Source organism: Triturus cristatus, chromosome 5_1 (assembly GCF_964204655.1).
Source record: "Triturus cristatus chromosome 5_1, aTriCri1.1, whole genome shotgun sequence".
NCBI classification, from domain to species: Eukaryota; Metazoa; Chordata; class Amphibia; order Caudata; family Salamandridae; genus Triturus; species Triturus cristatus.
This window is the reverse complement of record NC_140587.1, coordinates 37,863,229-38,151,586: the sequence shown is the minus strand read 5'-3', so window position 1 is coordinate 38,151,586 and position 288,358 is coordinate 37,863,229. Positions and strand designations below refer to the sequence as shown.

Here is a 288,358-nt window from a genome sequence, read left to right as displayed (position 1 = left end):
GAAAGTCCTTAATTGCGATTCCTCAATAATCGCAATTAAGGACTCGCAAAATCCGACCTTGATGCATGTGCCAGAAGGTTTCCAGAATATCTGCCGGGCTATAGTGACTTTGTGGTCAGTCCTTACTCCTTATGTTCTTCTCAATTGGCTCCAAGCCAATATCCGTTATCATTTGGGCGCAGAATGAAAATTCAATTTGTGGTGTGAACTATGTGTATGGTCGATTCAGCTTTTTTAATGGCAGAAATACTTTTATTTTAAGGGAAGTGCTGCAAATTGTTATATGCAAATGCAATTTTCGAGACGGTGTAATTCCTCCTGTGACACTTTCAAACAATCCTGCTCAGTATATAGTTTATCCACTAGTGCAGTTTCAGACTGGATCACAGGTTGAATTAACAAACAGTGGGGGATATTCTCAATGCAGGGGTGGTGAGAGGCGTCAGCCTACTTGGCTTAACGCCTCTCACCGCCACTTCAGAAACGTGAGGCTGCACCTTATTCTCAAGAATGTGGTGCATCATGGTGTTTCCCCCTGCGATTGAGCTAAGTTTCATGACTTAGCGCCAACGCAGGCACCCTTGCACCAGAGAGCAAGGGTGTCTGTGTGCAGGGGAGGGTTGTTTATGTACAGGAAGGTGCCCCTACCTGCACATAAACAATCATAAAATACCCTTTTGTAACTTTCATATGTGCTGCTTCGTGCAGCACACATGAGAGTTACAAAATGGCATTTTGAAAAGGTTTGTTCATGTACAGGAAGGACCACCTTGTGTACATGAACAAACCATGGCATTTTGCTTTTTCCAAGTGTTCTGCACAAGGAAGCACACATGGAAAAAGCAAAAACGAGGAGAAATAAAGCATTTCTCCTCGTTTCGCCTACTTAAGACCAGGATTTTTCTGGTCTTAAGTTCAGCGCTGCCACCTATTATTGCCACCCTTGATAATAGGTGGTAGCGTCGATCACAATGGGTGTTGCGGTGGAACGCCCACCGCAACACCCACTGCACGCCCCTTTCACGCTAAATTCAGCGTAAAAGGGGCCTTATTTTCAAGGCAGCGTTAAGCCACTGCCACGTTAAGTGGGTTAACGCTGCTTTGAGAATAAGGCGCTTACCCTATCACGACAGGAACGTCAGAAAAAGTGACGTTCCCGTGGCAATAGGGGCTTGAGAATATGCCCCTCTGTGTGAAGGACACAATAAGTGTTACTGGAATTTAGCAACAATAGGCGTTAATTTGACTGAATTATGTTAAAAAAAACACAAACGATCAGGAAAGGAAAGTCTTACTGATGCAGTCGTTTGAGGTGACCCATTGGTTAGAGGAAGGTCTGGTGCATTAGTCAGTAAATTAAAACTATTGTAGATATTACCGATTTTACTTTGAAAATGTCTGGCAAGGTGTCACAGAGTTGTTGAAAAGCAGGGATGGCAGCTAAGCCGGCTTGAGGTTTAGCAAAGTTGTTTATGATTTTAAATAATTCTTTGGAGGAATTGCCTGCTTGCTCTATTTTGTTGACAAGGAAATGCCTCCAGGCTGTTCTTCTTTTACAGTGATAGGTATGAAGGGCTGATTTATATGTTTGTTTGTCTGGATTTGTTTTAGTAGTTCTCCATTTACGTTCTAGTCTCTTGCATGTTTTTTGTCATTTTTCAGATAAACTGTGTACCACAAAGCATTAGGCCTAGACACTTTGGCGGGAAGTTACTTATAAGTGGCAATGATATTAAGTGCTTCCTGAAAAGGTGTCATGAAATAGGGCTAAAGCTGAGTTTATGTCCTTTGAGTTGTCTAAGTTGAGAACAGTAAAAACAAATTGGAAAGTTTCCATAGTAATCTGCTTCCATGGTTTCTAACTAATGCCTTTCTGAACTGTAGGTTTGGCAGACATGATCCTGGTAGGAATCTGAAAACTTATCAGGAAATGGTCGGTCCAGGTTAGGTAAATTGGGGTGTCAGCTTGAAGAGAGCAGAGAGTAGAGAAAATAAGATCCAGTGTGTGTCCTGCTGAATGGGTAAGACCAGTGTTGGTCAAGTGAAGGTCTAGCAATCTTCAATCTACCCTTCTCCATTCCAATTTGCCCTACTCTGATCCACCCAATATGCCCCACTCCTCTCCACCCTAATCGATCCCTTTACACTCCACTCAAGTCTAGCCTACTCTACTCCTCTCTTCCCCAACCTATCTCACTCCACTTGAATTTCCACTCCACTCCGCTCCAATCTATACGTCTCCACTCCACCCCACTCTACTTTATCCCACTACACTCTATCCAATTTGTCTAACTCCACTCTACTACAATCTGCCACACTCCAGTCCACTCTATTCAAGCTACCCCACTCCACTTCACTACATACTACCACAAGCCGCTCAAATCTACCAAATTTCAGTCCAATGTAACCCACTCCAATCCATCCAATCTACTCCACTCCACTCCACTCCATACTACCACATGTCACTCAAATCTACCCCACTCCAGTCTTATCTACTTACTCCAATCCACCCAATCTATCCCACTCTACACTACCCCAATCTACCACACTCCATACTACCACATGCTACTCAAATCCTTCCAACTCCAGTCCAATCTACCCTTCTGCAGTCACCACAAATTACCCTAATCCAATCTACCCCATCCCATTTGACCCACTTCAATATACCCTAATCTACTCCACTCCACTCTACCCCACCCTAAACCAATCTACCCCACTCCAATCTATCCCACCCATCCCAATCTACCACACATGACTTTATCCAACTCCATTTCAACCTACTCCACTCCAATCTACTCCACTCTGATCTACTCCTCTTACTGCAATCTACCCAACTCCAATCATCCATCTTTAATCTACCCCACTCTATTCCAATCTACCCTACTCTAATCTACCCAATCTGCCCCACTCCACTCTAATTTACCCCACTACACTACACTCCAATGTATCTCACTCCACTCTTCCCCAATCTATGTCACTCCACTCCAGTCTCAACTCTACTCCAGTCTTTCCAATTCCACTCTACCTCACGTCAATCTACTTCACTCCACTTTACCCCAATATACCACGCTCCAATCTACCCAATCTCCCTCTCTCCACTGTACCCCAATCTACCACATTCCAACCCACTCAACCCAATCTACCCCAGTCCACTGCACTCCATACAGCCACATGCTACTCAAATCTATCCCACTCCAATCGAATTTAATCCATCCATTCCAATTCACACCCGAAAATCTACCCCTCCCCATTCTACCCCAAACTAGTGTACTCCAATTTACCCTATCCAATCCGTCCCACTCCGATCTACCCCAATCTACTCCACTCCAATCTACCCCACCCTAATCAATCTACACCACTCAAATCTACCACACCCATCCCAACCTACCCAACTCTATCCAACTCCACTCCAACCTACTCTACTCCAACGTACCCCACTCCACTCTACCCTACTCCAAACTACCCAATTCCTATCTATCTCACTCCAAACTACCCCACTCCATTCCAACCTACACCACTTCATTCCAATCTACTCTACCATAATCCACCCAATCTATACCACTCCAATCTACCCCACTCCAATCTTCCCCAAACCACTGTACTCAACTCTTCCCCAATCTAACCCACTCCACTCCAATCTACCCCGAAATATCCCACCCTAATCTACCCATTCCACTCCAATCTACCTCACCCCAATCTATCACACTCAACCCCAATCTATCCCACCGGACCCCAATCTATCCCAGTCCACTCCAATCAACCTCCGTCCACTCCAATATATCCCATTTCACTCCAATCTATTGCATTATACTCCAATCTACCCCACTCCACTCCAGTGTATCCCACTCCATCCCAATCTACCCCAATTCAATCTACCCCACTCCCCCACTACAATCTACCTCAATCTACTCCACTCCAATCTACCCCAACTTTACCCAACTCCACACCACTCCACTCTACCCCACCCCATCCCAATCTATCCCACTCCAGTCTACCCCAGCTTGTTTAATCTACTCCACCCCATCCCAGTCTACCCCACACCACACCACTCCAATCTATTCCAATGTACCCTCCTCCATTCCTTTCTACGCTACTATAATCCATCCAATGTGTCCCACTCCACTCTCATCTACTCAACTTCCCTCCAGTCTACCCCACTCCACTCCAATCTACCCCAATACACCCCACTCCACTCTTCCCTAATCTACAACACACAAGTTTACTCTACCACACTCAACTTTACTCCAAGTTACCACATGCCATTCAAATATACCCCACACCAGTCCAATCCAATCCACCCAATCTGCCCCACTCCAGTCCACTCTACCCCAACGAACCAAACTCAGTTCTAGTCTACCCAATCTACCATACTCCACTTGACTCCATATTACCAAATGCCACTCAAATCTACCACATTCCAGTCCAATCTACCCACTCCAATCCACTCAATTTACTTGATGCCACTCTACCCCAATCTACCACATTCCATTCTACTCTAGCCAATATACCCCACTCCATATTACCACATGCCACTCAAATCTACCCCACTCCAGTCCAATCTACCCACTCCAATCCACCCTATCTACCCGCTTTTACCCTACTCCTTTCTACCCCATTCCAATCCACTCAACTCCAATCTACCCCACTCCACCCCAGTCTACTATATTCCACCCCAATCTACCACACTCCACCCCAATCTACCCCACTCCACCCCAATTCAATCTGCCCCACTCCAATGTACCAAGCTATCTACCCAACTAATTTACCCCACTACAATCACCCCACTACAATCTACCCTAATCCACCCCACTCCATCCTACCCCACTCTGCCCCATTCCAATATATGGCAGTCTACCACACTCCACTCTACTCCAATATACCCTATTCCACTATACCCCAATCTACCTCTCTCCTGCGAACCCTACCCCACCCCACTCCATGCCACCAACTTTTAGCCTTGCTGAACAGCAGCCCCAGTGGTATACAACATGGCTAAAACCCATTGCCAAAGCCAATAGCTTTCACATAGGTGAGACCTATTATTGGATTTGCCAATGCTCATTTGTAAAGCTTTAGGAACAGTTTTTAAATTAAGCAATTCAAATGATTCAAATGTAATTGCATATTATGATGATATTTTTTATATATATGTTCTAAGAAGAACATACTTCAGTTCGCTGTCTGCAAGTACGTAACCCTTAGCAAAGTGGAAGCCTAGTCACTCACTTATCTAGCCATTATCTAAAATAACATATTACATTGTGCGTATAAATATGTAAACTGAGGACAAGCAACATAAAAATTATGAATTCCTGGTACAGACATTAGAATCTAACAATAGGCATTGATGCCTGTAGGTTGGGTGCACAAAAAGGATCAATTCAGTTTATACTGAATCACAGTGCAGTGCACCATCATTGCTTAGTTACAAATAAGGTTCAAACGGCAACAGCAAAGAATGTTGGGATTTGAAACAGACCCAAATTACTTTTAGCAATGTTCATAAAACCACTTATAATGTTTAGATACAACAATTTTAACATCAATAGCTACATGTTAATAAAGTTTTATTTTTAATAAATAGAGAAAAGTTTAATATAGATGAAAAATATTTGGATAAACACACGTTATGAAGCTTTTCCTTTGAAATGTCTGTCCTTTCTGCTGCTACTGGGTGTTTGTAGTTAGAAAAGTGTGTTTAAGACTACAGTACCGCCTCCTGTCTACAGGGGCAGAGCTGAGCGGAAATATAAACACACTTGATGAAACACAGGTCCCCACAAGGTAATTTTTTCAAAAGTTGTAAAAATTGACTCAGATGTTCCTGAAGTCATTTTTTATCAATTAGAAGACATTGCCTTGTGGGGACATCCCCCCCCCCCCCCCCCTTGTGGGGACTATGTGTGAACACCTGCCTTGTGGGGACTATCCTTTCCCAAGGGTTTAAAAATATGCCAATATCAGAAATATGTTAAGAAAACAAATCATAAAACAGGATCCTGCTTCAAATTTGCAAATATATTGTTTTTTAATCGTGCGCACAGGACCATCCTTGTGGTGTCTTGAACATGTGTTACCATCCTTGTGGGGGTTACTCAATAATTATCATTTGTGATTGAATGCCTTCATAAACAAATGGCTAAATGTAATTTTTCAATGCTGTATTTAAATTACATGATAGTTTAGTCATATATAAATAGCTCATTGTGTCCTACGAGCACACAGAACATGGACTGTGATGAAAATAAATTTCTCAGCAGAAGCCTATAGCAGATGAAGTCCCTGGAAAGAGATTTACAGATATTTAGCCTGTTACTGAGTGCTCACAAACTTTCAGGAATAAGGAAACAACACAACGTTAAGATAATTTAGAGGCCAAACATCCTGCAATGTGATCTGATAAGAAAGTCAAGTTGAGATTACCTAGGTCATTTTCATCAACCTCACCACTAGGCATCATTTTCTTTGCATGTTATGTGATGATAAGCCCCAAAGATTTTGTATGTCATTATAGTAATTTTCTACAGCTGACAGAGAGCGTAATTGACGATAATCATTTTTAAGCCACTGCAGAGATAAGGCGTGATTATATTAAATTTGTGTTTCAATGTAGTCACTCCCAAGTTCCTATAGGCATAGTGTGTGATTATATTTATGTTCAAGTCCTGCCTAGATAATGTGTGGTTATACTAATACTTAAGTCCTCAATGAGATAGAATTTGATGCTAGTTATGTTTTAATCACATGAGATAGTTTGTCATTATAGGGATGCCAGGTTCTCGCAGATAGTGTGTGATTAGAGACATGTTGAAATCCTCCAAAACAGTGTCTTATTATCATCATGTTTGATTATCCTCTTCAGCGCTGCGCGGATTCCCGCGCGGTGCTGAAAGATCTGAGCGCGGGCGGGGCCATGACAGAACGGTTCCGTCATAAGCACAGCCCAACCGACGTGCATGACGGAACCGTTCCGTCATCGGCGTCGAAGAGGTTATAGTCAGGTTCAGGTCCCTCTACAGATAGTGTACAATGAAAGTCATGCTGCAGTTCATGCAAATATAGTGTGTTATTCAAGAAGTGCCCAGGTCCCCATAGAGATAGTGTGTGAATATACACATGGCAAGGTCACCAGTGAGATAGTGTGTGATGATAGCCATGATCAATTCCTCAAGAAGATAGTGTGTGATGAATATATTGATGTCCAGCTCCCCACAGAGATAGTGTGTGATTTTGAGGATGTCTAGGTCCTCACTGAGATGGTGTGTGAGAATGGTGTTACCAGGTTCCCCATAGAGAAGGCAGGTGCAGTGTCCTACAGCAAAGATAGCACATGATTGTTTATATTGATGCCCAGGTCCAAACAAAGATAGTGTGTGATTATTGTGATGGCCAGGTCCCCACAGAGATTATGTGTGATTATAGGTATGCCCAGGTCCCCACAGAGATAGTGTGTGATTATAGTAATGTTTAAGTTCCCACAGATATTGTTTGTGTAATATGGGTGCCCAGGTCCCCACAGAGATAGTGTGTGATTATAGAGATGCCAGGTCTCCACAGACATCGTGTGTAATAATAGGGATGGCCAGGTTTCCACAGAGATAGTATGTGATTATAGACATGCTCAGGTCTCAACAGAGATATTGTGTGATTATGGAGATGCCAGGTCTCCACAGAGATAGTGTGTGATTATATTGATGGTCAGGTTTCCACAGAGACAGTGTGTGGTTATAAGGGATGCTCCGGTCCCCTCAGAGATAGTGTGTGATTATGTTGATGGCCAGGTTTCAACAGAGACAGTATGTGATAAGAATGCCAGGCCCCCACAGAGATAGTGTGTGATTACAGAGATGCCAGGTTTCCACAGAGGTAGTGTGTGATTATAGAGATGCTCAGGTCTCCACAGAGATAGTGTGTTATTATAGTATTATAGGGATGCCCAGGTCCCCACACAGATAGTGCGTGATTATAGGAATGCCATGTCCCCACAGAAATAGTATGTGATTATATTGATGGCCAGGTTTCCACAGTGGTAGTATGTGATTATAGACATGCTCAGGTCTCCACAGAGATATTGTGTGATTGTGGAGATGCCAGGTCTCCACAGACATAGTGTGTGATTATAGAGATTCCAGGTCTCCACAGAGATAGTGTGTTATTATAGGGATGCTCATGTCCCCAGAGAGATAGTGTGTGATTATAGGGATGCTCAGGTCCCCAGAGAGATGGTGTGTTATTATAGGGATGTCACGGTTCCCACCCTGATAGTGTGTGACCATAGTCAAATTCAAGTCTCCACAATAATGTGTGCAATGATGCTATGTTGAAGATACCAAACAGATTATATTAGTCAGATGGATCTGTACACTCATGTATTCACTTGAAGGATCAGTGTTTGACCTCGCACTCACAGTTTGAATCCTGGTGTTTCCACTAAGCTCCACTTACAATTACTTGAGGTAACTATAACTGGTGAATTGCAGTGTTGTTTTTAGTTTAGAATGGCATGTTTTACCTGTCTTTTTCACCTAAGTATAATATAGCTTTAGCCTTTGGTTTATTCAGTGAATTTCTAAGGTTTTATTTTTTTAATGTAAAGTAGATATAATTACAATTCCTAATGTCCCTTTAACCTTGTTTTTATATATATTTGTGTGTATTAGAAATTGGGTTCCTGTTTGACTGGGGTCAAGCAGCAAGCAATCCTAGTCCACGTGCGTAATGAAACTTGAGGGGGCCCCCCTGCAAGGTACATGGAGGGGCCCCGCTGCAGGTTTACTTCAGAGCTCCCAGGCCAGAGTACTGTGCTGAGGGGGTTCCCTGCAGCTCAGGGCCCCCCTGCAGCTCGGGGGGCCCGCACCACCGGGGCTGTGTGTGCCTGTGTTACGCCACTGTCCTTGTCAGGGTAAGCCATCAAGGTACCTTAAAAGTAGTCTTTGGGGAATTCTGGGGCGTGGCCGGGCAAGATGGCCGAACGGACGTAGACCGTCTCGGCTCCCGGTCCACGCGCTGTTCCCGTAGTGTCCGAGGGCGGTTGTGGTGGCTACCGGACTGTGTGAACGGCTTGCAGCAGTATCGGACGATGTGATGCACAGCAGGGAGAGATCTGCGTACCTGATACCCTCGGCGTTTCCTCTCTTTTGCCTCGTGCCCCTTTGAAGGATGCCGACTGCCGGGCGCAAGATGGCGGCGTAGGCTCCTGCGCTGCGGGAGCTGGTGAGGTTCGCATCGTGGATGCCTAGCTTCGGACGCCCCAGTGAGAGGAGTGACGATGAATTGACTGTGAGAGGCGCCCACAGAGATTGTGGAGACGCTAGCAACGTCCTGGGCCGTCTTTCCCCGCGAGTGCCTGACCCTAAAATGGCGGCCGCGCTGCCTAACTCCTGAAGGAATGCTGCCCTTGCGACCTGCAGCGCGATTTTACCCGCCTTCTCTGCTTCTAGCTAGACCTCGAGACATGTGCAGGGATTCCATAGAAGGCACCTACTCCTGCCCCTGTTTGGTCTGGCCATCTGGAACACTGGGGCTCACAGCTGCTTCGGTGCTGCCTTGCCGATGCACCTCAGCGGACACCTCTCCTGCTTGGTGAATTTCCCGGCTCCCACGACATAGCTCCTCCAGGCCTACGCCTGCATTGAACGCCAGTAATTGGGGACCCCAGTCTCTCCTCTACCTGCTCCCACTGGTGCCAACTCTTCTCTGCTTTGATATCTGGGGGGCACACTGCGTCATCTGGGCCCCCAGAGCTGCAACTCATCAGGGGCTGCTATTGGACACTGGACGACTGCACATTCGGCTTGCGGACTCACACTGTGGCACCTTAATCAGGATCCTACGCACGCCTACTCCTCATTTTAGTCCCACCGGATTCTGGGGTCCTGCTCCCTATGCCGCATAAGAAACCGACGGGCAGGACTCCGAACAGGGTCTCAGATTTCTTCTTGGCCTCTGATACGCAATCTGTGCCTCAAGGGGCCGCCGACGCGGCAGCCATGGCCCTAACAAAAGGGGATCTCCTGAATATGTTCCAGGACTTTAAAGCTGAACTCCGCAGCGACATCAGTCAGGACATCAAATCTTCAATGGAGCAATTGCGTTCAGATCTGTCGGAGCGCTTGTCGTCCCTGCAGAGGGATGTGGACTTGGTGGGCACCAGGGTCCTTGACCTTGAGAAACAACACCATGAACGGGATCAACTTTCAAACGAGCTGCGGGAGGATGTGAGAACACTCAAGGATCAATTGTCCCAGGCGCAACTCAAGGTTGAGGATTTGGAAAACAGAGCGCGACGTGAGAACATACGAGTTCGGGACTTGGAGGAAGGCGTAGAGGGGCCTGACCTGGAGGCTTTCATGGTGGGCCTCTTCTCGGAGATCTTGGCCCCACAGAGTCCACTGAGTGGGATCCCTCTTATCTGGCGAAAAGAAAAGACCACGCGACATCCTGGCGAAATTCCACTCTTACAAAGTCAAAGACGCGGTGCTACAGGCAGCGAGGATGAAGAACTCTGTCTCCTTCCAAGGTCATTCCTGCACCGTCTACCAGGATGTGGCACCGTCTACACTGGCACGGAGGCAACAGCTTCGCCCTGTCACCTCTAAATTGCGGGATGATAAGATCAAATATAGATGGACCTACCCCTTTGGGCTCAGCTTTGAATTCCAGAACAAACGTCGTCATATAACCGACTTACAGGAAGGTCTGGATCTGCTGGGACTCTCATTTGCGGGGGTTGGCCTTTCTCAAAGTGCACCTGGTGAACCTTCCGGAGGCTCCTTGTCTGCTTCAGCATGGTCAGTGGAGACTCGTCGGGGTCACAGATGACTGTCTCTGATCTACATGGTGAGTCTGTTTTGAGCTGCCCGGCGGACCTGCCCTGGTGCCTGTCTTTTCAGCGGTGTCCAGCGGGTCCCAGCGGGGCTATGCTTCACCTGGGTGTGCTACTACCTTGCTCCCCCACCAGTTTGTGACTACAATCCGGCGGTCCTTTGTTCAGCTTGAAGAGGTGACAGGACTCTGGGGGCAGACCCATTTTGTGTACTACTGTTCTCTTCTCTATGATCTTTCGCAGATTTGAAAAAGCACTGTGTAACCGTTTCTAGTTCTCTAAGATGCTACAGGCTGATGCTGTTTTGTGCTCCTATCATTGCTAATAACCTGTCAAGTTTATTTTCCTCTGTATCGTTCTATATTGCGGTGCGATGTTGAGCCATGTCTTAGTTCCATACGCTGCGGGACGGGCGTGGACAAGGCCCTCGGACCTGTTGTCCCCCCGGTCCTTGAGAGGGGTCCTTTTTCCCTATAAGGGGCCCACATGGCGGTGATTTCCTTTTGTTTAACTCTTAATATCTATTTGTATTTTTTTGGGGGGGTAGAGGGTGGGTATGGGAGGGTTGTGGTGACGGCCTTTTATCTATGGCTTTTAAGGGTCTTCCGGGCATCTGGAATGGCACGCATGCTGGGGTTGGGCACTGCAGGGACGTGGGTGGCCAATCTGGATTGGGGTACTGAGGGGGATCTCTAAAATTTAATGAGAGCTGTTGTTTTCTACCTGTGACAAGATGACAATCACTGTAGGAACTTGTAATGTCAAAAGGCTTAACTCCCCCCAAAAGCGCCAAAGAGTGTGGAAATACATTATTGATCATCACCTCGACATCGTGGCTCTACAAGAGACACACTTAGCTAGGCCCAAAGATATGCGACTCAGACACAAACAGTTTCCCCTTATTTACAGATCATCGGCTCCCACGAAACACAGAGGGGTGGCTATTATGTTCCGCGCTTCTATGCAATTCCAGCCTCTGGGAGTTCAGGGGGAAAGAGACGGCCACTGGATTATGATTAAAGGGTGCCTAAGGGGGAGGCTTTGCATTTTTGCGGCAGTATACGCCCCGAATGTTGGTCAGACGGTCTTCTTACGTACTTTGCTGGGGAAACTAATGGACTTTGCACAGGGTCTGCTAACTCTTATGGGCGACTTCAACTTAATATGGCAGAAAGACCTGGACAGTTTGTGTGCACATCGCTCGGACGCGGGCTCCTTCACTACGGACACACATCGTACATACTCTCGGCTCGATTGCATCTTTATTAGTCAATCCCTTCAGGGGGCTCTGCGGGATGCCAGGATCTTCCCCCTATCCATTTCAGACCATAGCCTCTTTACTATTAATCTCACTTGGAGCGGGGACGCTCCGACTTCCCCCAGGTGATACTTTCCACCAGCACTTGCCCGGGGCAAGGAGTCCTGCACCAAATTAAGAACCACTATTACTGAATTCTTTACTCTCAATGGCCCGGAGGCTACGTCGGAGTACACCACATGGGATGCACTTAAGGCTGTGGTTCGTGGGGAGTGTATCGCCCTTAATCCGGCTCTTAACCGGCAGCGCGCTAGTGTAAGAGCACAATTGGAAGCTGAGCTATCTAATCTTGAACGTGTCCACAAATCACACCCTACACGGCAAACTCTGCGCTATGTAACGCCACTCCGAGGTAAACTTCGGGCTATTTACAATAATAGGGCTGAGTTCACGTTGCTTAAATTACGACATCTGTCCTATGCTCAAGGTAACAAAATAGGCAAACATCTCGCTAGGCAGCTAAAAGACAAGCGGGAGAGGGAGTACGTAGGAGGTATTAGGGGATCCACAGTGGCGGTTACACATAGGGACGAGGAAAAGGCTGAGATCTTTGGCTCCTTCTATGCCAACTTGTATACTGGGGAGACGCTGGACTCGGAGGCCCAACAGGCATACCTTCAGTCATTGAACTTACCACAGGTTTCTGCAGAATGGAATGACCTACTTACTGCCCCTATCACTGTGGCTGATGTCACCACCGCCATTAGAGCCTTAAAGCCCCACAAGGCGCCTGGTCCAGATGGCTACACTGCCCTCTTCTATAAGACATTTGTCCCTGACCACAGCCCCCATCTGGCTCGTCTCTTTAATCAGATGGCGGCGGATGGCGCAACCTCCGGCACTATGGCTGAAGCCGTAATCTCGGTGATACCTAAATCAGGGAAGGACCCCCAGCGATGTGCCTCATATAGACCAATTGCCCTTCTTAATCTGAACGCAAAACTTTACTCCTCGATCATAGCCAAGCGACTAAATGATCTTATGCCCGACCTCATTCACCCCGACCAGTCGGGGTTCATCAAAGGACGTCAGACGAATCATAACACGGTTCAAATTATACACCTGATAGAAAAGGCCAACAGATCCCTGCGGTTCTACTCGGATTAGATGCCGAGAAAGCCTTTGATAGGGTTGACTGGCTGTTTTTATTCCATACCCTTAAAGCATTCCGCTTTTTTCCAAATTTCTTACCATGATTAGGGCTAACTATCGCCTCCCTCGCTCTAGGGTGGTGGTCAACGGGGTACAATCCTCTTCCTTTGCCCACTTGCGTGGCACCCGTCAGGGTTGCCCCCTTTCCCCCCTACTTATCGCACTCAGTATAGAACCATTGGCGTTAGCGATCAGGGCCAACCCGGAGATCTGGGGACTGCCTTTCACGGGGGAACAGCATAAAATCTCCTTGTTCGCGGATGACGTGCTTATGTCCCTCTCCGAGCCTGCTACATCCCTTTCGCACCTCCAAACTGAACTGGATCGCTTTGAAGCGGTGGCGGGGTTTAAAATTAACCTCGACAAATCATATATCCTCAATCTGACTCTCCCACCTTCAGAGGTCATCAGACTTCAATCCCTTACCCCTTTACCTTGAGCTACTTCTTCCATCCAATACCAGGGGGTTCAATTAACGCCGAAAATAGAGGGGCTGTACGCTGCTAACTTCCCTCCGATCCTTACGCGTGTGCAGGCAGAACTCTTGAGATGGAAACCTTTGTTTCTTTCCTGGTTGGACCTCATCCACGCAATAAAAATGACACTTCTTCCTAGGCTCCTTTATCTATTTCAGGCTCTACCCATAGCGCTGGAGGGAGACTTCTTTAGAAGACTAAAGACTATGATTGTTCGCTTTATTTGGCAGGGGGGGCGCGCCCGCTTCTCCTACTCCCTACTTCGTCGCCCTCGGGGGGAGGGGGGTTGGACTTCCGGACATGCACCTATATTACAAAGCGGCTCAAGCTAAGGGTATTGGTGGAATGGTCTAAACCGGAATCTGATAAACACTGGTTACATATGGACCGCAGCGTGACAGGGAGGAGGACTGTTTGGGATTTGGTTTGGCGCCCCAAGCAGGACCGTCCCAAGAATACGTACATCAGCACCCCCACACGCACCACCTTAAGGGTCTGAGACTCGGTTACGGGGGACGATAGATGGACTTCGTTCCCCTCGCCTTTCACGCCGCTTCACTTCAATCTGGCATTCCCCCCGGCCTTCCATGAGGGACCCTTTGACGCCTGGAGGCGAGGAGGCTGCCTAGCATTGACGCACTTGTTTCATAACTCTGATCCCCTCACTTTTGACGCCTGCAAGATTTTGGCATAGGCAATACAGAGAGGTACCACTATACCCAATTGATGCATTGGGCCCTCACTCCTATAGTTCGGGATGCCGCTAACCACCCCCTCACAAAATTTGAAGCCTTTCTTACTAAGGCCACCTCAATGAAAGAGGTGATTTCTTTCATTTACAGCTTCCTCCTCAAAACTACGCTATCCCTGCGCCCTCGCTAAATTTCCATGTGGGAAAGTTTGCTACAACACCCTATTTCAGATGAGGACTGGTCGCATCTGTGGTCTGACATCACACGATTCAACCGCTCCTCGGAACTCAGGGAGGCACACTTGAAGACCATGATGGACTGGTACTTGCACCCGTCCAAGGTTAGTCAGATCTTCCCCACCGCTTCTGATAGATGCTGGAGAGGGTGCGGACTACTTGGGGATTTTCGACAAATTTGGTGGGACTGCCCAACTATTCGTCCCTTTTGGGAAGAAATCCTGGCGCACATAAAAGACATGCTGGGCTAGCCCATCCCCACTACTATGGCAGGGGTTCTTTTGGGGCTGCGTGATGTCTCTTTGGTAAATCAGACTCTGGCTGACAAGATGATCATGTGGCTTTGTATTGGAGCGGCTAAGATTACCCTGGCAGCCGCTTGGAATAGGAAGGAGGCGCTGGCTAGCTCTCTCTGGCACTCTCGCCTCTGGCGACTGCTTAGTTTAGAGCGCATGTCTGATATCTTCCGGGATGACTACAAGAATTTTGAATTTGAATTCAAATGGGGCCTCTTGGTCGCTTTTCTGTCACGAAGGCTTCCTTCGGCTGTTTGTCCTTCCACTATTAGATCCCTGCACCTCTTCCAATTTTGATCTCATCCCTAGTGCCATAAGGGACTCTTTTTAGTAAATGCTGCCGTCACCACGGGGAGGGTGGTGGGTGGGTATAGGGGGGGTTTATTTTATTTCAGTTGTCCATGATTAGGGACATGATTATAGGTAAAATGTATACATCCGAGGTAACCTCTCCCAGTTGGGGAATGTAAGGACGTTGCCACCACAGGACGCAGAATCGTCACCTAGGGACCTGCTTGCTCATATTCTCTGCTCCTTGAACGTTGCTCCAGACTCCACTTTGCTCAGAAACTGTAATTTTCAATTGCGCCGCCCGTTAGCTAGGAGTTGGGTTCGCATTGCTCATTATACGCTACTCAGCGTTTACTCCCTGTTGACTTGTACTGCTCCCCTGCGTGGGATGTCATGGTGGTATTCTTCTCGGATGTATACTGAAAAATTTCAATAAAAATATTTTTGACAACAAAAGTAGTCTTTGCTCATCGTCTGGTAGCTTAGCAGAGAACGGTCGGGCGTAACTTAAGAGACAATGTGTAAACCATTTGTGCAACACTTCAAACAGCAACATAGTGTAAACACCACAAATAATAAATGTTAGAAATGGGAACCCCTGGTTGGCGTTGGTAAGTACCAGCGACAAGCAGGGACCCTTCACTTCTAGTCAGGGCGTAGGATTACCCCTAAGAATAACCCTTGCTCACCCTCAAGGTTGCATGGCGCGAGCAGACAAGGCTAATCCCCAGGCGTTATACGGTTAAGCATTTGAAGGCATACACACAGTAAACACATTAGTTGCACCACAGAGGGACACCAGTCAGGTTTTTATAAAAATACGTAGGCTCTATGAGAATATAGATTCTTATGCAGGCTTAAGTACAAGACCATCAAATAATGTTTTAAAATGCACGCAATACTGTTTTGGATTCAAGGGTTCTCTTTATAAATGCTTAAAGTCAGGCTTGTGCAGAGCGTATTTCTCGGGGCGGTCCCCTGGGGGTCGAGGTGAAATTACGGGTCTTTTCAAGGAGACGGACCCTCGGGTCCGTGGTGTGCACTTGTAGGTGCGATGCGCACAAATTACCTGACAGGCGGGTTGGGACGATGCGGGGCCACAAGAAGACGGTCGTCTGCAGCTCCTACAGGCAGGTCCGGCTCTCAGCAAGCGCCGCAATGCGGGGCGTTGGGGCGGGACCTCCGGAGGTGCTGCGGAGGGGTCGGGCTGCGGCAAGGTCCGGGACGGGAGATTCCTTCGTTAGCGAGGCTGCTTCCTCAGGGGCGGCAAGACGTCACTCAGCGGCCTGTACGCGACGTACAGGGCGGCTTCTCGGGTGCGGCGCGGCCTCGGGGGTGAGTCACAGTGCGAGGGTACTCTTGTAGTCTCTACGAACTGCAATGCGAGGTCGTGGCGGCTGTCGGCAAGGGCGGTGCGGCTCAGTCGTGAAGGGGAGAGCGAGTCAGGTGCGGGGCGGCCCCAGCGGGACACGGTGCGAGCTACGGCTTCACTCAGCAGAGGCACACAGTGTCGGGCGGCACCAGCACGGACTCGAGGCACTTCAGGGCAAATAGAGGTTGCGAGGCACACTCAGCGACGGCGTCAGCATGGCACGAGCACAGGCAGTCCAGCAGCGCGTTGGTGAAGGGGGAAAGAGCCCAATGGTCCTGGGGCTCAGTTCAGGGGGCAAGCTCAGTTCCAAGCCCTTGAAGATTTGTTCACAAAAGCACAAGTTGAAAGTAAAGTCTTTCTCAGTCTTTTCCTCTCCTTCTTGCAGCAAGGCACCCACCACAGGCCAGTCTCCCAGGTCAGAGACAGTAGTCCTCCATGCAGCTTTTCCAGGTCCTTCTCGTCGGGCAGAGGTTCTTCTTGGCGCAAACAGGATCTAATTTCTTGGGAGCAGGGCTCCTACATTTATACAGCAATTCTTTTGTTCAGCCAGGCCAGGGGGGCCCTTGCCTAGTCCAGTCCGGTTTCTGAGCACTTTGTTTTTGCGATGCAGGCTGTTTCTTTCAGGGTGCAGGGCAGAGCCATCAGACGCTCCACAGGGGGTGGAGCCAGCATTGTGGTGGCAGAGCACACTCCTATTTAGAGTCCAGGTGTACTCCTCCCACCCATCTATCTGCCAATCTTCCTATTCACCACCAGGCTACCTAGCCCTGCCCATCTGGGTTTCCCCAGCCCTGTCACTCACACAAACCAGACAGGCAGATACACATCATAGCAGAGGCGGGCTGAAATGGTTAGGCAAGCAAATACCAACTTTCTAAAAGTTGTATTTGCAAACACAGAATATTAAAATAAACTTTACTAAAAGATCTATTTTATTATTCTGAGTTCAGGCATACTAAACTCGAATTTCTACCATGTTCCCTGGGTCTGTTAGGATCATAGGATGTAACAATTCTAACAGCCCATTCTGGCCTATGGGGAACAGGTAGCCTTACAATAGTGAAAAACGAAAATGGCTGTAATTCACTATTAGGGCATGCCACACACATCAGGGCTTGTCCTACCTTATGCCTACAATGCACCCTGCCCTTGGGCCTACCATAGGGGTGACTCATATGAAGTTAAGGGAAGGTTTAGGGACTGGCAAGTGGGTGCACTTGCCCAGTCAGCATGACAGTACCAGACTGCACGCAGGTTCTGCAATGGCAGACCTTAGACATATTTTACCAGGCCGCTTCTGTGGGTGGCACAACCAGTGCTGCAAGCTCACCAGCGGCATTTGTATTTACACGCCCTGGCACTCCTGGTGCACTTTACTGGGGTCTGATAGTAAACCAAATAAGCCAATCATGGAATCCAACCAACATATACATTTTACAGTAGGAAGAGCATATGCACTTTAGCACTGATCAGCAGAGGTAAAGTGCCCAGAGTCATAGAACAGCCAACAACAGGTCAGAAAAAATGCAGGAGGAAGGCAAAAAGTTTAGGGATGACCCTGCGAAAAAGGGCCAAGTCCAACAATAAAACAAGACCAAAATGACAAAAAATCCAATAAATATAACATGAGATATGAATTTTAAAAGAATGAACTGCAAAATATCGCTTAGAAGTAATAAGCACCTATTTGGCATATCTGGTCGCACCGGACCAGGACAAAGTCAAAAGCTCAAGCTGACTGCGATGGAGCACAGGCCGGATACAGAGACCCCCTGAGGCCAACTGAACAAAAGTACTTTGATCCCAGTTGCGACAACGAAAATGAGGGGTGCAGCCAAGCAATGCATCTGTGTTGATCCTGCAGTCGAGGTGATGCATCAATTTTCTCCACCCAACAGTGGCTATGCATCAGTTCTGTAAACAATGCGCCATTTCGGAAGTGTGATGTTCCAAAGGCGATGCACTGGGTTTCTCCACGCTGCTGCGATCTTTTCTATGCAGTGGCGGCAATGCAGTGGATCTGACAGCGAAGTGCTGGTTCAGAGTGCAATGAACTGGTCATGTTCCCGCAACAGTGGCGATGTCCGGATTCTGCTCTCTCAGCAAAGGATGCTTGAGTTCCCCTTATGTCCACTTCCAATGATTCAATAGGAGCAAGGTAGTTGGAATTCTTTTATGTCCCTGAACCTTCAGTTGAGGAGGCTAGTCAGCTACCCCTTGGAGTCACTCTGGATTGAAGTTGTGTTGGTCCAATCTTTAGCACGTAGGCAACAGAGAGTAGTAGGGCACACGGCAAGGCAACAGTTCTTTCAGAGTAGCAGCCCAGCAGAGTAGTAGTCCTTCAGCACACCAGTTAATCTTCTTAACAGAGTGGTTACAGGTCCAGAAGTGTAATGAGTTGGTGGTGTCGGAGGTCCAGTACTTATACCCAGTTGTGTCTTTGAAGTGGGGTAGACTTCAAAGAAGGGTCTTTGAAGTGCACAGAGGTCTTCCCTTCCTTCCCTGTCTCCAGACTCAGTACGGGGATATGCATCCCTCTGTGTGTGGACAGGACACAGCCTATTCAGGTGTAAGTGTGAGACTGTGCCCAGCTCCTCACTTCCATCCTCCCAGAAAGACCCATTCAGTCATACCTACACTCCCTTTGTGTGTGGGTATTGAGAGGGAGTACACAAAGCCCAGCAGTCATGCAACCCATGCACTGATCAGAGAAAGGCAGCAGACACCAAATGGCTAAGAGCAGAAAAATGCCTCTCTAAAAGTGGCATTTTCAAAATACATCCAACTTTAAAGAGGATTTATCATTACCATTCCATCTGTACTAAGCAGCGCCAGATAAACACCGTCTCCTCCGCCTACTTCCTCACCTCCACCTGCTTTGTAAGATCTTCGAATGGCTCCCTGTACCCACCAGATGTACCATCACTCAAATCCTCATCACCAGTCGCCTGGACTATGTCAATACTCTTTATGCCGGAATCACATCACACCTCCTTAAGAGACTTTAGACCATCCAGAACTCTGCAGCCAGACTCATCTTTGACCTCTCCAGACAGACTCACATCACCCCCACCTGAAGAAACTCTACACAAGAGATGCCAATTCAAGATTCTGACGCACGCCTACAAAGCCCTTTACAACCAAGGACCAGAATACATCAACCACCACCTGAGCTTCAACCGTCCCTCAAGACTACTGTACTCTGCCTCTCTCTCCACCACCACACCCCTGCATCAGCCGCAGCAACAGTGGAAGTCATTCCTTCTCCTACCTCACCACAAAATCCTGGAACAGACTCCCCATTTACTTGATGACATATCACTCCCTCCCTCCAGGAATTCAGAAGGGTATTCCAGACCTCGTTCTTCAACTGAAATCCCAAGTAGATTGGATCTAACGCTTGGAACCCTCACAGGTGATTAGCGTGCTCTACAAATCCTTGATTGATTGACAAATCAACCTTCTCTCTATTAGGAATTACAGCTTATTAAATGTAATAAGGAATCCTCAATGTTATCCTATGCGAGAGGTAGGCCATACAGGCCTGAAAAATGAGTTTGGAGGTTTTTCACAACCAGGACATAAACAACTTCAAATCATATGTCCTACCTTTTAATTACATAGCACCCTGCCCTATGGGCTACCTAGGGACTACCTTAGAGGTGACATATGTAATAAATGGGGTGATTAAGGCTTGGCAAGGGGTTTTAAATGCCAAGCCAACATGGCAGTGTAACACTGCCTGCAGGCTGCAAGAACAGGCCTGGGACTAGGTTTAAAGGGCTACTAGGTGGTTGGCACAATCACTGCTGCAAGCCCACTGGTAGCATTTGATTTACAGGCCCTGTGTATTTGGTATACCACTTTACCAGGAATTTACAAGTATATCAAAAATGGCAATTAGGTATATATCAAATAAACTATGTTTAGGGGTGTGAGCACAAACACTTTTGCATTGGTTAGCAGGTAAAGACCACAGTCTCAAGTCCAACAACAACCAATTCAGCAAAATTGGAGGTAAGCAGGCAAACTCCTTGGGGGAAGACCTCCCTAAGGCTTTCAGGTCTAACACGTGCCCCTCCCAGTTGAGAGTGGAGAGAGTTACCTAAACTCCTGGACGTTCCCTTCACTAAAATGGAATATTCCTGAGAGACCATCATTATTGGCATGGTCTCTCCAGGTCAGTGTTCCACAGTAAAGTCCATTCCCTGTAGCGAAAATTCCCTCATTAGTGGCATTTCCAGCACTGGAGATTTCGTCAGCAGGGGGGCGCCAAGCAAGATGGCCACACTTTATTGCAGCTCGGCCGATCACTCATCCGTCTAAAATCCGCCTATTATTTATTGCAGCATCAAAGCCTATAAACGGCTGTCCCGCATCGCGCTAGCACCCTGCAACCTGCGGAGGAATCCTGGCTATCTGCTGGCAGCGTGACGGCTGAAAATTCGATTTTCGCGTTCTGCCTGATGAGCGACAAGATGGCAGCCGCCGCTGCCTGACAAAGATTCTCCCCACCGCAACAACGCTACGCGCGTCCGGCGAGGGGTTAATCTGCCGGTGACGATACTGCCGATCGGAGGGTGCTGGACTGATCGCCAGTGTGGCTCGAGGACCAAGGTGTGGACTACTCACTTTCACGCCCTTCGGGACTGACCAGGGCCCTTCAGCGGAGCGCGCCAGCCAGTCGAGTCCTGGGGCTGCTGCCACTGCTGCAGTGCGCATTCACTGAGCCCTGGATGGCGAAGATTATTGCTATCCTCACTCGCTGTGCTGTGAGGGGGGGGCGATCGGACTGCAGCGGCTGCGCTCTAAGGCACCTGAAGATCTGTGGCCTACCTCGCTACATAGACCGATGCAGACTGAGGGTTCTTTTCTGGGGGAGAGTCGGACCCCCGCTGTGTTTGCGCCTGAGGACTGGAAGGCTGGTGGAGCCGACTGCAGGCAGTGGTGAGTGGGGAGCGGCCAGGCTCCTAGTACTCAGCTGCGGTGGTGGGTGAGGGATGGAGCGTATGGCCACGCTCTGCATGCTGCAGCCTGTGAGTGTGGCTGAGGCGGGGTGGCGCTCGTGTCTCCCTGCACTCCCGGCGATGGCATCCATATTTTGGATAGATGTGGGAGGCCGCCCCCTCATGGTGTGCACTAGCTGATTTCACTTCAGAATCCCCATTCCATCCAGGCCGGGCACCCCCTGGGCCTTCAGTGTGGCTGAAGGCACGTCTAGTTGCGCATTGACTCTGGAGGTGTAGCAGTTCTGATACACACAGCAGCTGTACCCTGTAGGCGGCATTGTAGACTGGGCTGCTCTGCGCTGGATTGGGTCGCCTCTGAGGGCTGATAATTCCCGTGCCTGATGCGTGTTGTATATCACCTGGGACTGATTTGCTGTTGAGCCTGATAAATCTGAGTTGCCCAGAGAGTGGTTGTGCCCCAGAGATGTGTCATTGTGCCTGCGGTGTGCCACGACTATAACTGCTGGCTGCGGGGCTCGAGCCTCAGGGACCCGGCGGCGGCGAAGTGGGACTCCCCTTCATTTTGTCAGCAGCAGACATGGGCAGAACTGACAAGACGCAGCCTCGCCTCACGTTTGAGGCGCGCAAATCCACTAAATCGCAGCAAAAGCCGGCCTCTGAGACGGACGCCCAGGGTGAGGGCCCCCCCATTCTTGAATCAACTCTGCTCACCAAACAGAAGAGTCTCCAATCTATTGAAGGGACTATTGTGCGGTGAACCACAGGTTGGGCCATATGTCATCCCAGCTCGAGAAGCAGAATGCAAGGATGGGGGAAGTGAGCAGCGTGTCTAAACAACCGAAGATGGCCTTGGCGAGGTGACGGACAAAGCACTCCACATGCAAAAAGTCTTAGCGCTCATCCAAGCAAAAAATGAACATTTGGAGGCGAGGTCGCACCACAACAACATCTGCGTCACAGGCATTCCTGAATCTACCAACACTTTTAGGATGGAGACCTTTTTCGAGTCCCTGGTCAAGGACTTATTTGGCCCTGAAAATCTCTCTCCGATGTTTATAGTGGAGCGTGCCCATCGCTCGCTGGCTGCAAGACCTGTTCCTGGCACCCCTCCTCGCCCTATAATCGCCCGCCTACTGAACTATCGGGACCGCGATGCCATCTTGAGGCTCGCGAGAGAAAAGGGCACGATTTTTTATGTTAGTTCTTTTTTTAATATGGTTGTTCAGTTGTACATAATGTCTTCTTGGTTATATATAAGGTAACAAAAATGCCTATAACACTGTTTATAATAACTTTTAAATGCTTGTAACATTTTTTTATAATTACTTTTCAACATGCTGCACAGCAGCTATGCTGCTCTTTAACATAGCTTAAAGACATTGGGAAAAATAAAAAAGCTCTGGCTAAACATAAGGTCCTAAAGGTGAGGCCTATTGGCTATGCCAATGCTTGTTTGAAATAGCAGCGACTTTTTGCAAGTAGGAGTTTGATTAATTTAAAAAAAATGCATCCCCCTTCAAAAAAGACCCAAAAAAGAAGATGTGAGGATTTGAAATGCTCAGGGAAAATTAATGGCTAGAAGCTGAAATATGAATTTAAAACGAAATAAAGCATTGGTGCTTTCTAATAAAACAAAACAAGGATTGGTGTTAAACTTTCTGCACGCCTGTGCATATGAAATCACTGTGCTGTTCCTTTCATTAAATGCTGTTGTACAAGGTGCTTAGCACTTATTAAATCATGATGGTGCCTTAGCTACTGGCATTTTTATTTTCTAGCGTGAACTTGACCCAAGGGCATTACATCGCTGGGCTGTGTTTTTTCCCCCACTAAGACACCAAGAGAATAAATACATTTCCCATAATCACGGGAGGTTTAGCAAACCCTGGGCCTCGAGCCAGGATTCCAATGTCCAAAGTAGGCTGCTGTAGCCTTTATAAGAATGCTACTGCTCACCATTTACTGCACTTGAAAACAATACTTTTTACGCGTTTTTCGTGCGCTTGGACAAACGTGTTTGCTGCAATCACAGACACGCATCTATTCTGTGAGCAGAGACAAAAAAACGCTATGGCCAGATCTTCAGCCTTTCAGCGAGTCGCACCCACTGCTACATGCTCCTGGCCTCCTGCTCTGTCTGCTCACACAGCCAAGGTGTGGCTGCAGGAGGGCCCATCCCCCCATCTCCGACAGTCACGGCCAGCAGGTATCAACAAAGTTGATTACTTGCCCTTTGTTATGCAGATATGTGAATCTGCACATCTTTGGCTGACCATGGAAACGTCCTGAGCCCTTTCTTTTTCTTTGCACAGGAAGGCTGGGCAGAGCCTTTGGAATTCTTTTAACAGGAATCGAAAGAACCATGTAATTTTAAACTAAATGTCAGCAAAACACCCGAATATAATGATATATTTAGAGGCACATGTCAATCATTTGCAGAGAATAATAATAAGGCGGCATTGGAAGGGTCCGCTATTTTTAAGCCCTTCTCAGATTGTAAATTTACAGTTCTTTGCTATGTTGGTTATTTTTTCAATAGCTTTTTATCTTTAACTATGGTTTTGTACAGGTTGTTTCTTAAATTGCTACAATTACATTGCACGATAGAAATCCAAATAAACGAAAACTGTTTAAATAGTGATTTTTCTCTGTTAGAGGCCAGTGTATCGTCACTATCACTACATTCGGTTTTTGTCTATCCTTTTAACAAGTGGTTTGCTCATCTTTTGAGTTGCAAGGACACTTAGGGATGGATTTTCAAACATTTTGGTGTGGGCTAGCATCACAAAAGTAAATGTACTTTCAAGCGTAAAAGTTGTTTTGCGCTGGAAAATACCCTAAAAGTAGCGCAAAGCAGTGCGAAACACTGTTTCGCGTTACTTAGCGCCAAGGGGGCATTACATGGGTGGTGTGGGTGGTACATGGGCATTCCTGTGCAACCATCCAGGTCTTTTGACGCAAAACCCTATCCACAAAGAGAATTGTAGACAGGGTTTTGCGCTGAAAGTTAACACCACTCCTAGAGAGCCGCTAACAAAAGAAATGTCTAGCCTAGTATGTTGTATAGGAAGGGTATCCTTCCCATACAAAACCTATGCTAGACTCACGGGCACCCCCTGGAACTATGGCACTAAAGTGTGTGGTGGCACTCAGTAGCTACAAATCAAAACTGGCACTAGGGAGAGGGGAGGAATCAGCCATATCTCCAGGGCTTTAAGTTGGCCGGGTCTCACCGGTGCTGAGCAACGAGCAGTATTTTAAAGGGGGCCTCGAAACGGATCTCTATCAGCCTCTGTTTTGTGCCCTGGCACAGGCAGTCTGTTTTTCCCGGACTGCAGTAACAGCAGCACATCGATGTGCACGTGCTCACACTGTTCACTTCTCACTAGTGGAAAGTTACGGCATGATGTCATGACAGGTGAGCGTAGTAGGGGAAGGGAAATCCTATAAAGAGAGTCATTTTCTCTCCGGATTTCGCTTTTCTTTTTGAAACTCGGGAGCAGCAACATTGCTGTGGTGGCACCTGGGTTTTAAGTGGAAGGTTTTTCAATATTATATACAAGCCATAGTTGCTGCATATTTATCTTATGCAACTAACAACAATTGACAAAGTCAATAGTCCTGACTTGTTGTAGGTGTGGTGTTACTTGTTGCATCATACATCTGGCTGCAATGACAGAAACAGCAAAATACCAGTCGGGCGCTACACTATGCTATGCACAGATTTTAAGCTTAAGTCTTTTAAGCTATGCCCTTAATTACAGTGGCCTCGCCCCTTTAAGGGACCCCCCAGTTATTCCATCCCACTTCAAGCCCTGCATATCTCTGAAGATATGGTGTTCTCCTTCTCCCTCCCTGTCACACAACAGAGCACAGCCTCTTTGGGTGCTACATTGCGTGTATTTTTTGAAAATCTGCCCGTAGGGATGGATTTTCAAACATTTTGAACTGGTTTAGCATCACAAAAGTGACACTAACCAGCAAAACATGTTTTTGGGGAAAGTTACTTTCCAGCGCAAAACTTGTTTTGTGCTGAAAAGTACACTAAAAGTACCGAAAAAAGCGCAAAGCACTGCTTTGCGTAACTTACCGTCAAGGGAGCCGTACATGGGTAGACAGAGGTTTGCACCTAAAAGATAACACCACTTCAAAGGAGGTGCTAACAGGAGAATTAATTTTATTTTTTCCTTTCTTTTCTGACCTTGCATACCTGCTGTACTGTGCAGCCCACCTACATATGCATGGTATTTTGAACAGGAAGGGTACCCTTTCTATACAAAACCTATGCTGGACACAGACACACACCCTAGCGCTATGACGCTAAGGTATGTGCGTGGTGCTCAGCAGCTGAAATCAGCACCAGTGCTAGGGAGAGGGTGTAGAGAGCCATATCTCTGAAGATATGGTGCTCTCCTGCTTCCTCCCTGTCATGCAACGCAGCACAGCCTCTTTGGGTGATACGTTGCTTATATTTTTAAAATATTTGCTCCATTGGGCTAAATTTTCAAACATTTTGGGCTGGATTACCATCTCAAAAGTGATGCTAACCAGCACAAAAGTTTTTTGGGGGGAATTTACTTTCCTCCGCAAAAACATTGTATGTGCTGGAAATCACCCTAAAAGTGGCGCAAATCCGCAAGAAGCACTGCTTAGCTTTACTTAGTGCCAACGGGGTGTTACATGGGTATTCCCGTACAACCACCCATGCCTTTTGATGCAAAACCCTATCTACAAATAATTGCAGACAGGGTTTTGCGCTAAAAGTTAACACCACCTCAAAGGAGGCGCTAACAGGAGAAATGTTTTTATTTCTTCTTTTCCGACTTTGCATACGTGCTGCACTGTGAAATGGTATGGCGCGGCAATTCTGCTGCTGCAGGGAATGGTATGGTGTGGCGATTCTGCTGCTGCATCAGGCCCAGCTCCAGGATTCTACATCTAGGAAGGCTATGAAGAAGCCCGGGTCGGCCATGAAGGTACATGGGGGAAGCTAGAAAAATTAACCAAATTATTTTGAGATCGCTGTTTAGACTCTGACAAAATCTTTCTAAAATATACAGGTCAAAGAAACAAAAGTAACATAGGTTTGATAATGTTCAATCTAGTGGGTCGATGTGTGGCCATGCCCATTTTCCTACCTTCTAACGGGAGCTTACATTCTCTGTCTTTGGTTGCAATTCATATATCAAGGTTAAATGGGAATGGTCTGACGCAGTCCTGCCCGAATACTCCATTCCAACACACTAGTCAGGTTTCTCCCTACTAATATAAACCCAGTCAATTCTTGTAGATGATCTATTTGGTTGCAGGCGATAAATATTGACTAGATCACTCTGCACAGGCATGTCTCGTAATTGTTTCACTAACCAAGTTTGAGCATTTTTCATTAGAGGGGTCCGATCCTGAACCTTTCCTGTCACGCAATTGAAGTAACTTACCCAAATTGCTAGAATAAGTGTAGAAGATTTCAAACCATCCATTAACTTGCGAATCCACCACTGCCGGTGCCTATGGATTCAATAAACACCGTTTTCTTCCATCTTTGAATAGATTGGGTAGGAGGCCAAGTAGAGTCTTCTATGAATGTTTTCAGTTTCTTCTGGCTTTAGTGCATTTCTTGCAGAAAAAATATTTTAACATTCCTATGCTTCTTGAGTGAGAATACTGTATCTTTTTGTGCAATTATTCAGTCTGTGGACTTTTTCAAGTTGTGTGTTTAAACTTTCCTGTAAAAGTAAGTAATACAGAAGATTTCATCTGGACCCTACTACGAAGTAACATATTTATCTGGATTGCAATCCGTCCCCAGGTCCTAGCATCATCCAGCCTGTTGTCACTACATGTGTCACACCACAAATACAATCTTCTCCATGCTCACTTGCTGAGATTGTTAATATAGTGTTTGCCTGGATACCAAGGTTGGCAAGACACTCTGATACAAGGTGAAGGTGCATCACAATCTATTGCAGAGTGAGGGGACTTAGCACCCAACCGGCAAGTAGATCATTTGGTAACCTGTTGCTGTATGAAGGATTTCATCGATGCTGGTGATCTTGTTTGTGAAGAATGAGGACAGCTGGGTGCCTAGGTCTTGAGAGGAGGTTACATTGGTGCAGCTTGCTGCCGAAGTGGTGAAGCATTTACCTATGGGAAAGATTTCCTTGTCTTGTTGGTGTTGCTTTCGATGAGGTCGGTGACCGTGGAGCGTTCAGTGGTTCTGATTGGTTGATAGTAGCATCGGAGGACGGATTTGCCGATGCTCTTCTAAGTGTCATCCTGCCTTTATCCCCACCTGCCTTCATGTTTTTTGCAGTGGCATTTGGTGAGCCTGAGCTCTTATGTTTTTCAGCTTGCTTGTGGTCTTGTTGTTGTGGCTTTGAGAGGCACCAGGGTATCTGCGCAGGCGGTGTTCTAGGTGTTGAAGTTAGAGATAGATTTGGGAAGTTTGCTTTTGTGTCAAGGCTGGTGGTGTAGGAGTTCATAGAGCAAGATGTTTCTGAGATCTTGTGATGCTGTTTCTATGGTGTTATGGCATGGCTATGCTGAAGTTAATGAGGGTGTGGTAAGACCAGGTAATTGGTGTGGGCTTGTGTCAGAACCCCGTTCAGAGGGCCATGGGGCAAGCAGGAGCAACCGGACCCAACCAAGGTGGCTGGGCCATTTTCTCCTGCTGTCCTGGGGCCCACCCTACTATGGATCCCACTCAGCTGGGTCATATGCCATAGCCCGAGCAGTCAAGCTTCCCTCAGAGGGAATTGTAGATACAGAATAGTAGACATGACAACCACCTCGATGTGCACACAGTGCCCACAATAAATTAATGTCCAGTCAAATATTTATTTTTTATGAAAGAAGTATTTTAATTCTAATTCTACACATGCAACTTTATGATGGTAAAAAGATCTGGTCACTACTTATAAACATCACATGGTATGCTGACACTTCTGCACTTGTGCTGTTTACCTACTTTTGAAGACAGTAGCCTTCCAACACTATAAGAATAGTGCTTTAAAAGCCCCTCCCAGTCCAACATGAGTGCAGGCCATGAGACAGGCCTATGTTATGGCGCACATACATGATCCATGTTTGGCTATGACAAAAAATGTCAGCATTAGGAATCCAGACAATAATACAGTTGGGTACTCAGGGCAGGGGTACACGTCTTTACCATGCAGAGGGCTTATCCTTCCCAACAGCTTGTCTACTGGGGTCCACTCAGCATGTGTGGGGTCCACTCACTGAGAGAATCCGAGGTTGGACAGGCCCTTGAGGATGTTGCCTGTGCTGAAATCAGTGAGGTCCTCGAGTTGGTAGTTGACGTCACCAAGTAAAATAAAGGCACTTGAGTCAAGAATCAGGGAGGTGGCAACATTTGCAATGGCGCCACTGAAGTTGGCGCTTGGTTGGGAAGGCGGTAGATAACAGTGCCACCCAGGATGTAGTTCACAATGATGAGGAGTTTGAAGGTCAAGTGTTCCATGTTGCTGGTGGTGTTTACCAAGGTGGGTGAGAATCGGATGGATTCTTTGAAGATAACAGTGATTCCGCCGGTCTGTTTCTCTTGTCCTGAGATCTTGTATCCAGGGGGACTGCCATGGCAATAACGTGAGCAGACGATGAAGTTAAAAAGGTTTCGTCTGAAAGAGAAGGTCTGGTGAGTGGTGGTGTAACAGATCCCAAATTTCGTTGGTGTGTTTAGTGAGGGAGCAAATGTTGAAAAGTATGAAGGATATGAAGCGGTGTGGTGTAGTAGGGGGGTCACGTATGTTTGGACGTGTGTGGAGTAGGTTGGGTTTGTGAGGTGTGAGGGAGGAGTGAGATGGGTGTGGGAGAGTGTATGTGAAACGGCAGATGGTGCAGCAGAATGCACCTTCAGTGTTGGGTGGCGAAGCACAGCAGCAGCACTGGCAGATATGACCAGGGCTCAGGCATGAAGGGTCATGGTGGGGTGGCGATGGGGGGAGGAGGGTGGGAGGAAGGTTAGGGGTCCTGGAGATAGGCTTGCCTTTGACATGCTTTCGGCACGGCACGTCTGCGTTACAGCCTCCATTACGTGAAGGCAGTTTGACAGGAAGCCAGTCATGTCACTTTCCTGGGCAGATGGATGATGGTAAATCAACTAAGGTCTCTTCATGTGCAGATGGATGATGGGAAATTACTTTCCTTGCTTGGCTTCTTCTTTTAAAGACACCTTTGGTGGGAAAACAGTGATGTCACTTCCTTTGCAGAATAATGCTGGGAAATCCAGTGATGTCCCTTCATGTGCAGATAAATGAAAGGAAATCCAGTAATATCACTTCCTTGCAGTTGGATGATGGGAAATCCTGTAATGTCACTACCTGTGCAGATGACTGAAGGTAAATCATTGATATATAGGATTGTGAATTGGAATTTTGAAGGGGCGCTATAAACACACCCCTTCCAAATTGTGATTCGTAATGTATTTCTAAACACATTTTGCAATTCGGTAACCAGTTACCTAATCGCTAAATGAGTTTAGTACATTTGTAAAAACTATTTAGCAGTCACAAACCCAGTGATGTATCAAAAAGCAGGGTTTGTGACCACTAAATGGCATTGTACATCTGGCCCTAAATCTCTAATTGGAATGTTTCGAAAAGAGCATCACAACTATGTGATAAAGAGCATGACAGCTGTAATTTCATAAGCATTCAAAAGTTACCAATATTGTGCACATACTTTTCATTCAGTTTGCATAACAACAGTAACATTTATATAAATAATAAATGACACATGAAAAACTGCATGATGGATTGTCACAAACAGCATGAGTGTTGGTAATCCCTTAGCAAGATAATCTGTAACTTCTAACGCATGACTGAATCTCTGTTTGGTCACCTACAGAGTATCGCGGAACCAGTCTGTAAAGACCTTCAGCACCTCATCAGAGATAATAAGAGCTATAGAATTACCCATAGCATGCCATACCATATTCCCTATGCCAGACTTCATAGTTAAACTGCTACTGAGGCTAAATGCAGTTCCTAACATAACCCTTTGTTTTAACAATTTTTAATCAGAGTAACTTTGTATTATTAATGTCTGCATCTATATCTAGGAAATCTGCAAATATTGAGGCGCAGACAACTAATTTGCATGTCTTAGCTGCAGAATTTAGGCCCTTGTATAGAAAAAATATTTTTGTGTTGTGTGTTTAATGTACACAGAATAGAATATGAATGTGTGCTTCAAATGTTTTGGTGCTGGTGTAATGTGAAATTATACAAACATTGTTCGTGTTTCACTATTTGACAGAAGTACTAGTGCTTATAGGCTTTGCAGACAGGCAAAATGAAAATGTATACTGCACAGAAAAATATATACAGCGGAAAAAATACTCTTACACAAAGGGTACAGTTAAGGCTCAGGTTAAATGAAAAACGCTATATTATACAGAATGTGGGTGTTTGATTCCGTTTTCCTCTCAATGTTTGTGACGATTTCAAGAAGAGAAGAGCTTGTGCGTGATTATAAAAATTAGGGCCGACAACCCTGAGTGGCCATTAATATAATTCCAAATGCTGTGGACTGTAATGTATGTTTATCAACATCATTTGTTCACTTTTGTTTGTTTATATCTTTATTCGAATGTAATACAATACATCCATAAAAGTACATTTTAGAACATACAGACATAACATATTCCTTTCATATAAAGAGAAACCATCCATTTCATCAATGAAACGCAAGATAATATCCAAGAGTATTCTAAAACCAGGATAACACATATGATACAACAAGTTAAAAATATAAATAATTATACAGAGTTAAAAAGGGATAAAAATACAGTGATAGTAGCAGCATAATTAACCTTCCATACTCTTCCTGAAGGTGATAGCAAGTTTCAGAAAACTGCATATAAACAAAGTATAATCACAATTCAGGAGTTGGAGGTAATAAAGTGCTGGTTTAATTTGGGTAAATTGTAAATCCTTTAAGCAAGGCTTCAAATACAATCTCCGAGGTACTAGGTAATAAGGACAAACAAATAAAAAGTGTGCCAAATCTTGCGGAGACTTCCCGTCGCAGCCGCAAGCAGGTAACACTTGGCCTCGATGGGCTCCTTTTGGTACTGCCAACAGGAGATGAAATAAATCAAAACGGAACCTTATCAAGAGATAGCGTTCATACCCTGACATAGGCCAGGATAGGTATGGTTCCATTTGAAAACATGTCTTAAGTAGGGCGTGTTTCCTTACACTATCTTTCGTCAACTCGCCCTCCTCCCGGGCGAGATACCTAGTGGACATGAATGTCTTTTTCACAAAAATTATATCAGCTTTAGTTATAAAATTTGGGGATGAGAACAAATCCGGTCGCCCCATTTCAGTGAGGCGGTCGTTAATATACCTTAGCCATGGAACCTTAAACCTACCGTCCCAGATTAGAGCTTCTTCTAGTATAGCATGAGTGAGAGGTATATCATCATTTAGCCAGGAGTTCAGCCAACATAACAGGGGATTTGCTGCTATTCTGTCACTCAGGAATGGTACACCTAATTCCTCGTGTACCGAGAAATTTCCGGTGCCCCTTGGCAGCCTCAATACCTTCTTTAAGAAGTTGTTTTCTGTAACCTCCAGGGCTCGTGTCTGGCAGTAACCCCATATCTCACTGCCATAGCAGGCGATGGCAACACTTTTGGCTTGATATAGTTTGAGCAAAGCGGCCACCGGACTGTTGCCCATTTTTCTAGCAAAGCCAAGTATTGCTGCATTGACACGTATTACTTCGCCCTTTTTTTTAGCAATAGCTGGGCCCCACTCTAGTTGGTCGTCGAGAAGGACCCCGAGGTATGAGAAGGTTTTGGAGTTTGGAATTCTTTCCCCATTTGTATGAAAAGAGTTGTGTTTACCTGACCCCTGGCCCATTTTCATAGTGTAGGACTTTGAATTATTGATACTTAAGCCTCTGGACTCCATAAATTCATAAAAAGAATTTAGAAGTTTCTGGAGACCAATTGCGGTCCTTGAAATAAGGACAGCATCATCCGCATAGAGTAAGACTGGGATACCTTTTTTGCCTACGTAGGGGTAATCTGCACCTGTTCTCAGCAGACAGTCCTCCAGCTCATTTATGTACAAATTGAAGAGAAATGGTGCTAGAATACATCCTTGACGGACGCCCCTATTAATTCTAATGTCCCCTGTCACCTTCAGGTCTTGTGAGTAACGGACGTTGGCTCTTGTGTCTGAGTGCAAATCGATCAGAACATAAACTAAGTTCTGATCAATGCCCATTTTCAACATAATGTCCCATAATTTACCTCTGTCCACACAGTCAAATGCGGACGATAGGTCCATAAAGGCCATGTGTATGGTTCCCTGGCGGGCCAAGGTGTATTTACTTACAATTAAATACAGGTTCAGACACTGGGTCACTGTTGAGTGGCCTGGTCTGAAACCATATTGTATTGAAGATAGAATATTTTTCTCTTTTGCCCATGTTGTAAGTCTGTTCAAGAGTACACCCCCTACCACTTTTGCTACAGAGTTGATTAAGGATATTGGTCTGTAGCATGTCGGGCTGCCACGATCACCCTTTTTAAACACGGGGACAATAGTTGATTGTCCCCAAGATTTTGGGCACCCAGATATTACAGCTGCATTTATTACATTTGTAAGGATAGGAGCCCATAACTGGATACTAGATTTAAAAAGATCCGGAGGGAGGCCATCCGGACCAGGTGCCTTATTACTAGTTAAACCTTGGATTGCCTTTTCTACTTCGTTAATTGAGAAACAGGGTGGCTTCTCCTCTGAAATTAAGAGTTCATGATCTGAGAGTTGATCATGACTTTTAAAAATTGCACTAAAATGAGACACCCAATCTGCCTCTGGGATATTTGTGACTATTGCAGTATCATTTGGGTTGTCAAACAAAGGTTTGTTGACAATCTCCCAGAATTTGCTGCTATTTCCCAGGACAGCTGGGTCAAGTAGGGACTCCCAAGTACTGACCTTAATTTCCTTTTTCCGCTTGTCTAATGCTTTTTTATAGGTATAGCGGAGGATCCTAATTTCGCCTAGATCTCTAGGCTCGTTTTTTAACGCCATCCTTAAATTTCTATTTGCGACAGAGCATGCATGATCAAACCATTTAGGGTGACTATCAACTTGCCCATTTGCTGGAACCAGTAACATAGAGCTTACTATTAACGCTACACCTTCAAAAGTGACTAAAGTTTCCTTTGGAGACATAGAAGTTAAGGCACAGGTCGCTAATTCCTCACCACATAACTTATTAATATCATTATAAAAGTTTTCTTGATTTACCCTATGCCATTTCAAACGACGTTTACCGTTTATACATTGTAGAATTCCCCTGTCTTTACATTGTTTACGTAATTCAAATATACCACCATTCAAATTGATAGAAATGGGGTTATGGTCACTGTAAATATTCATGTGAATAGTAAAGCAGGAGATCTGGTTTGCAAGGTCAGCAGATAATAATATATGGTCAATAAAAGACCCATAACGTGACCCTTTAAAAGTCGGAACATCAAAAACTTTGGATTCTGACACCAAAGACATGGCTACAAACAAATTATATTCATTGAGTAAATCATTAAGGAGGGAACCGCGTCTAGTGTGGTCAAAGTGAAAACCATCCATGTTGTTACACCCAAGGGATCCCATTGGGGTATCTCTTGGGTTACCGCACGGATGTGCGTTAAAGTCACCTGCAATCAATATTTTACAAGGTAGTAGGTCTGTTCCTTCTTTCAACATTTCCTTCAATAATAGAATGTTACACTCCCCTTGGCTAGATGTGGCGTTATAAAAATTGATTAAAGTCAAAGCATTTTTGCCTCTCTTCAATATAAGCACTTGAAGGTTACTATTTGCATGTTGGTAAATGGTTATATCACAGGACAAGGCCAAGTTTATAAAAATGGCCAAGCCCCCTTTTGCTCTGCCACTAGTAGAGGGGGATGCTGGCCTAAGGAAGCTTTGGTACCCTTCAATAAAGGCAGTATTTTCTTCTAACCATGTTTCTTGGAGACATATAATCACATATTTTTTAACAAAAGCAAGCCAGGCAGGGTCACATATCTTGTCTGCCAAGCCTGCAATGTTCCAAGAAACTAAACTCATTTTACAACCATCATCATTCTGATTGCTTAGCATGGAAGAACCTGTAGCCCCAGTATGAATCTCATAATTAATTAAGCCATGATTAAATGTTTCGTCAATACAATCTCCTTGAGTAGTTAGTTGTATACTACGAGCAAAATTAGTTGGTACATTAATAGTAACACCAGCCAAGATGAAACCACTATTGGATATGGCTAAATCAGTGGGTGAAGTCCTATCCAAAGTCTCAGCCATGCCCACTGGCTCCTCCCCGGGTGGCTGTAAACTTCAATCGCAGGTATCCAAACCACTAAGGATATTAAACCGGTTAGAAACTTCCAGTGGAGTGAAAGGTGCCGGGTAATCCCAGCTCCTATGTGCAGGGAAACCTGGCCTAGTTGGTACCATATTCCACTCAGGGTCTTCTAACGTTATGGCTAAATTCCTGAGATTCGACGTATCAGGGAGTTTAATACTAGGTAATGTGAAACCCCTAGTCTGATGGGGAAATACAGCAGATCGTGGATAGAAATAGGTCAGGGGACGTGGAATAATGCAGCTACCTGAGTTGACCCCTGGCCAGCTCAAGACATGACGTACTGCATTTTGGTCTCTAAAGTTTATCACAACCACATCCCCCCTAATGTCCTTAGGTCTACCCCCCAACCATTGAAGCCGGCGTACATGAATTATTTCGCCGTTAATGTTACTAGTGATCGGCCTATGTAGTGCCAGCCAATGTACTATTTTATTCTTTAGTTGGAAGAAACCTTCTCTCTTATTTACTAAAAGCTCAGGTACCCCCGTTAGGATCACAACATAGGGAACAGCCTCAGGTGGAAGATCCGGTAAGGGTCCCCTGGGCTGATTCCCTTGAATCTGCCTCCTGCCACCCTCCTCGTGTCTCAGTAACCCATCTGAACATTTACCCATGTCGTTAGTAATATTATTTTCAGGGTATGTTGATTGGGAAGTAGTATTGACTGATGCATTACACACAGGAGGATTTGGCTGATTAGTAATACCATTACTTGGAGTAAGATTAGAGATCAGAACTGGCACTCCTGTTAAATTACTACCAGGGGACAGGTCGCCTAATGATGAATTAGTAGGAACTAAATTTACGACTATCCCCTTGTCAATTAGTGGAGGTCGGTTTTTAACAACAGTATTCACCCCAGAAGAGTGAGCTTGGGCCTGATCAGGTTCTGATTGAGCCTTTAATTGAATAGGGCAAGACTTCCTATCAAGGTCTGCTTCAATTTTCCCTAGTCGATTCTCGATTTTTTCCAACCTTTCTACAATTGCTAGGGTATAAGAACGCAATATCAGTTCGAAAGTGTCCACAAAGTTACTAGTAATTTTGATATTGGACCCATTATCTTTAGGACAATGTTCAGTGCTGTTCACTTCTTTTTGGTAGCTCTGTTAATTGAAAACATGTATACAACTACAAAAACTTTGCAACATTTTTTGCTGCAGTCACACATGTTTAAAGCTTATATTCTACCAGTATGATATACTCTAGGTGTAACTATGTTGTGAAATTAGATTTTCACTACACCTTTATTTCACAAAGTTTGAATAAGATATTAAAGTAGATATATATTTTGTTTTATACTTGCAAACATAGCCTTATACCAGAGCTCCCACTGCAGCTCTCCGTTTCCTAAAAAGATGCACCTATCATACATGTCCCTGAAGCTCACTTTTCTCTGCTTGTGGGAAGGCAAAGACTCGTTGCTCCTAAACGTTTGTTAACACTTGGAGGTTCAGAGATGGCCCGGGGGATAGAAGTCGTTGCTAAGCAACTGTACATATGTTAATGTAATCAATTAACTGGTGTTTTGAGCTCCTGCTGAAAGCAGGGCGTGCCATGCAGCCGAGGTCAGGTGAAGAAATGTGGCATTTAGCACGGTGTTATATGTAGTTGCTTTCTAGTTGGGCTAGCAGTCCTCTTTGTGTAACTTTGAAAACAATTAGCATTTCCACGGAAATCGAATATTGTAAAATCGACAATCTCTAAAGAAGTCCAGCTGCACGCAGAACCTGTATGGAAAGTGTAAAATAATTGAAACCTATCTTTCTTTCTGGCACATTTGTCCCATAAGCGAGTAGGGCACATCTCCAAATGCAGGTTTATTGACAGAATGTGCTTAGAAGGAACTTAAGGAATGGTTAAGATTCAGAACACTTAAGCAATACATTTTATTACAGGTGCAAGACTTGAATATTCTATCTTCCTGAAAGCACAAACGGAGCAGTTGCAAAATGTGTGTACAAAGTTTTTCATATAAAGGACATTCTTCCAACTTCACACTTAACTTCGATTCGGACGTGAAGCTAGAGTTGCCGCCTTTATTGACTTCCAATTATGAAAAAACGTCAAATTTCAGATGGCCCAGTGAATATGCAGTTTCTTTTACTATAGGTTATGGGTGAACAGCATTCATAAGTACGCAGTGTCATTTCGACTCAAGTACAAAAAATGGGCCATGCCACACTTAATATTGGAGCGCATATTTTGAACATGCTTTTGCAACCTGCTTTTTAGTAGATAGTAACAGCACATGGAAATGGTGAAGTGCAAAAACTAAATGTGTGCATTACTGCCAAATTGGTAAATCTAGTATAAAAATTCACCCACATTTGTGCTGCGGTATTTTTTGCGCCCGCTACTTACAATAGGATCTAAATGATACCTTCAGTGTCCTGTTACAGATTTTCTCACTATCGATTTTGCAGAGCAGTCATAATTTAGCTTTGGCTGAAAAGCTTTGCAGGGCTTAATAATGCATGGATTAATTACTTGTAATCTCCATATAATCTTATCCCCCGCATTCTGACCTCAGAGAAATTGCTTTGAAGGACTGCGCTCTAGGAAAAACACTGCGACTCAGATCTACTAAATTATTACACAGCGCAGCTGCAAATACTGCGCTGCATGAGGAGAGCGCCATATTTACAGAAATATAGCACTCTCCTACCCTCTGCCTCACACCGGTGCAGAAAAGTGCTGCTGTGCACCACACACACACACCTTTGCACCATAGTGCAAGGGTGCTTCCGCGAGTGTAGCATAGGTTTTGTAGTGAAAGGTAACACTTCTGTACAAAACACTATGCTTAGACTAACTTTGAAACTTTTCCCACCTTGCATGTGTGCTGGTCAGAAGTGTGCAGCACAGATGCAAAGTAGGAAAAGAAAGGAGAAATGAAACCATTTCTCCGTGATAGTGCCTGGTTAAAGTGGGAGCATTTTTAATGATGCAAAACCCTATCTACCTATTTTAGTAAATAGGGTTTTGCATCAGAAACCTTGGGTGGTTGCATGGGAATGCCCATGCACCACCCATGGAAGGTCCCGCTTGGTGCTAAGTTATGCAAAGCAGCAAGATGTGCTGCTCTGCGCTATCTTCAAGTGATTTTCCAGTGCAAAAAATGTTTTGTGCTGGAAAGTAAATTTGTAAGAAAACATATTTTGCGTTGATTTGGGTGACTTTTGTGATGCAAACACAGCGCTACATCTTAGTAAATATATCCCCCTTGATTAATACTGATGTTAAACTTTTAGCTAAAGTTCTGGCGACCAGATTGCAGCTACTCCTTCCGGTCATGGTGCTACCGGATCAATCTGGCTTTGTTCCCTCTCGCTCCACCTCCCACAATCTGCGGTTTTGCATGTATTGGAACCCACTTTGCCGGCTGTGGTGGTGTTCCTTGACGCCGCCAAGGCTTTCAACTCTATCTCCTGGTCTTATATGTTTGCTATTTTGCATCGCATGGGTGTACCCTTTAGTTTTACTAATTGGATAAAATTGCTTTACACATGTCCTACTGCGCGGGTGAGGGTCAACGGTAGCTTATCTGATATAGTCCGTTGTACCCCTTACTATTTACACTCATCCTGGAACCACTGGCATGCATTTTGCGGCAGCGCTATGCTCGGGCTGCTCTGCGATTCCTCCAGCGCCCTCTGGCAGTATCCATGTATGCCGACGACATGGTGCTGTACGTGCGTGAGCCTGCCCTGCATTTAGCACCCCTCATTAGAGAATACATCCGTTTTGAGTGGTTCTCTGGTCTTGGTATCAATTGGTCCAAATCAATGATCCTTTCCCTTACGGACTGCACATCTCCTCTAGACTTGGACTTCCCCTTGGTGTGGTGTACCGATACAGTGAAGTACTTGGGTATATGGCTCCATAGAGATCCACAAGTGGTAGTGCGAGCTAACTATGGCACAGCCATTACACGGCTCGAGGGGCAAATAGCTCGCTGGATCAAGCTCCCCTTGTCCTTTGCTGACCACATAGCGTTAATAAAAATGGTAGTACTTCCGCATTTTCTGTAGCTCTTTTTAAATATTCCTGTTCCACTGACGCGTCACTTTTTTACTACACTCCGCTCCCTCCCGATTACTCTAGCATGGGGAGGCAAGAAATCTCGACTCCAATGGGAGACACTTACGTTACCTTATGAGCGGGGTGGTTTCACAGCGCCTGATTTCCATCTATACTACTTGTGTGCGCAGGCCCACTGCGCATTTTATTGGCAGCAGGATCCTGCCTACATTCCTCACGTGGCAGTAGAGGCGGGAGCCGTTCACCCAATACCACTCAAGGCCATGATAGTGAACACGCATACAGTTTTTGATAAGGGGGAGTTTGACACAGTTCAGGCTGCGGCTAAAGCCTGGCGAGACCTGGGTAAGCGAGGGCAGAATTTACTATTGTATGCACCCAACATGCCACTTTTACACCATACAGATCTCTCGGTTACTACTGAGTTAGGTGCCCTAAAGACCCTTAAAGAAATGAACATGTTCAAAATTGAGGATGTGTTTCCTGGCGGCCTATTTATTGCCTCGGCGGCAGTGGCAGAGGGCAGCGGTGACAATGCTATGCATCTTTTTAGTTATACTAGATTGCGGTCTGCTATGCGGGCGCTATACCCACAATTTCCAGCAGAGCCGCCTGCGCTCGAGGCACTGCAACTTTTATATACCACCACTTCTCGGGTGAAGTTGGTCACTAGATTATATCGGGTATCACAGAGGGAGGTGGTCCCATTGGGATTAACTGCATTAGATAAGTGGAACGCCGTTTTACCACATCCCATATCTGAGGATGACGGGGGTGAATGCTACCGCATGACGGGGCGCTTAACAGCAAACGGCAATTTGAGGATGGTTCATTTTAAGTATTTACAACAGCTGTATTATACACCTGCCCAGCTGTATAAGTATGGTCTGCGCGACTCAAATGCCTGCAGGCGCTGTGGTGCGCTTAACGCAGATTTTTATCACTTGGCATGGGACTGTCCTAGGGTGTACTCATATTGGGACTCTGTTGTAAAGATTGTTCACTTGATGGTTGACCTTCCTCTTACCTGCACTCCCCAGTTGTGCCTTTTGGGCCTGGTCACTTGTGTCAAGGCTTCGCACAGAAGGTTCGTGGCGATTGCATTACTGATGGCCAAGCGGAGAGTTTCTATGTGTTGGGGGGAGTAGAAAGGCTCCTACTACTAAATTATGGCTGCAAGACCCGAGTAACTGTCGTGATCAGTTCACATATTATACAGAAGAATTGCCTATGTCATCGAAACCTCGGGACATTTGGACTCCCCTTACAACTTGGCGTCTGTCGCCACTATATGAGATCCTTGTTTTTGGGAGGGGGGGAATGTATATGCGTTGTATTCCTCTGTGGGGCGACATACTCCCTTTTCATACTGTTTCCTCTTGGTGCAGGTGCTTCTGGGATGCCCCATTTTTATTTTCGTCCAGCGAAGTACCCTCCTTAGGATTGTCTCTGTAGCCTTGTCATCTGTCAATCAGAATTAACAGCCTTCTTTTAATGTATCAATGTCGACCCAAATGCCCTGTACTGTATGCCTTTGTCTTGCTCTTTGTTCTTTTTGAAAATGATAAATAAAATAAAAAAAGTAAAAAAAGTAAATATATCCCCCAATCTCGTGGTTTTGTTTTGGGGCAAAATTGCTGCACAATTCAGAGTGTTTCTGCTCAGATTGAGGGATGATAATATGTGCAATCAGAGCTATCACACTACATTTCCACACTTTCTTCCTCTTTGCTAGCAGTTTCACCATGTAAATATTGGCAGATAGTACCTGACAAAATGTGAACATGGAAAATACACAGGCATGCTCAATTGGAACATAACTGAGAATATCAGGAACAGTTGCAATGTTTTCCTAAATCTAGTCACTCACTCAACCAGCCATCATCTAAAAGATTATATTCCATAATGTATTTTGATATCTAAACAAAAGCAAACCAACGTAAAGATTCAGGATACCCTGCAATAAATGTGCATTGATAACTCTGTTATTTGCAACAAAAAAAAATCAGATCAGTTGATATTGTTTTGCAGTGCAATGCACTACCATTCCTGCACATGCAGATAAGGTCAAACCGCAATAGTGAACTATTCTTGAATTTGAAACTGATCCAAATTGCATTTAACAATGTTTATCAAACCACTAACACATTTTCAAACACAAAAGTCTTAATTCAATAGTAAATAAAATTTCATTTTTTATAAGTAGAGAAAAAGTTAATGTGCATAAAAAATATTTGGATAAATGCATGATTCAGCCGTTTTTCCTTCTAAAGGTCTGTTTTTTCTGCTGCAATTGTGCTATTCAGGTGAAGTTGGTGTGTTTAAATGCAAAGTGTGTTTAAGGCTGAAGTACCGGTTCCTGTCTACAGGGGCAGCGCTGAGCAGAAATATAAACACACTTGATGAAACACAGGTCCCTACAAGGCAATTTTTTTAAAAGTTGTAAATATCGACACAGATGTTTCTGAAGTCATTTTACATCATTTAGAAGACATTGCCTTGGACTTGGGTTCAGGTCCCCACAGCGCAATCAAGTTCCCTCAGCGTGAGTGTGTTATCACACCCAAGTCCCCACAAGGACAGAGTCTCACTCTCACTCACACCTCGATTTCAGACTTCCCATTGAAAATTGGAGGAGGAGTTGTAGATGTTAAGACGCCAGGAGTGACATCAATCTGCACCCCCAGCGTTCCGGTGCACTCACACAACCACAATCAAGTGAACGTCATGAGAAGTGAAATGTAAAGTGCCCCCGAAGGTAATGGAAGGAAGGCATGTCCTTGCCTGATGTCACATTTCGGAGCTGGGACCACAGAAGGCAGTGGCCGAGTGGTGAGGATGTAATTTAAACAATAACATGGCAGTGACAAACTATTTTTAGAAGCAACTCGAATGAATGCTGTGTTTTTCATTTTACATTTTTGCAGAGTGGTTTTTCATTTCACTCACACCACACGAGGACATTTGTGAAAGTGATTAATTAAAAGGCAATGGCCAGGAATCATGAACAATTAATGTGGTGTAGAGCACGGAAGTATCTTTACTATTTCAGTTGAATTCAAACCCATGTGCAAGTACTTAACTATGGGCAGCATTCAGAACCAGTTGATAAAGGCTGCACAGACAGATGAAACGCGTCCTGAAGGCAAGCTGATGCTTTTTACATCTTGGTTTTCATTAATATCAAGCTGCTGTTTTTACCAACATGAAGTGAAAATAAATCATTATTGAATACTTACACCTCGAGAGCAGACTTCCCATTGAAAATTGGAGGAGCAGTTGTGTGTGTATATATATATATATATATATATATATATATATTTATATTATCTACTGGCGGTCGCCAGTAGATAGTTATAGTTAGGACCGTGTTTCCATAGGAAATCCGCAACATTCTATTTGGAATAACTTTGGTGCCGATTGACGAATCCTCGCGAAATTCTCAAAATAGGTGGGGCGCTCCGCTCCTTCCCTGAAAGTCTCGAGGGGGATTCGTCAAGCGGGGGCTGAGAAAAAGGGGGGGGGGTCCCAAAACGCGTTTTCCCCATGCATTTTTCCATAGGACCTTTAGTCCGAGCTACAGCCCGAACGGCTGAACAGAATTACTTGAAATTTGGCAGAGAGGTAGCCCTCAGGTCAGGGATGTGCCTTTTGAAGGTCTCGTGTAAATCTGTTCAGTATTTCCTGAGAAAATAGCATTTAAATCAATATATATATATATATATAGGCGCGCTCCGAGCGTGTACCGTAAGCTTACCGTACACGCACGCTGCCGTGCGCGATTCTGATTGGTTGTTAGATCTTAGTAAACATTCGAATCGGTCGAAACCAGGAAGTGTCGGCCGCCATTTTGTCTCTCGCAGTCTGAGGGGGTGAAAAACAAAGGTGGAGAACGTGAAAAGGGGGCAGGGTGGACAGTTCCTGACCCCCTAGCCTTTGTCAGGGGGTCCCAGAAGGACCCCCAAGGGCCAAAATTTCCTTTAATTTTTTTGCGAAAAATCGCGGAGTACGCGTAGCGTGCGCGTACGGTAGAAACGGAAAATTTTCGCGAAGAAGCGCACCGTGCGCGTACGGTACGCGCACGGTGAAAAACCTTAAAAAATAAATAAATACATACCTTCGCATTTAAAAAACCGTACAAATTCACTGAAAAAACCATAGGTTTCACACACGTTATAGTTAGCTGGACATTTCACTCGTGAAAAACCATTGAAATTCCCCCGTTATAGTTAGTGCAGGCAACTATAACTCGCGCGACCGCAATCCTCTGCTGATGACGTCAGATATTACATCACTGATGACATGTGTTTGTCTGAAAAAAAAATATTTGTAATATATGTATAGCTAAAAATTAATGGAAGAAGACATGGGTAAATAAGTGTCTAAATACAGTGATGTAATATCTGACGTCATCAGCAGAGGATTGCGGTCGCGTGAGTTATAGTTGCCTGCACTAACTATAACGGGGGAATTTCAATGGTTTTTCACGAGTGAAATGTCCAGCTAACTATAACGTGTGTGAAACCTATGGTTTTTTCAGTGAATATATATATATATATATATATATATATATATATTTATTTTTCGGGAACTCTCACCTGCTTTTCCTCTCAGAGAGAAAAACAAGGGTGGACCCAATTTGGTGCGATGAAGTGTTTACTCAGCACTCTACCATTCAGCCATAACGCGTTTCGGCCGTTGCCGGCCTTGATCACATGACAACGCAAGAGGGCAGGATCTCCCCTTTTAAAGTGACAGTGCTCAATAGCTGTGGTACTAGACATAGAAGACATAGTCGTACATATCAATATCAGCATAAATGCAATAACAATATCAAGTATAAATACATTGTTAAAAAGTCCTAATGCATGGCTGTAAAAACCTGTCTAGAAATTTTCATTTTGTACAGATTTTCATGAGGTGAAACACCACGTAAACTGGCATTGTTTTAATTGTCCATACACGTTCAGCTATTAAATTTTTTTTAAGTGACCAGTGCTTTGATCCCCATAAAAGTGCAAGTCTATATAAAGTGCATAGTGCAAAAATGAGTGCAAAATATTTTCTGTTAGTCTCGGCAGCTTGAATCCCGTATTTAAAGTTACTGTAATGTAACAATGTTGCATATATGTATATGTATGTATATATATATATTCACTGAAAAAACCATAGGTTTCACACATGTTATAGTTAGCGGAAATTTTACTGATAAAAAACCAATGAAATTCCCCCGTTATAGTTAGTGCAGGCAACTATAACTCACGCGACCGCAATCCTCTGCTGATGCTAATACTGTATTTAGACACTTATTTACCCATGTCTTCTTCCATACATTTTTAGCTATACATATATTACAAATATTTTTTTTTCATAAAGACACATATGTCATCAGCAGAAGATTGCGGTCGCGTGAGTTATAGTTGCCTGCACTAACTATAACGGGGGAATTTCATTGGTTTTTTATCAGTAAAATTTCCGCTAACTATAACATGTGTGAAACCTATGGTTTTTTCAGTGAATTTGCAAGGTTTTTTAAATGCTAATTCCTAACTATAACGTGTGTGAAACCTATGGTTTTTTCAGTGAATTTGTACGGTTTTTTAAATGCTAAGTTACTTTACGCCATTCGTGGCTTGCGCGCCCACTTAACGCAGTTCGTTCCCTTCGCGCACGGTGCGCTTCGCGCACCGCGCGCCCACTTTACGCAGTTAGTGCCGTGCACGCACGGTGGGCACGCGGTGCGCTACGCGCACCGCGTGCCCACGTTACGCTAGATGGGCCATGTACGCACGATGCGCTTCGCGCACCGTGCGCACATGGAGGACATATGATGCACTTCGTTTTTAAAGGTAATATTTTAATTTTTCGCAATAGTTATAAGCCATGCACAAATGGTGCCCTTCGGGCACCATTTGCACACGGGGTGGAGAGAGTGTGGATAATTTTTTTTTTTAATATTTTTTTTTTTAATATTTTCGTTTTTCACTTCTGTTATAAGCCATGCACAATTGGTGACCTTCGGTCACCCATTGCACACGGGGTGGGGTCAGTGTGGATAATTTTTTTTTATTTATATATTTTTACCGTACGCGTAATCGGCGAAATTAGCGAAAAAATAAAAATTCCGTTTTTGGCCTTGGGGGATCTTTGGGGACTCCCTCTACATGGCTATGTGTGTGGGAGCTGTCAAAACAGCCCCTTTAAATGTTTTTGTGCTTTGTTTGTTAATCATCTCTCTCAGTGCGAGAGAGAAAATGGCGGCCGCCGCTTCCTGGTTTCGGCCGATTCGAATGTTTACTAAGATCTAAGAGCCAATCATAATCGCGCTCGCGCACGCCACCGTACGCGTACGGTAAGCGTACCGTAAGCGCACCGTAAGCTGGCTCAGATATATATATTGATTTAAAGGCTATTTTCTCAGAATCTACTGAACAGATTTACACCAAACCTACAAAAGGCACTTCCTTGACCTGAGGACTACCTCTCTGCCAAATTTCTAGTAATTCTGTTCAGCCGTTTGGGCTGTAGCCCTGTCTAAAGGTCCTATGGAAAAATGCATGGGAAAAACGCGTTTTGGGACCCCCCCTTTTATCTCAGCCCCCGCTTGACGAATCCCCCCGAGACTTTCAGGGTAGGAGCGGAGCGTAGCGCCCCACCTATTTTGAAAAATTCGCGAGGATTCGTCGACCGGCGCCAAAGTTATTCAAAATAGAATGTTGCGGATTTCCTATGGAAACGTGGTCCTAACTATAACTACCTACTGGCGACCGCCAGTAGGTAATATATATATATATATATCACGGTCCAAACATAGGAAATGCACACTCAGGACCCGGTCAACATTGCAGTAGGTGTAGCTTAATCCACAATCTTACTGTTTGTTTCACATGCAAAGCATTCTTGATCTTAGGAGATTACACCCACGAGTGCCAATACAAAGCTGAAAGTCAAACATGAAAAAAGGACAAAGAAATTACACAGTATTCAAAGGTCGCATAATCTTGGTGGCCATGTTTTAATAGGGTGAAAGTATGTGGAGTTAAGTATAAAATTCAAAGTTTTACGATTTATAACTACATATTGCCTTTCCTGGAGTTCTGAAGGGCAGAAATAGTATTTACCCCAAATCTAGTCCAAACAATAAGTACGTACAGTCAGTAAAAACATGACATAACTTAATGGGGTAATGCGTAGAAGGAACGAGGACGACATGAGCCAGTGAGCGATGGTAAACAAATACTGTCCCCAGTCTCTGGAAAAATTGGTAAGTCCTGGTTGGGGCAATCAGGATTGATCCACCTGAATATGTATGCCGACCATGGGGTCAGGGGCGGGAGAAGGGGAGACGGGCCTACGGAAATCCTGCATGCACATTACCCAGGGTGCGCTGCCACTGCCAAGGGGAAGGAGCCGGGGAAAAGAAAAAAGGTGCTCAAGTGTGTCGGCCTGTGCTCATAAGTTGTCATCTCCCCCCGTTAGAGGCAGGATGCCATAGTGTGCAAAGTCTGCTGCACACCAATGATGACATCCCCCACCGAAGACAAAGCTTCTTAAGACTTGTATGATGGCACTAGATCAACACCTGCAAAACCTCCACATATGAATCAATCATGGCAAGTTCTGCAAGGACTGGATACACCCCAAGGTGCATCCGCACTGCAGACAAAGTCCAAATGAAGACTTGCGTATTGGCTCGGATGGGGACTCTAAAATTTTCACCACCTCGAAGACGGCGATGGACCAGGCAAAGAACGTGAAATGTCGACGCCAGGAGGCCCCGGCTGATCTTGACGAGGAGGAACAGTAGGCTGGCCCGTCGATGCCAAATTGTGCTCTTAATCACCGCTCACAAGTCGGAATTGTTGTAGGATCATGTATGGTGGTTCCCTGTTGTTGATACATGCCTGTTGAGCGAGGCTTGCTACTGTATGATAGACTGCATTGATGCAATATGTTCATTCATATGTTTATTGTATCCTAGCAAAGGTACTAGCCCTGATCAGCCACCTCCTATGTGGTAGGAGGCTAGTAGCACTCTACGTTCCCCACATGGGAGTTCCCCGCACTGTGCGAGCTGTTTGTTTTTTATGTTGGGGACTGTTTAATCAGGGAAGGGATGGCTTTGGCAAGTTGGGTTCTCTGAAGTGGGTGGGGGGTTGGTGGGGGATTGTGGGGGCGGGAATAATGGGTGGCACTTTGCTTTTGCATGGACTCTGAACCCTGGCAACGCACTACTTTAATGGGTCCTCACAGTTATGCATATCCTGTTGACTGCAAGGTACTGGTGGTAATATAAAGTTCCTTACTTGGAACGTACGTGGCTTGACTAGTCCCAAGAAAATACGTTTTGTAATGGCTTATCTGGACAGGATGGATGTCCAGGTAGCCTTTCTGCAGAAAACACACCTCACAAAGCGATCCGAGAAAAACGTGGGCACGTGGTGGGCTGGGGTTAAGGTTGCTTCCTCCTACTCTTGTGCGGTGCTGATTCTCGCTAAGAAGGGGGTTCCCTTTACTGTTCTTATCTCAGAGACGGATGAGCAGGGCAGATTGGCCCGTGTACATGGTAAACTTGGGGATGTGGGAGTACTGATGGTTAATGTTAATGGCCCAAATGTTGATGATCATTCCTTTTTTGCTGATGTTTGGCGCTGGATATCTAGATTTCCTCCTGCTGTAATCCTATGGGGGGGCAGATTTCAACACTTGGCTCGGTGTAAATATCGGCAGATCGGGGAGTGAGGCTGCACGACACAGGCAGGCGACCAATGCTTTACTGGGGCTATTGGAGGCTGGGAACATTCATGACATTTGGCGGATGCGACACCCTGGTACACGAGAAAGTACCTTTATATCCACTGTGCATGGGATGTGGTCCCGCCTGGACTACTGGCTTATCTCCGAGGCTGCCTGCGCCTGGGTGGTTGACGTTAGCCATTTGGCCAAGACGCTGTCTGATCACTCCCCAGTACTGCTTGTAATGCGCGTACCTGAGTGCGAGAGGCCCCCATTCATGTGGTGAATGCAACAGGCCTCACTGACTAATCCAGTTTTTAAGAGCACTGTTGGTGAGGCGATTTATAACTATTTTAAGGAAAATGAGGGCACTGTGGACAGCGCAGGGGTCCTGTGGGAAGCAATCAAGGTCACGATACAGGGTGTGTGTATTGGTGCGCAGGCTGGAGTCCTGAAAGATTTATGTCGCAGAATCGGTAAATTAGCTGCAGAAATATCCATTCTAGAACGTGACTATGCGCGGAACCCTGTCCCAGAAAAGCTGTCTGCAATATGTGATCTGGTTTCAGAGCACAATGAAACTGTAGATGAAGAAATAGAGCATAGATCACGTTATTATGGGGGGGGGGGGGTGGGTCGGCGCAGACGTTCACTTGCGCAGAAGTTGGCGGTGCCCCGGAGTCAGGCATACATCACTGAGATGTTAGACGAGGAGGGTGAGGCGCAGTTCACTACACTAAAGATCAGTAGGGTGGAGCTAGATTTCTACTCTGATCTCTACGGAGGCTGGACTCAGGTGCCGGCAGCTGATATCAATGACTATCTGGATGATATTGCGCTGGTTGGCTGTCAGTCGAACAGCGAGAGTATCTCATGCAGCCCTTTGATGTAGAAGATGTCAAACTTGCTTTCGCGTCTCTTTCGACATGTAAGGCAGCGGGTCTTGACGGACTCCGCATACATTGGGCACAGTCAACGGTGTTTCTGCTGACGGCCGGTACCCGTGAAGTGAAATTGGACTTCCCACTGACATGGTCAACGGACCCGGTGCAATATTTAGGCATATGGTTGCATAGAGATCCTGATGTGGTGATCTCTACGAATTATGGCCGTGTCATTACTAAGGTTACCAACCAAGCGGCACGATGGGCCAAGCTACTGCTTTTGCTAGTGGATCAAATAGCAGTCACTAAAATGATGATTTTGCCTAGACTTCTCTATTTGTTCGTCAACATCCCGATCTGACTGAATATCGTGTTGTTTAATATGCTTTAGCCAGCCCTGCTGACTTTTGTATGGGGAGGCAAGAAGCCCAGATGTACCTGGGATGTGCTGTTGCAACCGTTTGAGCGAGGTGGCTTTGAAGCACCTGACATGCTCAGGTGCAGTGTGCGCACTTCTAGTGCTTTCCGCAGCGGTTCCAGCCGCACATTGCAGTTGAGGCAGATTCAGTGCTCCCTGTGCCGCTCGTGGCGGCTGCTTTGTTGGGTGGAGGTGGTGAGCCGTTGGCCAGAATCAACCCTGTTCAATGCACTGTGTGGGTATGGAAAACTCTTGCTTAAAGGGAGCAACTGGACTTCCTCTATACCCCAGGGCTACTGCTTGCTGCACATCCGGATATTTCCGCGACACAAGAGCAGGCCGCCTTGAACACACTGGGAACTGCAGGGATTGCATGGCTGGGTGACACCTATAAGCATGGCCAGTTCCGGACGTTATCAGACATACAGGAAGAGCGGGATCACGGTATGATGTTGGGGTTAACGTATTTCAGTGTGAGGCAGGCGTTCCGAGTTATATATACTGATTATCCAGCAGAACCAAGACCGCTGCTGGCACTGCAGCCGGTGCTAGCAGGCGCAGAATGTATAACACTTCCCGGAGGGAAAATAATCTTATTGACAATCCCTCTTACAATAAATGAAATACAGTACTAGGGGACTCATTGTCGCTGGGTGCTTGGAAGTTTTGTTGTACACCGACAGGTCGCCAAACGGCGAATTGTAGCCTCAGCATTATACATTTAAAATACCTGCATCAGTTATATTACACTCCTCTTCAATTGCGGGGATTTGGTCTGCGGGAGAATGCATGCTGTGTGGGGTGTGGGCAGGATGATGTGGATTTTATGCATCTTGCATGGAACTGTGCTGGTTTACATGCATTATGGATTCAGGTCACAAGAGTGCTTTCTGAGGTTGTGCTGGAAAATGTGGTGTGTGCGCCTGCTGTCTGCCTACTGGGTTGGGTAAAGAGCCTCATACCGTGCAATCGGAGACTCGCGGCTGTCTCTACTTTGCTTGCTAAGCAGGCAGTTGCCCAATGCTGGGGTGCAAAAACTATCCAGACAGTGAAAAAGTGAGTCCGAGACTTGCTGCATTGCAGGGAACAATTAGGGACCTATGCGGAGGAACTGCCCGAAGTATCGCAGCCCAAGGACTTTTGGACTCCACTTGGAAATCCTGATTTGCAGTAGACCGATGTAATGATGATCTGGCTGTTTGCTCTGGTGGAATTGGGACCGCCGTCGAGGATTGTCGTGTGCACTGTTCCCTTTAAGCTGCGCGCTTGGGCACCCGCGCCCCTCTGTATGCACAAGCGCACACACATTCCTGAGAGCATTGGCGCCGCCGCTTTTAAAAGCCGAGCAGCGTGACAAACGTGCATTGCATTTCCTGGTTGCAGATAAAGAGGCTGCCTGTGGGCTCAAGGAAGGAGCACTTCATTTATTTTCTAGAGTGCGGCTGCGGTTTTCCTGTAAGTATTCATGTTAATTACAGTGCCAGTCACGAGCTACGATTAACATAAACACTTTAAACAAAGGCAATCAACCTGCAGCCACGCTTTTGTAACAAAAGAAATCAGCACAGAACACTTTGTGTGCTTTCAGTATCACCTGAAAACACACGCCGTGTTTGTAGGTTTGCCGCATTCCTTTTCTTAACATTCCATATGCTGCACTTTACGTTAAATAATGAGTGATATGACTTTAGGTGAACATTTCATTTTGATGCGAAACAATATGACCGTGGGCTCAGGTTTTAAATTTGTGTCACAGGTCCCTGGGATTCCATCTCTGCTTGGATTTTGGACTCCTACCTTATGATTGATGTAATTTGAACTTTCGCTTGAAAAATGTCTTTTTTCATTAGAAATAGTGGATTGAAGTTTTCGGGAAATCAGCTGCTTCTGCAATTAAGTTTTTTATTCAAATATGCGTGGTGAAAGACAGAGGCGCAACTAGAGCCAAATCTCAGGGAGGGGGACTGATAAAAATTTCAGGGGAGGGCTAATTCTTTCAGCATTAGGTAGAGTGAAGATGCAGGGGCTCTAGGAAGGGGTGAAAAAACAACAAAGCCTCACTAACAAGTGAATGGTCTTCAACAGACCTGTGAAGTACTCGGGTGCAGCTGGCAGCTGAAGAACAGTGTGTGTGCCCAGGAATCTGTCTCAGCCCGGGCGGACACACACCATGGGGGCGGCTGTAGCCCTTTCTAGAACTATGGGCGTTGCGTGCCTGGTGAAAAGGGAGAGTCAAGTGAAAACCTTTGTGCTTGGAATGAATAGTTTTTATTTTTTTGTTACTAGAAACAAAAAGTGTCTGTTCTTATACAATGACAGAAGGGGTTGTTTAGTGCTTTTTGACCTTATCATAAATTAATGAAAAGATGTATAGCTTTTTGTAATAGTAAATGTAATTTTAACCAAAATAAAAGTTTCTTAAGTTATACTGGCTACTGTTGGTCACACCGCACTGGCATACTAAAATCTGTTTTACAGAGGAAAGATGTGTTATATCATGAAGCATAAAGAATACTCTCAGAAACAGATAATATACATTTGGCAAATCTTGCTGTGCTCCTTAAGTGCCTTGTCTCAAGGTACCTGCCTTAGGGCGATCTTCAACAGCCGCAGGGCCTTGGAGCAACGCTGTCAAACCATTTTGGTCCACGGGAGCTACTGTTTGTCACAGCACTGAGACCTTGTGTGAAATATCCTCGTATGCAGATAAAATAGCACAACTTGGGGACATGGGTCCAACCGTGGAAATCGCTTGCCTGCAACAGTGTATAAACTGCTTGGATGACACCTGAGATCATCTAAGCCTCCTGCATTTATCTCTGGAGAGAGCGCACCTTGAGACTCCGATGAAGTTCTAGCACCACCATTTAACCCACCGATTGCTAGGGACAAGGGGTTATGATCGCTGAATGGACAATGCACTAAACTAAAGTTGTCTATAAACAAAAACAAAGGAGCTGACACAAACACAACATCTATAATTGAGGCACAACCCCTCCCTCTAAACGTTGATAAATACAGGGTTTGATGGACCTAACTAATTTCTCCATAGAAAGAAAACCAAGATTAGAAGTACTTAAAATTGTGTTTAGATCAGAGCCCTTTCTTGTAGGAACGATGTGCAGCAACATACATTTGGGCTTGCTGCTCCGTGGATCTAGAGGACAGTCACATAGGTGACAGCCACTGTTCCCTTTAAAGTGCGCACCTCTGTGCCCCCGAGCGCGCAGTGCCGTGTGTGTGGCGTGCACACACATTCCTCAGAGTGTTTTCGCCACCGCTTTTAAAAGGCGAGTGGCGCGAAAAACAGACATTTCCTGGTTGCAGAGGAAGAGGCAGCCTGTAGGCTCAAGGAAGGAGCACTTTATTTCTTTTTCTAGAGTGCAGCCGCAGGGCACATTGTGTGCTTTTGTTTAAGTATTCATGTTAACTGCAGCACCCGTCACGAGCGGCAATTAACATTAATACTTTCAACAAAAGCACACGAGAATAATATGCTACCTAAAAGAAAAGGTAACAACATCCTCGAAAAAGCAAACACTCATAGGGAATGCAAGTTTAAGTAAAGCATGTGAAATGTAAGCAGGAACAACATGGTTACCTTAACGCTTTTACAATCATGATTCAGAAATCAGTGAGTGCTTTTGCCAGCGGCAGAGCAGAAGTGGACACTGTCCTGGTTTTCTCTAGGCAAGAAGGAAGAGACAATGTCCTTTTCCTTCTCTACCTGCCCCGCCCGAATTGCCACAAAAGCAGAGCCTTATCTGTGGGCCTTGGCTAGTTCTGCTGTCCCGGGACGCGTGTTAAAAATACAAAAGCAGGGGAACAGAATCCATTAAATTAAAGAAGTAGAGGCACGCCACACCCTGCCGATCCCGCCCACTGCATGTGTGGTGCTTTTAGGAAGCAAGCGGACTACTTTGAGGGTTAATGATCATCTTGCCACTAGAATGGCTGAGCTAAAGTGCATAAGGTAAATCAACATGATTGTTGTACAAAGTCACTACAAAAAAAATTATGTGCTTGGAGTCGGAAAAGAAAGGGAATCCGAAGGACATAGTTTGTTTGGCAGTGAGGGGGGAAAACCCCCGCAGAGCGGCATTTTCATTCTATTGCTGAAAGATATTTAATTCCCTTCTCTGTGCAGCATGCAGAGTATTCTAATGAAAGCTCTACTTTTTACTCTTGGGGTCCTGACTCACGTACACATGGAATTACCACTCCCTTTCCCTGAAAACCTAATTCTTGACCCCTGAAATGATGAGCCCTCAGCAGAAGCTACCATGTGACAAGGCAGTAAGACTGCGGCGCCCCATCTTTTGGGAGAAGGTGGGAGCTGAGGTATGGGTTGGGTAACAAAAGAAATCTCATGAAGTCCATTTTCTAAGAAAAAAATATGTCTTTTTGGAAGGTAAAGGAAGGTTCATTGACAGTGACACTAGTTAAACGACGATGATTCGAGAAGTGTGGCAAAGCAGATTATTTTCAAAACAAAGTGTTTTGAAGTATACAAGCGATTATTGCTTTAAACCCAGATCATACAAACAGAATGTCTGAAAATATCGATTATAAGCTTGTTCTTAAAAACCTCTGCCGGTCGCACTTGTGTGCTGCTCTCCCACAAAGTTTCTCTCCCCCTTTTGTTTTTCATTCTCCTTTGGCTTGGATAGGCATTTGTTACATGTCATGTATTTCTACTTGCCCATACAAATTTTTCTCCAATTAAAATAAAAAGTTGACTTAAGTGAAAGAGCTGCATGTAAAGGTTCCGCTAAAGTCTAAAGTGTAATCAGTCAGTGATCTGCTCTTCCCCAGCAGCTCCGTCCATCTGCGCTCAGTCTACGGTCCCACACAGGCAGGGTTCGAGACCTCTCCCTGCTGGGTCCTGCACCTGGAATTCTTTTGGTTCTTGCTTACTCAGCTTATTATTGCTTTGCGCCTGTAATTCTTGTATACTTGCTTATTTCGCGTATTTCTTTCCTGCATTCCCCGAGTGGCCCTGACGCTGGTACTGCATCTGTTGTTCCCGCTGCAACCCGCCCCGCTCAGGCCTCCCAGCTCCACGCCCTTCCCCTGCTTATATGATGACCGCTGCGGTGTCACGCAGCTGGCGCGCCTAAGGCGAGCCTGTCTGCGCCTGGACCACGCCTAGCGCCAGACCCCCGGGCCTCCACGAACGCCCGCCGCCACGACGCCAACGCCCTCCACGAACTCAACACAGGCCGACCATCAAACTGCTTCCAGGCCAGCCCGAAAGTCACCCACGGACCCTTCACCTGCCGTATCTGCAGCTTCACAAGCCGCCAAACATCTGCACATCCTACCCTTCCCGTCAGAGCAGAACGCAACCACCTCAGATGCATACTACTCAACACCCGCTCAGTCCACAAGCACGCCATCGAACTCTGGGACCTACTCGACTCAGCCTCCCCGGACGTTGCCTTCGTAACAGAGACCTGGATGAACCCGTCCTCGGCACCCGACATCGCCATAGCCATCCCTGATGTCTACAAGATCGCCAGAAGGGACCGCACCAACAGACCAGGAAGAGGAATCGCCATTGTCTACAGAAACACCCTCAGAGTCTCGACCTGCACAGCAGACACCTCCAGCTCCGCCGAAAACCTGCACTTCCAGATCCACACGGACCCCAACACCACCTTCAGAGGAACACTCATCTACAGACCCCCGGGGCACCGGCCACAGTTCATCGATGCCATCTCAGACATTGTCAGCGCGCACGCTCTTGCTTCCAGACTACATCCTCCCCGGGGACCTGAACTTCCACTTCGAGAACGCCAACGACAGCAACTCCGTCGCTCTACTCAATCACCTCGGACTCAAACGGCTTGTAACAACCCCCATCCACACTGCCGAACACAAGCTCGAACCTGTCCTCTCCGCCAGTAACCACGTCGCCTTCAACCATCAAGACCATGAACACCATCCACTCTGGCTCACCATCCGACCCCTGCCCTCACCACATCTTCAACAAAGCAAACCGCATCATCGCTCCCCAACTCCGGAAGATCATCAACAGCTCCTTCGAGACCGCCACCTTCCCGGAAAGCTGGAAGCACGCCGAGATAAACGCCCTACTCAAAAAACCCACAGCGGACACAAAGGACCTCAAGAACTTCGGACCCATCTCCCTGCGTAAGTCATCGAAAAGATCGTCAACAGGCAACTTACCAATTTCCTCGAGGAGAACAACATCCTGGACCAGTCCCAATCTGGATTCCGCAGCATTCACAGCACCGAAACCGCCCTCATCGCTGCCACAGACGACATCAGGACCCTACTGGACAACGGCAAACCGCAGCCCTCATCCTCCTGGAACTCTTGGTCGCCTTTGACACAGTCTGCCACCACACACTACGCACACACCTACACGACCGCTGGAGGCTAGCACGAAGCCCCATTCATGTGCAAGTTTGTGTGGGAGGGAATAGAGGGTATCCCACTTGTCTATCAGAGCTGGCCTAATTCTACAGCCCTTGCAGACTACCGGGGATCCTGACTTTCTCCAACAGCACTAAAGTTAATTGCATATTCTTGTACTTTCATTCGTACATTGGATTGGCGCGTCCTATTCGCCAGCATGTCTAAGTCTTTATTGACTGACTGCCTCTAGGTGTTTTTCCAGGGTCATGCAAGCACTTTGACAATCTTATGCAGAGATCTTACGCCAGGATTTGAGAGAATAGTTTCTTAATTTTACCATCTTGGTAGTGTGTAAGCAGGAATTCAGTGTTTTTCTGTCGAGATAGTAATGGTCTTAATTTGGCGACTGAGATCAAGGGAGAGCTTGTGGTACAGCAAGGGCTATTGTGTATTTGCTATTTGAAATGACTAGTAAAGCTTGTGTGTTTCGTGCGGCTTTTGACAATATATAAACAAGCATTGGCATAGCCAATAGGTCTCACCTTTGGGACTTTATAAGTGTTTAGTTATCAATCACAACATCCTTGGTGCAACAACATCAACTGTTGCATGGCTAAACACTTATAAGGTCCCAAAGGCGAGACCTATTGGCTATGCCAATGCTTGCTCTTTCTTTGACGTAAGGATAAGTGCTCTGTTCCAGGAGGTCATGGCAGGGATGTGCTGAAAGAATTGCTGTATTGAACTTCTGTTACCAAACATCAAAAGCCATTTCAGTGGCCAGGACTAGCCTATTATAGGCAACCAGAATATATCAGATTGCACGTGGCCCTTTATTTTCTTAGCTTTCGAAAATGTGTGTCTGGAATGGCATCAAAATGACATCATTTATTGGTGTCATGATCAGACTGTTGCCACAAGAAGTGTATGTCACTATAATCATTGGTAAGAATATTAAACGAGGAATGAATGCATTGTGGGGTGTTACAGAAAGAGGCATGGTAATGCCTCTTTGGGGGTTACAGCTGGACCACTAGAGTTCACCAGAGTCTTGTTTATTGTAAATCTGCTTACAATTTTCATGGAGGCCATAAAACAATGTTTTTCTTAAAGAGCATTTCCTACTTCAATCCAATTAAATATGTGTGACTTTTACAAAGTGGGAATGTACCACCAGGCAGTGTACAAGAGCGAGGTTTACAAAGAGGGTGCAAAAGGGGCAGTGCCATGGCACACCAAGGATGGAATGTGTAGGAGGGTAAACAGTGGCCAAGGACTGCACAGGCACCTCAGCCTACAATCAGCACTGCTTGCGGCCCGATGGCCCCCTTGCCTAGCCTGTAGATGCTCTCGGATTCAGCCTGGCAGTCACTGGGAAGACACTTATAATCAGGGCAACCGGAATTATGTGGCTGGGGAGCACCACATTATTCAGCAGTGTTGACTAAATTATGCGGCAAGAAAGGGGCAAAATGTGCAGCATAATGCAGCACAGTTTTTAATAGTATTACTTCACTATTGTGTGCTTTTTACACAGGGTAATACTGTCTGGGCAAATATTTCACTTCATTAGTAACACTTTAACAACCAAATACACAAAAGGCTCCTGAAAGGTGACCAGTTAACCTTTGAAAATGTCCTCCAACATGCGTGAACTCATATCACCAAGTATCCATGTGTTTTGTAACTTTAGATCGTTTGAGCAAGAAACAATTTTTTAAATAAAATCTGCAGATTATGCAGCAGATGATGGATTACGAGGCGAATCCTTAATTATGCAGAATCGCATAATTCCAGTTGTCTTGCTTACAGTGGCAGGAGTGAGTGAAGTAGAGCACTGAATTCATGAGTACAATTATCGAGGCAGTGCCATTGCTTGCTGTAACTTGTGTGAAAGTGTCACTTAAAGTGTCACACATTTCTCAGTTGAATTTCACTCATACGTACATAGAAACAATGGACATGTCACACATAAGCCACCTGAAAACTTGACAGGTATGACGTAAAAATAGAGATCATACTGGTATAAACGAGCCTGATGGCAACTCTAACTGCTGCATAGCGAAGTCTGCAAATTATAACATGTTTTTTTCCTCATTTGGATGACTGGATAACATAAAACTATTTTCTCTCTCTTAGCACTTCATGAACCTATTTCAAAGTCAAAACGTTAATCTAAAAAAAGCTCCTTAACAAAGTGCCTCTTCTAATTAAACTTAACATTCGTGTGCCCAAATTAAGTTAAAATGCTTATCCTTAAACTACAGGTTATTCGCATTATAATGTCAAAAGGGGTGTATTGGAATGATTCATCCCTGCCCACTCAGTCTTCGGAGCTCCCTGATGCATCTGTTCCTGTCCCCATCCATGTGCGGAGAGGGGGGGGGGGACACTGGGACCCGTGGGAGAACGAGGCAGGGGGCCAAGGGAGGCGGTGCTGCCGGATATTGTATTGTATTTGCATTTATTTAGAGCTTACTACCCCCGAAGAGGCGTCGAAGTGCTTTTTCGGCGAGTAGCATGCTACTCCGGGACCCATAAAGGATAGGTGTTGAATTAGTTTAGTGAAATATGAAAGTAATTAAAGCGGTGGATAGGTTAGTCAGTTATTTGGATTCGAAGGACTGAGCACCTCAATAGATCTGTGAACCAAACCACCAAAAAATTGGCTTCACGGGAAACCTGGAAAGGAGTGATAATTTACAAGTGGTATGACAAATAAGATTAAAGGAATTGTGATTTTTGTTGAGTACAGGTATATACAAGTTGGACAGCAGAGATTGTAAAGACATGTTAATCAGGTTGTACTATTTTAAAAAGGTACAAAAAATAAGTCTGCATAAGCTATAAGAAAATGTGCAGCTTCTAGACACTACATCTAAACGCAAAATGGAAGGGAGGTTAGATCAGAACATTAATTAACAAGCATTTAGAATGCAATGGTCTCGGCATTGTTAAAGTTAGAGCTATTGGCATTGCTCATGACATTATTTTTGTTTAGGTTTTTAAAACATTTAAAGAAACGGCATTGTTATTTACAATGTCAATAGCTTAATCTCTCTCAAATGCGAGACCTATTTTTGTGCAGGTTTCCTTCCTGCACAAAAATAATCATGTTAATGTTAATGTTTTTTAATGTTAATGGAGATTTATAAAGCGCACGTACGCCAGGTTGGCTTCATGGCGCTAGTAGACATCTTGACAAAGGCAGCGGAAACTAACTGAGTAAACAACCAAGTCTTCAAGAGTTTCCTAAATGGGAGGAGATCAGTACATGTACGGAGCTCAAGAGGGAGAGAATTCCACAACCTGGGAGCGAGAATGGCAAACTTACGGCCTCCAAGACGGGCCCTCTTGAAGTTCGGAATAGAAAGAAATGAAAGGTGGGTAGATCTTAGGTAACGGGTGGGGGAATACCTACGTATAATGTTGTTGATAAATTCCGGACTGGTACCGTGTAGAGCCTTGAAAATAAGGCAGCCAGTTTTGAAGAAACAGCGGCGTTGTACCGGGAGCCAGTGTAGTTTCCTCAGTAGAGGAGATGCGGGTTGCCATTTAGGTTGGGGGTAAATCAGACAGGCAGCCTGGTTTTGAACCAACTGGAGGCGATAAAACAAATACTGAGGTATTCCCAGGTAGACAGAGTTGGAATAGTCTAGGTGGGATAGCACAGTAGAAATCATGGCTTGGACCAGAGCTTCATGAGTGAGAAAGCAATGGATTTTTCTAATTTTTCGCAGTTGGTAGAAGCACTTAGACACCACTGCTCCAACCTGGGCTTTTAAGGATAGATCACTATCCAGAAGTATCCCCAGAGTCTTGGCGAAGCTAGAGGGGATAGGAGGTGGGCCGAGTGCCAGAGGCCAATACTGGGGGCCCCAGTGCTTAAGGCTGTCCCCCGTAAAGACCACTTCCGTTTTTCCAGGATTAAGCTTTAGATGGTTCATATCCATCCAAGTTTGGATGAACAACATAGTCTTCTGGAACTCCGAAACGGAGTCATTAGACCCATCAACCCTGAGGAGAAGCTGCAGATCATCGGCGTAGTTAAGAACCAGTACCTTTCTTTCTTTCATCCCCTCAACGCAGGCACCCTTGCACCATGGTACAAAGGTACCTGTGTTGGCACACGGCAGCCCATCATGCGCCAGTGCAGGGTAAAAGGACAGGAATGCGTCGTATCTGATAGATATAGTGCATTCCTGCCCTTTTCGTTTGCCATAGGCCAGAGCAGCAAAAGCAGCTAACAGCAAAGCACATTGGTAAGACCTCACGTTGCTGAGTCTGGCCATCAGGGAAGCAAGCACGCGTTGTGTGGTCATTCTCCGCTTGAGATATTGTCCATCAACCTCTATGCGATACTTATGGCATAGAAAGAGATGTCAGACTAATTGAGAGAATGTTACAATTCAAAAAAATGGGTGCAAGTACGGCCTTAACCATAAAAATGCTCCAAACCAAGATGGCCGCTATCAGTATTCTAATGTGGAAGTATTCCTGTCGAATTAGCAGAAATGTTGATTTTGGGCAAAATTTGACCTGCTATAAACAACTGGATGCGACTCAATTCAAATTACGCACTTGGCAAGAGCAATATGCTGTCTAAAAGAAAAAGAAACAACATCCTGGAAAAAGCAAACACTCATAGGGAATGAAAGATTAAATAAAGCATGTAAAATGTAAGAAGAAACAACATGGTGAACTTAACGCTTTTACAGTCATAATGCAGAAATCAACGAGTATTTTTGCCTGAAAACTACAGGGCTCAGAAAGGACCCATTTCAATGTCCACTGCTTATATGCTTACAAAACGTAAGCAGTATGGTTTAAAAAGACCACATTCGTGAACACAAAGCCGCCGTATACATTTTGTTTTCCAATCCACCCATCAACCAGGTATTGCAGTACCTCCAGGTTTGACGCACTTCCCCACCAGGGAAAAAACAGAACTTCACTGCAAACTCAGTAAAGTGACGCTAATGTTTTTGGGGTTTGAATAAAACCAATCTGGCCACTTTAAGGACATTCAGTCTTGTTTTTTTATTGATTTTTCATATTATGAACCTTTTATTTCTGAGGCTGCACTTTGCAATAGAAAGATGTACAAACGGCATTTCCAGAAAAAGTTTTCTTTTTTGCATCCATTTCACAGGGGAACAAATGAACGACAGGAAGAAAGAGAGGGTGAGAACCATTTCTTGAGTCATGGGTTTCAGTAAGTGAGGGGGAGTTAGAGAGGGAATAAGAGTAAGAAAGAGTGGGGAGGCAGCTGCCAGCGGCAGAGCAGAAGCTGACACCTTCCTTGTCTCGTCCGGGCAGGAAGCAAGAGACGGAGACCTTTTCCTTCTCTGCTCCCCGCCAGTCCCCGAACAGCGCTTCACTGCAAAACTCAGTAAAGTGACGCTAATGTTTTTGGGGTTTGAATAAAACCAATCTGCCCACTTTAAGAACACTTTTTATTGATTTTTCATATTATGGACCCCAGGACCCCGCAGGAGCTCGCCGACTTTGTAACCACCAAAGAAAGGTATGCGACCTCCCTAAGCAGCTGCTATGCTGTGATGAAATACGGCTAAAAATGCAAAGTGAAAGCGCTTGTTCCCTTGCTGACAGCCGGGGAAGCCAGTGTAGGCAGCCTGCTCTAGTTTAGCTGCAGGCGCTGTGCAGAAAAAACAGAAAGGTGCGCAGCCTATTGAAGCGTCCGCCATACTGTGATGAAGTGGGGCTGAAAATTAAAAGTGAAATGACGTTTAAACAGGGCCTGCAAATATGCATTTTACAATGGTCTCTGCCTGTTTCCTTCTGCAGCAGCACTTCCAAAAGGGACCAATTTAGAAAAACCTTCAACATTGTATTTTCTGTACGTGATTCAGGATTCAAATGGGGCACATACAATCTGATTTCTTTTGTCGGAACAGCAGCGACATGCAGGAGTTGGTGGGGGATGCCACGGGGAGATGAGGTGATTAATGGCAAACATGAAGTTTGACGGCCAGAGCCTTGGTAAAGAAAGAAAACAAGCAACGGAGAGTGACTAAAAAGGAAACGGAAACAAAGTTTCCTGAAAAACACTATGCCCCTCACACTCCTGTACAGCAGCTGAACATGTCTCCTCACCTCTCAGACTGCCTCCTGCCCACCAGCACTGTGCACTGTAATTCGTTTTGTTGATTTTAATGGCGGGCCTCTGGAGCTGCCCTGGGAAGGGGCACACGAGGGAACAGAGAACTGCCCTGGTAGATCGTGCCACCCGTGAGCTGTTACAAGCTGATCTACAGCAGCCAGCCAGAGAGGACAGGGGGAGGAGACCAGAGCAGCAGCCAGACACAGGAGCACCGAGGGAGCCAAGAGCAGGGGGAGAGGACGAGCACACCACCGCCTTTCTCCGAGGTCAAGCAGAAATGCCTCAGAGAAACGCAGCGCCGTTTTCGGGGGCGTGTTTTTCTTTCTCTCCTCTTGCCATTGGCTGGAATGTTTACATTCCAGAGGAGAGAATGAAAGTAAAAAACACACCCCCGAATCCGAAAAAGACGGGGCTTCTTTGGAGAGACAAAGCTCTTCTCCAATGGCTGACCAGCATTTAAGAGGCCAGCCAATGGAGAAGAGGGAAGAAGAGGGGCGGGTTAAAGCCCCACTTCTAAAACGTTAAATCTCTGAAGCAAGACTGCGCAAGCGCAGCCTTCGCTACCCGAGACCTAAAAATAGTGAGCAGCAAAGAGCATTTTCTACTAAAAACAGTTTAAGCCAGTATGAATGAATTTGAAATTAGAGGCAAGTGCTTGCTTACAGTGTGTAATTTAATAGTATATCATTTTCACCCATGCACAGTAAGGCACGTACGCATCCAGTAGCACTCCCACAAAAGCACTCAAAACTAGACAGTGACCGACTGTCACACCCATAATAGCAATCACACCCATTTACTCACCTATACACCCAACTTACATAGTCATCCATGCAACCATACTGTCACACTTACACAACTATATAGCCATTAAAGTAATGCCAGCACAGGGAGAAAGGACAAAAATGCACTTTATTGCATAAAACAATACATTCCTGTCTTTTCACTTTTGGCGTAGTGCAGCACAGCAAAGCAAGTGTTGCTGCAATGCACTACTCTATTCTTGTAACTGCGGGCCCGAGTTCCCAGATCAAACTGGTCAAACGTCTGAAAAAGAGCAACACATTTTGCCGTGCAGTGGAAGGCCCATGACTGGACACCTACCTGTTCCTTACTGCTACATATGGGTGTTAAAGTTAACTAATGAGGCACAACCAATGTCCAGACTTTACCAACGATTATATGATAACTTCAAAATGCTGCTAAAGAAATTATATTAAGATTAATAGAGCCAGAAATTAGATTCTATTTGTATAAACATAGAATTGGACAAGGGGAGGAAACCGGATCAATGACCTGTAAAAAGTTTAACTGGAAAAACCCATCAGAAAATGTTTTGTTGGACTGGGGGCGGGGAAGGGGGTGTGAAGGACAGGGGGGCAGGGTTTGAAAAAACATGAGTGAGATAGATAAAAAGTAATTGGAATTGTTTTGTTTTCTCACCCAATAATGTATTTATCTTTTTAATCTCGTCTCCACCAACATCTGACACAAATGACTCAGCTAGAAAGAACGTAGCTCTGAATATTACATTTTCTAGTGGTGTTGACTCATTCCGCCGAGTGAACGACATCTCACACGTCTGCCATTGCTTGGTAGTGAATACATAGGGTTCTGGTACAGTTCCTACGAGGGAAACTCGATATAAGGCTCCACTGTGAAGACGACACCACATAATGTATGGCTTTTTTCACTTCTACTAGCGGGTTATTATTCACGCTTTGAAGGTCGGATTATGAGCATCTGTTTCCAAAGTATGTACCCAAAAGTATGATGGCAAGCATTCTAAACTCTCCGCAAGACAGCATGTTTATTTAAAGACAAGTTTAACTGAACTAGACCTGTATTATCTTTTCAAACTCTCACGCGCTTCACCCAACAGTCCACATCCGCGTCAAACTACAACCAACACCAATTTCGACCACACACACACACAAAGGAAACCCAGGAACCAGATGACCATCGGATCGCACCGGAACCTAGTCCTGCAGATAAACGTTCATTTAACGATACAAGTGAAGTAGCAACTTACATGGCAACCCAAAAAGCCAATACAACGCAATATACCCCCACTCCCAAGCAGTCAGTAGTATGTTTACACACAATAGTGTTTTAACAAAATACACGCAGGATCTGTGATGGTTATAGTATGTAGTTTCCGTATAAGAAATACTGTACTTAGGATCGTACAGCCTGCAGACTTCTTTAGCATCCGCAAAACATACAAGGTGGTTCCATCCCAGCACACCGCGTCCTCGCACGAGATGGACCTCCCTACAGCCCGACCAGAGTCAAACATACGGCACTTCCTGCAGAGTCACTAATCAGACCGGAAGACCATCGCTGCATGTCCCTTCCCACTACTTCTTTTTGCATATTTATAAAGCTTGAACTAAACCCGAAGGTATTGGAGCGATTTACATAGCACCGCATTTACATTACACATTCAGGCACGGGGAGATGAAGTGATTTGCCCAGAATCACAGGATGTGGACGCGACCTCGAGGCTCGAACTCTAGTTTCCAGCACCAAAGTCGGCAGTTTAAGCCGACGGACCACATCCTCGCCACTACCCGATGAAGCGATGCCTGTACCTCCGATGACCGCCTCTCCCTCAACGAGAGCGTGATGCCCACCCCGAGTCTACCCTGCAGCCCCTGAATATTTGGCCCTCGGTCCCGCAGAGTAACGAAAGCATCACGACCATGTCGGTGGACCCTGAAAGCCCTGGACGCGGGCCCCGTGGGCTCACCCCGCAGCACAATGATGCTGCCCTACACCCCGCCTACTATCCTCACCGCCAGATCCGGTACTCGCCTACTACACCCAGTTGCTCCTAGGACCCTCCGACATGGCACAACAGTTTTAAATATCGAACTCTGACTTAGGAAGAAGATCCTCTATTGTTTCAGTCACTTTCGTTTCTTTCTGCACCGGAAGTGCATCGAGCCGCCCTTCCGGGCTGGTGACGTCACTAGCGTGTCATTGGCAGCTGCTCCCCGTACTGTTTACGATAGGCCGCTCCTGTGAGAGCCGCCTGCTCCGATTGGTAGCAAGGTGGTGGACCCGGGGAAGTGACATATTTCCGGTTTCCGTTTTACTTCTGGCAGTAGTCTTTGTGGAAAAAACGAAAACAAAATGAACCAAGGACTGTTGGGGCCGCAGGGCGGGGCTGGGACCTGATCTGAAGGTAACGGAGGTGTCCCGGATTGGAGGACAGGTGAGGAACGGAGACACGCTTGAAAAGCATTGGGATGGAGGAGGTGGGTGCTCGGAGTATTCATTCACTCTTGGAATGGAGGGGTGTTCCAGGAGTATCAATCACCTTTGGAATGGAGGGGTGTGCCTGGAGTATTCATTCACTCTTGTGATGGAGTATTCAATCACTCTTGGAATGGAGGGGTCTGCATGGAGTATTCAATCACATTTGGGAAGGAGGGGTGTGCCTGTACTATTCATTCACTCTTGGGATGGAGGGGTGTGCCTGGACTATTCATTTACTCTTGGGATGGAGGGGTGTGCCTGGACTATTCATTCACTCTTGGGATGGAGGGGTGTGCCTGGACTATTCATTTACTCTTGGGATGGTGGGGTATGCCTGGAATATTCTTTCACTCTTGGGATGGAGGTGTGTCCCTGGAGTATTCATTCACTCTCGCCTGCAGTATTCATTCACTCGTAGGATGGAGGGGTGTGCCGGGAGTATCAATCACCTTTGGAATGCAGGGGTGTGCCTGGAGTATTCATTCACTTCTGGAATAGAGGGGTGTGCCTGGATTGTTCATTCACTCTTGGAATGGAGGGGTGTGCATGGAGTATTCATTCACTCTTGGGATGGACGGGTGTGCCTGGAGTATTCATTCACTCTTGGGATGGAGGGGTGTGCCGGGAGTATCAATCACCTTTGGAATGGAGGGGTGTGCCTGGAGTATTCATTCACTCTTGTGATGGAGGGGTGTGCCTGGAGTATTCAATCACTCTTGGAATGAAGGGGTCTGCATGGAGTATAAAATCACCTTCGGGATGGAGGGGTGTGCCTGGACTATTCATTCACTCTTGGGATGGAGGGGTGTGCCTGGACTATTAATTCACTCTTGGGATGGTGGGGTGTGCCTGGAATATTCTTTCACTCTTGGGATGGAGGGGTGTCCCTGGAGTATTCATTCACCCTTGGGATGGAGGGGTGTGCCTGGAGTATTCATTCACTCCTGCCTGCAGTATTCATTCATTCGTAGGATGGACGGGTGTGCCGGGAGTGTTCATTCACTCTTGTAATGGAGGGGTGTGCCTGAAGTGTTCATTCACTCTTGGAATGGAGGGGTGTGCCTGGACTATTCATTCACTCTTGGGATGGAGGAGGTGGGTGCCCGGAGTATTCATTCACTCTTGGGATGGACGGGTGTGCCTGGAGTATTCAATCACTCTTGGGATGGAACGGTGTGCCGGGAGTATCAATCACCTTTGGAATGCAGGGGTGTGCCTGGAGTAGTCATTCACTTCTGGAATGGAGGGGTGTGCCTGGAGTGTTCATTCACTCTTGGAATGGAGGGGTGTGCATGGAGTATTCAATCACATTTGGGATGGAGGGGTGTGCCTGGACTATTCATTCACTCTTGGGATGGAGGGGTGTGCCTGGACTATTCATTCACTCTTGGGATGGTGGGGTGTGCCTGGAATATTCTTTCACTCTTGGGATGGAGGGGTGTCCCTGGAGTATTCATTCACCCTTGGGATGGAGGGGTGTGCCTGGAGTATTCATTCACTCCCGCCTGCAGTATTCATTCACTCGTAGGATGGACGGGTGTGCCTGGAGTGTTCATTCACTCTTGTAATGGAGGGGTGTGCCTGGAGTGTTCATTCACTCTTGGAATGGAGGGTGTGCCTGGACTATTCATTCACTCTTGGGATGGAGGGGTGTGCCTGGAGTATTCATTCACTCTTGGGATGGAGGGGTGTGCCTGGAGTATTCATTCACTCCCGCCTGGAGTATTCATTCACTCTTGGGATGGACGGGTGTGCCTGGAGTATTCAATCACTCTTGGAATGGAGGGGTGTGCATGGAGTATTCAATCCTTCTTGGGATGGAGGGGTGTGCCTGGATTATTCATTCACTCTTGGGATGGAGGGGTGTGCCTGGACTATTCATTCACTCTTGGGATGGAGGGGTGTCCCTGGAGTGTTCATTCACTCTTGGGATGGACGGGTGTGCTTTGGAGTATTCATTCACTCTTGGGATGGAGGGGTGTGCCGGGAGTATCAATTACCTTTGGAATGGAGGGGTGTGCCTGGAGTATTCATTCACCCTTGGGATGGAGGGGTGTGCCTGGAGTATTCATTCACTCCTGCCTGCAGTATTCATTCATTCGTAGGATGGACGGGTGTGCCGGGAGTGTTCATTCACTCTTGTAATGGAGGGGTGTGCCTGAAGTGTTCATTCACTCTTGGAATGGAGGGGTGTGCCTGGACTATTCATTCACTCTTGGGATGGAGGAGGTGGGTGCCCGGAGTATTCATTCACTCTTGGGATGGACGGGTGTGCCTGGAGTATTCAATCACTCTTGGGATGGAACGGTGTGCCGGGAGTATCAATCACCTTTGGAATGCAGGGGTGTGCCTGGAGTAGTCATTCACTTCTGGAATGGAGGGGTGTGCCTGGAGTGTTCATTCACTCTTGGAATGGAGGGGTGTGCATGGAGTATTCAATCACATTTGGGATGGAGGGGTGTGCCTGGACTATTCATTCACTCTTGGGATGGAGGGGTGTGCCTGGACTATTCATTCACTCTTGGGATGGTGGGGTGTGCCTGGAATATTCTTTCACTCTTGGGATGGAGGGGTGTCCCTGGAGTATTCATTCACCCTTGGGATGGAGGGGTGTGCCTGGAGTATTCATTCACTCCCGCCTGCAGTATTCATTCACTCGTAGGATGGACGGGTGTGCCTGGAGTGTTCATTCACTCTTGTAATGGAGGGGTGTGCCTGGAGTGTTCATTCACTCTTGGAATGGAGGGTGTGCCTGGACTATTCATTCACTCTTGGGATGGAGGGGTGTGCCTGGAGTATTCATTCACTCTTGGGATGGAGGGGTGTGCCTGGAGTATTCATTCACTCCCGCCTGGAGTATTCATTCACTCTTGGGATGGACGGGTGTGCCTGGAGTATTCAATCACTCTTGGAATGGAGGGGTGTGCATGGAGTATTCAATCCTTCTTGGGATGGAGGGGTGTGCCTGGATTATTCATTCACTCTTGGGATGGAGGGGTGTGCCTGGACTATTCATTCACTCTTGGGATGGAGGGGTGTCCCTGGAGTGTTCATTCACTCTTGGGATGGAGGGGTGTGCCTGGAGTGTTCATTCACTCTTGGAATGGAGGGGTGTGCCGGGATTGTTCATTCACTCTTGGGATGAAGGGGTGTGCCGGGAGTGTTCATTCACTCTCTTTTGGAGAGTCCAGCCGGCAGCGGTCACTGGGAAGGGTGGACAGAGTGCCTTTGAGTACACAGAGGCCAGGTCTTTGCTGGCTCTGTCTTTCCTGTTCCAGAGAGAATGCATATATTTGTAAGGACACTGAAGGGACGCTACAGCAGGTATCACCGAGGCACTAAGCCTGATCATTTGTGCCTTCACTTCCCCTCCCCAACGACACAGGATTGGGGGGCATGACTCACAAAGGTGTATAGCCCCAGTCCCCAAGTTATACATTTGTCTTTGTATATCGGCCCTCCCTTACACTCCACATGGACCATTCCCATTTTAACCCGCTGGGGGTTAGATATGTGCTGTGTGCCTTCCTTCCCTAGCCACCGATTCCTGACTATGTCCCATCATATGCTGACAGCTGAAGCGCATGTAAGTGCTCAGGTAACTTTACCTGTCCCATTCAGGCTGGCTCGTGTTTTTGAATTCAGCAAGTGATGTGTTTGCATATTCAGTACGTTTAAGTGACTGTAGGCTGTGGCATATTCAGTTCATTTAAATGATGGTATGGTGTGGCATATTCAGTACGCTTAATTGACGGTAAGGTGTGGCATATTCAGTACATTTAAGCGATGGTAGGGTGTGGCATATTCAGTACGCTTAATTGACGGTAAGGTGTGGCATATTCAGTACATTTAAGCAATGGTAGGGTGTGGCATATTCAGTACGCTTACGTGGTGGTAGGGTATGGTATGCTTATGTGATGGTAGGGTGTGGCATTTGGGTCACATTGCAAGATGGTAGGGAAAAGAAGGATGTGATTTTCCTGTGATTAAATGGAGGTCTGTGATCAGTTGCAGGACACAACAGGGGACGAGGGATCGGGAATGTCAGTGGAGGAATGCGTGGCGCAAACTGTCCAAGCTGATGAGCCTGGCTGTAGCTCCGAGGAACAGACGGTAGAAGGTAATATGCTACTTACTGCTACTTTGTTTTTTATTTGCATGTATGTTACAATTGCATACTTATTATTATTATTATTATTATTATTATTAATTATTATTATAACTGAAATCTATGTATATATAAAAAATGGGTTGTACTTTGTTATTTGTAGGGGGAAGATATGTGGAGAGTTGATTCTAGGTTCCATGCCATGTCATAGCGTTCTCAATTTCGTGGGGTGATTGTCTCTAATGTATTGAAAAATTGGTGATCTAACATCCTCATTTGCGATCGCCTTGATAGGTTCCTGTATCCTGAGCTTAAGTGTTCTTTTAGTGCTACCTATGTAGATTTTGCAACATTCACATTGTAACACATATATCACCTCACAACTGTTACAATTTATGAACTCATTAATAACATACCACTTCCTGATGTTTTACTTAAACTCTTTGATACGGTTCATTCCCAGCTCATAAATACTGCATGATCTACATGTGTAGAACCCCTTAGGTTGTGCAGGGAGCCAATTCCACACTTTAGTGGGTAAGGGTTCTAGATAGTTTCTTGTGGTTAAGTTTCTAATAGTAGGACATCTCCTGTAAGTTACTACCGGTTTGTCTGAAATACTCTCCGTCAGACCTGGTACTCCTTTGAGTAAGTTCATATTTTTATTCAAGATTTAGAAAATTTTGTTATGTAATGTGCTATGTGTTGAAATGAAAGCTAGACGATCGGTGGCTTGCACCCTTTCCTTTTGTATTAATGTGGACTCCCTTCTTATGGTGCCCGAAAGTCTTAGCTGTAATTCATTTAGTCCTTTCCTGAAATCTGCATCTAGACTACAATTCCTTTTGGTTCGCACCATCTCACCGTACGGTATTCCTTTAATTACTGATGGAGGATGTGCACTGTCTGCTCTTAAAAATGGAATTGGTGGCCGTTTTCCTTACGGAAAAGTTTACTGTGTATTCTGTTGTCTGATATAAACAATTGTACATCAAGGAATTCAATCTGATGACTGTGATGACACATAGTAAATTCAACATTATACTCATTGCAATTCAAAATACTCAGTTAGTTCTTGTCCTGTAACCCTCCAGATTAATAAAATATCATCTATGTATCGGCCCCAAAACAATATTAAGTCTGTCCATTTTGTGGCTGTCTTGCTTCAGGCATGCTCCCTCTCAAACAACCCCATTAAGAGGGAGCAAACCTGGAACCCATGGCCGGCCCTCTTATCTGATGCAACCATTCTCCCTCAAATAAAAAGCAATTATTCTTTAGTATGATGTCACTCATTTGTGTGATCATTTCCGAATGTTCTTGTAAACTGGCACTCCCAAGTCCCCAAGAAATGATTCAGGACCCGACCCGTTTCCCCTTTTCATTCTCTATGCAGGTGTATAGTCCCACTACATCTAATGTTGCGAAACTCATTCCTTGTTCCCAAACAACATCTTCTACTTTGTTGAGAACATCCATTGTATCCCTTATATATGAGGGTAGATTCACCACCAGAGGTTTTAGGACTGTCCACAAATTCTGAGAGGTGTTCCGTCAAACTCCCTATACTTGAGACAATTGGTCTGCCTGGCGGGTTTTGCATGGATTTATGAATCTTTGCTAAAATATAGATGAAAGGAAAAGTGGGACTTGTATTATTAAGATACTTAAACTCCGGTTCGCCTAGTAACCCCTGTTCCTTCCATGTTTAAAGTCTCTACATAATGGAAGTACCTGCTTCCTTGATGTGGTTAGAGCTCAATTTCTTATAACTCGTAACATCACTAAACTGTCTCTTAATCTCATGACAATAATCAGATCTTCTCATTACCACAATGTTTCCGCCCTTGTCGGCTTCTCGTATGACTATGTTAATATCAAATTGGTTAGCGTTCTTCCATAGACAGATTCTCCTTAAACCTGAGATTCAAATTTCTCTGACCTACTTGATCTTCCAGTCTATGTAAATAATTTATGGTTCTTTTGACGAACAAATCAACTGCTGTATACTGTGGTCCCTGTGGTATAAATTTCAATGAGGGTTTTAGACCACTTGTACACCCATAATCATTTTGCCGGCATGGCGATTCCACACAAAAATATGTGGAAAATATGTTTTTTTAGTTAAATTTAAGGTTTGCAGGGTATTCTGGGTAGGAAAACATTGGGAGATCCACACAAGCCATACCTCGCTGGACTCCCAAGGGTGTCTAGTTTTCAGACATGTGTGGGTTTGGTAGTTTCCCAAGATGGCCGCCGAGCCCAGGGCCAAAAACCCAGGTGACTCCACTTGCAAAACCTAGTTGTTTTGTTATAGGTCATTTTGATGTCTCCTCCATACATTTTGTGCACTTGCCTGCCACGGGCACTTGACCCACCCACGCGAGTGATAAACTATTTTTATCGGGAGACCTGGGGGAACGCTGGGTGGTAGGAAATTTGTGGATCTACGCCGATTCCTTAACTTTCCACCACAGAAATGTGGGGAAAATGTGTTTTTTTTTTTTACAAAGTTTGAGGTTTGCAAGGGATTCTGGGTAACAGAACCTGGTGAGAGTTTTAAAAAATGTATAGGTTTGCTAGGTTTCCCTATGTGCCGGTAGAGCTAGGGTTCAAAATCTACAGCTAGTCACTTTACAAAAAAAGGGTCAGTTTTCACTGTGAAAATGTGGTGTGTCTATGCTGCATTTTGGGCCGTTTCCTGTCGCGGTCACTACACTTACACACACAAGTGAGGTATCATTTTTATCGGGAGACTTAGGGGAACACACAATTGTCGAGCAACCTTTATACCGATTGACTTTTAATGCATTTCTGCCTTCCAAATGTAAGTCAATGTGTAAAAAATAAGTCACTTTGAAAAATGACCTATAATTCACGTGCTGGTATGGGTACCCACTAATTCGGATAGTTGCAAATAGCTACTGTTTCTAAACTCTATATTTTGTTCCCATTTCAGAAATACATAGGTGACTTTCATAACAATTTTTTTTTTCCTGTTTATATTTTTCAAAATTAATTGCTATGTACCCGGTACACAATAAAAAAAAAACATTGCAAGACGCTGCTCAGTCATTGGCTCTGGGTTCCTTGGGTTCTTGGTGAATCTACAAGTCCTATATATCCCCACAACCAGAAGGGTCCAGTGGATGTAACGGTATATTGCTTTCAAACATCTGTCACACTTAGTAGAAGTTACAGGTGAAAACGTTGGCACAAATGGCTGTTTTTTTATTTTTTACTCATTTTCAATTTGATACATTTTCAACTGTTAGTTTCTATACAAAAACCTTGAAGGATTTACACAAATGACCCCTTGCTGAATTCAGAATTTTGTCTACTTTTCAGAAATGTATAGCTTTCCAGGATCCATCATTGCTTTTATACCCATTTTTACCATTAACTGGAATGAGGTTGAAAGCACAAAAAATAGCAAAAAATAGGCAATGTCGCAGAAAAATGCCCAAACTGTAAAAATGTATGGTTTTCTGACAAGTCTGCTTATCCCTGAAAGCTGTGAAGATGGTGATTTCAGCACAGCAACCCCTTTGTTGATAACATTTGCAGGGAAAAAACAGACTCCTCTGTAGCCCCTTTTTCCCATTTAAAAAAAAAAAAGATTCGCTGTATTTTGGCTACCTCCTGGGTCCCCTTCAGGGGAATCCACAAACCCTGGGTACCTTTAGAATCCCAGTGATGTTGGAAGAAAAGGACGCAAATTTGCAGTGGATACCTTATGTGGTCAAAAAGTTACAGGGGCCTAAGCTCGAACTACCCCAAATAGCCAAATAAAAGGCTTAGCACAGGGGGGAGAGGGAGGCCTAGCAGGGAAGGGGTGAAACGGGGAATGCTTTCCCACATGCTGGTAGGTTAGATATTTTCTTTAGATTACATCTTTATCCATAGAGTGTTTCCCAAAGAGAAACGGAAGGGCAGATGGAAAACAGGACATGTGGCTAGGTGATCCGAGTAGGATCAGTTAAGCTAGCAACTTTTATGCTAGATTTCAACTTTGGACATTTTCTCTTTTTGAAACTCAGGCACATAACTAATACAAAGCGGAGGACATCGCTGCCAAAAAAAAGGGAAAGCATCAATTTGTTCGACATTCATTGTCATTTCCAATGCCAATAGCTCAAAGTCACGTAAATCTGAGACCTATTGCATTGCAAATGCTTGTTTGTTTTGATACTGGATGTAGCAGTATCCGAGGAGCCAGTCCACTACATTATTAGGTCTCGCCTAGCGTGGTAGGACATGCGCTGTTCGCTGGACGAGATTTATTGTTAAGGAGGACTTTCAGAAGAGGGCTAGAAGCCCCGCCCCTCATTTCCATTGACTGGCGTCACCATTTATGCTAAACGGTGGCCTGCGATTGGAAATTAGGGTTTTTGGTTCACGCCGTTTCGCCTCCGATCCGGACTCTGGCCTGCTTTGCTGCTGTCACAAAGCACTTTCTTATCTTTATGGGGCCATGTGTTTCGAAACACATGGCCCCATAAAGAAAAGAGATCTTTGTATTTCTCGGGTCCCCCTTATCTTCCCCTCCTTTTTCCACTTCCTTCTTTATTTGCTATACAGGTGTCGTTATCCTCTTACCCACTCTCTTGTGTTTATCCTCCTCTTTCTCATCGCCTTCGTCACACGAACCCCACACCCCTCCGCACCCTCCTTGCAGCTCTCTCTTTCGCCTGTTTTATCTCGATCTTTCATCCTTTATCTCTTACTGCCTTGTCTCATGTTTTTCTCTTTTACCCTTCTTTGTCTCTCTCTCTCTCTCTCTCTCTCTCTCTCTCTCTCTCTCTCTCTCTCTCTCTCTCTCTCTCTCTCTCTCTCTCTCTCTCTCTCTCTCTCTCTCTCTCTCTCTCTCTCTCTCTCTCTCTCTCTCTCTCTCTCTCTCTCTCTCTCTCTCTCTCTCTCTCTCTCTCTTTTGCTTCTTTTTCAGCAAATTGGGTTGTCTCAGTCAGTTCACCTATCAGCTCTCCCCTCGCTATTTCTCTCTTCACATCACGTCTTTTACCCTCTCTCTTGCACATAGTCTCTCTTTCTCGCGCACACACTCGCGCACATACTTTACTTCCAGTTCCTCTCCTCTCTTCCTACTTCTCTTACCCCGTGTCTCCTCACTTCCGCCATCTTTTCTCCTCTTTCACCTTCCTCTTTCGCCCTATGTCTCTCTCCCTCCAGCCTGCTCCTGTCTCTCCCCTCACGTACCTCCCTCTTTCCCGCCAATTTTCTCCTGTGTCTCCCTCTCACCCCTCACGGTCCCTCCCTTCTCTCCCTCCAGCCTATCCCCTTCCCCTCATGTCCCTCCCGTCTCTCCCTCCAGTCTGCTCCAGCGTCTCCCTCTGTCCCCCCACATCCCTCCCTTTCTCCCTCCTGTCTCTCCCTCCAGTCTGCTCCTGTCTCCCCCTTTCTCCCTTCACGTCCCGCCAGTCTCTCCCTCCAGTCTGCTCTTGTCTCTCCCCTCACGTCCTCCCCTCTCTCCCCTCACGTCCTCCCCTCTCTCCCCTCACGTCCTCCCCACTCCCCCCCCCTCCCCCCCCCACGTCCCTTCTGCCTCCCCTCGGATCAAGTTTTGGATCTGGAGTGTCGCTATGAGTGACGTCTCGTACTGTGCATACTGTATCTTCATGACTCGGAAAATGTGGCTTTTAAGGCCCTCTTTTCCAGAGTGCTTGGCTGGTGCAGGAGGCAGAGATGCATTACACTTCCAGGAGAGGCTGGCCTGTGCCAGACACCTTGTTCAACAGTTTAATTCCTTTGCATTTTCGTCGTTCATTCATTGATTTTGTTTGTTTGCTATTTATGTAATCGTTTGGTGCTGGTTCGTGATAATATTTATTTGGTCATTCATTTTTTCTACGCTGTTATTACTTTCACTCCAGCTTTTATTTTTTCGCTACTTCTTTCATTAAGTGTACGGTTTTTCCTTACTTCGTTCATGCATTGATTCATTCATTTACTCCACTTGTCACGCGCCCATTCGCACATATGTTAGCAGAGTTGTTCTTTATTTGTTTATCTGTTCTCTCGTCGTCCTTCCGATCTTCATTCACTTAATGCGAGGTGCAACTTTTGGCAAGAACGAGGTTCGCTCACCTCCATCTGATCGCAGACTTCGTAACACTTAATCTGTGACAGTGGCCGCAGTAGTAGGGACAGTACTAGAGACCATGTAGGGGCAGCAGTAGAGGAAGCTGTAGGAGCTGCCATAGATGCAGTTGTAGGGGCAGCAGTAGAGGAAGCTGTAGGGACCGCAATATAAGCAGTCGTAGGGGCAGTAGGGGGTAGCAGTAGAGGAAGCTGTATGGGCAGAAGTAGAGGCAGCAGTAGGGACAGCTGAAGGGGCATTAGTAGGAGAAGCTGTAGGGGCAACAGTAAAGGGAGCTGTATGAGCCATAGTAGAGGCAGACTCAGGGGCACCTGAAGGGGCATCAGTAGGAGAAGCTGTAGGGGCAGCAGTAGAGGCAGTCGTATGTGGAGCAGCAGAGGTAGCGGTAGGGAAAGCAGTAGCGGCAGTCGTAGGGGCAGCAGTATGGGCAGTGATTGTTTCACCAGCAAGGAGAGGGTTGAAAGCCATTGTAGGGGGGGCACTCGTAGAAGCAGTGACGTTTGAGCTTGGGACAGGTAGCAATAGAGTTGTATGGTGGCAGTTACAAGGGTGGTGAGGTGGGATCTAGTAGGGGCAGTGGGAAGCTGTAGGTGGTGGGCCGTAGGAGCGCCAGTAGTAGGAACAGCGGTTCGGGCTGTGATGGAGCAGCAGTAGAAGGACTACTATCATGGCACTGGGGAGGGGATGGACCCGTGGTGGAAGCATGAGTAGGGGCAAGGATGGGGCCGTAGTAGATGTCGTAATCGCCTCTGCCCTTTAGAAAAAAAAATCCAATGATAAAGTGAAACGTTTTCTTTTTTATTGCGGCTCCTGCTTATAATATTCAAAACCAATTTTAATAACTGCCAAAATCCCTCATGCCACGTGAGGCCCCTGAGCCAGTTATGGATATTTAGGTAACAGCGGTGCATTCTGGGATTTGTAGTTGTCCTTGTTTAAAAAAAAATATATAAGTATGGGCTTAAAAATCCCAGCCTGTGCAGTGCCTTTGTCCAACAAGCCGAGGCTGCAGTAGTTGTTACTTCTAGTACAGAGTCAACTTGGAGCGGGGGCCGAGCTGTGAGTTCTCATGAAGAGCCGAGCCAGGACTCTAGCTCAGCCCTCAGAACCAAACGATGACCCGAAACATCAAAATCCAATTATATAATTTAAACCCCTACAAAACTTTAATTATCTGGTGTTATCTGTTATTTCTTTCACTATGCAGTACCTTCCAATAGCTAGTGCACTTTTGCTGCTGCATGCAGCACATGCCAATAACCACCACCCTTTCTACTTCTCCATGCAAGACCTGCCAACAACCCCTACCCATGTAATGCGCCCCACTGCAGAGCGTGCCAGGAAGAACCACACGCTTACTGCTCCCTACTGTGCGTGCCAACAACCACCACTGTTCTACAATACAATGCAAAATGCACCAACAAGCACCATTCTTTTACCATTTCTTACCAGAACTTCCACCTTACTCTGCTGTTCTTGCCAGTAACAAGCAGCCTTTTATTTCTCCACCCTTCACATAGTCATTTTTGTTCGGTGTCCTTTCTCACCTCCATGTAGCACCTGCCAATAACTACCTCCATTTCAGTGTTCCATAGAGTGCCTTGTGATATTAACCACTATTTCTGCCAGACGAGCCATTCATTGCCTACCAATAATCATCCCCCCTTTGCTGTACCATACAGGATTGCTAAAAGCACCACCACTGTTCTACTGCATCACCCACTGCGTTCCAATAAGTACCTCTTTTTCTGCTCCATGCTGCCCGTGTAACAACTGCCACCCTTTTACTGCTTCGTGCAGCACCCACTGATAGTGACTAAGCGTCTCGCCTGCCAGTTTTCGTATACACTGCAGCACACGCAAATAACGACATAACAATGTAACACAAGCTAATAGCCACTACCCTAAACCCACCTTCCACTTCCCCGCTCTGCTTGACCAGCCACTCACTCTGTCTTTCTCACTCATTCTCTGTGCCCCAGCAACCTTGGATTTCAGCTGGTTCACTTTTTACTTTCACCTTGGTTCTCCGTTACTATGGTTACTGGCCCCCTATGGAGGACCACTATCAAATTCTGTACTGTACCATGCATGTGTTTGCGTAATCTGCAGGTCACAGATTATAACGCCTGTGGAAACTAGTTTGGGGGGCTTCCAGGTCATACATAAGTAACTGGGTTTCAAATGTGGCAACTGTGCCTTCAGCTAGTCATCAAGCTTATCCGTCCCACAGCATTGTCATCAGTTTATTACTCTGTGTATCTGCATGTATAGTTTATGCCGTGGATTATTTTCATATGTACTTGGTTTATCCGACTGTGGAGGAGGGGTGGGATGGGCCAAGGTAGGACCTTGTGTTAGGAGGAGCTGGGGAGGGGGGGCGTAGGAGGGGGGTGCGTGTTGTGTCTCCTCCTGTCTCTGGGCTGTGCCATTAGAATGCACCCAAGGCTTTAAAGGTCTCAAAGATGATTGCAGCTGGGCCCCTCAGGACAGAGCACGTGTCTGTGCGGGGCTTGTACCCCTCTCCCTGGACTACTGTGTTTTTTGTTGTTGTTTTTTTTCACTTTATACGCAATGCAATAGGTGTTGCTTTTGGTATTGTAAATAACAATGGCTTTTAATTTTTTTTAAAAGCATTGCCATTTTCAATGCAAATAGCTCCAAAATTCGCAGTTGCGAGACCTATTGTATTGTAAATGCAATAGGCTCAGCACCCTGTTATTGCAGGCAAATCGCTTCACCTTCCCTTGTTCACAATATGAATGTGTCCTTGTGTAATGTAACTGGTGTTCGTGTAAAGCACTCCCTCGGGTCAGTTTCGCGTTAAATAAAACTGCTCTGATGAGAACTAAAGAAGATCTGAGCCCAGCCCGTCCCAGACCTTCCAGGCTGAGAGGAAACCCACCAATCAGAAGGTAGAACAGCAGCGCTTCATCACTCACCAGGTGGATCCTGGCTTCTGTCCTTTTGTGTTCCCGTCTGATCCTTTTCACAGTGCTTAGAAGCCCCCGTCGCCTGTCCTGGCTGCATACCACAACGAGAAGTCTGCACAGGGGTGTCACCCCCAATCCCTGCTGCTGTTTTGTTTTAAAACCCCCTTTATATGTACTGTATCAGCTTGTCACACCTCCGTGGCATAAGAACCTGCCTGTGAAAAATATCTTATTGTTTGAGAATGCACCAGGCCTTCACAAGACTGAGAATGAACAGGACGTTTTCCTTTTGATAACGATAAAGACGACCGACCCATGCCTCTCTTGTGTCTGAATAGCATGTTTTGACTCTCACTCAAACATCTCGCCGTGTGTTCAGTTCACAAAACAATCATAGTGCTGTCCGTCGTTTAAATGACAACTACATTTTGGGGCATTTTGGAAACCACTTGCTTTTTGTAGCTTAACATCTCGGTGGTGTCGGTTAATCGGTGTCAACGTGTTCGTTTAGCTGAAAGGCGTGTTTCTTTGTAACGTGCAATACTTACCGGACTTGCGTACGTGTCAATTCAATTCCCATTCATCGCAGTCTCATCATATTTTGTGCTGGCTATATGATCTGCTAACACCTTCAGCTTTAGCCTACCAAATAATCCCAAATTAAGAAGTATATAACAAGCATTTGCAATGCAATAGGTCTCGCCTTTACGCAAGATTGAGCTATTGGCATTATAAATGACAATGCGTTTTATTTATGCTTCAAAAACCAAAACATAAGTAAAAGGCATTGTCCTTTATAATGCCGATAGCTCAAACTCGCGTAAATTAGAGACCTGTTGCATTGCAAATGCTTGATATTTTGTTCAGTTCGTCTGCAAAGAAAATTGACAAATGTCTGCGGAACCCCATGGTACTGGAGCAGAATATGCACCTCAGCTGAGAGACAGCTCTGCTCCTATCTGCCTGCTTAAAGCAATGGGTACATTCGAGGTGCGACGAGAACAGAAAGTGGAAGGGAGGGAACCAGGGCAGCGGCCTGGCCCGGGATCTCTAATGACATTACTGATTCTAAATGATAATCGGAGCCTTGCCTGATCTCCGGTAAGTTAGGGAGTCCTGTAATTGGCCAGTCTGTTCTCAATAACATTTTATTGTTGAGCAATACATAGATAGTTTGCTTGGAACCTCCTGAGGCTCAGCCGGGAGTAGACAGCTGTTAGCGCTTGTTGCTTAGCGCCCTACACTGGCTCCCGATCCGTCAGAGGATTGAATTCAAGGCCATGTGTACCACCCACAAACTTCTCAACGGCCAGGGCCCTTCGATCCTGAGAGACATGGTCACTCCCTATAAGGCTCCCAGATCCCTGCGCTCTGATAATGAGCGTCTGGCCAACGTTCCGAGATTCAGGAAGGTGCGCTCTGGTGGTCGACGCTTCGCAGTAAAGGCATCCTCTGGATGGAACTTACTTCCACGCCGCTTGCGTCTGGAACCCTGCCACCTCCGGTTCCGCAAAGAACTGAAAACCTTCCTCTTCCCCAAATAGTTCCTCCTCTCCCCTCCTGAGCATTACTAGTCTTTTACAGCGCGGGGATGCCTCCGGGTCACCAGGCGCTTTTACAAATCGCTAAATAATAATAATATAATAATAATAATTTTGTATTGGCAAGCAGTGGTAGTGGTACGTGTAAATGTGACAAACTTGAAACAGGCCACTTGGGTCTCAATCAAGCTGAGCACCCCCCGCCCGGCCTCTGTGTGGATCACGTGGTCTGGGGGCCTGTTTGAACGACGAAGACAACAAAAATGAATCTGGCAGCTTTGACTGCTCTCACATGGGTCAGGACGGTACCTAGGCTGGTGTTTTTCCAGCAAGGCACCACCCATACCCTGTGACCTCGCAGCAGTGAGCAGCCTTCTCCGATTGACCCAAGGTGGTATCTTTGATTTTTCGCCTGAGCTGCATGGTGTCCCGTCTCACACATACTCACCTCTCACAGTGCTGCTCTATGGAGAGTTTGTGCTGGCAGGATGTTTTTCCCTGCCCAAGTCGTCCTGGCCTCAGCAGCACCTGCACAAACATGGGGGCACACAACATAAGCAAACCTTTTTTTCATTCGATGAAACCACAGGCTTGAGTCAGTCAGGTCTTGATTAGGCTTTTTCTGAAATTTTTGTTTGTGTCAGCGTAATCTTGAGCAACTATGTATTACATGAAATGTGCACTTTTTGGCATTTTACATAAAGCAGAACTTTGCCTCATTTTTGCCTGATGTGAACTGGTTTGAGTAGAAAATGTGTACTCCTGAGATATCTTACCTTATACCAGTAACCCACCAGTACCGTCTGTGACTTTATGATAAAAGGTACACCATTACGGTAAAAGGTTACTCGAGATACAATCTGAGACACAAATTAAAATGCATTCTACGTAATATACTTAATTTAATACAAAAAATACAGCATCTTGCTGTGTGCAGTAGTGTGTGTTGTGATGCATAACAACCTGCTGATAGGAACTGTTAGCTTAAGATCTGGCTGTGCTGAATATTTCAGTAACTTTCATGGGCATGCCTCTTTCACTTTCCTAACTACTGTTTGCATTTAATTGGTGCAACAAGTGTTAACTGTGGTTTGAAGCAAATTCGTATCTCTGAATTTTGATAAATGGTCTGTTGAGTTTACATTTCTCTGGTGTGTTGGGGCAACGATGATGTGGTGACAAACACTGTAATCCAATTTTCGTCACTTGATAATATTTTGATTTGTAAATTTATCCGGTCCCTAATTTCTTATTAAAAATTGTAGGGGCAAAACTTTTTTCTTAGGAGCCAGCCACTGGCACTATTGAAAGCTAGGGTTCACAAATATCTGGACTGCAAAGTCTTGTTTCTAACTTCATGGTTTCTGGTCATGGCTTCCCACCTCTATAAATCGGTGTGGTCTTGGGCATTTGGCATTCTATTCCATATGTACTAATTTCTTTGCATAGAACCCTTTGGAGCACATATATCCCATAGATACTATATGGAATCTAAGAAATTCAGCTTCGAGTTTTTGGTGCAATATTATTGTTAATATTGTGTAGAAACAGCCACCAATGCACATACTGTATGCAATGCCGCTCTGCTCTACGCAACGCAACTCCGCCTTCCTCAATGCCCTGCCACGCCACACAACTGCACTCCACGCCAGGCCACCCCACTACACTTAATGCCACTCCACGCAATACCACTCTGCTTTACACAATGCTACTCCACTCAACAGCACTCCACTCAATGCCACACCAAGCAACTGCACCCCACTCCATCCGACTCTACACAATGTCACTCCACACATCGCCACTCTGCTCTACGTAACGCCACTTTCATTCTACACGATGCAACACCAGTCCACACAACTGCACTCTACTCTGTGCCGCGCCACTCTGTGCCGTGCCACGCCACTCTATGCAGCGCCTCTCTACGCAATGCCACTCTGCTCTACGTCGCACCACTCCATAACACTACACTCTACTTACCTTTAGAACACTTCACTCCATGCCCCTTTATACCAGTAACATTTAGCCTTACTAAATAGCCATACTAGTTTTTCACACCTACCAGCCTGTTAAATCTGTGGAGTCCAGAGTCTAAATTTAACTCAAGGAAGATTATGGATGCCTAGTGCTGCCTTTGTGGAGCTGGATAGAATGGCCCCCGGTTAACCAGCTAATATCTGTAGGGTGTGCATTCAGATGGTTTGAGTGTTCTGTGCTCGTTTAACATCCTTGCCCATGTCTGGCGCCCAATGCAGTGCTTGTTACAGGTCAGGCGTAAGGTGTGCCGCATAATTTCTTTTTTGTCCCAGAAAGACAGTGCTGCTCTGGCCATCTGAGCTGAGGTGCTTCACTGAGACTCAGAGGCACATTCTCGTCAAAAGGGACAAGTTTATGAGCTCTTTAAAAATTTACTTCGTCAATTGTCTGTACGGATGTTCAGGGGTTGGGAGCACCACCTCAGCATCACTCTGCACCAGTGCAGCTCCACATGCGCACCACCTCAACAGCACTCAGCACATCACCACTCTAGCACCCTCTAAACACCACCGATGCACCAACTCAGCACTAGTGCATCACCAACTCAGTACCGCGGCAGCATCATCTCCGCATCAGTGCAGCACCACTTAAGCAACACTCAGTACCACCTCACCATTACTTAGCAACAGCACCTCTATAGCATTACCTGACCATCAGTGCAGCACCACCTCAGCACCAACTCAGCATCACTTCAGCGCAGCACCACTTTAGCACCAATTAGCATCACTCCGCTCCACTTCAGCAGCAGCACCTGAGCATCACTCAGCAGCACCTGAGCACCACAATACCAGCACAGCACCAACTCCGCATCAATCAGCCCCAGCGCAGCACCAGTGCAACAACACCTCTATCTCTCTCTAAAGCACATAAACGCACACAATTTCTTGCTCTCTCTCTCTCGTTTCTCTTTCTCCGTCACCCCTATGTCCTTCCTGTGGGTATCATTCTTTCTATTGCTCTCCTCTCATACTAACTCAGTTCGTCTTTCTTGCCCCTTTCACACACCCTCGTACCTCATTGTTTCATTCTCTATCGCTGGCCTCAATGCTTCTATATATATATATATATATATATATATATAATTACTTTATACAGATGTCAGACTCTACCCACACAGTTTCTAATGTGCCCCATTCCCTGAAGTGCAGTCTGCACTCGGAATCCGGCACCTGTTGATTGTACCCTGCTTTCTGTCTGCTGTTTGTGCTGTAATTCAGGTACTGTTTCCCAACCTCCACCCTCCTATTGTTAATGTCCCCCCCCCCCCCAACAAACAAAACAAGCATTGGCATAGCTAATAGGTCTCGCCTTTGGGGCCTTATAAGTGTTTAGCCAGAGCTATTGACTTTGCCAATGTCTTCAAGCTGTGTTGTAGAGCAGTGTGGCTGCTGTGCAGCATGCTGAAACGTTCTAATAAAAAAGTGTCAGAAGCATTTTTGTTACCTTATATATGACCAAGAAGGCATTATGTACAACTGAACGACCATATTAAAAAAAAGTATTTACAATAAAAAATGTCCTTAGTTTTCTTTTGTTCGTGCAATGCTGGCAACTTGTTTCTGCCTATTCCAATGGTTGTTTGTTAAAGCTTTTTTTTTGAGGGGGCATAAACAATCAGAGGGTGAAGGTTGGGGAACTAGTACCTGTATTATAACACTAGCAGCGGCCAGACGCTAGGGGAGAATCAACAGATGCCAGATTCCGAGAGCGGGCTGAGATGGTGGTGGTGGTGGTGGTGGTGGTGGTGACTGGTGCGGAGACGATGCTGAATGATACTCCGGTCTTGCTGAGTGATGATGATGTGGTGGTGTGCTAGTGCAAAGGCGATGCTGAGTGATACTGATGTGGTGGTGTGTGATGCTGTGGTGGTGCTGAGTGATATTTTTGTGGCACTGAGTGGTGGTACTGAGTGATGCTGTAGTGGTCGTGCTGAGTGATGCTGTAGTGGTGGTGCTGAGTGATGCTGTAGTGGTGGTGCTGAGCGATGCTGTGGTGGTGGCGCTGAGCGATGCTGTGGTGGCGCTGAGCGATGCTGTGGTGACGCTGCTGAGTGAAAACGGTATACAAAATAATACTTAACAATTAGTGAACAGCATATACTAGGCCAACTTTTCACACCCTGGTCTCTCAGTGCTCCTCTGAGCTCCCTGCAGCCTCAGTGCTCCTCTGAGCTCCCTGCAGCCTCAGTGCTCCTCGGAGCTCCCTGCAGCCTCAGTGCTCCTCGGAGCTCCCTGCAGCCTCAGTGCTCCTCTGAGCCCCTGCCGCCTCAGTGCTCCTCTGAGCCCCTGCCGCCTCAGTGCTCCTCTGAGCCCCTACCGCCTCAGTGCTCCTCTGAGCCCCTACCGCCTCAGTGCTCCTCGGGGCCCCTGCCGCCTCTGTGCTCCTCGGGGCCCCTGCCGCCTCAGTGCTCCTCGGGGCCCCTGCTGCCTCAGTGCTCCTCTGAGCCCCTGCCGCCTCGGTGTTCCTCTGAGGCCCATATTGCCTCGGTGTTCCTCTGAGGCCCATATAGCCTCGGTGTTCCTCTGAGGCCCATATAGCCTCGGTGTTCCTCTGAGGCCCATATAGCCTCGGTGTTCCTCTGAGGCCCATATAGCCTCGGTGTTCCTCTGAGGCCCATATAGCCTCTGTGTTCTTCTGAGCTCCCTGCAGCCTCGGTGCTCCTCTGAGCTCCCTGCTGCCTCGGTGCTCCTCTGAGCTCCCTGCTGCCTCGGTGCTCCTCTGAGCTCCCTGCAGCCTCGGTGTCCCTCTGAGGCCCATATAGCCTCGGTGTCCCTCTGAGGCCCATATAGCCTCGGTGTCCCTCTGAGGCCCATATAGCCTCGGTGTCCCTCTGAGGCCCATATAGCCTCGGTGTCCCTCTGAGGCCCATATAGCCTCGGTGTTCCTCTGAGGCCCATATAGCCTCTGTGCCGCTCTGAGCTCCGTGCAGTCTCGGTGCTCCTCTGAGCCCTCCAGCCTCAGTGCTCCTCTATGCTCCCGGCAGCCTTACAGCTCCTCTGAGCCCCCTTCAGCCCCACAGCTCCTCTGATCCCCCTTCAGCCCCAGTGCTCTTTTGAGCCCCTTGCAGCTTTGATTTCCTCTGATCTCTCTGCATCCGCAATGCTCCTCTGAGCTCCCTGCAGCCTCAGTGTTCCTCTGTGCCCTCTGCAGCCTCAGTTCTCCTCTGGGGTACCTGCAGCCTCAGTGTTTCTCTGAACCCCCCCTGCTACTCTAATGCTCCTCTGATCTCCCTGAAGCCTTGGTGCTCCTTTGAGCTCCCTGCAGCCCTAGTGTTCCTCTGATCCCCCTGCAGCCTCCAGGCTCCTCTAGCCTTCCTGCTGCCCCAGTGCTCCTCTTGGGATGTCTGTCATCTCAGTGTTCCCCAGGGCGCCTGCAACCCAAGTGCTCCTCTGAACTACCTGTAGCATCAGAGGAACACTGAACAATGGAAACTCGAGGAGGGAAATTGGTCAGTAGTTTCCTGATCGAGCTGCGTCAAGCAGAGGTTTTTGCAAAAGAGGGGTGATTAGGGCGCATTTCTGTGGGTCATGAGAGAGCTCACTGAAAGATGGGGCACCGATCCCACATAGGAGTGTGGTTGGATATTACTAAGGAGAAAGAGGAGGCATCACTTAGAATGGAGTGAGGATCCTGAATGGGAATGCGGTTAGTCATTGCTGAACGTCTCACTTCTACAAAAATGTTAATTGGTCACTGTGAGAAGTTGGCCTGATATATGCTGTCCACTAGTTCTAGTGGGCACCTTGTATCAGTCCAAACAACCCCTTATGGTGATAGGTTAAAGGCAACCTTTATTGAAAGTTATCCTAGTGGTAGCTATGGAGAGCAGCCTTCAGGCTAAGTCTTGAAGGAATGTAAAGAACTTGTTTTACCAGTCTATAATCTCTTGAATGATCAAATGAAAGGACAACCACACCAGGTATATGTTTAAAATATATGTATTTAGGTTAACACACACCCCTCTAGTCTCTTTATGAAGTACTTAAGTTACAAGATAGCAATTGTCAGTAATAGCACAAATACACGTTTGGGCCCTAGGGGCTTACCAAACCATATACCATAAAAGTGGTATAAGAACCACGACTGAACTAGACACAAGGCCTAGAGTCTGTAGAATTGTTGGCACCCCAAGGAACCACCCAAGGTAGTGACACAGGGGACCCACGGGGACTGTATGCAGTGTGTAAACACAACCGCGGGTTCCCGTTATCTTCTATGGGCAATGTTGCGTTGGAAATTTAAAGATTAGGGACACTTCTAATTGAGTCAGGACCAAACCCTTTTGGACGTAGGAAGTTCTAGGGCTAGCACCCACGTGAGCACCGGAGTACTCGAGTTACCTCACCCAGGGAAGCCGGGTGCATATGTGTCTTTTTGTGTCGCGTCGCCGATTGCAATGGAAGCCTGCAAAGAAGTGCTGCTGCCGTGAAGAGGAGAAGTGTCCGAAGCGATCCAAGCCTGGATCTAGGATGGAAGGAACCTGAAAGCAGAGGGGACATAGTCTGGGTCACTAGCCAGTGACCAAGGGCTGGATGGACCAATGCCCACAGATGTTGGGTGCTTCAGGTGAGTTTATGGGTGTCTTGACTCTTCAGCCACGAGGTCCAGGAGGCGTCGACGAAGTCCACGAGCCAGATTCGAGCTGTCCCACGAAGTCTGTCGAGTGCTGCGGTGTCGGCCACCAGAATGGACCCAACAAGACTTGGCAACGGAAAGTCACTGGAATTTAGAGAAAGGACTGCAGTGCAGACCAGCAAGGTCTGAGGGACTCACCCAGCCAGGGTAAGTCAGGGCACGTCTGGAGCAACCAGGAAAGCCCAAGCAGAAAAGGAGTTGCCTTCGTAGGGACCTGCTAGCCAACGGGCTAGTGATTGCGAAGGAGCCTTGAAGCTGGCCCACGGGTCACTCGTGGAGTGGAGGCCTACTGTCTTCGGTGCAGGAGGTGCTCAAGGCTGGGGCTACTCGGAGCCCAAAGCACAACTTCGAGGAGGTCCAGGAAGATAGTGTTGCTGCAAAAGATCACGGTGTCCAGGGGTCACGGTTCCACGTCACCCACGATAGCTACGGGCCTCAGCTTTGCTGTGGACTCAGGGTAGCCTCGGTGAAGTCTGGAAATCCACCTCTGTTGATGCAAAGACTTCGGCGTCCGGCGGGAACTTCAGCGATGCAGACCGGTCAGTTGCTTCTTTGGTGCCTGCCAAGCAGGGGAGTCACTCCTTGACCCCAAGGGAGATTTCTTCAGTCTTCTAGTTAAAGTAGAACGTCGAAGGTCCTGGATATATGTTGCAGAGTTTCGTCCAGGGTAATCTAAAGTCCTAGGGACTGGATTCCTATACTTCTAGTAAGTTTAGGGGATGGACTAACTCTAAGGCCCCACCTATGGGTGGGCTTGGAAAGAGGGGTGGTTACACCCATTCAGACCCCCAGGATATAGCGGCATGGATTCGCAAATTTAGCGGCACAAATATGGAAATTTAGCGGCACAAATATGGAAATTTAGCGGCATTTTTGCGGCACTTTATTTTACTCATAATCATTCATTTTCAGCCTTAAATCAATGCAAACTTTTAGCAGAGTATTCCACTTTGTATAGGCAACCTGGAATATGGAACAGAGGAAGCAGCTCACAGGTGAAGGCTGTTATCCTTTGGAAATGCAATTCTCCATTTGCTTTAGTATAGGTTGGTAGCAGTTATCACACCTTTTGACTCATTGTGGGACCGGTGTTTGGCACATCCTTAACCCTTTTCTCGCCTGCAAGTCTGAGGGCGGCTGGACACCGCTTTCGTGGACAGGCCATGGCCTGTTGAGCAGGTCCGAGAAGGTCCACTGTGAGAAAAATAACTGACTTTATTAGTATGCAAACCTTTTGAAATCCTACCACTGCCCATTTATTTTAAAGCCCGAAATGATTCTGGTTTCTTCTTCCCACATCCTAAAGCTAATTTCCTGATTTTCAGAAGGGAAGAATATTTGTAAAAAATCCTGGCAGCCTGCGTGTACATTTCGCGGCCGCTTTGATGTTCTCAGTGAGCCGCGCGGCCACTGAGAACATCAAAGCGGCCGCGAAAGTGCTCACCATTTACAGCCTGCGTGCCTCTCTCCCCTACCCCCTCCCTTATCCCACTTCCTGCTTCTTGTTGTTGTTGTCCAACAGGCATGTCCGGAAAAGCGAGTTAGTGGAGGCAGTGATATTCCCCCTGAAACCTTAGCAGATTTGTACAACCTAACGTGCTTACATCCTTTCTACAGACTACATGGAGCAGAGATTTCCTGCAACGACCAATGCATCAGAAATCCATTCGTAGGATTTATGTCACCTTTTGTACAGGGGTTCAAACAACCTCGCGATCTGTGAAGGACACTTTAAATTTAGGCTGTTTGAGATGCAATAATGAAGGGAGTTCCCTGGTCTGAGTTGCTTATTGCTCTAACACAATGCGCCTTTGTTTGCGAAATAGAGCCTCTCTTTGGAGGGAACCGACACTGCCCTTTCCAGCCAATGAGATGCCTTGAATTGTTTCAGGATTTACGTTTAAAACCTTTTCTATTATAGTGAAGTTTCACAGAAATCCGATGCATGCAATTTTCGAGTGCAGACATGCCTCGTTTTCTCTAATTTACTATTAAAGTAGGCTAGCTAAAGGGTCCTGACAGAATTTTGCAATTTGAGTACTTGTGTTTTAAACAGGACTGAAAGCATACTTTGTACGAGTTAAATTAAAGAAGTCTCCGAGAACAGAGGCAGTTTTATGGCCAGCTCATGTGCGGTGGTGGCACGAGATGGTTTCTGAGATACTAAATGAGAAAGAAATTAATGTGTATTTTTGTCTAGCTCACTATTATTATACAGTTGCCGTCTCTACCCCAATAAACATCGAGGTGAACGGCGGAGTCCGGGTAGGGTCAATGCAGAAAGGAAACCCTGAGTAATGTAAGTGATTACAGACATTTCAGAAGTGAGAAACAGAATTGAAGAACTGAACACATTTTTTGGGATCGAACTTCTGGGAGAAGTGTAATGAAATTTGGCTCTAGTTGCGCCTCTGCCTGTGGGGGCAGAACATCATCCCGATTTCGCAGGCACTTTAGTAAAAATTGCGGCATTTTTACAAAAGTGCCGATTTCGCGGGCACTTTTGTAAACATCGCGGCATTTTTACAAAAGTGCCGATTTCGCAGCAAACCGCGAAATCCTGGAGGGTCTGCCCATTTCCTTTGTCCAGTTTCGCGCCAGAGCAGGGGCAGGTAGCCCCTGCAACCGGTTTGAACTGGACTATGCACAGGGGCACCAAGTGTGCCCCAGTGCAGGACTTCAAAGCACCAGAGAGTGCTCCCGCCCACCCCCAATACACATCTGCCTGTCTGGGGAGGTGGTTACACCTCCCTTCGACAGGAAACCTATTGTCCAGGCCTCCCCTGCCAGAGTTTCGGTCAGCAGCAGGAGGCCAGACCCGTGTCTGTGGCAGAGGTATCCATTTTGTGATGCCAGGGCTCAGGAAAGTCCTACCGGGTTTAGCCAGTGTGAACATGTCTCTCCCTCTAGAAGGGTGGAATGCTACCCCCCGCCAGAATTGGCAGGGTGGGGGTAGTATTCCAAAGCGTTTGGCACGAAACACGACATGTTTTGATGCAGCCATTCCAAAGTTAGCATTTACCGCGAGGTTGTAATGCACTTAAGAGTATATGGTATGGCTGTATCACAGAACAGCCATAAGGAAGTGTTTCCGAATGCTGCAGAGGGGCTCAGCTCATGCTTGGGCACCCTCTCACATAAAACCAAGCACTCTGCCTTCAGGATTGTCAAGGCCTGCCATAGGAGTGGCTTATAGGTTTATATGTGTCTGTATAGGGTAGTGATATAGGTAGCCTATACCACTGTAAGGGGTGCAAGCACACCCTTACCCAGGCTGCAGTAGCAGACCTGTGTTGCCATTTTGGAGTGCCTCCCAGGGGTGGCATAATGCATGCTGCAGCCCCTGGTAGGCCTCTGAGTTACCTATGCCCTAGGTACTTAGTATACCATATACTAGGGGCTTATAAGGCACTCCAAAATCCAATTAGATATGTACCTAATGTACATGCAAACCATTTTAGAGAGGAAGCAGCTAGGCTGTGGTCCTGATTACCAGGGCCACAGCCAGACTAAGGTCGAAAAACAGTGAAACATCAGCAAAAAGTGGGGGTACCCATGTGAAGCAGATCTACTCTCCTACAGTCACAGACCAGTGCATACACTATAATGATCCTGGATTGTACCTTTGTAATCACTATATACATTCTGTGTTTTTTTCCTAATCATCCCACACTGGAAGTTACATTTGAAATCACTGGCACATCTAGTGTTCACTTGAAATAGTATCGAATCATAAAGAGCCTCAACGTCCGAATAGGCCTGATGTAGGTTAAAGAAATACACATGAAAAAAACATTCTCCCCCTTCGTGGTTTGAGACTGAGCAAGGATATGCAAGCACTCTTGATTTGTAGTGGAAGTGGCAGACGTCATCCTGAGTGTGCGCTACCCCTCTGACACGGCTGATTACTGGCCACACTGTTTCTTGTTGTGCTAAGGAGTCTCAAGATTTCTGCCCCTGCTCTGAGCACATGCCATGTCAGACCCTACATGGTATTAAATCTGAGCTCTCTCTGCAAAGTGATTTTTACCCTCTGGACTATGAATTTTATAATGTTCATGTTTCTCCCTTGGTGTGTGTGGAATGCATAGAGAGCTGGGAAAGACATTTTGGTGTGTTGGGAATGTGTGCATAAAGAGTGAGGGACTTTGTGGCAAAATGGTTGTGTAGGAAATGTAGGAATGAAAGGTCGTCTGGGGTTAGTCTACGGTCAGTTTTTGTGTGTTCAGGACCAGGGCATGATTTTGCGACTCGAAAATTCCCCTCTCTACTAAGGAAACAACATTTAGATAATGCAGGGTGGAGGTGGTCAGACACTCCCAGTCATGCTCAGTCTTAGGGAGGTGACTCTTTGCCCAGCAGTCAGTTCTATGGTGAGCATGCTCAGTGGTTCCTGGCAGAGGTGAGTGTCACCCTCTCAGATCCCCCTGAACCTTTATCACACCTCTTAACCCATCCCCTATTCCCCTGGATCAGCATGGTGCTGTGGTCGGGGAAACCTTCAGGAAACGATTGCTGATCGGTGTGATTTGGCTTCCTAAGGGGTATAGCTTACTTTCAAAGGCTGGGGAGGTTCTCATGGTCCTGGATTCTTATCTTGCGCGAGAAGGATATTGTCTTCCCTTCCTCACCAAGCTAGGCCTTGGCTGTCTTGGATCCCACGTGTGCTCTGCGAGGAAGGGCTGCCTGTGTTAGGATCATAAATAATTCTTGGCTTTGTACTCCCATGTATGCTTGTGTGATTTATGTTTCACTGATGCCTTTAACTAGTTGTGGGTTACTAAATACAGAATATGTTCCTCTAAAGACCACTTGTCCGTGTCTATTGTCTGTTGGTTTATTTGTACTTCCCTACCAAGTTAGAGTCAATGAGTAGAAGCGGAGAAAGATTCTACTGCAAAATCTCTACATGGATTTTTGAAATGGCATGACACGCTCTCACATCGCTGCTTTATGTGAGAAAACTAACTTGCCTTAGGACATTGTAGGTCTGCAATGTTATGAAACAGCTCCTTAGATTTGAAATACTGCTAATTTGCTCATAGAAGTAATCCAATATTACTTGCATTATGGAAGTTTACTTCACAAAGTCAATAAGATTCTATGGCGTTTCTATGGATCTGGTATGTGGGGTCTGAATCAGTGGAGGGACTGTTCGTATTCTCTACTAGTCCTAGAAGTTCTTGGTTACTCTTGGGAGTACTAGTGCCATAGCTGGGTTAGCAACCAGTTAAGTGTCATGTTAAGGGGCACACATTTTTTCAAAACTGAATAGTCTGAACCATTTGGTGGAGGCACCAACTGGATCGACTAGTTCACCCCTCGTAATCAGAAAAGTGTACTTTACATTTATGCTCTAACAGTGACATTAAACCTACATATCTTGAGTGCAAACCGCGTTGGTTTTCTTCTCCCTCCTTCTCTGCCTTTCATTTTCAAAATCACGCTTTCCTCATCCAGTTTCTCTGTATTTATAGACCCTTTGATGAAAGCGGGTACCTGATTTCATTCCCACCATCACGGAGATTTGTTTCTCATTCACAGAATCAAAGAACCTGATAAAGAGACCTGCAGCACCCCAGCACCAGAAAAACCCTTGTCGGCATCACCAGATGGTCAGCCGTACCAGTGTGTAGAATCTGAGAAAACTCTCATCTGGAGGTTCGACCTGGATACACACCCCACGATACACATTCAGGGGAGAAACAAATGTCAAGTGTGTGAAAAAGCTCATGCAGAGCTCATCTTTATGGACAGTTTTAAAAGATGCACACCAGAGATCATCTCTTTGAGTATACCAAGTGTGAAAACCTTTGATTCACTCAGCACTCCCACAATTGTAATTCTAATGTGAAATTAGAGCAGTTAATCTGAATACAAGTGTAAGGAGTGTGAATAAAGCATGACCCCCAGAACATTTCTGTTGAAATATCAGAGAATGCTTACAGGGGAGAAACTCTAGCTGTATATGGAATGTGGATAAACCTGCACTGAGGGGGTCTTCGCTGCACAGGCATCAAATAGTTCATCTGAGGATAGTTCGTACCAGTGTACTGAATTTCGGAAAAGCTCCATTGAACCAAAGAAGCTGTTGAGAGACCAGAGAGGCCATACAGGCTATGAGCGCTATAATTGTACAGAATGTGGGATTAGCTACACTGAGAATGGCACACTGGTGAAGCAACAGATAATCCGTGCTCATGGCAAACCTTTACAAAGTAATGAATGTGAGAAACAATTTGCTGGGAAGAAATTACTGTTGCCATATAGTCCATACCGGTTAGAAACAATGTGACTGCACAGAAAGTGGAAAAAGATTCACTGGTGAAGGATAAGATAATGTATACTGGTGAGTGTACTGAATGTGAGGAAATCTTCACTTGGAATAGTATACAGTACATCAGAGTGCTGAAATAAGCTCTACTTTTTTTATACATCCGAGTACCCCTACTGGTTAGAAGCCGTATCACTGTACAGAATGTAGGAAATGCTTCAGTGAGAACAGCACACTGATGATGCATCTGACAAGCCATTCCACTGAGAAACCCTATCAGGGTACTGAATGTGAGAAAAGGTTCATTAAGACATACAGTTTGTTGAAACACCAGAGTCCATACTGGAGAGAAACCCTTCCACTGCACAGAATTTGGAAAAATGCTCTCCCAGAAGGTCACACTGTTGGATCATCAGAGAATCCATACTGGTAAGAAACCCTATCATTGCACAGAATGCGGGAAAAGCTTTACTATGAAAAGCAATTTGTTTATGCATCAAAGAATCCACAATGGTGAGAAACCCTATCTGTGTACAGAATGCGGGAAAAGCTTTAATCAGAAGGGTACGCTGTTGAGGCATCAGAGAATCCACATTGGTGAGAAACCCCATCAGTGTACAGAATGTGGGAAAAGTTTTACTGAGAAAAGCAATTTGTTGAAGCATCAGAGAATCCACACTGGTGAGAAACCCTATCAGTGCACAGAATGCGGGAAAAGCTTTAGTGCCACAAGTACCCTGTTGAACCATCAGAGAATCCATACTGGTGAAAAACCCTATGAGTGTACAGAATGCTTTAAAAGCTTTACTCAGAATGGTGCGCTGTGGAAGCATCAGAGAATTCATACGGGTGAGAAACCCTATCAGTGTACCGAATGTGGAAAAAGCTTTACTGAGAAGTGTACGCTGTTGAGCCATCAGAGAATCCATACAGGTGAGAAACCCTATCATTGTACAGAATGCGAGAAAAGCTTTACTGTGAAAAGCAAATTGTTGACCCATCAAAGATTCCACACTAGTGTGAAACCCTATCGGTGTACAGAATGCAGGAAAGGCTTTACTAAGAAGAGCACATTGTTGATTCATCAGAGAATCCACACTGGTGAGAAACCCTATCAGTGTACTGAATGCAGGAAAAGCTTTACTCAGAGTGGTGCGCTCTTCACCCATCAGAGAATCCACACTGGTGAAAAACCCTATCACTGTGCTGAATGCGGGAAAAGCTTTACTCAGAATTGTACGCTGGTCACCCATCAGAGAATCCATACTGGTGAAAAATCCTATCAGTGTACAGAATGCGGGAAAAGCTTTACTGTGAAAAGCACTTTGTTGAAACATCAGAGAATCCACACTGGTGAAAAACCCTATCAGTGTGCAGAATGCGGGAAAAACTTTACTGAGAATGGGAAGCTGTTGAGGCAGCAGATAATCTACACTGGTGAGAAACCGCATTTGTGCACTGCATGTTGGAGAGGCTTCGCTCAGAAGAAAGCTATATTAAGACATAGTTTGATCTTAAGACCTCAAATAACCCTCACTGGTGAGAAACCATATGCATGCAAAGAGAATGAGGAAAGCTTCACTGATAAGAAATCACTGTCAGAGAATCCATACTATTGAGAAACCTTTTTATTGTTCTGAATCTAGGAAAAGCTTCACTAAGAAACCCTCGATAAACATGGCAAACATGAAAAAAAGTCAGAAGAATGCAGATATTGTGATATAATCAGGGAATCCGTTCATTGTAGAAAACTCATTGCCTAGAATGTGGAATACTAGTGAAGCAAAAGGACTTGAAATATATCAGCATTTGGGAGATCGAATGGATACAAAAGCAAATCCAGAAGACAAATTCAAAATGCAAGATGAGTCTTCTCTTTCACCTTACGTATTCTATCATTTGACAATTTCTTCATATTATAAACATTGCCATCTTGCCCTGCACAGGGATACGTGACTGGTAAATATAATTTTGTGCCGATTTTTTGAACGTATAGATGTAAAGATCATCTGCGCCATGGTATCGGATCAAGAGCTTTCTTAAAGTCCGTTTTACCCCATTCACTCGCTTTCTATTTTTCCCTCGCCATGACAACTGTTTGTCCTTTTTAAAAAATACTTGTATCATGAATTCATATGCACACATGTAGACACACACCTGTGAAAATAAATAAGCAATGACACGTTATTTGCAGCAACGAAGCAAGATTCAAACATTTCTTCATGAGACAAAATTCCATGTTATAGCCTCAGTGCAATGTGACTGATGTGACTAATTCTCATGAGAAAACATCATGGCGTATGAAGATCCATAACATCTAATATGCTGTTTAATATCATTGTTTTTTTATTTAAAGACTTTTTTTATTTCATGGGTACGTGAAATGCTATACTCTTTGGTTATTTGTAGTAAAAGAACAAAAGCAATGCTTAATTATGTAGTTAAGTGTACCAGAGTCTTTTTGCAGGCTCCCCAGTATACGTTTTGCCCTACTATTGCTGGATTTAGTGCTGTGTAATGACTCGGTAGCGCCTATGGACCCTGAATTCCAGGCCTCGGTGCATGTACTCTGACCCTTAAAAGTGTATGTTCAATTGGCTTATCTACAATTGGCATAAGTTTACTAATGCATTGGTCCCTAATGTTTGACACCTGATGTACCCGAGGTCTATACGTTAAGTGTTCCTCATGGACTGCAACACTAAGTGTGACCAGGTGTAACATCTCTCCTTCAGTGGCATTAGCTTTAAAACTGCAACCTCTACTGTGCCATTTCAACCTGTGGCAAAGCCAAAACCTTCCTTTTTAATATTTGTACACCTAAGGTAGGTCTAACGAGCCTCAAAGGAAGGGTGTATTATATTAAAGAGAAGGATATCAGTTATGTTTTACATATCCTGACAGCAAAAACCCTGCATTGTCGTTTTTCACTGTATTAAGACTATTACCTCCGTTGTTTAGTGTGGAGTTTACACATTGACAACTCCGTATTGCTAACTTCCAAATGAAGTTAAAACTTTAAGGTATCAAAGGAATCATTGCAATATATCTAACTTGATGCGCAAGTTGAGTTTAATGTAACTATATTATACATTTTTAGAAAGTTGTCACTTTGTTGCCCAAAACTTTCCAGTAACCGTCTTTGGTTGCACACAACTGCTGTCCTCGAGACGGCCTGCTGCCCTCCTGGAGAGAGGTGAGAACAACTCTCCGGAAGGGGAACTAAGGACCTGCCCAGGGGGAGAGGTTTGATCTTCTGGCAGGGTGACGGAGGGGGTGTGAGCTCAGAAGGCGAGCTTGAAAGGTGAAGCCACTGTCGTGTGTTTCTTGCTCTGCCCCTTGTTGCTTTCCCTATGTTAGCCTAACTGTGCACTTTGTAGGCTGCTATTCTCTTGCACATGCTACTACATAACACTCTTGCCTTTGTGCCACATTGTATTTTCACACAGAACCTGTACGTGTTTTCGTATTCTATTCTTTTCCTGGGATTTAGTCTGAACACACTAGACCAGGTCAAACAACAATGCCCCTTGTTATTCTCTCTGGTCAGGCACTAGCACTTAGACATAACAAGAGAATGCAGCTGCTGTTTGTGAGCACACATATCCTGTCATATAACTGAGGACAGGGGTTCTGAAAAAAATATACTGAGCGAAGGTCCTGAAGCAAAAGTGCTGCACCAGCTGAGATTTAGAACATCCACCTATGTATTCTAAAGTACAGGCTCCGCCACTAATCCCAGAGATCTATATTATATAATCATTTAGCTTCAGTAGAAGTGGGGGGTGGGGTAGGCTAAACTGTCTTATAACATGACTGGCCTTTGGATGGTATATGGTTTGTTATCCATGGTTATTATATTTTTGGTATGCATTTGTTGTCTTATTGTGGCACAGATACTGCATCTAAGAGCACTGCAGCTTTAATAAATGATATAAACTTCCTTTTTGTCTCTTGTTTATCTTATTGTTGACAAGTACGAGTGAGAGAGCGAAAGGGTGTGTCCTGTTACTGCGATCCCTCGTTTCTCTCATTCTGCCACCAAATTAGGAAGGGGTGCACTTTTGTTTAGACAGACAAGCTTTATTCTCGGGCACAGAGGGAAAAGCCTTTGTCAAACTGGTTTTTCAGGGGGACTGTAGCCTCCAGGTAGCCACACCTATGGGATGGGCTAGAGAGCTCCACACATAGAACGGTCCAGCCATGTTGGGAGTGGGCAGAAGTGTGTACTCTGGGATATCTAGATTCCACATGTAAGAACGTTTTTTCTTTTTTGCTTGAGTGAGGTGTTAACCCTTCTCAAGCAACAACCACAATCCTTGTCAGGTGAACCACAAAAGGACACAGACTGCTGTGCTTTACCCTCTGGTAGCGTGGTAAAAAAGCTGTCCGGCTTAACTTAGATGCACTGTGTTGGGTATTTATGCAGCACGCAAACAGTAATCAAGTGGAAAAACAACGCAGGAAAAATCCCACACAATAAATAGAATAACGTTTAAAGTAAATTGAAGCAGTAGAACCGGAGTTATGAATTTTTAAATTTTAAGGTGGAAAATAGCACCAAAAAGTACTACGCGCCCATGACTGGTGTCTAGAAGCACAAGACCAGGGCGATGGAGCACCGTTGGGCTACATGTAGTGGATTGGGCCCGGTCCCGGCTTACCTTCATATCTAGAAGATATTTGAAGAAAAAGTTGCTGAGACAGCAAAGTTCAGCGGGTTAAGGCAGGTGGTGTACTGCAAGGTGCCATGTTCCACATCGTCACCAGGGAGCAGCTTGACAAAGTCACGGTGAAGATTTCTACGTTCTGACTTGGTCCTTTTTTTCAGAAGTCGTTAATCTCTAGATTGATGAAGCTTCAGGCTGTAGCTGACGAGGGCTTCATAAGACCAGATACCCCTTCTGAGAGGGGCAGCTGAACAGGATTTGCTGTTGCAGAAAAAACGTAGCTGGAGCTACCGCAAAATCGGGCCGACAGGTGATGTACCTCGAACTGGTCGGCAAGCAGGTAGGTGCCGGTCTCAGACCACTTTTTGGTGGAAAATTTTGTAAGTCCCTCTATTTAGGGTTACGTTGGTACAGCACCTTTAGCACCACTTCCAAGGATCCAGGACTGGTTGGAGACCACTTAGGGGGTCAGGTCTCACTTCAGGCACGGTCCAGGTTCCGGTGCAAGGTTGCTGGAGGTTGTTGTGTCCCTGTAGCTCAGAACAGGAGGCCAACCAATTAGCCCTTGGAGTCTCTCTGGTAGGCCTGGGTTCAAGCAGCAAGGCAGTAAACTGAATAGTGGGTCTGAGGGTTCAATATTTATACCTGGTTTTAGCATTTGAAGTGGAAGAGGCTAGTAGGTCTTTCTGCATCTGATTCTGGAATTTTGTCCCATTCTCCTGCCCAGACTTGAAGAGGTCTAGGGTGATAAAAACCTGGTGTCAAGTTTTTTGTGAGTGTACTAGAAATATCCCTTTGAAATGTAAGTTTTCCTGGGAACAGCTGTGCCCCATCTATCCTTCTAGCACCTAGTCCTCCCTTTGTTGCACTGAGTTTACCATGCGTAAATGGGGAGGCATGTCATTCCACAGTTTGGTAGTCGTCACTGCGCACAACCTACCCCCCTGCCTTGCTTTGGAGAAGCCGGGAACAGTGAGGTAGCGACGGTGATTGGATCTTAAGAACCGCGCTTGTTGGTATGGGCGAAGTCTCTTCCTCGGGTAGCTTGGGCCCCTGCCTTGGATGGCACGAAATGCAATTGTTAGGGCCTTGTATTCAATCCTCCTGGTGACTGGGAGCCAATGGAGTTGTTTGAGGTGCGGGGAGATGTGATGGTGCAGTGGGACCTTGCGAACAAGCCTCGTTGCAGCGTTCTGCACCATTTGCAAGCTTCTGATCAGATACCTGGGAAAGCCTCGGTAGAGACCATTAGTGTAGTCAATGTGAGAGCTCACAAGGGCATGAGCAGTGATCCTTCTGCTTTCTTCCGGCAGGAAGTCCAGGAATTTTCTGATGGTTCTCATCTTTCCAAAACAGGCAGCAGAGACTTGTCGGACTTGGGCCAAAAGTGTCAGGTCTTTGTCCCACCTGACTCCCAGGTTTTTGACCGAGTCCTTGGGTTCAGGAGGGGGCGCCAAGTTCTCCAGGCCACCATAGGCCTGCGGGTGGAGGGGAGGCTTGGTTAAAAAATAAGACCTCCGTTTCATCTGTGTTGAGTTTTAAGAAGTTTGCGTTCATCTAGAGTGCTATGTCTTTAAGACAGTCTCTGAAAGACTCAAAAGCTGCAACATAGTGATCTTTAAAAGAAAAAACCCAGCTGTGTGTCATCCGCATAGGTTATCAACTTGATCCCCCTCCTAGCAATGAGAGCTGCCAGTGGAGTCAGGTAAATATAAACAAGCATTTACAATGCAATGGTCTCGGCAATATTATAGGTAGAGCTATTGGTATTGCTCATTATTTTTTTATTTTTTCTGTATCCCTAAATAAATGGTATTGTCATTTCTATTGGCATTAGCTTTTTTTTGCATATGTGATACCTATTGCATTAGCAGAGTGAGGTAGTGAGATAGATAGAGAGAGAGAGAGAGTGAGGTAGTGAGAGAGAGTGAGGTAGATAGAGAGTGAGGTAGATAGAGAGTGAGGTAGATAGAGAGTGAGGTAGTGAGAGAGTGAGGTAGTGAAAGAGTGAGGTAGTGAGGGAGAGGGATGTTGTGAGGTAGTGATATATAAGCATAGAGTGATGTTGTGATGTAGTGAGATAGAGAGGTAGTGAAAGTGAGTTAGTGAGATAGAGTGAGGTAGTGAGATAGAGAGTGATTGAGGTAGTGAGTGAGAGAGTGAAGTTGTGAGGTTGTGAGCTAGAGAGTGAGGTAGTGATGTTTTGAGAGAGAGAAGTTGTGAGGTAGTGAGATAGAGTGGAGTAGTGAGGTAGAGAGAGTTATGTAGTGAGAAAGAGTGAGGTAGTGAAACAGTGATGTAGTGAGGGAGAGGGATGTTGTGAGGTAGTGAGATGTAAGCAGAGTGGTGTTGTGATGTAGTGAGATAGAGAGAGGTAGTGAAAGAGACAGTGAAAGTGAGTTTGTGAGATGTTGCAGAGTTCTGATCCAGTGATGAGGAGCACACACGCTGCTGAACTTGGCTCCGGTGGGAGTATAACTTTTGCTTATTTTCGTGTGCAGTGTTTGTGCAAGGTAAGTTTTCACATTCACGCTGGAGCAGTTTAAGGCAGTAGGCATGATCCTTGGATACTTTGTGTTTCTGACACTTTAAGCTTCACATTTCGAGCCAGGTGGAGAGGATTGTTCAAATTTAGAAGGACACCTAAAAATTCTAAAATGTACAGGCCTACGATTGGATTTTCGCTAAAATCTGAAGTATCATAAACGAAAATAATAAAAAGTAAAAGAAATGTGGTCAGCAGAGAGGAGCTGGAATGGCATACGTCAGTATGATAGCTGAGCTCTTGAATACCATTGATTTAGGTTTTAGTGCAATATGAATCGAAAATACAAGCCTGATAAATGACACAACGATTCTGAAAGTTTAAATGTCCGCACTCCAATTAAACAGAAGGGCAATCTTGGAAAAGAAGATATCGGTGTAAGTTATTTTTAAAACTACATTGATTTACTCGCTCAAAACTGATACGCTGCCAACATAACGTGGATGGCACACTGGGTTAAGTTCGCTGCTAAAACACGAGTTTCTTTGGGTCACAAGTTCCAGCCACATCAAGGACCACCCATCCGTCTTAGTTTGGTAATTGGGAGAACAAATGCATTGGGCAATAGCACTCCATTATTCACAGCGCTCAAACGGTAATAAAGCAGTATGGAGCGCTATATGAAAAACAAGTTAACATTAGATATAGCTTAAGATAGGTTGCCATAAAAAAGGGAGTAAGAAAACCAAAGTGGGGGAGTAGAGAGGTACCACTCAGCCTGAGTGGTGGAGGTGGATACGTCCTCCCAAGGTTCAATCAATAAACATAGTGATCCACCCTCAGATGTATATGTTTGTCAAAATTTCCCCAGATAAAGTGTAGATCCCCACAATGGTGGAAAGTACACATTAGTTGTTAAAATACCCCTCACACACCAAAAGGGCCCTTGGTGTCATGCTTCATCATAGGGGTCTTCCCGCCCCTCTACGGGACGGGGCGTGCTACGACCTACGTGTACGTGGGAGCACTGTTATTGTGAGACAACTATGTGTTTTGTAGGGTGTGAGAGGAAGGGTCGGAAGTGAATGGAAAAAGTGAGATAAAAAATACCTGGCTCGTCGGTCTAGAAGACTTTAATATACCTATGAGCTGGTATTGATAAAAAATGGGGGGAGGAGGTATATATGCCTCAATGAGCTGTGCCTCCTATGTCTGCCGGCATGTTTCGAAGCTCCCCAAGCTTCTTCTTCAGGACCATTAAGATCCCTCCCTAAACTCACAGTGCTGTGTAATAACGTGAAAAAATTGTCGTGTGAAAAGAAAAAATGATCTTATAAATAATGTATATGCCTCAATGGGTCTTCACGGCCAATATACCTGGAAAGAAACACATAAAAGGGGAAAGAATAAAGACATTTGTCCTCTGCTTAGATGTATATTCCATCGTGAGCATTCAGTGACCTGAAAAAAAGTGATAAAATAATCTACTTTTATCATTAATCAGCTTGCGTGACGTGTCTCAGTGCGTCGTGGGGCAAGCAGTAGTACATTGACAGCCGACATACACAACAAAAACACACATGAAACATAAAGCACACACTCTAAAAAATCTAGAACAATACACCAATTCATGTCCAATATCTCTATGATGGCTATTAGTTCGTGGTAGGACAAAGGAGGTAGACATACTTGATTCCTGTAATGTCTACAGCGTCATGAGCCTGATGCACGGGTCGTAGGAGTGCTTGATAGGCTATCTGAGAAAAGAAATTGAATAAAGTACATGCCTCTGAAGTAGATCAAAAGTGGTAAGCCAAAGTTCCCCTGGTTACGAGGTTTTCTATCTCGGCTGTGCCGTACTTACAACTCCCGGGTTCACTGCCCTCCTCAATACGACCTCACCGTGTGGCTCCGTAGGACAAATGAGTCAGTGGTGAAGGTCCGTTTAAATACCGTAATGAACCGGTATAGTTAATTGATAATGGCGCGAAAGCAAATTAGTGGAGCTTGCAGGCAGGGTTACGCTCGTTCTGCCAGGGATGACCCGGAACCGGAAGTGTCCGGCTTCGCGTGTGGGAAGTAAATAAAGTAAACATACGGAAACAGCCCATTACGGGAGGGTGCCGTAATCATATATAGGACGATCAGAAAATGGAAGGGAAATAAAGGTTTGTTGTCACCCCAATGACTGTAAGCATGCACGACAGAACCGGGAATCCTTTGGTTTTGTCGATGTGCTATCGGCGAGTAAAGTGAAAGACACCAGACTCAGGAGGATCTATTATAGGTCTAGTACGTAGCGCTAAACATGAATTTGGAAAATACGTGGTTCAGCCCATAAGGGGAAGAGGGAGGTGGAGTGAAAACGCTAGAGCCTTGCAACATGATCTATACAAATTACCTGATTCGTGAATGGAATCAAAATAAAAAAATTTAAAAAAATATATTTTTCTAGGTGTTTTTTTTTGTTATTTTCAGGGAAATAAAAGAGGATAGCTTGCTCCATAAGAGGGGGGTTTGCTGGTATTCAAGGTTGCGCCAGAATAGAGTAACAGGATTAAGGTGCATGTATTCCCGAGGTTACTTGAGATGGAATAGATTAGGATCATTTGAGCTAAGGAACTAGTCGTACAAAAGCTCAGACTATCAAGATAGGAAGCTAACAGAGGCTCACAATTCTATTAAATCACTCTTGTCTTTGTTCCCAAACTGCGCAGAAAAAAAGTTATTACTTGTGTAGGGAAGTCATTGGTATATACATACCCAAGGTTAGTTCTGTAGAGCGTTCACTTCAGGAAGTGTGGATGTGGGCATATGAACTAATGTCCTCATAGTTTACAAAGGAGGTCGGCCTTATATGCAACATAGATGGCAGGTTTGAATGATACAGTGTTGTACCAATTACACAAAAATTTCTGTTATTCATCGATGGAATTGGTTCCATGGGATCTCATCGTTAAGTCCCAGGATGTGTGTTCCCAAGCGGAACTCCCAACGTTGTTCCTTCTCGAAGAGGCCGTTTTCTTCTTCCAGTCGCTCTATGACTGTCCATTTTAAATCTTCCACTCCGTGTGTTGTAGTTAGGTAGTGGTTGGACATCTTTGTCGTGCTTCTCCCACATCTGATGTTACTTCTATGTTCCCCAATGCGTATTTTTACCGGTCTAGTAGTCATACCTACATATTCTAACCCACAGGGGCAGGTGATTAGGTATACTACATTTTTGCTGTTACAATTGGTGAAACTCCTCTGGTCCCATTCGCTACCATTCCTGAACTTGATGTGTGTACTCTTGTTTGTAAGATGGCATGTACTGCAATTACCACATGGGTAATGTCCCTGTACAGGAGGTAGTGTGCATTCAGATACGGTCCTCTGTATTCGCCTTGGTCTTGTCCAGACGAGCATATCTCTCAAGTTTTTACCCCTCCTGTGCGCGAACATTGGTTTCGCGATGTTGAGATCGCAACTATTCAGGAGGCGCCAGTGTTTATTCACTATTTTTGTGATCTGGTTGGAGTGAGTGTTGTACGTGGTAACACATATAGGCCTTTCTTCAGTAGTTGTTCCCACCCTGTCTTCCAAGAGGGCTTCCCTATTGTTGTTTTTTGCCCTCTTCAATGCTTTGTCAACTATTTTTCCAGGGTAGTTGCCTTGTATTAACTTGCTACGTAAATCAGTGGCCTGTTGCTTGAAATCTCGTAGTTCGGTACAGTTCCTCCGCAAGCGGAGGAATTGTCCGTAAGGTAGATTCTCCCTCAGATGTCGGGGGTGAAAGCTGTTAAATAATAGACAGTTTTTGGCCGTTACTTTAAAGTGTGTAGTTGTCTTCAGTGTACCATCTTCCGGGTAGATGTTCAAATCTAGAAACACCAAGTTCTCATCAGATATTGTGTGTGTGAATTTGAGAAAAGTGTTCTGTTGGTTGAGCCATACTAAGAAAGATTCGGCTGAGACATTGTCACCTTCCCATATTACCAGAACATCATCTATGTATCTCTTCCAAACCTTGATGTGGTGCAGGAAAGGGTTGATGTTATTCAGAATCTTGTTTGCTTCCAGGTGGTGGACATAGAGGCCTGCCAGACTTGGAGCAAATGTGCTTCCCATGCTGGTACCGTGTCGTTGTTCATAGAAAGTGTTGGCGTACATAAAAAAATTTTGGGTGAGTGCCAGTGAGATACATTCCAACACTACACTACGAGGTGTCTGGTAGTCCCAACTCATAGTGAAAAGGACTTCCTCGATGATGGCCATGGTCTCATCGTGAGGGAGACTTGTGTACAGACTTTCCACATCAAGTCCCATGAGGAGATTCTTAGTGGGGTCGAACTCGATATCCTTCAGTAGTTGTAACACTGCCTTGGTGTCGCGCAAGTAGGTACTAGTCGCCTGCACCAAAGGACGAAGGAATGCGTCCGCAAACTTTGAGAGAGGTTCCAAGAGAGAATTGATTCCGGAAACTATAGGTCGTCCTGGGGGGTGATCAAGATTTTTGTGGATCTTTGGTATAGTATAGAAATAGGGGATCCTCGGGCATTTGTTGATCAGGAATTCCGCCTCTTTTTTAGATACCCAGTTGTGGGTCACTGCCTCTTCCACCATAGATGTAATTCTAACCCTAATGGATTATGTGGGGTCATCATGCAGGATGCTATAGTTCCTATGGTCTTCTAGAAGTTTTCTGCATTCATTGTCGTAATTTTCTGCTGACTGAAGTACAATGGCTCCTCCCTTATCCGCAGGTTTAATTACGATATCTTGATTCATAGACAGTTTATGTATTGCCTCTTTCTCTTCCTTTGATGTATTCTGGAAGGTTGTATAGTTATTAGTTGTAAAGCCCTGGATTTCTCCCATCACTGCCTTCTCAAAGGCCAGGAGTTCAACTGGGAGTGAAGAGTCAGGAGGAACGAAGGTGGATTTGTTACGTAATCCTGTGTCATTACCATCCATCTCCATGGGTTGGTCTTTGAAGAATGCCTTCAATTTCAATTTCCGAATAAATTCGGTCATTTCCGAGCAGGCTTTGAATTTATCAAACCGATTCGTGGGCACAAAACCCAGTCCCTTTTCTAGGACCTTTTTCTGGGTTGATGTTAATGTCAGGTTGGTCAAATTCACCACTAAGCTCACTTCCGGCTGGTCGATGGTAGTGATGGCGTGCTGCTGGTCATGCTCCTGGTTGATACTCGAGGGGTTTCGACTTCTGGTGTGGACCAATGGACGTTGTAAGTTCCTCTGTTCCGGCCTCTTCGTGGTCCTTGACGTGCCCCTAAAAAAGGCGGTGGAGGTTGATAGTTATAATCATATTCCTGTGGGGGTGGTATCCAATGGGGGAACGGTCCCCCCCATCATCGGTTGAGGTCCGTACATAAAGGGGGGATATTGAGGTGGTCCCTGATAGCCATTCCAACCTCTCCCTCTTGGGAACACACATCCTGGGACTTAACGATGAGATCCCATGGAACCAATTCCATCGATGAACAACAGAAATTTTTGTGTAATTGGTACAACACTGTATCATTCAAACCTGCCATCTATGTTGCATATAAGGCCGACCTCCTTTGTAAACTATGAGGACATTAGTTCATATGCCCACATCCACACTTCCTGAAGTGAACGCTCTACAGAACTAACCTTGGGTATGTATATACCAATGACTTCCCTACACAAGTAATAACTTTTTTTCTGCGCAGTTTGGGAACAAAGATAAGAGTGATTTAATAGAATTGTGAGCCTCTGTTAGCTTCCTATCTTGATAGTCTGAGCTTTTGTACGACTAGTTCCTTAGCTCAAATGATCCTAATCTATTCCATCTCAAGTAACCTCGGGAATACATGCACCTTAATCCTGTTACTCTATTCTGGCGCAACCTTGAATACCAGCAAACCCCCCTCTTATGGAGCAAGCTATCCTCTTTTATTTCCCTGAAAATAACAAAAAAAACACCTAGAAAAATATATTTTATTTTATTTTTTTATTTTGATTCCATTCACGAATCTGGTAATTTGTATAGATCATGTTGCAAGGCTCTAGCGTTTTCACTCCACCTCCCTCTTCCCCTTATGGGCTGAACCACGTATTTTCCAAATTCATGTTTAGCGCTACGTACTAGACCTATAATAGATCCTCCTGAGTCTGGTGTCTTTCACTTTACTCGCCGATCGCACATCGACAAAACCAAAGGATTCCCGGTTCTGTCGTGCATGCTTACAGTCATTGGGGTGACAACAAACCTTTATTTCCCTTCCATTTTCTGATCGTCGTATATATGATTACGGCACCCTCCCGTAATGGGCTGTTTCCGTATGTTTACTTTATTTACTTCCCACACGCGAAGCCGGACACTTCCGGTTCCGGGTCATCCCTGGCAGAACGAGCGTAATCCTGCCTGCAAGCTCTACTAATTTGCTTTCGCGCCATTATCAATTAACTATACCGGTTCATTACGGTATTTAAACGGACCTTCACCACTGACTCATTTGTCCTACGGAGCCACACGGTGAGGTCGTATTGAGGAGGGCAGTGAACCCGGGAGTTGTAAGTACGGCACAGCCGAGATAGAAAAGCTCGTAACCAGGGGAACTTTGGCTTACCACTTTTGATCTACTTCAGAGGCATGTACTTTATTCAATTTCTTTTCTCAGATAGCCTATCAGGCACTCCTACGACCCGTGCATCAGGCTCATGACGCTGTAGACATTACAGGAATCAAGTATGTCTACCTCCTTTGTCCTACCACGAACTAATAGCCATCATAGAGATATTGGACAAGAATTGGTGTATTGTTCTAGATTTTTTTAGAGTGTGTGCTTTATGTTTCATGTGTGTTTTTGTTGTGTATGTCGGCTGTCAATGTACTACTGCTTGCCCCACGACGCACCGAGACACGTCACGCAAGCTGATTAATGATAAAAGTAGATTATTTTATCACTTTTTTTCAGGTCACTGAATGCTCACGATGGAATATACATCTAAGCAGAGGACAAATGTCTTTATTCTTTCCCCTTTTATGTGTTTCTTTCCAGGTATATTGGCCGTGAAGACCCATTGAGGCATATACATTATTTATAAGATCATTTTTTCTTTTCACACGACAATTTTTTCACGTTATTACACAGCACTGTGAGTTTAGGGAGGGATCTTAATGGTCCTGAAGAAGAAGCTTGGGGAGCTTCGAAACATGCCGGCAGACATAGGAGGCACAGCTCATTGAGGCATATATACCTCCTCCCCCCATTTTTTATCAATACCAGCTCATAGGTATATTAAAGTCTTCTAGACCGACGAGCCAGGTATTTTTTATCTCACTTTTTCCATTCACTCCCGACCCTTCCTCTCACACCCTACAAAACACATAGTTGTCTCACAATAACAGTGCTCCCACGTACACATAGGTCGTAGCACGCCCCGTCCCGTAGAGGGGCGGGAAGACCCCTATGATGAAGCATGACACCAAGGGCCCTTTTGGTGTGTGAGGGGTATTTTAACAACTAATGTGTACTTTCCACCATTGTGGGGATCTACACTTTATCTGGGGAAATTTTGACAAACATGTACATCTGTGGGTGGATCACTATGTTTATTGTTAAAAAAGGGAGTGCCTTGTTTATATAAATAATGTTTTTTTGTTTGGTTTGTTTATCAGCCACTGCGTGTGGACTAAGGGGAGGGGGGGCGGCATGTACACCGGAGTCCTGTCAAGCGCGTGCTGTCAAGGCACCACCGAAAGTTTGACAGCTCGGATTTCTCGCTCTTTAAAGCCAAAAGTCTTCTCTTTAAAATGAACATTTACGGCCTTTCACGGATTGTGCTTGAGGGATGCAACAACGACGTTTTATTATGCAAATATGTAGAATTCTATCCACGATTTTATTCAAAACTGTCTTTACTGACATGCTGGCCTTAAGTGAAAAGATAACACAAGAGCTTGTTCTTAGATTTAAATGGCTCTTATTAATCAGCACGTCATAGTTTCTTTGAGCAGGATACCGCCACCAGCACGCTTGGCGCAGTTTGTGAGGGGCGAGCCCCGATATTGGTGCTGCTGTGTGGGGAGCTCTGCGCCAAAGGTAGTCGCCTCTCCAAGCTTGCTCTCTCCCCCACAGAAGCAGTCTGGACCCGCGGCGCTGCCCGGCAGACGTGTAATTTAAAGGCTGGTGGAAGAGCTGCCTGGGTATTCAGCCCTGTAATCTGCAGGCGAGCGCGCTGTCTGTGCACGCGTTTACCAAAGGGCATCGCGGAGAGGTGATCTCAGACCAGGGCGTGCGGGACGGCCTGGGATACTAGGCACCCCGGGGGACAGATGGGGCAGCAGCAAGCACAACACCCCGGGGGAGAGAGGGGGCAGCAACAATCACGGTAGCGTAACCACTGTGTCAGGTCCCCATTGACAGGAAAGAAATGTCCCCTCTAGCTGCTGTATGAATTATCAAATAAGGGCTCAGTGGGCCCTGGTGCCACTTCACCCATGGAAGCCACACCCCCTCCAAATTCAGCCCTCAAAAGATACATCAACCGAGCATGAAGTTCGCTTTCAATAAGTGGTCTTAAAAGTACACGGCGACCAGACTTTGCGGTATAGCCACAGGGTTCCCCCTCTAAAGCAATTGTGGCCGGGCCTCTTTAATTCTGAGAACGATCTTGACTACAGACGTCCGGTCGACCGTGGTAAAGCCCCGAAGCTTAACATAGACAGTTGGAGCACTACCTGAACCGGAGACACCACGCAGGAACCAGCGTGGGAGTCTGTAACCAACACCATCTCCGGCAGGATCACTGCGAGTCCGGGGAAATGCCACCTTCGGAGGCACAAGGGGGAAAGGCTTCCAAAGCACGGTGCGGATCCCTGCTCGTCGAACTGGAGCCTGCCCCGGCAGAGCCGCCACCAGCACAACAACACGGCGCCGGACGGATGGATCCTCACGGCCAGACGACAGCAAAAAAATGGCGGATGGAAGCTTCGAAATTTTTTCGGATTTGGGGGCGTGTTCCTGCTGTTCGAAAAAGGGCGTGGCTAAAAAGTGGAAAGAACAGCACGGAACACGCCCCCGAATCTGAAAAAGACAGAGCCTATTTGGAGGGACGGCTCTCTCCTCCAATGGCTGGCCTCCGTTTAGGAAGCCAGCCAATGGAGGAGAGCCAAAAAGAGAGGCGGTCTAAAGAGCCACGCTCAGAAACATAAGATCTCCGGACTTCCGGTTCTGCCTTCAGTAGACCGGATGGTCCCTCGACCTAAAAAGTAGCGGGCTCAAGGCAGTGCCTTGATGAACTTTACATCTGAGAGGTTTCTCAGAGGAGGTGTACGGGCGAAGAAAGACTTGTTGGCCGCTGCCCTAAAGATAGGAGGTAATCCACTCCAATGGTGTCCCTTGGACGCCTATTTGTTTTAGTCTTTAAAATGGGGGCCACTAATCCATAGGAAAAAAGGGGACCTGGCCCGGGTGAACATGGCCATTTTTAACTTCCTTTTCTAAGCTGGGTAAGAGACCAATTACAGCCATGTTGAAAAGCTATCAAGCAAAAAGTGTAGATCTAGCTAGTTACGGAAGCGAAATCTGGGGGCATATTATTACAGGTAGTAGAGAAGACTTTCCTGAAGCGCCTGTAGTGTGTCCCTCGTGGCCTGTCTAATTTGGTGGTCCACACGGAACTGGGGATGCCCTGTTTAAGCGACATTCTGGTATTGCGCCCCCTTGTGTTTAGGTTAAAGTGTTGGATGAATAAAGAACTAACTCTTAGCCACCTGATTTTAAAAGAATGTATGTTCCTTGATAATGCATCTCAAATACCGTGGCTTACATATATTAAAAACAGCTTCGAAGAGTTAGGCCGCGCTGATCTATATTCCAACCCCGAAACGTCTGTAAAAAAGGACGTGGAGGCAATTGGGGAATCCTTCAGTAGTTTAAGGAAGCTGGAAAGAAATTAGCGGGAATTGCGTAAACAGAGTGTCCGCACATTTTTAATGCTTAAAACAACTCCTTCTGCTGAGCCTTATCTCCTGGGGTCTTTATCTACTTATGAACGTTTTTTATTGACCAGGTTTCGCCTGGATGTTTTTCACCTCCTACTTGCAACTCCAAGGGGGTGCAGTAGAGGACAATTGTTAGCACCCGGTGGCTGCGACGGACAATCTCCACAGGATCTGCTACATTTTATGCTTTTTTGTAAAAAAATTTGAGGTACCCCGAAGGTACTTTTTAGTCCCTATTTTTAAAAAGGATGAATTTTAATCCGGCTCGCCCAGCTCTCCTGTATCTCCAATTATTGAAGGTGGACTGTATATTCTTAGCTGTTGGTTATTTAAAATCTACTGTGAGAACTAGGGCTTGTCTGGATAATTAGCTATTTGATTGAGGATCCATCAAGGAGATAAATGGCTATGAGGATTAGATTACCCATGTAGGGCAGAATTATTCCAAGGGGGAAACTGCTTGATTTTGCCTTGTGCACTTTATTGCTAGAGATTAGTTTGTTAGGTTTTGCAATGGTATTTGTTCATATTTTATTGGGATTGCTGTTTTATGGAGTCATGTTATTTTTATTGTATTTTTGATATTTTTGCAACTCTGTGGTTTTAGCTATTTGAAACTGAATAAAGTTTATATTTGATTTGGTTTTAGTCTTTGTAGCAAGAGCGAGTGTGACACAGTATCGAACACTGCTGAAAGTTCGAGGAGCACTAGCATAGCCGATGAGCCTCCGTTCACAGATAGGCTGATGGAACCTGCTACTTCGAGTAGTGAAGTTTCCGTGCTGTGATCTGTGCGAAAGCCAGATTACGAATCTTGAAGCAGCTTGTTGGCTTCCACAAAGGTAGCTAGTTGAAGATGGGCCAGTTTCTCTAGTATTTTGGCCGGAGCCGATAGTAGGGAGATAGGCCTGAAGTTGCTGGGTACTTCCAGGTCGGTGTTAGCCTTCTTCAGGAAAGGTAATAGGTAGGCATGTTTCCAAGTGGAAGGAAAGATCCCAGACCTAAGTGAGGTATTCCATATGTGATTAAGGACCGGGTTAGGCCAGTTGGCTAGTAGCCTGAGCTGCCGAGCTGGGCAGGAGTCCCCGGGAGACCTGGATTTTCATTTCTGCAGTTCAGCCAGAGACACCGCTGCGGGACTCGTAGAAAAGGAAGCCTTGTTCTGAAGCATCTGTCTGCACAATGAATTCTTAAAAGAAATCGGGAGGATTGAGCACAGGTGCTGTACACACAGCCTCCTTAAGGATATCAAAGGCTTTGTGGCAGGCCTCGGTCCAGATCACCTTTTTGGGCTTCTTCCTAGCAGTCAGCTCAGTTAATGGGCAACAGTTGTGCCACAGCCCTTAATAAACTTCCCAGATTATCCAGTGAGACCCAGGAAGCCCGCACCTCAGTCTGAGTTTTAGGTGGTTCCCAGGTCAGGGCAGTCTCTGTCTTGTCTTGGATGGGATGCACCTTGCCCCCTGTCCACCAGGTGCCCCAGATACACCACAGATCCCTACCCTATCTAGAACTTGCTGGCCTTGATAGTCAGGCTAGCCCGTTGCAGTGCCGGAAGCACCTCCTGTAGGTGGAGCAGTTGATTTTCCCAACTGGAGCTAAAGAAATATATGTCCCAGCCAGGACCCAGTTGACCAACCTCTGAAAGGTGGCAGGTGCATTCTTTAACCCAAAGGTCATCACTCTGAATCAGAAGTGGCTCTCTGGAGTGGAGAATGCAGACCTCGCTTTAGCCCCTTAGGCTATGGCAACTACCAGTACCCACAAGTCGGATCAAGTACTGAGTAGCACTCAACCTATTCATGAGCTCATCGTCTCAAGGATGGCATGAGCATCAGTGTTGGTAACTCAAATGAGACCCCTATAATCCACATAGAACCTGAGTTCTCGCTGGCGGTGCCTGGTAGGGTGGCTTCAGGTACCAGCACCACTTGGCTGGCCCAGCGTCTATTGGAGTGCTCAATCACTCCTAATTCAAGCATCTTGGACACTTCTTCATTGATGCTAACCCTCACCTTGTTAGACAGTCTGTAAATGTTGTCCTTTACAGGCATGCTATCCCCAGCATGTATATCTTGAGTAAAGTCAAATGTAAGCCATGGGGTGAGGAAGAACAGGCAGACAAATTGTCCTTGGAACTGGTGACAGTCCCTCTACTGTTCTGGGGTCAGGATAGGGAAGAGGTTGACACCTTCCACTGACCCATCCTACTCCTTGGAAGATGGGAAGTTAGGAAGGGAGAGGTCCTTCTCCTCTTCCACCCCATCATCTGTCAAAAGGAGTATGTGACTTCAGGCTTCTCATAGTGTGCTTTGAGACAATTAACATGGAGTAACCTTAAAAAATTCCTGAGGGTCTTGAGGTCCACCATGTAGGTGTCTCCTTCACCTCATAAGGCCCTGATTGTGGTTTTGGAGGGCCCTGAGCTCAACTGCCTCCATAACACACACATTTCTTCCAGGCTGAAACCCCACCAGAGTGGCCTTCTGGTCATGCCAGAGGTTCATCACCTCCTGGCTGGCTTTGGAATTTCAGAGGTCTCTTTCCAGAAGCACTACATCTGGTTTCTAAGAGCCAACATGTAGCTAACTACATTGTGGGACTTCATGGAAGCTTGCTCCCATCCCTCCTTCACCGGATTGAAAGGTCTCCTAGCAGGGTGGCCATTCAGAAGTTTGAAGAGACTGAACCCTGTTCTTTTCTATGGCTCCTCCTAGAGAAAAGAAGGCATGGCAAGAGGACATCCCACTTCCACCTCAGGGGCCCTGGTAGGCCCATAATCAAGCATATAAGGGTCTTGTTGAAGCCCATTAGTCTGAGGGTGGTAGGGTGTGAGACTTATAAGTTACTCCACACTCCTCACACATTGACTACATGTCTCAGTTGAAGCTGGTGGGAGTGTGCGATAGCATGTGAGAGGTCGAGAAAAGGGATTGGAGCACGAGATTCTACATCCGTTCCTGGTTGCCTGGGTAGCTATTTGCACACTTGTTTCCGCTGCTCATTAAAGAGAGTTACTTGCTGATTGGTGTTGTGGACTCATTCCGAGTACCTTCTTTTGCTACAGTTGACCTACCCTGAAAGGAGTCACCAATACAAATTGACACCTGTGCTTCCTTACCTTCAAATATAACCTCTGAATACCTGAAATGGGTGGAAAAGCATACCTTTCAGAAATCTGCAGTCCTACAGAAAAGCATCCACTGCTTCCGTACTCTGATCTGGTCTCCAGCTTAAATATATTAGAAGCTTGGTGGTCAACCTTGACTGAAATAGATCTACCCTCAGAGGACACCAAACTCTGTATTCTCCTAAATACCAATTGATTCCATTTCCAATCACTGCAATCCTGGAATTCTTGGAAATTCCACAGCTATCACATTATCCTGAGCTGGTAAATACTCTATCTCAACGATTTTGTGCTTTAGACAAACATTCTAAAACTCCACTGCCAATTCCATCAGCTTCTTCAATCTGCTTCCCTCTTAGACAATATTTTAGCTTTTCATTACACAAATTATTTATCCGTAGAAGAATCTTTAATTTGTCTACATGTTCTAAAAAACATCAAAGTGCAAACCGACCTGCTTTCAAGTCCAAATAATTTATATGGCACAATCTCTCTGTTCATCCATTTACCCCCAATTTCTAAACTGTCTAATTTTGCACACCAACCAAGTTGACACTCATCCAATTCTACATCATGCTCTGGGGACACACCAAATATAGCTCCTGCGTTCTGGGCTTCTACTGTATGTGGTGCACTGTCCTCTCACTGATTTCCCACAAGTTGAATCCCATAACCATTCACAGTTTGTAGCACTGATCAATCTTCCTCCTGAAGGATATCGCTAAGCACTTGAATGCCCTCAATCTTGAAATGATGATATTTCACAAACCAATTCAGATCTCTTAAATTTATCACTGGACGCCATCCTTTGTCCTTATTTTCTACTCCGAAAAAGAACTCCGCAAGTTTTTTGACTCTTCCGGCATGTGTACAGCAGCACCTTTGTCTAAAATTTGAGGCACTTCTAAATCCACCAGAGCTCTCTGATCCTGTGAGAACTCTACCATGTGTGGTGCTCTGTCCTGTCACTGATTTCTCACAAATGGAATCACATAAGCATTCATAGTTTGCAGCAGCTATGGATCGCCTGTAATCAATTTCAAATTGTCTGGAAACAGATTCAATCTTTCACCTGCCTTTTCTTTGGGAAGAACAAGTGAGAATCATACTTACCCTGGTCGTCCTCTACTCGACCTCCTTATTTGTGGGAAGAATCGTGTATTAGAATGGAATTCATGAAACTCCCTTCTTCCTCCAGAATTATACTATGACCACTGGAAACCACAGCCGGATTAATGTTTCCTTCCTTCAGCCTTTCCAAATGCTCCACTGCCCCCAAAGACTCCCCTTCAGGAACTTTGATCCTTTTCCAAAGCATTGAACGTGGAGACTAGTTGCCAATTGTCTTCACCACACTGCCAACAAACAGAATGCCAGTTGAAAGCTCCACAAGTTCCCTCCTAGCAAGCTTGAACAGGTCAGGGCTAATATGCATCATAATGGCTTTACAGCTCTAAAAAATGAAAACCACATTAGTGGCTCCCACTAGACATATAGCTTGTTTGCTCCTTCCAGGCAGAAAATCTACCTTATCCAAGATCCTAGCTAAAGGTCCTACCACTTCAGGAACACGGTCCTTGCACTGCTTTAGTGCTTTATAATCTTTTCCTTGGATAGCTACCCAATGTAAAGAAAAACATTATTAAATCTGGATCCAGGTCTGGAGTTACACAGACCTTATTTTCCACCACTAGCCTCGGACTCTTTACATTCATAACATTCCTAGCTTCTCTCTCCATGGGCTTTCTCATCAAAAAGGCTATGAAGTCACAAACATGTGCCAAAGGCCACCGCTCTGTGCTTTGTGGATGACGAATATCAACACGATTAAACATCAACTCAACCAAAGGGTTTCTAATTTTACATTTATTCGCTTTATTTATAGTGAAATTTCGCTCCAAGCTGTCAGTCCAATCCTCTCCTGAAGGGAGATCCAAAACATATTCATCCACCTCATCAAAATAACCTTTGCGCTCACTGTAACAAGTAGAACTGGCAGCCCTGCCAAGGACCACGCATCCGGGGTTAAACTAATGCATTGTAGGGCCTGTATCCACATCATGGCAGTAAAATGCATTAGTGAAGCATATTACAGCTCCCTCGAGCTTCAGCTTGCCATGCACTGCTGTCTGTGTTGTATTCTGTATACTTAATGTACATGAGTATTTACTGATTTTAATAACTTTCACTGTTATGATGTGTCATACATATTATTTCTGTATGGTATATTATCAGTTGTGCTTACCTGTTAGTAGAATGTTGTTGGGGTGCATCTTCTAGTGTCCTCCTGTGTTCTGAACCAAGGCTGCAGGTGGCAGCAGTTGGAAGTGGATTGCAGGACAGACGGGACGATGGATGATGCGCTCGCTTTCTGGCTAATTTGATTAAATAAAACCTACATATGTCAACTTACCACGGCAAGGGGACTATTCATTTAATGGGGCTCTATCGCTAAAGCCTTCTCATAGATTTCCTGAGCTCAACCAGGCCTGTATTTGTTGCTGTGGTCACAGTGGCTAGGTGTCAGTTACTGATACTTTGTAATGATTAATTTTCACAGCATGTTTTTTTTTTTTTTTCCAAACAAATTGAGGTGTTCCCAGTCCCGAGTTTTCCAAGCCACGTGGGTCCAGTATCACTAAAAAATAAACAGTCAACGCCGGGTCCAGCCGATGAGGATCTCTGGCGCCCTCTATTGTTTCCAGAGTCGAATGGCTAGGTTGGAGCTATCTAGTTTTTCCTGTTGTCTGAACCGCCCCTATCCAAACAGACTGGCGGCAAGCCATCCCACAGTGAACTTTGTGGTGGTCAAGCGTGCCTGAGGCAGGATGTTTCCTTTGCCGGGGAGAGCACAGGGTTCTGCTACTCTTTCCTGCCCCAGACCCTAGGTCGTTTCTGCCGGATAATTGTTGATGTTAACTCTACTTGAGACAATTTGTAGAACACTCACCTGCCCTCAGGTCATGTATGTGGGGTGGAGAGGTACATGTCCAGTCCGGTGGGTAGTCCAGTGCACATTTAAACACACGAGTACCGGTCACCAGCTCTAAATTCCTCATTTGAGGACTCCGATGACCGGGACAGACCAGCACCACCAGTAGCAACCATAGAAGCTGCTGGTCTCTCTGAGTCAGTTCTAAGCGTAGAACCAGAGGTGCATGTGTAGCGGACCTTCCCCGAGGAGCAGCAACAGGGCCTACTGATGAGAAATGGAGTTGTACAACCTAGTGGTTTCTGAAGTGGCAGAAACAACAATCGGGATAATGGGGGCACACGTAGGATGAAGGAAGTGAGGGTAGTAGAACTACTGCCAAATTATGGAGCAAAACCTCAAGGGGAAGGTGCAATCGTGGGGGAAAGTAGAAAGTGCAAAGGGCAGTTGCGGGTTGAAATAGAAAGCCACCACTATGGAGGTATAGAGTCCTTTCTACAGATGGGAAGAGAGGCCTGCTGATTTGGCCACAAACTGAAATCCGATAATAATCCCAGGGTTTCAGGGGAGAAGGGCTTAAGGCAAAAACCACAGCTGTGTGAAGGGCAGTAACCGCATTGAAACAGTAGGAAAATTGTGAGCCTAACAACCTACTGCAAAGCGGTAGGAAATAGTGAAACTGGAGGTTAACAGCAATGATTCAGGTGTTATGGCTACCAAGCTAAATCAAGAATTTGTGGGGAGAGGAAGCAGGATAGTTGCATGAGGTGGATGGTTAAATTGGTTGTTTGTGAGGTTTAATAAAAAAGAGTTTTTAGCCTACTACTGTCTGTGACACTTGGAATCCACGTTTTACTGCTCGTTCATTGGCCTGTCACCAGGTCTATCCTTTTGAAAAATTGGATAAAATGTCTGTGTTTCATGGTGACTTTGTACTTGCGCCCTCTTTGAATTTGTGTTTTTGACTCCGGATGCCGTCTAATGCGGCCCGGCACCCCTGTAATTCCTTTGAGCGGCCACAATATTTGATATTTTTTGCTTGTTTCTTCAAGCATTCTTTTTCTCTCCTAGATAATATTTTGCAAGATTCGGTGGCTTTTCCCAGGTTATCTGCCTGATTGGTGTTACTAGGCAGAGACTTGCCCATTGCCATTTCCTCATGTTTAGGTGGATTATGGCACAACGCTGATGCCAGCTGCGAAGATGTTGGAGTTGTATCCGGCCCCATATTCGTTTTGCTGGCTTCAGTCTTGTTCTGCGCAGGGGTCTTAACTTCTGGACAGGAGTACTGTGGGATGAGTTTAGTACTGTTCGTTATAGATTTGTCTGACAGGGTGAAGGGGATTTCGGCCCCAGTTGTAGCATTAATTCCATTGTATTTTGCGTAATTTGGTGCACTTTCAGCTATGCTTTGATTTAGCTGGTCTATGGTCTTTAATTGTCTTTGCTTTAGTTATATAATTATTGATGTTAAAACTTCTCGAAGAGAGCTAAGCTTCTCGACAATTGGGAGACAAGAGCACCTAGCAGATGGCTGTAGCTTCAACAATTCCAAGTTTCCTGCTAAAGAATCGATTTTGACCTCTATGTTGATAACGGCTATTGCAATTGCTTGCATTGTGTCCATTTGTATTTCTAATTTTTGTGTTTGCCAAGTGAGCGTGTTGATTGCTGTTGTTAGTGTAGAATTTATAGAGGATAACAGAGAGTTTTGATTGTGACATCCATTTTGAGTTGTGCTCTTTGTTTCAGCGGTTAGATGGTGACAGTTCTGTTCCCCCAACTGGTTATTCTCTCTCAGCCCCATTCCCAGCAAGGGTGAGCTTTGATTTAAAGTAAGGAGTTTAGTCGCTGACACGCGTGACTGGGACAAGTCGTGTTGATTGCTTCTGCCTCCTGCCTGTGGAGTTGCCATACTCTCCTCATGCGTCTGTTGTCTGACCTTATTTGGGGACTCCAATGCTGAAGATATTTCTAAAACTTCCAGGTTTCCTTGCCCTAGTCCGCCCTGCCTTATTTCCTGGGACTCCAGTGCTGAGGATATTTAAAAAACTTATGGGTTTCCTTGCCCGTCAGCCGGTTTCTCTGTGAACTGTATTTTTGTTCCCTGGCTCTGGCCATCTTTAACTTGTTGGTTTGCCTGCTTTACTGCATTGTCACAAGACTCTCCTTTCCCTAGTATTCTTTGTCCAGAAGGAATTGGGGAAACATTTTTACAGATTACTGGCAACCTGGCTCCAAATCCGGTTTCTCTCGCGCCTCCACTCCACTCCCTCAACCAGCACAGATGACGCCTGCCTTGGCTGTGGAGTGAGGAAAGGAGGGAAAGCGAGCCGGTCGCAACTCCGGACACATCCTCATGCCGGCTTCGCTCCTCCGGCTCCGCACGGCAGACCGCTCGACAGACCGCAAACTGCAACTGCAAACAGACTCTTCCTTCTCCTCTACCTCAAATCCCACTCTCAGTGCTCAGTACACTCTCAGTGCTCCTCTGATCCCCCTGCAGCTTCAGTGCACCTCAGAGCTGTAGCTTAAGGGCTCCTCTGAGCCCTCCTGCAGCTTCAGTGTTCGTCTGCGCTCCATGCAGCCTCATTACCCCTCAGAGGTTCTTTCAGCCCCGGTGCCCCTCTGAGCCCCTTGCAACCTCACTGCTTCTCTGAGCATTCTGCAGTCATAGTATGCCTCTGAGCTCCTTGCAGCCTCAGTTCATCTCTGAGCCCTCTGCAGCTTCACTGCTCTTCTGAGTGCCCGGCAGACTCAGTGCTCCTCTGAGTCCCTTGCGTCCTTAGTGCTCCTCTGAGTCCCTTGCGTCCTTAGTGCTCCTCTGAGTCCCTTGCGTCCTTAGTGCTCCTCTGAGTCCCTTGCGTCCTTAGTGCTCCTCTGAGTCCCTTGCGTCCTTAGTGCTCCTCTGAGTCCCTTGCGTCCTTAGTGCTCCTCTGAGTCCCATGCGTCCTTAGTGCTCCTCTGAGTCCCTTGCGTCCTTAGTGCTCCTCTGAGTCCCCTGCACCCTCAGTGCTCCTCTCAGTCCCCTGCACCCTCAGTGCTCCTCTCAGTCCCCTGCACCCTCAGTGCTCCTCTCAGTCCCCTGCACCCTCAGTGCTCCTCTGAGCCCCCTGCACCCTCAGTGCTCCTCTCAGTCCCCTGCACCCTCAGTGCTCCTCTGAGCCCCCTGCACCCTCAGTGCTCCTCTGAGCCCCCTGCACCCTCAGTGCTCCTCTGAGCCCCCTGCACCCTCAGTGCTCCTCTGAGCCCCCTGCACCCTCAGTGCTCCTCTGAGCCCCCTGCACCCTCAGTGCTCCTCTGAGCCCCCTGCATCCTCATTGCTCCCCTAATCTCCTTGCAGCCTCTGTGCTCCCCTGAGCTCCCTGAGGCCTCTGTCCTCCCCTGAGCTCCCTGAGGCCTCTGTCCTCCCCTGAGCTCCCTGAGGCCTCTGTCCTCCCCTGAGCTCCCTGAGGCCTCTGTCCTCCCCTGAGCTCCCTGAGGCCTCTGTCCTCCCCTGAGCTCCCTGAGGCCTCTGTCCTCCCCTGAGCTCCCTGAGGCCTCTGTCCTCCCCTGAGCTCCCTGAGGCCTCTGTCCTCCCCTGAGCTCCCTGAGGCCTCTGTCCTCCCCTGAGCTCCCTGAGGCCTCTGTCCTCCCCTGAGCTCCCTGAGGCCTCTGTCCTCCCCTGAGCTCCCTGAGGCCTCTGTCCTCCCCTGAGCTCCCTGAGGCCTCAGTATTTCGGTAAGCCCTCTGCATCCTCGGTGCTCCCCTTAGCTAATTGCAGCCTCTGTGTCCGTTCTGAGCTCTCTGCAGCCTCCATGCTCGCCTGAGCTCCCTGCATCTTTATAGTTCCTCTAAGCTCCCTGTAGCCTCAGTGCTCCTCTGAGCTCCCTGCAGCCCCAGTGCTCCTCTGAGCTTCTTGCAGCCTCAGTGCTCCTCTGAGCTCCTTATAGACTCTGTGTTATGTTATGTTATTAAAATTTATACAGTGCACAAATACCAAACAGTGTCTTTGCGCTAACAGTCCTGAAGCGAGCTGGAGCACTATTCTTTGAATAACCATTTCTTAATGGCTTTCCAGAAAGATGTCAAAGAAGGGAGACTTCTGATGGAAATGGGGAGGTTATTCCAGAGCTTCGTAGCACCCACTGTGAAGCTTCTGCCACCCTAGTTAGCCTTACAAAATCTCTGAGAGACTATCAGTTTCGCCCCTTCTGACCAGAGGCATCTATTTGGAGAGTAGCAATGCAGTGACCGCCTCAGAAACTGAGGCCCGGTACCGTGCAACGCCTTCTATGTGATTCATAAGGCCTTGAGCTTAATATGACTCTTGACTGGAAGCCAATGCAATCTCCGAAGGTACTTCCCCACTGATTGAAATTTGGGGATCCCCAGGAGGAGCTGTGCAGCAGCATTCTGGATCATCTGAATCTTATGTAACCGCTTCTCGCGTATACCGAGATAGTCCTTTCCAAACTGGATTATTGCAATGGGCTCTAAGGATGTAACTACCGTTTTCCTGCTCTCTGCTGGGATCAAAAGTAAGATTTTCTTAACCGCCTTGAGTAGAAAAAACTGGACGAAGAAACTGCTTTGACTTGAGCCTCAAAGTTTAGCTTCTCATCTATAATCACTCCCAGATTTTTTACTTTCGGAACGGTATAGGTACTGCTCTCAGTTCATCCGGCCACCAGATCTGAGACCATCTGGGGGAGTAGTTGATGAACAGGACTATCTCAGTTTTTCCTGAGTTAAGCTTGAGGCAGTGCGAGCTCATCCATGAGTCGACTGCCAGCATGAAATCCCTACATCTTTTTACTGGCGGCATGATATTTTTACACTCGGAGAGGAAAATTTGAGTGTCGTCTGCGTTAGATGTTAATGCCATCCCAAAGGATCTGATTAGTGCAGCTAATTCAGATACATATACATTAAAGAGCGTAGGGCTCATAGAGGATCCCTGAGTGACCCCACATGGGAGAGTGAAATACTGGGAGGCATAGTTGCCCAAGGCAGCTGATTGTATCCTATCTGATACAAAAGAGGAAACCAATGCTAACCCCTTATCCGTAATGCCAAGAGTATTCAGGCGATTAAGCAGCAGCTTATGGTCGACCCTGTCGAAAGCTGCTGACCGGTCGAACTAAATAAGGGCCGCAGCGCCTCCTGCATCTAAAACTGCTCTGATTTGATCTGTAGCTTTTATTCGCGCTGTTTCTGTGCTATGTTCTGCCCTAAATCCGAATTGGGACTCGTCCAGGAAATTATGTTCATGTATATATAGTGTAAGATGGTGATTCATAACTTTTTCCACCAGTTTAGCTGGAAGTGGAAGACGCAAGATAGGCCTACAATTATTTGGGGCTGATGCATCGAGGTTACATTTTTTAGAAGGGGCAGAATCTATGCCCACTTCCATATAGCGGGGGAAACACCTTGTGTAAACATTGAGTTAAAAATGGAGGTTAGACTGGATCCAATGATCTCAAAGATTTGTTTAAATGTGGGAGGAAGGGGATCGTGGGAAAACCCGATTTGGCTTTTAGAATAGGAGTAGTAATCTCATCCACGGTTACTGATCTGAATACAGAGAAGGTGGGAGCACTCGGGTGCTGCTGCTTTACTATATCATAAGTATCAGATCTTGCCCTATTGTCAAATGTAATATAGAGTTGTTCCACTTTGTTTTGAAAATGCTGAGCTAGTGAATCACAAAAATCCTATGATTGATCATTCACCTTTCTTTCAGGGAGCGTGGACACTTTAGTCACCACCGAAATAGCTCTTTAGAGGAATTTTCTGCCTCCTTTATTTATTTAGCAAAATAAGAATGTTTTTCTGACAAGATTGGAGATTTATAATCCTCTAATAAGATCTTGTACTTGGCAAGTTCATGTTCATTATAGTTTGTTCTCCAACATCTCTCTTGTCTTCTACACTTCTGTTTTCTGGATCTCAGGATGTCCGAAAACCAGTGAGCTGACGGGGTTATCCTATTTTAAGGGGAGCTATATTATTGGCAGTTGACATGAGCCACTGAATAAAATGAATGGAGGCGTGTTCCGCCTTTTCAGGTAGTTTAGTTTGTGAGCGAGAAAGCTGAAGATTAAGGAAGTTATCTGTTTCCAATTGCAGTGTCATGGTGTCAAGTAAGGAAATCGTATTTGTATTGGTGATTGCATCAAGATGAAAATTAAAGTCGCCCAATATGAAAACGTTGTTCCCAAGGGCACATGTTTCAAGTAGTGCGTTGAGGAAGGTGAGGAAAGTATTTTTAGCCCCAGGGGGGCGGTATAATAGCAGCCCCTTAAATGAGACGTGATTAGCTATTTTTTAAATTGAAAGAAAAGGCTTTGTAGTCTGGGGGGACATAGGCTTGAAGGATGCTGAGTATGTCTCTCGATAAATTAGAGCCAGTCCACCAGCTTTTTTTAGGATTCTATCCTGTCTGAATACTGTAAAGCCCTGAGGAACAGCTGTACAGAAATCATGTCCTGATGCCTGACCAGCCCATGTTTCAGTAATAAGAAGCATCTCTAAGCCCTGAGCATCTATTAGCTCAGCAATGTCCAACTTGTGTTTGGGCAAGGATCATGCATTGATAAGGGATCCATGATGTATTTGCTTGGGCTTAGTGGTAATTTTCAGGGGAGGCACATTATTGAAAGGAAAAGTACGTGATGTTGAGCTACGTATCGGGAAAAAGCCGCAATTGGGACATTTAGTCGGCCTCTTTATGAACAATTTGTCCGTGATGAAGCATACACACTTGTTAAGAATAGTAGCAGGAGTGTAATTTAAAGCCCACAATTCCTTGCCTGTGTTGGACAGGCAACAAACACACTGTTTGGCTGGAGCGACGGGCAGCGTCTCTGGTGCTGGGCGCGGTCCAGGCAAAGGCGGCCTTGCCTTTGGCATGCCATCGGCACCCCAGCGGAGCACCCTCTATACCTGTCCGCTGTGCGTCCGGCCCAGCATGCAGTTTAAATAAGAATGATCCAGCCACTAGTCCGTCACCCTGCCGGAAGTTGGTACAGCCAGGGGTGGGGAGGAGTTACGACCCTCAGCTCAATCGGCAGGAAACTACAGCGGCAGACCGAGGACGCAGCTTAGGACAAGAGCAAAAGTGCGAGGTACATAAAAATACAGCAACTTAAAACTATGCAGGCTAAAAGAATCCCCTATTAAAACTGATGTCAGCTGAGCGGTAAGTCAAATATTTAAGAATATCCCTCACTGTGCTATCTACAAGCATCTATATGCTGCACGTCCGAACCAGCATGCTGTTTAAGTAAGAATGATCCAGTCACTAGTCCGTCACCCTGTCGGAAGTTGGTACAGCCGGGGGGGTGGGGGGGAGGAGCTACGACCCTCTGTCCAGTCGGCAGTGCTTCTCTGAGGCCAGTGCAGCAACTGTACATCTCTGAGCCCTCTGCAACCTTAGTGCTCCCCTGACTGTCCTACAACCTCCGTGCTCCCCTCTGCTCCTTGAAGCCTCAGTACTCATCTGAGCCCCCTGCAACATCAGTGCTCCTCTAAGCTCCTACAGTCTCATTGCTTCTCTGAGCTCTTGCAGCCTCAGTGCTCCCCTTAACTTCCAGCTGCCTCAGTGCTCCTCTGAGCTCCCTGAATCCTCAGTGCTCCCCTGAGCTCAGTGCAGCCTCAGTAATCCTCTGAGCTCCTTGCAACCTCAGTCCTCCTCTGAGCCCTCTCCAGTCTTAATGCTCCTTTGATCCCCTGCTTGCGTCAGTCCTCCTCTAAGCTCTCTGCAACCTCAGAGTTCCTCTGAGCCCCCTGCAACTCCAGTGCGCTTCTGAGCCCCCTGCAGCCTCGGTGCTCCTCTGAGCCCCCCTTCAGCCTCAGTGCTCCTCCGAGTCCCCCCCCCGCCTGCAACCACAGTGATCCTCTGAGCTCCCTGCAGCTTTGGTGCTCCTCTGAGCTTCCTGCAGCCTCCGTGCTCTTCTGACCTCTGCAGTCTCAGTGCTCCTCTGAACCCCTTGCAGTGCTCCCCTAAGCCCCCCACCCGAAGCCTCAATGCGCCTCTTGGTTCTCTACAGCTGCAGCACTCTTCTGAGCTCCCTGCAGCCTCAGTACCCCTCTGAGCAGCCTGCAGGCACGGTGCTCCTCTGAGCCCCCCCCCCCCAGCCTCGGTGCTCCTCTGAGCACTATGCAACCTCGGTGCTCCTCTGAGCACTATGCAACCTCGGTGCTCCTCTGAGCACTATGCAGCCTCGGTGCTCCTCTGAGCACTATGCAGCCGCAGTGCTCCTCTGAGCTTCCTACAGCCTCCATGCTCCTCTGAGCTCCTTGCAACCTTAGTGCTCCTCTGAGCCCTCTGCAGTCTCGGTGCTTTCTGAGCTCCCTGCTGCCTCAGTGCTCCTATGAGCCCTGGACTGCTTCCCTGCAGCCTCACCACACCTCTGAGCTCCCTACTGTCTCAGTGTTCCTTTGATCCCTCCGCAGCCTCAGTGCTCCTCTGAGCTCCTAGAGCTTCAGTGCTCCTCGGCTTCCTACAGCATCACTGCTCTTCTGAGCTCCCTGCAGCCTCAGTGCTTGTGAGAAAGAACTATCTCCGCCCACCTGAAAACAACCTAATCCATCCCACGGATCCCAACCCAGCACCCATAACACACGTTAACTTATTTGTTCATGCCCAGTCCGATGAGCTGCTCCGACGGCTTGATGGCTGTGAGTGGGTTTCCAAAGGGGTATAACTTACTTGTCAAGGCTGGGGAGGCTCTCATGGTCCTAGATTCTTTGCTGGCGAGAGAAGGATGTCTGCCCTTCCTCACAGTACCAGGCCGTTGTTGTCTTGGATCCCACATGTGCTCTGCGAGGTAGGGCTGCCTGTGTTTGGATCATAAATAATTCTTCGCTTTGTACTCCCATGTATGCTTTTATGATTAGCTGATGTGTGTCTTTTGCTAGTAGCGTGTTACTAAATATAGAACATATTCTTCCAGAAACCAGTTGTCTGTGTCTATTCTCTGTTGGTTGATTTATGCTTCTTTACCTATTTAGAGTCAATGAGAGACAATAGGACAAAGATTCTATTGAAAAAGATCTATATAGATTTTAAAAATGGCATGGCACGTCCTCACATCACTGATTTATGGGAGATAACAAACTTGCCTTAGGACATTGTAGGTCTGAAATGGTATGAAATAGCTCCTTAGATTTGAAATACTGCTAATTTGCTCAGAGAAGTAAGCCAATATTATTTTAATTATGGAAGTTTACTTCACAAAGTCAATAAAATCCCAAGGTGGTTCCAGTGGTGATTCCAGGTATCTGGTAAGTGGAGTCTGAGTCAGTAGAGCAGAGTTCTTCAAACTGTGGGGCGCGACCCCCAGAGGGTTTAATGGAGTCCTAGGAAGGGGGTCGCAGATTCCCCAGCTTCACTTGTCCCTGCAAAAAGACAGCCGTTAGATCATTATCAGCTGCTTGCCTGAATGAAAGGCAAATGTGCCTTATCTGTTAATCTGCAAGTGTAAAGGATGCTTAGAAGCAGTCCTGGCTCATTGTGAAGACAAAGATGTGTATTTTGGAGTGGAAATGCAAAGAGTTAACAACTGGGCTGGGAAGTTCTTGCTTTTAATTTTAACTGCATTTGAACAGCCCTTATTACCCCTAAAGAGGTGTTTATGGGACAGTTAAGTATAACTACGCTCTGGTATTACTAAAACCTACATTTTGAAAGTACCATTTTATTGTAAAACGATTCACACGTTTTGCAGCATTCTATCTTACCCTGTGTGTAATGTAAGTATAAAAATTGACTTGCATATTCACAGTGCTTTCCGTCGCAGGCTGTGACTTAGTACCACTAAAAATACACATCACTATTCTCCACTGCAGCAATCAAGATTTAAATATGTGGTTCTCTGGTTGCACACAGACCTCTGCAGTGCATTTACTAATATAGGTTTCATAATGTACTTCCCACTGAGAAATAACTTTTTTTAAATTTATTTTGAATTTACGCTGCCTATTATTTTATATGTAGATATCTGAAGGTGAAAGACCTAAAAAACGTATAGAATATTTTGGGCTTATTTATGAGAGGCGTGCATCGCCAGAGTATCACTTTTTTTGATGCTCCAGTGGTGCAAGCATCTCAACCATACCTATGAGGCACAGCAAAGTCACCCTGCATGGCTTTGCATTGGCTCATAGATATGGAGTAAGACATAGCAGCGCAAGTCACTGCGTTGCCTTACTCTACCTCAAGGAGGTGTTCCATAGGCATTGGGTGGTATTCCCTCGCAAAGCCCATGGATTTTGATGCTGACCCATATTTAGAAAATCACGTTAACTGGGGGCAGCTCCAAAAACTGACACGTCTCCAGTGGACTCATAAGGAGAAGAAATGTTTTAATTTCTCCTCGTTTTTTCCTCTTTCCATGTGTGCTGCATTATCCAGCTCACATAGAAAAAGGATATCGCCCCTTAGGATTGTTTTGGTGAAGGAAGTTGCCTCTTCCTGTACAAAAACAATCCTGCCTACATTGGTGCTAGGCAGCAATTTGTGAAGAGAAAAGGACTGGAATGCACCGTATTTCATAAATACGGTGCATTCCTGCCCTTTAACATTGGCATAGGGCAGCGCCGCAAGAAGACTTGCAGCGCTGCCCTATGCCAATTCCTCATAAATGAGGCCCTTTCTTTTTAGCTACACCTTTGGCTACACCCCTATGCTCAATGACCTTTGGTTTGCTAAACACTGTTTAATATAATTTCCCCACCGTAAAATGTATTTGCTGTGGTAATTGGGGGCTGTTAGAAATGGGGGTCTCTAGTTGGCAGTGGTTTGCACCTTTGTCCAAGTAGGGACCCTTCCTTCTAGTCAGGATAAGAGGGATACAATCTGAAATAACCCCTGCTCACCCCCTCGGTTGCTTGGCATGAGAAATCAGGCTTATTTCAGAGGCAGTGTGTAAAGGATTTGCAAGTGACCAACAGAAATACAGTGAAAGTACTACAAATGGACACCACACCAGTTTAGAAAAATATCCAATACTTTATATATTCAAACCAAGACCAACATAATAAAAATCCAACATACAGTACTTAAAAATATGCACTTTGCAGGGAGCTGGCACCGGTCGGTCCGTACTGCGGTGTTGGATGGGACAGTGTGTCGCAAGACTTATGAGCAGTGCCCCCCAAGCCATGGTGCGGTTACGGTTGTGGAATTCAGCAACGGCGTCAGTGAGACCAGGGCGGCGAAGTGAGCGAAAGAGTGCGGTGCCCACAGGTCACGGTGCTAGCAGCAGCTCGACAGCTGTCGTCAGTGAGACCAAGCATGTGGTGCGAGATGCAGCGGTGCCCTCTGCAGTGCCTTCAGGACATGGAGCCAACGGCGGAGTCAGTGACGGAGCCGGTTGCTTTCCCCCCTCTGCGGCAACTGAAACCACGGTTCCAGAGGTGGTACCCAGATGTCAGTTAGGCTCGAGGCGGTCCCTGAGACTTCAGAACTGGAGGCAAGCTCTACTTCAAGCCCTTGGAGATACTCAGTAACAAGTAAAGAAAGTTCAGTCCAGTCCTTTCACTGCCCAAGGAAGAAGCAGCAACTGCAGGCCAAACCAACAAAGCAACAACACAGCAAAGTTGCAGTACTCCTCTTGGCAGTTCTTCCAGCTCTTCTTCTTTGCAGGTTTTTTGATTCCAGCAAGTTCTGGGGTCTGGACCACAATATGTATACTCAGTTTTTCTTTGTGCTTTTGGGCAGAGTGCCTGTGCCCAGCCAAAACCAGTTCCATCCTCTCTGACCCAGCTTCCTGGCAGGAGGTGGAGACAGCATTGTCCAAGGCAGACCAGGCCCATTCAGGTGCAAGGTAATCTCCTCTCACTACAATAAGTACAGCCCAGGTCCATTCAGCCCAGTCCTAACTCATCTAGGAAAGGCAGTACACACCTTGACCCCCCAGTTAATGTCTGATAAGAATACACATCCCCAGTCCCTGTCACTCGAAAGCAAGACAGTCAATCCACAAACCCAGCAGAGGCACACTGGATGGCTAAGCAAGAAAATACCTACTTTCTAAAAGTGGTATTTTCAAATGCAGAACTTATAAATCATCTTTATTAAAAGATGCATTTTTATATTCTGAGTTCAGGCATACTAAGCCCCATTTCTCTATCTTGTCCCAATGGGAAGATGTGCTTCTAAGATGTTATAAGTAAACTCCCATCCTATCCTATGGGACAGATGGCCTTTCCATAGTAAAACATTAAACACACTGTAATTAACTACCAGGTCTTGTCCCACACACCAGTACATGTCCTACCTTTAATATACAAGGCACCCTGCCCACTTGGGTACCTTGGGCTTACCTTAGGGGTGACTTACATGTAAGAAAAGTGAAGATTAGGGCCTGGCAAGTGGGTGCACTTGCCAGGTCGACATGGCAGTTAAAAAACGCGCAGACACTGCAGTGGCAGGTCTGATAACCCTTTTCAGGGCTGCATGGGTGAGTGGCACAATCTGTACTGCAGGCCCACCAGCAGCATTTGATTTACAGGCCCTGGCACCCTCAGTGCACTTTACTAGGGACTTACTAGTAAGTCAAACATGCCAATCATGGAAACACCAATCCATAATACAATTTACAATAGGAGCACTTGCACTTTAACACTGAACAGCAGTGAGAAGGTTTGCAGAGACACTGAACCAGCAAATACAGAGTCAGAAAGGAAAAAACAGGGGAAACATGCCAAATCTAACCGGGGCATTTATGGTTGTAGATAGATGTTGATGAGGAGAAACAGTTCCTAGAACATTTTGTCATAAGGGGTCCTTACGCCTAAAAAGGTTCGACAAGGGGTCCGATATCACAAAGTTTGAAGACCACTGCAGTAGAGGGACCGTATGTGTGTGTGTGTGTATATATATATATATATATATAACCACCACCACCCCCCATAGCGCTGCAGCGCGCATTAATCAAGGCGTGATTCCTTTTAGTTAAAAGGAGTCAAGAAAGTGAAAGCACGCCATGCGCACGGACGTTGTAATTACACGAGATTGCTGGAGAACTCTGCAGAACGCAATGGAAAGCAGCGCGCCGTGCTCGTACAGCATACACGTGCATAGCTTCTGTCCGGGCGCGTGCGCATAGCTTCTGTCCGGGCAGGCACACCGAACGAATACAGGGAGGGAACCAAACATGCCTCCCTCCCAATAGAAAGCACGGATTTTGAAGGCGGGCCAATAAGAAACATGGGTGGAGCTTCCACCGTCGCTTTGCATGCTAAAGCGACGACAATAGATCTCGCCAGGAGCGGACATGCCATGCGCTGCGTCGCTAGGCAAGACCTAAAAAGGACACTAAGGCACCTTTCAAATTAAATTCTCTCCCAATTGGAGTACCAGGGGGAAATTGAAACCTGTGTCTCTCAGATGAATAATCCTCTTTATCCTGTTTGAAAGCTGGATCATTCCTATTAAATTGTTTTACATTAGCGACATTTGAATAGTCTTACACGCACATTCACAGTGAAAAACGCACACAGTACGGCACTCATTAATAATGTAGTCCATAAAAAATACAAAACCACCATTGACATTTCCAACAGTTTTTTTCAGTCACAATTTGGATCCTGAGGGCCAAGACTAGTCCACGTTTAACTCCCTGGGTTTTCAGGTTTTCAGATGCGCTATGCATGACTTCCTATGGGCTATAAGAACAGCCCAGGGGTGTTTGCGACACGAATTGTGTTGATCCTTCATGTTATTGACCCTGATGCTCTTTCCTATGTAGATGATATCTAATTGACGGACGATGAATTAAATCCCCACTTGGCCAGAGTAGACAGCATATTATTGAGATTTTATACACAAAAAGGTTCAGCACTATTCAACGAGTTGTAGCAGTTAACATCAATGTTCAAGAAATAGTGGGCACACAAGAAAAAATGTCCAGATTCCTGATGTGGATTTCTTAAAGGATTTTCTCTTTATTATATTTTTTCTTTCAATCAATCAATCAATCTTTAGAACAGAACATCACTGTTTTTCAATCTATTTTGTGTGTTCTTATATTGTAATGGAAGCGAAACCATGTCAATCCATTATACAATTGTCCCTGTCTTGAATTATTGTAAATAGGTCTATATACAATGTCAAGTGATATCACACTAATGCTTTCTATTTTTAAATGGAAGATATTTGTTATAAATTCATGTATACATATGTGTTCTCTTTTAATATGTAGTGTGTGTGTTTTTGTATATGTAGGAAAACATTTTAAAAATGTATTTGTATGTTTTTTTGATAGCCCTGAAGAAGTCTCTGCATGAGACGAAACGCGTCGGCTATGGTCTTCAGTTCTAAAGAAAAAATATAATAAAGAGAAAATCCTTTAAGAAATCCACATCCGGAATCTGGACATTTTTTCTTGTGTGCCCACTATTTCTGGAACATTGATGTTAACTGCTACAACTCGTTGAATAGTGCTGAACCTTTTTGTGTATAATGTTGTCATAGGATTTGTTCCCTAGTTAAGGAGCATGGAGGGGAGTGCTCCTTGGTTCCTTGCACTTTATGTGATTTTTAGGACACATTTCATTGTCAGGTGTGGTCTTTTATAGCCTCTACCCTCATTTCTATTGTATATATTATTGAGATTTGCTGAACTTGGATAAAAGTTCAACTTTAAGAAATCTAATATACCTTTTCTAAGTGTCCTTTTCCTTGGCTATGGACTTACAAATGAGGGGAAAGTCTTGCCCCTCATTTATTTTTTGAGAAATGGACACAATTGCAAATTCCAAGCACATTTAAAAAAAATTGCACCCTCTGCTAGGATTTCTAAATCTTGGTAGAACAGACATTCCTGATTATGCACAGAGCATAAAACCTATATATGCATTAATATGCCCTGATTTTTCCACTGCTTGCTGGTCATCAGACCACACAGATACACTCAGATCTTTACAATCTGATTTGCTTGAAGCACATCACCTGCATACACGTGTCAAAAACACGAACCTCGTCATCCGCAGCGGAAATGTGTTTTGCAACCACTGAAAAAATACTGACGGCTGTGCAGATGGCAATCCTTAAAGAACGGCCACTTGCTCAAGGGAAATGCATTATTGTCGTCACACCTGTGCCAGCCTTAGAAGCTGTCACCAAAGCTAGCATTCCTAACGCTGAGGCTCTCCATCCCAGCAGGATACAATGGGAAACATCCTTAACAGCTGTTTATGTCGACTTTCTTTGACCCTTTTTTTACAAACACCAGAATTTCTACAGTATGAGCATGTATATCCTTTGCCATCTACTGTTCTGCCTCTTGATAAGTATAAATATATTATTTATATTGAAGGTTCAGCTCAATCTGCCATAGGTTCTAAGCAGCAATATTCGGCTACATGCGCCATTTGTTATTGGTATTATGTTAGATGGTGTTTTCCACCCTCAAACATCTCCCAACTGCACTGTGCAGTTAGCTGAACTGAAGGCTTTACTTATCGCACTTGAACATGCGGACCCTGAAATTCCTACGCTAATAGTATGGGATTCGTATTACTGTGTAAAGTCCATTATTTATTATTTACCTTACCTTCAACAAAATTAATTAAAGGATTCAAAGGGAAGCACACTCAAGCATAAACTGCTTTGGATTAAGGTGGCAGATCTTAAAGCGAGGTTGCCACAAACTCTGGTAATAAATACACTGACAAATCAGAGTGTGGCAGCACACACTATAGGGAATTCTCTGGCTGATGAAGCCGCCAAATCTGCAGTAGCCACAGCTGAAGTAGCAGCAGTTACATGCTCCAAACTGTGTATCGATAAAGATATCTTGGCTGCCGTTAATGTACTAAAAAAAGTCCCCTCTTTACCAAAGGGTTTTCCTTATAAATGCACTTATTATATAAATAATCAGAATGTTCCTTTTGTAGCTATTCCTAGGGTTGGCGATCATTTGATTCCTAACCCAGACACGCTTAAGCTGTGGCTGCACTTGAATACTACTGCGGATGCGGCAGTGGCAGCCAAAATTTTGCTGCTACAGCAACAGTATTGGTGGCAGGGCTTATATCAGCAGGCCAAACAATATGTCCTGTGTTGTGACATCTATCAACAGATTAAAAGCTCCACCGCTGTTCGTCCACCACAGACACGTCTTGATTTCCAACAAACCTTCTGGCTGTATTTACCTGGATCATTGTGGTCCACTGATTTCAGATACTGCTTTTAAATTTATTTTGGTTGCGTTGCATTGATGAACCTCTCATTTCTCTGTCTTGACAGCAGTGTGAGAAGTTGGCCTGGTATATGCTGTCCACTAATAAAGTGGGCACCTTGTATCAGTCCAAACAACCCTTATTGATGATTAGGTTAAAGACAACCTTTATTAAAAGCTATCCTAGTGGTAGCTGTGGAGAGCATCCATCAGGCTAAGTCTCGAAGGAATGTAAAGCAGCTTGTTTTATTAGATCAGAACCTCCTGAATGACAAAATGAAAGGAAAACCACACAAGTGTTATATAAAATATATGTATTTATTACTAAACACTCTCTACTAACCTCTTTATGAGATTAGAGCACAAGGCACACAATACTGAATCAATAGAATGACAGTAAATAGCACAATACACAGCAGGCTCCAGGGGGAGACCGAACCATATACTAAAAGAAATGGTATAACAACAACGACTTCACTAGACACAGTGCCTACAGCACGTAGAATCGCTGGAACCCCATGGAACCACCCAAAGGCGTGACACAGGGAACCCACGGAGGAGGGGTGCGATGTGAGAACACAGAGGCGAGCTCCTTACAACTCTATTGGAAAGTCACGGTTGGAAAATTACAGTTTAAGGCCACTTCGGAGAGGACTTCAAGCAAATCCTTTGGAACATAGAAGATTCTAAGGCCAGCACCCTTGTGAGTACCGAGGTACCCTTGTTACCTATCCCAGATGAGCCGGGTGCATAGGGGTCAAGCAGTGTCAGAAACCCTAGTCGTTTTCAATGGCGTGATGTGAAGAAGTACTGCTGCTGGGAAGAGGAAAAGTGTCTGGTGGAATCCAAGCCTGGATCCGAGGTGAGAAGAACCTGAAAGCAGAGGAGGCAGAGTCTGGGTCTCTTCAGGGTGACCAGGGGCTCTGTAGACGAATGCCCACCCATGTCGGGTGCTTCAGGTGAGAAGATAGGATGCTTGACTCTGCAGCCACCGGGACTAGGAGACATAGACAATGACCAAAGTCTGGAGGTGAGCTGTGCCACGAAGGATGTCGAGTGAGGGGGGCGGGGGGAATCAGTGTCCGGATTGAACACCAACAAGCCTTGGCAATGGCAACACACGCGGGCAGAGGAAACAAGTTAGGATGAGGACCAGCAAGGTCCTGGGGACTCTCCAAGCAATGGAGAGCCAGGGCACATCTGGAGCAACCAGGAAGCCCAAGGAAAGTCAAAGTTACCTTCCCAGGGACCCACAGGCCTGAGGAAATATGGATTTTTATGATCAATTGTGTCCCCTATCTTAGACCCCAACGGCTCCATGTACATGCTACAAGTACATGTATGTTCCCTCCACTTCAAGCTCTGAAGACGCAAATACAATTGTGTCTAACGTCAACATGTCATCTTTCAGATCCGCCATGAATGGGTCGAATATTCCGTTCCTAAGTATGCTTTGCCACCGTCTTTATATGGTGTACCTTTCACGTTTTTCAGCTCTGGCAAGTTAGGCCCTGAATTCTGCCATCGAGCTTTTCCTGCCTTCTGCCTCTGAATGCTCCAGCCTGGACCTGTATCTGTATCCATGACCTTTGTCTTACTCCCTGCGCGGCTAACGGTGCCTGGCCCGGCCTGTTGCCTGCCAAGACTGTATTCAGCCTTCAAGTTATCTGCTCCGCTCCTCGAGAAATGCATTCCTGTCTAGTAGTTTAGGTAAACATCCTTCCAGCTACAGAGCAAAGGGCCCGGCCTTATTGTCTCCGTGCAAATAATTCATGGCTCCTGTTACCATGGTAGGCCCATGCCCCCTCGCATCTCATGTAGACACGTAGACGCTTATACACGCACTAGCAGTCAGTATAGGATAGCCCCTGCCTGAGAGACCTTTCCTTCCAGATAATACAGTTCCTTAAACACAAGATATTAGATACGATTTGGGATTAGGTTGTTCTGACATCCCAGACTTCTGTCTCCTCATGTAGGGCTAAATGTCAAGTCCCCTTCACCCTCCAGTTACGCGTCAATCACACGTCATGCTACTGTGCGCGCATCTCTGCCATATATTTCTGCTGACTTTACAGGATTCTCTTATGGATCCACCCACCTGTGACATCCTCATAATGACGTTTCTAGTTACACGCCCTCATGCACGCCTAGTGTAACGCCTTTTTTCATTACGTATGTGTATTCTTATCTCTCTTCTCAGCTGTCACGCCTCCTGCATCTGTCTTCACTGTAATGCATTTACTATATATATGATAACCCGTCAATAAAGTATTGCTCTATCCCTTCCCGAACCTTCGTGGTGACGGAATCCGATTGCCTGGTTCGAACCAATTCCTTTGTAAGGAATAAATCCCCTTTTAAAACCTCAAATACCACGGATTCTGCCTCTTATTTTTACTGAGTTATTCTTATTGAATTTTACCGCATAAATTAAGTCTAGGTAATTTAAATTTACCACATAATTGGCGCCCGAACAGGGACACCTCCCCCACCCCACGCGCCGGAGGTGCGTTGCAGACCTGGTCTCCTGCCACAGCCGGACGGACAACTACGCGTACCCGCAGGATTTCCTGTATCTCCCTCAGGCCAACGGGGGTGACTGAGGCTGCGATCAACACCCAGACGAGGCGGTGAGGAGTGCGGAGGATCCCGACCAGAGCCTAGCTGAGAGAGCAAGATCCGAGGTATACAGAGGCCCACCAGATTCCGAAGTTCCGAAATAACTAAGTCACGAGTCGAGTCCAGTCCAGTCTGGTCTAGTCCAGTCCAGAGTTTCCGAGGCCTTCTGTTCCGTTCCGTGCTTCCCGGTGAGTACCGTTGCTGGGGACGCATCTAGACGTGCGCATTGGTTTGTGCCGGTCAAGACGGGTTTGGGTACACAGATCCGGTCTGCACTGTTTCAGCAGTGCATCTGTACTGTTTAGCAGTACATCTAGTATTATGCAGTTAGCTAGTTTTATTCTAATTATCATTGTTCGTTTTAAAATGTTTTAATATGTTTTAAATGTCGTGGTATGAGTGATTGTTCGATCTTCATTACTGTGTTTATTGTATTAATTGTGTTCAAGTCCGAGTAAGAATCAAGTAGCAAGGTTTAAGATGCCGTTATTCTCAAAATTAAGACAGATAAAAACTAGAAAAGGGATACTCGAGGAAGCCGTTCCCATTCCACCTAGGGACACTCCAGGGTACTTTATGTACCATAAACATGGCCTAGATGCCGTATTATATCTCGATTTATGGGTGGACTACACCAAGGATTTAGCAGAGAATCAGAGATGGCCCACTACTGGGACATGGGATGCAGATTGCATCATGAGAGTAGAAGAAGCATTATGGAAAAAGAAAGCCAGACAGTCACAGAAAGATGCCATTGAATTATGGCGTAAAGAATCGCACAGACGCATAGAGAAAGCGCTCAGAAAAGAAGAGAAAAGTAGGGAGGATTCAGACAAAGCCCGAGAAAACGTATTAGTTGAGGAAGGTATCCGAGTAAAAGCAGAACAAGTAGACAGGCAACGAAACACATGGTATGTATCCTCTTCTGGCCGAGGGTTTACCTAAGGCCACCCTGGAAGTACCAAAAGATCTGCCACCTCCATTGCTTCCGACTAAATTGCACCCCAAGACCGCAAAGGACATTTTCCTTTCTTCCTATTTAGACGATGTAGCCCCCGAATATGTTAATACTCTGCCGCCACGCACGCCACCTGCTAATGGCGCTCGAACCCGAGATAATCTGCCCCCACCTCTGCAGCAACATACTCCTCCTTCCGTTCCAAACCTTCCACCCGTTCCTTCACTCCTTCCTGCACCTATTCTTCCTACCTTACACCCAACAAATCCTTTTGGACCTGGCACCTCAGGAGGTGCGACAGGAAGTTTTCATACGCCGCCATCAGCGCGTCGATTGACTTATAGGGATTTAGCACACCAACGTACCCCTCAAACAGCGAATTATGACCTATATAAAGAGCCTCTTACAGACTGTAGATATGATCCAGTACCCGGTAAAGACGACAGAATGATGCTATCATCAGTACGTCTACGACGAGTTGCGAACTATTTAATGATATTACCAGGAATGATTGATCATCTAGACAAAATATATCACTTTGTCCAAACGGGGCAAGGTCCTGAAAGTATTGGCGAGGCCATGGCATACCAGAAAGTGGACACGCAAAAACTGTTGTTACGCTTCTTCATAAACTGCCTGATAAGACACAGAGATAGGCCAGGTGTAGACCCGGAAGAAATGAAAGCACTTAACAAATGGGGTCAGAATATAGCAGACGGAAAACATGATAAACAGAATAGTATAGAAAGTATGTACCGAAGGATCCGAAAAACAGTAGAACAAATATGTGAAAGAGCTCAGCCTGAAAGAGAAATAGATGCAGATAAGACCGAATCCTCAGGGGAGGAGGAACAACTAGAAATGACAACAGGACAATTACAACTACCAGCTAGAGAAATGATAGCTTATGTAGGTAAAGGAAGATCCTTTAATAATTCATTACGTCCGATACGTCCAGAAAGTAAGAGAATTTTTCAAGCAGCCATGTCAAATTCAAAGACCCCTGAACACTTATTTCAGGCTACTGATAAAATATTTCAAGAACGAATGGGGTACCATGTACTCGATTCTATGGATGAACAAGAATTAGCCAGGTCAGCAGTACAATGGGCTGACAGTTCTGATAAATATAGTGATGACGCGCTAGTACATACGTTTTTGAATCTTTCACCAGACGAACAGCGTTTAGCTGGTACGTACATGATACAACACCTCCTTATATTGTATAAAGGCCAACACTCCGATCCTGGTCCCCTACCTGATATACTGATAGAACTACTCATGAATAAATGGAGAGGTCTAGGTACCGATCTAATTAAAGTAATTCTAGAATATCGACACAGATATAGTGCCTTTCTGTGTCCAGAGCTTGATCCAGCTCCCTCCTTGGAAAGAAAGACGTATTACATAGACAGACAGAATCCCTTACGCGAAGTACACCCAGTTAGAAATGATGATAATACTTTTAGGCGCGTGTTTGTGTACACGCCTATAACTAAAATAGAACTATTGCAAATGAAAAAATTAGTGCCCAGCCATGACAGAGATCCAGCAGGTTTCCACCGTGAAATAAAAGACATGTTACTCATGGGTGATTATACCTATCCTGACATTATGAAAATATTGAAAGTATTATTGCCTGCCGGTATTTACGAGAAACTCAAAGAAAAAGAGTGGGAGGTGGGAGAACAAAAGATTGATTGGACAGCATTAGAAAACGAAGAAAATGCCCGAACTGCAGGCCTAGGGCTTGGGGACAAAACTAAAGCATTACCAGGATTATTAGTACAAGTATTGCCACGTTTATTAACTACGAAAAAGGAGGACTGGGGAGCAATCTCAGCTTGCAAACAGAAACCCGATGAAGACACTAGTGATTTTTATTCCCGATTTGAAAAATGTTTCGGTATTAATAGCGGCCTGAAAGCAAGTAGCGATTCATATCCACATCTTTTTGTAACAAAATTAGTCGAGAATTCCTTGCCTCAGGTTAAGAACAGAGTATTGAAAGTAGAGAGCTCTTGGCAAGCTAATACTCCGTCACAAATGTTACAAATGTTACAGTACCACCAGAATAGAATTAGAGAAGAACAAGAACACGAACACGAACAAAGACGTATGAAAGACACGAAAATGAAAATGCTCGTTGCCCAGTCAGTTCCAGCTGACAGTCATAAAAAGGGTGCGACACAGTCCAGTAATTCAGCGGTTCCTGTTAAAGGGACATGCAACTATTGTAAACAGCCAGGTCATTATATAAACGATTGCGCAGTTCTGAAACATAATATCTCTACGGGTAAAACCAAGGAGAGACCACGTCCACCTAGACAGGATCAGATCCAACAACAAGTACCTCAGAATGTACAGCCTATACAAGCTGCACAACAGACCGTAGCAGTACCACAGCCACAGCCTATTGCCGCAACACAAAACACGACACAACAGATGTACCAGTATGCACAAAATGACTATCCCGATTATCAGCGATACACATGAAACAGCCTAGAGAGGGAGGTTGGCTTGCCTCTTATTGAGGTTCCTGTAGATCAAGAGGGTCCTTATGTACATAGTCAAGTGTTAGGGAAAGACAGAAAGTTTTTAATTGATACAGGGGCAAGCAGAACAACTATAAGTCACGACGAGGTTCCAGGGGCACCCCTCTCAGGCTCACAGAATGTTTCCCTTGGATTTTCAGGAAAGCCTATTGTTAACGAAATATCGCAACCTCTTCCTGTTGCAGTTGGTCCATTAACACGGACTACAGATCTATTGCTTACAAAATCATGCCCAGAAAACTTGTTAGGTATAAAGACACTGAAAGCTCTAGGAGCTGTAATATGTTGTTCCCCGGAAGGGGTACGACTATTTTTGCGTGACTTCAAAGGTCACTACGTATTTAGAGACATGGATCACCGGTTACAGAATGTCCCTGCACATTTATGGGCACAAGGCCCCACTGATGTAGGTTGTTTGCATATCACACCATATCGAGTCACCCTCAAAGCAGGAGTGGTATTACCACGAATTCGACAATACAAGTTACCTCCAGATGCTGTAGTGGCTTTGCTGCAAATCATTGACGAGCTCATTGCACAAGGAGTGGTTGTGGAAACCGACTCCAATGTATGTAATTCTCCTATTATTCCAATTCTTAAACGAACTGATCCGAATGCACCCCCAGTTTATCGATTAATTATTGATCTGCGCGAATTGAATAAATGCATTGTACCACAATATCCTGTGGTTCCGGATATCTCTTCATTATTGACAGCTATTGATTCAGAAGCAACGTTCTTTACTGTAATTGACCTCAAGAACGCCTTCTTTAGCGTCCCAATCGATCCGGAAAGCCAATATTTGTTCGGATTTTGTTTAAATGGACGAAGCTTCAAATTTGCACGCGCACCTCAAGGATTCACAGAAAGCCCCAGCATCTATAGCCAAGCACTGAAAAGACAACTTGACAGTATCCACATGCCTGTTAACACTACCCTGCTTCAGTATGTCGATGATCTGCTGATCACCGCCCGAAGCGAACCCGAATGTGAAAAAGCATCACTGACGGTTTTACATTTTCTGGCCGACAAGGGGCACAAGGTGTCCCCTTCGAAGCTGCAATTCTGTGTTCAGCAAGTTGTGTACCTTGGGCACTTGCTGTCCAAAGGGGGGAGACAGCTCACACCTGACCGCATCCAGTTAATTGTAAACATGCCACCACCCAAGACACAAAAGGAGGTGCGGGCCTTCATAGGTCTCACTTCGTACTGTAGACAATGGATTCCCCAATATGCATTTCTAGTAAAGCCACTCATTCAGTTGACAACCCAGGAGGCAGCGACTTCGACTGTCCTCCTTTGGACTCAGGCACATACTCAAGCTTTTGAAGACTTAAAGAAAGCCTTATGTCAAGCACCTGTTTTAGCGACACCATGTTACAGTAAGCCTTTTACACTTTTTGTTACAGAACGCGAAGGTACTGCCTTGTCAGTACTCACTCAGGAACAAGCAGGTTCACACAAACCATGTGCTTATTTTTCTAGCACATTAGATCCAGTAGCCCAGGCTCTGCCTACGTGCCTGAAATCAGTCGCAGCAACAGCTTTAGCGATCAGACAAAGCGATTCCATAGTATTAGGACATCAATTGACAGTGCAAGTTCCACACTCCGTGGAAGTTCTTTTAAACCGAACTCAGACTCCGCACTTGACTATAGCACGACTTACAGGTTACGAATTAACATTGTTTCAGCCACACATAGAAATCAGACGCTGTAGTACATTAAATCCTGCCACACTTTTGCCATTAAGTGGAACAGACCCATTGGCACATGATTGTATTGAAGTCATTACTATTACGACGAAACCCAGACAAGACTTGACAGACATTCCATTACCGGATCCAGACCTGACACTTTATGTGGATGGTTCATGCATGAGAACAAGTATAGGAGAGTTAGTGGCCGCTTACGCAGTCACGACAGACACCGAAGTTATTGAAACGAATTGTATTGACACATTATCAGCTCAAGCAGCAGAGCTCATCGCTCTGACACAAGCCTGTATTCAAGCCAAAAATAAGAGAGTTAACATATACACAGATTCACGTTATGCATTCGGAGTTGTACACGACTTCGGAGTCCTTTGGCGAGAGAGAGGTTATTTGACTTCTCACGGTGCCAACATTCAACACGGTCCCCTCATTCAAGCCCTGTTAGATGCAATACATCTGCCTACTTCGATATCTATCATGAAGTGCAAGGCCCATACAAAAGTTACCGATATCATTTCCCAGGGTAACGACCTAGCAGACCGAACAGCTAAGCAAACCGCACAGAATCGGATTCATGCAACTGACTTGACAAAGACAATAGTTCCGACATCGACACACTGCATGACAGTTAGGGATCCCGCCCTTGATGTGATTGACATACAGACACATGCTACACCAGAGGAAATCAAGAAATGGACTGAACTAGGAGGGATCCAAACAGATCAGGGATGGATGACGAAGGGAAAATCTACATGGTTTCTCCCCGACTCCATGGTTCAAGTTATCATTAACACAATACATAGTCCAGCGCATCTAGGAGAGAAAGCTATGTTAGACAGTATTCAAAACATTTGGTTTAATAAACACTTACGAGCTGCAGCCAAACAGAAAGTGCGTACTTGCATGATTTGTTGTCAGTTCAACCCAGGTAAAGGCGTTCCTGTAGAGCAAGGTGGATTTCAACCTCCCGATCACCCTTTTGAAGTCCTCCAGATGGATTATATCCAGATGGAACGATGTCGAGGATTCAAATATGTCCTCGTAGTTGTATGCGCACTTTCTCGTTGGACAGAAGCATATCCAGTCTCAGATTACACTGCCCCGACCACTGCCAAGCAGCTGGTTCGTGAATTCTTCCCACGGTATGGTTTGCCCCGTATCGTGTACTCAGATAACGGTCAGCCGTTCACATCCGAGCTAATGAAACACATTTCACTCCTGTTAGGCTATCAATGGAAATTCCACTGTGTCCGGCATCCCGAGGCAGCAGGTCTCGTGGAACGTCATAATCAGACTCTGAAAATTCGACTTTCTAAAATCTGTAGAGAGAAAGGCGTCGACTGGATAGTAGCTTTACCAGTTGCACTCTTTTACATGAGAATGATAGCACATTCTCGAACAGGGCTATCCCCGTACGAGGTGGTCTTCGGTAGGCCACCAAATATGTGGGGGACGCCTATACCTCGTAAAATCACTGATGTTGATTGTAATATGCTGACAGATTACCTTGCTTCCTTGATGTCTGCACTACAATCTTGCCGTTCACAGGTAGCTGCAGCCTTTCCCGACAATACCGAGGTGAAGCCCCATGAAGTGGTCCCCGGAGATTTTGTTTTTATAAGAAATTTCGACAGGAGGAGCCCGCTGGAGCCTCGCTGGCAAACGCCGAAATTAGTACTTCTGACCACGAGGACAGCAGTGAAGATCGAGGGTCGCAAGGGTTGGCTACACTCGAGCCATATCAAGAAATTTCATGGACTGCCTTCTGATTTGAACTCTCAGCCCTGCCCTCCTCCACAGACTGATTCAAAACTCCCCCTGGTCGAGAAAACTGCTGCCCAGGACTATAAACTGAAACTAAGGTCTAGCAAGTCAGACAATTTGATTGTTTAAGTCCTCTCCTAGGTGAATCGGTTAAATTAGTCTCTGACATGTATCCTCTAGACCGAAATAGAGAGAGAGAGAGACAGAAACAGCTCGAGAAACGTGCATATTGTAAATCACTTCATAGTCACTGTATAGTGACATTGTTGATTATGTTTTTTCTAAATCTTCTGATTATTGCTGCAAGTATACTGTTGCACATATACTATCCTATTTTCAAGCGTGCACACTCTGCTTCCAATGTTACTTCCGAACACTCTTTTAGCGAATTACCTCCACATGAGTTGCCCTACAGACTTGCGTTGCGCAACAACACATTCATTAGTATGTTACATCACTCCCATCAGGCCAACAACGCTACAAATTGTTGGATATGTGGCCGACTCCCTCCCTACCAGAGATACAAGGGAGTTCTGCCTCTCTTTCCGTATCCATTCACACACAATGGTTCCTGTGGCGCATGGTTTAGTTTGATTAATTCTTTAGATTCAAATACCGTAGTTTACCAGAGCAACTGGGTATGGGGAAACCTGAACTTAGTATTGCTTAAAGCCTGCTACCCTAACAAGGAGGGACTCCCCAAAAGGACAGGAACTGATCTAGAAAACGAAGTATATGGATTAGGTAATTTTACACTTAACCTCATGATTCTAAATGTTGAATCTGAAACTGCACTAGTCTTGCCTGCTATGTCAGTATTACCAGTCAAAGGTGAATTATGTGTAAGAAAGAATGGTTCAGTACACCTGGGTCATAGTAAATGTACTACTGTGATCGAATTCAGTGATAAAGGCAAGTCTACATTTAGAGCTTCCCGTCATTCCTACTTCATTTGTGGTCATACCGCATATATACGTTTACCTCTAGATTGGGATGGTACCTGTTACATTGCATTCCTTCTGCCACCTGTTTTCCTAGCCCCTCCTGATTATCATAGAAATACCCATCTAGTACACAATAGACCCCGGAGAGATCTCCCGATTGTCGACTACACTGAAACAGCATGGGAACAATACACAGACTTCAATAAAGGTCTCTTTCCCTACATAGGTGTTGTCTCTAATAGTAAACTGATACGCAGATTAACCAGAACCCTTGAAGCAGTAGTGAATGAAACTACCTCTGCCCTAGGCAACTTAACAGAGGAGCAGTCTGCGATGCGGATTGTTGTTCTCCAAAATCGTCTTGTCCTTGACGTCATCCTGGCCGATAGGGGCGGAGCCTGTAGAGTCATCGGATCAAGTTGCTGTGTTTTCATTCCAGAAAACGCGCCATCCGTATATAACGCCATAACTCGTCTTCATAAGATTGCAAGCCAGATACACCAGAGTCCAGGCACCTGGACGTGGTCCGGTTGGTTCTGGAGCGTGTTGTCAGCCTGGGGATGGAAAGTCCTATCCTTCCTAGGTATTGGCCTTCTCATAGTATTCAGTTGCTGCCTGCGTCTACAATGTGGACCAGCGATTTGCGGCCTGTGTGCCACATCATGTATTCCACGTTCAAGTTCTCATTCAAAATCCCGTAAGAAGAAAGAAGAGCAAATGATGTTACATGAACAGATTGATGGATTCCTGAGGATCGATATCTCATGAAGGGTCCGTAGGGGACAAGGAGGGAATGAGGAAATATGGATTTTTATGATCAATTGTGTCCCCTATCTTAGACCCCAACGGCTCCATGTACATGCTACAAGTACATGTATGTTCCCTCCACTTCAAGCTATGAAGACGCAAATACAATTGTGTCTAACGTCAACATGTCCTCTTTCAGATCCGCCATGAATGGGTCGAATATTCCGTTCCTAAGTATGCTTTGCCACCGTCTTTATATGGTGTACCTTTCACGTTTTTCAGCTCTGGCAAGTTAGGCCCTGAATTCTGCCATCGAGCTTTTCCTGCCTTCTGCCTCTGAATGCTCCAGCCTGGACCTGTACCTGTATCCATGACCTTTGTCTTACTCCCTGCGCGGCTAACGGTGCCTGGCCCGGCCTGTTGCCTGCCAAGACTGTATTCAGCCTTCAAGTTATCTGCTCCGCTCCTCGAGAAATGCATTCCTGTCTAGTAGTTTAGGTAAACATCCTTCCAGCTACAGAGCAAAGGGCCCGGCCTTATTGTCTCCGTGCAAATAATTCATGGCTCCTGTTACCATGGTAGGCCCATGCCCCCTCGCATCTCATGTAGACACGTAGACGCTTATACACGCACTAGCAGTCAGTATAGGATAGCCCCTGCCTGAGAGACCTTTCCTTCCAGATAATACAGTTCCTTAAACACAAGATATTAGATACGATTTGGGATTAGGTTGTTCTGACATCCCAGACTTCTGTCTCCTCATGTAGGGCTAAATGTCAAGTCCCCTTCACCCTCCAGTTACGCGTCAATCACACGTCATGCTACTGTGCGCGCATCTCTGCCATATATTTCTGCTGACTTTACAGGATTCTCTTATGGATCCACCCACCTGTGACATCCTCATAATGACGTTTCTAGTACACGCCCTCATGCACGCCTAGTGTAACGCCTTTTTTCATTACGTATGTGTATTCTTATCTCTCTTCTCAGCTGTCACGCCTCCTGCATCTGTCTTCACTGTAATGCATTTACTATATATATGATAACCCGTCAATAAAGTATTGCTCTATCCCTTCCCGAACCTTCGTGGTGACGGAATCCGATTGCCTGGTTCGAACCAATTCCTTTGTAAGGAATAAATCCCCTTTTAAAACCTCAAATACCACGGATTCTGCCTCTTATTTTTACTGAGTTATTCTTATTGAATTTTACCGCATAAATTAAGTCTAGGTAATTTAAATTTACCACAGGGATCGCGAAGGGACCTCGAGCTGAATCACGAAATACCAGCCCACGGAACACTCAAGGAGTGTAGGCCGCAAATCTTCAGTGGAAATACTGCTTGGGGTCAGGACTACACGTAGCCCAAAGCACAGCCTCAGGGATCGCCAAAAAGCATATGCTGCTGCAAAAGTACACGGTGCACAGGGGTTCGGGGTGCACAATCCTCAAGAGGGATACTGGTCTCAGAATTGCTGAGAGAACAGATCGACCTCAGAGACACTTAGGAACCCACCTCCTGTGTTGCAGAAATGTTTGGAGTCCTCAGGAGCTCGGGAGATGTAAACCGGTCAGATGCGTTAAGGTGCCTGCTGCTCCAAGGGAGATTCTTCTGTCGTCCAGCGTAGTGTAGATCGTCGAAGTACTTGGTTTCTGTAGCAAAATAAAGTCCACGTAAAATCTAAAGTCCTGTAGTCAGGGTTCCTACTTTATACCCAAGGAAGGGGTTGGACAAACTCTGGGGACTCACCTATGGGAGGGTCAGGACAGAGGGGTGGCTACACCCATGTCCTTTGTCCAGTTTTGTGCCAGAGCAGGAGCAAATGGCTCCTGCAACGGGTTTGAGCAGGACTATGCGCAGGGACACCAAATGTGCCCCCAGTGCAGACTTTCTGGCACTCTCGGAGTGCACCCACCCAGCCCCAATACACCAAAGCCTGTCTGAGAGGTGGTCATACCTCCCTGTGACAGGAAACCTATTTTCAGGCCTTCCTCTGCTCGAGCTTGGCTCAGCAGCAGGAGGGCAGACTCGTGTCTGTGGCTGGCAGCATCTATTTTATGATTCCCAGGTCGAGAAAGCTGGTACCGGGTGTACCGGTGTTTCCACATAAGTCCCTCTAGAAGGGTGGAATCATACCTCCCCCGCCAGTTACTGGCATTGAGGTATGATTCCAAGGTGTTTGACACCAAACACATGTTTCTAAGCAGCCGTTTTAAAGTTAACATTTACCACAAGGTTATAATTCAGTTAAATATATATGGTTTGCTGCATCACAGACAACACTGTAAAATAGGTTCCGAAGGCTGCAGAGGGGCTCTCCTCATGCAGTGGCAACCTCTCACTTAAAATCCAGCACCTTGCCCTCAGGATTGATAGGATTATATATGCAGTGATTTAGAATAGATATAGGTAACCTTTATCTAAGTAAGGGGTGCATGCACCACCTTACACAGGCTGCAGTAGCAGACCTGTGGTGCCATTTTGAATGGTCTCTCAGGGGTGGCACAATACATGCCGCAGCCCCTAGGAGGCCTCTGGGGTACCTATGCCCTTGGTACATGGTGTACCATATACTAGGGACTGATAAGGGTATCCAATCTGGAGTGTACCTAAAGTGCATGCAATCAATTTAGAGGAGAAAACAGATAGACTGGGGTCCTGAATAGCAGGATCCCAGTCAGTGTAAGTCGAAAACAGTGATACATCAGCAAAAAAAAAGTGGGGATAACCATAAGAAGCAGATCCTACTCTCATACAGCATTCCTTTGGGTTTGGCCGCAGTGCTCGGCTGATGCTCAAACTGTTACTAAAGACTTGCAAGTCTTTGTCGGTACCTATGCGTGCTGTGCATTCCATTCGGACCAGGGTCGGCTTTCGCTTCTAAAGCATACCATGATTCAATGAAGTCCCTGGGGGTACAGGTGTATTATTCTTCTTCATATGGGCCAGAGGGTAATTCTGTTGTTAAAAAGAATGAACTGTTACTTAAAGCAGTCTTTAAAAGGTAGTGTATTAGGTACTGGGTGTGGTTGACTGAACCATCTCCATGGGGTTCAACAAGCTCTTATTAACCTCCATAAACAATCTCTGGGTGAACGGAGCCTGTACAAAGTACGTTTTGGCCTCAAGATGTATGTTACAGATATTGACGGTCCAGACATTGTGGCAGCTGCCACCATCTTTGACTTAGATAACCATTGTGCTGTCAGGACCTACAAAAGTTCTGTGACGCACAATCCAGCAAACTTTTGCCTACTTCTCCCTTTCCGAGAGCAGACGTACAGGCTACAGTTTCTGGCTGGCTTCCTTAGTTGGAGATCTGGTTTGAGAGAAGGTGGTGATTAAGAAGGAATTTGATATACAGGGTGCAAGAACCGTGATCTTGCTACTGCTTCCTGGCTCTAAAGACAAATGCTCTGTCTCCATCGAGCATGTCAAATTACACCATGTGGCTGATTCTACATAGTATGCCATGAAGTGTTTGTGCTCCTACACGGGACATTTCTTTGCAGCCCGTGAGCACCAACAATGCTACTCCTTACCAGCTGGGGGACGAGGCTGAGTCCTCAGCTGACAACATGACCAAAATAATGACTGTTCTACTACTGCGTCTTCTGCAGCTGATGTCCTTTATATTGATCCCCGAGTTAGGATCCCTCTCTGTTGGATTTTTCGAGTCCTACTATTGAATCCCAGCCTCCAGTTTTTCAGGCAAGTACCTCCGGTTATTATATGGATCAAGATGATTTTTCCTCAGACAGTTCTTCTGTTTTGCATCCGTCTCCAGCACGGATTTGGGTTTTTTTCATGGTTGAAACACTCTTATCTAGTCCTGCCTTGGATATATGCCTGGATCATACTTTACTTGGTTTTTTGTCCATGTGGATTGGATTTTTGACTTTTTCTTTTCTTGTTGATCGATGGCTACTGCCTCCCGGAGCGTTCTACTTCGGGGCTGGTCAATGGGGTGTTGGCCCGCAATTCTTGTTTGCATGGACTAGTGGAGACTTGACCCTCGTCAGTATTTCAGCCATTCCAGTGACTGATGGGATTGTATGGGATCGAGTTTCTTTCGATATTATTGGCCCTTCGGAGACCATGCAGATGCCATATTTGTTCTAGGTTTCTGTTGATGTGATAGTGCTAGGGTTGCATTCTGATGATTGGGATGTTGAAACCGTGCATCCTATGCTTTCAGAGCTGGGGTATTCTACTGTTTTTGAATCGGTGGACCTGTGCTTTAATTCTGCTAACTATGCTGATATGCTCTGTTGTCACCATTGGGGACATCCCTTCCTACACAGAGCCAGTAGTCAGCATCCACATTTTGGTTGTAAGCGGTGGGGGCATTGTCCGGCTTCCTTAAAGGGGAGTTCCAGAGCGCATTGAGATGGGTTCACATATTTTGTAGGATGTGACACTTTGGACCCCACGTCATGGAATTTCAGATTAGTTTCTGCCCCATCAAGGGGATATGTGCTTTCCCAGACTCTGCTCGCGTAAACAGCTTTGTTTGTCAATCGGTTGGCCCTTCGCGGATGTGACTTCTGGAGGGACACAATTTATTTGAAAACGATGTGGGGAACAGAATCTTGGTGGGTTCAAGTAACGGAAATCTTGGTTTGAGCCTGCTTAATTCCCACACAGATGATTTTCTTGGATGACACATTCCAAAGAGTATGTGTCTGAGATTGGCGGAGATTGAAGAAATAGAAGTCACAACAATTACCTCTAGTGCCCGCTTTGATAATTGGCAAGGTTTGACAAATTACACCGAAGAAGAGCTAAATAGCAAAGTGCAGAATGTTGCATTCAATTCCATACGTTCAGTTCCTAACTGGTGGTTATTGTGGCCAGTAGACGCTAATGGTTGTCATGCTCGTTTTCTTAATTCCACACCTGGGTTCAAACCAAACAGACCTGATCCCAGATACGCTCAATCACCACATTCTGGTATTATCACCACCTATTTGGTTGGAAAGTTGTGTCAACAATGGTTGGAACACTCGACACTGTCTTCAGTGAAACAACATCTTTTTCTTCTGTCCGAAGACAGGAATCTATCAGATTTTCTTTTCTATCTATAATGAAATTAGAAAATTATCCCAGATGGAAGCTACTGCATGTTTAAGACAAATTGACCAGGATTATTTGGATAAAGTGTTTGCTGTTGTTGATAATAGTATTAATATGTTGTCCTCTCGTATTTACAATTTAAATACCATTGTATCGTCTGTTATTGATATTATGCATCATGGGCAAAGTCAGCTTAGATCTATTATGCAATTTAAGTGGACGCTTCAAACTCTTAAAAATGGGCGCGTACCATGGCACTGCTTCAATTGCAGTAATTTATTCCTGCCCTTTAATTTAACACACAAACAACAACTGATGGCGACGAAAGATGCAACTTACACAATGCTGCATTTAGAGTAATTGGAACAACTTCCATTTACTATAGCTGAAACACCTTTGGCTGTGTGGATGATAAACAATATTATTTCTTTACCTATCTTGAAGTTTCAGTTCACAGCTTCCATGAAACATTTTCCTGTTTGTAGATATGAACCCTTTGGGAGCTGCTTCATTCATGAATAATGGTCTCTTCCCTTTACATATTGTTGTGAACATGCCAATAAGGACGTTTTCCATACTTGGGAAGAATGCAACTCATCTGCACTTGTTTGCAAACACATTAAAATTCACCACACAGGGGCGTGGCCAAGATGGCGGAGAGCTAAGACGTGTGTTGTCTTCACTCCTCCACCCGCCGACTTCCAGCACAGGCCTACTTCCGGCCTTCATTAGCACGAGTATCAGCAGTAGTGCTCCCTCTCGCACCCAGGACTGTCAGTAGCCCTACCGGGTGACTGGCGGGTTCCTGCGACTGGCTCCGCGGCCCCCTAGGTCACCCTGGGCCTCGGCGGTGGTGCAGGCAGCGATCGCCGTGCGGCGTGTGACGTGACCACGGCACCGATTCCCAGCCGCAAGAATCCTGTGCCCTGCCTCTGATGCCCGCGGGGACTGAGCCGCCCAGCCTGCTCCAGCTTGCGGACTCGAGAGAAAGACCTGGTGGGCCCGACGACACCTGCGCCCCCTGTGAGGCTGTGATGCCGCTGTTGGATGAGACTGTGCCCCGAGTGGTCGTTGAGGATCCGGAGCTGCGGGACGGCTCACCAGAGCCCAGACGGTGAGCCCTGTGACCTTCCCGCACCTAGCCGAGTGTCTCTCGCACAGCACCCGAGGGCTCGGGTCGAGCATTATCGACTCCTGCCCCTTCGGCCCCTGCCTGCACCTGGCTCCCGGACCCTGGCCGCCATCGGCAATTGCAGTGAGAGGGGTGAAAGGACTGCATACGAAGTGCTATTTTGAGGGCCTGTTATCGCGCCGGCCCTCCTGCGACGACAGCTCTTCTCCTCGTGGCACGGGCCGGCAGCCTCCCCGGATGAGCCCTGCAGCTTCCTTATGGCTCCCGGGTCAAGCCAGCCCAGACCCCCTGCTTGATGCCACATTTGCCCTCGTGGGGCCCGCCGCGGACACCCACGCCCGCGGCCTCCCCTGCGTTGGGCTCTTTGGGGGACACGAGCCGGCTCAGACGCGGCCCAGCAGCGACAGGGCCCGTCTTGGGAGATCATTAAAAGTCTGACAGCCGCAGGCTGTTCCCTACCTCCGCCTTTAGCCTGGACTCCCTACCTCCGCCAGGACAGCACTTTGCCTTCCCCCCGCTTCTGTCCTGGTGGGCTTTCAACTGGTCAGGACGGCGGGGTCGCCTGGCTGTTCTGCAGACTCCCTCCTTGGCTATCCCAGATCAGCCATAGCATCGGCCAGCGACGACTCCCACTGGCCTGGCTGGACACGTGTTCTGACATAGTTGAGTGGCGGGGACCCTGGCCATGACATCAACAAAGGGGAGGAAGGACAAGTTGGCAACCAGGGAAAAGAACGCGCTGAAGGACCTGTTCGCCAAAGCGCAGAGCGGGGGGCCCGACAACCCGGTTCGACTGAGCCCAACTTCGCAGATGGCGGACTCATCGGAGGCCCCAGTGACGCGGGCCTTTTGGGAATTGCTCTTTTCCACGCCACGACCTCCAAAGTGTTAAGCGTGACCTAACTGCAGAGCTTAAAGATGTTCGCTAGGACGTGGATGACATAGGGGAAAGAGTGGCGTCTCTAGAGGACAAAAGCAACTCCCTAGACACTGACATGGCGGCCCTGCAACAAGATGTCCTCCGCTTTCACAAACAACAAGTTGACGTGCAATCTCATCTCAAGGACTTAGAGAACCGCTCCCGGCGCCATAACATCAGGATCCGGGGGGTTGGCACTAATGAGGAAGCCGGGGACATTTTTGCCTACGTACGAGAACTGTTCAACCACATTCTGGGCAACCCCCTGGACTTCCCATTGAAGCTGGATTGTGACCACAGGGTGGTCCCCCGAGAGCAGGGACCCCGCCCCCCGCTGACATACTGGTGTGCGTCCAGGACTTTCATACTAAAGAAGAGATCTTGCGCAAATCCCGCGCTCTAAAGCAAATCTCTTTTTGTAACCAGACACCCACCCTGTATCAGGATCTTGCAGCCATCACTCTCCAGAAACTCAGATCCTTCCGTCCCATCACAGAGGTCCTCCGTCAACGCAACATCTCCTACTCCTGGGGACACCCTTTCCGCCTAGTGTTTCGACATGACGGCAAGTTATTCAAACTCCGCTCTTTGTCTGAGGCCAGGGACACAGACGATGTGGCTGGCTCAGAACAGGGATCCAGTGATGACAGACCGCGGTGGAAACAGCAGTGGCGACATCGCCGTGTCCGCCGGCCGGACCCTGCGGTGATCAAGATGGAACAGGCGGCGGAGTGCATGTGGCTGTGCATGAGTCCTTCCCCTCCTGGGACTCCCCTGTGGCATGCTCCCCCCCTTTTGCTATGAACATGAGGGGCCTTAACAACCCGATCAAACGGATGGCACGCCTTTCTTATCTTGAGGGTACAGGGGCGGATATTTGTCTTTTTCAGGAGACGCATCTTCTTCTCAAAGATTCACAGGCTTCGGTCCCGCTCCTTTCCTACTCAGTTTTACTCTCCCAGACCCACTAAGAGGGCTGGGGTTGCCATCTTGGTTTCGAAAACTTTCCAGGGACGGGTGGCAAAAATACAGGGGCCTACCCTGTATTTTTGCCACCCGTCCCTGGAAAGTTTTCACATACCAGTTCATAGTTGGGGGGCATTTGTTCATAGTGGGCTCTATTTACACACCAAATGAAGTCCAGGAGCGTTTCCTGAGCGAAGCACTGATGGAGGCGATGGTCACCCAGGACCGTCAGATACTGATCGGGGGGGGACCTCAATTTAGTGTTTGATAATGTCAAGGACCGCTCTGCACAACGCACTGGCCAGGTGGGCTCCCTTTTCCCGACTGGACATGCCACCTTATACGACCTGGGTCTCACAGATTTATGGTGACATCTTCATCCTGACGCGAGGGACTTTTCCTTTTATGCGAACGCACACAAAACCTACGCCAGACTAGACTACTTTTTGGGTACCAAACCCATTCTGGACGTTACACTCTCAGCCGACATACTAGTGGCCACTCTTTCTGATCACTCAAGTGGTATCACCTTAGCCTTCCCACAGGCACACCCCGGCTGATGCTGGCGCTTTAGGGACACGCTCCTCCACCGCCAAGACACGGTCACACGCATACAGCAGACGATTACCCACTATTTGTTGCATAACGATAACCCAGACACTGCCCTTTCCACTAGATGGGCTGCACTTAAAGCGGTCATAAGAGGCCAAGTGATCGCCATATCCACAGCTGATAACAAGGAATGCCAGAGAAAGAGGAAGGAGTTGTCTCTTAAGGTACGGGAGTTGGAGCTGATGCACCAACGTACCGGAGCCCCACAGGCATGGAAACAGTTAAAGGCGGCTAGAGAGCAGCTCACGGCCCTAGACAGGGACAAGGCAGAATACGCTGCAATGCGCTTTCGTCACTCCTTCTACGTGGGTGGGGACAAGTGTGAGCGGTTACTCGTGCACAAGCTTCGGGTGGCCCGACTCCGAGATGGAGTACGGGAGGTCAGGGGCCCTGCTGGAACGCTATGTATGGATGACTCTGCTATTGCGGAGACGTTCCGTGAATTTTACGCGCAACTCTATGCTGAGGAGGCCTTGGAAGCACCGGACATTGATTCTTATCTGGCACAGGCCTGACTGCCTTGCCTTTCGCCTGATCAGGCGATCCACATAGAGAGGGAGATTAGAGTCTGGAGTGCTGTGTATTTTGTCCATTTCCGATCTCAACAATTGTTGCCCCCCAAGCAGACCTGAGATAGCTCTCAAATCTGCTCTAGATACTTTTGAGTTGCAGTTGGCTAGAACTTCTAGGGAAATACAGTCATTGTTAAATACAATCCTTCCCGTACATTTCAGTGCATTAGTGCATCAAGATTTTATGGACTCTAATATGGCCGGTCTCGCTACAGCCTCATTAGTTCATTCCAAACTGTCTTTGGAATAATACCGGCTTTTATCCTTTCCATTTTTCCAGTGTATTCTTAGTATTTCCATTGCTGTTATTCCTCATCTGCAGCTTTCTCCTCCTATTTCTACTTCTCTGCAATGGATGTTCCTTTTGCTGGCCCTCTGGAACTACAACTGCCCCAACACTAATGCAAGCGTATGCTTCAGATTTTTGGAACATTTCTACTGCAAGAGCTGGATCTTAACTGGTCCATAACATTCCAGCCTGCATGGTTTACCTACGTATAAAACATGCTTCACTGACTATGGTGCCCCCTTTGAATGGGCACTGGATATTTGCCTGGCTTCACAGAGGCCCTCTGCCTTGGACATTGGACTGCTAATGAGTCACTTAGCAACCCATTTTATGGATTGTCCCTCAGGTTTGCGACTTTTTCACAATGCGAGGTTTGAGCCACTCACTTTCAAGGCAATATGTTAATCAGCACATGTATCACGGATAACAGGCTCTACTAACATGGATTCTGGTTGCCCAGTAATTATTCCATTATCGTCTGGGAACAAGGGTCATGTCTGTTCATTGAAACATGTGACTTGTGCTGTTGATCAGTCATTTTGTGCTGAATCAGACTCCTTTATGGAGTCCCAGGCCTTTCAATTGGCAAATGACACAATGGATTCCTCCGAATCACCATGATGCGATAATTTTTTCCAAATTGACAATAATTTAAAAAACAATCTGAACATGAATTTTACAAGCTATGCTTTGAGTTTGTTTATCCTTCAATTACAATCATACTGTTTAGTGCTATTATCCTGCCCAAAGGGAGGGTGTGGTGTGTTTCTTTCGTGGCCCATTGTTGTTTTCCCTATGTTAGCCTAACTGTGCACATTAAAGGCCGCATTTATTTTGCAGAAGTTACTACATAACATGCTTGTCTTTGTGCCACATGGTTTTTTCACACACAACCTGCACGTTTTTGTATTTTATTCTTTTGCTGGAGTTTTGTGCGGGACACACTAGACAAATTCAAAATACAATGCCACTTGTTATTCTCTCTGGTCAGTCACTAGCACTTAGACATAACACGAGAATGCAGCTTCTATTTGTGAGCACACATATCTTGTCATATAACTGAGGACAGGGGTTCTGAAAACACACACTGAGCGAAGGTCCTGAAGCAAGAGTGCTGTGCGATCCGAGATGTCGAACACCCGCCTATGTATGCTAAAGTACATGCTCCGCCACTAATCCTAGAGATCTCTAATGTATAATCATTTAGCTACAGTAGAAGGGACGGGGTTTAGGCTAAACTGTCTTATAACATGAAAGAGTTTTTGATGTTGTATGGTTTGTTAACCATGCTAATGATATTTTTGGTGTGCATTTGTTGTCTAATTGTGGCACACATCCCGCATCTTAGAGCACGGCAGCTTAAATAAACATTATAAACTTCCTTTGTGTCTCTTGTTTATCTTATTGTTGACGAGTACAAGTGATAGAGCGAAAGGGTGTATCCTGTTATCATGAGAGGTGAGAGGGTTGTGTTCTGGAGTGCCACTCACTTATTTCACTGTTTCTTCCACCTTTGAATGGCAATTGGTAGTCACATTAGGAAGGGGTTGCTCTTTTGTTTAGAGACCTCCTGGTCAGAGACCTGCTCTCTCCCCCAGCAGCTCCGCTGTTGTGCCGCTGCCCCCGTTAACCTGTTGCTGGTAGGTGTTTGAGGCCCTCCTCCATCCACAGGCTCCTGCCTGCACCTCATGCCTGGTGGTTCAGTGGGAGAGCCTTGCTCTTCTGCTGGTCCGCTGTTGTCTGTCCTCTGTTTGTGCCAGTTTTTCTGTCTTTTGTCAATTGTGCCTGTAAATTGTCTCTTCTGTATTTTTTTATATTTTGCCTGTTTTTGACTGTCTATACTGTTCTTTGTACCTGTGCCGTTGTTGTTTTCGCTGCCCTTTCCCAACACTGTTGCCCCCGCGCCTCCTCCCCCCTGCCGGTTCCCGCTCTCGCCTCCCAGGTGCGCTTCCCCGCCCCTCCCCTATTTAATGGTGCCTGCTGCGCAGCCGCACCGCTGGCAAGGCAAGACCGTCTGCGCCCAACCACGACCAGCACCAGGGACCCTGGCTCCCTGACCACCCACTGCTATGACTCAGTTGCTCTCCACGCACACAACCCCGGAAGGAACAACTACCAGCTGTCCACGCCGAACACCACCCACGGGCAGTTCTCCTGATGCCACTGCCACCGAACATTCACCACCCTCCGCACCGCCACGACCGCCACACCTACACCAGAAGCCAACACAACTGAAGCCCTAAAGCGCATCCTCAGACATGGCGTAGAGATCTGGGACCTCCTCTACACCCTCTTACCAGATGTCGCCTTCTTCACAGAAACACGGACCAATGCCTCCTCTGCCCCAGACATCGACACCGCCATTCCCGATGGCTACAAGATCCAGAGGAAGGACTGCCCCAACCGCCCAGGAGGAGGACTAGCCATCACTCACAAGAGCTCGCTCCATCTCTCCACCTCCACCACAAGCAACTCCTCTGCTACCACTGAACAGCTTCACTTCCAGATCCAGACCACCCCTAGTACCACTCTTTGCGGCACCCTCATCTACAGACCCCCCAGACCCCGTGCTTCGTTTGCCACTACCATTGCTGACCTCATCGCACCCCACTCCATCGCCTCCATGGACTACATACTCATCAGGGACCTGAACTTCCACCTCAACAACCTCAGCGACCCCAGCTCCACCGCCCTCCTGTACAACCTCGCCAACATCAAACTGAAACAGCTTGTCACCTAACCCTTACCCCCAAGGCAGGACACACCCTCGACCCCATCTTTGCATGTGGGAACAGCATCCGCTTCAGCCACACCAAGCAGCCCCTCTGGATGGACCACCACTGCGTACACTTCCCTTTCAACACTGCCACTGCTCTCAAACCCTCTCCTGCGCAAGAGAACTGGAGTTAAGTCACAGGAGCTCCTCAACTCCACCCTCAGACGTGACCCCCCCTCCCCCCCACCACCACCACCTCGACTAATGCCAACTCTGCAGTCAAGGAACTACACCACTGGATCACCAATTGCGCAGACAAGCATGCACCCTTCCCCAACAGCGACAGACAACGCCCCCTGAAGGCCACCTGGTTCACCAGCGACCTCCAAGTAGCCAGACGCTCCTGCGAAATCTCGAAAAACGATGGAGAAACAGCAAAACCACAGAAGAGCTGACCACCTACAAAAACGCCATGTCAGAATACCACCAACGCATAAGATCCACAAAGAAGACCTTCATCCAGAACTAAATCCCCACCAGCTCCAGCAACCCAAAGGAACTCTTTAACATTATCCAGCAATTCACCAAACCCCCCGGCGATGCCACGGACGTCCCTCCCTCGTAGGACCTCTGCAACAAGCTCGGCTCCTACTTCCACCTGAAAATCAAGGCCCTCTACGACAACTTCAGCGAGTCCAGAAACCACCCTTCCGCCACGACAGCCGACCCACCATCACTGCCTGGATCCCGGTCACCACCGAAGATACCACCACGACCATGAAGAGCACTCACTCAGGAGCCCCCACGGACCTCGCTTCCGCACATCTTCCACAGAGCCGCCGCTGCCATAGCGCATGAGCTACGATGCCCATCAACACCACCTTCAAATTTGGCACTTTCCCCGAGAACTGGATACACGCAGAAGTCAATCCCCTCCTCAAAAAACCCTCTGCAGACCCAACGGACCTGAAAATCAACCAACCCATCTCTCTCCTTTCCTTCACAGCCAAAGTCACTGAGAAGATCGTCCAGATTCCGCAGCAACCACAGCACTGAGACCGCCCTCCACACCGCCACAGATAACATCCGCACGGTCCTCGACCAAGGCCACACCGCTGCACTCATCCCGCTCGACCTCTCCGCAGCCTTCGACACCGTCTACCACCACACTCTCGCAGCCAGACTCCATGACGCCAGAATACAGGGAACTGCCCTCGACTGGCTCCGCTCCTTCCTCGCCGGAAGAACCCAAAGGATCTGAATCCCACCATTCCTCTCCGAGCCCACAGAGATCAACTGCCTAGTGCCACAAGGATCATCGCTCAGTACCACACTCTTCAACATCTACATGACCCCCTCTCCACCATTGTCAGATAGCATTGACCCAACATTGTATGCTATGCCGACGACACCCAGCTTATCCTCTCTGTGAGAAGTTGGCCTAGTATATGCTGGTCACTAGTTAAAGTGGCCACCTTGCACCAGTACACTTCGACTCTTATGGTAGATAAGTTTAAGAAAACCTTTTAAAGAAAGCTATCCTAATGGTAGCTGTGGAGAGCAGCCTTCAGGCTAAGTCTTTAGAGGAATGTAAAGCAGCTTGTTTTACCTTATAATCTCTTGAATTACTAAATGGAAGGACACCACACAGGTATATATATCAAATATATATGTATTTATTACTAGACACACTCTACTAATCTCGTTATGAGATTAGAAGTCAGGAACATATGCACAAATCAACATTTCACAATAAGTTAAGCACTTATATGGCTGGGTCCGAGGGGCGTACCAGACCATATACTAAAAAAGAGACTTAAGAACAACGACTTGAGGAGGGACAAGGCCTAGGGCCTTCAGAAGCACTGGGGCCTAACTAATCCACCCAAGGCAGGCAAGTAAAGGACCCACGGGAAACGCATGCAGTGTGAGAACACAGCCGCGGATCCCAATTGACTTCTATGGAGCAAGTCGCGGTTGGAATTTTAAAGTTTTAGGATACTTCGGGAGAGTCTACAAGCAAGTCACTTACAGGGTAAGTAGTTCTAGAGCCAACACACACAGGAGCACCGTAGTGCTGGAGTTACCTCACCCAGGGAATCCGGATGCATAGGTGTCCTTTGGTGTCAGGTCGCGGCGTCGTTTTCAATGGGAGCCAAAGAAGACTTGCTGCTTGTGAAAACAGGAGAAGTGTCCGGTGGAATCCAAGGCTGGATTCAGAAGAAGGAAGACCTGAAAGCAGAGGAGACAGTGTTCAAAGCTACTTGGCAGTGACTCGGGGCAAGGAAGCTGGATGTCCACAGTCATCGGGTGATTTCAGGTGATCATGGGTGTCTTGACTCTTCATCCACGAGGTCCAGGAGGCGTCAACGACGACCAGGAGCTGGATTCGGCGTGTCCCACGAAGTCTGCAGCTTACTGCGGTGTCGGTGACCAGATTGGAGCCAGCAAGCCTTGGTAACAGCAAATCTTGTGGAAAGGACAAAAAGTCAGCAGACCAGCAAGGTCTGAGGGACTCACCCAGCGAGGGTAAGTCAGGGCAGGCCTGGAGCAACCAGGGGAGCCCTTTGAAACTGTGGAAAAGTTTTCTGGGGACCCACAAGCCAACCGGCAAGGGATCACGAAGACTCCTCGGGAGGATTCACTCACCAGGAGCCCACGGTCACTCGGGATGAGGTAGGGCTCTGATCTTCGGAGGAAATCCTGCTGGAGGCTCGGACCACACATGGTCCAATGCACAAGTTCGTAGGACGTCGTGAAGGGGTTGCACTCGAAATTAGTGCCCGGTACCCAGGTATTGCGGTTCCTCGTCACTCGTGGGGTCCACTTGCCTCAGCGTCGCTGGGGACTCACGAGGGCCTTGGAGAAGTCAGGAAATCTACTTCCGGGGCTGCAGGGACTTCGGACTCAGGCGGGAGCGGGAACGTTTGCGACCGTTGATGCAAAGTTTTGGTGCCTGCCAAGCAGGGGAGTCACTCCTCGACTCCAAGGAAGATTCTTCCAGAGGTAGTGGAATGTCGAAGGTCCAGGATTCTTCTTCAGAGCGTCATCCAGGGATATCTAGTTTGCAATGGCAAGAGTTCCCTAACTTATACTAGAAGAAAGGGAGGGACTAGCTCTATGACTCCACCTATGGGAGGGTCAGGGGAGTGGGTGGCTACACCCACTTCCCTTTGTCCAGTTTTGCGCCAGAGCAGGGGCAGGTAGCCCCTGAGCCGGTTTGAACTGGCATATGCACAGAGGAGCCTATTGCTCCCCTAGTGCAGGACTTCAAAGCACTCTAGGAGTGCACCCACCCAGCCCCAATACACTAAACCCTGTCTGGCCGGTGGTCACACCTCCCTGTGACAGGATGCCTATTGTTGGGCCTCCTCCACTGCGAGTTTCGGTCATCAGCAGGAGGGCAGCCCAGTGTCTGTGACTGGTGGCATCCATTTTGTGATGCCAGGGCTCTTCAGGATACTACCGTGTTTCCACAGTAGGTACATGTCTATCCCTCTAGAAGGGTGGGATCATACTCCCACACCAGTTACTGGTGTGGGGGTATGATTCCAAAGCATTTGACGACCTGTTTTGATTCAGTCATTCCAAAGTTAGCATTAACCGCGAGGTTATAATGCACTTAAGAGTATATGGTTTGATCGCATTCACAAACAGCCCCAGAGAATAGACTCTGAGAGCTGCAGAGGGGCCCTGCTCAGGCAGAGGCACCCCCTCACATGGAAACCCAGCACCCTATCCTCAGGATTGATAGGGCCTGCCTTAGGGGTAATTGATAGGTTTAAATGTGTGTGCAGGGAGAGATATAGTGAACCTATATCTCAGTGAGGGGTGCTAGCACCACCTCACCCAGGCTGTAGTAGCAGCCCTGTGGTGTCAGATTTAGTCTGCTTTCCAGGGCTGGCATAATACATGCTTCAGCCCCTGGTAGGCCTGTGAAGTACCTATGCCCTTGGTACCTAAGTTACCATATACTAGGGGCTCATAAGGTACCACAGTATCCAATCACTAGTGCACCTAATGTGCACTCCAAGTTGTTTAGAGAGAACATAGAGGCTGGGGCCCTGATTAGCAGGGTCCCAGCCAGACTATAGCCAGAAACCAGCGTAAACATCAGAAAAAAAGTGGGGGCAACATAAGGTGCAGATCCTACTCTCCCTCACAAAGGACCCGGAAACCACCAGACTCTGCTTCCAATAATAATTAAAGACATCACAACTTGGATGAGCAGCAGCTGCTGGAAATTCAACTCGGAGAAGACAGAAGTCCTCGTCCTCGGACCCTCCCCTTCTGTGTGGGACAACTCCTGGTGGCCCTCCGCCCTCATTACCCTCCCCACCCCCATGGACCACGCCTGGAACCTCGGCATCGTACTCTACTCCTCCCTCGCCATGACCCGACAGATCAACACCATCTCCTCCACCTGCTTCAAAACCCTCTGCATCCCCCGCAAAACCTTCAAGTTAATGTTGATTTTAACGGGATTTATGAAGCGCATGAATACCCGGAGGTGTCTTGGCTCTGAGAACACAGTAAGCCCGCTCTGGCATCTAGTTCTGTAACATTCAGGTTTTTAGTCTTTTCCTGAAGGTGGTGAGGGAGCTCGTACTTCTGAGCTCACTCGGAAGAGTGTTCCAGAGTTTAGAGGTGCCATAATGAAAGCTGCGGCCACCCCAGTGTGATATTCGAATTCTGGGCACTGTCAAGAGTTTGGACCCTGTAGAACGGAGATGTCTGGTTGGTTCATACCAGACAAAAAGGTTTTGAAGGAAGGAAGGACCTGTGTAGTTCAGTGGTTTGTAAGCCAGACTCAGAGCCTTAAATTTGATGCATTGTGCTACAGGAAGCCAGTGCATGTTGCGAATCTCTTTAGATACAGATTTGCACCTAGGGATGCTGACCAGTAACCGTGCTGCTATATTTTGAACAATCTGAAGCTTTTTTAAACACTGTTTCTGTATGTTCAAATAAAGCCCATTGCAGTAATCCAGTTTAGACTGAATTAATGATGTTACCACAGTTTTTCTTGTGTCCACGGGGATATATGGAAAAATCTTCCTTATTTTCTTGATAAGGAAGTGGGAGGCGGAGACAGTTGCATTTGTTTGCTGAGAAAGTGATAGTTTGTTGTCAAACCATACTCCCAGGTTCTTAGCCTTAACCGCTGGTATTGGTGATTCTCCCATCTCTGCCGGCCACCACAGATTGCCCCAGTGTGGCTGCATATTACCAAAGATCAGGACGTCTGTTTTTTCAGAGTTGAGTTTAAGACAATGCGTACTCATCCATTTGTTTATTGTACACATACAATTCTGAAATTGTTGTGTAGGATGAGCCTGATTTTTATATGCAGCCACCACTATGGGTGTCATCGGCGTAAGACGTCAGACTGAACCCAAAGTCCCGGATCAGAGGAGCCAGTTCGGAGATATAGACGTTAAAAAGAGAAGCGTTCAAGGAGGAGCCCTGTGGTACTCCGCACGGGAGGGTATAAGGCTCTGAATGATACCCATCGACCGATACTGTTAATCTCCTGTCCTTGAGAAAGTAGGACAGTAGGGTTAGTGCCCTATCCCTGACCCCCAGACACTCCAGCCGCTGTTGCAAGAGAGAGTGATCAACAGTATCAAAAGCAGCTGACAGATCGAGGAGCACAAGGGCGGCTGTGCCTCCTCCATCCATCACCGCTCTGATCTCCTCTGTGGTTTAGAGGAGTGCCGTTTCCGTACTGTGTTCTTGGCGGAAACCAAACTAGGAGTGATAAAGCAAGTTATTTTCGCGAGTAAATTGGATTAATTCAATATTCATGATTTTGTCAATTATTTTGGCTGGCAACGGCAACCTGGCTATTGGACGGTAGTTGTTCGGGTTGGTCGCATCCAGGTTGGATTTTTTTAGCAGTGAAAGGATGGAGGTATCTTTTCACATGGAAGGACATTTCCCAGAGTCCAGCATAGAGTTAAAATTTCTGTTAGCCCAGGACTCACCAGCTCCGCTATTTCTTTCAGAAGTGCCGGCGGGCATGGGTCAGAGGGGGATCCCGACTTTGCTTCCTTTATATATTTTTCCACTGTTTCATATGAAGTGGGGGAGAAGCTAAGCAGGGTGTTCTTTTCAGAGTCCGGGCTTGTCGATAGAGTGGTGGGGAGGTGAACTGATGTAAGTTCTTAAAAAATGTCCTGGACTTTGGTTTTAAAAGCAGCTGCAATCTCGTCACAAAACTTTTGATTGCCCTTGATCCCTATATTTTTGGGTATGGGGAGTTTCTTTACTACTACAAATAGTGCTTTAGAGATATTTTTTGCTTCCTCAATCTGTTTGGTAAAATAGGTAGAATGAGTCTTTTCTCATATCAGTACATTTTTATATTGTGTTAGGGCCGTTCTGTACGCTTTTCTCTCAGGGGAGTGATAATTTGCTCACCAACACCTTTCTAGTCGATGACATTTTTGCTTTTCTTTCCGTAGTGCATCAGAAAACCAGGGGGCAGAGAGGGTGCTCCTATTCCCTGAAGTTTTTTTAACAGGTACTGAGGCCTTAACTGCCTCATTAAGCCATTCAGTGTATTTGGTGACAATTAATTCTGGGTGACAATTTAATTGTGGTTGTGAGCTCTCCAAATGTGTACGGAGGATCGTTTTGTCCATTTTACTCTACTCTATATGGGTGGAGGCAGGTGGCTTTGAGGTACCTCCGAGCCCGACAGAAGTGACTAGAAGATTAAACTTAATTAACGAATAGTCTGACCATGTCAAAGAAAGAGTTTCTTTTAGTGTGAGACCATGGGCTGAGGTAAAGATACCATCTAGCGTGTGCCCTGCCTCATGAGTGGGGGTCTGTACTAGTTGAGTTAGGCCTACAGCTTCCAATGTGTCTAGCAGTACCCCTGTCTCCCTGTTGTCCTTGTCTTCAAGGTAGAAATTAAAATCTCTGAGGATGGTAAAATCCTTGTTTAAAAGAGTAGGTTCTAAAAGGCTATCTAGATTTGAAGTGAAGGTGCTTCTAGTGCCTTGAGGCCGATACAAAAAGATGCCTTTAAAAGTTAGCCTTGGGCTAAATTCGAGAGCAAAGTGAAGAGCCTCGTACAAAGGCATGGAGCTAGAGTGGAAGGTTACTGGGAAGTGCTCCCTAAAGATGATTGCTACTCCACCGCCTCGTTTTAATGGCCTATCGACCCCGATAGCCCGAAATCCGGCAGGGGTTGCGGTTACAAAGTCAGGGTCGGAGGCAACATCTGCCCAAGTTTCTGTTATGAAAAGTATGTCTAGATCATAGTTTAAGATCATGTGTGCAATTTCATACTTATGCTTTGCCAATGATCTGACATTTGTAAGGCCACAATGAATTTCAGCGCTCCCTGTAAGTTTTGAAGAGTCATGACTCTGAGAAAATGTGGGGTGCTGGAAGGCACTAATTCTTTGTGGTTGCGGGAATGTAAAACCGCCGGGACAGTTTGCGTTTGCTTCACCAGGAATTGACAGGCAGCAATTATCCCTGGAGTTATTGAGGAGGAGTAGCTCACTTGCGGTATATCTGAGCGCATGAGAATTTAAAAGACCAGAGGTCTGGCCCTGGGCCTGGTCCAGGCACGGACGGGCGCAGACGGATTTGCCTTAGGCGCGTCTGCTGCGTGTCCACACCATCTGTCCGTTTTATGTGTAATTCCAGTGGACGACTAGACCGCGTCCTAACCGGAAGCGTTTAATGGGCAGTAGTGAGTAGAAAGTGGTAGTGGAGTGTCCGCCGTCCGCGCAATCGGCACTGCAGCCGTGGCTTCGTGGGGCCTGCTAAAGTGCGGGATACCGGTGAGCAGCAATATTGTTATTTAAAATGAAGGTTCATAAAGTAGCAGCAGTAAATATCTAAAATGTCACAATGTCTAAAACAGCAGTAAAAACACGCAACACAACAACCGTAAAACTTAAAAGCATAGATTGAGGCAGGACTAAAAGGAGCGAGGCGCCAGCAGGGCTAACTTGAGTGGATCCCACCGAAGCCAGAAAGACCGTCACCCACGCACTCATAACTTGCAGACTGGACTACAGAAAGGCCCTCTACGCTGGAATCCACAAATCCCTGCTATGCAAACTCCAGACCATCCAGAACACCGCAGCCAGACTCGTCCTCGGCATCCCACGACATGAGCACTTCACCCAATACCTGTGAGACCTCCACTGGCTCCCCGTCAAGAAGAGAGTAACCTTTAAGCTACTCATCCACGCCTACAAATCCCTCCACAACATCAGACCCAAATACCTCAACAAAAGAGTCTTCTTTCATGTACCCAAAAGGAATGTCCGCTCCTCCGACCTCACTCTAGGAGAAACCCCGCACATCTGCAGAACCAGAGCTGGAGGAAGAGCTTTCTCCTAAATCTCGGCCAAAGCCTGAAACGAGCTCCCAGTCAACATCAGATGCTCCCCTACTCTGCACACCTTCAAGAAGAGCCTCAAGACCTGGCTCTTTGGCTGAACTGAAGCTGCCCCCCCAGCGCCGTAAGACCTTCACGGGTGAGTAGCGTCCTTTAAACCCCCTGATTGATTGACAGATCATCTGGTTTCTCAGACACAAACGTAAAAGCTGTTGTCAAATTGGTTTTTCAAGGGGAGTGTAGCCCCCAGGTAGCTACACCTATGGGATGGGCTAGAGACCTCCACGCACAGAGAGAAAGGTCCAGGCATGTTGGGAGTATACAGAATTGTGTACTCTGGGATACTTAAATACCACATTTTTTTGGTTGACTTGAGTTGAGTGGAGTGTTAACCCTTCCATCAATCAATCAGTCAGTGTATATAAAGTGTGCTACTCACCCATTAGGGTCTCAGGGCACTGGTGGGGGGGGGGGGGGTTGCAGCTTCGTTGGGGTCATTCAAAGAGCCAGGTCTTAAGGTCTCTCCTGTATTGGTCCAGTGTCGGGCTTCGCCGGAGGTGGAGCTCGGTCCATGTCTTGGCTGCAAGGTTGGAGAAGGACCTTTCACCCGCTCTGTTCCTGTAGAAGCGTGGGACAGTGGCTAGGGAGAAGTTGGCTCATCATAGGTTTCTCTTGGGTGCTTGGAAGGAGAGGCAGTTATTGAGATATTGAGGCCCGATGTTGTGGAGGGTCTTGTATGCATGCGTGAGCAGCTTGAAAGTTATCCTTCTTCTGACAGGGAGCCAGTGGAGTTTACGGGAGTGTTGGGTGATGTGGTTGTGCATAGGTCAGAGACTTATTGTGCTTAACCCTCTGGTAGAGTGGCACAAAAGCTGTCTGGCTTAACTTAGAGGCACTGTGTTTGGTATTTATGCAGCACACAAACAGTAATCAGGTGGAAACACAACGTAAGAAAAATCCCACACAACACATAGAGTAAAATTAAATAAATAAAATGACTCAAACACAAAGTAAATTCAAGCAGTAGAACCAAAGTCAATGTTATCCTATGAGAGAAAAAAATGTTATCAGTGAACAGGTAAGTACTTTGTTGTGATAGTTGGATTTCTGGGGTTAGACTCCGTGGCCCCTCATGGTCAAGGATGCACTCTTGTCACACCCTCAGCATCACAAGTGCTGAGGCCCAATGTAATCCAGTGGGGGAGAAGAAGCGTCTGGATGGTGGCTGCTCACGAGCAGGCCACAAGGTTGTAGGAGCAAAGCTCCTGGACGTATGCTCAGGGCAAATAGGGGTTCAAGATAGCACCAAAGGTACACCCTCAGCGGCACTAGGGTGGCAGGGTGCTGGTTTGTCATCAGGTGCCCTGTTACTTCCAATGGGGATTCTCCAGTTTGCAAACACACTGCAGGCTCGGGGACGAAGGTCTTCTGGGTGCGACCACCAGTTGGAGAGGTGAGTTGGGATGCTGGGGGTTGGCTAGACACCGTCGGTTGGGCCACCCAAGGCTGTGGGGCATCAGGTGCAGGGGTGTCTTTTAGGGTCGCATCTTCTTACCAGCTCCTGGTTGCAGTTGGGGGAACTTTCCGGATTGAGGCTGCAGGCATAGGCTGGAGGCTTGAGGCAGGTGAGGGATCACCGGATCTCTGGTCAGGATCACCGGGAAGACCGCCTCGTGGTGTTGGGCCTCTCGAACTTGGGCTGAGGGCGATGGATGCAGAATGGTGCAGACTTGCAGATTTTGCTGGAGCTGGAGTCTGTTGGTGAAAAAATCTGGTGTTCACGGGAGACAAAGTCTTTTCTTTGGAAGGCAGAGCAGGTCCTTGGGTTTCTTGAGGTTGCTGGCTGCAGGACACACCAGAGTTTCGCTTTGGCAGTTTCGAGGTGGGGACAGGGTGGTTGGGCTGGGGTCAAGTCAGTGGGCATCCTCCTCCTCTTAGCTTCGGCATGGCTGTTTGGTCCTTTTTCTTCTTGTAGTTTCTTGCCTGAGAAAGCAAGGTTCAGGGGTGCCCCTAAATACTAGATTTAGGGGTGTTACAGGTAAGTAAAAGGTTGGGACCAAGGAGTCCCTTCTTTAGGGTGGGTACACCCCCTACTATGCCATCCTCTAGTGGAAGGGGGACATATGCCTAACTCTGGTTGGCTGGGTCCCCCCATCTGCAAGATAGCGAGGACTGAGAGTTGTGCTTCGCCTCACCTCCCCCATCTGAGGGGTGGGGTTGGCAGAGGTGGGCACACCTCCCTTCTACACTTGGTTTTCCCGACGGTTCTCCCGCCCAAAGTAGGGGTCAGAACTGCTGTTGCCCAGTTGCTGAAAGCAACAAAAGGCCTGTGGGAGCTCATAAAGGCAGCAAGCCTTTGAAGCGTGCCCTTCTTGAACCCTGCCCATCCTGGGGGAGGAGACTTGTCACCTCATTCCAGGATGTGCATTGTTTCAGACCCCCAAGGGCAGCAGGCTCTCTACCTAGGGGTCCAGAAACATGTCTGGTGGTGGCAGCTGGGGAGCAGCCACTCAGCCTGGACACTAGTGTTAGGTCATTTTCAGGGGGCATCTCTAAGATGCCCTATGTGTGCATTTGTCATTAAATCTCACACTGGCATCAGTGCTGAGAGTTTGATACCAAACTTCTCAGTTTTCAGTAAAGCCATTATGGTACTGTGGAATTCATACTGGCAAACTCCCAGCACCACATACTCTTAACAGCATCACTGCACTTACAATGTCTAAGGATTGGCTTAGACACTGTAGGGGTACAGGGCTCATGCACCTGTACCCTCGCCACTGGTATAGTGCACCCAGCTAGAGGTGTGGCTGATCTATGCCAGGGCAGTGGGTTGTAGGCATGGCACACAGGAATGTGTGCTATGTCGACTCTTCAATTTGTTTTGCACCATAACGTGCAGCCTGCAAAGGTAGTGTGTGAGTGTAAGGGTACAGGGCTTTTAAGGATGGCACAATAAGTGCTGCAGCCCTTAGAGGCCTTCCCTGGTCACAGTGTCCTGGGTACCTGTGGTACCATTTACCAGACAGGGACTGACCTGTAGCAAGAGAGTGCCAATTGGGTTTGGTCTTCAATGCAGTTTTAGAGAAAGAACATAGGCCCTGGGTACCTGATTGGCAGGAGCCCAGAGCACACTCGGTCAAAGCACATCAGCAGTTCACCAAAATATGGGGGCAACCATGCAGAAAGAGGGCACTTTCTCACACAGCCTCCCCCCCAAACGAAAGAAGATGAGACTAACCTTTCCCTAGAGACTAACCTTTTCCTACATTCTTCATTTTCTAAGTGGAAGAACCTGGAAAGTCCATCTCCATTTGCATGGGGAGTCCCAGGTCTGTGTTCCTCTGCAAAGTCCATTCCCTTTAGGGAGATTGACCTCCTCAACAGTTTAGGATTTTCACCTTTCATCTGCATTAGCCACTTGGAGGTCTGTGATCAGTTTGAACTAGGAAGTGAGAACCAACAAGTATCGTCTCAGCTTCTTCAGGGACCAAACCACATCAAAAGCCTTCCTCTCAATGGCATTCCAACGCTGCTCCCTGGGGAGAAGCCTTCTGCTTATAAAAGCAACAGGTTGGTCTTGGCCTTTATCATTGGTCTGGTATAGGGCCACTCCTATCCCTATCTCAGAGGTATCAGTCTGCACATTGAACTGCTTGGCACGTGCTGGAGCTTTGAGAATTGGTGCGGAGCACATTGCCTCTTTCAGGGTGTCAAAAGCCTTTTGACAACTAACTGTCCGGTTTACCTTTTTGGGCATCTTCTTGGAGGTGGGTTCTGTGAGGGCAGTCACAATGGACCCATATCTCTTCACAAACCTCCTGTAGTACCCAGTCAAGCCAAGGTATGCCCTGACTTAGGTCTGGGTTGTTGGAGCTGCCAGTCCAGGATGGCCTGGATCTTGGGCTGTAAGGGTTGTACCTGGCCTCCACCAACAAGGTGGCTCAAGTATACCACAGTTCCCTGCCCTAGCTGGCATTTGGATGCCTTGATAGTTAGGCCTCCGGTTTGCAGAGCTTTTAAAACCTTCCCAAGGCGGATCAGGTGATCCTGCCAGGTGGAACTAAAGACAGCAATATCATCAAGATAAGCTGCACTAAAGGATTCCAATCCTGCATGGGCTTGGTTCACCAACCTTTAGAAGGTGGCAGGGGCATTCTTTAAACCAAATGGCATAACAGTAAACTGATAATTCCCATCAGGTGTGGAGAATGCTGCCTTTTCTTTTGCTCCTGGTGCCATGCCAATCTGCCAGTACCCTGCAGTTAAGTCAAAGGTACTTGGAAATTTGGCTGCACCCAATTTATCTATCAACTCATCTGCTCTTAAGATAGGGTGAGCATTTGTCTTGTTGACAGAGTTGAGCCCTCTATAGTCCACACAGAACCTCATTTCTCTTGTTCTACCATGTGGATGAGGTTTGGGGACTAGAACCACTGGGCTGGCCCAGGGGCCTTCAGAGGGTTCAATAACCCTTAACTCCAGCATCTTGCTGACTTCAGCTCTGATGCTTTCCTTGACTTGATCAGACTGTCGATATATTTTGTTCTTGACAGGAGCACTGTCACCAGTGTCCACATCATGGGTACACCTGTTTGTCTGAGCAGGGGTCAAGGAAAAGAATTTAGCATACTGCTGCAAGACTTGCTTGCAATCAGTCTGCTGTTGGGCAGTGAGGGTGTCGGAAAAGACAGGCTCAATCCACTGACCCATCTTTGGGGCTGTATGAAATGGAGGTCAGGAAGAGGTTCACTCTCTGTCTCCCGATCCTCATCAGTCACCATCAGCATGGTGATGTCAGCCCTGTCATGGAAAAGCTTAAGACGGTTCACATGGATCACCCTTTTGGGTTTCCTGCTTGTGCCCCGGTCAACCAAGTATGTGACCTCACTTTTCTTTTCTAAGATGGGATAAGGGCCACTCCATCTGTCCTGGAGAGCCCTTGGTGCCACTGGCTCCAGAACCCACACCTTTTGCCCTGGTTGAAATTGTACCAGTGCAGCTTCTTGGTCATACCAGTGCTTCTGAAGCTTCTGGCTGGCCTCAAAATTTTTGGAAGTTTTTTCCATGTACTCTGCCATTCTGGACCTTAGGCCTAGCACATAGTCCACAATGTCTTGTTTTGGTCCTTGGAGAGGCTTCGCCAAACCCTCTTTTACAAGGCAGAGTGGTCCCCTAATAGGATGGCCAAACAGAAGTTCAAAGGGGGAAAACCCTACTCCCTTCTGAGGATCCTTTCTGTAGGTGAAAAGCAAGCATGGTAAGAAGACATCCAATCTCCTTTTGAGTTTTTAGGGAGCCCCATTGTCATGCCTTTCAATGTTTTGGTGAGCCTCTCAACCAGACCATTGGTTTGTGGGTGGTAGGGTGTATTAAACTTGTACTGCACTCCACACACTTTCCACATGTGCTTTAGGTAAGCAGACATGAATTTGGAACCTCTGTGGGCCTTGGCTACTGCAGGAACTGTAGTAGTCCTAAGGGGATTTGCCTCAGGATACCTAGTGGCATGATCCACTACCACTATTGTAAACTTGTTTTCTGATGCTGTGGGAAGTTCAAGTGGACCCACTATGCCCACACCTACGCTTTCAAAGGGAACCCCAACCACTGGTAGTGGAATCAAGGGGACCTTTGTGTATGCACCTGTTTTGCCACTGGCTTCACAGGAGACACAGACGCTAACAAACTCCTTTACTTTCTGAGACATCTGGAGCCAGTAAAAGTGGCTAACTAGCCTTTCCCAGGTTTTAATTTAGCCCTGATCGCCAGTTAGGGGGATGTCATGGGCTAGAGTTAGTAGGAACTCCCTGTACTTTCTGAGGCACTAGCACTCTCCTAGTGGCTCCAGAGTTGGGGTCTTTGGCCTCAGTGTACAGTAGTCCCCCCCCCCCTCCCAATAAACTGTGTGGGTACCACCAACATCTCCCTTTTCCTGGGTAGCAGCTTGCTACGTCAGGCTTTCAAGAGTGGGACAGTCCTGCTGTGCCAGCGACAGCTCTTCCCTAGAGGGTCCCCCTGGGCCTAATAGTTGAACCTGGTAAGGGTCAAGCTCCATGGGCTCAGTTTCCTCAGTTTCCTCTGGGGTGTCCAAGTCCTCTCCCTGAGGAGAGGGGTCCTGATCCTCTTGCTGTACAGAAGCTGGTGTCCCAGTCTTCTTACCTTTTGTCTTGGAAGGTTGGGCATTACTTTCAGGCTCCAACTCTTCTTTTTCACTCTGCTTTCTACTCTGTGCTCTTATTTTCACACACATACAATCTCAGGGATGTCCAGCATTGCTGCGTGGGTTTTTAATTCTATCTCAGCCCATGCTGAGGTTTCCAGGTCATTACCAAGCAGACATGCAGCTGGAAGCTTTGGAGAGATCACTACCTGTTTCAGGCCAATCAGAGTTCTCTTCATAAGGTCATAAGACCCAGCATCTGCCTCTGAAAGGGTCAGGAATCTGTCTCTGCAGTTACCAGAGAACAGTTCCCAAAGGAGTGCCCCCCAGTGTGACTTCTTTACTTTTCTCATTTCACAAGCCCTCTCAAAGGCTGTGAACCATTTTGTGATATCATCACACTCTTCATATTTTAGGGACAATCTCTTCGGGGATTTTAGGATCATGAAATTGCTTTTTATCCTTAAGTAAATTGCTGCCACCATTGATGGGTGCAGGCCCATCTCTGCTCTCTGTCTCTTTAGAGCCAGTAGTCTGGACTCCTGATCCAATCTTTTGGCCAACCTGGCTAACAGGTAGTCCTCCTCATTGAGGCTGTCCTCAATGTCCTCTGTAGCACCTGGTCCACCTGTGTTGACTCTGGGTAATGGGAGGTTTATTCTTGTATTCATGACCACTGTGGACCTTCTCTCCCTATGAAGTGGGTGGGGGGAGGGGTTGGATGGTCTTGGCATCACCTCCATCTTCTTCCACATCTGAAAGGTCTTCACCATTCTCAGAGGGACGGTCTTTAGCATACCCAGCCAACAGCTTCTGGAGCTTTTGTTTGGTGGGATGGACCCCCATGGTTATATTCCTAATTTTGTATAGGGACCTTACTTCCTTGAAACATGGGTGGAGGTAAGGGGTGAAGTTGAGCTCCTCAACCTGCTCCTCTATGCCATTGTGGTTATCATCACTAACAGCTGGGTTCTTGTTAAGAGACCTTGTTAAAAGAAAACCTCTAACCCCTATTATCCCTAGCTAAAGTGATTTTTTTTTCTCTAAAATTCTAAAGGGACTTGACCAAGGCCCTAGCAGTACTTTTAGTAATTTTGAAAAAATTGTCAATTCAAAAATCACAAATATTAAAACAATTTGAGTTCTGTCGTGTGATCAGGTGGTAACCAAGCTAATCCAACAACTGCAAAGTTGTATATTCCACCACTGATCCACCAATGTAGGAAGCTGACTCTGTAAATACTATACCAAAGTGAGGTATAGTGTTTACAGAGTCCAGTGCTAAAGGTAGGCAGAGGTAAAAGTAGATAGCACCTTACTCTCTATTTGTGGTAGTGTGGTCGAGCAGTAAGGCTTTATCAGAGGGTAGTGTTAAGCATTTGTTGTACACACTCAAACAGCAAATGATTGCACACACTCAAAGACTGAGCTCAGACCACTTTTGTTTGGATACAAATATTCTGTTAGTTATTTTATTTCCTAGAACCAAGCAAGCCTGCACAGGTAAGTGATTTATACTTTGCAATAATAATACCGTTTGAATTGTAGTTGTAAATATACTTTTGTTTGATTGCAGTAGAATCACTGGTAATGCAATGCTTTGGAATATTGTACTTCTACTTTGTATTGACTTTTCAATAGGATATCAAGTAGATTACTTTACAGATTACTTTTCTTACACAGTGCAGTATACCTGGATACTGCACTGGGACATTTCCTGCAAAGAGGTAATTAAAAGCGTTTTGGTTATTTGGTTACAGTTTTAGAGACTTTTATAGGTTTTCCAACTCCACACTTGGCAACTTTTTCATCGAAAACAGTCAATGTTATCCTATGGGAGGAAATATTGTTATTGGTTAACAGGTAAGTACTTTGCTGTGAGAGTTGAGTTTCTGGGGGGAGACTCCAGGGTCCCCCAGGGTTAAGGATGCACTCATGTTACACCCTCAGCGGCACTAGGGCAGCCGGTGTAGAGTGCTGAGGCCCAATGTTATCCAATGGGGATAAGGGTCCTCCGGTTGGTGGCTGCTCACGAGCAGGCCACAATGTTGTGGTAATAAAGCTCCTGGACTTCAGCTCAGGGCAATTGGGGGTAAAGATAGCACCAAAGGTACACACTCAGTGGCACTAGGGCAGCCGGGTGCAGAATGCTGGTTTGTAGTCGGTTGCCCTGTTACTTTCAATGGGGATTCTCCGGTTTGCAAACACACTGCAGGCTCAGGGACAAAGGTGTTCTGGGTGCGACCACCACTTGGAGAAGTAAGTTGGGATGCTGGGGGTTGGCTAGACATCATCGGCTGGGCCACCCAAAGCCATGGGGCGTCGGGTGCAAGGGTGTCTTTTAGGGTCGGATCTTCTTACCAGCTCCTGGTCGCGGTTGGGGGGGGGGGCAAGGGACCTTCTGGATTAAAACTGCCAGCATCGGCTGGAGGCTTGAGGTAAGTCAGGGATCACTGGATTTGGGGGCAGGATCACCTGAGAGACCTCCTCCTGGTCTTGGGCCACTCAAATTCGGGCTGTTCGACTGACATGGGACATAGCATTGCTCTTCCTCTTCCTGATCGTCCTCTACTCGAGCTCTGTCTTTGTGGGAAGAATCATGTATTAGAATGGAATTCATGAAAAATCCTTCTTCCTCTAGAGTTGAGTTTGTGACCACCGGTAACCACAGCCGGATTAATGTTTCCTTCCTTCGGCCTTTCCAAAATCTCCACTGCCTCCAAAGACTCTCCTAAAGTAACTTTCGGCCTTTTCCAAAGCAGTGAACGTCAAGACATATTTGCAAATTGTCTTCACCACACTGTCAACAAACAGAAGTCCCATTGAATGCTCTTAGCAAGCTTGCCCAGGCCAGGGCTAATACGCATTGTGAGGGCTTTACATCACTGACAAATTAAAACCACATTAAGGGCTCCCACTAAACATATAGCTTGGTGGCTCCTTCCGGGCAGAAAATCTACCTGCACCTTTTTACAATTCGCCTCTTCAGTGTTATCCAATATCCTAGCTAAAGGTCCTACTACTTCAGGCACACGGTCCTTGCACTGCTTTAGTGCTCTCTATATTCTTTTCTTTGGAAAGCTACCCAGTGTAAAGAACAATATTATCAAATCTGGATCCAGGCCTGGAGTTACACAGACCTTATTTTCTACCACTAGCCTTGTACACTCTGCCTTTATAACATTCCTAGCTACTCTCTCCATGGGCTTTCTCATCAAGAAGGCTATGACGTCACTAACATGTGCCAAAGGCCACCGCTCTGCGCTTTGTGGATGACAAATGTCAACAAGATTAAACCTCAACTCTACCAATAGTTTCTAATTTCACATTTATTCTCTATTTATAGTGAAATTTCGCTCCAAGCTGTCAGTCCATCCCTATCCTTAAGGGAGATCCAAAACATATTCATCCACCTCATCAAAATAACCTTTGCGCTCACTGTAACAAGTAGAACTGGCAGCCCTGCCAAGGACCACGCATCCGGGGTTAGGCTAAAGCATTGTAGTGCCTGTATCCACATCACGGCATTAAAATACATTAGTCCCGCATATTACAGCTCCCTCGCGCTTCGGCTAGCCATGCACTGTCATTCATTCACCTGGCTTTTTCCACACTGATCTCCATTGCCTATTGCGGTTCGACCTTAGCGCTGGGATGCCTCCGGGTAACCACGCGCTTTATAAGTGCTACTTCATTCACGGCTGCCTGTGTTATATTCTATATACTCAATGTAAATGTGTATTTACTTATGGTACTTACTTTCACTCTTATTATGATAGGTGTTATAATATATTATTTCTCTATGGTATATTATCAGTTGTTCTTACCGGTTAGTAGAATGTTGTTGGGGTGCATCTTCTAGTGTCCTCCTGTGTCCTGTGTTCTGATTCTGGAACGAAGGCTGCAGATGGCGGCAGTGGGTAGTGGATTGAAAGACCGATCGGACGCTGGTTGATTGGCTTGATTTTCTGACCAATATACTTTAAAAAAGCCTACATATGCCAACTTACCAATGGCACAGGAACTATTCATTTGGTGGGGCTCCTCCCTGCCCCAGACCCTAGGTTGTTTCTGCCAGATAATTGTTGATGTTAACTCTACTTGAGACAATTTGTAGAACACTCACCTGCCCGCAGGTCATGTATGTGGGGGGGGGAAGAGGTACATGTCCAGTCCTGCGGGTAGTCCAGTGCACATTTAAACAAGCATTGAAAATGCAATAGATCTCGCCTTTGATTAAGTTAAAGCCATTTGCTTTGCTAATGGTATTGTATAGCAAAGCAAATGGCTTTAACTTAATGAAAGGCGAGACCTCCCGCAGACACGGGCTGAGTACCATTGTGAGCCCATGGTTGGATGGAAGAATGGATTGTTGAGCGGATTGGTTGAACGAGTGCACACACTGATGGATGAATGGTTGGATGAATCATATGGATGAACAGAAAAATGGACGGATTGACGGATAGGCAGATGCATAACAGTTGATGGGTGCTTTGACTGATAAATGGGAGGGTTGGGTGGACGGGTTGATGGGCGGTTGAACATCCTTTTCATCGAGTTGTGGTATGTTCATGGGGGGAGGGGCTACGATCCGATTTGAACACAATGTGTATCTCACCTTGTGAAGTGTGGCGGACGTGTCTGCAAGGTTGTGGACAGCGCCGCTGATTGACCCTTGTCTCAGTGGTGAATCCTGCTCTCTGGAACACCTTTACTTACTAGAACAGGCCCGAATCTGATAGGACGTTTCATCAAACGTGCTACTAAACACACAAGATGAATTAAAGGCAAGGCCTGTGTGTTGTTGCAAAGGTCACAGCGCCCAGCTATGTCCGTCGGCGGGAATCGTGTCATGGACAACACTTTGCATACAAATATTTCCAGCACAGCGTGTCCTATAAGTGTTCTTGTAGAGTCACGTGGCATTGATAAGTAGTAGTTTCATGTCAGGATCAGGAAGGCGGTGTACATGGCGCGTACATGGAGATGTAATACACGTCTCTATTTCAGAAACAAGCAGACACCAAGCCACACACTAGCCTTGGTTCAAACCTAAGAGACAGATGAAAGGTGAGAGACGCAAATACGGCAAGAGAGCAAAGGATACATGGATGGGTGTACAGAAAGTCAGAGCCATGGATGGCTCAGTGTAGAGTGCTGCAGACAGTCAGATCCATAGATGGTGGGTGTACTGCCAGCCAGAACCATGGATAGTTCAGTGTAGAGTGCTGTAGACAGTCAGATCCATAGATGGTGGGTGTACTGCCAGCCAGAGCCGTGGATGGGTCGGTACACAGACAGCCTAACACTTGGATGGATGGATGTACAGGCAGCCAAAAACTACGAGGTGGGTAGCAGCCTGGCAGACTAGAGACACAAGTAGATTGAGTTGGTTTTTATGACATATTAATGCCACTGAAAAAATGCACATTAGTGCAATTTACATCATCTCTGAAACATACATTTTTTATTATTCACTTTAAAACTGTCTTTCCAATCACTAAAACTTTCGTTCAAGCGAACACGCCTTTAAGATATAGTAACATATAGCATTTGATTGAATTAAATACCGACTTTCTACCTTAGTTGGATTATAAAAATAAATTTTGTGCCATCTTTCAAGGCGGAAATACCGCGCCTGCGGATGTGGGTCTGTCTGATTGACGATAGAAGATAGATAGAAGATCTATAGAAGATAGATAGCTAAAAAATAGATAGAAGATAGATAGATAAAAGATAGATAGATAATAGAAGATAGATAATAGATACATGACAGATAAAAGATAGATAGAAGATAGATAATAGATAGAAAATAGATAGATGATAGATAGATAGATAATAGATAGATGGATAGATAAAAGATAGATAGAAGATAGATAGATAGAAGATAGATGATAGATAAAAGATAGATAGAAGATAGATAATAGATAGAGGATAGATAGATAGATAGAAGATAGATAATAGATAGATGATAGATAGACAATAGATAGATAGAAGATAGATAGAAGATACATAGATAAAAGATAGATAGATAATAGATAGATAGATGATAGATAAAAAATAGATAAAAGCTAGATAGAAGATAGATAAAAGATAGATAGATAGATAGATAGATAGATAGATAGATAGATAGATAGATAGATAGAAGATAGATTCTTCCAGAGGCAAGGGTTCCCTAACTTATACTAGAAGAAAGGGAGGGACTAGCTCTATGACCGGGACAGACCAGAGCCAGCTAGTGCGGCACCAATAGCAACCATACAAGCTGCTGGCCTCTCTGAGTCAGTTCTATGCGCAGAACCAGAGGTGCATGTGTTATAGATCTCCCCATGGAGCAGCAATCGGGCCTACAGGTGAGAAGTGGAGGGGTACAGCCTGGTGGCATCTGAAGTGGCAGAAACAACAATCAGGATAATGGGGGCACACGTAGGATGAAGGAAGTGAGGCTAGTAGAACAACTGCCAAGTTATGGAGCATAACCTCAAGGGGACGGTTCCATTGTGGGGGAAAGTAGAATGATGCAAATGGCAGTTGCGGGTTGAAATAGAAAGCCACCACTATGGAGGTATAGAGGGTGGCAGAAGTCCATTCCACACATGGAAAGCGAGGACTGTTGATTTGGCCACAAACTGAAATCTGGCAGCAATCCCAGTGTTGTAGGGGAGTTGGGCTTAAGGCAAAACCACAGCTGTGTGAAAGGGCAGTAACCCCATTTAAACTGAAGAAAAATTGTGAGCCTAACAACCTACTGCAAAACAGCAGGGAATAGTGAAACTGGAGGTTAACCCCAATGATTCAGGTGTTATGGCTACCAAGCTTAATCAAGAATTTGTGGGGAGAGGAAGCAGGATGGTTACAGGAATTGGACGGTTAAATTGGTTGTTTGTGAGGTTTAATAAAAAAGAGTCTTTGTTAGACCTGGTACCATTGGCGTGAGTCTCCCTTTCATTTTTTCTGATTGCCTCCTCTGTTTTTGATATGCTTTGCTGGTTTAGATGCTTTGGGCACTGTGCCACTGCTATCCAGTGCACAGTGCAAGTGCTCCCTATGTAAATTGATGTATTGATTAGTGACTCCATGATTGGGTTATTTGATTTAATTGTCAGACCATAGTACAGTGCACCATGTGTGCCCGGGCTTGTAAATCAAATACTGCTGGTGGGCTTGCAACACTGGTTGTGCCACCCACAGAATAGCTTGCAAAGTATGTCTCAGGCCTGCCATTGCAGAGCCTATGCGCAGTCTGGTACTGCCATGCTGACTGACCAAGTGCACCCACTTGCCAGTCCCTAAACCTTCCCTTATCTTCATATCAGACACCCCTATGGTAGGCCCAAGGGCAGGACGCATTGTAAGTATAAGGTAGGAAATGCCCTGGTGTGTGTGGCATGTCCTAATAGTGAATTACAGCCATTTTTGTTTTTCACTATTGCAAGGCTACTTGTTCCCCATAGGCTAGAATGGGCAGTTTGATTATTACATCTTCTAATCCTAACTGACTCAGGGAACATGGTAGAAATTCGAATTTAGTATGCCTGAACGCAGAATGATAAAATACATCTTTTAGTGAAGTTAGTTTTAACGTTCTGTGTTTGAAAATACCACTTTTAGAAAGTAGGTATTTTCTTGCTCAACTGTCCAAGCCTGCCTCTGCTAGGTTGTGTATTGTGTGTCTGGTTCTGTGAGTGACAGGGGCTGGAGATTCCAGGTGAGAGGGTGAGTCCGCACAGGGCTGAATAGGAAGATCTGCATGTAAATGGGTGGGAGGAGTTGCACCTGGGACCTGAATAGGGCTGTGCCTTCGCTCCACAATGCTGGCTCCACCTCCTGTGGTGTGTCTGATGTCTCTGCCCTGCAGTCTGAAAGGAAAGAAGGAGTCAGGTAAACAAGTGCTCCAGGACTGACCAGAACTGGTTTGGACTAGGGAAAGGCCTCTCTGCCTTCAGAGAACATAGAGAAAAGTAGCATAAATATGGGGACCCAAACCCCAAGACTTTAGATCACTTCTGGAACAAGAAGAAACCTCTGCAAGGAGAAGAACCAAAGGAAGCTGTAGGAGTTGGACTGCCCCCTGCCTGTGTGCTTTGTTGTTGGGTTGGCCTGCAGTGGTGTCTTCATTGCCAAGGAGAGGAGAAGGAATTTTTTCAGAACTTTCATCATCTTGCAGAATATTTCTCCAAGGGCTTGAACTTGTGCTTGCCTCCTGCTGAAGTCTCAGGGACAACAGACTTCACCACCAGCTCCCCTCTGAATTTCCTCGCTGGGAATTCTATCTGCAGAAGCCTGCATGTCGCTGGGAGCTGGAAGCGCGACGCAACGAGAAGAAGCGTGTCGCCGCCGAAACTGTAGTCATCGCATCGCTGGAGAAGCGTGCCACCGCCGCATGTCCCAGAAGCGTGCCCTCGTCGCAGCTGTCTGCTGTCGCATCACCGGAGAAGCGCGTCGCAACCGCAAGGGTTGCCATTGCATCATCGGAGAAGCGTGTCGAAGGGCCTGTCGCGGCTCCAAAGTACAGAGTCGCCGCAAGGCTGCCAGGGCGAGTCGCATCGTCTCAACATCATCGTATCAAGGGCGCCATCTCATCACATTGCACCGGATTGTTGCATCGAGGCGCCATCTTGCCACATCACAACCGGGGTGCAGCACGAGAACCTACGCATCACCTCCTCTCCGGTAAGGATCAAGACGCATCCCCTACTCTGCGCAAGCACTGAGGCGCGACGCATCGTCTCCCCCGAAGCAAGGAACTGACGCATCTCCAACGCTGCAAGCCTTTTGTTTATTTTGCGTTACGCATCCAGGTACTTTTGTGAGGACTGTGTCGCATTTACCAACAACTTGAACTAAGCTAATTCTACCATCTTGAACTCAATTTTGAGTACAGCATTGTGGAGTTTTGTGGTTTGTGGTCTTGTGTTAAACCTATATAAAGAATACTTATTTTTATAAAACCTGTGTGGTGTCCATCTGTAGTGTTTTCACTGTATTACTGTATGTGTTCACAAATGCTTAACACACTGCCTCTGAGATAAGCCTGTCTGCTCGTGCCAAGCTACCAAGGGGGTGAGCAGGGGTTATCCAGTAGTGTAATCCCCATTCCCTGACTTAGAAGCAAGGGTCCCTATTTGGTCAAAGGTACCTACCTCTGCCAACTAGAGACCCCCAGTTCTAACAGTCTTCATCTTACTTCTGTCTGTGACTCTTGGATTCCACAAAGTAGAGACAAGTGCCTCAACCCCACAGGAATCCATGTGTTAATCAACGGAAGCATGTTTGGAAGAAGAAAGACATAATATTAGCGTACATGTATTTAGGAACTCTGCAGCTTGCTCCAAGGCGAAATGTAATGTAATGCAAACTTTATAAAGTGCACTATCACCCCACGGGTATCATGGCGCTGAGGTTACAGTAACTCCCCAATATGTACATTTTTATCGAACGGATGACTGTCCCGCAATGCATCCTAGGGAAGAGCCAGGTTTTAAGTTTCTTCCTAAAGTGGAGGAATTCCTCTGTTTGCCTAAGGAAGGGGGGGAGTTTGTTCCATGAATGAGCGGCCGCACAGCTAAAGGCTCTAAATCCAAACCTGGATGTTCTAATTCTGGGAATGCTGACCAAATGTGCTGTAGAGGATTGAAGTTTTCTCATGGGGGCAGGACAGACAATTTTTCCTGCAGTGGCACCGGTCCAAGTCCATGCAGAGCCTTCAAAACAATACAATGTGATTTGAACTGTATTTTCTGTGCTAGTGGAGCCCGTTAAGAGCTGCAGAAGCACTGCGTGGCTTCTTTAGGGCTAACTTTGCAGCTATTGTCTGTATTCTAAACGGCTCAGAATAACACTTCTCACTACGAGAAATGAGTGGATGTGGCCATTCGTAGGAATATAATATCTAATTTAAGTTTTCCAGCAGCTCCAAGTTAGTTATTTTGTGCTGCATTTCACGGTGGCGGTTAACAGTGCCTCCATGTCAGTGACGTGAGGCTGACACACGTGCCACTTCATGTTATTGGGACAGTTACTTGGGTGTCAGTGATGTACTGGTTAACTGTATCACCTGTAGTAAACATCTAGACCACTGATTGTGCACAGTGGGGAATGCAGCGGAGCATGCTTGGGTCACGTTGCATATAATACGTGTTGCGGTGATGACCTAATCTAGGGCAAATTACACAGAAGAATGAGACATAGTTCAAACTACACGTATAACATGTGGAGGCTCCTCTTTCTTCAGGCTGGTTACACCAAAGGACCAATGCTGAGTGAATCTTTGTATGAGGTAGCACAGGGCAGTCAGTCTACGGAATGACTCTACAACGGTTTTGGGAGGAATTTCTTGGAGTAATATTCAGACGATGGGAATTTGTTTATTCCTGGTGATTGTGAAGCCTGCAAAAGAACATATTGTGGAGATTGATTTTGGGAAAGTGCACCTAGCAAATCCTTCTGTACTGTTGGTGGGGATTATTAACTTTTAAAATGTGTGCATCACAGGGCTACATGTTGACACCACCTATTCCATTTTTGCCAGATCCAGGGGGATCTGCCATTAAGTGGCAAGAGTGAAAGGAGTACTTTAACTATATGGAAACAATTAAAAATGATACTTTAACTGCCAACAAAAAGAAAGGTATTTTATTGCATTCATTGGGACCCGAAAGGGTCAGGCAATATAATCAAATGGTGCAGAAAGTAAGGACTGGGGATGAGGTGGCTGTGTATGCAAATGGTTTAGATGATTTGGATTCATATTATTATCCTACTGTCTGTGTGGCCATTGATGGGTATATGTTTTTAAAAGGAAACAGGAACAGAAAGAGGTCAATATATGACTACATAATAGGTTTATGGAAGTCAGCCAAATTCTGTCATTTTGGAGATTTGCAAGATGAGCTGATACGAGATCAAATCAATATGTGTTTTAGGTATAAATTCATCCAAGAAAGGTTATGGGTGGATGGTAAAGGTGCATAGAACGATATGACGACAACAGTCAGGAAGGGTGAAATCTCGGAGATATGTTCAAAAGCTATGAGTGAGTTGGAAAGGAATGTGGATGTTGTGGGTAGAGTTAAACTGAAGAGGGAACCACTGACGTTGAATGATGGTAGTAGTGATTCAAGGAAACAGGCTGATAAGGAGAAAAAGAAAGGTGCTGGTGTGATACATTATAGGTGTGGAAGTAGAGAACTCTTAGTTAAGAGCAAAAAATAAAAACTGTTGTGGTGTGATTTGGCATTTTATAGGGGTGTGTTCCAAAACAAATAAACTCAAGGATTAAGTGTGTGAATAAGAAACAGGAACTAAATACCGCAGAGTAAGGAAACAGTCAATGGCAGTTGTGCTCTACATGTGAAGGAGGGTGTGCTGTGTTTGAGTGGCAAGTCTCCTAATAAGCCAGTTTGCGAGATGCACATTGCAGGTGTGGACATAAATATTGTGGCTTATTCAGTGTCACTGTACACAATTGTGAATCAGGATGTGTGGAAAGAGAAGTGTTTTGGGGTGATAGGAGAAATGTTGGAGTCAGGTGATGTTAACCCTGGCAGTTTTATAAGGGATCCTGTTATGATGGCGTTGTGTTGGGTTACCATTAAATTTAAGGAAAGGAAAGTTGTTTGTTGCAGAAAATGGTCTTTTTGTTTTCGGTTTCATTGATCAGAAGTATCTGGATATCATACTGGATCCAAATAGCCAGGAACAAGTCTTTGTGATGAATGAAAATGTTGATGCAGGGAATAACTAGAGGTGTGAATTTCTAAAGGTGTTTTATGGGTTTCCAACACAAGATTGTTTTGAAGGATGGTGTGTGTCCTGTGATCCACTAAGTACGGAATATTCCTATTTTGATTTGAAAGGAAGTTGAACAGGAATTAGAGAAGCTATGTGAGCTGGGTATGATCTAATTAGTTAAGTCTTCAGATTGGATGTCTCCTGTTGTGGTGGCACGCAAAGCTAATGGGAAAATCCAACTATGTATTGATTTGCATGATCTCAACAGGAATGTATTGGTGGACAAGTTCTCTTTGCCAAAATAAATTTACTGCCATCTAAAATAAAGGGTAGTAATTGGTTTTCAACTATAGACCTGTCATAAGTCTATCATCAGGTACCACTGTATTATAAAATTTTGAGACTTACTGCTTTCATCACACTGGTAGGATGTTTCAAATTTGAAAGAATGCCATTTGGTTTGGTATCAGCAGCTTCAGTCTTCTAGAGACTAATGCATCAAATATTAAAAGTAATAAAAGTGGTGTTATTTTTCCAAGATGGCATTCAAATTATGGGCAAAGATAACGTTGTTTGTGTTAAACAAGAAGAGAGCAAGGGAATTGTAGGGGTCCTTGTCCCCAGTTCAATAGTAAGCTTAACAATGTGGACGAACCCACTGAAAGAAAGGAGAAAACTTTATGAAACCTCACTGTCTCTGGGACCCATTAGGTTTTCTTAAAAGACCCCTCACACACCAACCTAGTTGGTGTCATGCTTCGATTTGTTTTTGTTGGGCTGAAACATGTAGACCTTTACTTGACAAGTAGGAGCAAATCCCTCCACTAGTTGCCACACTTGCTTTTAACGATATCCAGGGCCGTCATTAATAAACTTATCAGACAGGAATTCTCAGAGATATTTTTTAACCCACACCTATCACATTACACACGACACTCGCTCCGCTGTAATCAGGTGTCGTAGCACAACCGGGGGCATTCGGCCACCCGGTTGGGACCCCAATGATGAAGCATGACACCAACTAGGTCGGTATATGAGGGGTCTTTTAAGAAAATGTAATGGGTCCCAGAGACAGCTTACCACAACAGTGAGGTTTCATAAAGTTTTCTTCTTTCTTTCAGTGTGTTCGTCCACAATGTTTATTTTATCAAAGATAAAGTAGGGCATGATGAGCCTCTAAGGAAGGTGTTGTTTGCTCTACAAAAGAAGGGTCTTTAAAGTGTGTTTTAAAGTCATATTGTGGCTCTACCGATACCTCTTACAGTTGACTAATTCAAATAAACACGCTTATGTATTGCAATGGGAAAGTGAACTGGATACAGAGATATCCGACGATACTTGGGGGGTGGGGAGGGGCATTTGGCAAAGAGCAGCTAAATATTCGATTTGTATCCGCTATAAGGAGATTGCATATAAAATATTGATTTGCTGGTATCTTACACCCCTTAGACTACCCACAATGTTCATGGGGTTGGATTTGTACTAGAAGGGGTGGGGGAAGAGGCACCCTTATACATACATGGCGGTCATGCCCAGTGATCCAGACATTCTGGGTAGAGATCCAGAACACAGTACAGACCATTATCAACATTTAACTTCCACCTCAACCACTAATGATTCTCTTCTGCGATCCAGGAACCAACAGAATTTTTCCCACAACGACCCGTCAGGGCCGTCTACTCACCTATCTACTCCTTGTGGTGTGACTATGTGTGGCACAGATGTGGAAGCAGCCACTTCCTCTTTCTTTAAATATATGGCGGGGGAAGGTTTGGTTCATCTATGCTATGGATAAATTGACTGCTATCATCCAAGACCTGATGGCCAAATTCAATGCTATATGGCGCCCCTTTATTACTCACATGGCAGGAGGGCTACATATGACAATGTCTTAAAATAATACGCACATTTGACATCCACATTATGTCTTCTTACAACCCTGAGGAAGTATCTGTTGGAATGTAATTTTCATGTGAATGACCAAGGTGGGGTAGTATGTTGAATAATTTCCTCATTACACCTAGGTGTAAGTGACCTGCTTTTCCCGTCAATTTTGAGCAAGAATTATTATTCCTAGCGGAATTGTACGGTGTGTCATGTTTACTTTTGAAAAATGCAAACTAAAATTGTTTTTTAAAAAAGGAGTCTTACAGTGGAATTTCATAGTTTCCCAGAATCCTGCAGTCAGAGTGGCATTCACCACAGCATCGCAGTCAACAATACTGTAGGAGCAGTTACAGAGGTGATCGGGCCGCATCGGATCCCCATGAGGCCCGCCGTTGCTGCCTGCTCCGACCTTGTAAGCTCATGAGAGGTGGGGCCTACACTCACGTGTGAAGCCGGGGAGCTCTAGTGGCGCGTGCCTGCTGGCGCCGCGAAGAACACGCCAGGACACTGGGGGAGAGACTGGTGAACCACGTCTCTGAGGGGTGCGGTGACCTCCAACGAGATGAGTGGCCGCTGTGGAAACATTTCGCTCCAATGGTTTAACAAAAAACAAAAAGTATAGAGACCCATGGATGCTCCCTCCAGAGGCCCCATGGCGAGCCTGGGGGCCGGCCATCGGGCCGGGAGTCACAGCGTCTAATGGGAGTTCCACTGCCACACCACTGCAAACAAACCCAGGTGGGGCACCCACAAGAGATCGACTGCTGCCCCCGTCCCCCTCCCTCACGACTCATATATACAAATTGGAAAGTTATCGGGCATATTGTTAGAACTACGGCGCACTCACGGGCCCCACTGCAGTGAGCCAGGTACATTGATAGAAAGCGACCATTGTCACACCACAGCTGCCTTAGCGCTGTTATTCTGTAGCGACTACCTCGCCCGTGGGCCCTGCTCAGCGCCAAGGGTCAGGGCATGTTCCGGACTGACCCCAAATAACGGATACTGTCCTTCAAGAAAGCAGGTGGTGGCGTAGAGGTCTAACGACTTGACATGGCGGAGGGAGGCAGTGCACCCACGGCAATGGCAGCTGGGTCAGATGCCATTCTTGAGGAACTCCGGGCTTTAAGGCCCGGGATACCCACTTCGACTCCCTAGATAAGCGCTTAGATACCATGGGCATACGACTTGACCAACAAGAGGGGCGCTAGACTACAGCAGAGGACAGGATCTCCGACCTGGAGGACAGCACCGCCCAAGCCACAAAAAAGTTTGAGCGAATGGAGAGGTTGCTCAAGTCGATCGCCATCAAGAATGAAGATTTGTAGGCGCGGGGGCGGCGCAACAACATACACGTAGTGGGTATACCCAAATCCACTAACACAGGGTGACTGGATGGATTTTTGGAGATGATGCTGGCCGATCTCTTCAGATGAGACTCCTTCACCACTACCTTTGTAGTGGAAGGTGCACATCGCACGCTTGGGCCGCACCCCAATCCTGGCTGCCCTCTAAGACCCATACTGGCCCTGCTTCTCCATTTCAAAGATAGGGACACCACATTGCGGATGGCTCGTGAGAAAGGTCCACTTGAGTGGCAGGGGTCCTCCATATCATTCTACCCAGACTTCACTGCGATGGTACAAGAGGTCCAACACCAATATGCAGAAGTCAAGGCGAACCTTCGCAAATTAGGACTGCGTTATGGGATGCTATACCCTGCCTGCCTTAAGGTTGATGTGGATGGCCGCTCACGCGTCTTTGATTCTACCCACGCCGCTCAGGAGTTCTGCCAGGCCTACACCAAATAGGGACCACAGCGTGGATCCCATTCCCCACATCACTCACCGGACATTCAGAATAATGGTTAATAGAGAGCAACAGGAAGCTAATGTGATGATGATGTCCTGGAACGTAAGGGGCCTTAATAATGCGCGAAAATTTAAACTAGTATCTAATTATTTACAAAGGGATCAGGTGAATGTTGCTTTCTTACAGGAGACGCATTTGGGACCCTCGGGCCATACCACGTTGGCCGCCAATTGGGGAGCGTATAGATACTTTGCAGGATACAGTTTTATGCCAGAGGAGTTGCTATATTGATTCATAAACGTGTTCCTTTTCAGGAGGTGGAGGTTACTGAAATGCTTAGGGGGAATTCCTGTTGGTTGATGGATGTTTGTTGCAGCACTCCATGCTTTTAGTCAATGTCTATGCACCAAATGTTGACGATCCCAACTTTTTTAGTGCTATTCATACACAAATCGAAAACATGGGGGCGGATCAGATTTGTTTGGGTGGGGACAGCACAGCCTCCACCATTGACATTAAGCCTAGAGCCAGACGCTCCTTGTCTGAATTTAGAGTGGTCTGGTTGATGCATGGAGGCATTTCACCCATGACCAGAATGAATACACCCACTACTCTGCTCCACACAATACCTGGACACGGCTAGATTACTGGCTCCTTACAGCAAGGGTGGCGCTGTGGGTTAGTGCAGTCCAACATCTACCACGCACACACTGTCAGACCACTCCCCAGTTCTGCTACAGCTCCCGCGTACTGGGGGCGTTGAAAGGCCAATAAGATTCCCTGATATAGCCCTATGGGATTCGGTGTACGAATCAGAACTTCGGGATGCGATAGTGGAATATTTTGTTCTTAACACTGGCACCGTGTCCACTAAAGCTACACTATGGGAGGCTTTTAAAGCTTACACCTGGGGAGTGTGCATCTCAAAGAGCGCTGGGGTGTTCAGGGACCTATGTCGCACATTGTCACAGCTGGAGTTGCAGTTGGCGGAGATTGACAGTAGTGATGCTGCCCTATCCCACCCCCCTCAATTACAGCATAGTACATCCCTCATGGCTGAGTTTACCAAGGCAGCAGAACATGAGGTACATTATCTGGGCAAATATGCGGTAGCCAGGCGGTACGGGGAGGAGGAGAGGCAGGGCAGGACCCTAGCCAGGTTAATAAGACAATCCCACAAACAGACATACATAGTGGACAGGATGGCATGCGAATAACAGGCAACGTAGGTGTACTTGAGGAGGTGCTCACTTACTACGCAGATTTATATACATCCAGAGCCACAGTGGACACAACGACATATGATGACTATTTGGATGAGATCTCCTTAGTTTGGCTCGAAAAGGCACATCGCAAATTCTTGGCTCAACCATTCACGGAAGATGAGGTGGTCTAGGCAATTGACGCAATGGACGGCTAAAGGGCGCCGGGTCTTGATGGGTTCTCTGGCAGCTTTTATAAAAAGTTTAAATCGATCCTGGCCCCACACCTCATAGATGTATATCAGGAGGCGGTGGAGTTGGGAGAGCTCCCCCCCCCCCGCCCGCTGTGGGAGGCGGTTATAATACACCTCCCTAAGCCCAGAAAAGATCCACTGAAATGTGCCTCATACAGGCCGCTCTCCCTCTTAAATTTTGATAAGAAAATATTAGCCAACATAGTGACAACGCGGCTTGCTCTTATCATTGACGAAATGATCTCCCCAGTCCAGTCGGGATTCATCCCGCACAAGTCGGCCGCCCTGAACCTCCGAACTTTGTTTTCCACCTTGCACAGAATATCTCCTTTAGTGCCTGCGGCGGCTGTGCTGCTCGATGCGGAGAAGTCTTTCGACTCCCTCGAGTGGCCATTTTTATATGCCACGCTAGGCTGACTCAGGATACCAGAACGATTCCTGACAATCATTAAGTTATTGTCTGCACAACCCACAGTGCGAATCTGCCTGAATGGCACACTAGAATTCCCATTCAAGCGGGGAACACAGTAGACATGTCTGCTTTCCCCATTATTGTTCGTCATGGTGTAGTGTAGTCCCAAAAGTACCCTGTCATGCAGGACCTACGATGTTTACGGATAACCTATTCCGTGGGTCTGGTGGCAGACTGACTCCGTACATCCCCGCCGCATATGTTAGCCTATGGTTTGAATTAGCTAGCTCGCGGTGCCACTAGAATCTCCTATTATCAGAAAGAGAATTTTTTGGCAACCTCAGAACACAATAGCCTCAGACTCGTGGAAACAATATATTACTTTTCACTCGTGCTTGTTTGTTTTGCTCTCAGAGAGATACAGAGAAGAAACAGTCAAACGTGTTTACAATAAGAATTTATTGTACAGTAGTTCTTCTCATGTAGAATAAGTGTGCTGTTACGACTTTAACAGTGTAGCAAAGATATAGAACCAGCAGTACAGTCAATAAGAAGGAGTAGGATTGTTCTACCATTTTGCAACAGTCATGAACATATACATGAATAAAAAATGCATTTATAAAATAAAGTGTGTACTCCTAAGATGCCTGACTAGATGTACCTAAGTGTAACTAGCATGTGAGTAGGTGCTATATAGCCTAAGTCTAAGAGCCTAAGTCTAAAAGCCAAGAATCCCACTAGGCTTTAGTCGAACCCCCATACCTGAATGTGAGAGTGTGGGACTTCGTCCTGGACTTGAGCTGGACACCCCGCAAGGGATTGTTAGACCACTGTCAGCTGGAGCGATGGCATGCCGGAACTGCAGCGTCTCTGGTCAGTGTGTCGGCTCGCTCCTGCTTTACTGATAGCAAGAGGTGCTGTATTTATACAGTCTATGTATGTGTGTTACCCATTGTTCAGTATGAGGATGATGTTGGGGATTAAACCTTGTGCATGGGACCTCAAGGGTTCCAGCCTGAAGTCTAAGTCTGCTGGCGTTACCGTCAGAGGTGTCAGACAGATGTCCAACTCTCATTCGCTTCTGCAGAACAGGCATCGGAAGACCGGTACGATGCAGTCCTCAAAGACTGGTCTGAATGATAAGAACAAAGAAGCACTTAGTTCTCGTAGGCGGGGTGCACCAAAATGCTATATCGTGCGCTCACGGTAATGTCTTTCCAGGAGAGCTTTCGCAATCTCGCTGGCGGATGGTCCGTCCATTGCGCAGCAGGTAGACGATAATCAGGATTCCAGCGACAGCGAGCAGTATCAGAGATAGACCCCTAAAAATGCTTCCAAACGCGGAGTGTATGAAGTGAGGAATAAGTCTGAGGATTGTCTGGAATGTGCTAAGAAATCCGGACCCTATGGTCTTGAATAGGTGAATAATGCCACCCTTGTCATAGAACTAGGTGAAAGGTTTAGTCGATAAAAAGCTGCAGACCTTATAAGGCGTGATGTCCTTGTAAGTAATTCTGCCCTTATTTGGAGTTATGTCCTTATAAGGCTCGTTTATATGAAATAACGGGAGCTGTTGTAGGGAAAGTGTACGATGTTCCCTGGACCTATATTAGGGTACCGATATGAAATATAACAATGGCACTGAATCCTCTGGTACAGCACTTGCAGGAGAAGCATATTCATCGCGGTTTGCAGTTTAAAACTGATCCCCCTACTCATTACCCTATATGCCGAAGACATTATATTCTATGTGCAGCATCCTGATAACAATCTTGCACCACTCCTTCAAGAAATTAACAGGTATGGCGCCCTCTCATGCCGTTGCATTAGTTGGGGAAAGTCGGAGGTCTTTCCATTGACACGGCGCCCTGTAATGGGATGACGCAAGGACAGGGAAGCGGACCGCATACTGCAACTCCACTATGGCCTGGTGGTTGTGAGACTAGAGCGTAACGTTGAGCGGTGGTTAAAATTGCCACAGTCAATGACGGGACAGATCGTTCTCCCCCAATTCTTGTATTTATTTCAAAATATTCCCATCCCACTATATAATCGTTTTTTCCTTAATCTTTGTTCGCACTTGATCAGGCTAGTATGGGCTGGCAAACAACCCCGGATAAGTTGGGACACACTGATTTTGCCGTATGAGTGGGGTGGGTTTCGGGTTTCAGATTTTTGTACTTATTATCTGGTTGCACAGGCAGGTTTTGTGTGACACTGGTACCACGTGGACGTCAGAATCCCATACTTTAGGCCAGAATCAGACCTCGCGGACCCAGTGCTATTGCGTAGGCTTTTGCCGGCCGGGATGCCACCGGCCCACAGGATATGCAAACTCTCTCCACAACAAGTTGGGCCTGTTGCCGACTGATTAATGTGACTGGGTCTCCACTTTTATACTCCTTATTACTGCTGGCGGGAAATGGCTGGATTCCCATCCTATAGGAGACCCTAGTGAAACGCACGTTAGTCATTTTTCACCCGGTTACGTTTGGAGACTTGTTCCCCAATGGTCACGTCTTCTCATGTACATACGTTTTAGTGAGGCAACCAGTGATGGACCACTTTATTTTACAAAGACTTAAGAGGGCCCTTAGGGCCAGCATCCACAATTAACCACTCAAACCTTCTGACTTTCCTGTTCTATCAGAAATCATTAAAACACGAGTGGGCATCACCTTATGTCCCGGCTGTACAGAGCAGCCGTGTCCCTACCCCCTAGTCAGGATGCTGCGGTGCGCACAGCCTGGGAGCGGGGCCTGGGCCACCCCATGTCGTGTTTGCAGTGGAGCAGCTGCCGCACGCAAATACGCCGAGTCTCCCCTAATCATAGGCATAAACTGCTACACCTCAAATTTCTTTGGCGGGCATACATGACACCAAGTTAACTGCATCGCATTGACCCAACCCATCCACACACGTGCTCCAGATGTCACTCCCCAGAGGCAGATTTCACACACATGGCATGGGCATGCGAGCAACTAGCTAGGTATTGGAGGGTGTTTTTTGTAGAACTCTCCCGTATGATAGATATGGAGCTTGCACCCTCCCCACTGCTGGCACTCATGGGGTACACGCATGATCTCCCCAAATCCAAAAGATGGTTTGTTGCAATTGCACTCCTCATCGCCAAAAGGGAGGTATCCTTAAACTGGGGCAGCAAATGCACACCTACATTGAAAATGTGGTTTCACAGCATGACATATTGCAACACATATGCACTGCTACAGCCACCGGCCTCCAGGCCCCTTGATATATGGCAGCCACTCTACTCATATTTATTAACCGTACAGGACACAGGAGACATACCACCTTCACAGCAGCACACCTCTTCAAATAATGGGACAGATGAGGGAGCGCATGCACCCATTGGGGAACCCACGACACGACAGTGATGTGTATGTAAGCTGTTGATCCTTTGTTACTCAGGATTGTCGTGGGTAAAGCTTGTTTTGATGACCTGTGTGTGTAAAGGGACCTGATATCATATCAGGCACAGTCAATATTAAGCTGTACTGTATCTTTGTTACAATGCTTATGGTGAAAATTGATGAATCAAATAAAAAAAAAAAAGTATTCAGGTCCAGTGTTGTGTTATGCCTTCAAGGCAATACACAGGGCTTTGAACACAACCCAATGAAGTTTGTGTAGTGCTATGGAGTCAGACTGATATTTGGAAAGAGTAAAGGCTAGCCGAGCTGCTGCATTTTATAAAACTTGAAGTTGGCAAGAAGATTTTACTGCATATTAAGGTATAACCCACTGCAGTAATTTACTTTAGATGAAATCAGAGCTGTTAGAACAGATTTTTGGAGAATAGGAGGGATGAAAGGAAGCATTTTCTTATTAATCTTTAAAAGGAAAAACAGAGGAAGCGATTTGATTTACCCGATTAGCAAAAGTGAGTCTTCAGTCAAAAATTACACCAACGTTTCTAACCTTTTCCACTGGTGTGGGTAGGGGGCCAAGCTCTTGTGGCCACCGGTCAGAACCCCAGAGGCAGGCGTTATTGCCAAAGCAAACAATCTCGGTTTTTCTGGAATTAAGACGGAGGCAGGTCTCGATCATTCAATTGTTTGTGTATCATGCAGGACTTGAATCCTGAAGCTGTGTGTGAAGGGTTGCCAGATATATAGACAATAATGTATGTGTCGTCTGCATATGATACAATGGAAAAACCAAAGGTCTTTATAAGTTTAGCTAGTTGACTGATGTATAAATAAAATAAGGTGGGACTGAGAGACGGCCCCCTGTGGCACCCCACAAGGAAGAGTGAAAGAGTTTGAGGTAAAGGGATCTAAGGCAACCAGCTGTTCCCTATTGAAAGAAAAGAAGCAAGGAGTGCAAGGGCAGAATCTATGATGCTCATCTCAAGTAGGCGAGCAATAAGAATGTTGTGATTGACTGTGTCGAACGCTGATAAGAGATCTAATAAAATAAGAATAGCATTGTCACCCTTGTCAATAATAGTTCTTAGGTTTTTAAGTTGCTGCTAAAAGGGCTGTCTCGGTGCTGTGTTGATTATGGAAAACGAGTTCAGACGAATCTAGCAAGTTGTTCTCATTAATAAAAGTTGATAGTTGTAGGTCCAAAGCTTTATTAATGGTTTTTGCTGGGAGAGGAAGCCGGGCTATGGGAAGACAGTTGTTGGGGTCTTAAGATGAGACCATACTTTTTTTAATGAAAGGAAGTATAGAGGCTTTTTTCCACACGTTATGAGAAGTACGTGTCTGGACAATTTTATTAAAAGTAAGTGTCAGCTTTGTAGTAATGATCTCTGAAACTTGGTGAAGGATTTGAGGAGGGCAAGGAGCATCTGGAGAACCTGAATTGGAGCTAAAAAATTGATTAAAAACTTGATCCGGACTGAGGGGGGAGAAGTTGGAAAGAGAACGTTGGCTGTCAGTTAAGATATCTTGATGAGGGTTATCTGTATGTTGCAAGGTTCTGGCAGGAAAGGCTGAGAAGACATTTAATACTTTGGATTTAAAGTGGCGGCAAGTAAATCACAAAAGGATTGGCTCACATTTGCATTATCTCTGTGAGTAGGACATGCTCCTAGTCCTTGAAATAAGGAGGAATTGTGCTCCATCCTAAGACTTTCTGAGTACTATTTGAAGTTTATACATCATTTTTCAGTGTAGGCGCATGTTCTCAGACAACTGTTGATGGTTAAATAAGATTTTTTGTGGTCTAATGAGTGTGCAAATGCCATTGGGAGTATCAAAAACAAAAAAAGTATTGCACCACCTTTGAAGACGTTTGACTCAAATTTTACAACAGATGCTAGTGGTAAGGGTCTAGACGCTGTTCTCACACAGAAATCAATCAATCAATCAAAGACATTTATAGAGCGCACTACTCACCCGTAGGGTCTCAAGGCGCTTGGGGGGGGGGGGGGGTGCCGTTACTGCTCGAACAGCCGTTGTTGCTCGAACAGCCAGGTCTTGAGCTTCTTCCTGAAGGAGAGGTGGTCTTGGGTCAGGCGCAGGTCGGGAGGGAGGGAGTTCCAGGTCTTGGCGGCCAGGTAGGAGAAGGACCTTCCTCCTGTTGTTGCTCTTCAGATGCGGGGAACGGCGGCGAGGGCGTGGCTGGCTGATCGGAAGTGGCGTTTGGGAGCGTAGAAGTTGATTCGGTTGTTGAGGTAGCTCGGGCCTTGATCGTGTAGGGCTTTGTGTGCGTGGGTGAGGAGCCGGAAGGTGATTCTTTTGTTGACGGGGAGCCAATGCAGGTCTCTCAGATGTCCGGAGATGTGGCTGTTTCGTGGGATGTCGAGGATGAGTCTGGCTGAGGCGTTCTGGATCCGCTGGAGTCTCTTCTGGAGCTTGGCGGTGGTTCCGGCGTAGAGGGCGTTGCCGTAGTCCAGTCGGCTGGTGACGAGGGCCTGGGTGACAGTTTTCCTGGTCTCGGTGGGGATCCACCAGAAGATCTTCCGTAGCATGCGCAGGGTGTTGAAGCACGACGAGGAAACAGCGTTGACTTGTCTGGTCATGGAGAGGGAGGAGTCCAGGATGAAGCCCAGGTTGCGTGCGTGGTCCGTCGGTTTGGGTGCGGTGCCCAGGGCGGGGGGCCACCAGGAGTCGTCCCAGGCGGAGGGTGAGGGGCCCAGGATGAGGACCTCCGTCTTGTCTGAGTTCAGTTTCAGGCGGCTGGTCGTCATCCACTCGGCTACATCTTTCATCCCTTCGTGCAGGTTGGCTCTGGCGGCGGCGGGGTCGTTGGTCAGGGAGAGGATCAGCTGGGTGTCGTCGGCGTAGGAGATTATGTTGAGGTTGTGTTGGCGTGCGATGGCCGCGAGGGGGCTCATGTAGACATTGAAGAGGGTGGGGCTCAGCGAGGATCCTTGAGGGACGCCGCAGATGACTCCGGTGGCCTCAGACTTGTACGGTGGTAGGCGGACTCTCTGTGTTCTTCCGTCGAGGAAGGAGATGATCCATTCCAGTGCCTTCTCCTGGATTCCGACGTTGCTGAGGCGCTGCACTAGGGTGCGGTGGCAGACAGTGTCGAATGCCGCGGAGAGGTCTAGGAGGATGAGGGCCGCTGTTTCTCCGTTGTCCATCAGGGCTCGGATGTCGTCGGTGGCAGCGATGAGGGCGGTCTCGGTGCTGTGGTTGGCTCGGAAGCCAGATTGTGAGGGGTCGAGGGATCCATTCATCTCGAGGAAGGCGGCCAGCTGTTTGTTGACGGTCTTCTCGATGACTTTGGCTGGAAACGGGAGGAGCGAGATGGGGCGGTAATTCTTGAGTTCGGTGGGGTCCGCTGTGGGTTTCTTGAGTAGAGCGCTGAGTTCGGCGTGCTTCCAGCTCTCAGGGAAGGTGGCGGTGTCGAAGGAGGTGTTGATGATGTCTCGCAGGTGGGGTGCGATGACAGCGTCGGCCTTGTTGAAGACGTGGTGAGGGCAGGGGTCGGTCGGAGATCCGGAGTGGATGGAATTCATCATGCGGGCGGTGTCTTCGGTGCTGATCGGAGTCCAGGCGCGGAGGGTGGTGGTGGGCGGCGTTGCTGTGGTCGTGGCGTGCGTCGGTTGAGTGGTGAAGCTGTTGTGTATGTCCGCGATCTTGTTGTGGAAGTAGGAGGCGAGGGAGTTGCAGAGGTCTTGCGATGGGGTGATGTCGTTGTTTCCGGCGTTGGGGTTGGAGAGCTCTTTCACGATGTTGAAGAGTTCCTTGCTGTTGTGTGCGTTGTTGTCCAGCCGGTCCTTGAATGCAGTTTTCTTGGCGGCGCGGATCAGTTGGTGGTGCTTCCGGGTGGCAAGCTTGAGGGTGGTCATGTTGCCCGGTGTTGGTTCCCTTTTCCAGACTTTCTCGAGGGCTCGGCAGTTCTTCTTGGAGCTCTTGAGTTCGTCGGTGAACCATGGGGCTTTCTTGCTGCCGGGTCTGCTGGGCGGGGTCCTCAGAGGGGCGAGTTCGTCCGCGCAGTTGCTGATCCACTTCGTGAGGTTGTCGGCGGCCTGGCTGGGGTTCGCTGAGCTGGCCGGAGGGTGCTGATTCAGGGAAGCGGCGAGCTGGTCGGCTGTGATCTTGTTCCAGCTTCTTCGGGCAATCTGTTGCTGGTGGTGGTGGATCGTCGCTCTTTTGAAGGAGAAGTGGACGCAGCTGTGGTCCGTCCAGTGGAGTCCTGTGGCGTGGCTGAAGGCGATGTCTTTGCTGGATGAGAAGATGGCGTCGAGTGTGTGTCCGGCGAGGTGGGTGGGGGTGGACACCAGCTGCTTGAGTCCGAGGTTGGCGAGGCTGTCGAGCAGGGTGATGGTGTTGCGGTCGCTGTTGTTCTCCAGGTGGAAGTTGAGGTCCCCCAGGAGGATGTAGTTAGCGGAGGGGAGGGCATGCGGGCTGATGAAGTCGGCGATGTCCTCGCTGAATTGTGTGCGTGGTCCCGGGGGTCGGTAGATCAGGGTTCCTCTGAGGGTGGTCTTCGGGTCGGTGTGGATCTGGAAGTGCAGGTGTTCGGCGGTGGTTAGGGTGTCGTCGGTGTTGGTCGTGATGCGGATGGTGTCCCTGTGGATGATGGCGATGCCTCCTCCCATCTGGTTGGCGGTGCGGTCCCTCCGGGTAATCTTGTAGCCCTCTGGGATGGCGATGGCGATGTCGGGCGCTGAAGAGGCGTTCATCTAGGTCTCCGTGAGGAAGGCAACGTCAGGGGCTGTGGTGTCGAGGAGGTTCCAGAGTTCGGTGGCGTGTCTGTGGACGGAGCCGGTGTTGAGCAGGATGCACTTGAAGTGGTTGCTGCTGGTGTTTGGCTTGGCGGGTGCTGGTGCAGGGCAGGTCCGGATGCAGGTGAATTTGCAGGCGTGGCAGCTGAAGGGTCCGTGGGTGCGTCGCGGGGTGGCTTGGTGGCATCCTGGGATTCGGCCGGTGTTGAGTGCGTTGAGGGTGGCGGCGGTGTACGTTCGGCGGGTGGGCTGGGGTCCTCGAGGGCCAGGGGTTCTGGCGCTGGGCGCGGTCCGGTCGCGGACGGGCGCAGACGAGCTTACCTTTGGCGCGCCTTCGGCGCACAATCGGCGCGCCCGCTGCGCGTGGCCGCTGCGCGTTCGCACGGTCGCCATATATGGCGAAGTGCGAGGGAGGGCGGAGCAGCTGGGAGGCGGGAGCGGGGAGGGTACACAAAGAAAAAGGGGGCGTGGTCAGCGGCGGTGGTGGGAAGCGGGCAGGGATTATACGGGGGAGCGAGAACAGGCAAACAGGGACAAAAATACAATTACAGGTTAAGGAACAATTTAACAACAGAAAGAGGCAGATAGTAAAGAAGTAGTGATATCCTTTGCTTCACAGAGTTTGACACCCATTGAAGAAAGATATTCAGTGATTGAACGTGAGACCTTGGCATGTATGTGGGGAGATGGAACATTTTAGGCTATTTGTGCGGGGGAAGGAATTAGATTTAAGAACAGATCATAAGCCACTCACGAAAATACTTACTACTGGAATGGTCCAAAAAGTGTCTAAACATACTGCAAACATGTTAATAAGATTACAGGATTTTATTTACAAGGTATCATATGTAACTGTGGTAAGAAATTGGGTTACAGATTGTCTCATCAGCTTACCTTTACCATTAAAGGAAGTGCCAATGGATAATTGTGAGGATTTCGCAGCAGTCAGTGTAGAAAATGTCGAGGAATACAGTAATAATAAGAGTGAGAAGACAACTGCATATGAAAAGCATGGTGAACTTGTGATAATCAAGCATTTTCTGAAGGGAGGTTGGTCACAAAAGAGAACTTTGAGTGTCCATCTCAGGAAATTCTGAGAGGTATGAAATGAATTGAGTGAGAGTGTCTATTATGTATGGAGAAGGGAGAAACTTATACCTCCAGTGAATATGAGAAACAAGATTTATAGTTGTCACGTTAGTCATCTAGAAATAGTGAAAAATAAGAGAAGAGTTAAAATATTGCTTGGTGTCTCTGAGTAGATAAGGACACAGAAAGACAGGCGAGGATATGCGTGGATGGTTGCAATGCGGACAAAACACATACGGCCAAATGTACAACCGTTTTTGCATGCGCAAACGGGTTTGCGAACCGTTTGCGCATGCAAAAATGGCATGTGGTATGTACAAACCCTATTTTGAGACTCACAAGTTTTTGCGAGTCACAAAATAGGGTTTTCTGACTCGCTGATAGGAAGGGGCGTTCCCTTCCTAATAGCGTGTGCAACCCTATGTAGAGAGATGTTTTGTGTCCGCAATTGCGGGCACAAAACACTTGCAAATGACCACCCTCTTCAAGAGGGTGGTAATGAGGTCGCATAAGAGAAGGGGTCCCCAGGGCTCGCTACATGAACGTCGTTTATTGCCATAGATGCAAACTCTAAACAAAATACTTCTCACTCCGTAGACTGATAAATATTGTTCACGTTATGGAGCTTCAACTGTCCATAAAGATGAGTCTGTAAGAAGGTCTTGCTCAAGCTAGATCACTGTTTTTGCCCCAGAACGTATTGTAGAGTGTGTATACAGGTTAAGCTTCCAAGTGGATGTTTTCCTAGACTCTTCACACTGATACAGTTTTTTCTTCGGGTAAAGCTGCCAGGACTTTTTTGGTGCAGAGGAACTGTAGGTCTCTTCAGTAACACCTTTGATTCTGTTTATGAGAAACAAATATCTGTGAGTTTGTCACAGCCAGGTGGCTACAAGACAGAAAAGTGGGATGAGGAAGGAGCTACTGTGAATAGGGGAGAGGAACTGAAAGAGGAAAACTGAACAACATATACTGAGGTCTGAAGTCACACTTACACCCTAACAGTAAAATACAGTGTCCTTGAGTAACCTGTGAATTAGCCGTTTAGGTGGGCGCTGCCACCAATCCTAAATCCTGAACACAACAGCCTAGTTTTGAGATACAGCCTCTTGAAGTCTGGTGCCCCTTGAGCAGGACAATTAATTGGTTTCCAGATCAACTCCAGCACTAGTAATCTCCCTTAACTTGACAACTGACTGTAAGGATCAGTTGACCCTTTGAAGGGTCCCTCCATTCTCTCAGACCTCAGACAGCAGATAACCGGAAACGCAGTTTGAAGGATGCCTGGCTCTGGTCGACTTTATTAATTAGTATTCCATAAAGCAATGAATAGTTGATTAATTCTCTGAGCACATTAGCAGTGCTTCAAATCCATCATAGAAGCTATCTCATATAATTCCCAAACTACAATATACTAAGACAAGTCAGTCCTCTCCTAGGCCACCAGAGCGGTCATGTGAAAATGTTAATTAAATTCTGAAAACAACATTTTAAAATTCCAGATAGATATTTCTCCAATTGTAAACATGGATCATTATGCAAGACAAGTCTCATCTAAGGACATGCTATTAACCCCTTCTGTTCTCATGATGGCTGGGAGCCATCATGACACACAGTGGGCGTGTGCTCATGACTGCTCCAGGCCGTCATGACACATCGCCCCGGAAATCCCTCTGGTGCGGGCACCAGAGGGATTCTCTTTACACCAAAAGAGCCTCGGGAGCTGGGGAAAAGCTCGAGGGGCCCCCCCTGGTTTCCCTGAAATGACAATCGGCACGCACGTAGCGCTGACGTCATTTCAGTGAAACCAAAACTGAAATGAGCCTTTAGGCTCATTTCAGTTTCAGTTTCTACATGCTATCTTAGCCCCCTGAGCACGTAGAAAGGCGGGAGAGGTATCGTTGGAAAGGGGAGACTCTCCCCAGTGAATCCCTGCTTGTGGATCGCCACAGGAGGGTGATCCCCAAGCAGGGATCCACCCACTAGACACCAGGGAGGGGGGAGCGGCCCCTTGGACAAGGGTCTCTGCTCCCCCCAATTCAATTTGGCAAAATGTTGTCTTTTCGGCCCCCGCCCCCGGGAGCAGATGGGGGCAGTAGCTCACTAGACACCAGGGATTTTTTTAGCATATAAAAAGAAGTGTGGCGCTGCCCAAAATGGGCATGCACATGCCCCCACACCCCTGCAATTAGTATTCTTTCTGCCCCCCTGAGGAGCAGACGGGGGCAGTTGCCCCCAATATGCCCCCCGGGGGGGGGGGGGGGGAGAAATCCCACTAAACACCAGTGATTCGTTTTTTGAACTTTTTTTTTAGGGTTGGGGCTGCCCGAAACGGGCATGCCAATGCCCCCACCCACCCACCCACCAACCACCATTACAGCCTTTCTGCCCCTTCGGGGGCACTTAACGGCAGAGATTTTTTTTGTGTAATTGGGCCTACCCACACAAGTGAGGTATCATTTTTCTCGGAAGACTTTGGGGAACGTGGGGTGGGTGGAAATTTGTGGATCCACACAGATTCCAGAACTTTCCACCACAAATGTGAGGAAAATGTGTTTTTTGGGGGCAAATTTGTAGGTTTGCAAGGGATTCTGGGTAACATAACCTGGTGAGAGGCAGTCAAGTCACCCCATCCTGGATTCCCCTGGGTGTCTAGTTTTTCAAAAATGTATAGGTTTGCTAGGTTTCCCTAGGTGCCGACAGAGCTATGGTTAAAAAACTACAGCTAGGTACTTTGCCAAAAAAGGGTCATTTTTCACTGTGAAATTGTGGTGTGTCTACGTTGCGTTTTGCGCCGTTTCCTGTCGCGGTCACTAGGCCTATCCACACAAGTGAGGTACCATTTTTTTCGGAAGACTTTGGGGAACGCGGGGTGGGTGGAAATTTTTGGATCCATGCAGATTCCAGAACTTTCCACCACAGAAATGTGAGGAAAATTTAGTTTTTTTGACAATATTTTAGGTTTGCAAGGGATTCTGGGTAACAGAACCTGGTGTGAGCCAGTCAAGTCACCCCATCCTGGATTCCCCTGGGTGTCTAGTTTTAAAAAATGTATAGGTTTGCTAGGTTTCCCTAGGTGCCAGAAGAGCTAGGGTTAAAAAACTATAGCTAGGCACTTTGCAAAAAAAGGGTAATTTTTCATTGTGAAAATATGGTGTGTTCACGTTGCGTTGTGAGCCGTTTCTTGTCCTGGGCACTAAGCCTACCCACACAAGTGAGGTACCATTTTTATCGGGAGACTTGTAAAGCAACTGTTATTACCTATTGACTTTCGATGCATTTCTGCCTTCCAAATGAAAGACAATGAGTAAAAAAGAAGTAATTTTGAAAAATGATCGATAATTCTCATGCTAGTATGAGTATTCCCAATTTTAGAAATGTGCAAATATCTACTGTTTCTAAACTCTATATTTTGTTCCCATTTCAGAAATACATAGGTGACTTTCATACCGATTTTTCCATGTACACATTTTCCCAGAATAATTGCTATATACCCGGTACATAATAAAAAACCATTGCAAGTCGCTGCTCAGTTTTTGGCTCTGGGTTCGTCGGGTTCTTGGTGAACCTACAAGTCCTATATATCCCCACAACCAGGAAGGTCCAGCGGATGTAACGGTATATTGCTTTCAAAGAGCTATCATAATTAGAAGAAGTTACATGTGAAAACGTTGACACAAAAGGCTGTTATTTCCAACTAATTTTCAATTTTTCCTATTTTTAACTGTTAGTTTCTATAAAGAAACCTTGAAGGATCTACACAAATGACCCCTTGCTGAATTCCGAATTATGTCTACTTTTCCAAAATGTATAGCTTTCCTGGATCCATTATTGCTTTCATACCCATTTCTACCATTAACTGGAAGGAGGTTGAAAGCACAAATAGCAAAAATAGGCAATGTCGCAGAAAAATGCCAAAACTGTGTAACAATGTTTGGTTTTCTGACAAAAGTCTGCTTGTCCCTGAAAGCTGGGAAGATGGTGATTTCAGCACCACAACCCCTTTTTTGATACCATTTGCAGGGAAAAAATCATACTTTTTCATCTGTAGCCCTTTTTTCGCATCCCCCCCCCCCCAAAAAAAATCCCCATGATGTTGGAAAAAAAGGACGCAAATTTGGTGTGGAATACCTTATGTGGTCAAAAAGTTACAGGGGCCTAAGTGCAAACTACCCCAAATAGCCAAAAAAAAAGGCTTAGCACAGGTGGGGAAAAGGCCTTGCAGCGAAGGGGTTAATAAATTAATGAACTATCACAAGCTTTATCTACCGAGTGAGAACACTATCTTCCCAATACATGTTTAGGTTTCTGTGGGCAAATACTAGAAGCACTTTGCATGGAATAAAATGTAAGTCCCTGAATTTGCTTTCCTAACCAGTGGCTGCAGAGGGGATCCCCATACACTTGTTTGGATCATTTCATTTTCCTGACTCCTGACAGCACACTTACCACGGTATATCAAAAACTATTCTCAGGGAAGCACTTACAAATGCAGAGAAAATTGTGCTGATGTTGCACAATTTTTACGAGTCCCACATACTTGGCAGTGATGTAATTTATGCAACGCTCGACACCATGCGAGGCAATAGTATGTATTTATTCAATCACACTTGACTTAACGCGCTATTTGCAGAGCGGATTGACACAGGGGTTATCACTGGCATCTTAGGGGCTGGTAACTTGCTGCTGACATTACCGACCGAATTTGGTCTTTATCGTTTATATATTTTTAATCTTATTGACATTTTACTGATTGATGATATGAAGCTTGATGCCCTGTGTCTTACTGAAACCTGGATCAGAGCAGAATCAGCCGTAGAGATTGGCCTCGCCTGCCCCGACGGATTCAAAATCATACATAAACCTAGGAAGGAGGGCATAGGAGGAGGGGTGGGACTGATTTTTAGGGAGGAACTCAATTTCACTTTGTTACAGGTGGATGAGTTAGAGGGAATTGAATTGATGGGTTTCTCGCTTCAGGAAGCTAGAGGTAATCTCTTTACAGGACTGTTTTGTTATCGCCCTCTAGGGAGTAACACCTTACAGCAGCCCCTCCTGAATACCATTGCTGACCTATCCTTATCACATTCTAAAATGGTCATCTTGGACGACTTCAATTGGTGGGAGAATGCCAGTATGAAGAACCAGCTGAGAGATTTGAAGTACACATGTAAAAATCTCGGTCTCCAAAAACTAGTCACCTCCCCGACTCACCAGGGAGGACACATACTTGACCTTTCATTCGCAAATGAGTCCGAGGTGGAACTCTTAAATATCATCCTCCAAATCTGGACAGACCACTACCTCGTCCATTTTAAAATACGGTTAGCCGATTATCCTGTCCAAGCCAAAACTGCCGTGCTGTATCGGAAAGGTAGAAACTGGACTAAATTAGCGAGGACAGGTGCCCTCTTAATACTACCTACAGTGAGCCCATTCCAGGCATGCAGTACGGTTGATGATAATTATAACATCTACCAGGAGTTTATCACGGATGCTCTAGATCATCTAATCCCGATGAAAAAAATAAAAACTAGGAATAAAATTTCAGCACCCTGGTACAATGAAGACTTGAGAGTGACTGTTAAGACTACAATGCAAGAAGGCCGAAAGGAAATGGAGGAAGGGGTATTTGGATAGGGACACGTTTACATTAAAGATAGCACAGAGCAGGTACAAGCTGCTTATCCTGGAAAGTAAGGCTAACTTTTATGCTAAATCCATTGTGCAAGCACCAAACGCGATTAAGGAACTTTTTAGAATTGTAAGAACTATTTCAGCTCCAACATGTCTGGAGAACAAAGTAGAAGCTTCACAAAAGCTGTGTGATGAGATCGCCACCCACTTTAAGGATAAAGTAGCAAAGATCGTTGACCTTTTTAAGGACAACGAAGTGGCTGCTCAGAACTCTGGTAAAGAGGTAACTAAGGGGACCTCGGACCAGCAATACTCCTTGGTCACCTTTCCTACCTTTACGGACCTTACCTTCGATACAATGGCTTACAGTATCTCCTCTGGCTCACCCCTTGACCCCCTGCCCCAGAAAAGTGTGGAAGTCATATGGCCACCTTACTTTTCCTTGGTTGCGTCAGATCTGTAACCAATCTCTGGAAGTAGGTTCAGTTCCGGAGGGATGGAAGCAGGCGGTGGTGTCCACTCTGATCAAAAAGCCTACCCTGGATCCAACTAATCCGGCTAACTTCCGGCCTATTTCCCTCCTCTCTTTTCCTATTAAGATCTTGGAAAAGGCTGTGAGTAGATCTCTCCCAGATTATTTGGAAGAACATCACCTGCTGGACAGGGACCAGTTCGGCTTCCGTCCTGGTCACGGGACGGAGTCGGCCCTGATCACTATAATGGACAACATGCGAATGCGGGCTGACAACGGGAGCACCGCTGTCTTGGTGCTCCTGGATATGTCAGCCGCATTCGACACAGTAAGTCATCCAATTCTGCTTGAGCGATTGGAGGAAATGGGGGTAAAGGGCCGGGCACTGCAGTGGCTCTGCTCTTACCTGGCGGGGAGACAACAGGTGGTAACTCTGGGGTCGTTTTCCTCTGGAAAACCCCCCCGTAGCTTATGGGGTACCACAGGGCTCCAGCATCAGCCCCATTCTTTTTAATATATATTTACAGCCACTATTCTCGATTATCAAGGCGTTTGGGGTTGAGTTAGTCAATTATGCAGACGACACGCAATTGGCATTTTCACTGGAGGGAAAACAGGCGGTCCCCCTAGAACAATTTCAAAACTGTATAAGGCTGACCATAGACTGGCTGCGGAGAAACTCCCTGCAGTTTAATGGAGGAAAAACTGTACTACTCGCCGTTAAGGCAGATTCAACACCTGCCGGTGGAGTTCAGGCTCGCCCCGGATGAGGCTCCACTGGCTCCAGCCAACACAATACGCAACCTCGGATTCCTGTTTGATAGTAACCTCCAATTGGACTCGCAGCCAGTGTGTGTTTTGGGCTACTACGCCGGATTCTTCCACTTTTGCCAGAAGACATGCGAGCCATGTTCGTAAGGAGCACGGTACTAAGTAGAATGAATTATTGTAACTCCCTGTATTTAGGGCCCCCCCCCCCAATACATCCTGCAGGGGCTACAGAGAGTTCAGTCGGCTGGCGCTAAACCGTAGGCGCGACTCCTCTTCCACTCAGGCTCTGCGAGAGCTCCACTGGCTGCCAGTCAGAGAAAGGGTCCTTTTTAAATCCCTTTGTCTGATCCATAAAGCAACACATGGGACAGGCCCGGTCCCTCTTCAGGAAAGATTTACATGGTATCTTCCCCTGAGACAGTTGCGCTTCTCCAGCGTTAACCTGCTGGCACAACCTAGATTCAAACGTGCCAGGATGGGCAGGAGGGCTTTTAGTGTGTTCGGTGCTCGGATGTGGAACGAGCTCCCACTGAGGATTAGACAGGTGGATTCCTTAATGGAATTCAGAAAGAGCCTCAAGACCTGGCTTTTTCGAGCAGCCTGATTGTTTCCGTCCTGCCTAATCTCTCAGCATTAGTGATTCTGTTTTGTCAGAGCACCAGGATACCCGTAGGGTGACAGTGCGCTATATAAGCATCAATACAATACAATACAAGTACAAACAAGCATTTGCAATGCAATAGGTCTCGCATTTGTGAGAGTTTAAGCTATTGGCATTGTAAATGACACTGCCTTTTATTTATGCTTTAAAAGCCAACATGTAAATAAAAGGCATTGTCATTTACAATGCCAATAGCTCAAACTCTCGAAAATGCGAGACCTATTGCATTGTAAATGCTTGTTTTTGGTTGAGTCTGCCCTAGTTGTATCATGGTGTGTATAGGCTCTGATGATGAAACATGCCACTATTAAGTGGGTGAGGCGTCTACTCCAACATCTTTGATATCCCCCCCCCCCCCCGACTGTCTATTGTGGCAAGTTACTTCTAGCAGCATGTTTGTGATTGTATTTGAGAGATCGCAACTAGGACCACTTTTCTATTGCTCTCTCCTTGTGAATGAAAACATCTTTACATAGAGACACATTTTCATGAGGTGTTTCAGCCAGGAAACCAATCTTTTACATCAAGATGTTTTCCTTGATTATTGTGCATTAACCACTAAGAGTCACCACAGGTTGTAGGACATTTTATATGACCACAGCAGAACTGACGACCTATTGTTTGTGGGAAGGAATACAAATGGTAAAGATATCTATAAGAGCCCTGATCCAATACTCCAGCTCGGAGGGTGTCTCAAAACGGGTCATAATCTAGTGTAGGAGAAAATAACAAGCGTGAACGTGCACTTTGCAATTGGATTATAGGGAGCATATATTTCCCTTCATTTTTGAATCCTTCACATGTGATGCAACACAATAGTTTTGCTACTTTTTAATGCAATGACATCATGTTTGGAAACTAATGGTTGTCAGATGACTTTTCTCTTTACATACACACCGTGCTCAACGACTGAAGTACATAGCTGACATCTTTGAGTACACTTCATCAGAAGCAGTTTGTAAATTACACGTTTAAGATTTTTCATATTTATTAGAGCAGAGAGGGTGACCTTGTCCTCATGAATGCGACTTAAACCTCTTCAGAAGGTTGTATAGATAGAAAAATGTCGAGTTCCGCTAGTGGGACCCTCACACCTACATTGTTTAAAGAGTGGCATAATTGAAAATTTCCCCCCCCCATTTTCTTTTTTTTTTTTAAAAAGCCCGCATCTGTTTTCTATTACTCCATTGGGCATTAGTAACTGGTGGGTAGATCCTCGGGTTCGGTGCAAGGAGGGGCTAAAGGAGGAAACATGCCACCAACCAGGTGGGCGAGGGCCTTACCCATTGTATTTCTTCTCATACACAATAGGCAGTCAGTTCTGTTGTGCTCATAGGATTAACCATGGAGGATGTACTGGCTATGCCTTCAAAGCCTCCTGACTCCGTTGTGTTTGATAGAAGAAATTGTAAGCAACTTTATTTTCCCATAGCTGTGTACGCACTCCAGTCTATCTGCCGAACTAGTCGCAGGCTAGATATGCACGGACATGGCCCTGTGTGCAGGTGTATGGCTCCTAACAAATGAAGGTGTGTGGTAAGCAGAGGGCAGGTTAAAACACACAGCACCTTGACTGGAGCTTATAGGTAAGGGATTTCTTCGGCTGTTCAGACTCAATTAGTGCAGCAGGCATAGCAGTTTTTTGTTATTCTTTTTTAGGTCTCGTCTGGGCTTGCACTGTGCTTGAGAAATCCATTATTTTAATATAAACTTTAAAGGAACTCACTTTCCGCCTCCTATCTTTCCTGGCTTCTCATTGGTTCCTGTGAGTGCCACTTACTTTTCCTCTGTTTCTATTGGCTGTAGCATATTTTCCTGCATGTATCAGTGCTTGTTCCTCGTCTGCTTCTCTTGTAAGTTTCCAGCTGCTGAAATACTGTTAACATCTGCTTTGGTGGAACAATTTTTTCATAAAGTTTTGCCTCTTTTTGCTTTTTAATCTATATAACAATTTATCAACCGGCGAGATTAAGTCATTTGCATAGAATCACAGGATGTTGCACCACAGATTTGAACCGGGATCCCCAGCTCTCAAGTTAGCAGCTCTAGCTGCCGCGCCACATCCTCTCCACTCCCGTCTTATCTGTAAGAGAACTCTTTCCTTCTCCCAGAGGATGATTGATAAAAACAGCTCTTTATTCATCACATAGGCAAAACCGATGCATTACCAATGCTTGTTTCTTTCTGAAGCTCATATATTCTCTGTTCTTCCTTAATTGGAATGCAGAGAGACCAGCTGAAATTGCATTAATGAAAGGCCCAGCACAGAGAGCGCGGTTTGGCAATAAACACATTAAAGCACTTAAGGGAAAAAATTATTTTGTTGTCATTGGTTAAAATATTAGTGTGCGCGTGTCTGTGTTCGAGTATACGTGAATCACGAGTGGGCCGTCTAAAATGGGCAGGCGGGCAGTCCTTCTTTCAAGCGCAATATCCTTTCTCTGATATTTATAAGGAGCCATTTGGAATAGAACATGGAACATGAGGACAGGATTGGAATCGCATCTGTAGTTACATAGCTCATCGTGCAAATAGCGCTACGGATGTCATTTAAATCGCAATATAGCTCCGCTCCAATGCTCTTTATCAATGAGGGCGTGATGATCATGGACCCAGCTTCAGCGGTCATTAATTTCAAATAGACTGAAACCCCCTTCGGTTTTAGAGTTGTCCGGTTACTGCATCTGCTGCATTCTTATGAGGCGAAAATATGTAGTGCTGTTCCAGGGTTCAATGCATCGTGTGGTAGGGCACGGTCAGCTACAAACAGCACATTTTCCATTGAAATGACCACTACATTTGCACAGACCTACAATTTATATACATTACACACACACGATAGTGTGGCCATTGCGTTTCAGTGAATATCATTTGTGCATAATGAGATAAAAACTTTGTTTCCTCACATTTCAGAATTACCCAAAAATGTGCTTCATTTTTACTTTCCTAACTGCTGAATGTGTACAATTAATTTATAGGAATTGCATTTTGTTGTGTGTTATAAAAAAAATAACCTTCTGCAGCCTTTCCTTTCACAGTCTCAGGACCCCAATAAGGTGGCCATATAATTCACTTTACTTTTCTTTCTCAAACTGCAAAATGAAAGGAGTTTGTAAACCTCAATACTCAAGTTAAAAATAAGCTGCAATTTATCAGATGACATAGACTGACATTTGACCCCTCAGATATTGAAGCACAACGAATGCGACAAGATATATACAGAATTAAAAGGCATCTTTATTTACTGCTTGGACGTTCACACCCCATGACACTTAGCGATTCATAATGGGGTCACAAATGGCATGCCTCATGCATATTAATGAGGCACTCGCAATTCGTGACCCCATTAGGAATGTCTGGCCCTCTCAGGTATGGTGGCCTGCTGGGCTCAGCAGACCTCCATGTCTGGGACTGCTTTTAAATAAAGCAGGTTTTTTTTAAAATGCAGCCCGTTTTCCTCAAAGGAAAACGGGATGCATTTAAAAAAAGAATAATTAAAGATTTTGTTTCATTTTTTAAGGGCAGGTAGTGGTCCCTGGAACCACTGCCTGCCCCTAAAAAATATTTTCCCCTATATTCACTAAGAGGAAGGGGTCCCATGAAACCCCTTACCATTTGCGAGTGCTTTACCACCCTTGTGAGAAGGGTAGTAAACTGCGACTGTTTTGCGACCGCATAACCAAAACAGTCAAAAACAAACAGACATACATAGGGCTCTGACTCACTATTAGGAAGGGATGCCCTTGGTACGCCCCTTCCTAATAGCGAGTCGCTAATCCTATTTAGCGAGGCGCAAAAAAATTGCGACTCGCTAAATAGGGTTAGTACATGGCCCAATTGTATTTTGCATGCGCAAACTGGTCGCAAAGCTCTTTGCGCATGCATGTTGGGTCGTGTATCTGGCCCCAAGTTCCTTGACAAAATCATACATGCCATTATATCCGATTCAGGCAGGAGACTCACAGTTCTGAAGCCGAAAAAAGCTTTATTTTGGCTGTCTTTCGCCTGAAATTCCCTCTATTTCAATAGAAGTCTTAAGGGGTAGAAAACATTATCCCGGCTATTTTTTTTTAAAATCTCTAATATTCCTCTCATAAAATGTTGCAATGTATGCAAAATGCAACCTCGTACTGAAAGTTGGCATTCTTGTGCCCCACTGAGGTTAAAGTACAGAAATTTAAACCACTATATTTTTGAAGCCCAAATGGGTCTATTGGAATTATTTATTTGTGCCTGCTCGGGACTTCGGAGCACCCTGTTGCATCTGTTCCTATCCCAATAAAATTGTGTCTGCCCATTGTCCATGTGCAGTGAGGGGCGCAAGAAGCACCACAGCAGTAGCCCCCGGGGTGCAGGGAACCCTGGGGCCCGTGGGAGAACAAGGCAGGGGCCCGAGGGAGGCATTGCTGCTGGATATGGAAGGTGAGCACTGAGCAGGCAGCAGCGATACAGACGCTGTGCTATGTTTATCTGCTGGGCTCAGCATCTTTCATTGTAAGGGAAACCTGTCCCATTCCAAGATGGCACAGGAAGAATCTTTCAATAGCAGCATCTACTTCCTGAAGGCCTGTGTGGCGGCCATCTTTAAACGGAATAATGAGAGGATTGTCTGTATCTCGTCCGGTCTATTTTCTATCTCTATTGCTTTCTAGTCTCGCCTCGCAATGCAGGGCAGGAAGTTCAGGCGAAGAGCGGACCGGTCTGGTTTCAGATCTTCTGTTTGTTTCTGCTGAACATCTTAAGGTTAGTGCTCTACTGCTGCTTCTGTAGCCCCTCAGTGTTCTGCTACTGATCCTGTAGCTCCTCCGGTCCGTGCTCTGCTACTGATCCTGTAGCTCCTCTGGTCAGTGTTCTGATGCTTATCCTGTAGCTCCTCAGTGCACTGCTGATGATCCTGTAGCCCCTCCGGTCACTGCTCTGCTGCTGATCCTGTAGCACCTCTGGTCAGTGCTCTGCTGCTGATCCTGTAGCTCCTCTGGTCCGTGCTCTGCTGCTGATCCTGTAGCTCCTCTGGTCAGTGCTCTGATGCTGATCCTGTAGCTCCTCTGGTCAGTGTTCTGATGCTTATCCTGTAGCTCCTCAGTGCACTGCTGATGATCCTGTAGTCCCTCTGGTCACTGCTCTGCTGCTGATCCTGTAGCACCTCTGGTCAGTGCTCTGCTGCTGATCCTGTAGTATCCTGTGTCCCAGTCATCCCACATGCAGGTTCACCTGCTTTATTTATACAGCTTCTGCATAGCTGCCAAGTTTTCATTTTGCTTATGTGTGCCGTTTTCATTTACTTATGAGTGACAAGCTACTACCGAAAGTGTGACACTTTCTCCCTAGTATCAAGTAACAAATTCAATATGAAGAGCTAAATATCAGGCATTACCACCTTCTATGCAAAGATGAGCACTATACTGACTAGATGGTCCATTCTAACCCCTTTAACATACATTGGATTTAGCCTGAACCAACCCAGTCCATCCTAACTCCATTAACAGTATCAGAAACAGCTGGCCAGACCCATTGTGTTTCAACCTTGTACACATCCAGCAGGTCTACTCATGCTCAACCTTGTACACATCCAGCAGGTCTACTCATGCTCAATCAGCTCTCACCCGGTTTACATCCATTAGAGCCAGCCAGGCAGGTCAAAACCACTCTTGCCCCACTCGCATCCACCAGAACCAGTGTGGCTGTGCCAAGTCCATTGTAGCCCCATTAACACCCATCGGAGCCAGCGTGGTCTTGTCTAGTCTCCTCCAGTAGCTTCCTTCTCAATATTAACCAGCCAGCCCTTCCCATTGCATTCAAACACCAGCTCAAACCATTTAGCCCCATGTGCATCGACTAGAACCACAGGTTTTTTTTTTTACCGGCCTGCACACAAAAAAAAATCACCTAAAGTCTTTTCAGTGCATACTTAAACTACAAACATAATAAGAAAGGACTTTAAAAGTGTGTTCTAGAGCTGCCTTAATGATTTGTGACTGATAATTGAACAAAGGCAGAAAGGCAGTATGAAAATAAATAGCACCGCCTTTTATATAAAGTTCTGTTTATAATGGATGGCCTGTGTTATGAGTCACAAGTGCCGCTGCCAGGATCGGCCAGAGTATCGTCATCGAGTGAGCAGGCAGAGCTACAGGTAAGCAGATGGTGCTCTGCAGTTATGTTATGTTAATTGGGTCTTGTTAACCGCGAGCATCTCGCCCTTTAAGGGTCTCAATGCGCTGCTGCGAGGTTCCAACAGATATTGACAGTGGTGTTAAGAGTAATTAGAACATCCATGTTTTCAGCCCTTTTTTGAAAAGTCTGTGGTCGGTACATGCCCGGAGGTGTGTAGGGAGCTGGTTCCAGTATTGAGAGGTAGGTAAGAAAATGATCTCCAGCCACTTCTGGCAGTGCGGGCTCTGTGGGGGAGCAACACATGTTTTCCACCTGATTGGAGGCTCCTTATTGGCGTATACAAATTAAGTTTTTTTTGTAGGTACTGTGGCCCATTTCCTTGTAAAGATTTGTGTGTTAGGCAGATGAGTTTGAAACCTGTTTGTTTACTTATTGGTAGCCAGTGTATGTTTTTAGGTCTCACCTACGCAGCGCGCAAGCGTTGCATAGGAGATGACCTCTCGGAATCGCTCAGGACTTTTTGGGAAACTCGTGCATGAACTGCACTGTTCCCAATGAGCCCTCGTGCATGTGTGCCGTTTACCTTGCGGAGCGAGCAGCGACGCCATCTGTTTGCAATTATCGTGCCTGTGTTTTGTAAACAGATAGCGCCACTGCTCGCTCCCGCTAGGTAAACGCTGTACGTGTCTCAGTGACCCTACTGAGGAGGCGGCGGTGCAAAGGGGAAAGAAGGCTAGACCACAACTTTTTGTGTCACTAGTACAGCGGCCAGCCCTCTCTCCGATCACCAGTGTAGCTCACGCCCTGATAACTAGTGCAACAGACTCCTCAGTAACAATCTCTATCCCTGTCCCTAGCGCAGCTCCTTCCGCGATCACTAGTGTTGCTTCATTCATTGTCACTAGTACAGCCCTCTACGATCACCAGTATAGCTTCCGCCCTGATTACTAGTACAACAGACTCCTCACTAACAATCTCTCTCCCCGTCACTAGCGCAGCTCCTTCCATGATCACTAGTGTTGCTTTGTTCTTTGTCACTAGTACAGCCCTTTCTCCGATCGCCTGTGTAGCTCCCGCCCTGATCACTAGTGCAGCACACTCCTCTGTAACAATCTCTCTCCCCGTCACTAGCACAGCTCCTTCCACGATCACTAGTTCAGTTTCCTGTAAGCATAGTGTAACCAGTACTGTCCTCTCCCTGTACACTAGTGCAGCTCCGTTCCCGGTACCGAGCTCTCTCACAGGTCACTGGTTCAACTCTTTTCACAATCACTAGTGCAGTTTCCTAAAGTCATAGTGGCGCTAGTGCTGCCCTCTCCCTAATAGTGCCGTGTTCTTGGTCACTAGTGCTGCCCCGACCCTGATCACTACTGGCGCTCCAGTCATCTGAGAGAGATCCACTCCTGCCCGTGGAAAGCCCAGCGTAGCTTTCCCCCTCCCTCCTCCAGAGCCTCCCAGGCTGGCCTCACCTCCCGGTCCCTCCCCTCTCTTCTCCTCCCCCTCTGGCTGCACAAACATGGCGGAGCTGCAGCGAGTGGCAGGGCTGGATTGGGACCCGCTGCTGGTGTGAGGGGGCGCCTCGTCCATGGTGGGAGGCAGCATGGGAGCCCACTGGATCCCCACCAAGGGGGAGAAGTATGGCGTGGGTGAGTACCGTATCGTGCACTTTGATAATTACTGGCACTTCCTTCTGCACTGTCGAAAGTTTTCAAACTCTGCCCTGTCAGCTTGAGAGGGCTGCGTGGGGTGCCCCGCCCAAGGAAACAACATATCGTGGGACGCAGGGTGTATGCTCCTATCCTCAGCCTGAGACATTTCCTCAAGCCCCATCCAAGCCCAATGCCCCCTCTATTACCCCACTGACAGTTGGCGCGAGCGCCATCTCAACAAGCTTTTGGACCCACCTCCTAAGCCTCCCCTGAGGTGTGGACACAAGCCTCCTTTAAATGCGACATCCCCAGTGAATGATGTCACAGTGCATCGCAAAACTCTGCTGACGTCATCAAACATAGCCACATTCAGGAATGTCTATCATTGAGTATTGTAAGAGATTTAGGACTTGGAAACGATATATATATTTCTGCACTGGATCTACCCTTTCAGGCTTGGGGAATGCATGCCTCTAATCTCCCCCTTAACCCTGCGACCAACCCCTGATGGTTCCCCCCCGGTCATAAACCTCATTTAGCGGTGGGGTGGCATCAGTTGCCTCAGTGCTTCTGGGAGCTCCATGCAGCCTTAGTGCTCCTCTCAGCCCCCTGCAGCCTCAGTGCTCCTCTGTGCCCCCTTATCCTTAGTGTTACTCTGAGCTTCCTGCATCCCCTATACTCCTCTGACTTGCCTGCAGCCTCAATGCTCATCTAACCTCCCTGCAGCCTTAGTGCACCTCTGAACTCCCTCCACTCCCCCTGTGCAGCCTCAGTGCTCCCCTGAACCCCTGCAGACTCAGTCCTCCTCTTCTTTCTCTGCAGCCTCAGTGTGGATCTCGGTGAATACAGCACCGGCACTCTTCCGAGCTCCCTCAGCCTCAGTGCTCCTCTGAGCTCCTGCAGCCTCAGTGCTCCTCTGAGCTCCCTGCAGTCTCACTGATCGTCTGAGCTCCCTGCAGTCTCAGTGCTCGTCTGAGCTCCCTGCAGTCTCAGTGCTCCTCTGAGCTCCCTGTAGCCTCAGTGCTCCTCTGAGCTCCCTGCAGCCTCAGTGCTCCTCTGAGCTCCCTGCAGCCTCAGTGCTCCTCTGAGCCCCTTCTGCATCAGTGCTCCTCTGAGCCCCCTGCAACCTCAGTGCTCATCTGAGCTCCCTGCAGCCTCATTGCTCCTCTGAGGTCCCTCCAGCCTCATTGCTCCTCTGAGCTCCCTGCAGCCTCAATGCTCCTCTGAGCTCTTTGTAACCTCAGTACACCTCTGAGCTCTTTGCAGCCTCAGTGCCCCTCTGAGCTCTTTGCAGCCTCAGTGCCCCTCTGAGCTCTTTGCAGCCTCAGTGCCCCTCTGAGCTCCTTCCAGCCTCAGTGCTCCTCTGAGCTCTTTGCAGCCTCGGTGTCCTCTGAGCTCTTTGCAGCCTCGGTGTCCTCTGAGCTCTTTGCAGCCTCAGTGCCCCTCTGAGCTCTTAGTAGCCTCAGTGCTCTTCAGAGCTTCTGGCAGCATCACTGCTCCTCCGAGTTCACCGCAGTGCACCTCAGTGCTCCCTGCAGCATACTTGCTCCTCCGAGCCCTTCTCAGCCTTAGTGCTCCTTCGAACCCCAGCAATCTCAGTGCTCTTCCGAGCCCCCTTCAGCCTCAGTGCTCTTCCGAGCCCCCTTCAGCCTCAGTGCTCTTCCGAGCCCCCTTAAGCCTCAGTGCTCTTCCGAGCCCCCTGCAGCCTCTGTGCTCTTCCGAGCCCCCTGCAGCCTCTGTGCTCTTCCGAGCCCCCTGCAGCCTCTGTGCTCTTCCGAGCCCCCTGCAGCCTCTGTGCTCTTCCGAGCCCCCTGCAGCCTCTGTGCTCTTCCGAGCCCCCTGCAGCCTCCGTGCTCTTCCGAGCCCCCTGCAGCCTCCGTGCTCTTCCAAGCCCCCTGCAGCCTCCGTGCTCTTCCGAGCCCCCTGCAGCCTCCGTGCTCTTCCGAGCCCCCTGCAGCCTCAGTGCTCTTCCGAGCCCCCTTCAGCCTCAGTGCTCTTCCGAGCCCCCTTCAGCCTCAGTGCTCTTCCGAGCCCCCTTCAGCCTCAGTGCTCTTCCGAGCGCCCTGCAGCCTCAGTGCTCTTCCGAGCGCCCTGCAGCCTCAGTGCTCTTCCAAGCCCCTTGCAGCCTCAGTCCTCCTCCGAGCCCCCTGCAGCCTTAGTGCTCCTCTGTGCCCCCTTATCCTCAATGTTACTCTGAACTTCCTGCATCTCCAGTACTCATCAGACCTCCCTGCAGCCTCAATGCTCATCTAACCTCATTGCAGCCTCAGTGCTCCTCAAAGCTCCCTGCAGCCTTAGTGCTCCTCTGAACTCCCTTCCCCCCCCTGTGCTGCCTCAGTACTCCCCTGAACCCCTACAGACTCAGTGTTCCTCTTGTTTCCCTGCAACCTCACTGCAACCTTTAGTGAATACAGCACCGGTACTCTTCTGACCACTCTTCACCCTCGGCGCTCCTCTGAGCTCCCTATAGCCTCTGTGCTCCTCTGAGCCCATCACAGCCTCAGTGCTCCTCTGAGCACTATGCAGCCAGAGTACTCCTCTGAGCTTCCTACAGCCTTAGTGCTCCACTGAGCCCCCTGCAGCAGTAGAGCTCCTCTGAGCCCCCTGCAGCCTCAGTGCTCTTTTGAGCCCCCTGTAGCCTCAGTACTCTTTTGAGCTCCCTGCAGCCACAATTCTCCTATTAGCCTCAGTGCTGCTCTGAGCTCCCCCCAGCCTCAGTGCTCCTTTGAGCTCCCCCCAGCCTCAGTGCTCCTCTGAGCTCTCCCCAGCCTCATTGCTCATCTGAGCTCCCCCAGCCTCAGTGCTCCTCTGAGCTCCCTGCAGCCCCAGTGCTATTCTTAGCTCCCTGCAGCATCAGATGAGCACTGAACAATGGAATCGCTAGGAGAGAAATTGGTTGAGAAGGATGGTGTCTACCCTTCCTCACAGTACCAGGCCTTGGCTGTCTTGGATCCTCCATGTGTTCTGCGAGGTAGGGCTGCCTGTTTAGGGATCATAAATAATTCTTGGCTTTGTACTCCCATGTATGCTTGCGTGAATTATGATTAGCTGATGGTTGTCTTTTACTAGTAGTGGGTTACTTAATATAGGATATATTCCTCGAGAGATCAGTCGTCTATTCTGTTGGTTGATTTGTGCTTCCTTACCCAGTTAGAGTCAATGAGTACAAGAAGAGATAGATTCTACTGCAAAATCTCTGTATGGATTTTGAAATGGCATGACGCGTCATCACATCACTGCTTTATGGGAGATAACTAACTTGCCTTAGGACATTGTAGGTCTGCAATGTTATGAAACAGCTCCTTATATTTGAAATACTGCTGATTTGCTCAGAGAAGGAATCCAATATTACTTGCATTATGAAAGTTTACTTCACAAAGCCAATAAGATTCTATGGTGGTGCTTCCAGGGATCTGGTATTTGGAGTCAGTGTCAATGGAGGGACCGTTCACACACTCTACTAGTCCTAGAAGTTACTGGTCAATCTTGGGATTACAAGTGCTAGTGTTGGGCTGGCAACCAGTTAAGTGTCATGTTAAGGGGCACACGTTGTTTGAAAACTGAACAGTATGATCAGTTCTGATCTGATTGGCAGAGGCACCAACTGGATCGAATAGTTTTCCAGTTGCAATCAGAAAAGTGTACTTTACATTTATGCTCTAACTGTGACATTAAACCTAGATATCTTGATTGCAGACCCTGTTGCTTTTCTCCCCCATCCTTCACTGCCTTTCCCTTTCAAAATCACTCCTTCCTCATCCAGTTTCTCTGTCTTTTATAGTCTCTTTGATTAAAGCAGATACCTGATTTCATTCCCACCCTCACAGAGATTTGTTTCTCATTCACAGAATCAAAGAACCTGAAGAAGAGACCTGCAGCACCCCAGCACCGAAGAAGACCTCAGCAGCATCACCAGATGTTCAACCGTATCAGTGTGTAGAGTCTGAGAAAACCCTCAGCTGGAGGTTGGTCCTGGATACACACCCTACGATATATACGTTCATGGGAGAAACACAGACCTATTGTGTGAAAAAGCTCATGCAGAGTTCATCTTTAAGGACAGTTTAAAAAGATGCACAAGAGATCATCTCTTTGAGTATACTGAGTGTGAAAACCTTTGGTTCACTCAGGAGTCCCACAATTGTAATTCTAATGCGATATTTGAGCAGTTAATCTGAATATCCAGAGGATAAAGCATACCAGTGTAAGGAGTGTGAAAAAAGCATGACCCCCAGAACATCTTTGTTGAAATATCATAGAATGCTTACAGGGGAGAAAATCTAGCTGTATATGGAATGTGGATAAACTTGCGCTGAAGGTTCTTCGCTTCACAGACATCAAATAGTTCATTCTGAGGATAGGCCGTACCAGTGTACGGAATGTGGGAAAAGCTCCATTGAACCAAAGAAGCTGTTGAGAGACCAGAGAGTCCATACAGGTGATGAACGCTATAATTGTACAGAATGTGGGATTAGCTACACTGAGAATGGCACACTGGTGAAGCAACAGATAATCCGTGCTGGTGAGAATCCCTATCACTGTAATGAATGTGAGAAACACTTCATTGAGAAGAAATCACTGTTGCCATATAGTCCATACTGGTTTGAAATCATGTGACTGTACAGAAAGTGCAAAAAGGTTAATTGAAAAGTGCACACTGGTGAAGGCATAAGATAATGTATCTATCAGTGTACTGAATGTGAGAAAATCTTCACTTTGATTAGCATACAGTACCTACATCAGAGTAACCATACTGGTTAGAAACCCTATCACTGTACAGAATGTTAGAAATGCTTCAGTAAGTACAGCACACTGATGATGCATCAGACAGGCCATTCCGCCGATAAACCATATCAGTGTATGAAATGTGGGAAAAGCTTCATTAAGACACACAGTTTGTTCGATCATCAGAGAATCCACACTGGTGAGAAACCCTATGTTTGCACAGAATGTGGGAAAAGCTTTACTCTGAAAAGCAATTTGTTAATACATCAGAGAATCCACACTGGTGAGAAACCCTATCAGTGTACAGAATGCGAGAAAAGATTTAATGTGAAAAGCTATTTGTTGAAACATCAAAGAATCCACACTGGAGAGAAACCCTATCAGTGTACAGAATGCGGGAAAAGCTTTACTGAGAAGGGGCCGCTGTTGAGCCATCAGAGAATCCATTCTGGCGAGAAACCCTATCATTGCACAGAATGCTGGAAAAGCTTTACTATGAAAAGCAATTTGTTGAGCCATCAGAGAATCCATACTGGTGAGAAACCCTATCAGTGTACAGAATGCAGGAAAAGTTTTACTAAGAAGAGTACGCTGTTGAATCATCAGAGAATCCATACTGGTGAGAAACCCTATCCCTGTACAGAATGCGAGAAAAGCTTTACTGAGAAGGGGACGCTCTTGAGCCATCAGAGAATCCATACTGGTGAGAAACCCTACCATTGCACGGAATGCAGGAAAAAGTTTACCCTGAAGGGTACACTGTCGAGGCATCAGAGAACACACACTGGTGAGAAACCCTACCATTGCACAGAATGCTGGAAAAGCTTTACTGTGAAAAGCTATTTGTTGAGGCATCAGAGAATCCACACTGGTGAGAAACCCTATCAGTGTACAGAATGCGGAAAAAGCTTTAGTGACACACGTACGCTGTTGAATCATCAGAGAATCCATACTGGTGAGAAACCATATCAGTGTACAGAATGCTGGAAAAGCTTTACTGTGAAGGGTACGCTGTTGAATCATCAGAGAATTCATACTGGTGAGAAATCCTATCAGTGTACAGAATGCGGGAAAAGCTTTACTAAGAAGGGTACGCTGTCGAAGCATCAGCAAATCCATACTGGTTAGAAACCGCATCCATGCACAGAATGTGGAGAAAGCTTTACTGATAAGAAATCACTGTCAGAGAATCCATACTGATGAGAAACCTTTTCATTGTTCTGAATCTAGAAGTAGCTTCTCTCAGATAACCACATAATAGAGAATTAAATGTGGCAAACATTGGAAAAGCTTCACAAGAATGCAGATACTGTAAAATAATCAGAGAATCCATTCACTGTAGAAAACTCCTAGCCTTGAATGTGGAATACTAGTGAAGCAAGGGTACTTGAAATATATCAGCATATGGGAGATAGAATGGATACAAAAGCGAAGCCAGAAAACAAATTCAAATTATAATAAGAGTCTTCACTTTAATCTTATCTATTTTATTATTTGACAATTTCTTCAGATTATAAACATTGTCGTCTTGCCCTGCACAGGGGTACGTGACTGGTAAATATAATTGTGTGTGTAATTGTCGAAAGTATAAAGGTAAAGATCATCATCGCCATGGTGTCGGAGCAAGAGCTTTTTTTTAAAGTCATTAATACCCCATCCACTCCCTTTCTAAGTTTCCCTCGCCATGACAACTGTTTGTCCTTTTTTAAAAATACTACTTTTACCATGAATTTATATGCACACATGTAGACACACACCTGTGTTAATAAATGTGCAGTAACGCGTTATTTGCAACAAAGCAAGATTCAAACATTTCTTACTGTGACAAAATTCCATGTTATAGCCTCACTACAATGTGACTGACACACGACTAATCCTCATGAGAAAAAATCATGGCGTATGAAGATCCATAACGTAGAATATGATGTTTATTATCATTGTTATTTTCACTCTACCCGTTGGTCTGCCACTGTACATTCTTTTAGCCACGAGGTTCTGTACCCCTAGGAGGACATTTGGTCTGTGACCTTACTGTCCATCTCTAACCGTCGCCAATAGGCTCCTTACAAGTCACGCGATCATCTCCTTTCATCAACCCAATTGACTGGCAAAATTTACATGGCTTCCTGATGAAGGCTCACGGCCGGCACACGCGTAGGATACAGACATCTAACAACCATGAAAGAATTGATTATATACCATCTTAATTGACTTGAATGAATTGATGATACAAACATAACATAATTCTTTTCTAACAAATGTGTATTAGATATATCAATACTGTATAAATTGTAAGATTGTATGTGTATAAACAATTTCTCTTTTTTTCATGTTGATTAAATAAAAGCTAAAAATATTTTGATACCTAATGTTTGGGTGACTGTTAGAAATTGGATTTCTGGCTGGCTAAGGCTTGCGTCAAAGCCAGGCAGAAACCACCACTCTAGTCAGGGCAAGGAAGTTACACGCCAAAGATAACCCCTGCTCATCCCCTTGGTAGCTTGGCACGAGCAGTCAGGCTTATCCCGGAGGCAATGTGTAAAGCGTTTTCGCACGCACCCAGCAACAGCACCCCAGGTACACCCCAAAAGGAACTCCACACAAGGTTATATATAAAAATATAAAAATAGCCTTTGTATTATAATACACATTAGATCATAATCACACAATGTACACTGTGCCAACCGGCACTGGGCAGTATCTTTAGGGGATTATATACACATGACAGGGCCAATTGGGCCACTGTCAGAACAATCACAAATCATCAATTGTAACTGTAGCACCAATAATAATTGTAGCGCACAACCAGTAACTACTGGTAAAAGAATGACCTTAGCATTAGATCCTGCATAAACCTCAGGGGCATCAATACATTATGCGTAAGCACCCTAGCATCACATTAGCATAAAAACAGTGTGCCCGCATCAGGGCCACAACACTAAAATGGACCCCAGGCCAACTGGCCTTCTCCAGGGCTCAAATACCCAATGTCCAGAAATGTCAGCGCTCTCCTGGACAGTCTACTGGCCCTCCGGCCGCCAATGCAGCCAACCAATAAAAAGGACGCAGTTCCCCAAGCCTAAACGTAGCAGCTGCCCACTAAGTGCTGGGCAGCTGTGGAAATGATCCTGGGCACCAGCGGGCCCTCTTGAACCCCCTCTCTGGGATTCGGACATCAACTATGGCCCCACCGTTGCAGCGACTCGCATCTGCGGCACTGCTGTGTTGAACAGCACAGACTCTGGCACTCACGGTGCCTGTGGAGCCCTACTTGGGGACTCGCAACTTGAAAATGGCCCCAAGTCCCACTCCAGGATTATTAAATTACTGTGGCCCCACGTTGCAGCTGCCTGCGTTCTGGCAGGACAGCTGGGGAAGCCACCAAAACAGCTACTGGCACTACGTGTGCCTCATCAACCCGTGGCCACTGCACGGCTCCTCTGGGAATGTGGGAACTGCAGCCTGAATGCCACCAAGATGCTGCCGCTGCCCACTGTCAAGCGGGGCAGCGGGAAAGAGAACTGAGCACGTCACTCGCAGTGCCCGAGGCTTGGCCACGGGGGCGGGCACCGAAAATGTGCCCCGACACACCCTCAATCCCCATAACACAGAGCCCCACTCACCGGGCTCTCTGCTGCGTCGTCTCCACTCTCTCCGCGGCTCTTCTTTACCACTGGAGCGCGGGGTAGGCTCCCGTCCACTTTCTCTCTCCGTACCCTAGGGCTCCCTCCTCAGTACGGGAGCCCTGAGGGTTGGTCGCCAGTGCGGGGTAGGCTCCCGCCTGGCTTTTACCGGCATTTCCTCTCTGCTGCGACTTTTCTCCTCTCGGCACGGGGCTTCCCTCAACCGCACGAGAGCCCCGCGCAGATCCACACTCTGGCGCCCTTTCGGCCCGGTTGCAGGCCCCGCCCCCGTCATGGGCAGGAGTGCCTGACTTCCGGTTTTGTGGCTGTGATTTTGGTTTTCTATCTGGGCAATGCGGGGTAGGCTCCTCCCTTAAAATACAACGTCCCTGGTGGGGTGGGCACCCGCTAGGGGTATTAACACGGCAGATATGCGGGGGAATCCCGGCGTCAGGATTCCTTCAAAATCGACCGCAGCTCCTTGCTGCAGCCCACAACGAGGCGCTCCTCGAGACAAATAAAGCGCTTCTTGGGCAACGCACGACAAAGAGCTCCTCTGGACAATAGAGCGCTTCTTGAGGAAGGGGAAAATACAGCTATCTCGCCCCCCCCAGGCGCTTGGGTGCAAGGTCCAAAGATAGTCTTGTGGAAGGAAGGGGGGGGGGGGCAAAGGCTGGTCCCAGGCAGGCCAGCTCACAGGGCCCTCCAGCAGGGAAGCAGTCCCCAGTGGCGGTTTTTCCTGGCACCCAGCAGCAGGCCCCCCTCAAATTAGGAACAAGAGAGAACCAAATACATGGGGTCACAGCCCCTTCTTATACACACATTTCCTTTGTCACAAACTGTAGGGCAGGGGGAGAACCAGTTATAACTGGTTCTGAAGCACTTTGTTTTGCTCAGCCCCTCTCCCTATTCACAGGGCAGGCTAGGGACATCAGACGCACCACAGGAGGTGGAGCCAGCATTGTGGAGGGAAGGCCCAGCCCTATTCAGGTCCCAGGTGCAACTCCTCCTTCCTATCTACATGCAGATCTCTCCATTCACCACCGGGCTGACTCACCCTGGCTCCTGGAATTCCCCACACCATCCAGCACCTGTCAATCACAAGTCATACATGCACTCCACGTCAGGCAGGCAGTCACACAGCACACAGAAATGCCAACTTCTAAAAGTGGCACTTCTCCACCAGTCACAATAAATCTGCGCACACCATTGCGCAGCATTTATCCTCACGAGTTCGCACATACTAAACTTGACCCTGCACTCCTTTCACACCAGGAACTACCATGGACACACATATCCCCCATGCATTCTTATTGGAGGGCAGGCCAGTCTCCCTAAATGTAACACAGAGCGCACGCACTTTACACTGGGACACAGTGCTAAAGTGCCTAGGTCTAAAACCACTAACACTACATAGGGAAAAAGGCTAGGATAAATGCAAAAAGTTTAGGGATGAACCTGCCAAAAGGGCCATACTGTTTTATCGATTTAGGTCTGCATATATAATTTTGTTCCTAAATGGTTTGTTTACACTCATTAATGACTCTGTAGTGTCTGTGGACCCTGCATTTCAGGCCTTTGCGCATGTACTCTGACCCTTAAAAGTACATGTTTAATTGGCTTATCTCCAATTGTCATAAGTTTACTAATACACTGGTCCCTAATGCTTGACACTCGATGTACCCGGGGTCTGCACGTTAAGTGCTCCTCATGGACTGCAACACTTATTGTGCTACCACAAGTGTGACAAGATGTAACATCTCTCCACACATGCCATTGCAGGCTGGCAGAGCACCTTTAAAACTGCTAACTCAACTGTGCCATTTCAACCTGTGGCAAAGCCCAAACCGTCCTTTTTAGGTCTCGCTGCTTAGGAGGGGACCTTTAACAATTGCCCAGAACTTTTGCTTAACTGCGTGCATGTTTTCCATTGGTTTGTATTGCCACTCGCGCACGTTTGGCGTTTCCCTTGCGGGAGCGAGCAGCAGCGCCATCTGTTTTTAATTATCTTGATCGCGCTTTCAAAACAGATGGCGCCTCTGCTCCCTCCCGTAAGGAAAACGCTGTGCGTGTCTGGTCCCTGTTAGAAACATTATCTGGCCCGCGCTTGTCTTCCACTCCTGAACACTATGATTGCAATGTCTCCCTCCCACCAGGACTGTGTCCTCCCCCACCTTTCCCGCTCAAAACCCCGGCCCTTGGCCTCAGCTGGAAGACGCCTCCATCATAATCTCTCGCCATCACTCCAGCCTGACATTTTATGTCTTTTTGTCATATTGTGATTATCTCTAATTGAAAGGTGTTGGAGGGAGGACCACCGGGGGGTCAGGGGGGCCACTCCGGGGTACCTTCCTACCGCAAAGTTATAGCCGGGCGCCGCTGAGAAGCCTCCTAGGAGAGGTCCTTCTCCTATGATCGTACTAGGCCCAGTAACACCACCACACAGGACTCCGTATCAGTTGCTTATCTAGGTACTTTATCAATAGTAGTATATTCGAAATATTTACAGGGGGATCGAGAGATCCAGAAAGAGTCTCAATGTCTTTGTAGGGACAGGGTAGCGGGACAGTCTTAGTACCAGCCTGGTACGGGGAAGCTCTGCGCCAGACCTTGAGTTAGGCCGAAGGTGGCTCCGGGGATCGGAGCGGCAGGTGCTGGTCTCAAAGCAGCTCGGACGTGGAGAGCCGCGACGGTGTCTGCAGGGCTCGGGTGGTAGTTCCGCTTGGGTCGAGCCGCGACACAGTCAGCAGGGCTCCGGTGGTAGGTCCGCTTCGGTCGAGCCGCGACGAGGTCAGCTGGGCTCTGATGGTAAGTTCAACAAGGCCGGGCCGCGACAGCGTCAGCAGGGCCCCAAAGGTTCGTGAAGGTCTTTAAGCACGGTGGAGCCGCGACGTAGTCAGCAGGGCTCAGAGCGTAGTTCCAGGATGAGTCTTTCTCCGTAGGGTCAGCCGCGATCCGATCACCAGGGCTCTTGACTCCGGGATACAACTGCTGTCCTGTTGCAGGGTCGCCCCAGATATAGGTCTGGAGCCCTTTGATGTCCGGACCCTTGCGCCCGGGGGGGGGGGCGGAGAGGCCGGGTCGGGAGCGGCCAGACGCTCAGCAGGAGAGGCGCCAGGCCCAGGAGAACTGTGGGGCGATCGCACCTAGGTGTGGGAGGACGGTTGGGGGTCCCATCGATAATGCCCTCCGCCGGGAGTGGGGAAGTGTTCACGTGGTACCCCCTGGCCAGTTGTTGGTGCCTTGATGTCGGGGCTTGCTGGGGGCCGAGGCCGGGTTGAGCGGGGTCACGTAGGCTGGTGCGCAGAGTCACGTACAATCCAAAATGGAGGAGCCCCGAGGTGCCGGGGACCTCGTGCGGCTTGGCGAGGGGGAACAGGACCACGCCACGAGGCCGGCTCCAACAAGCGTCCTCCCCAGCTGAAGGCAGGGAGAGTCACCCATCTCCTTGGGGGTTCTCCTCGCCGAGGCGGAAGAATCTGGATAGGCCGTCTGCATTGGCGTGGTCGTTGCCGGGCCGGTGCTCTACGGTGAAGTCCATCCCTTGCAGCGAGATGGACCAACGCAACAATTTGGGGTTCTCGCCCCGCATCTGCATTAGCCACCGCAGGGGCCGGTGGTCAGTCTGGACTCGGAAGTGGGTGCCGAAAAGGTAGGGCCGGAGCTTTTTGAGAGCCCATACCACGGCGAAGGCCTCCCGCTCGATGGTGCTCCACCTCTGTTCTCGGGGCAGCAGTCGGCGGCTGATGAAGGCCACAGGTCTGTCGAGGCCCTCGGTGTCCATCTGGGAGAGGACCGCCCCAACCCCGTACTCCGAGGCATCTGTCTGAACCACGAATTCCTTGCCGTAGTCAGGGGCCTGTAGTACAGGGGCAGCGCACATTGCCGCCTTGAGGGCTTCAAACGCGGTCTGACAGCGGGGTGTCCAGTGCACCGTTTTGGGCTGCTTTTTGGAAGTGAGCTCCGTGAGGGGGCCCACAATACTGCCATAGTCCTTGATAAATCGCCGGTAGTAGCCTGTGAGGCCTAAGAAGGCCCGGACAGCTGTTTGGGTGGCGGGGGGCTCCCACGCCTGGATGGCATCGACCTTCAACTGGAGGGGCGCCACCTGGCCACTCCCCACCTGATGGCCCAGATAGGTCACTGATCCTTGACCGATCTGGCACTTGCTGGCCTTAATCGTGAGCCCGGCCCTTTGGAGAACGGCCAGGACTTCTCTGAGGTGTCCTAGGTGCGCGGCCCAGTGGTTGCTGAAGACTGCAATGTCGTCTAAGTAGGCCGCGCTGAAGGCTTCTAGTCCGGCCAGGACCTTGTTCACCAGTCTCTGGAAGGTCGCTGGCGCGTTCTTCATACCGAAGGGCATCACCCGAAAGTGGTAGTGCCCATCGGGGGTGGAGAAGGCGGATCGTTCCTGGGCGCCGGGGGTGAGCCTGATCTGCCAGTACCCAGCGGTGAGATCAAAAGTGCTTAGGTAGCGGGCGGCCCCTAAGCGGTCGATCAGCTCGTCTGCCCATGGCAGGGGGTGGGCATCGGTCTTGGTGACTGCGTTTAGGCCCCTGTAGTCCACACAAAATCTGAGTTCCGGGGGGGGTGCCGGGGGCGGCGGCCTTCGGCACCAAGACCACAGGGCTGGCCCACGGGCTGTCGGATGGCTCGATGACTCCGAGGGCGAGCATCTTGGAGACCTCCGTTTGAATGCAGGCTCGGACCCGGTTGGGCACTCTGTAGGCGCGGTGTCGCAGAGGGGGGCTGTCCCCGGTATCCACGTCGTGGACGCACCAGGGGGTCACCCCGGGCATGAGAGAGACGAGGGCAGCGAAGGGTTGCAGCAGCTGCCGGCAGTCATGGCGCTGTTCTGGGGTCAGGGTGGTGGAGAGTTTGACGCTCTCCAGGGAGCCGTCTTGGTCCGAGGACCCCAGGGGGTCTGGTAGGGGCTCGGAGTCGCTTTCGCCCCCATCGTCGGTAGCCAGCAGCAGGCTTAGTTCGGTTCGGGCAAAGTGGGGCTTGAGCCGGTTGGCGTGTAGGACCCGGAGGGGGTCCTTGGGGACTCAATGTCGACCAAGTAGGTGACGGGGCTCTTCTTCTCAACCACCTTGAAGGGCCCGGTCCATTTGTCCTGAAGGGCGCAGGGGTCCACGGGCGACATGACCCAGACTTGCTGGCCCGGCTCAAACTCTATGGTCGAGGCATTTTCGTCATACCAGCGTTTCATGTCTTCTTGGCTGGCTTCGAGGTTGGCTTTTGCCAGGGCCCGGAACTTCCGAGTCTGGTTCCGCAGGGTCAAGAGGTACCTGTAGACGTCGGGGGGGCATCTTGGGCGCTCGCCTCCCAGCCCTCTTTGACCAGGCTGAGGGGCCCTTGGACGGGGTGCCCATACAACAGTTTGAAGGGGCTGAAGCCCAGGGATTTCTGTGGAACCTCTCGATAGGCGAACAGGAGGCATGGCAGCAGGACGTCCCATCTCCTCCTCAGGGGCTCTTCCAGGCCCTTGATCATTCCTTTCAAGGTTCTGTTGAACCGCTCGACCAGTCCGTTCCCCTGGGGGTGGTAAGGGGTGGTGAACCTGTAGGTGACCCCACATTGTTGCCAGAGGGATCTCATGTATTTCGAGATGAAGTTCGTACCCCTGTCGCTCACCACTTCTCGGGGGAACCCCACCCTGGAGAAGATGCCCATCAAGGCCCGGCCCACCACTGGAGCTGTCACAGTTTGGAGGGGGATGGCCTCTGGGTATCGGGTGGCGTGGTCTACCAGTACCAGGATGAAGCGGTGGCCCAGGGCGGTTCGGGGGTCGAGGGGCCCCACGATGTCGATCCCTACCCGTTCGAACGGGGTGTGGACGGCTGGGAATGGTTGGAGGGGGGCCTTGACTCGACCCCCAGTCTTCCCGCTGGCTTGGCAGGTCTGGCAGGACCGGCAGTGGTGGTCCACGTCTCTCCGCATTCGGGGCCAATAAAAATGGGTCACCAAGCGGCTATAGGTCTTGTCTCGCCCGAGGTGTCCGGCGAGGGGCACGTCATGCGCCAGGTTCAGGAGGAACTCTCGGAATCGGAGGGGAACCACCAACACACGGCCGGCTCCTAGTTCGGCGACTTTCTGTTCGCTATATAACAAGTCATTGTCCCAATAGATCCAGTGGGTTCCCATGGGGTCCCCCGTGGCCTGGGCGGCCGCTTGCTGTCGGGCCCCCTCGAGGGACGGGCAGGCCTTCTGTTCTTGTTGGAACTGTTTGAGGGTGGGACCCCCGTCGTGGCACCACTGGGCCAGCTCGGGGATCTCGCTGAGGGAGGCGGTCTCGTCGGGGGAAAGTTCGGATGGCCCGGCCTCATCGTCAGGCTCCTCCGTGCCGGAGGAGGGTGGCAGTTCTGGACCCACAGGCTCGACGGGGGCCGCTGCAGCGGCTGGTTGGGCGGTCATGGACCGGGTGGTGGCGCAGGCCCATTCGGGCAGCCCTAGCATCCCCAGATGCTCTCGGCGCTCCACCTGGGCCCACGGGGAGCTCTCCAGGTCGTACCCCAGGAGGCAGTCCACTGGAGCGTTGTCGCGGACAGTTACTTTCAGGGTGCCTGACACTCCTCCCCACTCGAAGGGGATCCGGGCCATCCGGCACATGCTTTCGGTGTTGTCCGCGGTCCGGACAGGGCATAGGACATGCGGCAGGATCTGTTCGGGGGTCACCAGGTGGCAGCGGACAGCGGTCACACTGGCCCCAGTGTCACGGAGGGCTTCGGCCCGTTGCCCATTGATGGTGACCCACTGCTGGTACTTCTGGGTGTTGCTCGGGATGGGGGCTCGGGGCACCATTTCTCGGGTGCCCAGGCATACGAGTGACATGGCAGCCGGTTCCCACTCGGGGGACCCGACGTCGCGGTTTTCCTCCTCTTCTTCTTCTTCCCCCAGGGCTGCGGCGGCTATTTGTCGGAGAGGGGGCCCAGCGGTCCCGTTTCGTCGGTTCACGGGGCAGGCCGGGTCGCTCGCATAGTGGCCTGTCTGTTGGCAGCCGAAGCAGGTCACTGTTGGTCGGGGTCCAGGCCTGGCGATGGGGGTCCCCCTACGGACCAGGGTTGGGGACGCGTGGTTGGCGGCTTGGCCTCGTGGCGGGCTTCGGGGCGGCCCGGCCGGGAATTCTCGACTGCGGTGGGACCCTCCTCCTCCGCCCCGCTGGCGAGGAGGTCCCGTGGTACTCCGTTGGTAGTCCCCCACGGGGTTCCGGGGGACCCGGGTGTTGACCCATCGGTCGGCTTCGGCGGCGAGCTTCCGGGGCTCGGTCAGTTTGCTGTCAAGGAGGTGTTGCCTTAGTTCGACAAAGCAGTTGTTGGCGAGGTGCTCCCAGACAATGAGGTTGAACAGTTCATTGTACGAGGTGACCTTGCTCCCTCTTATCCACCCTTCAAAGGCTCTGCTGAAGAAGTCCACGTATTCGACCCATGTGGTACCGGGGAGCTTCTTGCAGTCCCGCAAGCGCTGCCGGTACATCTCGGCTGATAGTCCGTAGCGGGTGAGTAGGGCCTCTTTCATGTGGTCGTACGAGGTCATCACTGCATCGGGGAGTTGCAGCAGGGTATCCCGGCCCTCGCTGAGGAACCTCCCCCATAGGCCGGCACCCCAATCCTTCCGGGGTACCCGATGGGAGGTCATGGCTACCTCGTATGCTCGGAACCATTGCTGGATGTCGTCGTTTTTATAGTACTCCTTGACGACATCCTTGGGGATATGAACCTTTGGCTCGGTCAGTGGCAGAGCGTCCCTGGATCTGGGGGTGCTGGTCTCCCCCGTTTTAGATTTCAGTTCGAGTTCCTTGAGGCCCCTCTCGTGCTCGAGGGTTAGCCGTTTCTCTTCTAGTTCTCGATGCCGTTTCTTTTCTTCGATTTCCTCCTGCAGCCGTAGTTGCTCCAAGGCCAACTTTTTCTCCGCTAGCAGGAGTTCACCGTCCAGCCGGAGTCGTGCGAGTTCCAATTCGTGTGTCCGGACCCTCTCCCGTTCTCACATTTCTTCGTGGGATAGGCCGGCTTCCGGGATGCTTCGTCCCCCATCTGCCGGGGTCATGGTCGGCGGCAGGTTTTCATCCCGGGCCGAGGTCCCGTCGCCTTGGGGTGGAGTGGCCTCGGATTCTTCCCAGGCTTTCAGGGCTTTCTGCATTTCTTCCTTGGTGCCCAATCCTGTGGTTGGGATCCCTTTGTCCTTGCAGAATTGTTTCAATTCTTTGTGGGTGTATTCTTCCAACCTCTCTTGCTGGAAGGTTGCGGCCACGGTTGTTTCTTGGCTGCTCATGGTTCTCTTTCTTTTTCCGTCTGGTTAGGCAGCGGGTGCGTTACTTGCCTGTACGATTGCGTCTGGTTCGGATCCCGTCGCTGGCCACCAAATGTTGGAGGGAGGACCACCGGGGCGTCAGGGAGGCCACTCCGGGGTACCTTCCTACCGCAAAGTTATAGCCGAGCGCCGCTGAGAAGCCTCCTAGGAGAGGTCCTTCTCCTATGATCGTACTAGGCCCAGTAACACCACCACACAGGACTCTGTATCAGTTGCTTATCTAGGTACTTTATCAATAGTAGTATATTCAAAATATTTACAGGGGGATCGAGAGATCCAGAAAGAGTCTCAATGTCTTTGTAGGGACAGGGTAGCGGGACAGTCTTAGTACCAGCCTGGTAAGGGGAAGCTCTGCGCCAGACCTTGAGTTAGGCCGAAGGTGGCTCCGGGGATCGGAGCGGCAGGTGCTGGTCTCAAAGCAGCTCGGACGTGGAGAGCCGCGACGGTGTCTGCAGGGCTCGGGTGGTAGTTCCGCTTAGGTCGAGCCGCGACACAGTCAGCAGGGCTCCGGTGGTAGGTCCGCTTCGGTCGAGCCGCGACGAGGTCAGCTGGGCTCTGATGGTAAGTTCAACAAGGTCGGGCCGCGACAGCGTCAGCAGGGCCCCAAAGGTTCGTGAAGGTCTTTAAGCACGGTGGAGCCGCGACGTAGTCAGCAGGGCTCAGAGCGTAGTTCCAGGATGAGTCTTTCTCCGTAGGGTCAGCCGCAATCCGATCAGCAGGGCTCTTGACTCCGGGATACAACTGCTGTCCTGTTGCAGGGTCGCCCCAGATATAGGTCTGGAGCCCTTTGATGTCCGGACCCTTGCGCCCGGGGGGGGCGGAGAGGCCGGGTCGGGAGCGGCCAGACGCTCAGCAGGAGAGGCGCCAGGCCCAGGAGAACTGTGGGGCAATCGCACCTAGGTGTGGGAGGACGGTTGGGGGTCCCATCGATGCTGCCCTCCGCCGGGAGTGGGGAAGCGTTCACGTGGTACCCCCTGGCCAGTTGTTGGTGCCTTGATGTCGGGGCTTGCTGGGGGCCGAGGCCGGGTTGAGCGGGGTCATGTAGGCTGGTGCGCAGAGTCACGTACAATCCAAAATGGAGGAGCCCCGAGGTGCAGGGGACCTCGTGCGGCTTGGCGAGGGGGAACAGGACCACGCCACGAGGCCGGCTCCAACAAAAGGAAAATTATATAATTTCAAAGGCATTCCCACGCACATCAAGGAGTATGTTGGGTCAGGCAACCTCTTGCTTTAAAGGCCTGGTAGATCATAGAAGCAATTAATATCTATGCCCGGGAGGCGTGTAATGCACACCTGGCCTGGCAGCGTAGAAACGCACATCAGAGCGGCTGGAAACCCGAGCTGAGGCGCCTCGGCACCGGCGACCTCTGGCCTCACTCAGCCGCGCCACTCTGGCCCCAGGATACCTCATTGTAAAGGACCCTGGGCCCCAAAATCAGCACTGCCACCCTCCCCACATCCACACACCCCTCCAGCCCGCACATAAGCAGCTCTTCAAGCGACGCTTCACCCACTCTGCCACCGAGGCCTCTGCTTCAATTGCAGCCTTCAAAAGAACACCCTTCGGAGTGCATTTCTCTTTTCAGCGCCATCCAGATGCACCGATTCAGATCGTAGTGCAGTCCAGCGGGACTGACACGGCCAAGAGATTTACGGTCTAAGGGCAGTATTTTTCTTGCCTGGACTAAGTTGCACAGTTGTACAAACAGTGAAGTGGGCATCTCATCACCACTGAAAGCGCTGGCCTGAAAATGTTGTGTGCCAATAGAGGCACAAGAGATGCTCTCAAATACCACTGGAGATCGATCGGTCTGTCTGTCTGTCCGTTTCGCTCTCCCTTTCTCTTTCTCTGTCGCTCCCTTTCTCTGTTTCATTCCCTCCCTCACACACATTCCGTTCTCACTCCCTCTTCCCCACATCTTCCTCCCACCTGTAACATCTGGACACGCTTCTGAATCGCAGACACACGTGATCATCTGACTGACCACCAGTGTCTCACATAATCTACACTCAACAGCATAAAGTATCAATGCACCTCTATATTTACTCGACAGCCCCATGCAGTGCACATAAATCCATCACATATGGATTGCAATAGAAAATCCGCAAGCGCTGCTTAGGAGGGGACCTTGAGCAATCACTCAGGACTTTTGCTTAACCCCGTGCATGTTTTCAATTGGTTTGTATTGCCACTCGCGCACGATTGGCGTTTCCCTTGCGGGAGCGAGCAGCAGCGCCATCTGTTTTTAATTATCTTGATCGCGCTTTCAAAACAGATGGCGCCTCTGCTTCCTCCCATAAGGAAAATGCTGTGGGTGTCTGGTCCCTGTTAGAAACATTATCTGGCCCGCACTTGTCTTCCACTCCTGAACACTGTGATTGCAATGTCTCCCTCCCACCAGGACTGTGTCCTCCCCCACCTTTCCCGCCCAAATCCCTGGCCCTTGGCCTCAGCTGGAAGACGCCTCCATCATAATCTCTCGCCATCACTCCAGCCTGACATTTTATGTCTTTTTGCCATAATGTTATTATCTCTAATTGAAAGTAAAATTATATCAAAGGCATTCCCACGCACATCAAGGAGTATGTTGGGTCAGGCAACCTCTTGCTTTAAATGCCTGGTAGATCATAGAAGCAATTTATATCTAGGTCCGGGAGGCGTGTAATGCACACCTGGCCTGCTTAGGAGGGGACCTTGAGCAATCACTCGACTTTTGCTTAACCGCGTGCATGTTTTCCATTGGTTTGTATTGCCACTCGTGCACGTTTGGCGTTTCCCTTGCGGGAGCGAGCAGCAGCGCCATCTGTTTTTAATTATCTTGATCGCGCTTTCAAAACAGATGTCACCGCTGCTCGCTCTCGTAAGGAAAACACTGTGCGTGTCTGCTCCCTGTTAGAAACATTATCTGGGCCGCGCTGGTCTTTCAGCGCTTGTTGGGTAAAGTCTCGTCTGCTGGGTAAGTAAGGCCGGTACATGTTGTGATAGTTGAATTAGGTCTGTGACGCTCTAATGCTGGCTAAGTAAGGCTGGAGCTAGGTGGTTATGTCAGGGTTATGTTTAGCCCTCATGTGCAGGGTGCCACCCATGGTGTGGTAGCTGGTTTAAGTCTTTTGTGTTGGGTGAAGCCTCTGGGTCTTTGTGCTGTTTGAGTAACGCTGGACTTGTGGTGTTTTGGTTGGCTTAATCCTGTGGCCCCTTGTGCTGTGCGAGTAAGGGATTTGTTGTGTTCTCTACTCACTGCGTTAGGCAGTTTGCCATTTTGGGTAAGGTTGTCGTACTTATTGTGTACGTCAGTTGACCAATATCAGTGACGCTTGAACCACGGTGTCCTAGCTGGCAGAGGCTGCGGTCCTGTGGCCCTGGCTGGGCAAGGCTATTATATGAGTCGGGTTGGGGGTGCTACTGCTTGCCTGGGTAATATTGTTATTCTGACTGCTTGTGACTGTTTCTTTCATTGTTCAGTTGCTGCTCATGTCTCACAGCTAAGTATAAACACTGCCCACGTCATGTGTCCAGAGGCTGGGGTTAAAGGCCCACCTTTGACCCCGCATCACACTGCCAGGTAGGTAAACATGACCCTGCAATAAACTGCACCTATTTCATCAGCAGTCTGTGTTGCGCGTCAACAACACATCCCTCTCCTGACAATGCCCCCTCCAGCGTGCCCCTGCCCAGCAGTCCGGGTCCACGCCCAACGCCATGGAATCATAGAGGTGAACTCAGCCTTTCAATCAATCAATCATGGCATTTGTAAAGCACACTACATACCCGTGAGGGTCTCAAGGCACTGGGGGGGGGGAGAGGGGGAGCTGATTCTGTTCGAAGAGCCAGGTCTTGAGGAATCGTCTGAAGGTCAGAAAGTCTTCGGTCTTCTGCAGACGAATGGGTAGGGTGTTCCATGTCTTGGCGGCGAGGTGGGAGAATGATCTGCTGCCGGCGGTCACTCTTAGGATGCAGGGGATGGTGGCGAGGGTGCGGTCTGCGGATCGGAGCTGGCGGGTGGGGGTGTAGAGGCTGAGTCGGCAGTTGTGGTACATTGGTCCGGTGTTGTGGAGTGCCTTGTGTGCGTGGATGAGGAGTTTGAAGGTTATCCTCTTGTTGACAGGGAGCCAGTGCAGGTTTCTCAGGTAGTGTGTGATGTGGCTGCAGCGAGGGATGTCAAGGATCAGGCGTGCGGAGGCGTTCTGGATGCGTTGAAGCAGTTTCAGGAGTTTGGCCGGGGCTCCTGCGTAGAGTGCATTTCTGTAGTCCAGTCTACTGCTGACGAGGGCCTGGGTGACTGTCCTTCTTGTTTCCGTTTCATCCTTCCTACAGCTGGCAGTACCTACTTTCTAGGTGGTACAGTGCTCGCAAGCATGGCAGAATTTGTTTGGTAATGCTTGTGACTGTACCGTGCAGCAAGGACCACTGAGTAAATAAACTAGTATTTGGTTTGAATGGCATTGATGGAAACGCAGAGGGAGAGTTTAAGGGAGAAAAGTAGATGCTTTGTGCTTTGATGACTTGATGCTGCTTACTCCTGACTCAGACAGTGCTGGGACACTACATCTGCCCCCAGGTGACCACGAGCACACCAGCAACCCACCCCCTGAACTGCGTGCACCGCCAGACCTCTAGCCTTTTACCATTGTCTCACAAAAGGTGGTTAGTTCTTTTGCGTGGATTATCATGTTTTTTTCATTTTTTTTTTTTATTTCAAACAAGTCTGTTCTCTACTTTGACATGGCTAAAAACTTATAAGGTCCCAAAGGTGAGACCTATTGGCTATGCCAATGCTTGTTAATATTTGTAACTCACACCGACGGTAGGTCTAACGAGTCTCAAAGTCAGGGTGCATTATATTAAAGAGAAGGATATCAGTTAAGATTTACATGTCCCGCCAGCAAAAACCCTGCATTGTCGTTTTCACTGTATTAAGACTAGTAGCCCCATTGGTTAGTGTGGAGTTACACACTGACAACTCAGTATTGCTAACTTCCAAATGGGACTACTAAAGTTGAAGCTTTACGGTATCAAAAGAATCATTGCATTTAATCTAACTTAATGCGCAAAACTTTCCAGTAACCGTCTTTGGTTGCACACAACTGCTGTTCGAGACAGCCTGCTACCCTCCTAGGGAGAGGTGAGAACAACTATCAGGAAGGGGAACAAATTACCTGCCCAGGGGAAGAGGTGTGATCTTCTGGCAGGACGGCCAGAGGGGGTGTGAACCCAGAAGGTGAGCTTGAAAGATGAAGCCACTGTCGTGTTTTTCTTGCTCGGCCCATTGTCGCTTTCACGTATGTTAGCCTAACTGTGCACGTTGTAGGCCGCTTTTCTTTTGCTCATGTTACTACATAACACGCTTACCTTTGTGCCACATTGTATTTTCACACAGAACCTGCACATGTTTTCATATTTTATTCTTTTACTGGGATTTAGTTTGAACACGCTAGACAAGGCCCGTTGTTATTCTCTCTGGTTAGTCACTATCACTTTAACATAACACGAGAATGCAGCTGCTGTTTGTGAGCACACATACCTTGCGATATAACTGAGGACAGGGGTTCTGTAAAAACACACACTGAGGGAAGGTCCTGAAGAAAGAGTGCTGCGTCAGCTGAGATGTAGAACACCCACCAATGTATGCTACGATACGGGGTCCGTACTAATCCCGGAGATCTATAATATATAATTAGGCTGTCTGGTTTTAGGTTTAAACCTATAAATAACTGATAAAACCGCACCTGAAGGGAAATAGCCTTCACCAGTGTAAGCATATAAACACTGAAAAAAAACATGCACAACCACAAACTAAATGCCATTCAAAGGAAGGAAAAGGAGAGTGAAAGAGTCATTTTTATTTCTTCCTGAAGGGGCCAATAGAATATAACTGTTTTATAAGGTAGCAGTAAGAAAGACTGGGCTAACATTATTGTGCTTGAGGTTTGTTGTTTAGGGATGTCACTAAAATACTGTTTCTTCTTCCTTTTTTCAGTTTTGTGGTCTTTGGTCTAAAGATACAGGGGTTAGAAGCATGTTTCAGGTGTTGTTATTTATTTTATAAAGTGTAGAGAATCCAGAAATATCAAAATCATATTTGATGTAGGTTTCATAAGAATCTTTCCCAGTATGTACTATCACATTTAACCACAGAGAATGGGTAAACACCCTTGATACATCAGCCCCCTTTTCTAGTGAGTCAGTATTGATAGTAGGTGAATTGTCAAACACCCCAGGCTTTAAATATTCAATGCAACGTATTGTGACAGGTATATGTGAAAAAAGTGCAGTTACAAAGCATCTGGGATACTGGTGAAAATATGACACCAGATGTTTGGAAAATATGGAATGCAGTGTCACTTGGAATGCTGCTGCAAAAGGTTCTCAACAAGTTCAACAAAGATTGAAGTGATTTTGTTTGTATTTGCAGTGATTGAGCTACGTATATGAAAACGTCGTGTGATGATCTGTCAAAATCGATACCCGAGCTGAAGTGCTTCCCTGTAAGAGATCCTTGCCACTTGTTAGTTGGTATGCTGAAAGCATCTTTACAATCCTCAGAGTTAATGAAGAATTCTATTGACTTTTTAGTCCATTCTGGTGCACTGTTTTGTTTTGCACGGAAACTAAAACGCAAACATTTCTCATTTTGTGCTTTTTGTGGCATCAACGAAAGAGTCATCCCAACTGTGTCACTTAGCTGGTGGTTCTCAGTCCTAGAGGCCATGAATGCTATATTATCCATGTGGCAACCGTTTATAGAACGTTTGCTGAGTGATGATGCCAAAGGCAAGAAATGTGAGGATCTTTGGTCACATATTGATAGTGATTTGAAAAAAGTACACTTTACTGCATTCTTAGATTTTTTAAAGAAAAGCATGTCTGCTGTAGTGGACATAATAAAAAAACTAGAGTCTGAAAATACCCTTGTCTATGAAGTGTTCAGCATAATTGGTGTAGATGTGAAACATCTCCTTGAGAGCATGCTGGGTGACACTTTTAGTGACTTTGGCACTGCAACATATTCCATGTTAGAGTGCCTGCCACTTGGTAAGCAAAGAAATGTTGAGGAGCAATTCAGGAACTTTTATTTTACAATGTATGAGAAGTAGCCCTTCACCAACCCTGGCATTTGAAGTCATTGAAGCCTCACTGTGGTACTCTGCACAAGTTATAGATCCCTTCCGTAAAGGGACATTTTCTCCAGAGTTTCAAAAGTGCTGCCTCATTTTGTGACCGCTTCAATAACTCTGAGGACATATGCGCCCAGTTCAACGCATATGTTGCAGAACCTGTTGCAGAGAATCACAATCTTCAGGTGCACCAGTATTAGCATGCAAAGTTATGTCAGTGGTCAGAGATAGCAAATTGTATACTGACTATTTTGGCGTTTACCTGTCTCAAGTTGCAATGTTGAGAGGGCCTTTTTTACAGATAAAAGTTTACATGGGAAAGAAAGAGCGAGCATGCATGACCAAAGACTCACTGAAGAAGTATTGTATGGTGTACTACGGTAAGTTTGATTTGTAAAAATGTATTTGGACCTCATTTACACTGTAAGTATATTGTCCATGTACCATACACTATCACTGCAGAAAGAAAGCAATAATAAAAGCAAAAAGTTCCATAAACACTGGAAAAACACTGTTTCTGTTGTTTTTAATGGCGCGAAAATTTGTAACCACTGATAACCATTGTTTTTTTAAGGTATTGAAATCACTTGAAAACACTGAAAAAACCCCACCAGAATTTACCAAAGATAGAAACTGAAAACAGGAAAGCCTATATATAATTGTTTTGCTTCAGTAGAAAGAGGGGGTAGGCTAAACTGTCTTATAATATGACAGGCCTTTTGATGATATATGGTTTGTTAACCAGGCACACATACTGCATCTTAGAGCATGACAGCTTAAATAAATATTACAAACTTCCTTTGTGTCTCTTGTTTAACTTATTGTTGACAGTACGAGTGAGAGAGCGAAGGAGTATACCCGGTTACCACGATCCCTGAGACGGATGTTGTGTTCTGGAGTGCCAACTCACTTGTTTCTCTGTTTCTTCCACCTTTGAAGGGCAATTGGTAGTCACTTTAGGCAGCGGTTGCTCTTTTGTTTAGACAGACAAGCTGGTTTCTTGGGCACAGAGGGAAAAGCTGTTGTCAAACAGGGTTTTCAAGGGGAGTGTAGCCCCCAGGTAGCCACACCTATTGGATGGGCTAGAGCCCTCCACACACAGAAATGTCCAGACATGTTGGGAGTGGGCAGAATTGTGTACTCTGGGATATCTAAATGCCACATGTAAGAATTGTTTTTATTTTTTTTGGTTGAGTGGGGTGTTAACCCTTCTCAAGCAACAACCACAATCATTGTCAGCTGAACCACAAAAGGTCACAGGCTTACCTGTGCTTAACCCTCTGGTAGCATGGTACAAAGGCTGTCAGGCTTAACTTAGAGACACTGTGTTGGGTATTTATGCAGCACACAACCAGTAATCAACTGAAAACACAACACAAGAATACTCCCACACAATAAATAGAATAACATTTAATAAATAAAATGACTCAAAGTAAATTGAAGCAGTAGAACCGGGGTTTAAGGTGGAAAATAGCACCAAAAAGTACTAAGCTCCCACGACTGGTGTCTAGATGCACCAGACCAGGGCGATGGAGCAAGGTTTGTCTAGATGGAGTGGATTGGGCCCGTCCCGGGTTACCTTCAGATCTAGAAGATATTTAAAGAAAAGGTTGCTAAGACGGTAAAGTTCAGCGGGGTAAGGCAGGTGGTGTACTCCGAGGTGCCTTACCTCACATCATCACCATGGAGCAGCTTGACAAAGTTGCAGTGAAGATTTTGACGTTCTGACTTTGTCCATTTTTCAGAAGTAATAAATCTCTAGATTGATAAAGCTGCAGGTTGCAACTGCCCAGGGCTTCAGAAAGCCGGATACCCCTTCTGAGAGGGGCAGCTGAACAGGATTTGCTGCTGCAAAAAATAAGGAGCTGGAGCTATTGCAAAATCAGGACGACCCGTTAAGATCCTGGAGAAATTCATCAACAAAGAAATTATGAAATATGTTGATTCCCAGGAGATCTTAGAACCCTCTCAGAACGAGTTTCGCGATGGTCACAGCACTGAGTCTGCCCTTATTGCGGCTAGCAACTGTATCCGGGCTCCAGTATATCAGGGTGGGGCGGCGGTTGTGAAATTGCTCGATCTATCGGCGGCATTTGACACAGTCACCTCAGCACGTATTGTTCAGTGTCTGCAGCAAGTGGGAATCACTGGGAAAGCCTTACAGCTTTTCCATTCGTTTATATCAAATAGGGCCCATACTGTCAGCTGTGGAGGCTTTAAAGGCAAGGCCTTCAGTGATCCTTGTGGGGTGCCTCAGGGCTCATCTATAAGTCCCATCCTTTTCAATCTCTATGCGACTCCCTGGCTCATCTGGTGCAGTTTTCTGGCTTTCAGGTGCTATCTTATGCTGACGATGCGCAAATTAACATCTCTATCTCCAATGACCTGCAATGGGTATCTGAAAGGTTCAATCAGTGTATGACCATCATTTGCTGGATGAAGGACAACTCACTGAAGATCAACGCAGATAAGACTGAAGTGCTGGTGTTTGGCTCGCAGAACTCCATCTTTTCAAACTCCTGGTGGCCGGCGGTCTGTGGTCCACTCCCTGTCCCTGTTAGGACAGCTAAAAACATGGGGGTCATCTTTGATGATGCTCTGAGTTTTGATGCCCAGTTCAGTCCCATGGTCAGCACATGGTTCTGCATCCTGAGGATTCTGAAAAAGGTTATGCCTTTTATTCTGTCCGAGCTGCACCAGTCAATCATTATTACCCTGGTCATTCTCGGCTGGACTACTGCAATGCTCTGAGAGTAACACCTTTGTATACATCATGTCCCAGGGTGTATATTAATAACCCTTTGGAGAAGATCTAGCCCTAAAAGAAATATAGGTCAAGTGGGAGGTTTTGATAGGTTGTTTGGTTGTCTCCCTTTTCTCCCAGACCTATAATTGAATAATCAGAGGGGGTTCCTTTCTTTAGGAGTGTTTGCGTTTTTTTAACTGTGGGATTGTTTTTGGTTGATTAACTCATAGAGACATTTATTGATTGAAGGGGGGTAAGAAAAAAAATTTCTCTTCTAAAACTTCACTAAAAGTTCCTTTTTACACTGTACTGTTCAGATTAAAACTCTCTTTTGATTAGTTTCTTATGCAAGTAGAGACTACCTAGCAAGGATAAACACATAGATTCACAAGTACCACAGTTCTCTTCTAGCATAGAATGATAAATATATTTTCAGAGCCCAGAAGTTATTGTTTTATACAAAAAAGATCATCATTGCAGGTCTTTTTGACTGTTTACCAAGCGTTGAAACCGTCTCTGATTTCTATTGCTTTCTGTTTTAATCAGGTTTGCAGAAACAATTCTTACTAAATTTCAAATATGGAGGGTCTAAAGACATTTGGATTCTCAGATGAGGACTTCTAAACCCTGACAGGACAAGTACCATCTAAAGACAGAACGACAATGATGTCAAACTGACAACAGTGAATGGAACAATCTCTTGAACCTAAGGAAAAAACTCAAAATGATGGAATTACGCACATTTTATGTTAGAATATCTGAGAGCTGGTGTGATTCCATCGGGACTCTGAGTACGCAATGTCCCAGCTCTGTTAATCGAGATACGTAGGTTCCTGGAGCGGTGGTCGCAGATCACGAGCCGCTGCTCCAGGGACTGGATGATCTTAATTATAGAGACGACCAAAGAAGTGATGACTGTACTCAGCCAAGAAATAGCTGATAGAGAAGAAAATCTTAAGACTATGACTGCATTAGATGAAGCAAAGGCGAGATTAGAAAGTATGAGTAATGAAATGAAAGACTTTGAAGAACATCTAGTAGGAAAAAAGACAGAGAAACTCAGAAAAGACTTAAGGTGGTACACCCAGAAAAGAGCGTACCCCTACCTTAGTACTACTTACTACCAGGATTGGAACCAAAGTACCAACTATCACAATCCGAGTAGAAACAGTAGGAGGAAGGTTCTTACCTTCTCCGATACTTACTCCACGGATTCCGATGGAGATAGTTAGAGCCCAGTATAATAATAGGCCCAACAGAGGGGGACAAGGAAACCAGCAGTTTCACCAGAGTCAACCTCCTTTTTAGGTCGAGCTTAGCACAGCGTGCATGCGCTGCTCTATGGGAGGCTTCTTGTGAGCACTCCAAACTTCTCCGTGTAGGTGTGACTCCTCCCACACATTGGATTGACCTTTGTGTGTGTCTTTCAATAATGAAAGCACGCAAATGGCCAAAGGCGGGTGCATGTCCCACCTCCTTTCCAATGTGTCACTCGCACGGCGTTTTGCTCTCTGGAGCTAGCAGCAGCGCGCAGGGCAGCAGATGCATTGCTGTGCCCGCCCCCACCATTTCTCTTGTGCTGCGGTCACCCCCTCCTCTTTGTTTATTCTTTGTAGCGCAGTCCAGTTTCAATTTAGGGACCGCGGACCGCGCTTGCTGAAAGTAAAACCCCACAAATGCAAAAAAGTCAGCAAGTCAATCCAAAATGTATTTTTTATTACGACAGTGTGACCTTTACTTTCAGTGCATAAATGGCACAGAGAGTAAAGCAGGAAACCAACCCCCCCAGGCTGGTCCACTTTTGTACCCGTTGTAACCTGTATACTGTCTATAAACACCAATTTCATCACCCTCTCTCAAAGAGAGGGGGGAAAGGATGCCCCCCCACACACCCAACCAACCCTCACACTTTACTTGACTTTAAAGGCACCTCGGCTGCATCCAGCTCATGTAGGACAGACCCAAACACGTAACTATGAAACAACATGTGAAGGTAGGCCAATCTGCCTTTCATCCTTCTGAGGTCGGCATACTGAGCCCAGTTACATGGGGTTCCTGTGCCCACCCCCACCATTTCTCTTGAGCTGCTGTTTTTAATTGGCAGCCTACGCTCCATGTTTGCACCCCCCTCCCACTCTTCTTTGTTTGTTCTTTGTAGCGCAGTCCGGTTTCACTTTAGGGACCGCGCTAGCTGAAAGTGACATTTTAGTAATTGTAGAAAAACACCACGAATGTAAAAAAAAGTCCACAAGTCAATCCTAAATGTATTTTTTATTCCGACAGGGTGTGCATTTTTTATTCTGACACACTCTTTTTTGTTTCTTTGTTATTTGTAGCGCTGTCCGCTTTCACTTTCGGGACCGCGCTTGCTGGAAGTGAAATTTTTGCATTTGCAGAAAAACACCACTAATGCTAAAAAAAAATAGGCAAGTCCATTCTAAATGTATTTTTCATTCCGACAGTGCGTGCATTTTTTATTCCAACAGTGTGTGCAGAGACCTTGTGACACCATTTCAAGCTTAGTAACTCGTATGTAAGACAGTTGCAGCTTATTGCTACTAGCAGTAGTGTGCATTAATACCACTGTGTGTTAGCCTTATGTTGGAGTTTCCAAGGTAGAGCAGCTGACAGGTCAGCCAATTTGCCTCTCATCCTTCTGAGGTCGGCAAACTGAGCCCAGTTACATGAGGTGACATTATGGCATTTCTTTTTGTGTTTTTAATAAATAATCCAATGAAAGTCTGATCTTTTTAAAACTAAAATGAAACTTAAGCCCTGGCTTCTGCCTTTACCGCTAGTATATATCTACACAGCATGACTGTGTCGTCACCGTCTTATGCTAGTGTACTGTGACTGTAGGATTAGTTACTTACCTGTAATCCTAGTTCTCATCCAGGGGTATACTCATCAAAGTCATAATCTATGAATAATCCCCGCCCATGTGCGGGATCCCGGAGCATATAGAAAATACATATATATAAATATATATATATATACATATGTGAAAACATATAAATGCAGCCTAATAATGTTCAAAACATGGCAATGCTGTAAATTACATATTTTTGCATAGTAGTGCCCCCGTAACCCGTAAGGAAAAAAGGAAGCATCAGGCAAATTATAACACAGCACTGCTTTATTGCCATAAAGCAACATGTAATTGTAGGCATTCGCCAGTAGGCTGCAGTAGAGTATCAAGAATCCAAGAAAACTGACACCTTGCCTTTAAGGCATTAGAGTAGGGGGACCGTGCCTTTAAGGCCTGCCCGTGACCCCCTGCTCCCATGATGCACTACAGGTGACAGTTGGGCCAGTTCTTTTTGGCGGTGCCTCCGCACCTGAGTAGATCTGCCTTCCATACATCACTTATTTAAAGAGAAAACATTGCTCGTCCGGGGAGGTGGGTGGGTCGCTTATGACTTTGATGAGTATACCCCTGGATGAGAACTAGGATTACAGGTAAGTAACTAATCCTTCTCATCCAGGGGATACTCATCAATAGTCATAATCTATGAATAGAGTAGCAAGCCCATACCCAAAGTCTCGCGGACGAGCAACAAAGCAGTTAAAACATACATTAAAAGACACATCTTGCATTACAGTTATGCAAATAGGTTCCTCAAAGAGGCCTGCCCCACCTGGGCGTCGGCCTGTGCGTCTGAATCTAGGCAATAATGGCGCGTGAAAGTATGGACTGAGCGCCATGTAGCCGCTTTACAGATCTCAGACATGGGAACGTTGCGAAGGAGTGCTACCGTAGAAGCCTTCCCCCGAGTAGAGTGTGCTCTAGGTTTACCCTGCAGAACTTTGTGGGACAGTTGGTAAGCCAAAGCTATACAAGAGACAATCCATCTAGAGATAGATCTCTTGGCCGCAGCCAGCCCGGTATTAGTGGGTCCATAGTTAACAAAGAGCCTGTCTGACTTTCTAAGAGTAAGGGTCTTAGCCAGATAGAATTTCAAAACCCTCCGGAGGTCAAGAGAGTGTAGAGCTCTCTCCGGGGGTGTGGTCGGCTGAGGAAAGAAGGTGGGCAACGTGATCACCTGATTAATATGGAAGTCCGAAACCACCTTGGGCAGGAAGCTCGGATGAGTACGGAGCACCACCCTATTAGCATGAAACACCGTGTAAGGTTCCTTGCAGCAGAGGGCCTGAATTTCACTAACCCTACGGGCCGAAGTGATGGCTACTAAGAAGGCAGCCTTCCAGGTCAGATGTTGCAAGGAGGCCTTATGAATCGGCTCAAAAGGACCTCCCATCAGTTTAGAGAGAACGATGTTCAGTTCCCAGGAAGGGGAAGGAGACCTCACAGGTGGGTAAACTTTCTTAAGCCCTTCTAAGAAATCCTTTACCACTGGCATCTGAAAGAATGAGGTCTGGGTAGGAGACTTCCTATAGGCTGTAATAGCAGCTAAGTGTACTCTGATGGAAGAGTACTTTAACCCAGACTTCGCCAAGTACAGTAAGTAGGGGAGAATAACCTGTTCTTGACCCCGGATCGGATCAAGGGTGTTATCTCTACACCAGAAGCAGAATCTTTTCCATTTAAAGCCATACGACTTCCTCGTGGAGGGCCTCTTTGCCTCCCGAAGAATGCTCATACAGTCCGGTGGAAGATCTAGATGTCCGTACTGGATGAATTCAGGAGCCATGCCGTCAAGCGGAGGGAGGGGAGATTGGGGTGGAACACTCTCCCCTTGTCCTTGGTCAGCAAGTTCGGCAGGCATGGCAACCTCCTCTGTGGTACCTCCGACAGCTGGAGTAGATCCGGGTACCACCACTGCCGGGGCCACTCCGGTGCTATTAGGATCATCCGAGTTCTGGCCCTGTAGAACTTCTGAATCACAGCCGGGATGAGAGGGAGAGGAGGAAAAGCGTAAAGCAATGTCCTCGACCAGCTGATCAAAAGCGCGTTCCCCTGCGACCCCCGTTGAGGGAACCTGGAGGCGAAGACGGGGCATTTTTTGTTGTCCGCGTCTGCGAACAGATCGATGTCTGGTATGCCCCACAAGCGGAAGATGTCTTGAGCGACGCCTTCGTTGAGCACCCAGTCGTGCGCTTCGACGAAGTCTCTGCTGAGGCCGTCCGCCTGCACGTTCAGGGTCCCTGGCAGGTGAACAGCGACGATCGTCAGGTTTCTCGCCAGAAGCCATTTCCAGATTGACTGGGCCTCCAGAGACAGGACCCGTGATCTGGTCCCTCCTTGCTTGTTCAGATAGAACATAGTTGTGGTGTTGTCCGTCTGAACCTGAACATAGTCGGTCTGCAGGGATGGGTACAGGGACTTGAGAGCGAGATGGACTGCTCGTAGCTCCAAGAAGTTGATGTGATAGCTCTGCTCGGTAGCGGACCAGAGACCTTGTACTTGAAGCCGGCCCATATGAGCCCCCCAGCCCTGCATGGAGGCGTCTGTGACCACCGTCTGTGTCGGAGGCGCCTGATGGAATGGGACGCCGTGAAGCAGATGGGAGCGCTTCATCCACCACCGGATGGAATCTTTGGCGGCTTGATGAAGGGTAATGTGATCTTCCCAGCGGCCGGTCCTCTGCGACCACTGATCCTCTAGGTCTTGTTGCAGAGGACGCATGTGCAGACGTGCGTTGGGCACGATGTAGATGCACGAGGCCATGGATCCCAGGAGAGATGACACTTGTCTGGCTGTGGGATATTCCGTGCTGAGAAGCGTGCAGCTTTTTTGCAGCATGGAGGATAACCTCTCCTCCGAAGGACACACGCTTGCGCTTGAGGAGTCTAGAGAGGCGCCCAGGTAGTGGATCCGCTGAGTTGGATTGAGGATCGACTTCCGGTAGTTGACCTGAAGGCCCAACGAGTGTAGAAGGTTTAGGCAGAACGAGAGATGACTCTGGAGTTGAACCGGGGTGGAACTTTTTAAGAGCCAGTCGTCTAGATATGGGTAGACGAATATCTTCCGTTTGCGGAGAAATGCAGCCACCACCGCCATGCACTTTGAGAACGTTCGTGGCGCGGACTTGAGGCCGAATGGCAGGACCTTGTATTGATAATGTTGGTGAAAGATGCGAAATCTGAGAAACTTCCGATGTTTCGCTGAGACAGGAATGTGAAAGTATGCATCCTGTAAATCGATGGCACACATCCAGTCCCCTTGGTGTAGATGTGGGAAGATCTGGTGCAGTGCTAGCATCCTGAATTTTTCCCTTCTGAGAAATCTGTTGAGTAGGCGGAGATCGAGGATGGGTCTGTAGTCTCCGATCGCTCCTCTTTTCTGAACAAGAAAATACCGGGAGTACACTCCCCGATTTCTCTGCCTGTTTGGAACTTCCTCTATGGCGTTTTTGGAGAGGAGAGTGGCAACTTCGTCCTTTAAAAGCTTGTTTTGGCTGAGAGGGAGTGGCTGTTTCCGTGGGGGTACCTGCGGAGGGGGAGATTTGAACCTCAGCAAGTAGCCACGCTCTACAATACTCAGCACCCATTTGTCGTTTGTAATTGTATTCCACTCTGCCAGGTGAGCGGTGACACTTCCTCCCACCGGAGTGGCGAACGAGTGCGGAGGAAGTAAGTTTTCACTGCTTGGGAGGTTGCTTGTTAGAGGACTGCTGCTGTTTAGCATTTCCTCTTCCTCTGCCCCGGCCCCTTTGCTGAAACTGGGACCTCTGTTGGTTTTGAGAGGACCATTGGGGCGTTTGAACGCGCTGGTGAAAGGCACGTTTGTCGCCCTGGCGAAAGCGCTTGCGGAACTCTTTGCGTTTTTCCAGTCCCACAGCCTTTACAGTGTCCAATTCCGTTTTCATCTTGCTCATTTGGTCGTCCGCATGAGCTCCAAATAGCGATGATCCATTAAACGGCAGGTTAAGAATCCTTTTCTGCGCATCTGGTTTGAGGGCTGTTAATCTGAGCCAGGCCGAACGGCGGGAGCAGATGCCATGGGAGTAGCCATGCGCGGCTAGGTCTGATGCATCCGCCGCTGCGCTCATTACTTGGTTGGCCACCAGTCCGCCTTCATGTAGGATCTCCGTGAAGTCCTGCCTGTCCTCCCTAGGCAATTTCTCCACGAATCTGGCCAGGGAATCCCATAGGGAACGATCATACCTCCCTAGCAGGGCTGAAGCGCTAGCGACCTTCATGTGCGCGGCAGATGTGTTGCACATTCTCCTGCCGTAGGAGTCCATCAGCTTGCTGTCCTTCTCAGGGGGGACAGAAGCAGATATTGAGGCTGAGTGAGACTTCATGGCCGCCGCCACTATCACCGAATCCGCTGGCGGGTCCGCCCTCAAGAATAAAGGGTCCTCGGCCGGAGCCTTGTACTTCTTTGCTATTCTCGAGGGGACCGAGCCCGCTGTAGCCGGTGTAAGGAACGTGGCCATCGCTGGTTCTAACAATCCTGGCACCAACGGGAGCAGAGGTCTGGGAGCTGACCGATGGTGTAAAGTGTCAAAGATCACAGAAGTGGGTGCCTGAGGGGCGTGCAGTGCGATGTTCAACTTTTGCGCCCCTCTACCCAGGACGTCCGAGAAAGTTATAATGTCATCCACCGGGGACACTCGCGATGGAGGCGTGGATGAAAAAGTAGGAGAGTAGTCCCGGACTGAGGATCTTGTGGATGCAGTCCCAGTGGACGACCTGGTGCGTCGCCTCTTGTGGGAGCGTTCGCTTTGGTGAGCCCTTGATCCTGATCTGCGCTTGGACGGAGATCTTGGACGTTTTGGCGCGGTGCGACGGTCCCTGGAACGAGACCGGCGTGGTGAAATTGGCCGTGGATCCCTCGGAGGCGATTTACTCCTGCGCGGTGGGGAATACATGCGGGAGTAGTCCGATCCCGGACTCCGACATGCGGCAGCGCCCACATCTCGTAACCAGCGCGGTGACAGTCCAAACCGCTCTGGAGCCTCGGGTGATCTTTCTGGAGATATTTGCACGATGTGCAGTCCCGGAGATGATGACTGTTCTCCTGGGGACCTCTCCGCGGGCGGTCCAGTCTTCGCCCTCGACGTCGAATCCCTTGACGTCGACGACGTCTGCGTCACCATCGGCAAGTGTGAGGTATGCCATTCTGGTCTCGACGCCGGTCGTGGAGACCTCGATGTCGATCTCCTCTTCTCTGGCACCTGACGTCGGCTAGATGACCTCGACGTCGGCCGTGTCTTCGACGTCGACCTCTCTCGCCGTCGACTGGGCGACTTCGACGTCGACCTCTCTCGACGTCGACTGGGCGACTTCGACGTCGACCTCTCTCGACGTCGACTGGGCGACTTCGACGTCGACCTCTCTCGACGTCGACTGGGCAACTTCGACGTCGACCTCTCTCGACGTCGACGTGGTGATCTTGACGGCGACCTCTCTCGACGTCGACTTCTTGACGTCGATCTTCCTCTCGACGTCGACCTTCTATGTCGCCGAGTGGGGGTAACCATCGACGGCGACCGGCCCACTCGCGGCGGAATGTACGTCGCCGCATCTCTCGACGTCGACCCCCTCGAGGGTGGCGGAGAGTGTCTCGACGTCGACGGAAGCCTCGACGTCGACGGAGACAGTTCAGATGTCACCAGACTAGCAGCCTTCGAGCCCGATGGGCCGCCTCTCGACGCCGACTTACTTTTGCGCGGCGGAGACTCTTGATGGTGGGATGAATCCCTTGACGCCGAAGTTCTCTGCCTCTTCGCCGGCATCCTCGACGTCGACGGCGAACCTCTTGGACTCCTGGTCTTCTTGGAGCCCGGGGAGCTGGTATGTCGCCGTTTCTGTACTTGCGTAGCTGAAGAAGGTGGTCTTGATGAGGAATGCTCGCCTTCACGACGGCTTCGTTCCTTCTCCAGTCTTGCATGCAGTTTAATGCGCTCTCTGTCCCTCAGAGTGCGCTTTGAGAACTTCTGGCAGTGGGGACACTGGTCAGGATCGTGTTTTGATGGTAAACACACAATACACACCGAGTGTGGATCCACCAGTGCCATTTTATTACCACAAGAAGGGCATTTCCTAAATAAAGGAGACATTCTGACTGGAAAAAAATTGGAAAATTCACTGGAACCAGCAGAATTAGCCCTTATAAGCCAGAAAACGTCGAAAAAAGCTAGAAAAAGCTGTAATTCAAAATTTCAGTCAAAAAACTGAAGAGCTCAAGCTCCAGGATCCTCACAGAAGGAGCCGGAAAAAAGAACTGGCCCAACTGTCACCTGTAGTGCATCATGGGAGCAGGGGGTCACGGGCAGGCCTTAAAGGCACGGTCCCCCTACTCTAATGCCTTAAAGGCAAGGTGTCAGTTTTCTTGGATTCTTGATACTCTACTGCAGCCTACTGGCGAATGCCTACAATTACATGTTGCTTTATGGCAATAAAGCAGTGCTGTGTTATAATTTGCCTGATGCTTCCTTTTTTCCTTACGGGTTACGGGGGCACTACTATGCAAAAATATGTAATTTACAGCATTGCCATGTTTTGAACATTATTAGGCTGCATTTATATGTTTTCACATATGTATATATATATATATTTATATATATGTATTTTCTATATGCTCCGGGATCCCGCACATGGGCGGGGATTATTCATAGATTATGACTATTGATGAGTATCCCCTGGATGAGAACTGTGGGTTTCGTAGTGCTTATGCAGTAGTGATCTCTCAGCTGTAGAGCTTACGGCTACTAGCAGTAGCGTTGATTAATACCACTGCATATTAGCCTCATTTTGGAGGTTCCGTGGTAGAGCAGTTGATAAACGGCTGAGGGACTCGGCGCAGCTGCCCAGTAAACCAGCCCGCTTCACTCTAATAGACCCTGTGGGGAAGTGAGCCCGGGTCCCGAAGAGGCCAGGCACGGGGAAAGATTTTGACGATACAGACAGCTTAGTGGGTTAAGGTGTGCACCGCAGAAACTTTTGTATAGCATGCTGGCCACAGGATTATTTCTTACGTAGGCCAAACGGCCTCTCATCCTTCTGAGGTCAGCAAACTGAGCCCAGTTACACGGGGTGAAAAATGCAAAAACAACAGTTTTTGCTCACCATGCCATTTCAGTTTGAACCCAGCCATATGCAAATCAGTCTTGACGCTGTGCCTCATGGGAACAGTCCAGCCCGAACTGCCAGGCCAGGTACTCCCTGGACTGGAAACAAGCATCCTAGGACCGGTTTCGAGGTTTCACCCCTCTTCAGCCAGGATAGCTTCATTCCAGTGGCATGGAGAGCACAGGACCCACTTCTGGGCATACCCGTCCCACTCGGGGTGACAAATGCAAAAACAACAGATTGATTTAACCCAGATCTTTTGACTGGGGGAGAATGTTTGCATTGTCAGCATTCCGTCCATCATTTGTTTGCTGAAACACAGTTACATGGGGTGACATTATGGCATTTCTTTTCGATTTTTTGTGTTTTTAATAAATAATCCAATAAAAGTGTGATTTTTTTAAAACTAAAAGGAAACTTTACCCCGGGCTCCTGCCTTTACCGCTGGTATATACATACACAGCATGACTGCGTCGTTACCATCTTGTTAGTGTACATTCAGTGTACTTTGACTGTACTGTGTTTTGTTTTTTAGTGTTTATGCTGTAGTGATCTATCAGCTGTAGAGCTTATGGCTACTAGCAGTAGCGTTGATTAATACCACTGCGTCTTAGCCTTATGTTGAAGTTTTCAAGTTAGAGCAGCAGCATTTGGAACCTCTGTAATATATTGGTTAAAGAGCCCTCTGTTGTACCTTATAAGAAGGGACAGTGTAATTATGAGATTTAGTTGCCATGGATTTTTCAGAATAATTATTGATTTGCCGTATTTGCACATAATTCATCATAATCTGCAGATTTTAGCAATTTTTTTATTTGTTAGCACAAACGGCTCAAAAGTTACTAAAAACAGTGAACTCACTGAATTAATGTGTGCACCACAGAAACCTTTGCATAGTATGCCGGCCACAGGATCACTTTTTAGGTAGGCCACTTTGCCTCCCATCCTTGTAAGGTCAGAAAAACTGAACCCTGTTACATGGGATGACAATAACACCCGCTATTTACAGTGCTTAGAAGCAGCACGAGTGCGGTTTGGAGCACTATATAAAAAGATCTTATTTTTTAGGGGTGAATCTGCTTGTTAGGTCTCGCCTGACCCAGCACATGCGCTGGTCTGGCGAGACTTATTGAGAAGGCTCCAAAAAATGCTACCAGGCCAGCCTAGAGCTTTACCGCGATTACTTTCACTTTCGCGGCCGCTTTGATGTTTGATCGCAATCACTTTCACGGCCGCTTGGCATAGCCAATAGGTCTCGTTTTTGGGACCTTATAAGTATTTAGTTATGCAAGTGTTTCATGGCTAAATACTTATAAGGTCCCAAAGGCGAGACCTATTGGCTATGCCAATGCTTGTTTTTATTTGCTTGGTATTTGTAGCACGGTCCGCTTTTACTTTGGGGACCGCGCTTATTAACGCTTTCATTATGCTTAGGGCATCCTTCGGGGGCCGCTTCTTTACAGGGGGGGGTCGCTTCTTTAAAGTGAAGTACGACCCTTGTATACAAATTAACAATGAGCAGGGGCTGGGGAGGAAGACGTAGGGAAAACCTAGGCAGTGATAGCCCTTTAACGGTTACAGGCGCCACCCTGGCAGGAGCCTGTAACAGAAGTGAAGTTTTAATTAAACAATGACCAACGCCTGAGGGACTCGACGCAGCTGCCACGTAAACTCGACCGCTGCACTCTGAAGGACCTTGTGAGGGAAGCGAGCCCGCGTCCCAGTGATGCTTAGCTTGCTTGCTTCCATCTTTTACTCCCTATCACTGGATGCAAGCCCAATTACTGGTTTCTATACAAACAAGCGGACACAGACCCAGCCTTTCAATCCTCCACCTTATCACAGCGGGGCTGTCTCCATCCTGTAGCACCTCTATATCTTACAAAAAGGTGTGACTACTTAGCCACTGTTCCCAACTTACATTTGCTTGTGTTCTACATTCCCCTTGTAGAAACCCCCCACCATCTGTACCCCCTCCCTCTCTCTGTAAAATACAGTTCAAATACTGACGTGTCTAACAATAATGTTCAATAAAATTCATGTAAAGCATACCAAATTAAGTTTACAACTATATTACACTGCCTACACACTACTGTAAAACACACTATTCACCTGCAAATAGGAGCATCTAGCCATCTGTACGCTCCTGGCACCATATTAATGATAAAGGTGGCCTTTATCATTATACACCACCGAAACGCGTCGACGCATAGATTGATGGTGGAATTTGTTGCGGAACAGAACCCCAATTAGGGAGCATTGTCACCAGACTGTCTCTGTTTACTGTAATTACAAATCCACACATTCAAGACATAACTCTGATGTCTGTCATTGTTCCTCCCATTACGCAATTATATGCATGTCCTATTGTCCTTTTTTATTTTGTTCTGAGAGTTATATTTTATAACTGTGTGTGTCTTTTGATATAACGTACATATATATTCTTTATCTTATTGTCATAAGTGAGGTTTGTCTCTTAGTCACTTGTTTTTGACTATTTTATTTCATGCATTGTGATCATGTGATAGCTCTTTTTAATTTGTCAATAAATTTCAATCAATGCTTTTTTACTAATGAAAGAGTTTCTTTACTGATAATTTTCCAACATTACACGTTAGGCGGTCCCAACCTTGTCTGAAAGTGTATAAGTGGGTGAATGATATAAGGTCTGTTTATGTAACATAAGTCTCTATCCTAGCACAAAGAGAAAATTCGTTTTAACCTAACAGTTATTGGTGCTCTATCTCTTTGTACTTAATTGAGCCCCTCTCCTTGTTTTGCAAAACCATATTCATTAACATAGGAGTGTACTTCCACAAACCCGCGGCACTTTACATTGCCAACAGGCTGAAGTCGAAACAAGAACACTGCTGTCAACCCCTTACTGCGATTGTTTTCACCCCTTGCCCATTCACACCACGCCTGTCTCCATCCTGTCTCCACATTAATTTAAATGTTGTGATTAATTCTTTGTTGGCATTCAAATACCTTTACTCCGTTTTATTACCTTTTACCTTATTTAAACACAAAAAGCCAGTCTCCCAAACACTTCCTCTTTGCTGCTCCCAGAGAAATATCGTGACGATCGTACTGTTTTTGCGGTTAAATCTTTGATAAGTACATTTCAGCTTATAAAAACTAAGATTTTAGCAACTGTAAACTACTTTATTTTACTTTACTTTTGGCCTTCTACAGATTAATTTTTTTTTTTTATATCTCCAATACATTATGGCATTTGTTTCCCTTTTTTTTAGTGTTTTCAATCAAAAGAAAGATATTTAAAAATTTAGAAAAAAACAGCACAAATGCTAAAAGTTAGGCAAATCAATCGTAAATTTATTTATTATTGCGTGCTGAGAGACCTTGTGACACCATCTGAAACTTAGTAACTTGTATGTAAAACAGTTGCAGAGTGTGAATCTGTAAATGCTTACATGTTAGCAATCTTGCAAACATAGAAATTATGCAAATAAATACTGATAGAATATTGGCACCTAAAACTGAGCAGATGTGTGTCGATTTATTTATGCAAATCTGTAGTCACAGTTACATTGAATTCTAAATCCAATAACATTTTGATCTTTTTAAAACTAAAATTAAACTTTAGCCCGGGCTCCTGCCTTTACAGCTGATATATACATACACAGCATGACTGTGGCGTCACTGTTTTTTAGGTCGAGCCTAGCGCAGCGCGCATGCACTGCGCTATGTGAGGCTTCTTGTGAGCACTCCAAACTTGTCAGTGTGGGTCTGACTCCTCACACACATTGGATTGGCCTTTGTGTGTGTCTTTCAATAATGAAAGCACGCAAATAGCCAAAGGCAGGTGCATGTCCCACCTCCTTTCCAATGTGTCACTCCCACGGCGTTTTGTTCTAGGGAGCGAGCAGTGGCACGCAGGGTGGCAGCTCAGGTTACACTCAAGGCGCCGTGCTTTCACTTTTGCTTGCTGGTTTTAATTGGCAGCGAGGCACGCTTTTACTGTAGCATCCGTGCACCTTTAGTCTCTTCCAAACTCTTACTTTCGCTTTTGCTTGCTGCTTTTAATTGGCAGCGCAGAACGCTTTTACTGTAGCGTCTGTGCACCTTTATTTTCTTCCAAACTCGTGCTTTCACTTTTGCTTGCTGGTTTTAATTGGCAGCGCGGGGCACGCTTTTACTGTAGCGTCCGTGCACCTTTATTTTCTTCCAAACTTGCCCCTTTTTAGGTCGAGGCTAGCACAGCGCACATGCTCTGCCAGACATATATTGCTCGCCTCAACTTTCCCTTCCGTCACTGTCTCTTTGTTTTTCATTCTCCTCCCTCCCCCTACTCTTATTCGCAGCCCTCCCCCACCCTCCAAGCCCAAATGCAGCTGTTGATTTTTCACACTGGAGAGACGACACCAAGATCTCGCACTGCGGATCCCTTCCACCACCATTACCCAACCGTTCCCGGTTTCTGTTTACTTTGGCGGCATGTGCAAGTCATTAACACTTTCCCACCTCTGCCGATAGTATCAACAATGTGCAGGTATAGGCATGCTGGCTCTTTAAATTTGCCCTGCACCAAGCTTATAAGAAACCAGATTGACTAAATAATTACAGTGCTTCTTTGATATAAATAATACAGGTGCTCACATAAATTTTGTTACATACAGACAACAAGCCCGGAGTTCTCTTCGTGGATTTCCACACTTGACCAAAACGTGTGATCGTGGGCAAAGAACTTTATCTGCATGTAGCCAGCTCCAGCTTCTCACAAAGGCGCGAGGCTGGACACCAGTACTAGTGCCAAATACAAGTTCATGGGGCTTATTCTAGAATATTACAGGTGACTTCTTTCGGTGACTGTGTGGCCTCGGTGCTGTGATGACAGGGTCTGCAGTGCACTGTATTGTAGAGCAGCACTTAATCGGGGCGTCACCCGTGGTTAGGAGGGTCAAAGGGCAGGTTCCCGTATTTCACCCCTGGAGGTGGCAGCAGTATACAGACCCAAGGGAGGGGCAACAGGGGCTGGAGCGGGTAAGAAAATCCCACCTGGCACCTACCCGTGCGGAACGTGTGACCCTAAACACCCAGGACCGGCAGCATCTATCTCGAGATGCAGCCAGACACACGGGGCTACATCGCCAAGTACCACTGTGCACCCGCCAGCTCATCAGAGCGTGACATATAAATCTTGCAACAGACATCCAGTTACATATAAAAAGGAACTTTCAAAATGCAAAACAACTGAAGCGTTTCACCACCCTGCTTTAGATTGCATTACTGCTTTATAGGCATTGATTAAATGGAAGATTTTAAACTTGAAGTTCAAAACATTAATGCCCCCCCCCCCCACTTAACGACAATGCCATTAGTGAACCTAGAAGCAAGTCAAATGTCGGGGGCAACAGACAGCCGGCCTAGATCCGTATTTTATTTAGAGCAACATTATAGTCCAATAAATCAAAGACAATAGAGCTTTTTGTACTGGTTATATTCTGAACTGAAGTATTTCCTGGTGCTCACTCGTGAAAGAATGAACAAATGAGGCACAGAGGAATCAAATATCTGCCTAGGATCACATAATTTGAGGTTTTTTGATTCCACAGTGTGCAGTTCAGCCACATGAGTGTTATCACTTTCTCTCTCCTTATTGAAGCACGGGTTAGTTAATAAATGCTGTGTATTTCTTGTCATATGAGGTATGAAAAGGGGGAGTTCAGAAACCACATGAAAGCTCCTCTCCTTGCGAAGGTCCACGTGGACCTGAAGCGGAGCCCCAGCACCATCTGACACAAGCCAATAGCAGCCACCCGGGCTCTAAGTGACTGGGGTCGTCCAGGTTTCAAACCCGGTAGTAAAATACGTTTTAGCTAGTGGTATTTTTTTTGTATTGATGGGACAGCTCCCGAACAATAATTTTTTACAAAAAATACCTCAAAACAAGCAATTACAAAGCCGAAAGGAGGGCAAGCTTATACCAGATCTATTAGCTTTGCCAGTGCTTGTGGGATATTGGTAATTAGCTTGCTTTAATACATGTATCTGTGATTAGGTGATGTTCACTCTGGGTGTTTGTTTGTGATGGTACCAAACTTCCTTGACAAACAGCATTGTCTGTACTAGGGGTGTGGGCGCAAGGCATGGCGAAGCACTTAAAAGGTGCCAAAGGTGAGACCAATTGGCTATGCCAATGTTTGTTTACAGAGGGGACGAAACAGGGGGAGAAACAGACAATGGACACAGGACAGAAGCGACTATCAGCAGATGAGCCAACAACATCAGCAACCCTACCTCAAAACGAGGAATCAACAATACTGGAGATACTAGACTGAGTAGAGCACCACACAACCACAGATGACTCTCTACCCATCTTCAATCTGTCATCGGTGGCACTGAATAAAGATGAGATCTTAGTTTTGGGGAAAGGGTTATTTTTTGTACCTAGTACCAGATGTGACACTACCAAACTCCACCAAGACGTTTTCGCTTTCTTTTGAAAGGTGAGGCTGAAAAAATATTTCATGCATCACCCTGTAGAAGACAATGTAGATAATTTATCTAAATGCAGGTCCAAATCTACATTTACACCTATACTAGAGATGGTGGGCCCGGAGGTCAGCATTCTTGAGAAGACGGTCTTGAACGAAGTGCAACGCATCACAAAAAATCCCCTCAACAACCAATACAATTTGTCACCCAGTGAAATCGTGGCTCTTAACAAACTCAAAACAAACCAAAAGATAGTCATCAAGCCCTGTGATAAGGGGGTAGGAATAGTAGTGATGGATAAAACAAGCTATGACCGTAAGATACACAACATGTTAGCGCTCCCTGAACACTACAAGAAAACCTATTCCTCTACACTTGCCAAATTAGATGCCCATATCCAAAGAATAACTAGGAGGACACTAGAGGAAGTAAATATGTGCCAACAAGAACATGCTTACCTTATTAAGACATACCCGGTGGTACCAGCTCTCTATGGGAATCTAAAAACCCACAAAAGTATTGATGATCCACCTTTGCAACCGATCATTTCTACCATTGGAGCCAACACTGAGCCCCTGTCTAAATATGTAGACACCTTTCCATGCCCGCTGACCAAGAACTACCAATCATACGTCAGGGACACTGGTGATATGATTAACAAAATTGAGAACATGCCCTTTGACCCTTAATGTGAGGTTCTAGTAACGCTTGACATTGAGGCACTTTAAACCAACATTCCTCAATGTCAAGCGTTACCATCTGTAGCTACCCTTCTTGAAAGAACACCAGGTAATAGACCAGACACCTTTATCCTGGAATGCCTAGAAGTGGTCCTCCTTAATAACTTTTTCGAATTCAACGTACAATCGTACCAACAGATTAAAGGTACGAGCATGGGGGCTTCTTGTGTCCCCAGTATAGCAAACATTTACATGGCGGAATACGAGTTGAAGCACAGCTTTACTTTAATGAGGCAATAAACGTTTTATAGACAATATCTTTTTCGTATGGAATGGAGAAATAATGATGCTACAAGAATATATCGCAGGGCTCAGTGCCAGTGATGTCAATCTCAAATTCACGGCTAAATTCAGCACCTCGGAGGTGGAATTTTTAGACATACTCATCTCTGGGCAAACAGGCAAATTGCAGGTAGGTTTCTTTAGGAAACCGACAGCAAAAGACACGATTCTTCAACATTAGAGTTTTCATCCTCCAAGCCAAAAAGATTCGATTCCATTCAGGGAATTCTTACAAATTCGCAGAAATTGCACAAATATAAAATATTTAAAAGGCATGGAGAATTGTTGAAGAAACGACTTTTGGATCGAGGGTATCCTCACCGTTTAGTTAAAACTTCTTCCAAACGTGCAAAATATTACAACCGTGATGCGTTGTTACAAGGGATGACTCGAGAAACCAACAACCAAATAGTGTGTGTTATTAATCATTCACAATTGAATTTCAGAATAAGAAACATCTTGAATAAAAATTGAAAAATATTGAATGTCTATCATGAAGAGGAACAAATACAGCTTCCTAGAGTAGCATACAGAAGAAACCGCCACCTCAAAGATGTGCTAGTGCATACTAGGGATAAACCAGGCGCTAAGTCACCCAGAAGACAATCACTGGTCTATCATCAGTTATGGGTAACCACAAGTGTGGCACTTGTCACGCATGTGATACAGCCATTGTGACTGACTGTTGGGAATATAAAGGCAAGAGAGGTAAACTGAAAGATATGACCAATTGTAAAAGTCAGAATATCATTTACATCCTGTTGTGCCCATGTAATTTGGGGTATATTGGGGAGACAGGCAATGAATTCCATGTGAGGTATAGTGAACACAAGTCGGCAATCCGCACAGGTAAAATGACTGCTCCCATTGTACAACACTGCCATGACAAAAACCACTCTGATACAGATCTAAAATGGTACAGCTTGGCGAAAGTAAGATCAAGAGCAGGTATATCCACAGAACAGATTCGCAAACGGAGGGAAAGGTTTTGGATTTTTTCTTTGAACACGGGTAAGGATGGACTCAATGAAGAAATCATCTGGAATACAACACAGAAATGAGATCGAGTGATGTACAATTATGTGTGGGATCCCAGCTGTAATATCACTGGCTGGGATTTGAGGCCATGATTTTGTCACGCTGGCATTAGACTGTGCAGCAGCTATGGTCATCCTTGATGTAGGTCTTTCTGGAAATAAGGCAATGAGACAGAGTCTACATTCAGAACAACTAATGTGAATGCGGAAGACCAGCCTACTAAGAATTTGTCACCGGCTAGCCTGTTTTCTATTATCTTACAAATTATAGTAAATTATAGGCATATAGTAAAACACTTATACTATCATTTCTATTGGTTACATACACCTGATATGACAGAACAGTATATCCTCCTCTGTGTTTATGCCATAGTAGTGAATCATCCATTCCAAGATGGCTCCCATGGAACATTGTTCTTATGTCCGCACTCATTTAGTTCCACTTATAAAGTCAAGCTATTCATCTTAAGATGGCTCCCGTCGCGGGCCTGTGCCCTGAGCTGACTAGCATACTGATGCACTCCATCATATAATGGATATTGAGCGTTTGTGTGCCGAGGAGGGTTAGTTCCCGATACTTACAGCACAGCGTCTTACATTTATTAGGCGAGATGAGTCCATCTCCGGTTCCTGTACTGTAGTTTAATATTGCCGATACAGGAATGGTACTAATACACTGGGGTTTACGTATGAGAAGGCATAATATGTCATATTATATATTTATTAGAATATTACCTATATATCAAGAAGAACCATGCAGTGGCAGTAAACAATATATCACTTTAGCCCCTAGAGCTTTTTCGATTTTGCTTATATGGTTAAACCATCAGTTTATCTATCAAGGCCTGTGGATGAAGCTTGTAAACATAGGCTAAATGTTGAGAGTATAATAGTAAAATGTGAACATTGCAACGTGACATTAACAGCTAAAACCAAAAACACTAATAAAAGCAAACTGCAACTGGCACTTCTAAACTGCAGATCACTGGCGAGACACAAACATGAGATCCACAATCTACTAAGAGAGAGATCGCTGGACGTCCTATTCCTGACCGAAACCTGGCTCACCGGGAACTCCACTCCGGGTGTATTGGATGCAATTCCAAGCGAGTACAGGCTAGTAAGGCAGGACAGAGAAGGCCAAACAGGGGGCGGCATTGCTATAATTCATAAACCCACAATAAAATGTGAGATAAAGCAAGCCGACTTCGAGCACTGTGAGGCACTCTTTTTCACGCTGTTAGTAACAGAAGACACCACGATAGCTAGTTTTTTAATATATAGACCACCAGGCACAGCAACACAATTCATGGCGAGTCTTGAAGAGAAAGTAGTACACCCAGCTCTCAGACAAACATTTCCTGGTGTTGGGAGACCTGAATATACATTTTGACAACATGTTGAATCAAGATATTGATGCATTATGCAATGACCTACTGACATTAAATTTGATACAGAAAGTAGAGACCCAAACGCATCAAAAGGGACACATACTGAACCCTATCTTGTCTAATTTCACAGAAATAGAGGTGGAAACACCCTGGCCAATTCCCTGGTCAGACCACCACCTAGTTCCCTTTAAAATACCTTTTTTGCTAGGAAACATATACATCAACCAGCAAAGAAAATTACCACGCGGAAATGGAATACTTTTAACTCCACCTCTTTTCAGTAGGCTCTGGCGAAGAAAAAACCCACACTAGATGAAGAGGTCACTAGAGCAAACCATCAATGGGACTGATGGATTACAGAGGCACTAGATGAGATAGCCCCAAGGAGCACTAGGATGCCTAAGAGACAGCGTGCAACTGCACCTTGGTTTGGTGAAGAACTAAAAAAAAGCAAAAACAAAGTGCAAAAAGCTTGAACGATTGTGGAGGAAGGAATACTGCAGCAAGGATAAAGATAACTATAAAAATGAACTAAAAACATAACACTCACTAATTAAACAGTCCAGACATATTTTCTACACAGAAAGCATAAATAAAACCAGCAACGCCCCTTAGAAATGTTCACTATCCTGAAATCCCTCAAAACACTCAGAGAAAATGATGACACTACGGCCTCCGTGGAAAGCTGTAACAAGATAGCAGATTTCTTCTCTGAGAAGGTGAAAAAAACATATGACACCTTTCCGTTGGAAACGAGGCAAGGGACTAGCCTCACATATAATAACCGAACAGACTTTATAGGCATAACCCTGGATGAATTTAATATCCAAGAACTAGCAGAACTTAAAGCCACTGCCAATGGCATCAAATCGGGCTCACCTCGGGACCCGGCACGCCCTGAAATAATTATGGAGGGAGAAAGCTTGATCATGCCTTATATTTCAGAGCTTATCTCTCGCTCCTTCCAGAAGGGGATGGTTCCCACCAAATGGAAACAGGCCATTGTCAGGCCACTGAAAAAGAAACCGTCAATAGAGAGCAGTTTGTTAGAAAACCTACGGCCAATCTCATTACTCCCCTTTGTAGCTAAAATCGCTGAAAAAGTTGCGACTAAACAACTGACAGAGCACATGAACATGAACAAGCTGCTACACCCCTCCCAGTCGGGTTTCAGAAGGGCCCACTCAACAGAGTCAGCACTGTTTCTGGCCACAGAAGCACTGAGAAAGCATGCAGACGAGGGACAAACAGCCGCACTAATCCTGTTGGACCTTAGTGCGGCATTTGACACCGTATCTCACAAGCTACTCCTCCAAAGACTCGAAGCTTGTGGCATCAAACGAGGTGCACTGCAATGGCTGACATCGTTCCTCTCCGGAAGAAGCTTTCAGGTATCACAGCAAACACACTTATCAAAGAGTTTTCCCTTATCCCAGGGAGTCCCACAGGGCTCAAGCTTAAGCCCCACTTTATTCAATCTTTATGAGGGGCCACTGGCAGAACAAGTGGAACAACATAATGTGTCGATCACGTCCTATGCAGACGACATGCAGCTGATTGTGCTGTTGTCCCAAAATAAGGATCAAACTGCTATCCGTTTCTCCAAATGTTTAATAGAGGTGGCAGAATGGATGTCTAACCACTGCCTCAAACTAAATGGGAGTAAAACGGAGGTAATGTTTGTGGGCAAGTCACCAACCATCTGGTCGTCGGCATGGTGGCCGGAATCTCTAGGCCAATTACCCACCCAAAAGCAGAAGTAAAAAACCTTGGAATATGGTTTGATGACAAGCTGACTTTCGACAACCAGATCCGGAAAGTGACTGGTAAATGCTATGTGGCCATGAAAATACTTAGAAAGATCCTTGGTCTGCTCCCTGCTACAGCAAGGAGAACAATATTGCACGCAGTAATAACCTCGCAATTGGACTATGGGAATGTGTTATACCTTGGAGCTACAAGGAAAGGATTGGCCAAACTACAAAGAGTACAAAACGCAGCGGCGCGGTTGGTACTTAATCTACCAAAAAGAACAAACACAAAGAAAGCATTGGAAGGACTACACTGGCTGCCAATAGAAAAAGAGTTACGTTTAAGGCAATATGCCACTGCCATCGCATTCTTACACAGAGCAGCCGAAGGTACCTTCAACCACTGCTAACCCAATACACCCCAGGACAAAATTTAAGATCCATGGGCAAAGCTCTAGTGACGGTACCTAGGATACACAGAGCAAGAATGGGGGCCCGCTCCTTCAGATACCTGTCAGCAAAGACATGGAATACCCTACCGATGGCCCTAAGAATAGAGCCATGTGAAAGTAGATTACGCAAGCAATTGAAAACCTGGCTGTTTGTCGAAACAGACTAACGGCAATTAACATGTAGAACAATTCCAAGTGATGACATAACTTCTCACAACACGATCCGATGTCTCAGCGCGGGGACACACCGTTGGTGTAACCAAGCGCTTTACAAATGGAATAAATAAATAAATAAAGAAAGCGTCTGCCGCTACCCAAGGCATTGAGCTCAGTATGAAAAAGACACACCCCCCGGCGTCACAACATGTCATCGGCACCACGCAGATTACGTCCAGTTTTTAGGGAATATAACGCCGAGCGTTGGTGAGCGTCTCGTTTGCACAGACTCTGGACCGGACACAGGGCACCCGTACATTGTAAAGGAGGTAAGCATAGTAAAAATATTATGTATCTATCTTGGGCTCACGTAAGGAGTTTATGGTTTGGGGTGGCACTTTCCATGTCCCAGCAATCGCTATATGGAGACATGAGGGCGGCATGCTATGTGTAAGTTGACCGACTGCGGGTCACAGCAAAAGCGCTCTGTCTGGTTGGATTATAGTGGCGAAAATTTAGGCTTATTTGAAATGGTCTAACTGTAAATATACAACACATAAACAGCCGCGTTTCAGTATAGACATGGGAAAGGCAGTACTACCATCTCTGTTGATATTTGAACACAGTAGTATTGTCCATTAATAGTCCGTTTAGTGAGCCTTATTATGTCTTCTAACACCACCAATATGTAACCTAGATGGGGCAGTCTAATGGAATCTGACTTTAAGTTGGGTCATGTTGTTTTTTTTGCCCTTACTCTTATAGGCATGATGTCTGTTAGAATAGCTACAGTACTCATAGAACATGTACCAACTGTGTTGTATTGTGATAAGCAATTATACCAGGGTTTGTATTACTGGGGTCTTGCGGACTGTAGCATTGGTACTCATCCCAGTCACTAGCAATAAGTTCTGTGATTGCTAAGTGCTATTGTTGACACACCCTGATCGAACATCTTTTCTTTTTGTGCTAGTGACAATATAATAAGTAAGGATTGGAGTCATAGAAAAACCTTGTAATCGCATTTGTGCCCATGTAGCGAAGCAGCTTATTTCTTACTTTGTCCTCACAAAATAAAATTTTCAGCTGTGACCTTTTGCATATATTTCTCAGCACAGAAAATTTGGATTGGTTTCCCTGAAACTAAACTTGTTTACACATCTAGCTTCTCACAACATTATCAAACCGCCCTGAACATCATGTACAAGGACTGGTTTCACACTATGTACAAATGTCATCACTATCTTCATCCAGGGGACAACAGGGCTATCTACATATCCATAACATCGCAAATCTATCAGACATATCACAATCCAGCTTTCGATTATGAAAGATGAGCATCCCGTTAGATTAGCAGAGAAGGCTGATACCGAGGGCCACTGCATAATGAAAAACCACCACGCAGCGGTCTGACATATCGTGAGGGGTATCCAGTTTGTGACCAAGATGTGGTCCTTCATTCTCTCCCATCAGGTAATGGGGTTGGATAGTTTCTTGGGCGGATTCTTGGCTCCACACCTATACACACTCTAGGTACACTTAGAATAGGGTTCGCATAGTCGGAGTACGCATGATTACTGCCTTGTTTTATATGCTTGCATATACACAATGTGGTTTAATTAATACAGTTATCTCACTTTTGATATATCCATGCTATGTAGGGCTCAGATGGGTAAGACAATGCACCTGTACTGCATTGTTGCTTAAAAATAGAAAAGGCCAGGCTGGCACGGACAGGAAGGGGCAAGCCTTGTCGATGCCAACATTCAAACTGCAGCTGGATGATGGGCTAGAGCTGAGGAAGACATGATGAAAGTTTAATGCCATTTCTAAACCTTTCAATGCCTCAGTACCTTTAGTGGATGAATCATGGACCATAAGGGCCAGATTAAGATTTGTAGGTGTTTATGTGCTCGCCATGAAATTCAGCAGGAACCAAAACCGTTTACGTATTCATTGCAAATGGAAGAGTCACTGCACAGGCTCAGCCATGGTGGAGCTATATCTACTATTCACACTTTTGGTGCTTGTAATCGCTTTTTTCTGCGTCTGATTATTAATCATTGCAGCACATGTATTCTATACGAGAATAACGCTGGTTCACTATACATACTGAAAACGTTCAACTGTGTATTCTCCGTTTACTTCTAGGGGGAATAAGTGAGCACGAGTGACTCAGTGAAAGGTTTTGTACTGTTTTCACGATCCCTAAGGGGATAGGGTTGTCATGTTCAGTGGTTGCCAGAAACCATTCGCTCCCTGGTAGGTATGGGGGGCTTACAGTAGCACTATGAGCTAGCTGGTCTATAGGCCAACATGTCCTGCGGGGTGTCCGAAATCAGTCTTGACACCAAGCCCCTAGTTTATGTTGTCCAAACAATGCACAGATCCCACAGATTAGTTTGAATTACACAACAATGCCAAAGGACAAGTGTTGAGTTCATCTTTGTATGAGGTAGCGCAGGGAAGTCCGTTTTTGCAATCAAGGTACTACAATTTTTGGATCAATTTCTTGGAGTAATATGCAACTGATGGGAAGTTATTTATTCCTGGTGACGGATTGGAAGTTGTTATCCCTGGTGATTGTGAAGCCTAGGAACCACATATTGGAGATTGAACTTAGGTAAGTGGTCTTAGCAAATCCATCTGTACTGTTGGTGGAGGTTATTAACTATTAAAATGTGTGCATCCCGGGGTTACATTTTGACGCCACCTATTCCGTTTTTGCGAGATCCAGGGGGACCAGCCATTAAGTGGCATGAGTGGAAGGCGGACTTTGTTAACTATACGGAAACAATTAGAAATGACACTTTAACTTCTGACAGAAAGAAAGGCATTTTATTGCAATCATTGGGACCCGAAAGAGTCAGGCAATAAAATCAAATGGCGAAGAAAGTGAGGACTGGGGATGAGGTGGATGTGTATGCAAATGCTTTAGACGATTTGGATTCCTATTATTATCCGACTGTCTGCGTGGCCATCGATGGGTATATATTTTTTAGAAGGAAACAGGAACAGAAAGAGGTCAATAGATGACTATTGATTTGGTTTACGGAAGTTAGCCAAAATCTGTCATTTTGGAGATTTGCAAGATAAGCTAATAATACATCATGTCATTATGCATTTTAAGTATAATTTCATCCAATAAATGTTATGGGTGGATGGTGAAGCTGCATTGAAAGATGTGATGAAAACAGTCAAGAAGGATGAAATCTCGGAGAGATGATCAAAAGCTGTGAGCGAGTCGAAAAGGAATGTGTATGTTGTGGGCAGAGTTAAACCGAAGAGTGAACCATTGATGTTGAATGATGGTAGTAGTGATTCAAGGAAACAGGCTGATAAGGAGAAAAAGAAAGGTGCTGGTGTGAAATGTTGTAGGTGTGGAAGAACACTTAGCTAACAGCAACAAATCTAAAGTGTTGGGATTTGGCTTTTTTAAGGGTGTGTAACAAAACCAATAAACAGAAGGAATTCAACACAAGGATTAAGTGTGTAAATAAGGAACAAGAATTAAATATCTTAGAGAGTGAGGAGACTGTCAATGGCAGTTGTGCTCTATGTTTGAAGGAGTGTGTGTTGGGTTTGAGTGGTAAGTCTCACAATAAGCCAGTTTGTGAGATGTGCATTGCAGGTGTGGTCATAAATATTGTGGTGGATTCAGGGTCACCGTACTCAATTGTGAATCAGGATGTGAGAAAAGAGATTTTTTTGGGGTGGCAGGAGGAATGTTGGAGCCAAGTGATGTTAACACTGTCAGTTTTATAAGGGATCCTAGTCTATGATGGGTTTTCGTTGGGTACCTGTTGAATTTAAGGGAAGGAAAGTTGTATGCAGGAGAAAATGTTCCTTCTGTTTTGGGTTTCATTGATCAGAAATATCTGGATGTCATCCTGGATCCAAATAGCATGGAACAAGTCCTTGAGGTTAATGAAAATGTTGATGCAGGGAATAAGTGAGGTGTGAATTTCCTAAGGTGTTTTCTGGAAGGATTGGCAAGTTAGAGAGTTTCCAACACAAGATTGTTTTGAAGGGTGGTGTTTGTCCTGTGATGCACTAAGTTTGGAATATTACTATGTTGATTCGTTAGGAAGTTCTACAGCAATTAGGGAAGCTATGTGAGCTGGGTATAATCAAATTAGTTGAGTCTCCAGATTGGATCTTTCCTGTTGTGGTGGCGCGCAAAGCTAATGGGAAAATCTGACTGTGTATTGATTTGCATGATCTCAACAGGAATATATTGGTGGACAAGGTCCTTTTGCCAAAATAAATGCACTGCCATCTAAAATAAATGGGTAGTAATTGGTTTTCAACTATAGACCTGTAATCATAAGGTACCACTCCATTAGAAAATGAAGAGACTTGTTGCTTTCATCACACTGGTGGGGTGTTTCAAATTTTAAAGAATACCATTTGGTTTGGTATCAGCAGCTTCAGTCTTCTAGATGCATCAAATATTAAAAGGAATCAAAGAAGAGTTATTTTTCCAAGATGACATTCTGAATATGGGCAAAGATAAAGTTGGAAATGATGGGCGACTAAGGAAGGTGTTGTTTTCTCTACAAAAGAAGGATCTTTAAAGTGCATTGTAAAGTCATATCGTGGCTCTACCTATACCTTTTACAGTTGACTTCTTCCAAAAAGCTCCAGTGGTTGACAGAATTTTTCCCAACAACGACCTGTCACAGCCGTCCACTCTCCCATCCACTCCTTGTGGCGTGACTATGTGTGACACAGATTTGGAGGCAGTCACTTCCTCTATCTTTAAATATGTTATGGGGAATGGTTTGGGCCATCTATGCTATGGATATATTGACTGCTAATATCTGAGAACGGGTGACTAAAACCTATGTTATAGGGCGCCCCTTATTATTCATACAGGCAGGATGGATTCAAGTGAAAATGTCTAAAACACGACGCACATCTGATATCCACAGTATGTCTTCTTCCAACCCTGATGAAGGATCTGTTGAAAACTTATTTTCATGTGAATGACCAGGGTGGGGTAGTATGTTGAATTGATTTCCTCATTACATCTAGGTGTAAGTGATCTGCTTTTCCCGTCAATTTTGAGCAAGGATTATTATTCCTAGCAGGATTGTACGATGTGTTATGTTTACTTGTTTTCTTTTGTAAATACCAACAAATATCATGATTTTTTTACTTTTTTTATTCCATAATGCAAGTTTGCTACACATACATTCAATTACTCGGGTCATGAGATATGTAAACAAGGAATCAAACCGAAACTTGAATTGATTAAAGCTGTGAAAAATGCTCCTTGTCCTGGAAATAAGGAGGAATTTGGCTCCTTCTTAAGACTTGATGAGTACTATTCGAAGTTTATGCATTATTTTTCAGTGTAGACTCATGTTCTCAGACAACTGTTAAAGGTTACATTAGAATTTTTGTGGTCTAATGAGTGTGTAAATGCCTTTGAGAGTATCAAAAACGACATAGGTAGTGCACCACCTTTGAAGAGATAGAGACAGATGGTAGGGAAATAGTGACAGCCTTTACTTCCCTAAATTTGACACTCACTGAAGAAAGATACTGGGTGATTGAGCGTGAGACCATGGCATGCATGTGGGGGCATGGAGCATTTTAGGCGATTTGTGTGAGGGGAAGGAGTTTGATTTAAGAACAGTTCACAAGCCATTTACGAAAATATTTACTACGTGCAGGGTACAAAAAGTGCCTATACATATTGCAAAAATGTCCACAAGATTACAAGATTTTGTTTAGAAGGTATTGTGTGTACCTCTGGTAAGAAATCGGGTTGCGTATTGTCTCAGCAGATTACCTTTACCATTAACGGAAGTGCCAATGGATAATTGTGAGGATTTTGCAGTAGTCAGTGTAGAAAATGTCGAGGAATGCAGCATTAACAAGAGTGAGCAGACACCTGCATATGAAAAGGAGGGTTGAACTTGTGGAAGTCAAACATTATCTGAAGGGAGGTTGGTCACACAAGAAAACTTTGAGTGTCACTCTCAGGAAATACTGGGAGGTACGAAATGAAGTGAGTGAGAGTGTCAATTAGGTATGGAAAGGGGAGAAAATTATACCTCCAGTGAATGAGAGAGACAAGATTTTACAGTTGTCCCGTTAGTACGTTAGTCATCTGGGAATAGTGAAAGCTAACGGAAGAGTTAAAGGATTGTATTGGTGGCCCAGAGTAGATAAGATCACAGAAAGACAGGTGAGGATGTATGTAGAATGTTGCAATGCGGACAAAACACTTAATACCTTCCGTTCTACTTTAGGTCCGATAGTGTCCTAAGATGGTGTGGGAAACTCTTGGAGTGGATATCTTGGGGCCGTATGATCAAGGTGGATATAAGTATGTAATCGTTCTGGTGGGTCATTTTTCTAAGTAGGTTGAGTTGGAGATTATGGAAAGTGCTAATGTTAAAGCAGTGGTTAAGTTTTTGGATGAGGGCTTTATGCAGGAAGGGTTACCCAAAATTTTGATTAGTGACAACAGTGCCATCTGGTGACATTTGAAAGTGGTGGGTTCATAAAAGTTTGGAATGAGTGCCCTGTGGTAGTCTGACTGCCATAAGGGAGGTTCAAGGATGTTCTCCTCCAGGGAAAATTTTGAAAAAGAGTGGTGCATTTTCAAGCAAATTGGAGAACACAAAAAGGTTAATAAAGCAATTAGGGCATAAAAGAATTTAAGCCTCTAAATCCTGACAAAATGCTGATAGTACTTTGCATATTATGGAGCCTCTGGTGATCTTTTAATAAAAACTCTTCTGTATTCCGAGAGCATCCATGGTCCTATCGCAAGGCAGAATACAAAACCTATGCAACTGGAGTATTACAGAAACACACCAGGACAGATGTGACTTTATAACTGTTGAAACGTTCTTCCTGACATCCAACCATCAGCTCAGTGAGCCATCATCACAGTCACCACACTGGCTCAATGCCCCTCCATATATGTTATTTACTCTAAATGTATTTTTATTTATAACAGGAGTCTAGAGAGCAGACCTAAAAAAAGATAAACATTTTGTTGAGGCAAAGAGTTATTTGTTAGATAAGTTGGTTTTTACACAAGAAAAAAAACGAGATCTACACAGTGGTTAATTTGTAAAAAACATAAGTGTGGGGTCTCTTGTCAGGAGGCAGCATGCACCAGCCGATTTCTCCTGTAACACCGCCTAAAACATGAAAGTGGGGAGAGGATGTGGCATAATGGTGCTGCCGCCTTCAGAGCTGGGGAAGCAGGTTAGAGTCTCGGCATTGGGTCAACATCCTGTGATTCAGCGCAAATCACTTAATCTCGCCGTGCCTACCAAAAATGAATGTGTTCTTAACTGGTGCTCATGAAACTATAGTGTCATGTTGATGATTAAGTGCTGGTGCTGAGCACCGGAGACCACCAGCTCAAATTAAGCACTGGATCTACATAAGGCTGTCTTGGTGTGACATAAAGCACACATTCACGTATATCGTGATGGGTTATAATCTCCAACAATTCATTATCCGCTATCTTTTTTGGAGTCCTGTTATATTCCTTGAAAGCCACCCCCCACACTCCCTTTTTGCATCTGCGACAGTGGTGTAACGAAACCCGAAGGGGCCCCCTACAAAGTACATGGAGGTGGCCTCCCGACTCACCACCTACTACTTTGCCCCACTGCCAAAGAATCTGGTCTATTTTGAATTGAAACCTCCAACATTTAATGAAATGCCTCTATATTCGTGTGCTCAAAGTTCTAATAAGAAAGTGAGAAACACTTAACATATAAGCTATGCCATTTGTAACATTATTGTCAAGAGCAGATTATTTAACTATCGCTGAAGTACAAGGAACAACTACATAGGGTCTGAATTAGAATGGACATTGATGGAAAATAACTTTAAACTTTGAAATACAACTCCAAACCTGCAATTTCACAGACTCGACTGACAATATACACGAGTAAAAAACAAGATTTAACTCTGTATCCGGCCAGCTCCAAGAGAAATAAACTGGTGTGAACTATGTGCATGTCACACACTTGGTTCTCTCAGGGGTTGTACATGAAAATAACAATTCTATATTATTAAAAATGAACTGTGGAAGCAATTTCAATTTCTACCATCATGGCTTTATTAGTAAACAGGACTAAAACAGGCAGGCAAATGAGGCTGAGGATGAAAACTGCATGGATGCTTCAGAACACTGATGCAGATGTTTGTCTGTATTTATCTTTTCTGTATTGTAAACAATTACAAGATTTAAGGTGCATATGTTATAGACAAGTGCAAACAAAACCATAAATAACACATTATGAAGGATAAAAACAAACCATATCAGCAAGTACCTGAAAACTAGTTTATTCAACCAATGCCCCTTTGATTTGTGCATGAAGGTGTAAATATTTCAAAGTGACTGTTAAAACAGTCACCGGTACAGCAGGCGGCAGCATACAAAAATACCTGTACTGTACTCTTCCCAGGCGAGGTGAGTCAAGCACACTGAACTTTCAAAAAAGTGAGTGAGCCCGTAGACCTCACTCCAATGACACAGGGTTAAAAGGACCTGTTCACTACAACTGATCACTACACAGTATGCTGCCACCACCACCCTTGTGCTGCTTAACTCCTGGTGAAGGCGGTAGCCTTCCACCACTATGAGGATAGCACTTTGGGTGCTCCTCCTGGCATAACAAGACCGCATTCCGAGAGACAGGCCTATGTCATGACACACCTGCATAATCGGAGCTCACCTATGACAAAAAATCAGCAATAGGTATCCAGACAACTGAGATGGGGTATACGTCTTTAAACATGCAGAGGATAGATAGATACCATATTCTTTAGGGGGGAAAAGTAATTTGCATGCAATTATTAGGATCAAGATCTTGATTGTAGGTTTTGAAAACCTCTCTCTGAAACCATAATAGTATAGGCAAATAACTTGTTACTTTTCTCCTCGAGCCGGAAGGTGGGCATGATGCCATAAATTGAGGTAACACTTAGGTTTTCTATATCATCTCATCTTACTTTATTGTCTATTTGAGTGTCTTCCTGCTAAAAAAGATCCACTAATATTTCTTTTCGAGATTAAAATATTTTGCAATGTCTTTTGAATGCTAAACTGGTATTTCTCACTATGGTTATAAAAGCAGAACATGCAGCAGTTAAGGGTCATTGGGTAGCCACTCAGGGGAAGCCAATTGAATATTTCACCAAAGATTGTGCAGAGAAAATGAATCGGTTTAAATCAAAGGAAACATTAGGCCCCCAATAACAAGTGGTTTGAATTAAGATGCCAGGATACCATCTAGCCAGAAAGAGTGATTCCAAACGGTATATCCGGATTTAAATCCTGCTGTTCTGAGTACTGGTCCCTAGAATGTGAAATAACACATGAACTGGGAATTACCTGGTCCAAAACAGCGTGTGGAGCCTTCCTTCTTTGGATAAATCGGCTTCGATTCACCGTCATCTATTCGGAGGTGATCAATGGGTGCAGGACCAGGTCAGCCTTTGTAGGGTGAGTAGGGCTTCAGGGGGTATTACAGGCAATGGCTTCTGATGTCGTAGGAGGGGACCAGAGAATGGTGTGTATTCTTGGGGCTGAATTCCAAGAGTAAGCCAGGAGTTTTCCTGGTTTGTTAATGAAATTCGTAAGTAAGCCTGGAGTACTGCAAGAATATGTCATACCTACTCGTAACAAACCTTTTGTGAATCAGGCCGTGTGTGAATGGAGCTTCATGAGCCAATTCACAAAAGATTTGCTGGAAATGGGTGAGACTTACACATATAGTACTCCTATCGTACTCTTGAATAGTAGACATAAGGTAGACTGTTCCGAACTTGCTCCTGCCTTGCTCAGAGAATTCAAGAGTAAGCCAGGAGTACTACAAATGTAAACCATAGCAAAACCTTAGGAGATTGTGGCCTGTATCTTCCCCTCTGCAATGCCATTACACATAGAAAAGATCTGCAAAAGGTAAACTCACAGACACATTTTTCATCTTGGACACAAAAGGGTTCAGCACTATATAAAAGATTATAACAATTCGACATTAAGCATTCAAAAACTAGTGAGCACACAAGAAGGGGGAACAACCTTTACAACGCAACTTTTACAACGCACTACCTTTACAACGCATTTTTTACAACGCATAATCCATTACAACGCATGACATTACAACGCATGACACTACAACGCATTTTTAAAAACTACCTTTACAACGCATTCCATTACAACGCATACTACCATTACAACGCATACCATTACAACGCATAATATTACACTACACTATCCAACACTTACCCTACTGTTGCACCCCCTGGAGTTAGAATAGTAATTTTTACCCCTATACTATCCAACACTTACCCTACTGATGCACCCCCTGGAGTTAGAATAGTAATTTTTACCCCTATACTATCCAACACTTACCCTACTGTTGCACCCCCTGGAGTTAGAATAGTAAATTTTACCCCTATTCTATCCAACACTTACCCTACTGTTGCACCCCCTGGAGTTAGAATAGTAATTTTTACCCCTATACTATCCAACACTTACCCTACTGTTGCACCCCCTGGAGTTAGAATAGTAATTTTTACCCCTATTCTATCCAACACTTACCCTACTGTTGCACCCCCTGGAGTTAGAATAGTAATTTTTACCCCTATACTATCCAACACTTACCCTACTGTTGCACCCCCTGGAGTTAGAATAGTAATTTTTACCCCTATACTATCCAACACTTACCCTACTGTTGCACCCCCTGGAGTTAGAATAGTAATTTTTACCCCTATACTATCCAACACTTACCCCACTGTTGCACCCCCTGGAGTTAGAATAGTAATTTTTACCCCTATACTATCCAACACTTACCCTACTGTTGCACCCCCTGGAGTTAGAAAAGTAACTTTTACCCCTATACTATCTAATACTTACCTTAAATGCAATTTAATATTATGTGTTGTAATGGTATGCGTTGTAAAGGTAGTATGCGTTGTAATGGAAATGCGTTGTAAAGGTATTTTTAAAAAATGCGTTGTAGTGTCATGCGTTGTAATGTCATGCGTTGTAATGGATTATGCGTTGTAAAAAATGCGTTGTAAGTGCATGCGTTGTAAAAGTGTGCGTTGTAACGTCATACATCCCACAAGAAGATGTCCAGATCATCGATGTGAGTTTCTTAAAAGACTTTTCACTTTATTTCACATTTTCATAAGAGTGGAAGATCATAGCCGATGCTTTTCGTCTCTAAAAAGAGGCTTCTTCAGGGCTCCACAAAGTAATAAAGAGGGTATTCACATTGGCATATGTATAATTCAATCCAGATAGCTGAGAATCCAATATTCGGAAGACTTCTCAAACAGTAGACATTGTCTGAGCAGCAGCCTGTGTGCAATTCTACGCAGGAGCCTGGCACGCGATTTGTTCTGCGCATGCAAGAGCACCGAACGCAGTCGGCAAGCTGACAGCAGGCACGTGCACATACAGTGATCAGGCTGCTGCTATGCAGTAAAAATGATCACACTATGAAGAGACAAACTTTGCGGGATTGGAATGGGAAACTGCAAGCTTCACAAATGGAAAGAATTGGAAACTCTGTAAATCTTTGCAAGTTAAAAGCAGCACCCATATGCACTCTAACCCTTAAACCTGTTGTGCATCAAATGTCCTCTTTTGGCTGACACTATTACCCTATTCATTCTTTTTTTTAATGGTTTGTAAAATCAATATAACACTCAGAACTGAGACAAATCAATGACATGCGTGTCCCAGACGTACTTCCAATGCACAGTAAGTAATTTAACTTAAATAAAGGGTCCGTAAATACAAATATAAAGTAAAATGTAAATGATGGCCACAACAAACCACTAAACAACAAAACACTGCACGGTCAAGCATTCCCCAAAGGGTACACGCTCTCTATATTTAGAAATTTGTATGCATCAAATCTTAAAGGACCTTTAGTATGCCTAATATAATCCAGCCCATTGGAAGACGTTTACATCATTTTCCAAGCAAAGGTGACCTGATCATTTCATACTGTTCACAGTGCAGCCGAAATGACCCCAATAATGAAGGAGGATCACCCAGACACTAAGGCAAACAACTGCACATAATACAAATCTGGACATTTCCATTGCACACTCCATCTTTGCCTTTGGCGACACATAGCTCAAGCCTGGATTTCCAGCCAACATTCCCCAAGGCAGTTGATAAGTCTGAAAGGACAATCTTTGTGTGGATGGTTAGTTAAGAGTTCAAATTAGTTTTTATTCCACATGTTATATGGGATTGCTTTCAGTTTGCGCAAGGTGCCACGCGGACCTGCATGCCAGACTGACATGATGCTTGCACAATGAATGAAGCACTAACAATCGTAGTTTTATATTCCTGCATTTTTTTAAATACATATTGTGTCAAATTGTGTAACACAACAAAAAGTGATACCTATATTCATATGAAAGGTAGAAATATATACATTAACGTCATTTTATTTGTGGTGTTTTTTGTCCTTTTGTTGGTACATTTTTTTTTCTCAAGTATGCAATTTTACTCGCTCACAAATTTCAAAGTACATGATTTGTACGTTTACTTGCAAGGCAGTGGTACTATGTGCATTAATACCAAATATGAATTTTCTGGCTACGTGGCCGCAGCGTAATGTAAACATTTTAATGAATAGAGGAAGGCTTTTACTCACAAATTTGGATTGCACCATCAAATTTCAAAGAATGATTACGTCCATCAGCTTGTTTGTATTAAAAGACTTTCTTTATTCTTCTTTTGCAAAATAGCGCCAAAACAGCCAACGTGTTTCGTCCTGCTTCTGAGGACTGCATCAGGGCTGTAGAACATATAAAACATATAGTATATGATACAAGAATAACCACAAATGGACAAAGTATACACACCAAAAAAACTTGAATTACCAAACAGAGACTCCACATAAACAATCTGACAAATATAAACATTTTCACAAAGGAGGGAGACAATCACATTACAAAAAGGTACGTATATAAACAGTTACATTTACAAAAAAATTCCAAATACAACACTCATATTTAAAAAGAATTGTTTCCTCTAAAAATGTTTTTTCTTTTAATCTAAGAGAGTTTTTATTCTTTCTATTCACATAGATGTCTCACAATTGGAAGGTCCCATGTAGGACATCACAAATAAAGGTACATAGACAAGCTATACAAGTGCTCTATCTCTAGAGGGTATTAGTCTCTGAGAAAAAGTAAACATAAAAGTAAAGTGGTTGAAGGAAAGCAGAGACAGCAAGGACAAAGCAATAAATAGACATACTGTGCCTAGTTTGGGGGTTTTGAGCACCAATCAAGTGTGAAATGAGAGAATACACCCACTGTTGTGTAGAATTTGAAAATGTGCCTTTGATGCAAAATATCGCCTAGGCAGCATACCTCCATGAACGAATATGCTCTTCTCTCGTTTCTAGATTCTATTACAGCAGAATCTAGAGTACAGTTTGTATCCTGCGTTGGAACTGTTCCCTCCTGTATTCAGGGGCAGTTCAATGTCACTCGACAAGGATGCCTACAATATGAATAGATGGAAAATGTCAAGAAGGGACCAGCCCCCTTTTTTTTTTTTAATGGTTTTAATTTTTAAATTTCCCTACAATGCAAAGTATTGCTTAGGCCGTATACCTCAATGAGCAAATGTGCTCATCTAACGTAGTCAATCCTCATGAAAACAAATTAGGCTATAGTTAGTGTCCGTCGTCGAAACTGTTCCCTCCTGTATTCAGGGGCAGTTAGATATCATTCGGCAATAGTGCCTGCAAAGTGAAACAATAAAAATTATGTGAAAAGAAACACACACACACTTTTTTTTTTTTAATTCTTTTTATTATAATCAATATCATCAAGGCATAAACCTTCCAGGTGGTATATAGACACATTGTAAATCAGCAATACAGAGTTCCGCAACATTATTACATTGGCATTCATTACATCATAATCATTAACGGTACCCATCATGTTGTTCCTGCCTCCCTCCCTAGTGTTTCTCATCCGAGCCCTCTTCCGCCTGTTCCCGTGATGGTTAACAAATGTCTCCCCTGAAATTATTCCACCCCCCCCAGATCTTGCTCCACTTCCAGGGACAACCACGATTGAGGAACACTGTTCTCTCGGCCACCATAGCTGTGTCCATGTCTTTGCACCATGTGGCATGTGGCATGTGGCGAGTGACGGTAACTCTGATGCCCTCCATTTTTGTGCGATATTGCGTTTCGCAACCATTATCCCCAGCGTGGCCCAGTCTTGTGCCAGATGAGTAAGGTCATTTGGCTCCCATATATTTAACAAACACCTCTTGGGCTCCGGTACCAATTACACTTCCTCTGTTTGTGATATTGTTCTCATCACCTTTGTCCAATAGTCCACAATCTTCGGGCATTGCCATATGGTGTGATAAAAAGTACCCTCCTCCCCACAATGCCGCAGGCAATATGGGTGTGATGTTTTACCCATCCTATATTGGGTAGGCCTAGTGTAGTAGGTTCGATGTAGAATTTTAAGCTGCACTAGTCTGAGTCGTGAAGGTATATCCACCTCCCGCGGCGAGGCCAATGCCTCCTGCCATTCAGTGTCGTCAAGGTCACCCACATCGCGAGACCATTTTTCCCTGAGTGGTACTGTGGGGTCCGGCAGATTGTTAACTAACTTTCGATAGGTGAATGATGTAGCCCGCTTATGCATGCAGTCTGTCAGTAATCTATCCTCCAGAGGTGAAGCTTCCGGGACCTCGGTACCAGGTGGTAGGACTGCTGTCAGTGCGTGTTTTATCTGCGTGTATCGAAAAATTTCAGAGGGTGCCAGCTCATATTGTTGCTGAAGATGCTCGAATGTGATTACTTCACCCTTATTCCACATGTCACCCAGCGTGGATATGTCTATTGCGTCCCACTGATCGAAGCCCTTACTATTCCTGAGCCTTTCCAGCCGCTTCGTGTCCCAAAGAGGAGTGAGTTGGGTTATAACCCCTTGTCAGCCCAATTTAGCCTGCGCAGCGTGCCGTATGGTGACTGTGTGTTTTGTGAGCCCTATTAACGCAGGGGCTTGCTTCTTGTTATAAAAGGCGGACAACATACTTCCCGTTCCCAGTACAAATCTGTCTGCCCTAAATGCAGGGTCTGTTTGTGGGGCGTGTATCCGTTGGTTGACTACCTTTAATCGCGCCGCCCAGTAGTATAATTGTATGTTTGGGCGTGCTATCCCACCATCATACCATACTCGAACCAACTTGTTCTGTGCTATGCGCACCGGTTTGTTTCCCCACAGCAGGCTGGAAACCTGGGCTGCTATCGCTTTAAAGTAGCTTGGTGGTACTGGGAGCGGTGTGTTTTCCAGCGCATACAGAAATCGAGGAAGCGCCATCATTTTTAAAAGCACTACCTTTCCCAACAATGTTAGCGGCAATGTCCCCCAGTGTATTGCGTCCCTTTTTAGGCGCTCTAGCGGGGGCAGCAGATTTCTTTTTAAGAAATCATCCGGGTTGGCTGTTATATATATATGCCCAAATATTTAAATGTGTCTTCTGTGATCTGGAGCGGGCAATCGTTAGGGAGTTGAGGTGGAGGGCCGTGTAGTACATATAAGACAGATTTGGACCAGTTTATGGTGTATCCAGATGCCCGACCGAAGAGCTCGCATATATTTAGGAGAGCCAGTATGGAGCACCCAGGGGAGGCCATATATAACAATACATCATCCGCATACAGGGAGATGCGGTCTTCCCACAGCGGTGACAAGGGACAGCCTTGGCGTGTGCCACGTGCCCTTGGAAAGTCGTCGGAAATGTGTCCATTGGCCATAACGTGTGCCACTGGCTTAGTATATAGGAGACGAACCCACGCGCAAAATTTAGGGCCGAAGCCCAAGTGCTAAGCACAGCGAACAGGAAGGGCCATTCAACCATATCAAACGCCATTCGTGCGTCCAGGGAGACTATGACAGCTGGTTCCTGAAGATATGTGATACGGGCCATCACCCCATGCAGGCGTGTCAGGTTCAGGGCCGTATTTCTGCCTGGCAAAAAAACGGACTGATCCGGATGTATCAAGGTCGCAAGGTGCGGTGTCAGTCTCATCGCCAGTAGCTTCGCAAGGATTTTAGCCTCCGCATTGATCAACGATATTGGGCGATACGAGGTACATTCTTCAGCAAGCTTTCCCGGTTTAGGTATTGCTACTATGGTGGCCAGACGCTGATCTAGCGGGATTTCACCTACCTGTAAGCTATCGGAATACATGTGCAGCAAGTGTGGGGCAATAGTCCCAGCCGTCTTTTTATATAGTTCAATAGGTATACCGTTTGGTCCTACCACTTTGCCAGATTGCAATGACCTGATCGTCACTTGTAACTCCTCTACTGTGAGGTCCGCCTCAAGCGCGAGAGCTGCTTCCGGGGTGAGCCTGGGCATATCATTATCTTTTATATAAGTCAACGCCTCTTCCAATGTTATCGTGGAGAACGACATATACAACTGCCGAAAGTGTTGTGCTAGTGTGTGTACTATTGTCTGTGGATCTGTTGTCGTTTGTCCATCCCCCATCCGAATCCGCGCTATCCATTTATTACCCTGCTCCATTTTGTCTAGCCACGCCAGGAGCTTCCCGGCTTTGTCACCGGTTTCATATATCTTGTGTTGTGTGGCCGTTAGCCGCAACCTGGTCGCTTCCCTAAGATACTCTCTGTGCTGTTGCTGTCTAATACGCAAACTCTGGGATGTGGCTGGCGTTGGGTTGTTGGAGTGTTGGGCCTCAGCATCATGCAGCTCTAGTTCTATGTCCTGCAGCTCCTGCCGCTTCTCTCGCTTGTGCCCCGTAATAGAGACAATGGCCTGCCCTCTAAGGACAGTTTTATAAGCCTCCCACAGGGTAGTCGGAGAGCTAACCGACAAGACATTCTCTTGGAAGTAGTGTTTCGTCGCCGTAATGACAGCCTTCTTGATCTTGGGGACCTGTAAATAGCCAGGATAAATGGGATAGATATTCCGCCGCGTCCTGTGGTGGTATGTGTATGTTAATAGCATCAGGGAATGGTCGGAGATACCTCTAGGCCTAATCTCTATACTGTCAATATTTCTCAGACTATCAGCTGAAGCTAGGAAGTAATCTATTCTGGACAGGCTATTGTGTATCCCAGAGTGGAAGGTGAATTGCCGTGCCATGGGGTGGTGCCATCTCCACACGTCAGCAAGCCCAAGTGCCTCCATAAAACTCCCAAGGCGAGACCCGCCAGGTACGCGAGTCTTCGCAGGGTATCGGTCTAAAGTTCCATCTATAGTTGCATTAAAGTCCCCTCCAATCAGTAGCTCCCCTTCCGGAAGGTCAAGTAAGAAATCACTAAGAGCTGGGAGTGTTACCGCGTGTAGTGCAGGGGGAATGTAAACGGATACTATATTGATAGACCGCCCCTCCCTTTGACCTATTATGGCCGCAAAGCGGCCGTGTTCGTCTGGTTTTGTGTTATGCACTATTAGCAGAGATTGTTTTTTAACTAAGATACCCACATCCCTGGAGCCAGAAGAGAATTCCGAATGTACTTGCATTTTAAACCCCCATCTGTCCATCGCCTTTTATGTGGTACCAGTAAGGTGTGCTTCCTGCAGCAGGGCCACCGCTGGGGAGCACCGCTTTAAACACTGCAGAACCAGACCTCTCTTTATTTTGTCTCCCAGGACCACGTACGTTCCACGTAATCAAGGACAGGGGTTCCACCTGGGTCATGGGATACGTCCCTGGATCAGGGTCAGTTGGGTCTTGTACTGCCATATCTGGCGAGATGCAGAAGAGATGTTACAGAGTCATATGCGCAATGTATCTGTTAAGCAATGTGTAAGAATGCAACATACCGGAGTGCCTCACTAGAAACTAAAACAAGGAACAATCCCATCCCCTCCACCCCCCACCCTGCCAGACGGAGTCAAAACTGCCCGCCACCCCAACTTTGCAGAGCGCTTAATCCCCAATCCCATGAACAGTACTTGCGTGTAGGGGGTGAGAAGTCCACAGAAGGTTGCAGTCGTTCCCCACCCCAAAGACACTCTTTACATAAAGTTCTGTAGCCATTTCCTAGTGTTGGTGATTTCACTTGAATGCCATCATTTCGTGGTTTCTGACCGCCACACATAATCTCACTCCTCGGTCTCACTCTGGTGCAGGTGTTCCTCCTCCTGCTCCTGTCCACGATCCCTGGGGTCCTACTCCACCCTGTGATGTCGCTGGCGTCTTTCTGACCGTCTGGATCCTTCCACTCAACGCCATCCCTCGAGCCAATCGTGGGCCTCCTCAGGTGTCTCGAAAAACCACGTTTTTCGATCCGCCACTACACGCAGTTTTGCTGGGGAGAGCATCAAATATGGCAGTTCCCTGGTTCTCAATTCTTTTTTTACCTCCAGGAAGCTCCTGCGTCGTTTAGAGACAGCAGCCGTGTAGTCTGGGAAGAAGGACACCGCCGAGTTTTGGACGCGTAGCGGCGGAGCCACCCTTGCAGTATGGCATCCCTGTCTCGGAAATTGAAAATGCGGGCAAGAATAGGTATAGGGGGAGCCCCAGGTTTGGGCTTACCCCCGGCACCCTGTGCGCTCTTTCAACAGAGAAAAAAGTGGAGAGGCCTCTGGGTTGAAGTCTAGTTTTTATGAGGTCTTCTACATATAGGTCCATGGCAGGGCCCCCCTCGCTCTCAGGAATGCCCGTAATTCTGCCATTGTTGCGCCGGGAGCGCACTACCTGATCATCCAGCTTCGCTGCCATGAGCTTGTTTTCCGCCTCCAATTGATTTACCTTTTCAATCAAAGTGGCAGTGTCCTTCGCGAGAGATTTTCATCTTTTGAAAGTCTGCCCGCAACAAAGAGACATCCACAGAGATCGATCCCACCGTTGACTGTACATTAGTGAGGACAGACATTATATCTTCCAATGTTACCTTGGTCGCTCCCTCCTCTTCTGGGGCCTTGTCTGAGAGATCCTTACACTCAGGCAGCGCGGGAAAGTCTTTTCCGTATGCAAATTTGTCTAGTTTGACCTGAGAGGTCGTGCGCGGGCCTCTGCCCCCCATCCTTGCCTGGATAGTTCAGTGCTGGTCGGTAATCGCCGCCGCCTGCCGCGAGACCGCCGGCCCCGCGCGGCTTGTCGGTTTTCCCTCTGCGCCACGAAATGTCTTTGCGGGGTTTATGACTGGCGATGCGAGGCCAAGGATGCCGCCCACGTAGTGTTTTGATATTGTTCACCCCGCGAACTCTGTTCTACTCTCAGGGGCCACCAGCCAGTAGGTTCTGGTGAGCTTCTATTTGCGGCCTGCAGTGGTATTCAGGGCCTACAAGCCCTGCCGCCGCTGGTGTCAGTAAGCGGGTCCTTGGAGGCCCCGGGCCTTGATCCCCCCGATGCGCTATAGGGATACCTGCTCACTGGTCATCGGGAGCAGTCCCGGGTGCCAGCCAAGTCACCACGCCACCTACCGGTGACCCAGACCTCTGCTGAGTTGAGGCCGCAATGTCGGGTGCCATCCGCCCCCTGTTCCAGTCGTCCAGGCGGGCCTCCGCCGCAATTGAGGTCCCGGCTTCGGTTGGGCAGACTGGCCGTGCCTCCCCCACGTTCTGCGAGGCGCTGAAAATACTGATTGAGGCCAGAGGCTGGGCCGCAGATGTTTCTGGGTGGGTCTCACTGTTCCCCAGGCTCCGGTTCCGGCCACACTGCTAGGCCATTCCCGTACCCACTGTCCTCGGGGCGCCAGTTCCGGCCCGGAGGTAGTGGAAAGTGGGCTCCGGAGGCCGGCATCTCATTCGTGTCTCCAGGGCAGGAGCGGATCCCAAATGAGGCAAGCAACCGCTGGTGCCTCTGTTATTAATTCCGCACGTCTGTCGAGCTGCTTCCCTCGCCGGTCGTAGTGCGACGATCCTCGCCCCTCTCAGACGGGCTCTCGCCACAATATAGTCCCCGGCTGCGGCCGCACCAGCAGGCTGCTCCAGTCTCCGCGCTCTCCCCAGCACGTCAAATGTCAGATAAAGTCAGGAGTTGGATCGGCTGATTCCTCTTTTACTCCACTTCCAGTGTGTGTCTTTGGGTTATAATGATTGGTCGGATTGTATGGCGGATCGTCAGGAGAGTCTACGTCTCCCTCGGAGCTCCTCTAAGCTGCAGCCATCTTGTTCAGCTGCAAGCCACACCCCCCACACCGCCTTTTTTGGCGGTTGATTCCCGGAAAGTGACGGAGATTTACTAAATCATATATGCACTCTATTGGGAAGAAATGGTGTTGGAAGGCGGACCCCGAGGAGTCGGCGAGACCACCAAGGGGGGGGGGGCCCCTCACACTGTACGAAGTAGCCGAGCGCTGCCGAGAAGTCTCCTGAGAGATCCTTCTCCTATCACGTACTAGCACAGTAACACCACCACACAGGACTCAAGGAGGTTGTCTCAAGACGAGCAATTCTTTATCAGCAATAAAAAGGTTACGAGGTCAATATTTACACGAAGGGATCGAGGGATCCACCAAAAGTCTCAGTGTCTCTTTGGAAGGGTAGGGGTAGCGGGACAGTCTTTGGCAGGGGTGCGGTACGAGGGTACCTGGGGCCCAGTTCTTATCCTCAAGCTGGAGGACCTCCGGATCTCGGAGGGGTCGAGCCGCGACGGCGTCCGCAGAGCTCTGGCGTATAGTTCGTGGAGAGCCGCGATCAAATCAGCAGGGCTCTCAAGATGGTTTCTGCTCAGCTCGAGCCGCGACGTCGTCAGCAGGGCTCCGAGGGAGGCTTCAGCGAGGTTGGGCCGCGACAGCGTCAGCAGGGCTCCGATGTTCCGGGTGGCTTCAAAGTGTTCACAAGAAGGAGCCGCGACGCAGTCAGCAGGGCTCGTGATGGTTCCGACAAAAGTTCTTCTCCGTGGGGTCAGCCGCGATTCAATCAGCAGGGCTCTCGACTCCAGGATACAATTGTCGATCTGTGGCGGGGTCGCCCCAGATATAGGTCTGGAGCCCTTTGATGTCCGGACCCAGGCGCCCGGGGGGGGCGGAGAGGCCGGGTGGCGGTGGCCAGACGCCCAGCAGGAGAGGCGCCAGGCCCAAGGGAGTTGCAGGGCGATCACACCTCGAGAGGGGAGGACAGTTGGGGGTCCCATCGATACTGTCCTCCGCCGGGGGCGATGAATGGTTCCTGCGGCACCCCCTGGCCAGTTCGTGGTGCCTCGATGTCGGGGCTTCGCTGGGGTCGAGGCCGGGTTGAGCGGGGTCGCGCTGGCTGGTGCACAGAGTCACGTGGATGCCAACAAGATGGCGGAGCCACGAGGGGTATGCGACCTCGTGCAGTACAGGATGAAGGGCCTCGGTGCAGTTCAGAAGGGTGGCCCGTGAAGGCCGGGGCGGGGAACGGGCACAATCCACGAGGGTAAGGACTACGCCACGAGGCCGGGTCCAACAGGCGTCCCCCCCAGCCGAAGGCATGGAGAGTCACCCATCTCCTTGGGGATTCTCCTCGTCAAGGCGGAAGAAGCGGGACAGGCCGTCGGCGTTGGCGTGGTCATTGCCGGGCCGGTGTTCAACGTCAAAGTCCATCCCTTGTAGCGAGATGGACCACCGCAGCAGCTTGGGGTTCTCGCCCCGCATTTGCATTAACCACCGCAGGGGCCGGTGGTCGGTCTGGACCCGGAAGTGGGTACCGAAGAGGTAGGGCCGGAGCTTCTTGAGGGCCCACACTACAGCGAAGGCCTCACGCTCGATGGTGCTCCATCGTTGCTCCCGGGGCAGTAGCCGTCGGCTGATGAAGGCCACTGGTCGGTCGAGCCCCTTTTCATCGGCCTGGGACAGGACGGCCCCGATCCCATACTCGGAGGCATCCATCTGCACCACGAACTCCTTATTGTAGTCAGGGGCCTGCAGCACCGGGGCAGTACACATTGCTGTCTTTAGGGTGTCGAAGGCTGCTTGGCAGCGGGGTGTCCAGTGCACCTTCTTGGGCTGCTTTTTGGACGTTAGCTCTGTGAGGGGGCCAACAATGCTCCCATAGTTCCGGATAAACCGCCGGTAGTATCCGGTGAGACTCAGGAAGGCTCGGACAGCGGTCTGGGTAGTGGGGGGTTCCCAAGCCTGGATGGCATCTATCTTCGGTTGGAGAGGGGCCACCTGCCCGCTCCCCACTTGATGGCCCAGGTAGGTCACAGATCCGTGGCCGATCTGGCATTTGCTGGCCTTGATTGTGAGCCCGGCCCGCTGGAGGGTGGCCAGGACGGATTTAATGTGAAGGATGTGCTCTGCCCAGTGGTTGCTGTACACGGCAATGTCATCTAGGTAGGCCGCGCTGAAGGCCTCAAGCCCGGCCAAAACCTTGTTCACCAGTCTTTGGAAAGTGGCCGGGGCGTTCTTCATTCCGAAGGGCATCACCCGAAAGTGGTAATGCCCATCCGGGGTCGAAAAGGCGGATCTTTCTTGGGCGCCGGGGGTGAGCTGGATCTGCCAGTACCCGGCGGTGAGGTCCAGCGTGCTCAAGTAGCGAGCGGCCCCTAAGCGGTCGATGAGTTCGTCGGCCCGGGGTATAGGGTGGGCGTCCGTCTTGGTCACTGCATTCAGGGCTCGGTAGTCCACGCAGAATCGTAACTCCGGGGGGTGGCCGGGAGCTGCGGCCTTTGGCACCAGGACGACAGGGCTGGCCCACGGGCTGTCGGAGGGTTCGATGACCCCCAGGGCCAGCATCTTCGTTACTTCGGCCTGGAGGCATGCCCGCACTCGGTCGGGTACCCGGTAGGCTCTGTGTCGCACGGGGGGGCTCTCCCCGGTGTCGACGTCATGGACGCACCAGTGGGTCACCCCCGGGGTGAGGGAGAAGAGGGCTGCGTAGTCCTGCAGCAGTTGCTGGCAGTCGTTGCGCTGTTCCGGAGTCAGGGAAGAGGCGAGTTGGACACCTTTGATTGATCCATCATGGACGTTGGACTGCAAGAGGTCGGGCAGGGGCTCGGAGTCGTCCTCGCCCCCCTCGTCGGTCGCCAGTAGCAGGCTCAGTTCGGTCCGGGCAAAGTGGGGTTTTAGCCTGTTAGCATGTAGGACCCGGAGGGGGTTCCGGGGGGACTCCAGGTCGACCAGGTAGGTGACGGGACTTTTCTTCTCCACTACCTTGAAGGGCCCGGTCCACTTGTCCTGGAGGGCGCCGGGTTCAACCGGGGCCATGACCCATACTTTCTGACCTGGCTCGAATTCTATGGTAGAGGAGTTCCGATCGTACCACCGCTTCATGTCCTCCTGGCTGGCCTCGAGGTTGGCTTCAGCCATGGCTCGGAACTTGCGGGTCTGGTTTAGGAGGGTCAGGAGGTATCGGTAGACGTCAGGAGGGGCGCCTTGGGGCTTCGTCTCCCAGCCCTCCTTGACCAGGCTGAGCGGTCCGCGGACCGGGTGTCCGTACAATAGTTCAAACGGGCTGAACCCCAGGGACTTCTGCGGGACCTCCCGATAGGCAAACAGGAGGCACGGCAGCAGGACATCCCACCTCCGCCTGAGGGGCTCTTCCAGGCCCTGGATCATCCCCTTTAATGTTCTGTTGAACCGCTCAACCAGTCCGTTCCCCTGAGGGTGATAGGGGGTCGTGAACTTGTATGTGACCCCGCACTGCTGCCACAGGGACCGCATGTACCTGGAAATAAAGTTAGTGCCTCTGTCGCTCACCACTTCGCGGGGAAATCCCACTCGGGAGAAGATCTCCATTAAGGCCCGGCCTACCACGGGGGCCGTTATAGTTCTTAGCGGGACCGCCTCCGGGTACCTGGTGGCGTGGTCCACGAGGACCAGGATGAAGCGGTGGCCCAGGGCGGTCTGGGGGTCCAGGGGCCCCACGATATCGATTCCGACCCGTTCGAACGGGGTGCTGACGGCTGGAAAGGGTTGGAGGGGGGCCTTGACCCGACCCCACGGGGAAGCCATCTCCTCGGGGGAGAATTCACTAGGTCCAGGGTCGGTGTCCGCCTCCCCCTCGCTGATGGCGGGAGGGGGTGCGAGCCCCTCGGGCTGGGCGGCCCCGGAGGCAGAGGATGAGCAGGGGGCCCGGGCGGTCATGGACCGGGTGATGGCGTAGGCCCAGTCGGATAGTCCCAGCATTCGGAGGTGCTCTCGTCGCTCTACTTGAGCCCAGGGGGAACTCTCCAAGTCGTTCCCCAGGAGGCAGTCGACGGGGGCGTCGTCGCGTACCGTCACCTTCAGCAGGCCCGTCACCCCTCCCCATTCGAAAGGGACCAGGGCCATCTGGCACAGGCTTTCGCTGTTGTCGGCCGTCCGGACGGGGCACAGCACATTCGGTAGGATCTGTTCGGGGGTCACCAGGTGGCAGCGGACAGCGGTGACACTGGCGCCGGTGTCACGAAGGGCTTTGGCCCGTTGTCCATTGACCGTGACCTGCTGCCGGTACTTCTGGGTGTTGCTTGGGATGGGGGTGCAGGGTACCATTTCTCGGCTACCCAGGCAGACCAGGGACATGGCTGCCGGCTCCCATTCAGTGGTCCCTCGGTCGAGGGTCTCCTCTTCCTCTTCTCCTTCTCCCAGGGCGGCGGCCGCCAGCTGTCGGGGCGGGGGCCTGCCGGCCCCGTTTCGTCGGTTCAGGGGGCAGACCGGATCGCTGGCATAGTGTCCGGTTTGTTGGCAGCCGTAGCACGTTACTGGTGGCCGTGGTCCGGGTCTGGCCGGGGGCGCCCCCCTTCGGGCTAGGCTCGGGGAGAGTTGTTGCTGCGGTGGCCCTCGAGGGGGGCTCCTGGGGGCCCCGGCGGGAGGGTCTCGGTTCCTGTTCGGCCCTCCCCCTCCACCGCGTTGGCGGGGGGGTCCGGTGGAGTTCCTCTGGTACTCCCCCATTGAGTTCCGGGGGACCCGGGAGTTGACCCATCGATCGGCCTCGACGGCGAGTTTTCGCGGGTCGGTCATTTTGCTGTCGAGGAGGTGCTGTCTCAGTTCCACGAAGCAATTGTTGGAGAGATGTTCCCACACGATGAGGTCGACCAGCTGCCCGTAGGTTGTTACTTTGCTACCTTTGATCCATCCTTCTAGGGCCCGACTGAAAAAGTCCACATACTCCACCCAGGTGGTACCCGGGATTTTCTTGCAGTCTCTGAACCGCTGGCGGTACATTTCCGCTGTTAGCCCGTAGCGGGTGAGCAGGGCCTCCTTCATGTGATCGTAGGAGGTCATCACCTCCTCCGGCAGCTTGAGCAGTGTGTCTCGACCCTCACTCAGGAACCGCCCCCACAGGCCCGCGCCCCAGTCTTTTCGGGGCACCCGATGAGAGGTCATGGCCACCTCGTAGGCCTTGAACCATTGTTGGATGTCGTCATTCTTGTAGTACTCTTTGACGACCTCTTTCGGGATATGCACCTTGGTCTCGGAGGGCGGTAGGGTGTCTCTAGTACTGGGGGCGTTGGTCCCTCCGTTCTTGGCCTTGATTTCGAGCTCCTTGAGACTGCGCTTGTGCTCAAGGGTCAGTTTCTTTTCCTCCAACTCCCGGTGTCGTCTCTTCTCCTCTATCTCCTCTTGAAGCCGTAGCTGCTCTAGGGCCAGATTCTTTTCCGCCAGCTGGAGTTCGCCGTCCAGCCGCAGTCGTGCGAGCTCTAGCTCGTGGTTCCGGACCTTCTCCCGCTCCCGTATTTCTTCTTCGGAGAGGCCGGTTTCTAGGCTCTTTCTTCCTCCGGTTGCCGGAGTCAGTGCGGTTGATGTGGTCTCAGTCAGGGGAAAGGGACCCTCTTCCTGGGAGGGGCCCGCCCCGGCCTCCAGCCATGTCCTCAGAGCTTTCTGCATCTCCTCTTTGGTACCTAGGCCGGTGGTTGCAATGCCTTTGTCTTTGCAGAACTGTTTTAACTCTTTGTGCGTATATTCTTCCAGCCGTTCGGGCTGGAACTCCATTGTCGCGTTGTTTTCCTGGCTGCTCATGATTACTGTTCGTTTGGATGGGTAGCTAGTGGGTACTGGCTGGTACGTACTGCGTTCGGCTCGGATCCCGTCGCTGGCCATCAAATGTTGGAAGGCGGACCCCGAGGAGTCGGCGAGACCACCAAGGGGGGGGCCCTCACACTGTACGAAGTAGCCGAGCGCTGCCGAGAAGTCTCCTGAGAGATCCTTCTCCTATCACATACTAGCACAGTAACACCACCACACAGGACTCAAGGAGGTTGTCTCAAGACGAGCAATTCTTTATCAGCAATAAAAAGGTTACGAGGTCAATATTTACACGAAGGGATCGAGGGATCCACCAAAAGTCTCAGTGTCTCTTTGGAAGGGTAGGGGTAGCGGGACAGTCTTTGGCAGGGGTGCGGTACGAGGGTACCTGGGGCCCAGTTCTTATCCTCAAGCTGGAGGACCTCCGGATCTCGGAGGGGTCGAGCCGCGACGGCGTCCGCAGAGCTCTGGCGTATAGTTCGTGGAGAGCCACGATCAAATCAGCAGGGCTCTCAAGATGGTTTCTGCTCAGCTCGAGCCGCGACGTCGTCAGCAGGGCTCCGAGGGAGGCTTCAGCGAGGTTGGGCCGCGACAGCGTCAGCAGGGCTCCGATGTTCCGGGTGGCTTCAAAGTGTTCACAAGAAGGAGCCGCGACGCAGTCAGCAGGGCTCGTGATGGTTCCGACAAAAGTTCTTCTCCGTGGGGTCAGCCGCGATTCAATCAGCAGGGCTCTCGACTCCAGGATACAACTGCCGATCTGTGGCGGGGTTGCCCCAGATATAGGTCTGGAGCCCTTTGATGTCCGGACCCAGGCGCCCGGGGGGGGCGGAGAGGCCGGGTGGCGGTGGGCAGACGCCCAGCAGGAGAGGCGCCAGGCCCAAGGGAGTTGCAGGGCGATCACACCTCGAGAGGGGAGGACAGTTGGGGGTCCCATCGATACTGTCCTCCGCCGGGGGCGATGAATGGTTCCTGCGGCACCCCCTGGCCAGTTCGTGGTCGAGGCCGGGTTGAGCGGGGTCGCGCTGGCTGGTGCACAGAGTCACGTGGATGCCAACAAGATGGCGGAGCCACGAGGGGTATGCGACCTCGTGCAGTACAGGATGAAGGGCCTCGGTGCAGTTCAGAAGGGTGGCCCGTGAAGGCCGGGGCGGGGAACGGGCACAATCCACGGGGGTAAGGACTACGCCACGAGGCCGGGTCCAACAAATGGGTACTAAATATTTCTAGATGTGCTGAGCACCCCGTCACAGGACTCGTTTCTGAGTCCAATGTAAGACACCTTGGTGAAACAATTTATCCCAAGTGCATACGCCATCCACTAGATCGTTATCTGGCCGGCATTGCTTTACGGTATGCCATGTGAAACCAATTGCGCACATTTCCAAAAATAGGTCCCAGATTGTAGAATCCGGCTCTAATGATGTAAAATAATATGTTATAATAAGTGAGTGAGGGCCTCTGGCCAGTTCCCCCAAACAAGAAGGATCAAAGCGGCCCAAATGTATATATATTAATGCGCCATTTTGCAATCGGCCAAATGAAAGTAACAAGAGAAAATCGAAATATCGACAAAAAAAACAACCAAAAACAAGCCTGTATACCGGTCACATTTAGGGCTGATAATACAGATGCCACAAAAAACCTTCTAAAGCATGTATAAAACTATGTCCCAGCTTGGATAGTTTATATGTCTCACACTATTCACCCACAAGCAAAAAGTCGAGCATATCCGACTATCCATTCCTTGTGGCCCCGCTGCCTGCATTGGGCTCATCAAGGCTAGTCCTGCTGATGCCAAAGGGACCCCTGCGGCAAGCCAAAAACTGA

General features: G+C 46.9%; 1 protein-coding gene and 1 pseudogene across 2 annotated transcripts; both read left to right on the top strand.

Annotated features, from left to right (window-relative positions):
* The first annotated feature begins 68,903 nt into the window (after nucleotides 1-68,903).
* Nucleotides 68,904-96,481, top strand: LOC146830089 (uncharacterized; annotated as a pseudogene). Its single transcript, XR_014961362.1, has 2 exons — nucleotides 68,904-69,018; nucleotides 91,809-96,481. The product of XR_014961362.1 is annotated as an uncharacterized LOC146830089 (transcript).
* Nucleotides 68,904-218,961, top strand: LOC146830088 (uncharacterized). The gene is made up of 2 exons (XM_085604318.1): nucleotides 68,904-69,018; nucleotides 215,721-218,961. The coding sequence occupies exon 2, from the start codon at nucleotides 216,688-216,690 to the stop codon at nucleotides 217,723-217,725; it is 1,038 nt and encodes a 345-aa protein (XP_085460444.1). The 5' UTR covers nucleotides 68,904-69,018; nucleotides 215,721-216,687; the 3' UTR covers nucleotides 217,726-218,961.
* The last annotated feature ends 69,397 nt before the right edge of the window (nucleotides 218,962-288,358 follow it).

Excerpts from the sequence above, each read along its gene's own strand:
- LOC146830088 (XM_085604318.1), top strand. The coding sequence starts at position 216,688 with ATGATGCATCAGACAGGCCATTCCGCCGATAAACCATATCAGTGTATG.